Source organism: Mobula hypostoma, chromosome 9 (genome assembly GCF_963921235.1).
Source record: "Mobula hypostoma chromosome 9, sMobHyp1.1, whole genome shotgun sequence".
Classification (NCBI taxonomy): Eukaryota; Metazoa; Chordata; class Chondrichthyes; order Myliobatiformes; family Myliobatidae; genus Mobula; species Mobula hypostoma.
In genome coordinates, this window is record NC_086105.1 from 48,488,608 (window position 1) to 48,776,965 (window position 288,358).

Consider the following 288,358-nt stretch of genomic DNA (forward strand, 5'->3'; position numbering starts at 1 on the left):
CATAGGTGGGATCATTCAAAAGTATTGTAAAAGTGAGTAAGAAGCTGTTCTTGAGCATGGTGGTATGTGTCTTCACGTCGTTGTATCTTCTTCCCAATGGGAGGGAGGGGAAAAGAGGATGTCCAAGGTGTATGGATTTTGCTTTTGATTATGCTTTACTAAAGCAACTTTTGATGCTCTTTTGCAGGGGCAGTAGAAAGTGTAGACAGAGTCCAAGGAGGGCACAACTCTCTGCTGTTACTTGCGGAGCTAGGCAGAGCAGCTGCCAAACCAAGCTGTAATTCTTTGGGATAGGAGCTGCATGAATTGAATAGTTTCCCCTTAGTTCTGAAGATCAGTTTTACTAGCACAGGAAGTTTGTTGGAGCTGAAATATAACATCATAGTGAGAAAGATTAAAAAAGCATCAGCCAATAATGTAGCCTTTTGAAATACCAGTTTTTATGGGAGTGTTCTATTATAGATTAGTATTATGGTTTTCATGTCAGCGTGGAGAAAGGGTAAGGTGGAGATGAATATTTCTGGGCAACCGAATGAAGAATTAGCATGTGTGCTAACATAGCTATGAGGATTTCAATGAAGCTATGCATACGGGTGAGGAGAACTATTTGAACATTAAGTGTGCCTTCTGCATGTTATTGAAAACTCTGATAAACTTCTACAGTAGTGTAGTGGAAAGTATTCTGATTGTTTGGTATGGAAATGCACAGGAACGTAGGAGGCTACAGAGAGTGGCAAATTGAGCCAGTTATATCATGGGTGCAGCTCTCCCCATCATCAAGGATATCTACAAGCGGTGATGTCCCAGGAAGGTGACATCCATCATTCAGGACCTCCACCATGCAGGCCATGCCCTTCATCAGGCAGGAGGTACAGGAGCCTGAAGACCCACACTTTGAGGTTTAATAACCCCTTCTTCCCCACTGCCATCAGGTTCTTAAACCAATCTGAAGAACCCTAACACTACCTCAAGCTATTCTTTTTCTCTCTCTCTCAACCACAGTGCCATTATGTCATTATGTTTATTTAGTTATGAAAGTAATATATAATTTGTTAATTTGTTTATGTTAACTTATGTTTATAATGTACAATGCTGCTGTTGCAAAAAGCTAAATTTCATGACATTTGCATTTATACATTTATATCCATGTATGTCAATCAATTTGAGCCCATTTTCTTCAGCTAACTAGTATATCCCATGCAGTTTCTAATGAGCATCAGTAGATGGAGCTAAATCACTGTTTATCAAAACTGAATGGATTATTTTTCAGAGAAAGAGATTATATTTCAGTGGTCAGAGAAAGCAGGATCTCCCAGTGGCCAGAGAAAGGAGGATCTCCCAGTGGCCACACATTTTAATTTCACATCCCATTCCCATTCTAATATGTCTATCCACGGCCTCCTCTACTGTCAAGATGAAGCCACCCTCAGGTTGGAGGAACAACACCTTATATTCCGTCTGGGTAGCCTCCAACCTCATGGCATGAACATTGACTTCTCAAACTTCTGTTAATGCCCCACCTCCCCTTCGTACCCCATCCGTTATTTATCTTTTATTATTATATATATTTTTTTCTTTCTCTCCTTTTTCTCCCTTTGTCCCTCTCACTATACTCTTGGCCATCCTCTGGGCTTCCCCCCTCCCCCTTTCTTTCTCCCTAGGCCTCCCGTCCGTCCCATGATCCTCTCACATCCCTTTTGCCAATCAACTTTCCAGCTCTTAGCTCCATCCCTCCCCTCCTGTCTTCTCCTGTCATTTCGAATCTCCCCCTCCCCCTCCCCCTCCCACTTTCAAATCTCTTACTAGCTCTTCTTTCAGTGAGCCCTGACGAAGGGTCACGGCTTGAAACATCGACTGTACCTCTTCCTATAGATGCTGCCTGGCCTGCTGTGTTCACCAGCATTTTGTGTGTGTGTGTGTTGCTTGGATTATATTTCAGTTTCTCTTTACTGTATCTTCTTTTCTCTTTTTCATGGGTTCGAACTTGTTTTCCCCTTTGTGCTTTGGGTCTTTAAGCCTTTCTTGTAGTGGGTGAAAGTCACTCCAGGATCAATGGTTGAGATCAGCAACTGCCAACGTTTGACTGTATGCAGAGGGATGAAATGGAAGGATGTGGACCTAGTGCTGGGTGAATTTGTTTTGGAGACATCAAAGTGTTTAATGGGTAAACAACAGAATGAGCGCTTTGGGCTGAATGGCTTCATGTTAAAAGCTTTTAGAAAATAATGTTAACTACTTCTTTTAACCAATATAAGGCACTGGTTATGAACGACATGCTGGAGGAACTCAGTGGATCAGGCAGCATCTGTGGAGTGAAACAGAGAGTCAACATTTCAGGTCAAGAGCTTTCATATAAACTGAGACCAGTATGAAAAGGTGAAGGGAAGGTTTGGAGCAAAAAGTAGCAGTGATAGAGGGCATCACAGAACTCCTCTCAAAACAGGAAGGAAAGCTCCTTCAAAATGGACATACGCTGAGGAGACTTCCCGGTAGAATGAACCGGAAACTGTCACTTTACCCTCTTCCTGCTTCTTCATTTGGCTCCTGGGATTGCACGTGTGTCTATTTTTACCCATGGTACCGTGCACATGACCTTGTCCTGGCTGTTTGCCCATTTGTTACTTTCCTCAAGCAGTAAGACTCATCAACCCAGTAACCAACCCCAGCACCACTACTTCATCACTTCCTGTCGGAGTCTCCTCCTACGCCTAGCAGCACTTTATGCACATAAAGCAATGTGTGTGTGTATATATAAAATGTTTTTCTTATTATTGTGTTACCTTACTACTTCTTTATTTTACACTTTTGCACTACTTATTTATTTTAGCTATTTGATATATATATATTTACTGTAATTCTTCAATTTTGTCCTTATATTATCATTTAGTTGCATTTTACGGCTGCTGCAAAGTTAACAAATTTCACAACATATGCTGGTGATATTAAACCTGATTCTGATTCTTTATTGTATTGTGTTTTTTATGCTGCATCGGAACCGAAGTAACAATTATTTCCTTCTCCTTTATACTGTTGTACTGGAAATGACATTAAACAATCTTGAATATTGAATCTTCCCTCTGGAAGGACGAGCCTTGATACTCACTACACTGCGTTCTATATTCCACCTTTCTCCTGACCACTACCAGTGCTTTCTAAGGCTAATGTTACCAACTTCAGCTTAAGTCCCAGGATACAAAACTCCCTCCTGACCCATTCCACATTCCAAATTCTCCACACTCCCCTCTGCTTACCACTACTCATTGAGGGAAGCACACACATTGTCCGCACGCGTGTATGTGTATGTATGCGCACACACGGGTGGGTGGGATGGGAGTAAGTGGCTTGTTTTGCTGTTGTTGTTTTGTCATTGATTGTACGTTCTGCGAACATGATGCGCATACTATGCTGGCGCGGAATATGTAGTCACACTTGCTGGCTGCCCCCAGCACATCAGGTATGTTAATTCTTAAGACAAATGCACATTTCGCTGTATGTTTTAACATACGTTCATGTGATAAATAAATGAAAGTGAATCTGAAATCTGAAAGCCATTGCTCGGTTCCAGTGGGACAGAAGTTAGGACAGTTTGTCCCACTATGGGGAGCAGCAGTCCTTTGTCTGATATATCTCCAAATGGTAGACGGGCTCCCAAGCTAGACGCTACTGTCTCTGTGTCTGGACTTTGCAGTAAGAAAGCATTGGACGAGGCCAGGGTGCAAGATGGAAAGTATTGCATTGTTTGGTGAGTTTCGAGGCTCACACTTTGAGTTTACCCACCAGAAACCGAACACCTGTTGGTGGGCATAGAGGCAGCGGGTGTCTCTGCAGCTTGACCAGCTCCCCAGCAGATGTGACTGGCAGCATAATGATGGGTGGAACAACAGGGACCTAGTGGCATCTGCACTGCCCTAGAATGTTCCATTTTGTATTGTACCAGTCAAGACATAAGCATGGGGGTGCAACCCATATTACCAAGCGATTAGAAACAGTACTGCAATGTTTACTTGTCAACGCCGCGGTCACAGTGGTAGCGTGTGTTCTCAGAACACTCTGCTTTTAAGGATTATCCTATTCTACTGAAGTCCCACATTTTTGGATTTTGGAAACAAGAATCTGTCTGGTTTTCTCAAACAAAAATCACTTCTATGTGCATGAATATAAAATAAAAATCACCACCTTGCAGGTACAACCTCACTCTCAGCAATTTGAAAGATTCCTGCTTCTTTTTTGAAAAAATGCTCTTTTGCAAACAGTTTGAGCACCACAGAGAATAGGTGTAACTAGCACTGACAGGGAGCTCTGCTTGTGTATCAGGATATCCTGTACTGAATGTCAGATTTCCTGCTCCCCACTCTGCCTATTTTTGATCACTCCCAATGAGCAGTACTTGTGTGACACCACAGGAGTATTACATCTTCCAACCCTTCCCAAAGTTATCCACTCAATGTTACCATGTATGCTGGCAGTGCTACTGGTGGTCCAGTAACCCAGGTTCTGGGCTAACAAGGAGTTCAAATCCCACTAAGCCACTGCTGGAATATAGAAGCAGGTAATAATCAGAAATTAACAAATAAAGCTTGTCCTAATAGAATTGTCCAACAGGTTGTTTATATAAAAACAATCTGTTTCACTGATAGCTTCTGGAAAAGAAAACTATTTTATGGTTCAACACACGCTAAATGCTGAAGGAACTCAGCAGGTCAGGCAGCACCTATGGAGGAAAATGAACAGTTGACTTTTTGGCCCAAGACCCTCAATCAGGACTAGAGAAAAACCAGAATAAAAGAGTGGGGGAAGGGGGAGGAGCAGGAGCTGGCCGGAAGTTGGTGAATCCAGGTGAAAGGTGGAAGGCAGGAGAGTGGGTCTTTTGAGTGCTTATTTATTATGTTTTTTAAAAAATATATAAGATGTATATAGGAAGAGGTGCAGTCGACGTTTCAGGCCGAGACCCTTCGTCAGGACTAACTGAAGGAAGAGTGAGTAAGGGATTTGAAAGTTGGAGGGGGAGGGGGAGATCCAAAATGATAGGAGAAGACAGGAGGGGGAGGGATGGAGCCAAGAGCTGGACAGGTGATTGGCAAAAGGGATATGAGAGGATCATGGGACAGGAGGTTCGGGAAAAAAGACAAGGGGGGGGACCCAGAGGATGGGCAAGGGGTATATTCAGAGGGACAGAGGGAGAAAAAGGAGAGTGAGAGAGAGAATGTACTTTATACACACATTCTTTCTCTCACTCTGAATATACCCCTTGCCCATCCTCTGGGTCCCCCCCGCCCTTGTCTTTCTTCCCAGACCTCCTGTTCCATGATCCTCTCTTATCCCTTTTGCCTATCATCTGTCCAGCTCTTGGCTCCATCCCTCCCCCTCCTGTCTTCTCCTATCATTTTGGATCTCCCCCTCCCCCTCCAACTTTCAAATCCCTTACTCACTCTTCCTTCAGTTAGTCCTGACGAAGGGTCTCGGCCTGAAACGTCGACTGTACCTCTTCCTAGAGATGCTGCCTGGCCTACTGCGTTCACCAGCAACTTTTATGTGTGTTGCTTGAATTTCCAGCATCTGCAGAATTCCTGTTGTTAAGGTGTATATACTTTAGTATTATGGTTTCATATGTGACTTTTCTCCATTAATTTAGATTCAGTTTTGTTGACTTTTTACTGCCCTTTGAAATGGCCTAGCAAGCCCCCCCCAGCCCCAAGATAGTGAGCAAAGGTTCTTGCTGGTGAAGCCCAGATTCCCAGCTTTTGAATATATCCAACCACCTTCCGAAGGGAGTGAGAGAGATGGGATTCGAAGTTCACCTTATCGTTAAGACACTAGGATACCGCTTGGTCTCTCTTAACAATAAGTTCAGCTGATGTTGACAGAGTCATCACAGTAGGATTAAAATGGCCCCCAGAGTGAAAAAGTGAATGGTAGACATATGATGTCCTTCTAAGGAATAATTTGGAAAGTAATTGGAGTATTGTCTACAGTTTTGCTTACTCTGTACAAGATGCTGCCAGACACAAAAGTCTGAAAGCAAATACAATAAGGCTCAGGGACAGCTTCTACCCTGTTGTTAAACACTATTGAACGGTCCCTAGTACTGTATATGATAAGATTGATTCTTGACCTCACAATCTACCTCGCTATGACCTTGCATCTTGTTATCTATTTCTTCTGTAACTGTAACACTTTGTTCTGCATTCTGTTGTACTGCCTCAACGCACGTGTAATGAAATTACCTGTACTGGATGGCATACAAAACAAAGCTGTTCATTGTACCTCGGTACAAGAGACAATAATAGAACAATTTTACCAGTTTAAAAAGAACTGATGAAACTGTGCTGAAGCATTTTTGAATGTGCATTCAGTGGCACTTGAAATGGTCTGGTTATCTGCTGAGAAAATTCTTACAGGCAAGCCCTATGGCTAACAGAGTCTGTAACTGTGAGGGTCAATTTGACTGAAACATGTAAGATCCCAAGAGGTCCTGTTGGTGTAGATGTAGAGAAGAATTATTCTTATAGCAGAAATTTGCTGACGTCATTACTTAAAAACCTTAAGACTTAGGAGCAGAATTAGGCCATTTGGCCCATTGAGTCTGCTCTGTCAATTCATCACTATAGATCACAGTTTCTCTTTGATGTGACAGACAATTTCCCTTTCTTCAGTGTTGGTGAAAGAGTACCCTCACTCTTTCAGATTCTTTTTTTTTTATTTTTAGAGATAAAGTGCAGAACCGGCCCTTTAGGCTCAGAAAGCCACATCATCCAGCAACCCACCTATTGAATCCTAATCACAGGACGATTCACAATGACCAGTTAACCTACTAATTGGTACGTGGGGTGAAACTGGAGCATCCAGAGGAAACCCACTTGTTTACGGGGAGAACAGACAAACTTCTTACAGATGGTGCCAGAATTGAACTCTGAACTCTGACACCCCAGGCTGTAATTGTGGTAATATGCTACCATGGTGCCCATCTTCATGAGGTCCAGCCCGCCAAATCTGGACACAGTATAGCATGGGGCAGTGCACAACCATCGTAAATGGGAATTGTATGGGTAACACCTTCACCAAAGTCTATAACAATACCAGAGGCACACAGGGGCATAAAGGTTGCACAGCCTAGATGGCCACATACATGGCTGGTGTGTTGCAAGTCTCAAACATGATCTGTGTCATCTCTTCTCCATTGGTTTTAAGGTTCAGTGAAGCTTCTGTGAGCAGTACTGGGTGTTTATCTATAGCTACACTGAGCTTATTATAGAACCTGTGATGTCAAATCGTCTCCATGTCATCCCAGCTGGTGACAATGCCAAGCTCAAAGGGCATTTCAAAGTAAGAAAATCCCCTTTGCTGTGAGCCTCATTGCCTACATAACTGTCCTTTTGGCCCAAACCAACCGTAACACACTGATGTCTCGGGCGTCCAAAAGTGGAGGGGAAAACAGCACGGGGAGCATCATCTCCAGCAAAACCAGGCTTACGCATTGTCGACGACACGTACAACAATCTCATCATCTGCCATTTTACTTTTTAATTGTTTTCAGATCAATCTCTCCCTAAACCTGTCCTTTCCCAAGAGCTGCCGGAGCGATCCCTGAAAAAATAAGGGGTCACCATTTGAGGAAGAGCTGATGCTCTCAGAAAATCATGAGATTCTACTGCAGATGATGGAGGCAGAGTCTTGAAAAACTTTTAAGACAGAGGCAGACAAATTCTTGGTAAGTTAGAGAAGATGATAAGATGAAGGGTCTCAACCTGAAATGCCCATTGTCCATTTCCCTCCATAGACCTATTGAGTCTCCACCATCTATTGCACCTCCAGCATTTTGTGTGTTGCTCCAGTTTCCAGCATCTGCAGTCTTTTGTGCCTCTCAGCAATGATCTGATAACATCATGAAGCAGCAGAAATGGTCTACTGCGACCAATCTGTATACATCTGGGTACACATTGCAGGCATTTTATAGCTCTATGAAGCACAATCACTTTCTTCACCACTCTAACCCAAATTGCTAACTATAACTCAACAACTGCTAAAATTCCCAAAGTCTGATATTATGTAAATCTCAATACCCCACCTCTAACACTCCAAACCCCTGAATGCTAAGTGCAAAATAATCCAAGGCAACTCATCTCGCACCCCCTACACAAGGTACCCAAGCCCCATTGCACTCCTCATCATGAAGGAACTGCCGCCCCACCCTAAGGTCCCCCATCTCAACACACCCCCACAACCTCAACAATACCTGCACCCTCATTAACCGTTCACCCAATTTGCTATGCTCAAGATCAGGAGTGCATCACTGTGAGTCTGGAGCTCAAAAGATAATACACATGCCCTACAAACAAACTCATCACCCAGTGAAGCTTTAAGGTAAATAAAAATACTAATAAACCATTAAAGAAGGCATAACTTACCATGTTCTTCCAAGCCAGTCCCACTAAGGCATGAATGTCAGTGAAGGAACCATCAATAACTTCTTAAGAGGCAGGATAATTAGCTTGAAATCTCCAGTACAACCCAAGTCTAGAGTGGATAAAGGCAAGTGGAATTAGACTAAGAGAATGAAGCCAGATCAAAGTGCTCATTACCAGTGAGGCTAATCATCTCAGGTGACGAGAATAACGAACACAAGAGGCAATTGCACTGCTGACCCTAACTTTTTCTCAGTCAGTGAGTACTCATGCATGTCCTGATGTAAGTTTTGACCCAAAACTGTGACAGTTCCTTTCCCTCCATAGACACTCTTCAGCCGCCGAGTTCATCTCGCAGACTGTTTATGGCTCAAGGCTCCGTGCAATGCTTACTATCAAATGCCCTCAGCACCCCTGTTGGTGGGGAGAGCTTAGCCAAGAGAAGAGGGGAGAGAGGGTCCACTAGAATTGGATATATCTGGAGTGGACTCATCAGGGATGAGGAGATCCCAGAGAATAACGTCAGCAGATAGAATGCATTTATAACTGATTGAACTGATAACTGCATATGCCTCTGAAAATAATTAGTGAATTGAGTCAGTTTATGTAGGAAAATAGTTATATGGGTTTATTGCCTATTTTTAATAATCGGTGTGGTGTATATGAGGGTAGCTTACCTTTCAGGACAGAGTATGCTATTGTAACACCTGTGTAGCACCGGTCTTATCGTGTATGACTGGTCGCCACACTCTTTTTGAGAAAATCAAATTACACAAGCTGCTAGTAGGCCATCAGAAGATTCTGGGATTGGAAGGAGGCAGTGAAAAGAAACCACACACCTCTGGAAATAAGGTTTTGTTTGTAAGAAAAAACAATATGTACAAAATATTTATAATGCTAACATTCTGTTTAGGTTCCAAATCTTATATTTCAAACCACAACAAATTCCTTTTTAATCAGAATCAGTGAGATTCTTTTATTACTCTAATCTCTCTAGCTAATTAAACCTAGTGTTATTCCCTATTTAAAAGTTTACAGACTAAACTTTCCTTTTTACTTATCCCTCAGTTAGTTAGAAAACCAAATATAATTCTGATTCTTAAGTATTATAGTTAACTTCAGAATATCTACAAGTTTAAATTCAAATTCAAAATTCTATATACATAGTTTAACTCCTTTCACGACAATTCTCCAACGTCGCAACTCTTAAACGAAGTAAATCTCATTCAGTATCTTTTCAAAGTCTTTGTAAAAATAATCAGTTCTTACAGAAAATCAAATTCGGATTCTTCAAATGAGAATAACTTATACATCCAACTGTATTAAATTCTCTGCATCATTACACATTTCGTTCCCACGCTGACTCTTCGCTGTGGGTGGCTCGCCATCTTTTCTCTTGGTTCATTGCATGAAATAGTTGATCATCCATGGAAAGTCAGTTCACAGACTTGTACAAAACTTGACCAAATGCCTTGGAATAATTTTGCAGAACTAATTCCTGACTACATGGTAGGAATTTTGGACACTGGTCTCTGCTGATACTGTCTCGTTAAAGCTGCTGCATGTTATAGCTTTAGCTTCAATAAGTCTTTTATTGCTGTTGTCTCTCCTGCAGGGGTTTCTTTCAAGTTAGTAGGGTAAAGATACTCACTACTAATTCCAATCTTAACAGTTCATGTCTTCAGCTTCTAATCATTGCTGCATTTCTGCTCTTCGTCCAGTCACACCCTGTCCTTGCATACCATTTAAAAATAATTCTCTTTTTTTAAAAAAAACCTATCAATTTCCGCTTTAAATATACCTAACTACTTGGCCTCCACAGTCATTTGGCAATGCCTTTTCTATCTCCCATTGTAATTTGTAGCCCATGTCCTGGTTACTGTTTGGAGGCCCGTAAAAAACTCCCATCAGGGTCTTTTTGTCCTTGCAGTTTCTTGATTCTACCCACAGGAATGCTACATTTTAGATTAGATTATGAAGACACGCAGTCCTCTTTTATTGTCATTTCGTAATGCATGCATTAAGAAATGATACAATATTTCCTCTGGTGTGATATCACAAAACACAGGACAGACCAATACTGAAAAAACTGACAAAACCACATAATTATAACATATAGTTACAAAGTGCAACAATACCATAACTTGATGAAGAAGTCCATGACCACAGTAAAAGTTCAAAGTCTCTCAAATGAGAAAAGGGGGAGGGGAACCACTTCCTGTTCTTCTGGTTTCTTCCCCCTTCCTTTCCTGTCCTGATGAAGGGTCCCAGCCCAAAATGTTGTCTGTTTATTCCCCTCCATAACTGTTGCCTGACATGCTGAGCTCCTCACACATTTTGTGTGTGTTACTTTGGATTTGAAGCATTTGCCCAATCTGTTGTGTTTAAAATTTAAAGGAAGTGTGGAATACGGAAATAGGTGTATTTAAAGAAAGCATGGAATCCAGTGAGCCAGATATTGATCCATCAGGATTTCTGATTAATTTGATATGTTACACATCAGCAGCAATAGATATGAAATTGAGTCAGGTTTTTATAAATAAACAATGAAATTTATTAACCTCTACTCAAAACATCGAAAAGTAAACAAACGGCTTATTACATACACCTGTTAGGGTGCATTCTCCAGTTGCCTTATAAGGTAACCGTAGCTTTCAGCCAGGAGCAGATGTCATCAGGTGATTCCCTACCTTCACATAGTGTTTTGATCCTTAACCACGACACTCTCTAGTTGGTGGGCCGGCAGTGGTGGCCAAATCACTGCCCATCTGCTCCTGGCCTCCAGCTCCTCTCCCCTCACCTACTCCAAATCTAACAAGAGGCTCATTCTGCCTCTTCCCCCATCCTACGAGCTGCTTGTTTTTTGCTCCTTTCATCCAGGCCCAGATCTGACAACAACCACCATGCTGATTTGGCTGGGAAACCTCTGCAACCGATCTCCACAGGGAACAACCATGCCTGCCATCCCTTGTCCTTACACTCCTGCACTAAGGGCTGGTCCTTCAAGGCCTTTCTCTCGTGGGCCTCTTCCCATCCCTCCTCCCACAACACAGTCAACTCAACCAGAATTATCTTTCTGTCTTCAGTTGACCACAGTACAATGTCCAGGCATAGGGTTGTGTGCACCACATTGGGAACTGCAACCTCCTTCCGACATTGACCTTCATCTCCCAGGAGCTGGCCGTTAGCAGCAGATTGGACTTTGGTTGTTTGGTTACAAAAGGCCTGGCTCCCTCTTTGATGAAGGTGATGGCCTTCCTTAAATCTGTGTCAGCCGTCCTCTTCTTGCATCTCTCCCACTCTAGTGTGTCAGCAAGAGCCAGAAGCACCTTATCATGGCGCCACCTATACCATCCTTAAGTTAGAGCTGTTTTACACCCGCACAGTATATGAGCCAGTGTCCCCTTTTGACCACAGAGCTTACAGTTTGGGTCCTCTCTCATCCCCCATGTGTACAGATGTAATGGTGAAGGAAGGGTGTCATACACAAATCGCAAGAGGAGGGAAATACAGAAGGGCTACAGTCTCCATAACTCTGCCCATGAGATCCTGGCTTGGGCAGATCCCATTTTGTCCAGGTACCCTGGGACCCTTGTTCCACTGCCTTTGACATCCGCTTCTCTTCCTCACGGATCCGTACTTCTGCCTGTACCATGTCTCGCCTGTTCCTTATGCTTGCGTTTCCCCACTGCTGGAAGTGAACTGAGCTGAGGCCTTGCTGCCTGACGCAGGGGTTGCCAATGATATCTTGCAGCTTCAGAGAACACACTGCCTCCTCCACAGCTGCGTTGGCTGCCCACTTGCGCCCAGATCTGGTTGTAACGCCTGCTTGCTTTACCAAGACGTCATTAGAATCTCTCAAGATTAATAATGCTCAGCATTTTGCCACCTTGAATTTCTCCACAACAGATGACAGGGCAAGCTGCAGTTGCCCAGATCGAATGTAGAGGCCCACTGAAGAGAAGCTTGGGGGAACTCCCAACCATCTCCGCAGGTGCTTGTTGGTTTTCCTCTTGATGCCCTCTACGGCAGTCATGGGGAACTCATAAAGTGTGAAGAGCCAGAGAAGCCTGGGCAGAATGCCGGATTGGTACAGCCAGGTCTTGAATTTACCCAGAAGTCCGGATTTGTTGATCTTCTTCAGCCATTCATCTGTCTGCTTCACAGCATTGGTGACATTGGCCCCATCTGTCAGTGACACATTAAACCACTTCCCCAAGCATTTTATCGGGTTTTCTTCGATGGAAGAGATGACCTCACCCTGAACTTGGAGGCTAAACTTGCTAGTAACTTTGCCCTTTCTGATCGCCTTGAAGGACGTCCTCGCCCAAGTGGCTACATTATCCAGGGTTTCCAATACCCATCTTGCTTGGACATGTGACACAGTTGTAATAGTGATGTCATCCATGTACCCTTGTAGAGCCGGCTGAACAATGCCCGACTCCAGCGTCGGGCCGCAGGTTACATCTTCTGCTGCTGATAGTAGGATTAGATTAGATTATGAGGACACGCAGTCCTCTTTTATTGTCATTTAGTAATGCATGTATTAGGAAATGATACAATTTGTTCCTCCAGAATGATATCACAGAAACACAAGACAAACCGAGACTAAAAAAACTGACAAAAACCACATAATTATAACATATAGTTACAACAGTGCGAGAAATACTGTAATTTGATAGAAGAACAGACCATGGGCAGAGTAAAAAAAAGTCTCAAAGTCTCTCGAAAGTCCCATCATCTCACGCAGACAGTTGAAGGAAGAAAACTCTTCCTGCCATGAGCTTCCAGCGCCGCAAACTTGCCGATGCAGCATCCTGGAAGCACCTGACCACAGTCCGACTCCGAGTCCATCTGAAACTTTGAGCCTCTGACCAGCCCTCTGACTCCCAGCACCGAGCACCATCTCTGCTGAGCGCTTCAACCCCGGCCCCAGCAACAGGCAATGGGAAATAGGCAAAGCCGAGGATTTGGGGCCTTCCCCTCCAGAGATTCTCGATTGCACAGTAGCAGTGGCAGCGAAGCAGGCATTTCAGAAGTTTCTCCAGATGTTCCACCGTGCTTCTCACAGCTGTCTCCATCAAATCAGGTTTGTGCACGGCATCCTACTTCACAAATACAATATCAATTCGGAGCGGCTGCACGCGCTGCGTCGTGCCACCATCTTCTCCTCCCTCTTCAGGTTCATTCCCTTAATAAATAGGGTGGGGGAGATGGTGCACCCTGTTGGAATCCCCTTCTGGAGGTCCTGCCACCTAGTTGTGAAATGGGCTGATGTAAATCTGAGTTTGAATCCTCCGAGGTAACTGGTGATCATATCTCGAATAGCCATTGGGAAGTAGCAGTGGTCAAGTCCTTCTAGGATGAGATCATGTGGAATAGACCCGTAGGCATTCGTGAGGTCTAACCAGACAACTGTTAGGACGCCTTTTTTCTGCTTGGCTTCACGGATCAAATGGCTAATCATTGAGGTGTGTTCCAGACACCTTGAAAAGCCTGGAATACTGCCTTTCTGAATGGATATGTTAATATAGCGGTTCTGCGTCATGTAAGAAGTCAGCCTTCTTGCGAGCACAGAAAAGAAAATCTTACATTCCACATCCGGGAGAGAAATTGTCCTAAACTGGGCAATTGTGGAAGAATCCTCTTCCTTTGGAATAAAGCATCCCTCTGCCAATTTCCAACTTGATGGAATAGTACCTTTGGCCCAGAGCTTTCTCATGACCTTCCACAGCCTCCGAAGAAGTTTCGGGCATTTCTTATACACCTTATAAGGTATGCCGCTTGGGCCCGGGGCAGCTGATGCTTTAGCTTTCCGGATGATGTCCTGGATTTCCTGCCATGTAGGCTCCTTCACATTCAGCTCAATTGATGGTTTTCCCGGTCTACGCACAGCCCGATTGGTTCCTAGTCCCTGACCCCTCCGTGGGTCGCTGTGTGCCTCCCGCAGGAACTCCTCTACCTCTGGCCTCGAGCTGGATAGTATACCAGATAACTTAAATGGAAGTTAACAGTGTTATGTGTCTATAGTTATGAAATAAATGAGAGGAGAGACTTCCCAGTGATCGATTCCTGAAACATAGACAAAATTGCTGACGCAGATTCCTGCTGAGAAATACCTTTTTCCGAAGATACTACAAGGAGTGAGTTTTCTCAGAGTAACTGACCTTTCACAGGAAGTGGTCACTGCACAACACCCAAACCATGTAAGGATTAACAAAATCGCGTGCCACGTATGGATTGTACCAAGTGTCAGTCACCCCCGAAATGTGCTGATTGCCGCTGGTTAACCCCAAGCCTTAGGGTTCGTTCAAAAGCTAGAAATTCCTCAGTCTCTCTCTCTCCCGTGATTTCGTAACCACCGGCTGTGACTCTAAAAGAAAGCACTTACGCAACAAACTGTGGTTTCCCTTTTATACTGGATGGAACCTGCCATCATGTGACATCACATTACCCACTATCATGAGACAATTGCATCATGCCCATCACGAGATAATGACCTAATGCTCACAAGGTAATTACGTCATGCTCACAAGATAGTTACATCATGCTCACGGGATATGTAACAGCAGATTATTGAAGCTTTACTGATGTTAGAACAAGCATACCATAATTTTGAAAGGTCCAGCTATTGGGAATGGCTTGAATCTGGAGCAGGCTTTGGAAGAGATAAACCATAAAGAGTTTGACACATTGATAGTACTAAACATTGAAGGGAGTAGAGTTTTATGGACACAGTTGACATTAGGGAAAGGTAATCATCTTCATCATTATGTGACATGTCATGTGACACAGGTGATCATAGTCTCTCATCTGTCTCTAACCTGAGAAGTTCTAATAAGCTCTTCGAAACTTTTGCCTGTCCTTCTGTTGGTGTAACTTATGAATGTCATGGGCTGTCGGCCATGACTTTTTCTTCCATCAATTTTTCCTGTCATTCCAAGATGGTTGAGTTTCTCTTTCATCAGTACATATCCTGATTGATGATATCTGCTCTCTTCTTATTCCGGTTTTTTGCAACACTTCCTCATTTGTTGCTCTGTCCTTCCACAATATTTTCATCATTCTTCTCAAAAACCACATTTCTGCAGCTTCGAGCTTTCCCTCGTTTTGCTTTGATATTGCTCAGCATTTACTTCCATATGTTAGTGTGGAATGAACATAGCACGGTGACACTCTTGAGTTTGATACCCATATAGGTTATGTTATTCTTTAGGATCTTGCTCAAACATTCGAATGTGCATGTAGCAATCCAATCCTTCTTCTAGTTTCAACATCATCCCTACTGTCAGATATTATCGTGCTCCTTAAGTAATTGAACTTCCATGTCTGTTTATTGTTTCATAGTCCACTTTCAGTTTACATTCAATTCCTGGATGCCAGAGCCTGGGATATCTTGGATCAAGTCCTCAGCATTCTTAGGACAGCCAGAAGTCGTGGTCCATGTAGGTACCAATGACATGGGTAGGATGAATGATGAGGTTCTACATCGGGAGTTCGGAGAGCTAGGTACTAAGTTAAAGGGCAGAACCTCCGGGGCTGTGATCTCAGGATTGTACCCATGCCGTGTACTAGTGAGGCCAGAACTAGGAAAATTATACAGATTAATATGTGGCTAAGGAGTTGGTGTAGGAGGGAGGGCACAAGATTTTTGGATCACTGGGCTCTCTTCCAGGGAAGGTGGGACCTGTACAGAAGGGACGGTTTGCACCTGAACTGAAGGGGGACTAATATCCTACTGGGAAGGTCTGCACTGTGGGGTTTGAACTAGAGTTGCAGGGGGATATGAGCCAGTGCCAGAACAGTTAGTGGAGAGATTGTGGAGGTAGATGTTGGTAAGACCTCAGACAAAGTTAGCAATCAAAAGATTGAGCATGGTGTGACAAAATCAAAAAAGGTGAATACAGGATTGAAGGTGTTGTGTCTGAATGCGCGCAGTATACAGAATAAATTAGATGAACTTGCAGGACAGTTGCAGATTGTCAGGTACGATAAATGCCAAGAAAACCAAGCTCATGGCAAATGCCAATGGTGCCATCACAACAGACATCTCAGTCCTTGGTCAGAAACTTGAGAGAGGGCAGCAGTTCAAATACCTGGGGGCAATCATCAGTGATGAAGGATTAAGACCAGTCCTGGCAAGAACTGCACAGACAATGACTGCACTATCCAAACTCAAGACAATATGGAGGGACAGCAACATCACCACGAAGTTCAAGATCAGACTCCTTCATGCATTGGTATTCTCCATCTTCCTGTACACATACGAGACATGGACCCTCGCAGCAGAGCTACAGAGGAAGATACAGGCATTGGAAATGAGATGCTATCGCAACATCTTGGGCGTCTCATACTTGGACCACATCACAAATGAGCAGGTCTGCAAGACCATCCAGCACCACATTGGTGCCGATGAAGACCTTCTCACAACGGTGAAGAAAAGAAAGCTGAGATGGTACGACCACGTAACAAGATCCAGTGGCCTTGCAAAGACCGTTCTACAAGGAACTGTGGAAGGGAAAAGAAGGAGAGACAGACAGAGGAAAAGATGGAGGGACAACGCTAAAGAATGGACAGGGAAAACATTTGCAGTGACCCAGGCTCTGGCACACAACCGCGACAAATGGAACAGACTGGTGCAAAGCTTGTCATGATGGTGCCCCGACAACTCCACCAGGAGCTTAGGGCGCAAGTCAAGGCAAGGTATGATATTGTAGGCATCACCGAATCATGGCTGAAAGACTATAGCTGGGAGCTTAATGTCCAAGGATACAGGATAGGCAGGAAGGCAGAGGGGGTGGTGTTGCTCTGTTGGTAAAAAATGAAATCAAATCATAAGAAAGAGATGACATAGGGTCGGAAGATGTTGAATCATTGTGGTAGAACTAAGTAACTACGAGGGTAAAAAGACCACGATGTGAGTTGTATACAGACCCCCAAACAGCAGTAAGGATGTGGCCTACAAATTATAATGACAGATAGAAAATGCATGCCAAAAGGGCAATGTTACAATAATCATGGGGGACTTCAATAAGCAGGTGGATTGGGAAAATCAGGTTGGTGCTGGATTACAGGAGGGGGAGTTTCTGGAGTGCCTACGAGATGACTTTTTGGAGCAGCTTGTGGTTGAGCCCACTTGGAGATCAGCTATTCTGGATTGGGTGTTGTGCATTGAACCAAAATTGATTAGAGAGTTTAAGCTAAAAGAACCCTTAGGAGAAAGTGATCATAATATGATCCAATTCACCCCGAAATTAGAGAAGGAAAAGCTAAAGTCAGATGTATCAATATTACAGCAGAGTAAAGGGAATTACGGAGGCATGAGAGAGGAGTTGGCCAGAATTGATTGGAAAAGAACACTGGCAGGGATGACAGCAGAGAAGCAATGGCTGGAATTTCTGGAAGTAATTTGGAAGACACAGGGTATATACATCCCCAAGAGGAAGAAGTATTCTAAAGGAAAGATGACACAACTGAGGCTAACAAGAGAAGTCATAGCAAGCATAAAAGCCAAAGAGAGGGCATATAATAGAGCAAAAATTAGTGGGAAGATTGAGAAGCTTTCAAATGCCAGCAGAAGTCAACTACAAAAAGTAATTAAGAAGGAAAGATGAAATACGAAAGCAAGTTGACCAGTAATATTGTGATGCTCTGGGGGGTGGTGGGGGGAGGCATGATTGACAGCCCACCCCTGCATTTCTAATTACCAGCGTTGTCTATTGTTCTTGTGTTAAAATGCTTTCATGGAATTATGGTGGGGAGATCCAGTTCATTTATTGTTACATTTTAGCTTGGGTTATACGGTTATCCGCTTGTGTATTTGTGGGTCACCCTAACTGTAACCAGGGTGTGTGATGGTCTACATGAGACTGAGCTGTTCTCTCTCCGGGTTATGGCACCCGGTCTGTTTTCAATAAAACTTTTGTTGGGTTTAACAAGTTTCCTCATCTGTCATTATGGACCAAATGCTCGCCATGTTGGTGTCAGGAGTGGGATCCGAAATTGACAACGAGATTGAAGAGCTACGACGTCGGATAGAATGCCTTAAGACCTGGAGAATAAAAGTGGAAGGACTGAGCCGTATGCCTCCCCCTCACCCCTGGGCTGGGTTCATGAAGACGGGACCTGGAGGGAGGAACTAATAACCGAGCATCATACCTCCCCAGGGAGCCACTACAGAGCGAGTGTACCCAGGCTCACCAACCTGAGGGATACGGTGGAGTGCATCACACACATCCATTCAGACCTGCACCGGAGAACCCAAGACACCGTAGCGTTGGAGGATGGGTACCAAGGCAGATGCCGCCGGAGAAAGAGGTAGACCAATAGACCTTGATGATTGGCGCCACAAGAACCACCCTGAAGCTTCCCAGATACGATGGTACCAGCTGCCTGGAACCTTACCTGGTGCAAGTAAAACTTTCTGCATGGCACAACCGGCAGAGTCCCACCAAGACAGCGGTGCACCTTGCCCTGGCAATGGGGGGGAATGCCCTGTGGGCCATCCTCGACCTAACACTGGTCAAGCAGCATGACTATGGGGCCCTCGTAGCAGCATTTTGAGTAGAGGCCGTTGGCAGAAGCAGTGAGGGAAAAACTGTGCAGCAGGCAGTACCGTATGGGAGAAAGCTTGGGGTCACTCGCAGCAGATCTCTGCACTGTGCTCAGCATGGCCACCCCACCTCCAGTTCCCTCCCATGGCCCAGGAAGAGCTCACTGACAGTGGAGCACCTTCAGCAGCAGGTTCACCTGACATCACCACCATTGCTGACAGAGGCGGAGAGGGCAGAAGCAATTATAGCCACCCTCACCCCACCCAGGTGTTTCAGCGTCACACCGCATGCTGTGAGCCTGGGCTTGGTCACCGAAGCAGATGAGGAAACTGTCGAGGAGGAGCCCCTGAGACAGGTGCGACCAGCATCGCGCGGACCCCGCCGCGGTCCACCAAACGATCTCTGCTACGGATGCGATGAGGCATGGGACTGCACTGCACCAGCACCATGCCACAGCCCAGCGCCGCCATCGGGAAACGCTGATCAGGCAGCACCACTCAAAACCACCAGTGCAATCCCTCCATTGCTGCCCCTTCAGGTGGGTCGTTTGGGCGAAGGGCAAGGCTCATACATGGACTGCGCGGGGGAGGGCATCAGATGCCGTGCGCTGGTGGACACGGGGTCAACCATCACCATCATCCTCCTGGGTGTTCTCCCAACACGGACCAGCCATCCTTGCCTGGGTGGCCAACGACACAGGTCCAGCTGGCTACGGTCACCCGCAACTCTACGGCGATGAGAGGGAAGGGGCGGCTGCGCATCGAAGTGGGGATAAACACAGCGGAGCACAGGTGCAGCCAGCTGACGTCCAGGAGTCCTGCATTTGGCTGGGCTTGCTGTCCCACTGGGGGACCAATGTGGTTGTGCTGGGGCCAACACCCTACCTTGGCACTGAAGCCGTGGCTCTTCGGCAAGGCAGCCCCAGGAAGCGGACTGGACAGGCGCAGCAATACCATCTCCAGTCTCACAGTGGCCTGTGGCAGTGCAGCGGCCCAATGCAACACAGCAGAGCCGAGGGTACGCGATGGTGAAGGCCCTTCAGGTGACAGCTGGTGATGTGGTGGACCTGGGAAGTCATGAAGATCTCACTGAAGAAAAATACATCAAAGGTGAGCAGCTGCAAAGGATCTGTGGCAACAGAGGCAACAGGTATGATCTCTGAAATTATATTTCTCAACAACCTGGGGAGCAGTTTAAGTCAATTCCCATTCTGATAACCCTCGCTCCCTTTTTCTTCTCCTCACCTGCCCATCATTCTCTCTGGTGCCTATCTTCTTCCCCTCTTTCAAGGTCCACTGTCCTCTCTTATCAGATTCCTGCTTCTTCAGCCCCTTACCTTTTCCACCTATCACTCCCCCCCAGCTTCTCACTTCTTCCACCTTCACCCACTGCCTGCCAGCCTTTCTCCTTGCCCTTCCCCCACCTTGTTATTCTGTCTCCTTTCCTTTCCAGCCTTGATGAAGGGTGCTGACACGAAATGTTGACTGAAATCATTCCCCTGCATTTTGTGTGTTGCTCCTTTAAATTTACCCAGCTCACTGGCAATCTATTATTCCATTATGTAGCATATATAGAAAGGAAATTAAAAGTGTTTTGGACCACTAATACGCATACCATCATGTAATACATCACCACCAAAGTGCTGTGTGCTAGAGTAACAGAATTCTTTCTTTTAAAGCCTCAGATCCCAACAGAACGTTGTATTCCCGCTATTCCCCTTTCCCTCACGCAAAGCAGCAGCAACATTGATGCAGAATTCTGCATGCACCTTTTTGGGAAATAGTTACTTAATTTATATGTATCTGTGAAAATCAATGATAAATGCCTAATCAAATCTACAGCAGATAATCAAAAACTAAGGCTTAATTTTCAAGAAGGATTTTGTAGACTCAAGAGTGTGCATAATGAAGAGTAAATACTTGAGCTTCAACATAATGAAGTGCGCTGAATTTAGACTATGTCATTAAAGTGCATTAATGCTCTGACCCAATAATGTGTCTTAATGGCAAGCAGCAAACTACCCCCAGCTGACCTTTACAATGATAATCCTTTGTAATAATTCTGGGTGAGTATTCAAGGCTAGTGCCAATTACTTCTGAACTGTGAGTACATTTTGTGCTACTAACTAATAATGTCCACTGACTTGAAATTGCCCAATATTTCCGCCGGGGCCCCCCGGCACCTCAATTGCCAGGAGGAGATTACTATTGTGAGCTGGATTCTGATCTCAAGGTCATGGAGATGAAAGGGCAGTGAACTAATCATTGCCTCACTCAGCAGAGGTTTTGTACTTCTTACTGTCGCTGGTGATTATTTATTAAACTGCCAACATAGGGAATGATCCAGAGCCCATGATTGCCACAGCAACGTATTTGTTACATCAGGCAGCTCCCAACAAAATCTACAGCTGCATCAAAATGCAAACCAATGCAAGCCCCACACACCACTGATTTATCTGCTGTTTACTAGAATCGCTTTCTTTTGTCAAAACCTCCTGTCAGATTTTCCTGTGTGGCAATCCCTCTTTGTTTGACTCCCAGCATCTGTTAGCCCAGGCAAAACCTCTTTTGTATTATCCAGTGCAAGAGGATTGACTTGACGTGGATCTAATGTTAATTGGCACAGTATCTCTACGTTTTTGCCTGGAGAACTCCCCCCTCTGTCCATTGATCCCAATCTATCTGCGTACCATTCCTCTGCAACGTTTTCCAAGAAAAATGCAGTGTCTCAGATTTTGAATTAGGAATAATGGAGAGGCTATCAGTGGTCTGTTATTATGGGGGAAGTCAGACAGAAACATCTGGTATCCATGCAAATGCTCTTCAAAGGGAAAATATAAAATGGCACTTGCGAGTATCCTGCACTGGCATGATCTCTGGTACCTTGCTGATTGACTGGGGATCTATATAAATGGGCATTAGTTTGCCAGTCTTGCAGAGCAAGGAGCCATTAACAATTCAATTTCTTTTGTAACCTTGGCCTGGCTGCTGTACTTCTGACTCCTACATCTTAGGTAGTACAAAGGCTGCCCAGATCCATCTGTACAGATTCACACCCTTTGCTAATCTCACTTTCTGGATCGAAGACCATAAGACATCGGAGAAGAACTGGGCCATTTGACCTATCCAGTCCGCTATTGACCAGGGTTGATTTATTTTCCCTCTCAACCCTGTTCTCCTGCATTCTCCCTTTGAGGTCTTTTCTAATTATGAATCTATCAATCTGCACTTTAAATATATCTAATGACTTGGCCTCCACACAATCTGTGGCAATGAATTCCACAGATTCACCACACTCTAGCTAAGGAAATTCCTTCTAATTTTTGTCCTAAAGGGACTTCCTTCTACTCTAAGGTTGTCCACTCTGGTCCTAGACTTTTCCACTATTGGAAGCACCCTCTCCATATCCATCCCTGCATCGACTATGAAGGACTCAACAAAATCACCATAAAGAACCATTACCCTCTCCCCTTCATGGATAGTGCACTCAAACACTGTATGGGACCCAGATTTTCACCAAACTGGATCTATGGAGCGTGTACAGCATCTGTCAGGGAACATGAAAGGCAGCATTCATAACACCCGCTGGCCACTATGAGTACTTGGTGATGCTTTTTGGACTTCCCAACAAACCAGCCATTTTCCAAGCCTTCATTCACGAGATCCTCCGAGACACGTTATACAGATATGTGTTCATCTACCTCAGCGACATCCTCATCTTCCCCAAGGACCCCCAAGACCATGTCTGTCATATCAGATCAGACCTTCAGCCTCTCCTCAAAAACCAACTGTACTTCAAGTTAGAGAAATGCCAGTTCTACACCCCAGCCATTTCCTTTCTGGGTTATGTGCTTTCATCATCTAGGGATAACCATGGACCCAGAGAAAGTGTGCACCATTGTTGAACGGCCCTGACTGTGCTCCCTCAAACAGCTAAAGCACTTCTTGGATTTCTCCAACTCCTACAACTGTTTCATCAGGAAATACAGCCAAATCACTGCTGCTCCCACCTCCCTCACCAAGTCACCTACCTCATGGATAAAATGGTCAGCTGCTGGAGCTCAAGAAACACTTTACCACCGCTCCCATTTTCTGCTATCTAAACCCCTTCGGACATCTTGTGGTAGAGGTGGATGCTGGGGCAATCCTGTCTCAGTGAGGACTGGACAGGAAGACACACCCTCATGCCTTCTAGCGCAAGTTCAACTCTACACTGCACCATTATGGAATAGGAGAATGGGAGCTACTCACCATTAGATGAGCCTCAGAGGATTGGAGACATTGGCTGATGGGGAACACCAAGCCCTTCCTGATCTGGTTTGACTACTATATCCTTATATCCATTCAGCAGACCTGCCAACCCAATCTGCATCAGGCTCGCTGGGTTCTCTTTGAGTAATTCAACTTCACCACCTCCTACCGACCTGCCTCAGAGAACACTAGGGTGAACGCCCTGTCATGGACAGTTTAACCCAGCTGAAATGGAGATCGACCCTCAGCCTTTCATTCCATCCTTGCCCTGATTGTCTGGGATCTTGACAATCAGACCCATCAGGCCCTACATCACAAGCCTGCTCTGGCCGACAGACCTGACAACCATGTGTATGTGCCAGCAGCCGTGCACTCTGATGCACTCCAGTGTGCCCCCTCCTCACCCCTCTCCAGCCATTCAGGTGCATGACAGATCCTGGACTCTCTGTGACGCCAGTCCTGGTGGTCAACCGTGTTTATAGATGTACTGTACTATAGACAATAGACAATAGGTGCAGGAGTAGGCCATTCGGCCCTTCGAGCCAGCACCGCCATTCACTGTGATCATGGCTGATCATCCACAATCAGTATCCAGTTCCTGCCTTATCCCCATAACCTTTGATTCCACTATCTTTAAGAGCTCTATCCATCTCTTTTTTGAAAGCACCCAGAGACTTGGCCTCCACAGCCTTCTGGGGCACAGCATTCCACATATCCACCACTCTCTGGGTGAAAAAGTTTTTCCTCAACTCCATTCTAAATGGCCTACCCCTTATTCTTAAACTGTGGCCTCTGGTTCTGGACTCACCCATCAGCGGAAACATGCTTCCTGCCTCCAGCGTGTCCAATCCCTTAATAATCTTATATGTTTCAATAAGACCCCCTCTCAGCCTTCTAAATTCCAGAGTATACAAGCCCAGTCGCTCCAATCTTTCAACATATGACAGTCCCGCCATCCCGGGAATTAACCTTGTGAACCTATGCTGCACTCCCTCAATAGCAAGAATGTCCTTCCTCAAACTTGGAGACCAAAACTGCACATAGTACTCCAGGTGTGGTCTCACCAGGGCCCTGTACAGCTGCAGAAGGACCTCTTTCCCCTTGTTATGAAGGCCAGCATGCCATTAGATTTCTTCACTGCCTGCTGTACTTGCTTGCTTGCTTTCAGTGACTGATGTACAAGAACACCTAGATCTCATTGTGCTTCCCTTTTTCCTAACTTGACTCCATTTAGATAATAATCTGCCTTCCCGTTCTTACCACCAAAGTGGATAACCTCATTTATCCACATTAAACTGCATCTGCTATGCATCTGCCCACTCACCCAGCCTGTCCAAGTCACCCTGCATTCTCATAACATCCTCACATTTCACACTGCCACCCATCTTTGTGTCATCTGCAAATTTGCTAATGTTACTTTTAATTCCCTCATCTAAATCATTAATATATATTGTAAACAGCTGCAGTCCCAGCACTGAACCCTGCGGTACCCCACTGGTCACCACCCGCCATTCCGAAGGGGACCCGTTAATCGCTACTCTTTGTTTTCTGTCAGCCAGCCAATTTTCAATCCATGTCAGTACTCTGCCCCCAATAACATGTGCCCTAATTTTGCCCACTAATCTCCTATGTGGGACTTTATCAAAGGCTCTGAAAGTCCAGGTACACTACATCCACTGGCTCTCCCTTGTCCATTTTCATAGTTACATCCTCAAAATTTCCAGAAGATTAGTCAAGCACGAATTCCCCTTCGTAAATTCATCTGTACGTCTGGTCATTGCTGCCAGCCCTCAATGTGCCCAGTCCTATTTCTCCAGCCAGTGGCCCTCTCATCTCCTGCGGCCCCTACCAGTCAGTTGACTCTTATGGTCCCCCTTGTCCATGGATAACTCGATCCACCTGAGACTGCATCTCCAGATTTCATTAAGGAGCTTAAGGGAAAGGAACCCTTAGGAGCCACTGATCATAATATGGTAGAATTCACTCTGACATTGAAAGTGAGAAGCTATGATCAGAATTACAGTGAAGTAAGGGCAACCACAGAGGCATGAGAGAGGAGCTGACCAAAGTCAACTGGAAAGGGACAATAGCAGGAATGATGGTAGAGCACCAATAGTTAGAGTTTCAGGGAGTAATTTGGAAGACACAAGATCAGTTTATCCCAAAGAAGAAAAAGCATTCTAAAATTAAAACAAGGCAACTATGACTGACAAAGGAAGTCAAAGACAGCATAAAATCAAAAAGAATGGGCACACAATATATCAAAAAATAGTGGGACACTAAAGGATGGTGAAAGATGGTCCAGTGTAGATGGTTTGTTGGTTGATAGATTCATGTCATTGTGGATGGGGTGTGCAGTACCTGGTTGACTGGGAAAAGTACAACCTGGATTAGAGGTCTTGGGGATCATCCAGCTTCATCTTGGATTCATTGCTCATTGAGGAGTTCCACTAGACCCATCAGGATTGTCCTGGGCCATCTGTGCTGCCGTAGGACGGAGGGTGTCCAGTTAGGGTTGCACAAGCAGGCACCTCCCACCCCGCTAACAGGAGTCACCTGCTGCTCATTTCCAACTCATCGCCTGCAGCCTATTTAAACTCAGCTCCCATGCTCAGTGCATGTTCACCCATCGAACAAGCCAGTCTCAAGTAGTTGCTCCTAGCCTTCGGTTAGGTTGTTACCTTGTGGCATTAAGTATACATTCTCTCTTGTTTTGTAGCTCCTTGTGGCTTGTTATTTTGCAGTTTATTATTAAAGTTATCGCTCATCACTAAATCATCTCCACTGCTTTGCATTTCCCTTAAGCCTCTTTTATATTTTCTGACAGTTGGTGTTTAAAAGATTTCCAATCCTTTAGTGTCCCACTATTTTTTGATATATTGTGTGCCCATTCTTTTTGACCTTATGCTGAATTTGACTTCCTTTGTCAGTCATAGTTGCCTCATTCTAATTTTAGAATGCTTTTTCTTCTTTGGGATAAACTGATCTTGTGTCTTCCAGTTTACTCCCAGAAACTCCAACTATTGGTGCTCTATCATCATTCCTGCTATTGTCCCTTTCCAATCGACTTTGGTCAGCTCCTCTCTCATGCCTCTGTGGTTGCCCTTACTTCACTGTAATTCTGATTATAGCTTCTCACTTTCAACGTCAGGGTGAATTCTACCATATTATGATCAGTGGCTCCTAAGGGTTCCTTTCCCTTAAGCTCCTTAATAAAATCTGGTTCATTACTCAACACCAACTCCAAAATTGCCTTTTCATAATGGGCTCGACCACCAGCTGCTCTAAAAAAACCTTTTGTAGGCATTTTATGAATTCCTTCTGTTGGAATCCAGCAACAACCTGATTTTCTACCTGCATATTGAAATCCCCCATGACCATCATAACATTGCCCTTTTGACATGCATTTTCTATCTCCCATTTCAATTTGTACCCTACATCCTGGGTACGGTCTTTTTACCCTTACAGTTTCTTAACTTTACCCACAACAATTCTACATCTTTGAGTCCTATGTCACTTCTTTGTTTTCAGTTTTTGTCAATGTAACTATCCATTTGCCCACCCGGTGTCATTTCAATACGATATCTATCCTTGGATTTAAGCACCCAGCTGAGATCTACTTTCAACAATGACTCTCTTAGGTGCATAACATCATATTTGCTAATTTCTAACTGCACTACAATATCATTTACCTTACTTTGTGAACTACATGCATTCAAATATATCATCTTCACGTATTCATCATCCTGCTGTTGACTTTTGTCTCCATCTTGCCTGAAGTAAATTTCTCATTAACTTCTAAAATTTCATCTTTTTTTTATCATGACTTCAGTAACCCCTCTTGCACTCTTTCACTTTTACTTTGGTCATATTTTTCCAACCTGTTGAACCCACACCAGTGGTATTTAGTTTAACACCCTATCCACAAATCTAGTTATGCAACTTGTCACGACTCTGATCCCAGGCTGAGCCTGTCTCATTGGAAAAGCTTACTCCTTCCTCACGCCTGGTGCCAATGTCCCACTAATTCAAACCCATTTCTCCCACGCCCATCACTGAGCCATACATTTAGGCCTCTGATCTTATTAACCCTTTGGCAATTTGCACATGGCTGAGGTAATACCCTTTTGTATGTGTGTGTCAATTTAGTCCTTATCTGCTCAAAATTCCTCAGCAGAACCTCTTTCCTCGTTCTTCTTGTGTTGTTGGTACCCACAAGTGCCATTCCCTTCCATTAGGCCATTTGGCCCAGCAAGTCTGCTCTGCCAGTCCATTATGGCTGATTTTATTACTGCTCTCAAACTCATTTTCCTGCTTTCTCCCCATAACCTGACATCCCGATTAATCAAGAACCTATCAACTTCCACCTTAAATATACCCAGTGACTTGGCCTGCACAGCTGTCTGTGGCAAAGAATTTCACAGATTCACCTCCCTCTGACAAAAGAAATGTTTCCTCATCTCTGATCTAAGTATACGTCCCTCAATTATGATGTGTCCTCTGGTTGTAGACTCCTCCTCTATAGTAGACATCCTTTCCACATCCCCTCTATCCAGAGCTTCCAACATTTGATAGATTTCAATGAGATCCCCCGACCCCCCCTTCCATTCTTCTAAACTGTAGAGAGTTCAGGCGCAGAGTCATCAAACACTTGTCATATGTAAATCCTTTCATTTCTGGGATAATTCTCATAAACCTCCTCTGGACCCTCCCCAAAGCTAGCACGTCCTTTCTTAGATTTGGGACCCAAAACTGCTCACAATACTCCAAATGCTGTCTGACCAATGCCCTATAAAGCCTCCTCATTAAATCCTTTCTTTTATAATCTGGTACTCTTCTAATGAATGCCAACATTGCATTTGTCTTTCTTACTGCTCTCTCACCTTCTTCTAAGAATTTGATTGCATTTTTTACCAACAGAGCCTCCCCAACCCCTCTGCCTACCTGCCAGCCCTTTCGATACAATGTGTATCCTTGGATGTTAAGCTCCCAACTATGGTATTCTTTCAGCCACGCTCGGGGATGCCCACAATGTCACACCTGCCAATCTTTAACTGCCCTACAAGATCATCTAGCTTATTCTGTATACTGTTTGCATTCAAATATAACACCTTCAGTCCTGCATTTCATCACCCACAAACAAGAGAAAATCTGCAGATGCTGGAACTCCAAGTAATACATACAAAATGCTGGAGGAACTCAGCACGCCAGGTAGCACCTGTGGAAAAGAGTATAATCGACATTTTGGGTTGAGACCCTTCAGCTGGACTGGAGAGAAAAAGATGAATAGTCAGAGTAAGGGGTGGGTGGAGGGGAGGGAGAAACACAAGGTTACAGGTGAAACTGGGGTGGGAAAGAGTTGGGAACTTGATTGATGAAAGAGATACAGGGTTGGAGAAGGGAGAATCTAATAGGAGAGGACAAAAGACCATGGAAGAAAGAAAAAGGGGAAGCAGCACCAGAGGGAGGCAATGAGCAGGTGAGGTGAGAGAGAGAAAAGGGGATGTGGAATAGGGAAGCGGGGGTGCGGCATTACTGGAAGCTCGAGGAATCGATGTTCATACCTTCAGGTTGAGAAATTGATGTTTATGCCATCGGGTATTTTGGTTTTTGCCATCGGGTATTTTGGTTTTTGCCCCCTGTTACACGATAACTCATCCCACTGAAGGCAATTTTGCCCTATCATCTGCCTGTCTCACAGTCTCACCATACTGCATCTAGTTGTATACCAACTGCCCCATCCTCAGCCTCACCACTCCGGTTTCCATCCCCCTGACAAATTAGTTTAAACCTTCCCCAACACCTCTTGTAAACTTGCCTGCAAGAATATTGGTCCCTCTCGGGTTCAGCCATAACCCATCTTTTTTGTATAGGTCATACCTTCCCCAGGAGAGATCTCATTGATCCAGAAATCTGAAACCTGCCCCCTACACCAATTCTTCAGTCACATATTCATCTGACAAACCATCCTATTCTTACCCTCACTGGCACGTGGTACAGGCAGCAATACAAAGATTATTACCCTGGAAACCCGGCTTTTCAGCTTTCTGCCCAACTCTCTGTAATCTCTTTTCAGAACCTCCTCCCTTTTCCTACTAGGTCGTTGGTACCAATATGAACCATGACTTCCGGCTGTTCATCCTCTTCCTTTAGAATGCCATGGACCCCATCTGAGACATCCCTGACCCCAGCACCTGGGAGGCAATGCACTATCTGGTGTCTCTTTCACACACAGGATCTGCTTTCTGTTCCTCTCATTATGGAGTCCCCTGTCACTACTGAACTCCTCTTCTCCTCACTTCCCTTCTGAGCCACAGAGTCAGATTCAGTGACAGAGACCTGATTACTGCAGCTTCCCTGGTAGATCACTCCCCCCCCACCGCCCCCCTCAATACCCAAAGCAGTATTGAGGGGAATGGCCACAGGGATACTCTGCACTGATTGCTTATTCCCTTTCCCTGTCCTGACAGACACCCAGGGACTTTCCTTCTGCAACCTAAGGGTGATTACTGCCTTGTAGTTCCTATGTTCGCCTCATTCTCCCATATGAGCTGAAGGTCATTGAGCTGCAGCTCCAGTTGCTTAAACATGGTCTCTAAGGAGTTGCCGTTTGATGTACTTAGTGCAGATGTAGATATCAGCGAGACTGGAGGTCTCCCAAATTTCCAACATCTCACACAAGGAACATACACTACATGGATCCATTCTCAACAAACTAGCTATGTACTAACAGAAAAAAGCATACTAGAAACTTTATTACTTACATACTCAGAACCTCCACCTATTCCCTCCAAAGCCTATTGGACTAAATCTGGACCACTCTGAAAATGCCCGACTCCAGTAAAAGCTGCTCCAACAATGGCTGCTCTGCTTACACCTTTTTTCACAAAACTATAGAAGTTTATTTACAGCACATATGCACAAGGTACTGACGCTCAATATTTACAAGACAGTAAGTACACTCAGATTAAAATATGGTTACTACCATCTATAAAACAGTCAATACCCCAGGGGGCCTCTTACACCTCCTTCTTTTTCATTGCCCATGCTGATTGCAGCCTGTTGAGAAAAATGCCAAAAAAGTACCCGAGCTTTATTTATTTCCTCTGCAAGTCACATGAGGTGTCCTAAACCTGAGCACTGAGCAGACAACACAGCCTTCTTGACTTCTGATCTTTGCGACAGAGAATTGTGCCTATTCTCCTGACTATATCATTCCCAATTACAACTGTATTTCTCTCCACTCCCCAACCCACCTTGAATAGCTCTCTGAACCGTGGTGAAACATTTTGGCTGCTCATCCTTCCTACAGTCCCCACTCTCATCCTCATAGTGAACAACAATCTTAGATCACTGGGCAAGCTCAAGAGTTGAGGCTCCTCCAATATCACCTTTTGGATGCCTTGTTTGTCATATAATGTAAAGTGCTCTTCTCCGGGTTCTCATTCAGCACCATTCATAGACTAGTTCATTCTTAGCTCCTATCCATTCCCCTTCACCCATCAGCTCTATGCTCATTGATCAACTGCAGCTCCTGATCAAAATTAGAAATTTTACTTTCATGTTCAACTTGGCCTTGTTATCACCCATTCAGGGGCTTCCTCCAGTCATACAAACCATCTGGCCTCTCATCCATCCTTTACTATTTTGATCCAGCCATTGATGATCTTATCTTTAGTTGTCGAAGCAACAAGATTTCTCCCAGATTTGTTTCAATAATCAGAGCTAGATTTTAATCTTTTTTTTTTGGTTAAGAGCACTGTCTGAATGCAAGTTCTATTTATCATCCATATTCCCACTTCACTTCCATTTTGAATAAGGCCTCCAAAGTTGGGTATTCTATTTTACAAGAAATCCAAGACTTTGGATGAGGTAAAATAACACCTGCATAGCTAAACACACAAAGACCTTTCTCGTATTAACTCTTATCCTTGCATAGAGTGGAGTTTGTGAAGGAAATGATGGGGGAAATAATTGTGGGGGTGCTCTGGGGGCAGGTGTGCCATGACAGGGGAGATGATTCTGCTGTGATGATTGGAATGGGGCAGTTATACCAGAAATGATCAGAAAGATGGGTATTGAAAATGTCTTGAGCTTGTGGGGGATTTACTTGGGGAAGATTGGAGGAAGGAGATTTCAGAGAGATGATTGGAGGGATTGTGTGGAAGACATGACTGAAGTGATAGTAAAAACAGGAGATGCCAAAAAAAAACCCTGCTTGTTGGACAGCATCTTTGGAAAGAGAAATTCCTTTTGTTCCATCCATTACTCTCCCCCGCTGATTCCACAACTTAGACTAACTTGTTTCTCTCTTTCTTGGTTCGGGTAAAGGATTCCTGGACCTGGAACATTAATAAGTTGGGGTTCGGGGAAATAAGGAAAGAGGAAATGGATCTAAGGGATGGTTTTGCTGGGATCTGGCTTGGACCCAATGGGCTGAGTGGCCTCCTTCTGCATTGTAATAAATAAATGATATGGAAGGATGTGGAAACTCAGGGAGAAGATCCAGGGATAGGTATTTATGGATTCCAATAGTTGTGAAAACTTCTGAGAGGTAAATAAATGATCTGCTGGAGGTACATAGTGTGTTGAGCAGAATCAGTGGGAGGAAAGAAATGGTTAATGTTTTGGGTCAAAACCCTGCTTCAGGCTTGAGAGTGGAAGGGTGAGATGGCCGATATAGAGAGGGAAAGGGGAGTGGCAAGAGTAGATGAATGATGAAGGTTGTGCGAGTAAAGGCATGGTATTGGCTGTTGAACAACAGTTAGAACCCGAAGGGGGATGGGATGTGGATCCTGTGTGTAAAGTTGGTGGATGGAGGAGGGAGTAGGGGACAAAGATGGGGTTAAATGTGTGGGGGCTGATGGGAGAAGGAGGGAGAGAGGGAGAAATAATAGACTTAACTAAAATTGGAAAATTCAATATTGAAAATCCCTCCCAGGCAATGACTTTTAAGTGATACGCCAACATGTCTTAATCTTTGTGCCATGACCTGCTTCAGAGTGGGAGGCTAACACGTTCCTGTGGTGGACTCCTGTGCCACTGAATTCAAATTGAGGACTATGTGCTGTTTGATATCACTGCACATGAATTTTACACCGATTTGGCATGTCATCTAAGACTCTGGCAAATTTCTAAAGATGCACAGTGGAGAGCATCCTGACTGGTTGCATCATGGACACATTTAGAATTGATTGCTCAGGATGAAATTATGGAGTACCTGGAGGCACATGACAAGATCGGCCAAAGCCAGCATGGTTTTCTGAAAGGAAAATCCTGCCTGACAAACCTACTGCAATTCTTTGAGGAAATTTCAAGCAAGGTAGACAAAGGAGATGTAGTAGATGTGGTGTACTTGGATTTTCAGAAGGCCTTTGACAAGGTGCCACACATGAGGCTGCTTGGCAAATAAGAGCCCATGGAATTACAGGGAAGTTACTAGCATGAGTGGAGCATTGGCTGGTCAGCAGAAAACAGACAGTGAGAATAAAGGGGTCCTATTCTGACTGGCTGCCGGTTGCCAGTGGAGTTCCACAGGGGTCTGTGTTGGGACTGCTGCATTTTACGATGTATGTCAATGCTTTAGACCACGGTATTAGTGGATTTGTGGCTATATTTGCCGATAATCCAAAGATAGGTGGAGGAGTGGGTAGTGTTGAGGAAACAGAGAGCCTGCAGAGAGACTTAGATAGTTTAGGGGAATGGGCAAAGAAATACAATGTTGGAAAGCGTATGGTTGTGCACTTTGGTGGAAGAAATAAATGGGCAGACTATTATTTAGATGGGGAGAGAATTCAAAATGTAAAGGGACTTGGTAGTCCTTGTGCAAGATACCCCAGACATTAACTTCCAGGTTGAGTCGGTTGTGTCATAGTCCGGATCGGGGTCCCTTTAAATTTACCTTGTTTATGTTACGATCCGGACCGTTGACTCCCTGTTTTCCCGTGTCCCTCGACTTTGGTGATTAGAGACAATTAATGCTTGGCTGAACCGGTAGTTTATGGTCTCTGGCTTTCAGCCGTTCGGCGCGGGAGCATCTGCAAAGTCATCTAAGGTACAGTGTGCCAATGTCATCTGGCCGGAGCAAGCCTCGTCTCTGCTGAAGCGAGTGCCGGTAATTCACCTTTTCCTCACCGGAGCAACCCTGTCCAGTTACCTCGCCAAAGCCAGCCTGCAAAGTTTCCTCACCGAGGTGGTTCTGTCAGTTAACCCGCCGGAGGGAATCAAGAACCGCTGTCTACTGTTCCCGGGCCGAGTCGAGAGCTCGTCACTACCCGGAGGCTCCAAGTCAAGTCCTGGCCCTGGCGGTATTCTAGCACCAAGTCAAGTCCTGGCCCTGGCGGCGTTCTAGCAGCAAGTCAAGTCCTGGTCCTGGCGGCATTCAAGCACCAAGTCAAGTCCTGGCCCTGGTGGCTTCCCAGTTCTGAGTCAAGTTCTGGCCCTGGTGGTCTGTGATTCCTGTCCTACCCCCTTGTCTGAATTCCTTCTCTGCCCCTCTCACCTCTAGCCCTCGTCTGCAGCCCCCGCCTGCACTTCGGTCTAGTTCCATTGCCGGAGCTAGATAGGTACTGTCTGGTGTTCATTCGTGTTGGTCTTGTCTTGTCTTGTCCTTGCCTCCGTGGGGTAAGTCAGGCCGTCTTGCCGTTGCTCCACGGGGGATGGGTCATGTTTTGTCTTGTCTGGTCCTCGCCTCCATGGGGGTAAGTCTGGCTGTCTTGCCGTTGCCCCGCGGGGAGTCATGTCTTGTCCTGTCCTCGCCTCCGTGGGGTAAGTCAGGCCGTCTTGCCGTTGCCCCGCGGGGAGTCATGTCTTGTCTTGTCCTGTCCTCGCCTCCATGGGGTAGGTCAGGCTGTCTTGCCGTTGCCCCGTGGGGGGTCATGTTCTGTCTTGTCTTGTCCTCACCTCCGTGGGGTAAGTCAGGCCGTCTTGCCGTTGCCCCGTCGAGGGTCATGAGTCCTGGCCCTATGTCCTGTATCCAAGGAGGGGTCCCGGCCCTATGTCCTGTACCCAAGGAGGGCTCCCGGCTCTCTGTTCTGTGTGTGAGTCCCGGCCCTATGTCCCATACCCAAGGAGGGGTCCTGACTCTGTGTTCTGTGTATGAGTCTATGGTTCCATGTACCTGCTCTCCCAAGACCGAGGCTCTGTTTTCCATGTTCCTCCTCTCCCTAGCCCATGTCATGTACATGCCTGGTTCTGGGGTCCGAGCCCGAGGCAAGATCCAGGTACTGGGTACTTGCCCAGTCTCGGGCTCGGAGACCATACCCTACCCTCTTCATGTCTCCTCTAGCTCTGGGAGCCGATTCCGAGTCCTAGCCCAGACCCTTGGTCCCAGCCTAGTCGTAGTCCTCAGTCCTGGTCCAGTTCGCTGCTCCTGCTCCTACCTAGCTCTCCTGATATCGAACAATAAACTAAATTTAATTAACCTCACAAGATGTGTCTTGCATTTGGAACCACCCTTGCACCCAATGCCCTCGTCATTGTGACAGGTTGTGAGGAAGGCAAATGCAATGTTGGTATTTGTTTCTAGAGGTATAGAAACAAATTTGTTTCTAGGGGTGTGATGTTGAGGCTCTATAAGGCACTTGTGAGACCACACTTGGAGTATTGTGTGCAGTTTTGGGCTCCTTATTTTAGAAAGGATATACTGACATTGGAGAAGGTTCACAAGAATGATTCCAGGAATTAAAGGGTTACCGTATAAGGAATGTCTGGCAGCTCTTGGGTTGTATTCCCTGGAGTTCAGGAGAATGAGGGAGGATCTCATAGAAACATTCCAAATGTTAAAAGGCCTGAAAAGATTAGATATGGCAAAGTTATTTTTCCATGGTAGGGGATTCTAGGACAAGAGAGTATGACTTCAGGATTGAAGGATGTCCATTTAGAACAGAGATGCGGAGAAATTACTTTAGTCAGAGGGTGGTAAGTCTGTGGAATTTGTTGCCATGAGCGGCTGTGGGGGCCAAGTCATTTGGTGTATTTAAGGCAGAGATAGATAGGTTCTTGATTAGCCAGGACATCAAAGGGTATGGGGTGAAGGCAAGGGAGTGGGGATGACTGCAAGAATTGGATCAGCCCATGATTGAATGACGGAGCAGTCTCAATGGGCCAAATGGCCTACTTCTGCTCCTATATCTTATGGTCTTATGGACTAGTATGAAAACACCAATTCCCACGAACTGAAAAAGTGGTGGATACAGCCAAGTCCATCACAGGAAAAGCCCTCCCCACCATTGCGCACATCTACAAGGAGCACTGTGAGAAGAAAGCAGCATCCATCATCTAGCAGCCCCCATCAGTCAGGCTATCCAGTCTTTTCTCTGCTGCCACTGGTATGAAGCCTTAGGTCACATACAACCAGGTTCAGGAACAGTTATTACCTTTCAACCTTCAGGCTTCTAAACCACTTGGATAACTTCACCCACCTCAATCCTGAACTGATTCCACCAACTATGGACTCACTTTCAAGGACTCTACAACTCACATTCTCAGTGTTATTTATTTACTTTTTTACTTGCACATTTCGTCATCTTTTGCATATTGGACGTTTGGACAGAGTCCTGATGAAGGGTCTCTGCCCAAAAGTCTTTTCCATAGATGCTGCCTGGCCTGCTGAGCTCCTCCAGCATTTTGTGTGTGTTGCTTGGATTTCCAGAATCAGCAGATTTTCTCTTGTTTGTGATTGGATATTTGTCAGTCTTTGTTTTTGTGAAGTTTTTCAATGATTGTCTTGTAATTTCTGTTCTATTATGAATGTCTGCAAGAAAATTAATCTCAAGGTAAAGGTAGTATACGGTGACATATACATACATTGATACTAAACTTATTTTGGAAATTTGAACATACCCTGTGACATTTGTATATGTTGGAATGTTACGGAACTCAGGATGAGGGGCTGATTCCAGGAGGGGAAAATTGTCAGCCAGTTATATTTACCTTTAAAAATAAAATCCATTTAATAACACACACATATGTGGTCAAAGATGTGACTTGCAACAGAAAAAAAACAACATTCAACTAATATTGAAAAAAGGATTATATACAAATAAAGTTAGAAGTATGAATATGGAATAAAATGTGCATAAATACATAAATACCAGCTTGTATTTACAGTGTAAACAGTATTATAAAAAGTGGTTTAAAATGTTTACAGTGTAGTGTAGAGACTGAGGTGTGGTCGAAGCTCTCGACCATTGACACTTGGCCGAGTGTCAATGCCACTTGGCACAGTTCCAAAGACAAAAGATAACAAACTGCTGAAGAAACTCAGTGAGTTAGGCTACTTATGTTGGGGATAGGGACGGTCACTACTTCAGGTTGAGACCCTGGATCAGGACTCAAAATATTGACAATTCCTTTGGCCTCAAAGATGCAGCTGAGTTCATCTAGCACTTTTGTCCATATTGTTCTAGATTTCAAGAGCTGCAAAGACATTTACAAAGGCTCTTGTTGTTAATAGGGTCTGATGCAGTTCTTTACTTATTAGTCCAGGGCAATGATTGATGCCAGAATAACCAAGGAATTTACATGGAATCTTTATAGTTTCCTGCAAATAAAATTTCTGGCAGCATTTCAAGGCCCACAGAGGAGATTTCACAGAATGAAAGCAGTGACAAGGGATCTCTGTCAATGCACTAGAGAGGCCATGCCTGTTTCATTTAGTACAGAGAATGTTAAGCAGAAATTTAAAGGGTGTTCAGAACCCTGACAATTAAAGAAAAAAATGTCCAGGATAACCTGCCAAAGAATTAAGAGTGGAGGTGGAGAAATTATTACAAATATCAAGGACTGATGAAGGGTAATTAATCTGAAATGTTAATCCTGTTTCTCACCCCACAGCTGTTGTCCGACCTGTTGAGGGTTTGTAGCATTTTCTATTTTCACCTCAGCATCCAGAGTTTTTTTGTATTTTGGGAGATATTTTTGAAAGTAGTTAAGAATACTGTGTGTTGGAAGAAGATTTAACAGTGACTTTTGAGAAGGAAATTATATAAACGGGGAGTAAAAATCTGGGTAATATGCTGGGGGAGGGGCTGGGGCAGAGGTGGTGGGATGAACTGAAAAGCCAAAAGAATCCCTCAGTAATAAAGCGTAAGAACCAAGTGTAGACTGTTCAGCCCCTTGAGGTACTTCAACACAATTTTCCTGCCCAATTCCCCATTGTATTTTGGTTTCTCTACCATCCAGAAACACTTGTTCTGTTTTAAATGTAATCAAAGACTGAAAAACTCTTACTTTCCAGGGCAGAAGCCTCTGTCCTTTGAGTAAGAAATTTCTCCTCAGGTTATGGCAGAGGAGGACCTGTTGATGAGCAGAATCCCTGAAGCACAAATCTCATGTGAGCTTCATCTAACCTGAACAGTTTGCAAGTCAGAGATGCAGCCGTGAACCCAGTTCACACCTGACAGAAGATGCCTGGAGTCTCACGGCAGACGGCATATCCATCTAGCCAGTCTCCAAGACACTTACTCTATTGTACGAGCTGTGCATAAATCATGTGTTTGTAAGATGGGGAGGGCCTTTGAGAAGGTATGCCTTATCTCAGCTTCTTTGCCAGGGGTTAAAAATTACATTGTATCCATTTTAATGAGGTTTTACGATCTATTTTTAAAAAAGATTGTCAGATTAATTCCTGGGATTAAAGGGTTGCCTTACCAAATGGCTAAAGAAACTACATTTATATTCTTTGGACTTGGGAAGAACGAGGAGAGATCTTATTAAAACAAGAGCATGCAGCAGGGAGAGAGAATCTCAAGCAAGGAGTCACTGACAAGATTAGGGAATGATCTCAGGTGTTGGGAATTTCTTCAATCGAAAGAAGGGGAAAATCTCTGGAATTAGAGGGCTGTGGGTGTTTAAAAAGGAGGTAGATACAGTTTTATAAGATCTGATGATTGAAGATTGTGAGGAACTGGCACAATGAAGGAGACTGAACTGGGGCAGATCATTCGTGATCAATTGGAAGGTTGGGGAGGATTGAGGGGCCAAATGGCTTTTTCCTTCTCATATTTTGTACATATTTGTGTACTTTAGGGAACAATGATCTAGCTTACTCCAAAGTTTCTTTGTATGACTGATCTACCACCCTAGGAGTCAGTCTACTGAATCCTCACTGCATTTCCTCTATTGCAAGCTAATCATTTTCAGGTAAGGAGATCAATGATTTATAATACCCTAGTATAGATGGAGTGTATGACACCGCCCCCCCAATGCATTGGGAGATTTGACCACAGATGCAACTGACAGATTAAGTTTTGATCTCAATGCCCATCTTTTATAATGTCCTCTTTATAAGTTTGTTGGGAAGAACTATTTCAAATGAAGATTTAGTGGAATGAAGCCAGTGAGGATATTCCTCCGTCATGTCAATAGCCCTACGAGATGAATTTGCTTTTTTTAAAGCCAGAGGAAGCCAAGAGGACATTTAACAATTGCTTTAGACGAAGCACACAAGCCAATCTCACGTACATACATCTCCTCCAATATATAGAAGCCAATCGTCATCATTTTATTCCCGTGCACGGTGTAGCCTCTGCCCCACAGGAGATTACACCAGCCGAAATCCGAACCTATCTTGCGGAGGTATGTCTTGTAGATGTCGATGCCTAGTTGTGGAGTAGCCTGAGCTGCACTCGTTCCGTTGAGTGAAAAGGAGAGGCCGTGTTGCCTGTTGATGCGGGTTATTAATATTAATACCGAGCCAGTGACGTGCAGGGATGAACGTGGTTTGCCCGCTCCTCAATGGCGCTCTGTGCCCGGGAGATGGAGCAGTTCTTACATTTGACAGCAGCCTAGATCTGAACGCCCGAGGAGCGCTTCTTACGGCAGTAACGGCCAAATATGTGGATGGATTAAATAACAAGCTCCCCGCCCCCCCCCCCCCCAATCGCAGGAACACATACACACACAGAGACGGATGGGAATTGCAAGGGCAACGCCAGCCTGAAGCTGCAGCCGTGAGATGGCAGAGAGCCCGCAGGAGCCCGGGCTGAACACAGGAAACGAAGCGGAGAGCAGGGAACAAGGCGACAAGGCGGAGGGAGCCCAGCTCAACCTGCTGGAGACGTGCGCCGTCTGCAAGCAGAATTTCCAAAGTCGAGATCCCAAACTGCTGCCATGTTTGCACTCCTTCTGCAAGAAGTGTCTGCCCGAGCCTCAGAGGCACTTGGTGCTGCAGGGCGCCGGCAGCCTGGCCGACTCCTCTCTCCAGCCGCAGCAGCAACAGAGTGAGTAGGCACCCGGGGCTGGGAGGGAGAAGCTCCTGCGAACCCTTGCACCTTCGCCCCTTGCGCAGTGCACGGATTACCGAGCTCCAGTGCACACAGCCACCACCACCACCATTCCCAGGCTTGCAGCGGGCCTAGTGTCCACAAGCCTTTGTCAAGCCGCTCCTTCCCCTCACCCGGGACCATTAAACAGAGACGCGAGTCCAAGTCGCTTGCAGAACGCCCCCTGGAACCACCCCACCCCCACCTTCACGGCTCCCTTCTGAAAGGACTTTTTGTTGTTAGTTGCACCCACTTTGGAACTGACACACTCGCCTTTGACATTTTAAGCCCCACTTCTAGCCCAATTCTGCTCCACTACACGGTGTAATCTGTCCGTAGGTGTTTATTACTCCTGTAACTTTAGCAGCCTCGCCAGCTATGTAGAGAGGGAGAATAATGCACGGCTTGAAGGTAATGGACAATAGGAGCCACCCTACCCTATCTGTCACACGGGGCTGGGTTCTGTTGACAATGTACCACATTTTCTCGAAATCCTGCTTTTCACGCGAATTAGCGTTGGTGTAATTTCCTCCCAGTACTGGGTGTTTTTGATTAAGTTCTGCTCAAATAGAAGCTGAGGGGTATTTGAGAGGATGGGCAATTTGGCGCTTTGACATCGCGGTCAAAGCGCTCAAAAGCCATGGGTAACGCAGGGAGGCTTTGTAGGGCTGGCCGGCTAGTGTCTCCAGCCAGAGTGAAGTCAACGGGAGGTCTGCTCTTATTAATATTCATTATAACGTCTCTGATAAACCAAAAAAAACTTGCTTTTAAAGTGTCATGTTATAAGAGGCTGTCACAATTAATCAGAAAACAACCGAAGATCAATGTTTTGCTCTGGCTGGGACCTCTTGGGAGGTACAGTCATTTTACAGCCTGTTTGTTTTGTGTAGTTATCTCACGTTAACCACAATGCAGTAACACAAATCACTGGGTTTCTGACGAATTTCACGCATCATCTGACACTGTATGCCAACAGCTGAAATGTATATAAAACAAAAGTATTATTAAAAAGATGAGCTTTGGCGCATAACTTTATTTAAAAGCGTTTATTGTAAAATTAGGGCCTGATGGTTCATTTGGAGTAAAAAGAGGCATTTAAGAAGCCGATACACTAGGCTTAGGATAAACGTGTTCCCACAAAGAAAAAGGGCGGGAGGGCCGAATCTAGTCCCCAGCAGAGTAGGTAGTGAAGGTTGATATTAAAAGGGAAATCAACAAATCAAAGACAACAGGATAAAGTACAGGCAGGTTGAGTCAAAGAAAATCCGAAGACGTTTTTTAGTACGTTAAAGAGTGTGAAGATAACTTGGACAAGAAAGGGGCAAATTGAGACAGTACAGGGAACCTGTCTGTGGAGATTGAAGATGAACACCTTACAGAAGATATTGATGTGGCAATTAGAGGCCAGTGTGAAATGTTAAATAAAATAAACATAGTAAATGAGAAAATGGCCTAGATGAAATCTATCCCAGAGTTACTGTTTTCAGCTTGTTGACCTTTAACCTGAAATAGAAAAAAAGATAGAGTATTTTGAGTTGCAGAGAAGGGGGAGGGGTGGACTCAACACACTGAAATGTCTGTGATAAAGTGGAGAGACTGAATAACACTAGGCTGGTGTTGCTTGCTTCTTTAAGCTCTTCCTTTTCACAAGACCTGCAGATCCCCACTATTTTCGAGAGTTTTTTTAAAAAAAAATTCCTGAAGGCTAACATAAATACAGTATTTACTTTGTCACTTCATTATTTCTTAATATAATTTCTTCTGGTTCAGTGGATATGTGATCCACATTAAGGTTAGCTAGTCTTTTCCTTTTATATATTAGTGAAAGCTTTCTGTTCCTTGTTAGGTCATCATTGTTCTCTCTTTTCCCTTTTCTTATCAGTGCCGTAGTCCTCTACTGCATATTTCGGAAATTTTCCCAATCCTCGGCCTTGCAGCTTTTTGGCAAATTAAAAGGACATTTTCATGATCTAATACTGCCCTTAATTTAAATAGCTAGCCCTCTGCATCTGTCTTAATGTGGCCACTGAGTGCACATCTCTTTATTAGGTACCCCCTGTACCTAATAAAGTGGATACTAAGTGTATGTTCATGGCTGCCTGCTGCTGTAGCCCATCCACTTCAAGGTTTGATGTGTTGTGCATTCAGAGATGCTCTTCTGCACACCACTGTTGTAACATATGGTTATTACAGTTACTTTCACCTTCCTGACAGCTGAAACCAGTCTGGCCATTCTCCTCTGAGCTCTCATTAGCAAGGTGTTTTTTCCTCACAGAACTGCTATTGACTGGATGTCTTTTTTTTGCACCATTGTCTGTAAACTCTAGAGAGTATTGTACTTGAAAATCTCAGGAGATCAGCAGTTTCTAAAATGCTCAAACCACCCTTCTGACACCAACAATCATTCCACAGTCAAAATCACATAGATTGCATTTCTTCCCCATTCTGATGTTTGGTTAGAACAACAACTGAACCTTTTATAGAGTCATAGAACTGCACAGCACAGAAACAGGCCCTTTGGCCCATCTAGTCCATGCCAAACAATTTAAACTGTCTACTCCCATTGACCCGCACCAGAACCTTAGCCCTTCGTACCCCTGCCACCCATGTACGCATCCAAACTTCTCCTAAATGTTGAAATCGAGCTCATATGCACCACTTGCGCTGACAGCTCGTTTCACGCTCTCACAACCCCCTGAGTGAAGAAGTTTCCCCTTATGTTCCCCTTAAACTTCTCACCTTTCACCCTTCACCCATGACCGCCATTTATAGTCCCTCCCAATCTCAGTGGAGAAAGCCTGCTTGCATTTGCCCTATCTATACCCCTTCTAATTTTGTATATCTCTATCAATTCTCCCCTTAATCTTCTATGTTCCAAGGAATAAAGTCGTAACGGATTCAATCTTTCCTTGTAACTCAGCTCCTCCAGTTCTGGGAACATTCTTGTAATTTTTTTTCTGTATTCTTTCAACCTTGTTTGCATCATCCCTGTAGGCAGGTGACCAAAACTGCACATAATACTCCAAATTAAGCTTCACCAACATAACATCCCATCTCCTGTACTCAATTTATGAAGGCCAATGTACCAAAAGCTTTCTTTACGACCCTATACCACTGAAGCCACTTTCACTGAATTATGGACCAGTATACCTAGATCCCTTTGTTCTACCACACTCCTCATTGCACTACAGTTCACTGTGTAAGACCTACCCTGGATAATCCTACTGCAGTGCACCACCTTGCACTTGTCTGCATTAAATACCAACTGCGATTTTTCGGCCTATTTTTTCCAGTTGGTCCAGATCCCACTGCAAGCTGATAGTCTTCCTCGCTGTCCACTACACACACCTAATCTTGGTGCCACCTGCTATCTTGCAGATCCAGTTAACCACATCATCATCCAGATCTAGATGACAAACAACAACGGACCCAGCACTGATCCCTACAGCACTCCACTAGTCACAGGCCTCCAGTCAGAGAGCAACCATCCACAACCATTCTCTGACTTTTCCCACAAAGACAATGTCTGATCCAATTTACTACCTCATCTTGAATGCCGAGCAACTGAACCTTCTTGACCAACCTCCCAGGCAGGATCTTGCCAAATGCCTTGCTAAAGTCCATGTAGACAAAATCCACTGCCTTATCTTCATCAACTTCCCTGGTAACTTCCTCAAAAAACCCTATAAGATTGGTTAGAAATGCACAAAGCCACGCTGACTATCCCTAATCAGTATGAGTATTTGGATATATGAATATTCAAATACTTATAACTTTCCTGCTATTGGTGTCAGGCTCACCAGCCTGTAATTTCCTAGTTTAGTTTTTAGAGCCTTTCTTAAACAGCAGAACAGTATTAGCTATTGTCCAATCCTCCGGTACCTCGCCTGTCGCTAAGGATGATTTAAATGTCTTTACTAGTGCTCGTGCAGTCTCTGGACTTGCCTCCCACAGGGTCCAAGGGAACACCTTGTCAGGCCCTGGATATTTATCCCAAGAGAGCAAACAACCCCTCTTCTGAAATCTGTATAGGGTCCATGAAGTTGATGCTGCTTTGCATTGCTTCTGTAGACTCTGTCTGTCTCCTGAGTAAATGCAGATGCAAAAAATCCATTTAAGATCTTTTCCATCTCTTCTGGTGCCATGCATGGATTACCATTCTGATCTTCCAGAGGGCCAATTTTGTCTCTTGCAATCCTTTTGTTCTTAATGTATCTGTAGAACCTCTTAGAATTTCCTTTCATGTTGTCTGCTAAGGCAATCTCTTGCCTTTTTTAAGGCCTCCTGATTTCTTTCTCAAGTGTTCTCTTGCATTTCTTATATTTCATAAGAGCTTCATTTGTTCCTCCTGCCTATACCTGCTTATGCATCTCTTTTTTTTTCTTAACCAGGGCCTCAAAACCAAGGTTCTGTAAGTTTGTTATCATTGCCTTTTATCCTGACAGGCACATGAAGCTTTGTACTCTGAAAATTTCACCTTTAAAGGCCATGTTGCATCTTGACCATGTCTGCATGCTTTTATGTATTGAGTCGTTGCCCCATGATTGGCCGATTTGTGTTAATGTTTGAACTGTTTGCCATTGCTTGTTTATGATCATGGCTTTTAATGTAGTTTCCCAATCAACTAAAGGCATGTCATATTTTATCCTGTCACAGTTTGTATTATTTCTATTTAAGCCATAGATTTCAGGATGAACTAAATCACTTTTCTTATCATAAAACTTATCATTCTATAATTATGTTACCCAAACATCTTTTAACTACCAGGTAAATAATTGACATTTTCATATTTATCAGTACAACATCTAAAATAACCTATCCCTTGTTTGCTTGACAAAATAATCAAGATAAACCATTTCTGAAGCAATGTGAATGTTTCATCTTACCGCTGACCTGTTTTGTTCAGTCTTTACATAGATTAAATACCCCATGGTTATTGTATTACCTTTTACATATACCTTTAATTTTCTGATTCATACTGTTCCTTCAATTACCAATATTCTCTTGGGGCCTCTGTACGTAGTTACTTTAGTGTTTTATGCCCCTTATATTTTCTTAGCTTCATCCAAACTGATCTTCATGTTGATTTTCTTTTGGGTTGAGACTGTTCCTTTCACGGCTTTTATCCCATTCTGTACTGTCAAGATACAGTCCTCCATTTCCAGTGCAATGAAGTTGAAACATTATTTCTCTAACTAAAAATTTAGCCTGACCTGAGTATTTCCATCCAGCTGTTTGTTATAAATTTTCAATATCCAGCATCCACATCTTCACTTCTGATTTTGTCTCCATTTCTGTTTTGCTTGTCTTTTTTCAGCAAGGAGTATCCTGGAATATTTAATTCCAAGCCTTCGTTGCTTTACAAGCACACTCTGGAAAAACTGGATACAAGATATTGCAGAAGTTGGAAGTTGGAGTAACGAACAATCTGCTGGAGGAACTCAGTGGGTCAAGCAGCTTCTGTGGGAGGGAAGTCCTATTGCAGGATTTTGACTTGAAACGCCACCAATTCTTTCCCCCCACAGATGCTGTTGGACCTGCGGAGTTTTTCCAACAAATTGTTAGTGCTTTGGAAAATATGCTAGGTAGTATCCATTTATTTCTATAACACACACAAAATGCTGGAGGAACTCAGCAGGTCAGGCATCATCTATGGAAAGGAATAAATAGTTGATGTTTCGGGCTGAGATCCTTCATCAGGAGTTGGCAGGGTCTCGGCCTAAAACATCGACTGTTTACTCTTTTCCATAGATGTTGCCGGGCCTGCTGAGTTCTTCCAGCATTTTGTGTGTGTTCCTTATTTTGAATGTTACATGGAGTCTGATAGTAAGCCTTTAGTTATGTCTTTCTACCCTTTTTCCTTACATTAGGTAAAGTGATTGGTTGTACATGGCGTTCCTCACTGACAGGCTTTTGGTTATGGTTATATTAAAAACAGAACCTGCTGGAAACAATCAACAGGTCAGGCAGCATTCATGAAAAGAGAAAGTTAACATTTCGGGTCTGAGTCCTTTATGTGCTTTAATACTTCATTTGAATCCTTAGCCGTATCTAGTTTTTTTTTGATTCTGCAGAAACTGGTCCTATTTTGATTCAAATGAAGACACTCTTACCTTCTGGTTTCCTTGTGCTTGTTTTAGCCATGGTTGTACAACACACCATCAGGTTCTTTGGCCCACTATGTCCCTGGCAATCTTTTTGTCCACCTAAACTAATACCATTTGCCTGACTATTAGGACTGTTTGCTACTGTTCTTGCCCTTATGTGTCTATCTAAATGTCTATCAAATATAATAATTGCATTTGATTGCAGCACTTCTTCTGGCATTGTGCTCCAGAAATGGAAAACTCTCTCTCAAAAAAAAAACAACATTCCTTTGAAAACCCTTTCTAAACTGCTCCTGCTCACCTTAAACCTAACCCCTCCCATGGGAAAAGTGATCCTGAGTATCTGATGCAGTGGATTCCGGTTAATTGGGACACATTGGGATCAGTACGTCTTGGCTCAATGAAGCGGCTGTCCCAATTAGCTGAAGTTTCACAGAAATAGTTAAAGGGCATAAAAAGACAATCTATCATTTAACTGAGTAACAGTTCATGTATTTAAATGAAATACAGAACAAAATGAGAACACTAGGATTACCTCTCCAGTAGTATAACACTGTGTATTAGTTCCTAATGGTTATCGAAGAACTAATTAATCTGACGTGTTCTTTTGATTGACTGCAAATGAACAAAATCTGTGCAGACACCTAGTGCAGATAATGGACTGCCTCATATAATTCTTTAGATAATTGTGTCCCTCCAAATCTTCATTTTTATGATGATTGTCAATACCTTTGTAATTCCTAAATTGTTGAAATAGTGAAATAGTTTCATTTTCACTCCCGGTCATTTCCGGGATCTCAAAGAGACGATTGCGTCGCCTCTGATCTGGGCCGACAATTACGTGCTGGGCGGCACCTAATTAGCATGTTTATTTTGGCTTTTTTCTTGAAGATGTGCTGGGTGTGTCCCGGCTATCGCTGCATTCTCCGCAAATCGGTATCTGTCCGCGGCCTGGGGGTTGGGGTGGAGGGACACTGGGGTGTCATCTCGTCGTGTTTCCATTAGAGCAGGCAGGTCATCTTCTATCTCTGCCCGCCTTGATGTCAAGGGTTGAGGTTCGTCGTCTGCTGTGGCTGATGTGGAAGGCTTGCTTGGCTGCTGAGCCTCGCGCATTTTTCTATCACACAGTTCTTTGTAAGCACTCAAACCATCCTGCAAATATCCCCTAAACCTATGTGCCCTTTCAAAATTAAAGTTGTACTTTATCATTGCAGTGAAAATCTCACGCATTTGCTTCATGTTCAGTTCGCTACTGCATTCGGTTTCGATTGTTATCCTTTCCTCTTCCAATTGCATCAACTCTTCATTTATCAGTTCTTGGTCATGGGATGCCAAAACCTCTTCAACATCATCTTTGTCAACTTCCACAAGCCAAACTCACTTTGTCCTTACTTCGTTCACCACGATCAAAACGCTTAATTATGTCTAGTTTTACGCTAAGTGTAACACCCTTACGAGCTCTTTCAGGCTTTTCCAATACCTTAGAACTCATCTTGCAAACCGCTGCTCACAGGCACGTGTTTAAGCAATGCCAGCGAGAATGCCATTCCGAAACCGGGGGAGAGCAGGTGCTTGGGGTGCGCACTGCCTTTTATCGCGTGCTGCTTTGTTTCGTAACAGTGAAAACACCTGTTAGCGAAAACGTGGAACTAATGTAGGTCTTTCATAACAGTGAGGTTTTGTAAAGTGAACGTTCGAAAAGCAGGGGACACCTGTATGTATATTGAATAAATTAAAAGACATGCAAAAAACAGAAATACTGTATATTAATAAAAGTGAGGTAGTGTCCAAGGGTTCAGTGTTCATTTAGGAATTGGATGGCAGAGGGGAAGAAGTTGTTCCTGAATCACTGAATGTGTGCCTTCAGGCTTCGGTACCTCCTACCTGATGGTAACAGTGAGAAAAGGGCATGCCCTAGGTGCTGGAGGTCCTTAATAATGGATGCTGCCTTTCTGAGACACCGATCCCTAAAGATGTCCTAGGTACTTTGTAGGCTAGTGCCCAAGATGGAGCTGACTAGATTTACAATCTTCTGCAGCTTCTTTCGGTCCTGTGCAGTAGCCCCTCCATACTCCATATAGACAGTGATGCAGCCTATCAGAATGCTCTCCATGGTACATCTATAGAAGTTTTTGAGTGTATTTGTTCACATGCCAAATCTCTTCAAACTCCTGATAAAGTATAGCCACTGTCTTGCCTTCTTTATAACTATATCGATATGTTGGGACCAGGTTCGACCTCAGAGATCTTGACACCCAGGAATTTGAAATTGCTCACTCTCTCCACTTCTGATCCCTCTATGAGGATTGGTTTGTTCCTTCGACTTACCCTTCCTGAAGTCCATAATCAGCTCTTTCGTCTTACTGACGTTGAATGCCAGGTTGTTGCTGCGGCACCACTCCACTAGTTGGCATATCTCACTCCTGTACGCCCTCTCGTCACCACCTGAGATTCTACCAACAATGGTTGTATCATCAGGAAATTTATAGGTGGTATTTGAGCTATGCCTAGCTACACGGTCATGTGTATATAGAGAGTAGAGCAGTGGGCTAAGCACACACCCCTGAGGTGCGCCAGTGTTGATCGTCAACGAGTTATCACCAATCCGCACAGACTGTGGTCTTCCGGTTAGTAAGTCGAGGATCCAATTGCAGATGGAGGTACAGAGGCCCAGGTTCTGCAGCTTCTGAATCAGGATTGTGGGAACGATAGTATTAAATGCTGAGCTATAGTCGAGGAATAGCATCGTGACCTGGAGCGTCCTCCATGCCCCAAGTAAATGAAGGAAACCCCAGCTATTTTCTCAACTTAGTTTTTGTCGTTTAAGAATTGTCCCAAATAAACAGCTGCTCTGATTAGCCAACGGCCTAATTAACAGAATCCACTACATATCTATGCATCTTGTATACCTCTATCAGGTCACGCCTTGGCCTCTGCTCCATGGAAAACAAGCTCTGCTTATCTATTCTCTCTCCATTACTGAAATCCTCCAATCCATGAAACATCCTGGTGAATCTTTTCCAGTGCAGCTGTATCCTTATAGTATAGCAACCAAAACTGCACACTGTATGCTGCAGCTTTACAAAAACACTGGTTGCAGTAACGTCCCAATTTATATATTTTATGCTCTGCTTTGTCAAGGCGAGCAATTTGTACATTTTGCCCTCCCATTTACTTTTGTTGTCACTTTCTAGGAACTATGCACTCAAGCTACAAGCTTCCCCTTGTTTGTTAACACTCCTTTGCACCCTATTATTTACTAGATATGTATTCCTCCAAAATGCATCACCTTGCACTTGTTTGAATTAAATTCCATCTACCATTGCTCAGCCCAGCTTTCCTTGTAGTCAATATCCTGTTCTAACTTAAACAAACTTGCTGACCACAGCACAATTAACCATTGTGTCACCCACAAACATCCGATATTCACAGTCATTAATATATAACACATTAACCAAAGTCCCAGCACCAATTACCACACCTCTCTCAGAACAATCTGTGAGCCACGCATTCAAATTTTTGATCTTGTTGACTCCGAGACGACCTGCACATGGTTGAGGCAGTAATCCAGCGATGATTATTTTTAGTGGTTTTGCTTTTTAATTTAGGTTCAGCAGGACCACTTCTTTGTTCGATCAGCCATTGATTTCCATTCGGAGCATTTCTGCCGGCTGTTTCTCCTCTTACTCCAAGTTACTCTCTTGAACTCTACCACCATCAAGACAATCTAGTCTTTAAGGCTGTCAGTTGTAGCTGCAGAGAATACTATCTATTACCCCCGACAATGCTCCCCTTCTGTTACGACCATGTTTCTCTTCACTTCCTTATGGAATGGACCCTGTGCCACAGATCTCATAGTGTTGGTCAAGTGCAAGGGCTGATGGTCCTGCAATACCTTCCTCAGTCACGGTCTCATCCTCCTACCCCTTTCGACTGATAAGTGCTGTAGTAATTTCAGAGGTGAATTGCCTCCTGGAACAGGGTACCTCAGTAACTTTCAACGTCCATGGTGCGCTGTTGTGTTTGAATCTCAACTCCAGTTCATTAATTCTGAGCCAGTGTTGGGACAGGAGTCAAGAGGTTCATATGAGAAATAAAACTAGGCCATAGCTCTCCATACTGCTTCCATCTACTTAATTATCCAAACTTCTCTTAAATATTGCAATCAAATCCTCATTCATCTCTTCTGCCGGCAGCTCGCTCCACACTCCTTTCACCCTCTTGAGTTACGAAGCTCCCCCTCAGCTTTCCCTTAAATACTTCATCTTTTCATCTGAAACCTATCACCTCTAGTTCTAGTCTTACATAACTTTAGTGGAAAAAGCCTGCTTGCATTTACCCAATTTGTACCCCTTATAATTTTGTATACCTCCATCAAATCTCCCCTCATTCTCCTATGCTGTAGGGAAAAAGTTTTAAGCTGGATCAGCCTTTTCCTATAACTCAGTGCTGTCTTGTTACAGCCTCAAGTGCTGTAAGTTTTCTCTGTACTCTTTCAATCTTATTGTTATCTTTCCTGTGGGTGAGTGACCAGATACTCCAAATTTGGCCTTGCCAAATTTTATACAACTTCAACATAACATCCCAACTCCTATGCTCAATACTTTGACTTATGGAGGTCAATGTACGAAAAGCTCTCTTTATGATCCTATCTACCTGTGATGCCACTATACTGTAACTAATTAACATATCTATATTCCCAGATCACTTTGCTCTTCTGCACTCCTCAGTGCCCTACTGTTCACTGTGTAAAGCCTGGTTTATACTTTTGCGTTAACTGGACGCCGTAACCTACGCAAGTGGCTTACGCGCGTTGTGAGCATTTATACTTGTGCGTTGGTGTGTCTGCGTCGCTCGGCAATTCGCACACGTCACGCATGTGCACTCACCTGCCCGCGCAAGGTTTCCTGGTCATGGTAGTCTCGGGGTAAACAAGACACGAGCGTCTTTTTTCGTGTGAAATGTGTCCTCATAATTTCGGAGGTCTGTAAAGCTTTATGGAAAGCATTGCAGCCCGAGTTCCTTCCCTGCCCTTCAGTCACCCAATGGGAAGCTATTGCAGCGTAGGATGACATGCGATGCTACCAAGCGGACCAATCACAATTGTTGCGTTCTGCATTGCTGCGACACGCGGTTACATTTTGGGAGAGGTGCGCGTCGCAGCAACGCAAGCTCTTGCGTAGGGTTTGCGGCGACGCAGACCTTATGGCGACGCGTTGACGCAGAAGTATAAACCAGGCTTAAGTCTGACCCTGGTTTGTCTTCCCAAAGTGCAATACCCCAAACTTGTCTGCGTTAAATTCCATCTTCCATTTTTAGCCCATTTTCACAACTGGTCCAGATCCTGCTGCAAGATTTGATAGCCTTCCTTGCTGTTCACTACACCTTCAATCTTGGTGTCATCCGCAAATTTGCTGATCCAGTTTACCACATTATCATCCAGATCATTAATATAGATGACAAACCTAACAGAAATGTACTTGAGAATTGGAATTGAAGAGTCTATTCCCAATATTGCCATTTTTTTTTAAACAAAGACAAAGGTTAATGACTTCCCTCATACAAATAGACATTGTGTAATATGAACAGGGTCTCCAGCAGTATGAGGACGTGTCTAAAAGCATAGCTGATTTCAGTTAGGGTATTGAAATAATTGTATCAGTAATGGAAAGGAAGCAGTTTGAGGGCTCTGGGGAAGGAAGGGAGAATACAAACAATTGGGTCACACTTTCAAGGAGCCAGCTGATGGGTGGAGCACTTTCCTATTGTGAAGTGGCAGCACAGGTCAGGAAGCTCTGGTTGGATGAGGGTTGTCTGTCCTGTGACAGTACGTGAATCTTGGCACCACGATGAAACCTGGGGTCAGCAAAGGCCGTGAACTCAGCTTCTTGATGGAAGCAAGCTGCACTGGTGATGCAAGGAAAATATGGGGGATGGGGGTGTGAGATGTTCAGATTTTTACACGGAGTATTTTTACATAGAGAGCGGAGTGTGTGTGGAACGCCCTGCCATGGGAAGTATTAGAAGCAGATACACTGGGAGCACTTATAAGAAGCTCTTAGATGGGTACATAGATGATAAAAACAAATGGAGGCCTTTGTAGGAGGGAAGTGTTAGATTGATCTTGGAGCTGGCACAGAATCATCTTGCTCAGAAACTAATGTTTCTGAACAGCAAATGCTGTTAGGTCCCTTGACAGGGTAGTGAGCTTTCCTGAGTAAAAACTCATGGCACAGTTGTATTTGAATATGGCACCTCCCGTGTAACTGCTTCTACCCAGGTGACCTGCCATATGCCAGGCCTCACTAGGTGATACGATATAGAAACAGGCCCTCCTGACTTTGCAATCTAACTTGTCATGGGCTTGCATCTTATTGCCTGCTCACACTGCAGTTTTTTTAAATTTGTAAGATTAATGTATTTTGTTACTGATTTTTCCTTCGTACTACCTCAATGCATTGATATGATTAAATAGTTTGGATGGATGGCATACAGATGGAGGTTTTCCCTCTGTAGCTCAGTACTTGTGACAATAATAAACTAATTTACCTTCAGCCCACTGTGTCTGCACCAACCATCATATCAATCTGATTGCTACCTGCAAGGTGGGTATTTATTGCCCATTCTGAATTGCCCTTCAGAAGGTGCTGGTGAACTGTTGTCTGGAACCGCTGCTGGCCCCGGTGAAGGTGCTCCCACATTTCTGTTGGTTTAGATCTTGTGAAGGAAAAGAAATTGGTGTTATACAGTGGATTCTGGTTAATTGGGAGACATTGGCTCAATTAAGCGGCTGCCTCAATTAGCCAGATTTTCATTGCAATAATTAAAAACGTATTAAAAAAGATAGACTATCATTTAACTGAGTAAGAAATTTTAACCACGCGAACCTTAAGTCAGTGCTCACCAGATTCCATCAGAACGTGGACTTTGCAACGAGAGGGGTGAACGCTCTGGACCTTGTTTACACAAACATTCCCAACACGTACCGGGTGGAGCCCTGCCCCCACCTCGGCTACTCAGACCACATCTCTGTTATGCTAATCCCAGCATACAGACCGCTCGTCAGACGCTCCAGACCAGTTCAGAAGCAGGTGAAAACATGGCCAGCAGGAGCCATCTCTGCTCTTCAAGACTGCTTTGAGCTCACTGACTGGCACATGTTCAGGGAGGCTGCAACCGATGGCAACTCCACCAACTTAGAGGAGTACACGGCATCAGTGACTAGCTACTTCAGCAAGTGCATCGATGACATCACTGTGGCCAAGACCATCACTACACGCGCTAACCAGAAGCTGTGGATGACCGCGGAGGTGCGTGCACTGCTGAGGACCCGTGACTCTGCCTTCAGAACAGGCAACAAGGCAGCCCTAACAACAGCGAGGGCCAAACTGTCCCGGGCCATCAGAGAGGCAAAGCATGCACACGCCCAGCGAATCCACGGCCACTTCCAGGAAAGCAGCGACACGCAGCACATGTGGAAGGACATTCAGGACGTCATCAACTACAAGACAACATCACCAGCCTCTGCTGGTGATGCCTCCCTCCCCGATGCGTTGAACAACTTCTACGCTCGTTTTGAGGTGGAAAATGACGTGGCGGCGAGGAAGACCACCCCTCCTCCAAATGACCAGGTGCTGTGTCTTACCGTGGCTGGTGTGAGGAGAACCCTGTGCAGGGTCAACCCACGGAAGGCTGCTGGACCAGACAATATTCCTGGCAGAGTGCTTAGAGGATGTGCAGAACAGCTAGCAGAGATTCTCACTGACATCTTCAACAACTCCCTGAGCAGCGCTGTCGTTCCTACGTGCTTCAAGGCCGCCACCATCGTCCCCGTGCAGAAGACTTCTTCAGTGTCCTGCCTCAACGACTACCGTCCCGTTGCTCTCACATCTATCATCATGAAGTGTTTCGAGAGGCTCATCATGAGGCACCTCAAGACCCTGCTGCCCCCCTCACTGGACCCCCTGCAGTTTGCATACCGTCCCAACCGTTCAACAGACAACGCCATTGCCATTACCCTCCTCCTGGCCCGAACCCACCTGGACAAAAAAGACACCTACGTTTGAATGCTGTTCATAGACTTCAGTTCAGTATTCAACACAATCATTCCTCAGAAACTGATTGGAAAGCTGAGCCTACTGCGCCTGAACACCTCCCTCTGGATCCTAGACTTCCTGACTGGGAGACCTCAGTCAGTCCGGATCGGAAGCAGCATCTCCAACACCATCATACTGAGCACGGGGGCCCCCCAGGGCTGTGTGCTCAGTCCACTGCTGTTCACTCTGCTGATCCACGAATGTGCTACAACACACAGCTTGAACCACATCATTAAGTTTGCCAATGACATGACCGTGGTGGGTCTCATCAGCAAGAACGATGAGTCAGCAGAGAGGAGGTGCAGAGCCAACAACCTGTCTCTGAATGTGAGCAAAACAAAAGAGATGGTTGTTGACTTCAGGAGGACATGGAGCGACCACTCTCTGCTGAACATCGACGACTCCTCCATAGAGGTCGTTAAGAGCACAGAATTTCTTGGTGTTCACCTGGCGGAGAATCTCACCTGGTCCCTCAACATCAGCTCCATAGCAAAAAAAAAGGCCAGCAGCATCTCTACTTTCTGCGAAGGCTGAGAAAAGTCCATCTCCCACCTCCCCCCCATCCTCACCACAACCACATTCTACAGGGGTTGTATTGAGAGCATCCTGAGCAGCTACATCATTGCCTGATTCGGAAATTGCACCATCTTGGATCGCAAGACCCTGCAGCGGATAGTGAGGTCAGCTGAGAAGATCATCGGGGTCTCTCTTCCCGCCATTACAGACATTTACACCACACGCTGCATCCGCAAAACAAACAGCATTATGAAGGACCCCACACACCCCTCATATAAACTCTTCTCCCTCCTGCCATCTGGCAAAAGGCACCAAAGCATTCAGGGTTTCACGACCAGACTATATAACAGTTTCTTCCCCCAAGCCATCAGACTCCTCAATACCCAGAGCCTGGACTGACACCAACCTACTGCCCTCTACTGTGCATATTGTCTTGTTAATTATTTATTGTAATGCCTGCACTGTTTTGTGCACTCTATGCAGTCCTGGGTAGGTCTGTAGTCTAGTGTAGTTGTTGTGTTGTTTTACGTAGTTCAGTGTAGTTTTTGTATTGTTTCATGTAGCACCATGGTCCTGAAAAATATCTTGTTTTTGCTGTGCACTGTACCAGCAGTTATGGTCGAAATGACAATAAAGAGTGACTTGACTTGAAATTATGTATTTAAATAAAATACTGAACAAATTAGAACACTAACAATACTACAATGGTACTATAAAACTGTAGTTTTTAATTGGAATTATTCAGTGTATGCTGCATGTTATTTTCATTGACTGTAAATGAACAAAATCAGCGCAGACACCTGATGCAGATTATGGACTGCCTCATACAATGCTTTTGAGGATTACATCCTCCAAATCTTCATTTTCATTGTAACATTCAAAATGATTGTTGATATCTTCAAATTCTTCGTAGTTCCTAAATTGCTGAAGTAATGAAATCGTTTAATTTTCACTCCCGGCCGTTTCTGACATTTCCAAGCCTGAATGCTTGAAACCACAGTGCTGAATTGTATTACCACTTATTTCTCACCAACTCTTAGTGACAAAAATCGTTGGGTTTGAACAAAAGCACACGTAATTGACACTATTTAAAAATTGTTTGTTCTCAGCACGGTGTAGTGTTTAACAGCTACACAAGTGCATGCGACTGATGCAGTTGGAAACTTTGGCAACAGTCTCCTGTCCCAATTAAGTGGCATAGTGTCCAAATAAACGGAGGGAATCCCTGCTAGTTTCTTGATTAGTTTTTGTTCCTTAAAAGTTGTGCCAAATGGTGGCTGCCCCAATTAACTGGAATCCACTGTATTTCCAAGTCAGGATGGTGTGCAGTTTGGATGGGAATCTTCAGGCATCCATGTTCCCATGTGGTAAATGTCCCTCCTCCTCAGTGCCGAGGTTGTGGATTTTAGAGGTCTGAGCAGAGTGTGTTTAGTAGCTGGTATACACAGCAGCCCCTGTGTGCCAGTATTGGAGCTGTGGTGAATGGAGTGTTGATCAAGCGGCCTGTTTGCACTGCTGTGAAGTTTCTTGGAAGTTGTTGCAGCTGAACCTATCCAGGCAGTAGAGGATATTCAGTCGCATTCCTGACTTCTGCCTTGCAAAATGTGGAAATGACATGGTGTGAAGAAGTGCGACAATTGCTGCAGGATACCCTGCTCGTGTAGACAGAGTATTTGTGTGTCTGGACCCTGTGCACACAATTGAGAAAGGAATGGAGCATGCAACACCACAACAAAGACAACCTCCAGCTAGAATGGTTATTGTGCCTTACAGTGGCAGCTTAACTGAAAAGCTAAGACAAATTTGCCAAAAATATGGTGTCCAGTTAATAGCAAAAGTAAGGACACCAAGTAAGGGAGGTAAAGTGTGAGATGATACACTTTGGAAGGTCAGACTTGAAGGCAGAATACAAGGTTAGTGGCGGGATTCTTTTCAATGTGGAGGAACAGAGGAATCTTGAGATTCATGTCCACAGATCTGTCAAAGATGCGGCACAAATTGATAGGGTGATTAAGAAGGTGTGTTGTGTGCCAGCCTTCATTAGTTGGGGATTGAATTCAAGAGCCATGATGTAATGTATAAAACTTTAGTCAGATTGCACTTAGGATATTGTGTTCTGTTCTGGTCACTACCTTACTGGAAGGATGTGGAGGTTTTAGAGACGGTGCAGAGGAGGATTCTGCCTGGATTGGAGACTGTAACTTATGAGGAGAGGATGAGCAAGCTAGGGCTTTTCTCTTTGGAACGAAGGAGGATGAGAGATGACGATAGAGGTGTACAGGATGATAAGAGGCATAGTCTGAATGGGTAGCTGGAGACTCTGAATAGCCAGAGATAAATGGTTAATACCAGGGGAGCCTAGTTTTAAGGAGAATTGGAGGAAATGTATGGGGGAGATGTCAGAAAATAGTAGGTATGTACATAGAAACATAGAAAACTTGCAGCACAATATAGGCCCTTCGGCCCACAAAGCTGTGCCAAACATGTCCTTACCTTAGAAATTACCTAGGGTTACCTATAGCCCTCTATTTTTCTAAGCTCCATGTACCTATCCAGGACTCTTTTAAAAAACCCTATCGTTTCCGCCTCTAGCACCGTCGCCGGCAGCCCATTCCATGCTTTCACCACTCTCTGCATAAAAAAAAAACTTACCCTGACATCTCCTCTGCACCTGCTTCCAAGCACCTTAAAACTGTGCCCTCTCGTGCTAGCCATTTCAGCCCTGGGGAAAAGCCTCTGACTATCCACAGGATCAATGCCTCTCATCATCTTATACACCTCTGTCAGGTCACCTCTCATCCTCTGTCGTTTCAAGGAAAAAAGGCCGTGTTCACTCAACCTATTCTCATAAGGCATACTCCCCAATCCAGGCAACATCCTTGTAAATCTCCTCTGCACCCTTTCTATGGTTTCCACATCCTTCCCGTAGTGAGGCGACCAGAACTGAGCACAGTACTCCAAGTGGGGTCTGACCAGGGTCCTATACAGCTGTAACATTACCTCTTGGCTCTTAAACTCAATCCCATGGTTGATGAAGGCCAATGCACCGTATGCCTTCTTAACCACACAGTCAACCTGCACAGCAGCTTTGAGTGCCCTATGGACACGGACCCCAAGATCCCTCTGATCCTCCACACTGCCAAGAGTCTTACCATTAATACTATATTCTGCCATCATATTTGACCTACCAAAATGAACCACCTCACACTTATCTGGGTTGAACTCCATCTGCCCTTCTCAGCCCAGTTTTGCATCCTATCAATGTCCCCCTGTAACCTTTGACAGCCCTCCACACTATCCACAACACCCCCAACCTTTGTGTCATCAGCAAATTTACTAATCCATCCCTCCACTTCCTCATCTAGGTCATTTATAAAAATCACGAAGAGTAAGGGGTCCCAGAACAGATCCTTGAGGCACACCACTGGTCACCAAACTCCATGCAGAATATGACCCGTCTACAACCATTTTTTGCCTTCTGTGGGCAAGCCAGTTCTGGACCCACAAAGCAATGTCCCCTTGGATCCCATGCCTCTTTACTTTCTCAATAAGCCTTGCAAGGGGTACCTTATCAAATGCCTTGCTGAAATCCATTTACACTACATCTACTGCTCTACCTTCATCAATGTGTTTAGCCACATCCTCAAAAAATTCAATCAGTCTCATAAGGCACGATCTGCCTTTTACAAAGAAAGCCATGCTGACGATTCCTAATCACATAATGCCTCTCCAAATGTCATAAATCCTGCCTCTTAGGATCTTCTCCATCAACTTACCAACCACTGAAGTAAGACTCACTGGTCTATAATTTCCTGGGTTATTTTTATGCCCTTTCTTGGATAAGGGAACAATATCCGCAACCCTCCAATCCCCTGGAATATCTCCTGTCTCCATTGATGATGCAAAGATCATCGCTAGAGGCTCAGCAATCTCCTCCCTCGCCTCCCACAGTAGCCTGGAATACATCTTGTCTGGTCCCGGTGACTTATCCAACTTGATGCTTTCCAAAAGCTCCAGCACATCCTCTTCCTTAATATCTACATGTTCAAGCTTTTCTTTCCGCTGTAAGTCATCCCTACAATCGCCAAGGTCCTTTTCCGTAGTGAATACTGAAGCAAAGTACTCATTAAGTACCTCTGCTATCTCCTCCAGTTCCATACACACTTTTCCACTGTCACATTTGATTGGTTCTATTCTCTCATGTCTTATTCTCTTGCTCTTCACATACTTGTAGAATGCCTTGGAGTCTTCCTTAATCCTGTCTGCCAAGGCTTTCGCATGGCCATGCTGTCATGGGTGGTGGTAGATGCTGATATACTAGGGACATGTAAGAAATTCTTAGATAGGCACATGGAGAAATGGAGGGCTCTGTGATAACAAAGAGTTATTGATCTTAGAGGGTTAAAAGATCAGCACAACAGTCTGAACCGAAGGGCTTGTATTGTTCCATGTTCTACGTTATATTTATCCTCTGCAGCTCTTCCAATTAACTTTTTTACTTGTCCTCATAATTGATCTTGACATGTTTCTCCCTCCTGTCTTTTTGTCAGAGTAAGTATCAACAGGTATATTGGCATTCACATAAGTCTCCCTTTCATTTTATCATGAGGTGATATATTCAGATTATTATTTTCTTCTGTTTATTGTACCTTTTTGTATGTCTTTCAGTTATTTTATTTGTACACTTGACAACTCAGGCGTTCAAAGGTTATTTTATTATCAAAGTGTACAACTCTGAACAACTTCAGTTCTCTGGGTTGCCATGAAACCAAAAAAGAAAAGAGCATGATCATCAACTCCCAAATCTCCCCCCCCCACCCCCACACACACAAAAGCGAACTAAAATGGAACAGGCACATCTACTCCCAAATCCTCTTCTCCCCCACAGCCCCACACAAAAAAAGATGAGAAAGATCGGGCGAAAAGCACAGAATACAAAGAAAGCTAATAAGACCGGAAAAAGTCTGTAGTCCAAGTCCACATCCAAAATGCAGAAAACCTGGGTGACATTCTCCAGGCACACCATCCAATTTATGAAGATTACAGATGATCACTTGGCTTATCAATCTCTCTTCAGTACCCAAGTGGCCTAAAACTCGCTTGAATCAGAGTGAAGTGTCTCTCCTGATCAGGTTCTAGGACACTTAGTCGCTCCCCATCTGGAGCATAACTCTTAAAATGTAATCTTGGCTGCAGTTAGTACAGTAGTTGTTTTGCATTTCAATCCATTTAGTGAAGTTATCTACTGGAATTAGAAAATATTTATCCTCCCTGCTGGAATTTGGATGAAGTCCAATAAAATCATTCTGCATGCACTGTCAGGGTCTTTCCAATCACTGGCTGTGCTCGTAAAGGTATTCATCTGTATTTTTGGAGCTGATCATTAATATGACAGGGATCTGTCATATCCTTTTTCTAATAAGGCTTTGCATTTGTTTTTTCTTCCATTTCCTCCTCACAAAGATGCCCTGCTACTAAACATCCTGGACCCATTCGGAGGAAATCCTTTTTCTGAACTGGCTACCACCCATTTATCATCTTTAAATAGCAACCCTTCTTTAGATCCTCCATAAGGCCCCTTCCGATGGTTTCTTATTTTTCAGTTAGTTTTGTCATTCCCAAGTCACTGGATCTAACTTCCGTGAGAGCACTTACCCTCACTGACCCAAGTGTTGTCACCGTTATTTCTCCCATTTCATCTGTAGGATTCTCAAAGCATCCTTCAACAGCAGCTTTTCTGAAATGTCCATCCTCCCACTTTGGCCTTGTTTTGGACTGAGCACATCTTTTGGCTTAAGGTGGCGCTGGTGAAGCCCAACGATTACTTACTGATGGCAAACCAAAAGAAAAAGTACAACTGAATACCTTATTAATACCACTTTTACTTGTAAAATTTATGGTAATCGATCTCGGCAAACAATGGAGGGGAGGCTGAGTCGAGGGTCGAAGTGTGCAGGTGCGAGGCGAGGTCAAGGCACAGTCGGGATGAGCAGAGTGGAGGAGAGGCAGATTCGAGGCTTGTCCACCTAAACTGAGAGCGAGGTTTGATCGATCTAAGCACCAGGCCGTTTTGGAAAGGTCAGATACGGGTCAAAACATGGCGGCGGAGCCCAGGCCCAGAGCGTATTGATGCAAGCGGGCCCGGGTCCCGGTGTGAGGAACGACCCAATGTTTGGACAATTTAAATACTTGGCCAGATGGATTGAAAAGGGAAGGTGTTGGGACAACAGGCAAGAGTCGGGCTGGTTCCACTCACTGCTCCATGATGTTTTCTTGGCTCTGCGCTGAACTGAGGCTGGGGCTGTGGCCTGCTCCAAGTTTCCTGTCTACGGATTCACTTTTGTTCTGAATGCTATTTGCTTACTTTTAATGTTTGCACAATTTGTTTTTTTTACTCTCTGCACATTGGGTGTTTGACGGTCTTTTTTTATTAATGGGTTCATTTGTTTCATGGCTGCCTTTAAGGGGACAAATCTCAAAGCTATACAGTCGGCCCTCCGTATCCGCAAGGGATTGGTTCCGAGGCCTCCCGCGGATACCAAGAAACGCGGATGCTCAAGTCCCTTATTTAACCTGTCTCAGTGCGGGTGGCCTTTAGGACCCAGGGCAGCACAGGACCCACCGCCCTCAGTGTTTCTGTTCCGTTGACTTATACCTAATACAATGTAAATGCTATGTAGATAGTTGTTATACTGTATTGTTTAGGGAATAATGACAAGAAAAGAAGTCTGTACATGTTCAGTACAGACGCAACCACCGTAGCTGTTCTGGGAATGCTGATGCTGATTCTCCCGTGATCTTTAAGTTCTTGAGGCTGTAGCGCTTTACATAGCCAGCCAGCCATCCCTAGCACTAACACTTCCACGAATTTCAGCTTCTTTCTGCTTTATTATACGAATGTTCGATTTGTTCTTACCGACCTTCCGGCTCACTGGAATGCGACATGCCACTTTTCAAAAGATCTAATATTTCTAATTTCTCGACGAGAGAGAGCACTTTACGCTCCCTCTTAGCCTTTGAGGAATTGCTTTGACCACATAATTGCTTTTTAGGAACCATTTTTTCACAGAAACGAAGTAGTGAATGAATGAGACGCGAGGCAAACAATGCTCGCACAACGAGTGCTGGAGAGAGAACTTCCGGGTTTTCCTGATTCGCGGTTGGTTGAATCCGTGCATGCGGAACTCGCGGATAAGGAGGACCGACTGTATAATACATTGATAATAAATGTACTTTGAACACCTTCAAGGAGGGCTGCCACAAGAAATCAGCATCCATCATCAAGCACCCCCACCATCCAGGTTGCTTCTCACTGCTGCCATCAGGAAAGAGGTACACAAACCTTGGGTCCCATACCATCAGGTTCAGGAACAGTTATCACCCTTCAACCATCAGACTCCTGAATCAGTGTGGATACACTCACTCTCCTCAACACTAAACTGATTCCACAAGCTGTAGACTCACTTCCAAGGACTGGTGTTCCCTGTGTTATTTACTTATTGTTGTTATTTGTTCTTCTATATACTACTAAAACTCTCATGCTCTGTCTGTTTGTGATCTCCAGTTAGCACAAACGGTGCATTACAGTGGCACTTTTTTGGCTAAATCAAATTAAAATGCACTAACTTACAGATGCAGGCAAAATTCAGGGTTATATATTCGTATAAAATTGCTCATTCGCCAAAAATCAACAGGCTGGCTTTTAACTCGAGAGCCAATCCGCCATCATGGAAATCGGGACGCGACAGCCCGACACATGCGCACGGCCAGCCTCAGCAGCGACACCCACCGGAGCAAAAGGGCAGGGCAGCACATTCTGCTAATCACCATCAGCATGTGCAGGATTGGGACAGATCTAACTGCCTCCCATCAATAAAAGATAATTAAATCTTATTGTAATGACATACTTCAAGACGGCCATAAAACCCTTTGCTGCTGTCAAAGGAGAGCGGTGACTATATCACATCTATTTAGGAGAGCGCCAGCCACATCATCAAGAATAATCAGCATCCTTTGGTGTTACTGCTTCATATCTTCTATCCAGCATTAGGGTAAAAAAAAATGGTCAGCCTAATTATGCTGCGTGGAAAGGGAAGGGGGACATTATGGTCAAGAGATGACACCAAACGTCGTCGGGAAGCAGCAAGGAGAGGGAGAGAACAAGAATCGGATGAGGCCAGGGCTGCACGACTCCAGGATCAAAGAGTCAGGACAAAAAAAGATGAGACAAGAAGAGCTAGAGGAGGAGAGGCATGCATGTCTCCAGGATCAGAGACAAACAACAAACGGCAGAAGAGATGAAGAGATGGGGGATGAAAGGACTGCACGTCTCCAGAATGATAACAAGAGGCACAAGGGTGGCAGATAAACCAGAAATGATGCCATCAAAAGTGGCCTTCGTTAAAGGAGGAGCAGCTATATTTGCTTTGCTACGTGTCATTCTTCTTTAATAAACTGAGGTTTTCTACTTCAATTTCCAAAGCAAAGCGATACCAATAGCATTCAGGAACATTTAATGTTCATTCTGCTCACATCAGACTGCACTACCCTTCTCTCAAAGGGTGCCCCAACAGGTCACCCCGTTGTCTAGTATTTTATATTTGCATAGTTTGTCTTATTTTGCACGTTTTTTTGTCCCAGTCTTTGTGTTTAGCTTTTCATTGATTCTTCTGTATGTCTTTGTTCTGAGAATGCCTGCAAGAAGATGGATCTCAGGGTAGCACGTGGTTCCGTATACTTACCCTCATACTAAATTAACTTTGGACATTGAACTTTGAAATAACGTGTAGTTTGCAGAAGTGTGCTTATCATCGGGACGTGCAAATATACATTTCCACCTGTTGATTTTACCCCTTGCTTTTCCCAAGTACTCTGTCAGTAAATTGGAAGCAAACAAAATCTAAACAGATAATGAAAACTCAAGGAGATTAGTCATAGCAGCCATCTCTGCTCACTGAGCACTCGAATGATATGGTTCTTTCAGTAACACTCCCAGCTATCTTTTGCCAGCTTCTGCTTAGCTAGATGCATCCATAAAAATATTACCTCCCTACAGTTCAATGCCTTTTTTAAATCTTCCTGTTTTCCCCACACTCGTACATTGATGGGTAACATGTGGAATCCTCACACTTGCTCTCAGGGGAAGGATGATGAAATGACTCTTACCTTCAGATCATGCGACCTTGATAACACAGCCCATCTACTGTAAATAGGACTGACACATCCCTTCTTGCAGCCTCCCATGTAGCTAACCTCATCAAGGTGCACTCAATTAGGTAGTATTGACTTCTACAAGCACAGTTGAATGCTCAACCAGTGAGCAGTTAACAGATGGTTTTCAGGTGATGATATGCCAACTGCAGTGGAGTTGGGGTCCAAGAGCATATGACACTGGTTCAAGTACCCTTTGTGTTGATTGTGATGGTACTGGACGGACTAATTTCGGTGGGTGCACATTCTAGCCAAGAATTCTCCGAGTTGATTGTTCCCAGCATTGAGTAGTCTTCAGCTTTTCCTTAAATATATGGAAAGATTCTTTGCTCTGTACATCCATTCCGGTGTTAACTGATATATGTCAATGTTTGCAAGTGCCTATCTATTACCTGTATTTTTAACAATATCCTGCAAGTCCCAGAAATAATTTTTTGTTTGAAGCATCTTTGGTAGATTCTGTACCAGTTTCTGTTTTGTCTTTTTCTGTGATGATCTCTCCTGGTTTCAATGCGGTCCCAAAAACTGAATCCCGATTTTTGCCAAATTATGTTTCTCTGTATTCTCTCTGGTAGATTGGCTCCCAGCGCCTGAATTTCCCTCTGGCAAGTCCCTGCCTTTTGTCATTTGTGTCACCTCTGTCTCTTCTGGCCTTGCTTAGTATTTAAGTTCCCTTTGCTTTTATCTCCTGTACCTTTTCTCTCTTTCTCCTTTCTGCCTAAATGACAGGAGTCATTTTCTACAATTCAAATTTACTTATCTATCATATGTGCACTGAAACATGCAGTGAAGTGCGTCATTTGGGTTAACAGCCAACATATGTGCCGGAGGCAGCCCGCAAATGTCACCATGGATTCCAGCACCAACATCGCCTGCCCACCATGGTTGGCAGAAAAACACAGAGCACAACAAAACAGTACACAAGAAAAGCCCCGTTCCTTCCTCCCACTCAATCATACACTTAGACAGTCCTCCAGCCCCAGGACAGACTGTCTTTTTCAGCCTCCAGTGGACCAGTGGGATTCACAGGTATTGAGCCTTCAACTTCCCCAGCAGACTTGCAGTGATATTAGTGTATTAGTCATGCTTAGTCATTTGGATCTAAATCCCGGGACGGGGTAGTAATGGGCTTTTTGTAAGTTAGAAGGGCTTTTAGCCTGTGACAAAAATGACCTCCAGTCAGTAGATGGCACCAAATGGCAGGGCCACTACCTTAAATTCCTATAGCCCTTCTGATGAAAATGCTCACATGGTGCTTTTAGGTAGGGCATCCCAGGTCTTAGACCCAGCAGGAATGAAGGGCCAGTGGTCTACTTCAAAGTCAGGATCATGTGTGACTTGGAGGGGAATCTGCAGGTGGTGGTGTTCCCCAGCACCTGGTGCCACCTTGGTGGTAAAGGTTTGTGGATTTGGGGGGGGGAATGCTTTTGGAGCAGTGGGGGATTGCATTTTGTAGTTGCTGTATGTTGTACTCATTGTGTGCTGGTGGCGGAGGGAATGAATGCTCACTGTGGTAGATTATGATACCAATCGAGTGGGCTGTTTTGTTTTGGATGGGATCAAATTTCTTGCGAGCTGTTGGCACTGTATTCATCCAGGTAGGTGGAATGCGTTCCAAACACTTCTGACGTGCCTTGCAGATGGTAGAGAAAGCTTTGAGTAATCAGGAAATGAGTCACCTGTCACAGGATACTTGATCTGGTCTTGTAGCCACAGTATTTATGTGGCTTGTCCAGGTGAATTTCTGTTTAATAATGGGTGCACAGGATGACCTACCCCCTCACCTGGTCTCAGCTATCACCTGCCAGCTTGTACTCCTTCTCTTCCCCCACTTTATTCTGGGCTCTGCCTCCTTCCTCTCCAGTCCTGATGAAAGGTGTTTTTTTCAAAACTTCAACAGTTTATTCCCCTCTATAGATGCTGCCTGACTTACTGAGTTCCTTCAGCATTTGGTGTGTGTGTTGCCCAAGATTTCCAGCATCTGCAGAATCTCTTGTACTAATCATGGGAGACTTGGTGATGCTAATGCCATTGAATGTCAAGAGTGAACTCTCTCTTGTTAAGGATGGTCACTACATGGCACTTTTGTGCATTAAAAATGTTACTTGCTGCATTTGAGCCCATGTTTGACTGATGTCTGGTTCTTGCTGAATGTAGGCATGGACGGCTTTATTTGCTGAGGATTCAAGAATGGAATTAAACTATGAGCAATCCTAAACAAATATTCCACTTCTAACTGCGTAATTGAAAGAAGGTTATTGATGAAGCAGTTGAGGATGCTTGGGCCTGAGGAATGCCTGGAATGATGCCCTGGTCCACAGTCATCCTCGTTTGTGTGAGGAATGACGTAGGCCATTGGTTTACTTCTTGATGCTGACTGATCTCAGTTTTACCAGGGTTCCTTGATGCCTCACTTCGTCAAACACTGCCATGATGTTACGGGCAAATTCTGTCACCTCACCTCTGTTCTTCAACTGTGTGGTTTGTGTACCAAAGTGGAAGGAGGTCTGGAGCTGAGTGATCTCTGGTGAAATCCCCACCCTGCAAAGATGAGTCAGTGCCACATTTATTATGGAGGGAAGTCTGGGTGTTACGCAGCCAGATTGGATTCTTATGAGCAGGGCATACCCAGCAGTTTTCCACATTGTTAGTTAGCCAGTTCGACCTCTGGTACAGTTAGTTCTGGACCTCACATCCATGGTACTATAGCTAGGGCGCTGTCATATTCCATGTCCTGAAGAAGCCCAGCCGGAACTACCCCATCCCGAGTTAAACAGAAGATGAAACATTTTCTCTGCGTTGCAGCCATTGTTTCCAAACACAACCTCAGACTTTCACACACCTCCTCCCCATCTGAGGGCTCCTTAAGGTTTCCATCGTTGTGAGGGAGTAAGCTCCATCATTGGTCAGGGATACCAGGTCTCCCCACTGGGGTTGCTTTCTTGTGCCCTACTTTATTGCTGTCTTACACATTACTTCACCCAGAGTCCTCTCCTTTTCCCTTCAATTCAATTCAAGTTTAATTGTCATTTAACCATATATGAATACAGCCAAACGAGACAGCATTACTACGGGGTCAAGGTGCAAAGTAAGCACCCACAAGATTGCTTAACAAGAACCTTGAGGCCCACCTGCCCCCTCCTCCTCCCCCCCTCCCCCCCCCGGCGACTCTGCGGCTTGATGCATATAAGTCAGCAAACCCACATAGAATATCAGTAAAATTACAACAATGCAAAATATGCATGTATATATAGTCCAGACCCACCCCCGTCCACCGTTATCACCTGTCAACTGCCCCCAACACCCGCTTGGAGACACCATGGCTTTGAGGCCCCGTCCTCGCCCTTGAGGCCTACTCCTCGCCCTGATGCCGGACTCCATATTCTTACCTATTACATGTCATGTTTGTCTCTGTCTCTCCCTTGGCAGCCGGTCATCCTCTTTCTCCCTTGCTGAATGGCCAACATGTGTACTAAATTCCTTCTGTTGCTCTTGCAGTACCCAGAAGGCTGCTATTAAATCATTGGACTCTGGAAATGTGACGCCTACCCCCCCCCACCTCTCTTTCATTATCTACATTTACTCTCACTGATGTTGTCACTCAGCTTCCTGTGCTTCTAAATAGCTGCTCCTTATCTCCATCAATTTTGCTTCCTTCTTTGAGTCATACAGCACAGAAACAGTCTCTTCTGCCCATCCCAACCAGTCTTATTTTAGGAGGGTGACATGGTAGCATAGTGGTTAGTACAATGCTTCACAGTGCCAGTGATTAGGGTTCGATTCCCGCCGCAGTCTGTGAGGAGTTTTTATATCTCCCTGTGACCGTGTGGGCTTTCTCCAGGTGCTCCACTTTCCTCCCACATTCCAGAGACATACGGGGTAGGGTTGGGATGGGGTTGATGGTTGTGAGTCAGCTGTACCTGCACCAGAAGCATGGCTCTACTTACAGTCTGCCTGCCCCCAGCACATCCTCAGTCTGTGTTGGTCATTGACGCAAACAATGCATTTTGCTGTGTGTTTTGATGTATGTGTGACAAATCCCTTGACCAATCAGCTTTATCCCTTGCTGTTTTCCAGCACGTGGTCTGTTGTGTTTTATGGCACGGCGATTCAAGTGCTCGTTCAGATATATCATAAATGCTGAGGGAGGAGCCATAACCTCCAGTTTTGGTCTCCTCTGTCTCCCTAATCTGCACCCCTCATAAATTTGTGCACTTCGGCCTCTTTTGCTTCAAGGAAAAGGACCTCTTGTTCAACCTCAGCCATCTGTCAGTCTTGCAAGCTTTCATCCTTTCGTGCCTACTCATCATTTTCCTGAAGCTTTTCACTTCTCCCCCCTCCCCCACCAGTCAGCCTTTGCCAGACTACTTTTTCTGGTGTTTTTTGTTGTCCATGTGCTAACAATCACACAGGTGTTATTCATTTTTGGTTATTTCTACTTGCAGGAGTTTCCTCCCGTTAGGCTCTTCAGTCAGATTGTTTGCAGTTACAATGACTGGTACCCAATCCTTTTGCTACAATTTCACCAGCAAGTACACATTCACCTAACTGGCATTTTCCTCTTCAGCCTTCGCATTAAGTACCAGCTCTCTGGGAAATTGTCTCTGTTACCTAATCTCTCGAGTTTGCCTTGAATCTAGACAAAATTTCAAAGTAAATGTATTATTGGAGTATGTATATGTCACCTTGAGATTCATCTTCTTGTAGGCATTCACAGTAGAACAAAGAAGTGCAATGAAAACCAAGCCACACAGAGCAGCACAATCCAGAACAACTTTGAAGACTCATTAAGACCGAGTAAATCATACAAACAAACATAATATGAATGCAATATCAGATGTTACAAGAAAATGCTGATTATATAGAAAATACTCTGCACTGATAGCTTCTGTATTCTCACAGCTTTGCACAGTTTTAAATCTTACTTGTGACTTCAGTTCTCATGAATTGTCTCTTCATTTCTGACTCTGAGTGCAACTCACTCTGGCATTCCCTCCAGTTACCCTTGTGCTCTATTTTTGTTTTGCCAGGCAGCCCTTTAAAGTTTAAGTTTATACAGCATGGTAACAGGCCGTTGCAGCCCAACAAGCCCACACTGTCTGATTGCAACGTGTGACCAGTTGACCTGTCTTTGGAATGTGGGAGGAAACTGGAGCACCCAGAGGAAACTCACATAGTCACAGAGAGAATGTACAACCTCCTTATAGATAGCAGTAGAATTGAAGCTGGATAGCTGATGGTATAATACTAGGATTTTGAATGTAACTCATCCTGATAATTACTTGGAGTTTGTTTCTATGCTAATGAGTGATTGATTGTATCAATAGTTTCCTTGCTTATTGATAAAGTTTGCCTTGAACTCTCATTTCTTAATACACTTCTTTGACAACGTTCTCTCTCACATTCACGGTTCAAATTTTTTTAACACCGGTACATCATAATGCAGTGAAATGTGTCATTTGCGTTAACAATCAACACACGTAAGGATGTGCTGTGGGTAGGCTGCAAGTGGTGCCACGCAGTCTGGTGCCAACCTTGCATGGCCACCATGCTGGGCAGAGCAACACAGGACAAGCAGGACCACAACAAGCAGCAAAACAAGCCCCTTTCCTCCCACCTGTCTTTTATATTCTCTATCAGCGGTAAAGGAGACCATTCAGCCCATTGTGACTCTCAGAATATTCCCATTAATAGCATTCCATCCTCTAGTTTACCTTCAGCCTGTGCTCTCTCAGGCTACGTCCACACTAGACCGGATAATTTTGAAAACACCGGTTTCGTGTGAAAATGATAGGCGTCCACACCAGGCGTTTTTGAAAATACCTCCGTCCACATTAGAACGGATATTTGGGCGAATCTCCTCCTACTGGGCATGCGCAGGACGCACAGAAAACAAGCGAAGAGGAAACTGTATACTTGGTGCGCGTTTGTCCAGTTACAGACTAGAAAAACTTACAAAGAAATTGCCAAATGAAACACTTGGTGTGCGTTTGTCCAGAAACATTTCCTACAGCCATAGTCTCTTCACCGATGAAAGGCTCGACAGCTACAATTAAATGCAATAAGGCTTGTTGCTGGGTAAAAGTGAAATTTGCTGTTACCTCATTTGTTTGCCTTTACTTTTGCCGTGTCCTTGTATTATTTTGCTGTATTTAACAAGTGCAATAAAACGAGTTACTGGGCAAAAGTGACAATTGCATCTGTTGAATGTTTGCACAAACAATACATTAATAAAGCACCTTGTTAAATGTGTAAAACATGTCTGCATCAGTGTTACCTTGTATTTCCGTACAATGTTACATTAGGCTGTTACACATCTATTGTCAGATATTGTTGTGGTGTTGGAGGTTGTGTTCAAGAAAACAATGAAATGTGCTGCTGCCACCACCGTTTGTTCTGGCACGTCACGACAGTGTTTTTAACATTAGCCAGTTACCCCGTACACACTACGACGGCCAACCGGCGTTTTCAGATTTAAACACTCTGGAGAGTGTTTTAGAAAAGCTCCGTTTTCGGGGGTGGAAAACGCTGTTTCAGTGTGGACGGAGGGTCAAAACGAAGAGAAAAAGCTTCAGTGACGGATTTATCTGGCCTAGTGTGGGCGTGGCCTCAGATGCTCATAAACTCTGCCTTCATTTTCCTGCCATCAACTTGATTGTATCGTCTTTATCTTAATCTTGTCCATTTGTCTGTGAAATTGTTCTTCCTCTCTAAGTTAATCCTCTCCAAGGGAGGTCACCCTGTTTAAAGCTTTTGACTATTATCACACCATGACTTTTTGACAGGGAATGTTCTCAGATGATTAACGATTTGGAAAGCTGATAAATTGTTTTAATTCAGTACTGATTGGAGCATTAGTGTTTCCAAATGTTTGAGAATACATGTGGATGTGGTGGATGTGGTGGAACCATGGTTAGCTTCTCTAGATTCATAGAACGTAGAAAACCTACAGCACAATACAGGCCTTTCTGCCCACAGTACTGTGCCGAACGTGTACTTACTTTAGAAATTACCTCGGGTTACCCATAGCTCTCTATTTTTCTAAATGAGAAAATCTTCAGATGCTGCCTGGCCTGCTGAGTTCCACCCAACATTTTGTATAGATTCATAAACCATTGATTTGTTTAATATCTTGGGATGGTTATGAGGAATCTGTTCATAGATGGCTAGAAACTGTTTTAATCGGGATAGTTCACAGACGGGCGGGGTGGGGGGGGTATCATCAAGAGGTTGATGTCTACAAATGATCACCATCCCCCAGTTCAGCTGCCAACCATCCAACCAAGGTGGAGCAATATGTGGTGTGTGAAACCTGATAAGTAACAAAAAAAATAATGAGCTGCCTTCCAGAGTTCAGCAAAACCTGTGAAACAAGGTAGTTTTAATCAGATGAGTGTGACAGATATGGGGTGCTAATATTTGTTAATTTTTAATGTCACCTGGAGTATTGAGGTGTTTAAACTACTTTTATTTAATTCTGCTTATGTAATACATTAAAGTCAAAGAGTCGTACAGCGCAGAAACAAGCCCTTGGACCTAACTGGTCCATGCCAACCCAGATGCCCCATCTAAGATAGTTCCATTTGCCAACATTTGGCCCCTAACCTTCTAAACCTTTACTATCCTTGTACCTGTCCAACTGTCTTTTTAAAAGTTTGTTAATATATATCTGTATCAATTGCTTCCTCTGGCAGTACGTTCCACATACACCCTTTGTATTAAAAATGGTTGCTCCTTGAGTTTCTTTTCAATCTTTACCCTCTCATCTTACATCTCTGACCTCTAGTTTTGATTCCCCAACCCTGGGAAAAAGACTCTGCATTCATCCTATCTATCCCCCTCATGATTTTATGTACCTCTTAGTCTCCTACACCTCGAGAAATAAAGTCCTAACATGTCTAACCTCTGCTGGCAACTCAGTCCCAGTTTTAGCAACATTCTTTTCTTAGTTCCTTTGCCTTCACCACAGCTATTCCCAGGATAGGCTTTCCTTTCCAGGACTTCAGAGAAAGTTCCCTTCCCCTGGCATTGATGCTGCCCTCACACATATCTCCTCCATTTTCTGGACATCCATGCTCACCCCATCTCTCCGCCGCCTTAACAGTGATAGGGTCCTTTTGTCTTTGTCTACCACCTCATGAGCCTCTGCATCCAATACATCATTCCCCATGATTTTTGCCATCTCCAAAGGAATCCTAACACAAAATACATCTTTACCTCCCTCCCCCGCTCTCCACTTTCCGCAGGGATCGTTCCTCTGTGATTCCCTTTTCAATTCATCCCTCTCTACTAATCTCCCTCCCATCCCTGTAAGTGGCCAAAGTTTTACATTTGCCCATTCGCCTCCTCCCTCATCTCCATTCAAGGCCCCAAGCAGTCCTTCCAAGTGAGGCAACACTTCACCAGCGGATCTGCTGGGGTTGTCTATTCTATCTGGTGCTCCCAATGCAGCCTCCTCTACATTGGTGAGACCCATTGTAATTTGGGGACCACTTCATTGAGCACCTCTGCTCTATCTGCCAGAAGCAGAACTTCCAGGTGGTCAAACATTTTAATTCTGATTCCCATTCCCGTTCTGACATGTTGGCCCATGTTTTAAGAAGGGGCCACCCTCAGAGTGTAGGAACAACACCTTATATTCCTTCTGGGTAGCCTCCTACCTGATGGTGTGAATATTGATTTCCCCTTTTCCTCTTCTATTCCCCACTCTAGTCTCTTAGCTCTTCTCATGTGCCTATTACCTCCCGCTGGTGGCCCCTCCTTCCCTTTCTGGTCCACTCTCATGTCCTATCAGATTCCTTTCTCTCCGGCCCTTTACCTTTCCCACCCACCTGGCTTCACCAGTCACCTTCTCAGACATCCCACCTCTCCCGGAAGTTCCGGGAGTCTCCCGCATATTGATACTGGCTCCCTGATGCCCGAAAATTATATACAATATCCCGGAAATTAATTTTTTTGAGAGGGAGAGCGAGCATCCTGATAGGTCTACTTAACATGAAGAGAGACCAATCAGTTTTCTCTGTGGGCGGGATTTACAGTCAACCTCAAAAATAATGACAGTGTTGCTCGCTGCACTGTTTGCAACAGTGACTTTTCTATTGCCCATAGTGGGTTAAAATGTAAAAGACATGTTGAGGTGAGTTTAACAGGTGTCATTCATTCATTAGCATAGCTAACATTATTTAAACTAGCTGGCTAGCTGCTGAGGAGCTACTCTATTGATGTCCTACGTGATGAGGCCAAACTCCCTGTAGACTTACTTAAAGTTGTAATAGAATAAAGATGATAATATAATATAAGTACATATTTTAATGTCACATTTTCTGCATATACCCAACCACTAAACGAAGTATTACATACACCCTTGGAGGGCTACTGGTGGGGGGTGGGGAGGGCTATGGGGTTGCGGGGGGGGGTGCGGGGGTGCTACCTCCCTGAAATGAGTTTTTGCAGGATGGGATGTCTGACTTCTAGCTATCCTTCTCCTTCTCCCTCCACCTTTTCTGGTGTCCTCCATGTTACTTTCCAGTCCTGAAGGAGGGTCTTGACACAAGATGTCCGATTGTTTGTTCATTTTCAGGGATGCTGCCTGATCTGCTGAGTCTTTCTACATTTGTGTGTTTTGCTTCTGCAGAATTTCTTGTGTTCATCTTTTCACATTCTTTCTAGTTTAATATTATCTTTCCTACAGCAGGGTGCTGAAAACAGAACACCGTACTCCAAGTGTACCCTCACTAGTATCCTGGCAGTGAATTCCTGATCATTAGTCTTCTCCTGGGTTTAAAAAATCAGTTTGCCTCGCATCTTCCTTGCAAAGTTTTAAATCTCTAATCTTTGGTCATTGAACAATTCGCGACTGGGATCACGTCTCCTGCTATTTAACTATAAGCCAGCACACTTACTTTGTGTTATTCAGAGGTGATGTCCTTCGGTTTGTTTTCATCTTTCGAGGGAAAAGTTGTGTTGTGGTGCACCTGCATGTCTTTCCTGATACGTTACCTTGCTTAGAAAGAGCTGCATTGCTAAAGTCCGACATACAGCAGGGAATTGGGAGATGTGTACTTGTTACTTGTTGTGTGTAATTGTTATAGTTCTCCCTCACCTAGACTCACCTAACACCTGCTAGGTTGTACTCCTTCCCCTCACCCCACCTTATTCTAGTTTCTGCACCCTCTTGCCAGTCCTGAGGAAGGGTTTTGGCTTGAAACCTTGACTCCTTATTCCCCTCCATCAATACTGCCTGACATCCCGAGTTCCTCCAGCATTTTGTGTTTGTTACTCGCTGTGTAAGAAATGCTTCCTGATGTTAGTCTGAAATCTCCCCTTAACCAGTCTGCACCTATAACCCCTTGATGATGGATTAATTTTGAAGTAGCAGCTGGCATCCTCTTTACTTATATCCTTAATGATTTTGAACACATCTATCATGTCTCCTCTCTTTCTATGTCTACTTAGGCGAAAAAGATTCAATTCTTTCAATCTTTCTTCATTCCTTGAAGATATGGAATGAGTCTACTTACCCTTCTCTGGACTCTCTCCAGTGCCTTCATATCCCTCACACATGGAGACCAAAATTGGACACAGTATTAAGGCATGGTCTCACAAGTGCATTATACGGCCTAAGGAGAACGTCCCTTGATGAACTGCACTGAGTGCATTCTATAGCCCAACATTCTGATAGACTTCTCAATCACTTCTGTGTATTGTCTAGATGTTGTTAAATGTTCCTCCAGCATTTTGTTTGTGTTGCTCAGTGTGAACTTGTCGAATATCTTTATGCTTAGAGTGTGACGTCTGTGTATTCATGCCTTGTATTTTTTTGAATGCTCATTAATAGAATATGTGTTACTCAAAGGAGGGGTGGGGGCACTTGTTGTCCACTTTTTATTGTTTCTTGCTGAGCTGGTGTTAAGCCGCCACTTTGCTGAAAGGGCTGGTTTTGCACTATCTCAATCGATCAGTCAATAAATGAGCACAGACAAAAAAAAGAAAAAAAGCATCCTTTGTCCTGTTTGGCAAAGGACGGAAGGTGGGGTGTTACGTACCCCGTAACTGGGTTGCCAAACCAGCAGAAATGGAATGCTCGTTGGAGTCTGGATTACTAGGAACTAATAAAGTTTCATTAAAGACATAAGTAATACAGTACACTAATTGTAAGGATATCAATGTAACAGGTTAGCAATGATAATACATGCATATACACAGATATAGGGTAATAGGAATCAACTAAGCTCTATCGCAGTCTAGGGGTAAAATGATCAGTCTTAAGTGAAGCAGAGTTCAGTTCAGTTTAGTGCAGTTTTCAGTAATCACTGTTGTTGTGCCGTTGGAGGGAGGGAGGGAGAGAGAGAGAGAGATGCAATTTGGTTCAGGCAGACCTTTGATGTCTTCTAATCCCTGCTGTGGTCACCGACTGTGACCCCTCAGTTCCGGATACGATCGTTCTTCCGTGGTGAACCCGGCACCTGGGCAAGGGCGGGCACACACCCCAGGTTCCCACTGATCGTACCTTTAAACCCTCTGAGCCTCTGGTTGGTTCCCGCGGACTGGACCTCCAAACTCCCACCACTTGTGGGAGTACACTGCTCTTTCCAGGGTCTCGTGGTGTGTCGCGTGCCTTAGCAAACCTGCACTGTTTATCCCCCTGCTGGGGTATCACCTGTCCATCAAACTTCAAACAGTTCAGGTTCAAAGCAACCGGTCTGTCAATATTCTGAATTGTGTTTCTTTTCCGTTAATCCCTTTCTTCTCTATTACTAGCATTTTGAACGTTTCTCCATTGTCTTTCTTAGCTCTCTCATTAGCATCAATCGTCTGATAGCTTTGCTTGGCGTCACAGGGGTTATAGTGTGGAATAAGGCAAGGCAGACGTGGTTTAATCTACACAGCAAAAGAAAACGCTTTAAACCAGGGGTGGCCAACCTGGGATCCATGGACCCCTTGCTTAACACTATTGATCCATGGCATAAAGGTTTAGGAAGTCCTGACTTAAATGGCCTATAGATCAGGCTGTATCTCTGCAAGGAGGAACAGAGTCAACATTTCAGGTTGGAGACCTGCCCTAAGAACTGAAAGGGGCAAACAAACCGTGAGAAAACAACACGAGAAATGCAGAGCTGGAGGACGTGTCCAGAATTCAGTCCTCACTCCAGAAGCTTGCCACATAGTGTTCTTCCTCCAGCTTGCATTGGACCTCACTGTGACAAATATAGGAGGCCACAGACTGATCGGTCAGAGTGAGAGTGGGGTGAGCAATTAAAATGGCAGGGAACAGGAAGCTTTAAGTTTACCTCGGAGACCCTGTATGTAGAAGGGGTAAATACAAGGCAATCCTGAGTGCAGCAGTATCACAATTTAGTTACACAGTCGTTGTACAATATAGCATGGAAACAGGCTCTTTGGCTTATTGAATCTGTTCCAACTCTCAACCACCTGTTTATATTAATCTTGCATTAAATCCAGCTTTAATCTCCACAATTTCCAAATCACCTAGGGGCAATTTACCCTAAACCAATTAATCTACCGACCCACGCTTTTGAGATCAAGAAGGAATCTGGAACACCCTGAAGGAACCCGTGCGATTCCTGGGAGAACACGCAAACTGCACACAAAAGCCACTGCAGAGGTCAGGATTGAACCCATGTCTCTGGTTCTGTGAGGCAATAGCTCTACAAGCTGCACCGCTTGCCACCCCTTTTAGGGGGTAGTTGACAGAAAAAGGCAGCTGGAACATGAGCTGTCAAGTGAAGAAGTAGAATGTGTGGTGGATTCATGCCATATTAAAAGGAAAGAAATGTTCTTTCTGGCCAGCAAGTATTCTTTGGGTGGAAGATTCATATTGAGAGTGTATAGGTTATGAAAGGTATAACAAACAATCTTACTGACAGAGATTGGCTCTGCAAGATATAACATGCTTACTGATGTGGTGACTTCAAAGGAGACGGAAGATTTTCCTTTCCTTGAGACAGTGCAGGGATTGTGACAATACTTGAATCTGAGCCACATGAAACAGCAGAGAGCAGTAAATTCAGCAAGTATAGTCAGTAAATGAGAGTAAGTAATTGATAATTACATTTTGATCATGTGTTTTTGGGCCGACTGAGTGATCTGGCGCTTTTGCAGTCTCCGAAGGAATTTGGTGTCGTTGAGAGCGAGGTTGAGAACAGAGTATATGGCTTAATGGTGGAGCGCGAGCCTACGATTGGCTCCATTAATCACCGATATTGCTCTGGTAGTGTTGAAATTGCGGGGGCCCTGGCAGAAATGTTTAAAATGTCGCTGTCTACGGGTGAAGTGCCGGAGGATTGGAGAGTGGCTCATGTTGTTCCATTGTTTAAAAAAGGATCGAAAAGTAATCCGGGAAATTATAGGCCGATAAGTTTAACGTCAGTAGTAGGTAAGTTATTGGAGGGAGTACTAAGAGACAGAATATACAAGCATTTGGATAGACAGGGGCTTATTAGGGAGAGTCAACATGGCTTTGTGCGTGGTAGGTCATGTTTGACCAATCTGTTGGAGTTTTTCGTGGAGGTTACCAGGAAAGTGGATGAAGGGAAGGCAGTGGATATTGTCTACATGGACTTCAGTAAGGCCTTTGACAAGGTCCCGCATGGGAGGTTAGTTAGGAAAATTCAGTCGCTAGGTATACATGGAGAGGTGGTAAATTGGATTAGACATTGGCTCGATGGAAGAAGCCAGAGAGTGGTGGTAGAGAATTGCTTCTCTGAGTGGAGGCCTGTGACTAGTGGTGTGCCACAGGGATCAGTGCTGGGTCCATTGTTATTTGTCATCTATATCAATGATCTGGATGATGATGTGGTAAATTGGATCAGCAAGTTTGCTGATGATACAAAGATTGGAGGTGTAGTAGACAGTGAGGAAGGTTTTCAGAGCCTGCAGAGGGACTTGGACCATCTGGAAAAATGGACTGAAAAATGGCAGATGGAGTTTAATACAGACAAGTGTGAGGTATTGCACGTTGGAAGGACAAACCAAGGTAGAACATACAGGGTTAATGGTAAGGCACTGAGGAGTGCAGTGGAACAGAGGGATCTGGGAGTACAGATACAAAATTCCCTAAAAGTGGCGTCACAGGTAGATAGGGTCGTAAAGAGAGCTTTTGGTACATTGGCCTTTATTAATCGAAGTATTGAGTATAAGAGCTGGAATGTTATGATGAGGTTGTATAAGGCATTGGTGAGGCCGAATCTGGAGTATCGTGTTCAGTTTTGGTCACCAAATTACAGGAAGGATATAAATAAGGTTGAAAGAGTGCAGAGAAGGTTTACAAGGATGTTGCCGGGACTTGAGAAACTCAGTTACAGAGAAAGATTGAATAGGTTCGGACTTTATTCCCTGGAGCGTAGAAGAATGAGGGGAGATTTGATAGAGGTATATAAAATTATGATGGGTATAGATAGAGTGAATGCAAGCAGGATTTTTCCAGTGAGGCAAGGGGAGAAAAAAACCAGAGGACATGGTTTAAGGGTGAGGGGGGAAAAGTTTAAAGGGAACATTAGGGGGGGCTTCTTCACACAGAGAGTGGTGGGAGTATGGAATGAGCTGCCAGATGAGGTGGTAAATGCGGGTTCTTTTTTAACATTTAAGAATAAATTGGACAGATACATGGATGGGAGGTGTATGGAGGGATATGGTCCGTGTGCAGGTCAGTGAGACTAGGCAGAAAATGGTTTGGCACAGCCAAGAAGGGCCAAAGGGCCTGTTTCTGTGCTGTAGTTTCTATGGTTCTATGGTTCTAATGCCGATTAAAGTGTCAACCAAGATTGTTCAGCGTCATCTGCCTGTGTTTGACCGGTGTGTGTGTGTCTCTCGCTCTCTTGTCGGAGGAAGGTGCAGGAGCCTTGGGTCTTGGGCAAGGTTTGATCAGCACAGGTTGCACATTTGACTCATTTTTAGTGGACTCTGCAGTTCATGTTTTATTTTAATTTTTTGATTGCTGTTTTGCATGATTTTGATTAGGGTACTTCTGTGCAGACTGATCCTGTGGCCTGAAGTCAACAAGCAACGCAGTGCTAAATTGAATTGAACTGAACTCCACTGAACATCCCTAGACTGTTTCAAGGGCTTTGCAGTTTGACATTTCATAATCTATGTGTTATTTGCTCTTTTTTTTTGCTGTTTGCACGATTTGTTCTTATTTTTGCTGTTTGTGCATTGGGTGTTTGATGATTTATTTGAATGGGTTCCATGTTGTTTCTTTGTTTTGTGGCTGCCTGCTAGGGGACAAATCTCAGGGGTGTATACTGTGTACATACTTTGATAATAAATGTACTTTGAATCTTTGAATAATATGCTTCTCAAACCTGTTGTAAAGTTTTTGGTTTTTGCGCTAAGATATAGGAGATGTATGTCTGAAATGATGAATAGACATAACTTGTTCAAATGGCATCATATTTGGTCTGATTTACAAGATTGCAACCTCAATGGAAAAAGAATACCTGCAAGATTCATTTTCTTGCGGGCATTCTTATTAGAACAATAACTCAATGAAGAACTAACAGTGACAAGCAACTAATGTGCAAAAGAAGGCAAACTGTGCGACTACAAAACTAGTAAATAATACTAAGAACAAGAGTTGTAGAGTCTTTCAAAGGGAGTCCGTAAGTTGTAGAATCAGTTCAAAGTACATTTATTATCTAAGTATTTATACATTATACAACCTTGAGAGTTATCTCCTAACAGGCAAACACAAAACAAAGAAAGCCAAAAGAACCCATTAAGGAAAAAGGCTATCAAATGCACACGGTTGTGCCAAACCAGCTAAAAACCAAATCAAAAACACACAAACACGAATCCCTCCTACCTGTACCGTGTCCATATCCCTCCATCTTCCTTACATCCATGTGTCTATCCAAAGGTCTCTTAAAAGCCTCTAATGTATTTGCCTCTACCACCATACCAGACATCCACAACTGTCTCTGATTGAAATGTAGTAACTGTTCCTGAACCTGTTGGGGTGCAGGACCTGAAGCTCCTGTGCCACCTCCTTGATAGCAGCAGCGAGAATGGCCTGGATAGTGGGGCGTGGGGTCCTTGATGGATGCTGCTTTCTTTCGTTAGTACTCCTTGTAGATGGCCAATGGGTTATGCATAGTGAAGGTCATATGTCACCCATATCCATTGGAAAGATCGTAGTGCCTTGGTTAATGATCACAGCTTCACTAAGCCATTCTTAGCAAAGAATTGGTGATTTCATTGATGTCAACTTCCAGGATGCCCTGATGGATAATTTTGATATCCTAGCGTGACTTTGTGGTAATGGTCTTTCAAACAAAATCGAGTTGCTTGCTTTATCTGTTGGAATTTGCATTTATTTAAATCTTATATCCATCCCAGAACGTGAGGGAGTAAAAATCTTTGTGTTATGACTCTGTTGCAATGTACAGACATGTGAATTTATAAGTCTAATGGCTTAAAGAAAGAAGCTGTCCCATAGCCTGTTGGTCCTGGCTTTAATGCTGCGATACTGTTTGCTAGACGGAGGCAGCTGAAACAGTTTGTGGTTGGGATGACTGGTATCCCCAATGATCTTCCAGGCCTTCTTTATGTACTGCTGCTGTAAATGTCCTCAATAGAGGGAAGTTCACACCCACAGATTTGCTGGGCTGTCCGCACCACTCTCTGCAGTGCCCAGCGATCAAGGTTAGTGCAATTCCCATACCAGGTGGTGATACAGCCAGTCAGGATGCTCTCAATGGTGCCCCTGTAGAAGAATTTGAGGATCTCGCTGACCATCTCGATTCTGAGGGGGTTAGTGAAAGCAAGATATTTTTCCACATCATCATCGGAAAGATGATGATTGTCCAATCAGAGCTGCTGAAATTTATTTAGGGATGTAGCAAGGAACACTATTTAAACCGGGCCACAAACACGGGCTGTGTTTGGATCATTTCTGAAAAGTGTTCAAAAGCAGATGTGCAGGCATTTTGCAATGGAAGATTTGAATTGTCTGCTGACCTATGGGTCCATCTCCATTGCTCTGGGAGGATGGATTTTGGATGTGTTGCAAACTGAAAGTCTGTTACCAGTAGCTTCACGGACTGGGTCAGGTGTTGATAAAAATTTAGAAGAACGAGTGTGCTCATGGAATATTATATTCAGTTCTGGTTACCTCATTATAGAAAAGATATGGAATCTTTAGAGAGGGTGCAGAGGAGATTTACCAGGATGCTGCCTAATGAGTTAAGGTTGCGTGAGCTGGAGATTATTCTTTTTCTGGAGCGAAGGAAAATGAGAATTGACTTAATAGAAGTACATAAGATAATAAGAGGCATAAATTAAATGGACAGCCAGAACCTTTTTTTCTGAGGGTGGAAATGACTAATACAAGGGGTTTATAATTTTAAAATGACTAGAGGAAAGTATACAGGGGATGTTACAGCTAAGTTGTTTACACAGAGTGGTAGGTGTGGGGAATGTGCTGCCAGATGTGGTTGGTGGTAGAGACAGATATGTTAGGGGCATTTAAAGACTCTTAGATAAGCACATGGATGATAGAATAATGGAGGAGTATGTAGGAGTTACACTGATCTTAGAGGATGTTAGAATATTGGTACAAGATTATGGGTTGAAGGGCATGTATTGTAATCTTCTCTGCCCTGTACCTGAATGGTTTGCCAGGAGTGCAGAAGATTAAGTGCGCATGCGCCGGTCGTGCATGCAGCCTGTTACAGCCATTCGGATCGGATTCTTACTTTTTAACTTATGTTATTTTTTGTATTTTTTTTTCACGGTAACACGTCGAAGCTGCACCCTCTCTAACATGCTGGTAGAGAGAGTTTTATTTGGGTTTTTAGTGCTGGAAATAGTTACATCCCGACATGTGGGACAGAAGCATGGTCGCATTGTTTATTCCAGGGACCAGCTGCTTGCGCTAATGCCGGCCGGTTTAGCGAGCAGAGCGGCGGACACCCCTGCTGAAATCTGGAGGAAAACACACAGAGGATGCAGAGGGGGATCACAAAGTCGAAGAAAGAGGACCGGGTCGAGACAACAGAGACTTATGGAGAAGAGTTTGGTGGGTAATAAAATGGACGAGTTCATGGCGCTAGCCAGGCGTCAGAGAACATTTCGGGAGTGCAGTGTTATGTGTTTCACTGGAACGGGGCTGCACGAGGACATACCCGATCAAAACTTCTCCATGGACGGCTTCTAGACCGTTCCGGCTGACTGGAAGTGCACTGAGAGCGGTAAGCATAAAGGAGTTGGGTGCTTACTGTTCTGGTTAACAACAGATGGTGCAACCCGGGTCATATTACGATTGAGGAACGTGTTTGTAGACCGGATATTGAACTTTTTACTGTTGGACTTTGGCCACATTCCACTGAGATTCAACACTGGGCGGCATGGGAGGTCGTTCCTGCTTGTGGCCATCGAACTTGCAGCTCCTCCCGTGAAGGGTCAGACACCCTGAGCCAATAGACTGGTCCTGGACTTTTTTTCCATCTGGCATAGTGTGCATTTTGTTGTTTGATTGTTTGTGGTTTTTGTATTGCTATATTTATGCTCTATTCTTGGTTGGTGTGGCTGTAATGAAACCCAATTTCCCTCGGGATCAGTAAAGTCTGTCCGTCTGTCTGTCTGTCTGTCCGTCTATCCGTCTATCCAACCACACCAAAGACACCATAGTGACTGACGTAGCTATTTTCAGAGTTCATGTCAGCTCTTGTCATTAATCTGCATGTCACTAATGCTCTCTCAAAACAGTTAGAAATCAAGTCTGTGAGATCCGGTGCAATCCTAGAATTTGTATCAGAAGAATCTTGTGACAAGCGGTATACCTGTGCGGTTAATGTCCAGTAGTGGAACACACTTCATGTTTGTTTCAGTATTCCATGAAATACAGTAGTACCAGCCTATAATTGGTACCTTTATAATCAGCTTGCTGCTAACTGTGCAGCTGGAAGGTTTTACATCTTTTACAGGAAGCTTCGAAGAAGCAAAGTTTGAAGGGTTGTACCATTTTGGCAGAAAATCAGCAGTTGGTTACTTTCCTTAAGTGTCATGCAGTGACAAGTTATACCCAGCAGAGCTGTTGATGCATTGTAGACTTCCAGTGCAGATGGGGTGGAAAAGTGTGTTAAGAGCAAAGCACATCATTATAGGTCAGGGGTTCCCAACCTTTTGTATGCCATGGACCCCTGCCATTAACCAAAGATCCCGGGGATCCCAGGTTGGGAATCCCTCTTCTAGATGGAGCAGTGGTGAGATATACGACTTCTGTAGTTTGAAATAGTTATACAGGCTGGAGAAGGAAAGGTCAGAAATGGCCAAGATGATCAAATATTTGCAGCAAGGGACTGAATAGGAGGGGGAACTGTGTGATGATGAACTTGTTGCAAAAGTGGATGTAGATTCCTATCTGCATACCAAAAGAGTTAGTAAGTAGGTTCAGGACTGGGAATAGACTTCTAGATGCTAAGGGACTTTATGATATTCTTACACCAAAAATATCAGCCAAGATTGTGCTAAGTAGAAGAGCAAACGTGAAAGACCAAATGGTCCACTTCTGCTTCTATTTTACCTAGGAAAAATAGTCAGGATAGCTGTTCCATTGCTTGAGAGGAGGTAATGAAGTGTGCACTCTTGTCCTGACGTTCTTAGCTTCTTCTAAGTTATATTTCAAAGTTGCCACTAAGTTCATACAGTGTCAAAATACACAACAATTGCAGCTTATCAGTTTGGCTTCTGAAATGTTCATATTGTTTGCACAAATAAATGAGAGGAATGTACAAGCTATTAGCCCATTAACTGCTCTTAAGCAAAATGCCATTGTACCATTGTATTTTTTGTATTTTTAATGTTATATAGCCAAAGTATGTTTGGATGTATCATCCAGCTGTGACTGGTTAATGAAGATAGGTGCACTCTCTCGTTTTTCCATGGTGCTCTCCACTTTGTGTTCCTTGCCAAGGACAGACTCTTTTGGTGCCTTGCCAAGATGGCTTAAATTATCAGTTCTGCAGCTGTACCCCACATTCCCTTGAAGCTCACCTGGTTCTGTTTTCCCGTAAGTACACTATTTTAAATTACTGAGTTCAGAAGTTATGCACCAATGTATACCAATATCAGAAATTAATAGTAATAGTGCGATCACTCGAGTTGAGTGGGATGTTCTCCAAACGGGATGTCTGTTGGTGGGTCCTCAAGTGGCTGTATAGGCTGATCTGTGGTCCAAATAACTGGGATGTTAAGGTGGATATGCTTAATGACTTTATTTAATGTGGGAAGGTTGATGCACAGACAGCTGCCACACCCCTTGAAAGATGCAGGTCGGGGCCCAGTGGAGTTTAGGAGAACTGGGGAAGCTTCACTGCTGCTGCCTTGCTCGCCTGCCTTCTGCCAGCTCTACTGTTGAGGTTTTGGTCAACCTCCCCTTGACCGTACCACCATGGGTGACCCTACCAGGAGCTAAGCACCAAATAGCTACAGGGGTATTGCTCTCCAGATCTTAGGAACTCTCAAACCTTTTTTCCACCACGACAAGGTGACAATCCTCAGAAGAGATCAAGAATTAAACATCCTTGTGAATAGTCAGTAGTGGACAAGTTTGCAAACATCGGCAGCTCTCTCTCAAGCTCAGTCAACATTGATGGCAAAGTCAATAACAGGATAAGGAAAACCAGCTCAGATTTTGGAAACCTGAGAAGTGTGGGAACAAAGGGGAATCAACCTGAAGGCCAGCAGAAGATAATCACATTGTTGTCACACCCACTTCACCCCATGCTTGTCAGTGTACTGGAGCCATGCCAGACAGCTTAAGCATTTCTTCATGACCTGTCTTCACCTCAAGTGGCAAGACAAGATTTCAGACAACCAGCTTCTATACCAAACACTTCTCAGCATTTACACATTGTTGAAAAAATCTGGGCTTGTTCTTGCTGCAGTTTAGAAGAATGTGGTGGGGGTTGAGAAGTACCAGGCCCACTTTCTATGTGCAAACTTTTCAAAGGAAAGTACTGTGCCACTATCTTGCTTATTTCTTTGCTGTTGGTTCTGGCGACCATCCACACGCTATTTGTAACCAGTGAATTTTCCAGCTTGCTTGCTGCTGCTTTAATGGAACATTGGAGCAGAGTTAGGCTATTTGGCCCATTGAGTCTGCTCTGCCATTCCATCATGGCTGATTTATTATTGCCCTCACCTCCATTCTCCTGCTTTCTCCTTGTAAACTTTGATGCCCTTACTAATCAAGGACCTTTCAACTTCCGCTTTAACTATACTCAATCACACGGCCTCCACAGAGCATCTGTGGCAATGAATTCCACACATTCCCCACCCTCTAGCTAAAGAAATTTTTCCTCATCTCTGCTGTAAAAGGACATCCTTCTATTCTGAAGCTGTGCCCTTTGGTCCTAGACTCCCCTACTCTAGAAAACATTCTCCCCATATCTACTCTACGTGTCCACTTGATCTTCCCCATGACTCTAATTATAACCTTTGTTTCTGTGTCTGTTTTATACGCAATTGTTGTGTTCCTCCCACTAGGCCTGACCTATAGCAGCTTTCTCAGATCTAAATATTGTGGAGTGCAAAATTAGGGTGCTGTCAATCCTTTGCAGATGAGAGTAGTTGGAAAGCAGTTCAGTTGGTTTGGATTGTGCTCTTTGGTCATTGCATAATAGGCCTGCTGTCCTCTTTGTTGTATAGATTTTAGTCATCTATCTGCACTGAAATACCTGCCTTGAGCTGTGGCTGGTTCAGAGGCACATTTCTCACCCCCATGGACACATCACTATTGCTTCATAAAGTTTGCTCAGACACGTGGTGGTCTAAGAGCGGGGATTCAGTCCACCTGATGTCCTTTCCATTTACTGTTTCGGACTGTGCCCTTAAGTGAAAGTGGAATCCTGTCACCAAAAGGGCAATGTAGCAATCACTTCTTTCATGAACATATCCCCTGTGCCATCTGGATGTGCAAAGTAAATTTATGTCACCATTTACTTACATGAGATTCATTTTCTTGCAGGCATTCACATTAGAACAAAGAAATACAATAGAATCAATGAAAAATACAAAGACTGAAAGATATGATCAGAAGGCTTTTCTCTTGTTGGTTGACTTGTCATTTGTTATAGAGGTGGCCCTTTAAGACTTGCCTAATCCAGTCATTGGTTGTGCTGCGAAGTCATATATTGATGGCCAGTGAATCTTCAACCCAGAATATGATGCACTCTTGCTGTGCTCTCCTAAATAGCATTCATTCATTAAAACACTGCATGGACTACACTAGATGACCCATTATAGGAAGGATGTCAAGTCTTTAGAGAGGGTGCATAAGAGGTTTAACAGGATGCTGCCTTGATTAGAGGCATTTGCTATAGGGAGAGGTTGGACAAACTTGCATAGTTTTCTCAGGAGTGGTGAAGACTGAGTGGAGTCCTGATAAAAGTTCATAAAATTATGAAAAGTATAAATGTTCAAAGTACATTTACTATCAAATATTAATTACACAACCTTGAGATTTGTCTGCTTACAGGCAGCCACAAAGCAAGAGACCTGAAAGAACCCAATTCAAAAAAACAACACCCAATGCACAGAGAGGGGGTAAAAATACACCAGTCGTGCAAATAATAAAAGCAAGCAACAGCATTCAGAACAAAATTGAGTCCATAGACACGAAGCTTGGAGCTGCCGGTGCAGGCCCATGGACTATTTTTTACTGAGGGTTGAAATATCTAGTGACAGAGGCATGTGCTTAAAGTGAGAAGGGTAAAGTTCAAAGGAGATAGGAAGGGCAGTTCTTTTTTACAGGGAGTAGTGGATGCCTGGAATGCACTGTCAGGGTGGTGGTGAAGGCAGATATAATAGTGGCATTTAAGAGGCTCTTAAGCACTTAGAGTATGCATCAAATCGAGGGATATGGATCATATTCTGGCAGAAGGGATTGGTATGATAAGGTGTCATTAGTTTAATAGTTCATTGTCGTGTTGTGTGGTCTGTTTGTCTTACTTGTGGTGCATTTTGGTCATACTGAGTGATTTTCTGGTGTCAAGTCTCAAGTGTTATGCCTGAGCTTCCCCAGAAAGAATCGCACTGCAATGATTGCATCACCCTGAGGCTTGGTGCACAATGTTTGATTTATTGCCACTGTGTTCTTTGTTCACTCAGTGAACTTTATGCCAACAAGGAACTCCATTGCACCTGGCTATATATGACAATAAACTAATCTGATCTGAATCTGGCTCCCAAGGATACAATGCCATGGCCACCATTGTCATTATAGTGTATTTCAGATGTATTAATTTAATCGAATTTGAAGTCTGTGGTGTGGTTTGATGTAAAAGCACCTGGCTATTGGTCCAGGATCTGGGATTACTAGTCCTTTATCCTTGAGTTAGTCTTATTGCAGAATCTGCCTTTTTTTTTCTTGCTATATGATTACTAGGGATGTCTTACTGGGATAGCCAGCATAGTATGTTGGGTCTGGGTATTTACATGGTCAGTGCTGGGGAACAAAGGTGTGGTGTAAACCTGTCATTATTGGGATTGAGAATGACCTACTCAAACCCGATGATGACCGGTTTACACTGATCTTTGTTTTTGGTTTTGTGGGTTCTGAGGTGATGGATAGCCCAACGTAACTGTTATAGGTGGGGCAAAAGTATCTGATGAAATGGGTCTAGTTTGTGTGTGGTTTTCTGTTCTTGGCTTTTATATGTTACCAGTATGCAGATTTGAGGTTTCTCACTACCCTCTGAATGTTCCTTCTCCACTTTGGTCTTGGGCCAGGGTTCTCCAGATCATTTTATCTCTCCAAGAAGCCCTCCTTTGAATTATTTCCTCAGTGCATCAGGTAATCTCTTCCTGTGACAGAGCTTAGAATAGAGCATCCACTGTCAGCGATGCAAACAGTGAGGTTTGTCCAGCAGAGCCAATGGAGTGTGATTACGGCCTCCGTACTGGGCGTTTGGATGTTAATGTTGGATGCTTAACCTTCCTTTGGATTTGGAGGAATGTTGTCTGTAGCATCTCTCCCATCCTTTAAAGAGGCTGCTGAATGTAGTTCATATCTCAGAAGTCAGGGATCACTGATTTTTATGCTGGGCTTCGGTACCCAGAAAATAAAAGCTGATTTTTGCCCTTATTTGCCCAAGTGGAATATCTATTAAGTATACAGAACAGAATAAATACTTGGGAGCATAGAGAACTGCTTCTGGTGGTGAAGAGGCTGAATATCAATAAAATCCTTTTGATGCTACAGAACAATTAAACCTGGAAAACCAAGAAAGTGCCAGGAGTTTTATGTAGAGGTAGTCATACTACAGGTTTTGACTGTAGTAGACTGTAATACATAGGTTTTGATGAAAAAGAGAAAGCAGCTTCCCAGTTTAGCAACTTGAGAATTTCTGCTCGTCGTTTGTTACACTGAGATAAGCTGAGCCTTTCTTCGACTGTGTTTGCCAACGTTTTCTTGTCTTGAGGCTGGGAAAAGTAAATAATTCCACATATTTGCTATCCAGACAGTGTACCTTATATGATGGTGGATGGAGGTCCTGGAAGTTGACACTTCATGTTCATTCTGAACTCTCCTGTCAAGGAAAACCGCATTGCAAAGTATTATAGTGTATCTCAGCAGTGAGTGAGTGGGAGAGACTTTCAAAGTACACATCATTGCAGGCAGGCTGTGGGACAGGGTGCAAGCTGATAAAAGCGATGAGGGCGATTGAAACATTGAGACGAATGCAAAAGTTTGGAGATCATTTGGGTGCATCGGCTCTCTGCAGTCTTCGAGAGGATTCCTAGAGACAGGCAGGCAGTGCGCACAAACCTCATGGCTGGCAGTGTGCAGGATGGGATGCAAGCTGATGTTTGACTCCATTTTGCCAATTAAAGCTTCTGTTGTGCGCCAGTAAGAGAGACGTGGGAAATTGAAACTTCGAGGCGAATGTGGAAGATGAGTGCCAGCTGCCTGTCTTGTGATCACTTTGCTACCGGAGAGGGGAGAGCCTGCTGCTGTGCCTGGAGAATGTTACCCAGGTTTTCTGTGTTTTGGATATGGACTTGGACTATAGACTCTTTTCAGTCTTATAGCTTTTTTATATTCTGTGTTTTTCGCCTGATCTTTCTCGTTTATTTTTGTATAGGGAGGGGGGTTTGGGAGTCGATGTGTGTGTTTGTTTTTGTGCGGGGAGGGGAGATTTGAGGGTTGGTGATCGTGCTGCCTTTCTTTTCTTTCTTGGTTTCATGGCTATCCAGAGAAGAAGAATTCAGAGTTGTATACCTTGATAATAAATGATAAGCCTTTGATATAAAACCTTGTGATCTAATTTCTGGCAGGTATTTTCAGGAAAATTAAAAAAAAAATAGAAATTATGAAAATGTATAAATAACAAGGACTGGCAACAACCAAATGGTTCTACTTATTATCAGAGAATGTAAACAGCATACAACCTGAAACACTTGTCTTTGCAGACATCCACAAAAAACAAGAATCCCAAAAGAATGAATGACAGAAACACGTTAGAACCCAAAGCTCCCTCCTTCCCCTGCGGAAGCAGCAGCAAACAAAATGCATCAACCTCATCCCTACCCCCCCCCACCTATTTCAGCAAGAAATGTCAACACCCACCATCCTTCAAACAATAGCAAAGCACCCAAAGCAAAACCACGATCTGCTGTCACCAGAAACTATTGTTTACCAGACAGTTCGATTATGGCACAGGCTGTCTCTCCCACTAATGTGCAAAACAAGAGAAATCATGCAAATTATGATGTAAGTGTTTAATACTGAGAACATGAATTGTAGAGTCCTTGAAAATGAGTTCATAGATTGTGGAATCCGTTCAGAGTTGAGGTGAGTAAAGTTATTCATACTGGTTCAGGAGCCTGATGTTCGTAGGGTAATAACTGTTCCTCAACCTGGTGGTGTCGGTGATTGCTGAGAATGAAACTGGCTTGCATCCTGATTAGGGAATCGAAGAGGCTGAGTGATACTTCACAGAAACTGGATCTTCGACCCACTGTATCCATGCTGACTGTTAAATACACACTTATACTAATCCCATTTATCAGCACTTGGTATGTGGCCTTCTGTGCTTTGAGTCAAAGGTTCAAAGTACATTTATTATCAAAGTATGTATGCAGTATGCATTCTTGAGATTCGTCTTCTCCACAGACAGCCATGAATCAAAGAAACCCATTCCAAGAGAAACATCAACTTCCCCATGCGCAGAGAAAAACAAATTGCGCAAACAGCAACAAAAAACACAGTGAAAATCAATGAATATAAAACATAAAATTGAAAGAGTCCAGGCATATTCAGTTCATCTCAGTTCACTGTCTGCAGGCCACAGTCAAGATAGTACCTAAATATCATGAGAGTCTCTGCCTTCAGCACCCTCTCAGACTTCATTCCAGTTTCAAGCCACTCTCTGGGTTGAGAAGGAAAAACTTTTCAAATGGCTTGATCTTACCTACCCTTTTCTCTTCCTCAAAACACCACTCAGTTCTCCAGGTAATTGGAACCAGTTGTTTACATGCTGATACAAATACAGATGAACACGTTCAGGTTACTATGAATATTAGATTAGATTATGAGGACATGCAGTCCTCTTTTATTGTCATTTAGTAATGGATGCATTAAGAAATGATACAATTTGTTCCTCCAGAATGATATTGGGGTAAAGTTTCAAAAAACTGCTCTTGTTTTCCCTGGAAAAGAGACTTCAAAGTTGCCTTCCCTCCTCTGTCCCTCCTTTGTCCACCATGTGAAGGAAAACATTTGAGTCTCAGCACCCCATGGCTGAGTGTGTCAACTTAGCCTTGAGTCGGAGAGTTTTAAGTTGAAGTGTCACTTTACGCTCTTCAGCACATAATCAAAAGTGAACAGTGAGTGATTAATCCACTGCTTTGGAAAAAAAACGATAAAAATAAAGCTTATCAGCCTTTTCAATCTGTAAAATAATCTAAGGATTTACTTTGAACAAGAGCAGAGGTTTCAAAGTTCAAAATAAGTTTATTATCAAAGTGTATATATGTCACTGAGATTCAATTGCAGACAGTCACAGTAGAACCAAGAAAAACAGTAGAATCAATTGAAAACCACACATGTAGACTGACAACCAAAGTGCAGGGAAAGACGATCCACAAATACAATAAATAAATAATCCTGAGAACATGAGTTGTAGAGTCCTTGAAAGTCAGTCCATAGGTTGCGGAATCATTTCAGAGTTAAGGTGAGTGAGGTCACCATACTGTCAGGACGCTGGTAGTTGATGAGTAGTAACTGTTTCTCAGCCTGGTGGTATGGGACCCTAAGCTGCCTGTAGCTCCTTCCCTTTGGCAGCGGCAAGAAGAGAGCATGGCCTGATGGGAATCCTTGATGATGGATGCTGCTTTCTCGTGGCAGCTCCCCTGGTGGAGATGCTCAATGGTGGTGAGGGCTTTTCCTGTGATGGACTGAGCTGTATCCATTTTTTGTAAGCATTTCCATACCAGGTAGTGATGCTAACAGTCAGGATACCCTCCACTGTGCATCTATAGAAGTTTCTCAAATTTTCAGATGATATGCTGAACCTGTGCAAACTCCTAAGAAAGTTGTGTTGTGTTGCTCAATATTAATCAGGAACTGCTTTCTTCCCCTTTGCCATCTGAGTTCTGAAGTCTGTGAACTTTTTAATTCCTTTTTTTTGCATTACTTACTTATTTTGTGATTTATTGTGATTTTGTTTTTTTCACTGTACCACAACTGCAAAGCAACACATTTTTAGTCATATAAGACCATGATAGTAAATCTGATTCTGGTTCTTATGATTGCCTTATCCAGTATTCTCGACAAGAACAAGAGATAGAATCATTCATCTTGTTGTGCTTATATCTTCCGATGTGCAAGTTGGCTATGGTGTTCCCTCATTACAGTGGTTCCTTCACATGTATTCTTTTATTGGCTATAACGAGTTATGTAATTCTTGTAGTTTTGAAAATCAGTATTATAAAGAACTAGAAATGAAGTTTATTTTGTTGGCTCTGGGGGAAGGGTTTTGTGGCCTACTGCAGCTGACACAGTTGCTGACTTGCCTGAAGCTGGGTGAATCAGCCTATGTCAGGGAAACGAGGCTTTAGCCATTGTGTTTTACAGTGGCTCCAGATGGTGGGCTTATTCCCTAGGTCATAGAATCATACAGCATGACAGCACAGACACAGGCCCTTTGGCACATCTAATCTGTGTCAAGCTGTCTTTCTGCTAAGAATCATTGACCTGCATGTGGACCGTAGCCCTCCATACTCCTCCAGTATACTTATTGCAATTTCTCATAAATGCTGCAATCAAATCTTCATGCACCACTTTCACTGGCAGCTTGTTCGACACTCTCCCCACCTCTTGAGTGAAGAAGGTTTTCCCCAGGTCCCGTTTAAAAATTTCACCTTTCACCCTAAGCCTATGACCTCTATTCTAGTCTTACCCAACCTCAGTGGAAAAAGCCTGCTTACATTTACCCTATCAATACCCTTCATAATTTTATATACCTCTATCAAACCTCCCCTCATTCTCCTACATTCTAGAGGGTAAAGTCTTAATCTATTTAACCTTCCTGTATAAACTGGGGTCTGTAAGTCCTGGCAGCATCCTTGTAATACTTCTCTGTATTCTTTCAATATTGATATCTTTCCTCCAGGTAGGATACCGGAGCTGCACCAGTGTCTTGTACAGCTTCAACATAGCTTCCCAACTTATTTACTCAATACTCAGATTTATGAAAGCCAAGATGCCAAAAGCTCTCCTTGCGACTCTATAGACTCTGTGACGCCACTTCGGGGAATAATAGATCTATATTCCCATATCCCTTTGTTCTACCGCACTCCTAAATGCCCTACATTCACTGTGTAAGACCTACCCTACTTTGTCCTCCCACACTGCACTACCTCGCACTTGTCTGCATTAAATTGCCATTTTTTTTCCAGTTGGTCTAAATTTGCTGCAGGCTTTGACAGGCTTCCACACTGTCCTCTATACGCCCAATCTTGGTGCTACCCTCAAGTTTTCTGATCCAGTTTACATATTATCATTCAAATCATTAATATAGATAACAAACAGCATGGATCCAACACCAGTCATTGTGACACACTACTTGTCCCGACCTCCAGTCAGAGGCAACCTTCTGCTTCCACTTTCTAGCTTCTCCCACTAAGCCAATGATGAATCCAATTTACTGTTTTATCCTGAATACCAAGCGACTGAACCTACTGCATCAGCCTCCCATGCGGGAATTTGTCAGAGGCCTTGCTAAGGTCCACGTAGACAGTGTCCACTGTTTGTTCTTCTTCAGCTTTTCTGGTAGTCTCCTCAAAAGGAGACGGGAGGAGAAGATGGCAGCGCGACTCAGCTGTCTGGTAAAATGATATTGTATCTTATTGTGATATTATGATATTGTATGTTAAGTAGGGGCCGTGGACAATTCTGATTTGATGAAGACAGATGTGAGAAGCAGAGGAACATCTGGAGAAATTTCTGAAATGCCTAGTTCGCTGCCATTGCTACTGTGCGATCAAGAATCTCCAGAGGGAAAGCCCCAAAATACCCAGCTTTGCCTGCTGCTGGCGACCGAGGCTGAGGTCGAAGCGTTCGGATAGAGATGGTGCTCGGTACTCGGTGTCGGAGGGCTGATCAGAGCTTGAAGTTTTTGGACGACTCAGAGTCGGACTGTGGTCGGGTATGGCAGGGAGAGTTTTCTTCCTTCTCTCGTCTGCGTGAGATATGGGACTTTCGAGAGACTTTGAACTTTTTTTTACTGTGCCATGGCCTGTTCTTCATCAAGTTATGGTATTGTTGCACTGTTGTAACTATTAGAATTAGAACTATTAGAACTGTTGCACTGTTAGAATTATGTGGTTTTTGTTAGTTTTTCAGCCTTGGTCTGTCCTGTGTTTCTGTGATATCACACCGGAGGAATATTGTATCATTTCTTCATGCATTACTAAAGAGGACTGCGTGTCCTCATAATCTAAAAAAAACTTGTATAAGAATAGTTGTCATGACCTACCATGTACGAAGTGATGTTGACTATCCCCACCCAAGGCCTATTTATCCAAATACTACATCCTGTCCCTCAGAATACCATCCATTAACTTACCTAAGGCTCACTGGCCTTATTTTCCCAACTTACTCCACTAGGCAACAAATTCTTTCAAAAGTGTTGCTTCCTCAGAAATTTTTATTTATGATAAGCTGCTTGAAGCCGAACCCAAATATAATTTCAGACTACTTGTATCAGGAGTGAATTTGGAGCCAGCATTGAATGATTCCAGTTGCCCTGATACCGTTTCTCCGTGACCGCCTTGCCCTGGTGAAGCCTTTCACCATGCTCGTCACTGACAGCGCCACAATTTACAGGGAAGAAATCTAAATGGGAATGAAGAAAATGAATCTTTAGTGACATGTTGCACTTCATGGTTCTGTCCGCTTGAAGCATGTTTGTCAATCAGCTGCACGTAGATTGGTGCTCTGTAGTTGCCAAGAAAATTTTCAACAACATCCTTGAATTCCTTCCATGTGATTTTTTGCTGGTCCCACTAGAAGTTCTTCAAATTGCCTGTTATTGATGACCTGTTTGATTTGTGGACCAACAAAAATGCTTTCCTTAATCTTTGCACAAGTTATTCTGGGAATCATCGGTCTCAAATATTGAAATTATTCATGGAAATTTATAGCCTTTCTATAGCCGGTCCTGCCATGCGGCATCTGCCCTGCCTATGCACGCCCAGGCAAGCCTGGATAAGATAGAAAACATTTCAGCTTATATTGTGGGCAACATTTTAATTGGCTTGAATTTTGAATTGAAATAACAAATATAGGTGATTTCAAGAAAAAATTGTGCACGAAAGGAAAACTTCATGCTGATTTTTGTGATCAGCAGTCCAAACCCCATAAGATACATGCAAAAATATTCACCCAAAAGAAAAATCTTTGTTGTCTAGTGTTCTTAGAGCCTTTACTGAACAACCAGAACATTAGCTATCCTCCAGTCCTCTGGCACCTCACCCATATTTTTGACACCTCTACTAGAGCCCCTACAATTTTTGCACCAGTCTCCCACGAGATCTGAGGGGCCTCTCTCAGGCCCTGGGGATTAATCTACCCTAATTTTCCTCAAGACAGCAAGCACCTCCTCTTCTGTAATTGGAATACGGTACATGACCTCACTACTCTTGTGCCTCAGTTCTGTAGACTCTACATCCATCTCCCGAGTAACTAAGATGCAAAAAATTCCCTTTAAGATTCCCCTCGACTCTTTTTGGCTCCATTCATAGATGATCATACTGATCTTCAAGTGGACCAGTTTTGACCTTGGCTATCCTTTTGCTCTTGATATGTCTGTTGTAGCTCTTGGGATTCCCTTTCATCTTGGTTGCCAGAGCAAACTCATGCTTTCTTTTAGCCCTCCTGATTTCCCTCTTTAGCTTTATCTTGGATTTCTTGTACTCTGCAAGTGCTCATTTGTTCTTTGCTGCCTACACTTGCCAGGCACCATCTCCTTAACTAAGGCCTCAATACCCCTCAAAAACTAAGGTTCCTAGACCTATTAGTTTTTCCCTTTATTCTAACAGGAACTTGCATACTCTGTACTGTCTATATTTCACTTACCAAGCATCCCTTTGCCAGAACACAACCTATCGCAATCCACATCTGCCAGGTCCTTTCTGATGCTATTAAAATTGGTCTTTCTCCAGTTTAGAATCTCAACCTGAGGATCAGTCCTATCTTTTTCAATAATTATCTTAAAACTAATGAAATTATCACTAGATCCAAAGTGTTCCCGCACACACACTTCTGTCACCTGCCCTGTCTTGAGCCCTAATAACAGATCTAGTATTGCACTGTCTCTAGTTGATTAAGGAAACATTCTATGAGGAGTCAATATGTGGCAAGTTAAAAATCACCAACAATCACAACTTTATTTTTCTGCAGTTGTCTTAATCTCTCTACAAATTTGCTCCTCTAAATCTCATTGATAATTGGGAATCCTATAATATAATCCCATTAGCGTGGTCATCTGTATGGTTTTCTTCAATTCCACCCATATATCCTCTGTTGATGAGCCCTCCAGTCGGTCCTGTCTGAACACTGCTGTGACGTTTTCTCTGACAAGCAACGTCACCTCTTCTCTCTTAAGTACCTCTCCCTCTATCATGTGTATAACAACAGAACTGTGGAACATTGAGCTGCCAGTCCTGCCCCTCCTAAAACCAAGTCACACTAATGGTTACAATATCAGAATGCCACATACTGATCCATGCACTAAACTCATCTGCCTTTCCTACTTGCATTGAAGTAGACAGGACTTGGAGCATTAGTCCCACCATGCTGAAGCTTTCCTGTCTTTGTATGTCGGCTTAACATCTACTTTTCCAACAACCACTTCACGAACTGTCTTGTCACTTTGGTTCCCATCCTCTTGCAACTCTAGTTTAAGCATTTCCCTCTGAACACTGCCCTAGAGCAGCACAAGTAGACCTTCCTACAATTGCTTTGGCCCCCCTCCAATATAGATGCAAACTGTCCCTGGAAGAGATCCAAAAATCTGAAGCTGTCCCTCCTGCATTATCTCCTTAGATATACATTGATTTGTATTGTGTTCCTATTCCTCACCTCAGTAGCACCAGACACAGGTAGCAATCCTGAGATTAGCACCTTGGAGGTCCTTTCCTTTAACTTAGTGCTAACTGCCTGAACTCACATTGGAGGACCTTGTCACTCTTCTTGTCTTTATCATTGGTACTGCCATGGACCACTACCTCTGGCTGCTCACTCTTCCTCTCAACAATGCTATGGACTCAGTCCGAGATATCTGTGACCTTGGCATCTGGGAAGAAGCAGGCTATCCAGGAATCTCGTTCTTGTCCACAGAACCTGCTGTCTGTTTCCCTAACCAAGTAATCTCCTGTCATTACTGCTCACCTCCTTCTGCACCCCCTCCCCATGAGTCATAATGCCAGAGACCTGATTGCTATGGCTTTCCTCTGCTAAGTAGTTCCCCCACCGGCAATAATATACAAAACAATACCTTATTATTGAGGGGACCACCACAGGGGTACCCTGCATTGGCTGCCTGCCCCCTTTTCCCTCTCCTGATGGTCACCCAGTAACTTGTATCCTTCACCTTTGGTGCAACAACCTCCCTTTATCTCCTATCACTCAATCAATCCATCTCTTGAATGAGCCAAAGGCCATCCAGCTCCAGCTCCAGTTTCCTATAAGAAGCTGCAGCTTTCTGCAGGTGGAGTTATCAGGGTCACTGGAGGTCTCCTTACTTTCCCACATCTCACACGAGGAGCCCTCCGCTGCCTGGCATTGCCATTGCTCGAGTCATTTGAGAACAATTTCTCCTTGGTTGTTTAAACTGAATGATAAATGTAAGTTGCTTAATGTTTCGCTATGTCCTGAACTTAGTGCGGTGCAGCTGTTTCAAGGTTGGCAACTGTCTCAGCTCTATGTGTTGCAGTGTTCCTGTCATGGTGATCTGGCTTGTACCCACACTGTGGAATTGATTGTCACTGGGCTCTTTCATGGTGGCTGTGCACAGAAGGCATCTTTCTGAGCAGCAGTAAATGGACCAGGCAGTCTGGGTAAATAAGGAGACTGTCGATAAAGGATGTGCCAGTGCTCTGTGTTCTGCCTGGCCATGTCTTGCACTTAAACTGGATATAGGTAATCAAAGGATACAACCAGATCACCTTCCTGCTTGGATAGATGCCATTTGAGTCATTCCAACCCAACACTGCATGTCTGTGCCAGTTGCCTTGGATACACTCCCTCCCTGGCTTTCTATGTTGACTGGTGCAATCGCTTGACACAATGTCCTGCAAATCATCCATGTGTCTCATGTGTATGAGGTGCTTCCTCATTGCTCTCTGGCGAATTCATGGACTGCTGCAATCTGTAGTGTGAAGCCAGTGCAACATTAAGTGGAGAATTGGGCTGGTTAGCCCATCTGTTGAATGAGAGACTCAGCATTGGCCACCTTTCATCTTCCTGGTTCATTCTTCCTCCATATTTATATAGACCCTCTTTAATGCACTCATGTTATGCTTAACTGGACTGCACATTTTGATTCCTCTAGTAATGTGGCTTCCTGAATTCTGAACTTAACTGCTGCTTCAGAATGTCCAAGCTGACCTTTATACCATCCTGGAGACTGTGGACTATAACATCCAGGAAACTATCTGTCCAGTACAGAGTACTCGAGTTTTATCCAGCTGCTCCTTGCTGGTGTCCTCTTCAGGTCTGTCTCCACCTTCTACTCTGCTGCCACTGCTTTGAATTATTAAGATGGCCCGTGCAGTGTAATTCTGATAATCCAGCATGCTTGAGACTTTGGTGCTGGATTGACAGATTCTCTACACTGTTGGATGTAATTTCTATGACTATTTCAAAGACCTTTTTCTTAAGATGTTACGCGATATGATAAATTTTCCAGTGAACAAATTAGGATGGAAGGAAATACCCCAGAGAGTGGAAGGAGAAAGTCATAGAAACATACAGTGGACACGTGCCCAACTGATCCATGCTAATCGAGATTCTCATCCAAGCTCATCCTATTTGCCAGTGTTTGACCCATAACTTTCCAAACCTTTCTTATTCATGTACTTGTTCAAATGTCTTTTTAAAAGTTGTTATTGTACCTGCCTCTACTATATCCTCTGGCAGCTTATTCCATGTGCCCACCAATGGAAACACCAATGCCTTTGGACTGAAAATCCTACAAAAGGTAGTGGATTTGGCCCATTACATCACAGGTAAAGGCCTCCCAGCCATTGAGCACATCTACAAGAAGCACTGTCATAGGAAAGCAACATCGGTCATCAGAGATCCCCACCACCCACGCCATGCTCTCTTCTTGCTGTTGCCATCAGGTAGAAGGTACAAGAGCCTTGGGACTTACACCATCAGGTCCAAGAACAGTTACTACCCTTCATCTGTCAGCCTCTTGAATAAAAGGGGATAACTATACTCACTTGAGATGTTCCCATAACCGATGATCTCACTTTCAAGGACTCTTTATCTTATGTTATCATTATTTGTTTTCTATTTATTTATATTTGCATTTGCACAGTTTGTTCTCTTCTGTACTCTGGGTGATCTTTCATTGGTCCTGTTATAGTTACAGTTCATTAGATTTTATGAGCGTGCCCATAGGAAAATGAATCTCACGGTTGTACTTGGTGTCATATACGTTCTTTGATGGTAACATTTATCTTTAACTTTGACCCTCTGTCTGATCAAGTTGTCCCCCAGATCCCTTCTATATCTTTCCGCTATTCCCTTCAACCTATGCCCCCGAGTTCTTCGTTCCCCTTCCCCTACCCTGCGGAAAAGTCATGGGATGCCTGTATTCCCTCGCAGTTAGTGCAAACATGCAATGGGTCTGGAAGGGTGAATGGATGTCGCCTTCAGTTGCATTTAACATTACCATGTGCCAGGCCATGGAAATTTGTATTTTCACTAATGATCTGCACTTTGGTGGTGATTGTGTGTCCACCAGATCATCTGATTGAAAACACGTAATTGATGTTTGGCTTGCAGTGTAAGGTAGGTACAAGTTCTCCGCCAGCATGTTAGTCATATCGTTTTGATTGATTTGCAAGGTCAAAATCAATGGTAGCTCTTCAGTGCATTGCCTGCCATTGGCATTCACTTACAGCTGAACCTGTAAGCTAAAGGCCTTTGATATCAAGTTATCGAGTTTTATTGTCTTGAGTTTTGCAGCACGGAAGCAGGCTTTTCAGCACAACTTGTCCATGCTGACCGTGTTGCTCAGCAAACTCACCCGTCTGCCCACACTTACCCCATAACCCTCAACCTCTGCTTTCCATGTATTTATCTAGAAGTCTTTTAAATGTGCCCAAATCTACTAATATTTCTAGGAAAAAAAATTGCAAAAACAATTGTTGGGTGTGTGACACCTAATGGCATATTCTATTGGTACCATTGATGATGCGTGGTTACGTTAAACAAGCACAATAGCCAACATGCATAGGAAGTGACCTTGAAGGTTAGGATTCAATTCATGAACGTTCACAGCAATGCCATCAGCTCTGTGGGACTGTTCTGCAAGCGATGGAAATTGTGGCACTTTCTGTGCAGAGAATATTGTGCTTTTTTCAAATTACAAAACTGCACTTAACAAAACACTAGTGTGGGGGTTGTTTGGACTGCAATTTTTTTTTGTGGTATTTTCAATGGTTGTTTTGTAGGGTGTGAGAGTCAATGTCTCACAATTAGCCATGTGGTGAAACAGTGCTTAATTTGTTGTTCTACATTGTTAAATGAGAGGAAACATGGGTTGAAATGTGGTTTGTAAAAAATCTCACCCTCTGAGGCTACCTTACTTATTATGATACAGAGGTGGCCATTGGGTCTGTGCTGGCTCAAGCAGAGTAACGTCACGCTGTATCTTCGGACCCAAGCGCAGGATCACACAGACTATCAGAAGGGTTGAACAAAACTAGACATTTTATTAACAAAAGAGACAAAGCTAAACAGTAGAATTTACAAGGTCTTGGATAATTTGGAACTTCATTAGGCAAAAATCAAGATGACCACGTCAACAAGAGGTTAGCACTGTCCCTTTAAATACACTCCAGGGCACGAAAGAGTCTCTGCCCAGTTGATAAAACCCCATACTAATTACAAACTAATGAGTAACTATTCTAATAAGAGAAAAAAGTCCGCAGATTCCTAATTGGACACCTGCAAAGTCTCAGAGAATTAATTGGAAGTGATCACGGACAATTGCAACTTAAGCGTAAACTAGAGAAGACCTAACAATAACACATGAAAAACCAAAGCTCAACAATTCAGATTATTATATTTAATACAAATACAAAAAAACCCAGCAAAAATCTCAGAGCCCTCAGTATAGTCTACCGATGACTTGAGGTTGTGTCGGAGTAATCCCAATAATCCCATCTCCCCCTCCTTTCTTCCCTTTATAATCTATTCTATAAAAAGATGTGTTTATTGATATCACATGAAGATTGGAGTGAAAAGCTGTTCTTACTGGCTACCGATGTGGCTTTTGAAACCAAGTGGAGCACACAGCTCTGCTGGAAATTGAGGGTATTTACTCCCGTGCTGAGATGCAATTGGGCAAAAGATGTGCCGATGTATACAATACCACCACTCCTGGTGGTAACCAAATAGAACTTGTTCTATTTGTGGTAAAGTGACTCATTCTCATTGTAACAGTGGCATGGTCCATGCCAAATTCAAAATTAAAAACCTGTCTGGAAAGGCTGTTGGTCACAGGATCCATGTGATGCTGTACCCATGAAGAATTTAAAGTAAGGCTGTACATGAATTGAAAATAAACAGTAAAATGATTTTCAAAAAGGAAGCTTTTCCTTTGCGTGCCATCCAGACCAATCTTGCCATACATAATTCCGTGAAGGTCGTAAGAAGAAAACAATGCAGAATATAGCGTTGTAGTTACAGAGAAAGTGGAGTGCAAGTAGACAAATAAGGTGCCAGGGACATGGTGGGGCAGGTTGCAAAGACCGCATCAACCTCCCCTTTGATTTTACTATCCCCTCACTGCACTGAGGTACAGGTGGTTCTGCTATATTGTGTGGTTCCATAACATAAATTGGCTTTCACATTGATGGGGATTAGTGAGCTCCATTTGCTTTAGGTGGGCTGTTATTGGTTATAGTGTGGTTGTGATGAGGAAATAATGTATTTTGAAGGCAGCTACAGCCTGTTCTACAAAAACGTGTTTAGTTCTGGTCATCTCATTATAGGAAGAATATGGGAGCTTTAGAGATGCTGCTGAAGAGACTTACCAGGATGCCATCTGGATTAAAGAGCATCTCTTATGATGCGAGATTGAGAAAGCTAAGACTTTTCTCTTTAGAGCGACGGAGGATGAGAGGTGACCTTGCTGGAGGTGTATAAGATGATATAAGGCATAGTTAGAGTTGTCAGCCAGCTCATTTTCCCCAGGGTAGAAATGACTAATATGACGGCATAATTTTAGGCTGATTGGAGGAAAGTATAGGGTGGGTGTCAGAGATTAGAGTGTTAAGTGCATGAAACACACTACCAGGGGTGGTGGTAGAGGCAGATAGGGACATATAGGATGCTAGCACGCCATTGGGATGAGGAAGGAAGTGAGCACTGTATGGAAGCCTGTGTGATCATTAGGAGTATGTACAAGGAGTCTGTAGGATTGAATGCAGGTCCTTGGAACTATGAGGCAACAGATCCACTGAGCCAAGAAATTGTTAACCTTTACCAGAACAATTTGTGTTATTATCTGGCAAAGTATGAAGGGTACCCAGTCAGTAAATGCATCTGTCAAAAGATCACCCAGAAGATGGGAAATTGTGGTAGAACGAGGCCTTTATTTAGAGCAGGGGATCCCAACTGAGATCCACGGACCACTTGCTTAATGGTATTGGTCCATGGCATGAAGTAAAGCTTGGGAATCCCTGGTTTAGGGAGATTGTTTTACTTGCTACTGCGCCGATTGTTAAATTCACTTTTTATTTTTGATCCTTTGTTTTATAAAGCCATACTCGCCTTTCCCTTCCCCGTTAACAGTGACTCATTCCACCCTGTCTTTCCTACCCGCCACTTTTCATTCTACCTCCTCCCGCCGTGCTGAAATGACGCTGTCCACTTTTCAAGTCTGCCCCTTTCTGCCTGATGTGCCTGCTGCTGCTTGTGAATTCCTTGGAGTTCTCATGGATTGGAAGTCCTCGCCACAGCCTCCAGTGCCCCTCAGCTCCCAAAAACAAAACTAGAAGTATTCAAACCCTGATTCATTTAATACCTTGCTGGTCAGACCACACTGGGAGTACTGTCTGCAGTCTTGGGCTCCTTATCTAAGAAAGAATGTGTTGGCATTAGAGAGAATCCAGAGAAGGTTCACGAGCACGATCCTGGAAATGAAAGGCTTAACATATGAGGAGTGTTTGATGGCCCTGAGCCTGGTCTCTGTGGAGTTTAGAAGAATAGGAGGTATCCCATTAAAGCCTATCAAATATTGAGGTGTTTCTTTAGCTGGAGGATTTTGAGTCTGTGGAATTTATCACCTCAGTTGGCTGTGGTGGCCAAGTCCATTGGGTATGTTTAAAGTGGAGGGTGAAAGGTTCTTGATTAGTAAGGGTGTCAAAGGTTATGGGGAGAAGGCAGGAGAACGGGGTTGAGAAGGATAATAAATCAATCATGATGGAATGGTGGAGCAGACTCGATGGGTCGAATGGGCTAATTCTGGTCTGATGTCTTATGGATTACCACCGTTAGAGTCCATGAGAAGTGAACCAACGCAGTTTGCAATGATTATATTTTTTTTGGCACCTGATTTTAAAGAACACAGCAGCAGCAGCAGCAGGTTTCACAAGTGGTTTCACTAACGAAGCACCACTCTTGTGCTCAAATATAGTTTTGTGCTTCAAGTTACAGTGATTTCATAAAATGAATCTTATTAAGAGGAACATAACCGCAGAACTCCATGTGCCTGGCTCCAAGTATGAAACAACTTGTTCTGATTTGTACTTGTATTTATTGTTTGCCTTGTGGTTTGCAATTGTGGAAACTTGTTCACTGGCCAAATTATATCTAAGGTCTTGATTGAGGTGCTCCTGATCAAGGGTGTTGGTCAGATGGAGGAAATATCTGCTGGATAATGAGCATCTCCAGTACATGAAATACTTTTAAGTGACAGTTGGAGAGGTTTTCTGGAATACGTCCTCGTCAACCGCAACTCTCACCAGACACATCTCATCTCTTCCCCCATTCCACCCAACTCCTTCCCATTTTACAAAGACATTGTTTTTTCTTACACCCTCCCAGTTATTATTGACCCACTTTGTGCCTCGCACACTTCCCTGGGTAGGTCCATTTCCCTTCCTATTGTCCATTGCTATCCCTGGAACAATTCGTGCCATCCAAGTGATATCCCTGACGAAGTTAGTCTTGACGAAGGGTCTCGGCCTGAAACGTCGCCTGCACCTCTTCCTAGAGATGCTGCCTGGCCTGCTGCGTTCACCAGTAACTTTGATGTGTGTTAAGTGATATCCCTGTTGCTTTTGGATGCTAGAATCCCACAACAAACTCTTATCTAGTGCTCACTGATTTGCTTTATTCTAACGCCTTTCTACAACCCTACAAACCATGATTTCCAGAACTCAAAGAACCGTGGCCTTCAATATTCTTTGCTGGAAGTTACCTTCGTTTCCTTTTAACTCCCGACCCTGGCAGAAATCCAACTACATGTTGGCATTCAGATCCAAAACATGAGGAATTTCCTTTCTCCACAAAGGCGCTCAACCTGCCGAGTCCCTCCAGCAGATTGTTTATGTTCTGCTTTCAGATATTGCAAAACAACTTCTAAAGTGTCAATTGTTAATCTGTGGTCTTTAAAACTTCACATATCGGGCATTTATCCAGCATTTTAATGACCCCCGCCCCCCCCCGATTGTGTTTGGCTTTGCATTAACACCACTTAATCTGTTAACTCTCCTGTTTTGAATATTTATTAAAATCTCTTGCTTTCTTATTTTTCAGGTTAGCTTTATTTCATATTGTTAAGTTATTATTGATATTTTAGTTATTCCTTGCTGTTTGCTAAAGTTTGTCGATTCTTCTGACCATCCCCAGTTTTAATGCTTTTTCTTTTAAGTTTGATTCTTTCTAACTTTTAAAGAATTAGTCATGGATTATAGACTCTTCATTTTTTTCATCTTATTCTAACATATATATTCTGTGTGTTTTAAAGGATATATTTAAATCCCACCCACTTTATCTTGTTTGACTGATTCCTTAATCTGATTTTCCTGTTCACATTCCTTCATAATTGCCTTTATATGACATTAAAACTCTGGTCCTGGATTCATTCTTCTCTCCCTCACACTGAGTGAGAAGTTATCATGATCATTGCTACCTTGTGACCCTTCCATTGTAAGGTCCTTAATTAATCTTATCTTTTGCACAATAGTATAATCTAGTATAATTTGCTCTTTGGTTGGCTCCAGAATGTGTTAATCTAAGAAACTATTCTGAAAGCCTTCAATGAACTACTCATTTAAACTCCCTTTGCCCATCTGATCCATCCGGGCCATACTTACATTATAATTGCTGAACGGATCCTGACCCGGATCTGGGCCATACCCTCCAAATATCCGGACCTGCCTCTCAGTTTTTTTGCACTATCTTACTTTCCATTTTTCTATTTTCTATTTATGATCTATAATTTAAATTTTTAATATTTACTATCGATTTGTAATCCAGGGAGCGGGAAGCGGAGAATCAAATATCGCTGTGACGATTGTACGTTCTAGTACCAATTGTTTGGTGACAATAAAGTATAAAGTATAATCCCCCATGATTATTGCTATACTTTTTTGAAGCTCTCATGATCTCCTTCCGTTTTACTGTGGCCTACCATGTAGTTGCTGTGTTGTGGTCCATAGGTACAGAAAGTATGACCTACTGAGCTTGAGAACTTGGGGTGCATACAGGTGAAGACACAAGCACTATTGGAGGCGGCAAAGGAAATTTGGAATGCACAAGGGATGACTGGAGCTGTTTGTAGAAATGAGGAGAAGCAAGTCAGCATTAGATATTGATCGCAAGGCCGGCAATTTAAAAATGGACATTGTGCCACTATGTCACTGAGTAGTAGTGATAGTGGGTGGTTGGGATCTGGGTACATTCGGTAGTCTTGGGAGATACTTTAGAGGGTAGAGCTCTTTCAAAGATCTGGTTGGGTGTGATAATGCAAAGTTTAGTTCAGTCTGGATTTTAGCAACCACTTACACTTAAGTTGCATCTTTTTCATGCCCTAAAGAAATCCCAGCATTTCAGAAAGATAATGAGGAAAAATTGAGATGCTGAGTGAGGCACTCAAAACTGTGATGAAAGAAGTGGAGGCAATGACCATCTGGTAGGAATTTGACAGCATGGCCAAGAATGGTGATGGGATATCCTCAGCGTTGGCTTTTGAAGTATTTGACCTCGGGGATGGGTAATGTACAGAAAGAAATGGGCTGAGGAGGGATTTAAACCCTTCTGTATTGCGTTGCGTGCAGGTTCTGAGGAACCAGGAGCTTGGAGGCCTCCATGAGGGATAACAAGCTGTTGGCCAGCCATCTGTTGGATTGCTAAAAGAAATAAACTAAATAATTGAAAGCTTGTTCCAGCATATCTGGAAAAAGTCAGATGGTATTGTGCATCGTGGCTCTCTCCACTGTATTATCTAAATTAATCTGAAACTTTCCAACTTTGTAATTTCCACAAGCTCCACTTTAGTGCGATTTCTACATGTGGGAGCTTTTAAGTTTGCTTTTCTTTTTTTGCTTTTATGAAAATAATTTAAATATTTGGATGTGAATAGGAGTGAGTTGCTGTCAAAGGATCTGCCTGCAGATCATGTTGTAAAACCCAATGGTCCCCAACCACCGGGCCGCGGACTGGTACCGGGCCGCAAAGCATGTGCTACCAGGCCGCGAGGAAATGATATGATTTGGCGATATGAGTCAGCTACACCGTTCCTCATTCCCTGTCACGCCCACTGTTGAGCTTGAACGTACGCGCAGTCATTACCCGCGTGTCATCCATGTCAGCGCGGGAAGGAGATCAACTCCTCGAGCTTGCAAATGACAGCGAGCTGAAAAGTATGTTTGACATAACATCTCTGCTGGCATTCTGGATCAAAGTCAAGGCTAAATATCCGAAAACACTGAAAACGTTGCTTCCATTTCCGGCATATCTCTGCAATGAATGCAACGAAAACTAAATTGCGGAATAGACTGGACATAAGGAACCCACTTCGAGTATCGCTGTCTCCCATCACCCCTCGATAGGACCGTGTTGTTGCAGGAAAACAAGCCCAGGGCTCCCACTGATTTACCGATATTGGTGTGTTGCAATGATGTTCATACGGGGAAAGTATGTGCTGTGTGTTTAATATCCAAACTTTACTTAAAATGTGATGATGCTATTGACTTATAAGTGACTTATATAACCATATAACAATTACAGCACGGAAACAGGTCATCCCTGCCCTTCTAGTCCATGCCGAACGCTATTCTCACCTAGTCCCACCGACCTGCACTCAGCCCATAACCCTCCGTTCCTTTGCTGTCCATGTAGCTATCCAATTTTTCTTTAAATGATAATATCGAACCTGCCTCTACCACTTTTACTATTCAACGCTTAGTTCATGCTCGCCTGTCCTCCCCGATAATTGACTTATCACTATATTCATGTGAGGAAAATATGCGCTGTGTGTTTAATATTAAAATCGTTAGATAAACCCTTTTAGAAACGAAATTGAGTGTATTAGCCACTTATCACCTATATTCCAGTCGTGATTAACACCCCCCCCAAACAGAATCACAGAAAATGATTTGTAGAAAAAAATCAGGTACACGCATTCACAAGTCATGCATGCGCACTGGTGCCCGCACAAGGCTTCATGGTCATGGTAGTCTTTCTTGGGGTAAACACAACGTATTCGACTGCTATTCTTGTCTGTTGGCAACCCTACCTCCCCCCGGGCTCGGCCGGTCCGCAAGAATATTGTCAATAATAAACCGGTCTGAGGTGCAAAAAAGGTTGGGGACCCCTGGTATAACCTACCTCTATGGTCAATTGTTGCTTGCTTGCAGGACATTGTTCTGAAAGGTTATTGAACTTCGAGGTTTGTAGTGGTGCTGAGAGGCTCCAAGTTTACCTTAGCCTAATGTGTCCACTGTGGAATGGTGCCTGGTTTTGTGATCCTGGGCAGTAAAGTTCTCAATTTAAATTGAAACTTTCTCATAGATCTAAGAACTTAAGTAACGATGGAGCAGTTGTGTATGACTAACTGTCTCCTTTCTGGACAGCTAAGCAATCCACTTTTGTGTGCCCCTTAAATCATTGAGGACATGCAGTGATGTTTGCTGTTGGCAGCTTGCAACGGTGATTTGGGTTCACATTGAAATGTACTGTGTGACTAGATCCTGAAGAGGCACTGTTTCCAACTATTTAAACTCAGATTGTAAACAAATACAATGGATGATGCTTCTTATAGAACATTTCAGCATTATTGTTTGCTCACAATCTAATTCAATATGTTCTTTTATGTGTCATGCCTCATTAAAAAAAAGTGCAGCTCATTAAAAAACATACGGACGTTCTCTTGCTTTCATGCTCAAAAAAAAAGCTCAGCTCAGTTCATCAGGCATTCCTTCAGATTTGCGAGTCCACACTGGCTCTCTCTGCTTAGACTAGGTTTGGCTTAATGTATTGCTTAAGATGAGCCAATGGGTCAGCTTATCTTCTACAAAAAACCCAAGATACAAAGTACCCCTTACCACGTGATTGGAAGGAACCGTTCCATCTAACCCCAAAATTGATGGAAGCTTTTAAGTGCCAAAAGATGAAAGAAACTGAGTGAAGTATGGTGTCTGCAAGAAAAAGAACACGTCCAGAGATGTGTGTGTATGTGAGATAATGCTAGTTTAAACTTTGGAAACAGCAGATAAGCCAGTGGCTACTTGTGTCAAAGAGTTTGTTTGGAGCACTTGATAAAAGGTCCGAATATCATCCCATATCCAACATTGTTTTTGCCCCCCTTATGTTTGAACAGTCTGAGAGCTAGCTTGTAAACACGAGAACAAGCGAAGCAGGTGCAGCATTGAAACCTGTGTGAGTCAAGGGGAATCAACAGCATGGGCATAAAGTTGGCTAAAGGTAGTGGTGAACTACTCTGCAAACTATCAAAAGTTGGGAGAAAAATGAATTGCTCGCTCCTGATTGGCTTTGTCCTTGCGTTTTAAATGGGTGCCTGGTGGGATAGTTGATGTGTTGGTTATTTATTCTCTTGATTTTCAAAAATAACAAATGTAGCAGAGATGAGTTTTTTGGTCTTGGAGGGTCGTGAACATTTGGAACATCTTTCCTTGAAGGCCATTGAAAACAGGGCCTTTGTTTTTCTTTGAGTCTGATGTTGATAGATTCTAAGCATGGAGGTGAAAGGTTACCACAGGAAGACAGGAACACAAGAGTTGAAGTTATGATCAGTTCAAGGTTGTTTAAAATCATTTAATGTCATTTCCAGTACACAAGTGTAAAGAAGAGTGAAATAATTGTTACTCCAGATCTGATGCAGTACAAAAAAACACAAAAAGGTAAAGAACATAAAAATTAAAAAAAAAAGCATAATAAATACAAATACATAAGATAGCTTGATGCATTGATTATATGTCCATAAAGTGACGTTAGGAACCCGAGTGTACATAAGGTGACTCTGACAGGAAATGATAAGGCAGTGGTGGTGGGGGTGTGGTACGGTGGGTTAGTGGGTGGAGTTGTTGATCAGCCTTACTGCCTGGGGAAAGTAACTGTTTTTGAGTCCTGTGATCCTGGCATGAATACGACGTGGCCTCCTCCCTGATGGGAGTGGGACAAACAGCCCATGAGCAGGGTGGCTGGAATCCTTATGATGTTGCTGGCCTTTTCCCAGCACCTTTCTGTATATGTGTCTTTGATGATGGGTAGGCTGTGATCACTGAAAGTTGGAGTATTCAGGGGCTTAGTGGCTGACACAACTGTCATTAACTATGCATAGAGTAAAGTCATATTAATCCAGCAAGGTTCAACAGGCATATCTTTCAGGCTATTGGAAGCAATTCTAATTAATATGTTTAATGAATTTAAATAGAGTTTGGGAGCTGTGCTTTGGTGTTTTGAAGGGAGTGTGGAATCAGCATCTGGTGAGTCAGTTGTTGAACCAAACAGTTGATCTGTGGATTTTTAGATTTTTTTTTCCAGTTAGAATACACAGTGGCTTTTTAGAGAGGCTGATGGTTAGTCTGTTGCTCTTTTTGAATAAATATAAATCACCTGGACTAGCCTGTACCTGGTATAGTTTCAAAGTTTATAAATAAACCAAAAGGATCATAAAGAGAGCTTTTGGCACATTGGCCTTCATAAGTCAAGTATTGAGTACGGAGCTAAGATGTTATGTTGAAGTTGTGTAAGATGTTGATGAGGCCTAATTGGACTATTGTGCACAGTTCTGGTCACCTACCTACAAGAAAGATGTAAGAAAGATTGAAAGAGTACAGAGAAAATTTAAAAGAATGTTGCCAGGACTAGACGATCTGAGTTATATGGAAAGATTGAATAGGTTAGAACTTTATTCTCTAGAACGTAGAAGATAGAGGGGCAATTTGATAGAGGCATACAAAATTATGAGCGGTATAGATCGGGTAAATGCAAGCAGGCTTTTTCACTGAGGTAAGATTTCTACTGCTCTGCTGTGAGGTATTTTGAAGGTAGACCAGTAGATGAATTGTATATGGATTTCAGAAAGGCATTTGATAAGGTAGCCCATGCCAGGCTTATTGAGAAAATAAGGAGGCATGGGATCCAAGGGGACCTTGCTTTGTGGATCCAGAATTAGTTTGCTCACAGAAGGCAAAGAGTGGTTGTAGATGGGGCGTATTCTGCTTGGAGGTTGGTGACAGCGGCGTGCTTGAGGGATCTGTTCTGGGACCCTTACTCTTCATGATCTTTATAAATGACCTGGATGAGCAAGTGGAGGGATGGGTTAGTAAATCTGCTGATGACACAAAGGTTGAGGGTGTTGTGGATAGTGTGGAGGGCTGTCAGAGGTTACAGCGGGACACTGATAGGATGCAAAACTGGGCTGAGAAGTTGCAGATGGAGTTCAACCCAGATAATTGTGAGGTGGTTCATTTTGGTAGGTCAAATATGAGGCAGAATATAGTATTAATGGTGAGACTCTTGGCAGTGTGGAAGATCAGAGGGATCTTGGAGTCCATGTCCATAGGACACTCAAAGCTGCTGCGCAGGTTGACTCAATGGTTAAGAAGGCATTCGGTGCATTGGCCTTCATCAACCATGAGATTGAGTTCAAGAGCTGAGAGGTAATGTTGCAGCTGTAAAGGACCCTGGTCGGACCCCACTCGGAGTACTTAATGATTTGGGTGATAATTAGGAGGTGTTAGGGGTAAGCTTTTTATGCAATGAGTGGTGAGTGCATGGAATGGGCTGCTGGCAATTGTGGTGGAGGCGATACAATAAGGTCTTTTAAGAGACTCCTGGATAGATACATGAAGCTAGGAAAAATAGAGGGCTATGGGTAACCCTAGGGAATTTCTAAAGTAAGTACATGCTCGGCACAGAATTGTGGGCCGAAGGGCCTGTATTGTGTTGTAGGTTCTCTATGTTTCTATGTATTTTTGTTTTAGCAGTTTCTGTAAAAGCAGTGTGTTCTGCTAATAAGTGTTTTGGCTTTGGCTAAAGATAAGGAGCCATGTTGTCAAATTTATGGTCTGTGGCCTTTGTGCAGGTTGATGGGAGTAGGCATGGACTGGATAGGCTAAACCATAGAAACCATAGAAAAACTACAGCACAGAAACAGGCCTTTTGGCCCTTCTTGGCTGTGCCGAACCATTCTCTGCCTAGTCCCACTGACCTGCACACGGACCATATCCCTCCATACACCTCCCATCCATGTATCTGTCCAATTTATTCTTAAATGTTAAAAAAAGAACCCGCATTTACCACCTCGTCTGGCAGCTCATTCCATACTCCCACCACTCTCTGTGTGAAGAAGCCCTCCCTAATGTTCCCTTTAAACTTTTCCCCCCTCACCCTTAACCCACGTCCTCTGGTTTTTTTCTCCCCTTGCCTCACTGGAAAAAGCCTGCTTGCATTCACTCTATCTATACCCATCATAATTTTATATACCTCTATCAAATCTCCCCTCATTCTTCTACGCTCCAGGGAATAAAGTCCGAACCTATTCAGCCTTTCTCTGTAACTGAGTTTCTCAAGTCCCGGCAACATCTTTGTAAACCTTCTCTGCACTCTTTCAACCTTATTTATATCCTTCCTGTAATTTGGTGACCAAAACTGAACACAACACTCCAGATTCGGCCTCACCAATGCCTTATACAACCTCATCATAACATTCCAGCTCTTATACTCAATACTTTGATTAATAAAGGCCCATGTACCAAAAGCTCTCTTTACGACCCTATCTACCTGTGACGCCACTTTTAGGGAATTTTGTATCTGTATTCCCAGATCCCTCTGTTCCACTGCACTCCTCAGTGCCTTACCATTAACCCTGTATGTTCTACGTTGGTTTGTCCTTCCAACGTGCAATACCTCACACTTGTCTGTATTAAACTCCATCTGCCATTTTTCAGCCCATCTTCCCAGCTGGTCCAAGTCCCTCTGCAGGCTCTGAAAACCTTCCTCACCGTCTACTACACCTCCAATCTTTGTATCATCAGCAAATTTGCTGATCCAATTTACCAGATTATCATCCAGATCATTGATATAGATGACAAATAACAATGGACCCAGCACTGATCCCTGTGGCACACCACTAGTCACAGGCCTCCACTCGGAGAAGCAATTCTCTACCACCACTCTTTGGCTTCTTCCATTGAGCCAATGTCTAATCCAATTTACCACCTCTCCATGTATACCTAGCGACTGAATTTTCCTAACTAACCACCCATGCGGGACCTTGTCAAAGGCCTTACTGAAGTCCATGTAGACAATATCCACTGCCTTCCGTTCATCCACTTTCCTGGTAACCTCCTCGAAAAACTCCAATAGATTGGTCAAACATGACCTACCACGCACAAAGCCATGTTGATTCTCCCTAATAAGTCCCTGTTTATCCAAATGCTTGTAGATTCTGTCTCTTAGTACTCCCTCCAATAACTTACCTACTACCGACGTTAAACTTACCTGCCTATAATTTCCCGGATTACTTTTCGATCCTTTTTTAAACAACGGAACAACATGAGCCACTCTCCAATCCTCCAGCACCTCACCTGTAGACAGCGACATTTTAAATATTTCTGCCAGGGCCCCTGTAATTTCAACACTAGCCTCCCTCAAGGTCCAAGGGAACACTCTGTCAGGTCCTGGGGATTTATCCACTTTAATTTTCCTCAAGACAGCAAGGACCTCCTCCTTTTCGTCTGTACAGTTTCCATGATCTCACTACTTGTTTCCCTTAATTCCATAGACTTCATGCCAGTTTCCTTAGTAAATACAGACGCAAAAAACCTATTTAAGATCTCCCCCATTTCCTTTGGTTCTGCACATAGCTGACCACTCTGATCTTCAAGAGGACCAATTTTATCCCTTATAATCCTTTTGCTCTTAATATAGCTGTAAAAGCTCTTTGGGATTATCCTTCACTTTGACTGCCAAGGCAACCTCATGTCTTCTTTTAGCCCTCCTGATTTCTTTCTTAAGTATTTTCTTGCACTTCTTATACTCCTCAAGCACCTTATTTACTCTCTGCTTCCTAAAGGACCTGTTCTATGCTGTAGTGCTATACAACAAGAACAGGGAATGTTGTCAAGAATAGGAAGGAGGGTAACTGAGTTCCGGAGGATGGTGGTAAAATTTAACATAGTGAATGAGGACACGTGTGAAGTGATGCACCTGAATTTTCCATAATGATGGAATGTACTATTTGTGAATTGCATCAATTGATGAAGTGGGTGGTTTCATAGTGAAGTTTTAAATATCTGTAGAGTTATTCCAAACAAAGCCAAGCCTACCTGAAATTAGTGCTTGGCAGTCAGAAATAGAACCCTGTAGAAATTTGTCTTTCCTCTGCCTCTGTCCCTGATGTTCAGTAATTAATTTGTGAGGATGAAGGCATTACCAATTTTTGGCTTTGAATCAGGGTGAAGTATTTCATCTTAATCATTGGTTACACACATAAAATGCTGGAATAACTCGGCAGGCCAGGCACACCTATGGAAAAGAGTACAGCCAGCATTTTAGGCCAAGACCCTTCACCGGGAACAAAATGTTGACTGTACTCTTTTCCATTGATGCTGCCTGGCCTACTGAGTTCCTCCAGAATTTTATTCGTGTTGCTTGAATTTCCAGCCTCTGCATATTTTCTCTTATTTTTAACCATTGGTTATGTATCTTTTCTCCACAGTTGGTGTGATCCGTTGCCCGGTCTGTCATCAAGAATGCCGACAGCCAGATATTATAGACAACTACTTTGTAAAGGACACAACAGAAGTGCCAAGTAGCACAGATGAAAAATTCAACCAGGTGAGAGATTTGTGCGTGTGTGTGTGCGAGACCAGTTTGGTAACGATCGGGTGACTTACAGGATTGTCTCCTGTGATTTATGAGAAGGTGCAATAAGCAGCAACTGCTTGAGCTTTTGCAAAATACTGGATGTTTCCGACTGTACCGAGCAACCACACCCAGTAATCATTGGCACTGTATTGACCACCTACACCCCATGCAATTATTGCCATTGTACCAACCAACCTCCACCTCCAGTAACCTTGGCTCGGCCTCAGGCTTACTTCTGTCTGAGCATTTACTGTATCAGATGCTAATTGAACTGCGGCATCCTTGGGATTCATTGGTTCAAGTACTTCCAGAATAGTGTTCCGTGGAGTTTCTTTTACTGGATGTGGGAATCAGGTGTGCTGCAGGAATAGGAGTAAACTGCCCATCCTTTGCTAGATGTTGCACCCTGCTATTTGTTTGTGTCTTGGAGGAGACTGGCAGGAGAACTGCAAGGCAGAAAACAGCAGACACCAAGCAAATGTAGCGCAAACTCAAAACAGTGCAGAAAGGAGCCGACAATGGCATCAAAAGTTGTCGCCAAAATTGGTTTGGCTGTGTATAACGTTTACCCAAGGTTAACTTTTGATGCATATTTAGGTAATTTATTACTAATACATTTTGCCAGTTTTATTTAAAATATGACATGTAACTTAATTTCTTTACCTGTTAAATGGGTGAAATGACCTCCAAGAATTTTCAGTTTTTTTTTTCTCTTATTCTTTGGGAAAAGATTGACATCTTCTTGGGATCACAGATAACTCATTTCAATATAAACCTTCGTCTGAGGAACGTTGAGAATAATTTTTTCCCCAATCTGCCTAGTAAATCTTTTTCCATAAAAAGTGGGGAAGTCTGGGAAAAAGAGGGCACGGGCTCATAATAGAAGGGTGTCTCTTCGTCTCTTTAGCCAGAAGATGGTGAATCTGTGAAATTCATTGGCACAGACGGCTGTAGAGGCCAAGTCATTAGACATACATAAAGCAGAGGTTGATATGTTCTTGATTAGTAAGGGTGTCAAAGTTTACAGGGCGAAGGCCGGAAAATGGGGCTGAAAAGGATAATAAATCAGCCATGATGGACTAGTGGAGCAGACTCAATGGGCTGAATGGCCTGATTCTGCTCTTATGTCTCATGGTCCTATGACAATGTTCAGAATGGAGAGTCTGTTTCTGGAGTCTGGTGTCAGGCTTGCTCGACTGCACTTCAGCTGAGTGACCTATGCTGCCTGACTCAAATGGCCATTCCTGATTTGTGATTGAGCATTGCTAACATGTAAGGAGACACAGTAGAATGGATCTGACATCACCATCTCTGATACAGCACAGGTATTGGAGGAACTCAGCAGGTCAGGCAGCATCTTTGGATTAGATTATGAGGACACACAGTCCTCTTTTATTGTCATTTAGTAATCATGCATTAAGAAATGATACAATATTCCTCCGGTGTGATATCATAAAACACAGGACAGACCAAGACTGAAAAACTAACAAAAACCACATAATTATAACATATAGTTACAACAGTGCAACAGTACCATAACTTGATGAAGAACAGGCCATTGCATAGTTAAAAACAGTTCAAAGTCTCTCGAAAGTCCCACATCTCACGCAGACGGGAGAAGGAAGAAAACTCTCCCTGCCATGCCCGACCACAGTCCGACTCTGAGTCGTCCGAAAACTTCGAGCTCTGATCAGCCCTCCGACGCCGAGTACTGAGCACCATCTTTATCCGAACGCTTCGACCTCAGCCTCGGTCGCCAGCAGCAGGCAAAGCCGGGGATTTTGGGGCCTTCCCTCTGGAGATTCTCGATCGCACAGTAGCAGCAGCAGCGAACTGGGCATTTCAGAGATTTCTCCAGATGTTCCTCTGCTTCTCACGTCTGTCTTCATCAAATCAGAATTGTGCATGGCATCCTACTTACAGATACGATATCATTTCACCGGAGAGCTGCGCGTGCTGTGTCGCTCTACCATCTTCTCCTCCCGCCTCATGGAGGGACATAAACAGTCCACATTTCAGGCTGAACCACTCATCAGGACCGATGAAGGGTCTTGCCCAGAAACGCCGGCTGTTTGTTTCCCTCAATAGATGCTGCCAGACCTGCTGAGTTCCTCCAGCATTTTATGCGTGTTTCCTGCATCTGCAAAATCTCTTTGTGTTTACCATCCCTGGCAATCAGGCAGTGCTCTGTGGATTAGGAGGGAGCAGGCACCTACACTGTATCCAGGCTTCTGTTAATAATGAAATGCTTACTTTATACACAGCCATCCATGACACCAGGCCACTTTAAGTACTTGTTGTATAGTAATCTTGTCCAGGTAGCAGTCAATTTGTGCTCCATAAAATCCTACAAAGAACAATGTGGTAAATAGCCATTTAAATTGTTCATTTGCTTGGGGGAGAGGAAAACATTATTTGAAAAAACATTCTTTGAAAAGGTGCCACGGAATACTTTACGTTAACTCGAGAAGATAGATTCTCTTTTAACTTGTTCTGAACGACACCTAGTGCTGCATTTCACTTGAGCTAATGTACTGTATAATATAAATCTGCAGGCTAGTAGTTCAGGGTAACAGGAGCCAATCAGGTCACCACTAGTACTAGACAGATCTTGAGCCATAGAGTTATAGAAAAGTACAGCACAGAAACAGGCCCTTTGGCCCATCTAGTCCATACCGAACCATTTAAACTGCCTACTCCCATCGACTTGCACCAGGACCATAACTCTCCATAGTCCTACCATGCACATACCTATCCAGACTTCTCTTAAACATTGAAGTCAAGCTTGCATGTACCACTTGCGCTGGCAGCTTGTTGCACACTCTTACAACCCAGAAAACAAAAAATAAACTGTGGGGAAGGGGTGAATCTACCTTCAGTTTTTTCCCTTCTCTCATTCAAGCTTTTCCTCACTGAAGCCTCGAAGAGCTAAAGCCTCAAAATCCCTGCTCTAACACTGTCCACTCCGCATACCTCTGCCTTATTTTAATTTGTTCTTGCCAATCAATTTTGGTTGCTGATTTGCCGCTGTTCAAAACACCAAACTGCTGCAAATCGATGCCTGATGTACTCACTAGGCGAATCTGAGTGAGCTTCGTCTTCTCACGCTTCGGATTGCTGATTGCCGCTGCTCAAAACAACAAACATTGCTTTTTGAAAGATGGCTTTTTTCCCAAGATGCTGGAATTATTTGTATTTGTATTTTGGCAACAGAGAAAACAACACAAGATTTTCCTTTTATTGAAGCCATTTGGGTTTTGACTGTAACCATGAAGCTGTTGGTTCTCTTTCAGAATGCTGTTTAATTTAAGGATTACAAACCTGCGGCTCTTGCCTGGTCAGTCCTCATTGTAACTTCAATCCCATGTGGATGTGGTTGACTGGGATGGGATGCCTTCTGAAGTGGTCTAGCAAACCATATCGTGTTAAACCAGGCAAAGAATAACAATGCACACAAAATGCTGGAGGAATTCAGCAGGCCAGCCAGCATCTATGAAAAAGAATAGGCGTTTCGGGCCGAGACCCTTCATAAACCCCCTGATGAAGGGTCTTGGCTTGAAACGTTGACTGTCTACTCTTCCATAGATGCTGCCTGGCCTGCTGAGTTCCTCCAGCATTTTGCGTGCATTACTTTGATTTCCAGCATATGCAGATTTTCTCTTGTTGGGGAAAGGATACCAATAATATAAAAAATCACTGAGTCTCTCTGCAGAGTCATCGTGCCAACCTTGGTTAACAGTTCAGTGCATTGATAACTGAGGGACCTATTGTTTGCACTGGGTCAAAGATTTGATATTTTTGGATAGTATCTTTACAAACTTATGCCATCATATCCAAGTGGGAGGTCAGATTTGGCCCGTTATGTAACCTTAAACCATTCTCACCATTGTTTGTGTTTGGTGATCCCTACGCATGCCAGTTCAGAAATGTGTTTCAAAAAGTTTAAAGTAAATTTATTATCCAAGAACATGTGTATCACCATATACAACCTTGAAATTCATTTTCTTGCAGGCATTCACATTAAATACAGAGGAACACAATTGAATCCGCATGCATCAAGACTGACAAACAACCAATGTGCAAAAGTCAACAAATTGTGCAAATACAAAAAAAAATCAAGAATATAATAATGAAAAAATAGGTAATAAATATTGGGAACATCAATTGTAGAGTCCTTGAAAGTGAGTCCATTGGTTGTGGAAACAGTTCCATGTTGCGGCGAATGAAGTTGTCCACTCTGGTTCAACAGCCTGATGGTTGAGAGGTAATAATTGTTCCTGAATGTGGTGGCTTGGGATGAGGCACCTCCTGCCTGATAGCAGCTGCAAGAAGGGACCGTGGCCTGGCTGGTGGGGGTCCTTGTTAATGAGTGCTGTTTCCTGCAACTGTGCTTTTTGTAGATGTGTTCATTGTGGGGGGGGGGCGGAGGAGGAGTGCTTTACCTGTGATGGACTGGGTAGTATCCACTACTTACTGTAATCAAAAGGAGTTTTGATGACAACAGTCCAGGGCGTTGTGTGAGGGCTCATAAGCCAGGATGCAAATTGTGATCGTGAGACACAAGGGACTGCAGATGCTGGAATTTGGTGCAGGAAATAAGACATTACTGAAAGAGCTCAGCAGGACAAGCAGCGTCTGTGGAGACAAAGGGATGCTGGATGTTTTGAGTTGACCTGAAGCGTTGTCTGTCTCTTGGCTTTCACAAATGGGCACTTGACTCCCTGAGGTCTTCAGATGTTTTGCTGCTATCAAATGTGATCTAGCAGTTGTTAATGAAGTCAGCTGGAAAACCATGACTCAATGGCCAGTTGTTTAAAAGCCGGCATAAATGTCCTTTGAATGAATGATCCATTAAAACAGCATGATCTTCAAATAACATCAAAGTTGCCTTTGCGTTCACCAGCATATGTTGCTTGAATTTCCAGCATCTGCAGTATTCCTGTTGTTTATGATCTTCAAATATTTGTTTTGCAAATTGGGTTTCTTGTAGACAGATCATGTCAAGAGCCATTTTTTTACATTGCAAACCCACTGCTTTGCATAAAGCCAGCTATGGGATGTGGCCATAATTGGCTAAATCAGCATTATTGTCTGTCCTTGGTAGGCTTTGAGAAGCTCGTGAGCAATTCTGAGCCCCTGCGCTCAGTGCTGTTAGGCAGGGAATTCGATTGTATTGATACCACAGTGTATCTGCAAATTAGGATGATGGTATAGTTTACAGGGAACTTGGAGTTCCAACAACACATATTGGTTCTATCTGTCTAATCAATCACTGGTGATGTAAACGTTGCCTAGTAGAGATGCTGAAGTGTATTTTGTAGATTACTTGTATTGCAGCTGCTATGTACTGGTGGTGGGCGGAATGAATGTTCAATGTGGTGAATGGGGTACCAATCAAGTGGGGCTGCTTTATCTTAAATGGTGTTGAGCTTTTCACGTGTTGTTGGAGCTGCATTCGTCTGGACAGGTGAGGCTGTGTAGACGGAGGAAAATTGGGACAAGAGTCATCCCAGCCTCTGAGCACAGTTGGAGCCACAGTGAGTGAGGCTGATTCAGTAAAATTTCCGGTCAATGTCGTTGGATTGGGCTGTAAAGTTATTATTTTTCTTGTAGTTTAATTTTCTTGTGCTTGTTTGTGTTTTTATATCATCACCTATATACAGTACATGTGATGGTTCAGTGAGTTTTTAGTGGTACATTTGCCTCTGTGTTTTTCTAGAAACTTCTAGGTTTCAGTGGCAGGCTTCATATTACTTAAATCTGGCTATCTGATTGGTTAATGTTATCAATGGAATGTTTCTGTTTTCAGTGATTTGATATCTCTTTCACCCCTCCCCCTCCCAGTTTCAACTATCTCCCTTCCCTTGCCCCTACCTTTTAACTCTGACTGCTCATCTTTTTTTCTCCAATCCTGCTGAAGAGTCTCGGCCCAAAACGTTGGCTGTACTCTTTTCCATAGGTGTTGCCTGACCTGCTGAGTTCCTCCAGCATTTTGTGTGTGTTGCTCGGATTTCCAGCATCTGCAGATTTTCTCTTGTCTGTGATTGGATTACTACTCTCTGAAGTCTCTTCCAGGGATGCCTGACCTGAAGAAGTTTAAATCTTCCCTTTGGGAGTTCAGTGAAACACCCTCTCACTGCTCCCCCTCTGTGCCTCATCTTTTTTTCCCTCCAGTTCTGCTGAAGGGTCTTGGCCCGAAACGTTGACTGTACTCTTTTCCATTAATGCTGCCTGGCCTGTTGATTTCCTGCGGCATTTTGTGTGCATTGTGTGTGTTACATACATTGAGTTTTTCCTCTTCTGCTCTTTGTCTCCCAGATCCGAGGGTCATTGCATGTACTCATGACTGTCTCAGGAATAATCCACTGAAGCATAATTTCCCATGAACCACCACACTGTTTTACCCTGACTGCATGCCTTTTGTTGCAGAAAAACTGCACCGTCACAAGCAACAGAAACTGCACCCCCGCTCTGATTAAACACAAAGATTCAAACTCCCCACCCCACCCATCTCCTTGAGCAAACAGTATTTCAACTTTCACCCCCTTCCTTTTTTCTCTGAGTTTACCCAATTACTGCTTGTAATCCAATTCCCCCTACTGGCTGTTTATTATAAACAATCATATAAGTCTTAAAGTAGAAGTCTACGCTACAGTAAGGAAGTCTTTTGGCCTCTCAAGTTAATCAAAATCCTGGATCTTCCCATCAGGTTGCATGATATTGGAGTGCTCCACTTCTGGTGAGAGCACCTTCAGATGCTACGAAGACACCCAGAATTGCAGCAATATTGCTGCTGCTGAGGCTCCATGTATGGCCTCAGCATTGCTTTGTACTTCCAGAATGACTTCCCTAGTCTTGTATCCTAGGCCTCAGCCAATATAGGCCACTATCCATGTTCCTCTATAGTCATGTTATTTACCTTCAGGGCTCTGTGAATGTACAATCCACAACCCACCTGTGTCCTATTCTTTGCCATATGTTTCCTTTCTGTGTTTACTCTTCCCAAAGGTATTACCTCTCACTTCTCAGGATTGAATTATATTTTCCACTTTTGTACCTACCGGACCACTCCATCAGCTTGACAAGGATTACAGTCAGTGGGCAAGAACTAGAGCCTGTCAAACGGTACAAGTATCTTGGTGTCATCATCAACCAAGAAGGATCAAAGCTTGGAGTCCTTGCAAGGACAGCCCAAACAACAGCAATGCTGGCTAAGCTACAACCAATCTGGAGAGACAGTAACATCACTCTCAGATCCAAGTTGGAACTCCTGCATGCACTTGTACTCTCCATCTTCTTGTATGCATATGAATCATGGACTTTGGGTGACAGCAGGACTGCAAAAGATTAGATTAGATTATGAGAACACGCAGTCCTCGTTTATTGTCATTTAGTAATGCATGCATTAAGTTCCTCCAGTATGATATCACAGAAACACAAGCCAGACCAAGACTAAAAAACTGACAAAAACCATATAATTATAACATATAGTTACAACAGTGCAAAGCAATACTGTAATTTGATAAAGAACAGACGATGGGCACGGTAAAAAAAAGTCTCAAAGTCTCGAAAGTCCCATCATCTCACGCAGACGGTAGAAGAAAGAAAACTCTCCCTGCCACGAACCTCCAGCGCTGCAAACTTGCTGATACAGCACCTTGGAAGCACCCGACCACAACCGACTCTTGAGTTTGTCTGAAAACTTCGAGCCTCCGACCAGCCCTCCGACACCAAGCACTGAGCACCATCTCTGCCAAGCACTTCGACCCCAGCCAAGCACCAAGCAAAGCCGAGGATTCGGGGCCTTCCCCTCCGGAGATTCTCGATTGCACAGTAGCAGCGGCAGTGAAGCGGACATTTCAGAAGTTTCTCCTGATGTTCCTCCGTGCTTCTCACATCTGTCTCCATCAAATCAGGATTGTGCACGGCATCGTACTTGACAAATACAGATATCATTCACCGGAGAGGCTGAGCGCACTGCGTCGCGCTGCCATCTTCTCCTCCCCCTTAATGATCCAGGCAGTAGAAATGAGATGCTTCAGAAGGCTCCTCGGCATCTCCTATACAGACCATGTCCCAAATGATGAAGTACGAGGAACCATTACACTGCACATGAGACACTACAAAGATCTAGCGTCCACAGTAAAGAAAAGGAAACTGTGATGGTATGGCCATATATCAAGTTCAAGTGGACTCTCAAAGATCATTCTTCAGGGAGCGGTGCAAGGGAAAAGAAAAAGGGGCAGATAGAGGAAGAAATGAACAGACAACATTGCAGAGTGGACCGGAGAGAGTTTTACGCAACCCAGGCACTCACACACAACTGTGAGGAATGGAGGCAACTGGTGCAGCCCTCATCTGTACAGTGCCCCTATGACCCAGGTGGGTTGTGGAATCCGTAACTGTAACCACACTCTTAATATCTGTAATCTAAACATTTTTCTTCCCTATCATGTTTAGGGCCATATTTAAAATTGCCAAATTTCTTAATCACAGTCTCAATCACTTATACCTACCACAAAAGGCAAGAGGTTAATGCCCCGTAGGACCCTCCCACCTCGGCACCACAGCTATAGTCATTAAAATGCTCTTCCATCATAGTCCTCTTTTAGAATTGAGTTTTTTTTTAACTTTAATGTGTTTCCTGAATCCCATTAGCTTTCATTTTTCTGAATAGTCTTTCATATGGCACTTTGTCCAAGTCCTTGTAAAACTAAACAAATTTTATTAAATTTACTACCCTTGTCAATCCACCTTGTTAATCTCCACAAAAAATAAACTTAATGAAATGAGGCGCTGACAGCCCTGGATTAACCTGTAGCTTTCTAGTTATCTATAAGATGCTTTTTCATTAGTAATTTTTCAGCTGCCAATATTAATCTAAACGGTTTGCGATTTTCAGTTTATCCATTTCTTCCTTTATAAGAAATATCAAGGACCAACTTTATGCACCATATACATTTATATGCATTAGGAATTTGCTGTGGAGTGTTGGTTAGGGTGCAACATGCTACTAAAAACAACAGCAGTTATAAATACAGTGGCATGCAAAAGTTTGGACACCCCTGGTCAAAATTTCTGTTGCTGTGAATAGCTAAACCAGTAAAAGATGAACTGATTTCCAGAAGGCATAAAGTTAAGGATGACACATTTCTTTAATATTTTAAGCAAGGAAACTTTTTTATTTCCATCTTTTACAGTTTCAAAATAACAAAAAAGGAAAAGGGCCCGAAGCAAAAGTTTGGGCACCCTACATGGTCAGTACTTAGCAACACCCCCTTTGGCAAGTACCACAGCGTGTAAACGCTTTTTGTAGCCAGCTAAGAGTCTTTCAATTCTTGTTTGGGGGATTTTCACACATTCTTCCTTGCAAAAGGCTTCTAGTTCTGTGAGATTCTTGGGCCGTCTTGCATGCACTGCTCTTTTGAGGTCTATCCAGATTTTCAATGATGTTTAGGTCGGGGGACTGAGGGCCATGGCAAAACCTTCAGCTTGCGCCTCTTGAGGTAGTCCATTGTGGATTCTGAGGTGTGTTTAGGATCATTATCCTGTTGTAGAAGCCATCCTCTTTTCATCTTCAGCTTTTTTACAGACGGTATGATATTTGCTTCCGGAATTTGCTGGTGTTTAATTGAATTCATTCTTCCTTCTGCCAGTAAATGTTCACCGTGCCACTGGCTGCAACACAAGCCCAAAGCATGACCGATCCACCCCCGTGCTTAACAGTTGGAGAGGGGTTCTTTTCTTGAAGTTCTGTACCCTTTTTTCTCCAAACATACCTTTGCTCATTGCAGCCAAAAAGTTCTATTCAAAAGGTTCAAAGGAACATCTAATCAAGCCTGATGCATTTTGGGAACAAGTCCTGTGGACTGATGAAGTTAAAATAAAACAGGCCCAAAGTCATCAAATGCTCTTCATATGACAAGTCTTGGAATCATTTTGGTGAACCTCTTTTGAACCCTCTCCAGTGTCAGCACATCCTTTTTATTTTATTTCAGAGATACAGCATGGTAACAGGCCCTTCTCACCCAACAAGCCCATGCTACCCAATCATACCCAAGTGACCAATTAACTTAATAACCCATACATCTTTGAAATGTCTAAGATAAGGGGCACAAAACTGCTCACAATACTGCAAGTGAGCAGGCCTCACCAGTGCTTTATAAAGCCTCAATATTACATGCTTGCTTTTATATTCTAATCCTCTTGAAATGAATGCTAACATTACATTTGCCATCCTCGCCACAGATTCAACCTGCAAATTAACTTTCAGGGAATCCTGCGCAAGGACTCCGAAGTCCCTTTGCATCTCGGATTTTTGAATTTCCTTTCAATTTAGAAAATAGTCAACCCTGTAACTTCTTTTCACGAAGTGGATAACCGTACACTTCCTGATGCTGCTTCTTTTCCCATTCTCCTAATCTGTCCGTGTCTTTCTGTAGCCTCTCTACTTCCTGAAAGACTACCTACCCCGCCACCTATCTTCGTATTATCTGCAAATTTTGCAACAAAGTCATCAATTCCGTCATCCAAGTCATGGATGTATAATGTAAAAAGATAGAGTCCAACACAGACCCCGGAAGAATACCACTAGTCAACAGCAGTCAACCAGAAAAGGCTCCCTTCATTCCATTCTTTGCTTCCTGCCAATCAGCCTCTGCTTTATCCATACTGTATCTTTCCTGTAATGCCATGGGCTCGTAGCTTGTTAAGCAGCCTTATGTATGACACCTTGTCAAAGGCCTTCTGAGAAGCCAAGTAGACAACATGAAGCGATTGTCCTTTGTCTATCCTGCTTGTTATTTCTACAAAGAATTCTTGTCAAGCAAGATTTTCCCTTGTGAAAACCATGCTGACTATGGCTTGTTTTATCTCATGCCTCCAAATACCCTGAAGCCACATTCTTAACAATCGACGCCAACATTTTCCTAACCACTGTGGTCAGACTAACTGGCCTATAGTTTCCTTTCTTCTGCTTCTCTCCCTTCTTGAAGAGTGGAGTGACATTTGCAATTTTCCAGTCTTCTAGAACCATTCCAGAATTTAATGACTCTTGAAACATCTTTACTGATGTCTCCACAATCCCTTCAGCCACCTCTTTCAGAACCCTAGGGTGTACACCATCCGGTCCTGGTGACTTATCTACCTTCAGACTTTTTAGTTTCCCAAGAGCATTCCTACTAGTAATGGTGCCGTCACATACTTCTGACCCCTGACACTTTAGCACTTTCACCATACTGTTAGTGTTTTCCACAGTGAAGACTGATGTAAAATACTTATTCAGTTTGTTCGCCCTATTGCTACCTCTTCAGCATAGTTTACCAGTGATTCTATATTTATTCTTGCCTCCCTTTTACATTCTTATGTATCTAAAGAAATGTTTGAAATCCTGTATGATATTATTGTCTGGCTTATTTTCAGGCTCCATCTTTTCCTTCCTAGTGACTTTTTTGGTGGCCTTCTGTTGGTTTTTAAAAGCTTCCCAATCCTCTAACTTCCCACTGATTTTTGCTGTATTATATGCCCTCTCTTTGGATTTTATGTTGACTTTAACTTCTGTTGTTGACCATGGCTGTGTCATCTTGCCTTTAGACTACTTGTTCCTCTTTGGGATGTATATATCCAGTGCCTTCCAGTTTTTTTCCCCCCAGAAATTCCAGCCATTGCTGCTTTGCCGTCATCCTTGCCAGTGGTCTTTTCTAATCAATTTTGGCCTAGTCCTAACTAATACCCCTATAATTCCTTTTACTCCACTGTAATACTGATACATCTGACTGAAGCTTCTCCCTTTCAAATTTCAGGATGAATTTGATCATATTATGATCACTGCCTCTTAATGGTTCTTTTACCTTAAGCTCTCTAATCAATTCCAGTTCATTACACAACACCCAATCCAGAAAAGGTGATCTCTTAGTGGGCTAAACCACATGCTGCTCTAAAAAGCCACCTCATAGGCATTCTAGAAGTATATCCAAGATATTTCTTTTCTTCCATCTCTCAATGTAGTTTATATTTTTCCTGCTTAACATCAGTGTTTATGTATCACCATTCCTCCTTCTCATATTCTGTGAAATTCAACTGGAAGAATATTTTTGAAGTCTGCACATCTGCTTTCATATTTGCATTACAGTTTTGGTGACTAACTCACCTTAGTTATTCCTTCATAATCCTCGATTTGTTTATACAATGTCTTGAGGCTTTCCTGAACTTATCTGTGGATTTTCATTTGTTCTGATTTAATTTCACCCCATGAACTATATGACTAATGTATTTTATGAATTATTAGGTTCTCTATATCTACCCTAAGCTTTTCATGTCTAATTCCCTTTTACCTGCTGCTGGATATATCCAATGGAGTCAGGAATTTGGAGTTTTGCCTTTTCTGTTTATTGACCCTGCCACTCCATATGCCTTCCATGGCTCTGATGCTGATTTATTTGTAGTAGCTAAACCACGAACTGCTGGAGGAACTGAGCAGAGCAAGCGGCATCTGTAGTAGAAAAGGGAATTGTCAATGTTTCTGGTCAAAACCTTGCGTCAGGACTGAGAGTGGAGATGGCCACTGTAAAGAAGGGAAGGGGACTTGGTGAGACAGGAGTCCAAGGTGATTGTTGGACTGAGGAGGGCTGTAAGATGACGGTAGATGGTGCCAAGTAAGGGATGGGAGCAAGGGTGGAGTTGGGATGAGGTGGCAGGATGGACTCTGAGAGAGGGAGAGAGAGAGGATAAGTAAATAAAATATTGAGAGGCAAATGGACAATGTGGGGTAAAGACTGGAGACAGCTGCTGGAGGAGCTCACTATGGAGGCAGAGGGATGGTAGATGCTTGAGTGAAGACCTTGCATCAGGGCATCGATACTTTTGCTGTTATTTTTAGTAACTCTTTCCAGTGCACAAAATTAAATTGCAGCACAGTGGAGTGAACTTTGACTCCTGCTTCCTGATGGTCTGTTTTTGTTCTCATCCATGTTCATTTAAATCGAATCGAGTTGTGATTACTGGGTCTATGACGGTGTCCCACTTCATCTTCTCCCATGTGAATTAAATAAGGTGTTGTGTTTGTCCTATATGGATTAAAACAAACAGCCTTGAATGTATTTTAGGAATCTGCACTTTCTATACTTTTCTTTTACTATTATTGTCCAAGTTTGTGTTTGTGTTAGGCCATTTGAATCCCCTAGTATTGCTGTTTTATTATTTCTGTACTGTTCAAAAACTTTGGCCTTCTCTCTTGCTAATGGTTTGGCAAGTAGCCATGTTTATTCATTCTCATTTATTGATCTTCCTCTTTACAGCTCCATTCATTCTTATCTGATTTTACAGAACAACCTTCTTTATAACCCCTCAGTTTTTTTTTTTGGGCCTGCAACCAGAATCTGAATTGGGTTTATTTTTACAGACAAGGATCTCAGCAGGTCAGGCAGCATCTATGGAAATGAATAAACAGTTGATATTTCAGGCTGAGACCCTTCATCACCTGCTGAGTTCCTCCAACAGTTTGTGTGTGTGTGTGTTGCTCCAGGTTTCCAGCATCTGCAGAATCTCTTGTGTTTATTAACTTTGCTGACATATAGTATGCTGTGAAGTGTCCTGTCTTTTGGTGGCAATACATTAAAAAATGCTGTAAATTACAATAAGAAATACTTAAAACAAAAGTGGTGTGAAAAGAGAACAAAATTGTGAGGTGGCGTTCATGGACTGATGGTGGAGGGGAAGAACCTATATCTAAAATGTTGAGTGTTTGCCGTCAGGCTCCTGTATCTCCTCCCTGATGGTAGGACACAGGAACATTATACTATCATTCATTAACAGCTGCACCATGGTACCTTTGTATGTTTTCTGACCCATCGTTCACTGTCCTTATTTCAGTGTTAACGTACTTAAGTTTTCGTTCTGGCCTTTTCTTTCCTTTGTTTACTAATGCAGACGGTTTACCTCCCGTCACCCTATACCAGGCGGTTTTAGTCTCTCCCTTACCTCTGGCAAATCTCCCCGCAAGATTTCCACATGTCCCTTTGACTGATTGCCATCGAAATGGCCTCATGAATGTCTGAAGCAGATAGGCTCATCCTGGCCTTGCTCTATTAGATATATCCCCCTTCTCCTATCCATCCCAGCCACACCCTCTTCACAATTTAAGATTAGTTGCCTGGCCTGCTGAGTTCCTCCAGCATTTTGTGTGATGCTGCCTGGCCTGCTGATTTCCTCCAGCATTTTGTGCGTGTTGCTCAGATTTCCAGCGTCTGCAGATTTTCTCTTGTTCAAGATCAGTTAGTTTTTTTAAAAAAATCACTATCCCAGTTCTGATGAAGGGTCTTCCACCTGAAACATAAAATTTAATTTCTGTTTATACAACTGCTGCCAGAATTGCTCTGAGTTTCTAGCATTTTCTTTTAAAAATTTCAGCTTTCCGGAATCTGCAGCCTTAATTTTATTTTCATTTCCCTGCACTGATGTTGGTCTTTGCCCTTTCAAGGTACTAATTGATTGCCTGTATAGGTCTTGCCCATCCTACAGCTGATCTGAGTGCAGGAGTTCTCTCTCCCTCATCACATCCTCTGTCACTCTTCCAGCCACGTCCACTATTAGGCACCTCCCTGCAGTAATCTCTTTTTCTCTCCCACAGATCCTCTCTTCCTCCACCCCCCTCCCAGCTATCTTGATTACCTAGTCAAGAGGTAATTAACAGTTGCCAGTTGACCTATCACCCTCGAGACACAAGAGACTGCAAATGCTGGAATCTGGAGCAACGCACAAAGCCCTGCTGAGACTCGGCTGGTCAGGCAGAGTCCATGGAAGGCCAATGCTTCAGGTTGGCACCCTTCATCTGGGCTTGCTCCTTCAACCTGAAATGTTCACAGTCCATTTCTCTGCTTTGATGCCACCTGACCTGCTGAGTTCCTCCAGCCTTTTGTGTTATAACCTATAAGCCTGCATGCCTGGAATACGACAAGAAATTGCAGCCCCTGTAGAAACTCTCATGGTCGCAGGGGACAGCATCGGACGTCCTTATTGTACGTGGTCTGTAGAGCTCTGAGACAGCAGTAGTCACTGTTATTTCTAACGTAGCAAAATATTTTTGGTCCTTTTCTCAGTTTTCATAATCGAACCACCTCTAACTAAACAGGGTCTCAACAAATCTCTACATTGTAACAAGGCTTTTTTTTAGTCGCAAACAACAGGAATTCTGCAGTTGCTGGAAATTCAAGCAACACACATAAACGTTGCTGGTGAACGCAGCAGGCCAGGCAGCATCTCTAGGAAGAGGTGCAGTCGACGTTTCAGGCCAAGACCCTTCGTCAGGACTGAAACGTCGACTGCACCTCTTCCTAGAGATGCTGCCTAGCCTGCTGCGTTCACCAGCAACTTTTATGTGTGAGGCTTTTTTTAGTCCTGTATTCTGCCTGTTCTTGTATCAATTCAGAAGTCACATCTTTGTATTGGTGTACAGTGCTATTCTTAAATAATTTATACTTTGAGGCAGATGTCTCATTGGCCATGGAAAATAAGTGGTGTGACAGAAAGTAAAATGCTGCAGATGCTGGATATGTGAGATGAACATGGAAATGCTGGAAATACTCAGCAGGTTGGGCCGCATCTGTGAAGAGCAAAACAAAGTTAATGTTTCAAGTTAATGTGATTATTCATCAGAACTAGGAAAACTTGGAAACAAACTTGTTCTAAGTTGCAGAGAAAGGGAAGAGACGGAGAGAACAAAGGAAATTCCTGTGATAGAGTGTAGCCCAAGAGAGACTGAATGACACAGTTGGTGCTGGTGCAGGCTGAGAGAGAGCTGTGAAGGTTTGTTGGCTACTGTTGCTCAGTCTGGAAGAGAGCAGATGAGATGAAAGAAAATGTGATTACCAGAAATTCAGAATCAAAGATAATGCTGGAGATACTCAGAAGGTTAGGCAGTATCTGTGCAGGAAGATAAATTGAGCTAATGTTACAGCTAGATTATGTTCACACCCAGAAGATGAGCACGGTCCTTAAGATTACATTGGGTTTTGGTTGTTTCATGTACTGTTCTGAAGATGTTGGTAAGACTGGGATGCAGATTCCTAAAGCTGTTCCATTGTTCAAGAAAGATTCTAAGAATAAGCCAGAAAGTTATAGTCCAGTGAGCCTGACGTCTACTACTACGTTGACTCAGGCCTAGGGGGCCGGTGTCGGGCACGATGACAGACTCTCCACTTCTCCCTCTCCCTCATCAGTGTGTTCAGTTCATCTGCATTAGCCGCGCCGCTGTCTTCTAGGAGCATGTTGACCATAGTCTTGGGAGGGCGCCCAGGGTTCTTCCTCCCGTGATTGGGCTCCCATATGATGACTAGGCTGGCAAGTAGCTCGGGGTGACGGAGACAGTACCCCGCTAGTTGCAGTCTTCTCGCCTCAATTTTAGTGGTGAACATTGGTAGGTTGTTATAGAGCTCAATGTTCGTCATGTGCTGTTGCCAACTCATGTCAAGAGCCATCCGGAGCATTCGTGTATAGCAACCATCTAGAGACTTTCACATCGTCTTGGTGAGTGTCCGCATCTCGCATCTGTACATGAGAATCGACTCTATGACTGCTATGAAAATCCTCTTTTTAAGCCCTCTGGTCAGGTTCGACTTCCAGATTTCCTTCATGTCGTTCATGTCGTACATGCCTGACGTCAGTAGTGCGTAAATTATTGGAAGGTATTCTAAGAGACTGGATATATAATTATTTGGATAAACTTGGTCTGATTAGGGATAGTCAACATAGCTTTGTGTATGGTAGGTTGTGTCTAACCAATCTTTTAGTGGTTTTTGAGAATGTTACCTGGAAAAGCAGTGGACATTGTCAAAGGCCTTGCTAAAGTCCATGTAGACAAAGACCCATGTGTGAGGATGGCCCAGAATGTTTGGTTGCTTGGTATTCAGGACAAAGTATTAAATTGGATTTGTGGGAGAGTGGTAGTATGTGGTTGCCCCTCTGAGTGAAGCCCTGTTACTAGTGGTGTACCGCAGTGATTGGTTGGAACTGTGTCTTGTTGTTTGTCTGGTATTTTAATAATATCAACGATAGTATAGTAAAATGGATCAGCAAAGTAACTGATGACTAGACAACAGGGTGACCCTTTGAGAGAAGGGTAGTGCAGTCTGATATGACCAGAATGAACATTAAATTTTCTTGAATGCTATTGGTATCGCTTTGCTTTGGAAACTGAAGTGGAAAACCTCAAGCAACACACACAAAGATTGCTTGAAATTCCAGCATCTGCAGATTTCCTCATGTTTGCATAGAAGACCTCAGTTTATTAAAGAAGAATGATGTGTAGCAAAGCAAACATAGCTCCTCATCGTTTAACGAAGGACACTTTTGATGGTATCATTTCTTGGTTTATCTGCCACCTTTGTGCCTCTCATTGTCATTCTGGAGACGTGCAGTCCTTTCATCCCCTGTCTTTTCATCTCTTCTGCTGTTTGTTGTGTGTCTGTGATCCTGGAGATGTGCATGCCTCTCCTCCTCTGTCTCTTCTTCTCTCATCTTTTTTTGTCCTGACTCTTTGATCGTGGAATCGTGCGGCCCTGGCTTCATCCGATTCTTGTTCTGTCCCTCTCCTTGCCGCTTCCCGATGACGTTTGGCGTCATCTCTTGACCATGATGTCCCCCTTCCCTTTCCACGCGGCATAATTAGGCTGACCTTTTTTTTACCCTAATGCTAGATAGAAGATACGAAGTAGTAACACCAAAGGATGCTGATTATTCTTGATGTTGTGGTTAGCATTCTCCTAAACGGACGTGATATAGCCAAAGAAGAATGGTTAAACCAGGAATGTGAGCAAATAGCAAGAATCCCTATTACTGATCCAAGAAGGTTACAACAACAAATCAAGAATATCACTAGTAAAAAGCTCCTCTGTTCTTCAGGTGGATGTTTGAAAGCAAAGGATGGTACCATTATCATGGAAAAAGATGAGATTATGAACAGATGGACTGAGTATATTCAGGAATTGTTTGAAGATGATCAAGGCAAAAAACCAGAAATTAAGAAAAACATTGAAGGTCCAAGTATTTTAAGATCTGAAGTTCGTAATGCAATAAATAAGATGAAGAAAGAAAAGGCAACGGGTCCTGATGAATTAGTAATAGAACAAATTATCGCCCTTGAAGATTATGGAATTGAAAAATTTACTGATTTAATCAATGACATTTATGAGACTGGAATAATACCAGAAGAGATGAAAAAATCAGTATTTATCACTCTTCCTATGAAAGCTGGAGCAATAGAATGTGAATTACATAGGACCATAAGTTTAATGAGTCATATCACCAATATACTTCTAAGAATTTTAACGACAAGCGCTAAAAGTAAGATACAAGCTGAAATGGGCAAAGAACAATGTGGTTTTGTGAAAGACAAAGGTACAAGAAAAGCAATATTGATGTTAAGGATACTATCAGAATGAGCTATTCAAGTGCAAAAAGATTTGTTTGTTTTATCAACTACACAAATTTGATAAAGTGAAGCACAGTAAGTTATTTGAAATATTACAGAAAACTCTAGATCTAGATTCAGAAGACCTCCATCTAATCAGAAATCTGTACTGGGAACAAACTGCTGCTGTAAGAATAGATGGAGAAGTGAGTCAGTTTACAAAAATCAAGAGAGGCGTTAGACAAGGGTGTGTTTTCTCCCCTGATTTATTTAATGTGTACAGTGAAACAATATTACAAAAAATAAGAGATATCTTGGGAATCAAAGTTGGCGGTGAAAACATAATTTCAGATATGCAGATAACACTGTGTTAATTGCAAGTACGGAGAAAGAACTACAAAACTTAGTTGATATAATTGTTGAAGAAAGTGCAAAAATGGGTCTATCTATCAATTGCAAAAAGACAGAATGCATGGTGATATCCAGAAAGAAGGAGAATCCTATCTGCAGGCTGAGAATAAACGGAGAAGACATAAAACAAGTACAGAACTTTTGCTATTTAGGAAGCTGGGTGACGTCAGATAGCAGGTGCGACTTGGACATCAAAAGAAGAATAGGAATGGCAAAAGCCACCTTTATGAGAATGAAGGGTATACTGACCAATACTAAACTAGGCATGACAACCCACCTCAGAGTACTGAAATGTTACGTTTATCCAGTTATGTTGTATGGCTCAGAATGTTGGGCAATATCTAGTAACATGAGGAAATGAATTGTAGCAGCAGAGATGTGGTTTTTGAGGAGGATGCAAAGAATATCATGGACAAAATGAATATCTAACGAGGATGTCATGAACAGAGCAAACACAGAAAGAGAAATAACGTATGAGATCATGAAAAGGCAACGTAACTTCATTGGACATGTGCTTAGGAAAGAGGAGTTAGAATGCACGGTAATTATGGGAAAGATTGAAGGGAAGAAAGCAAGAGGAAGACAAAGACAAATGATGTTGGAGACAGCAACCAGAGGACTGGAAATAAATACCAATGAATTGATCCACTTGATCTGAAACAGGAGTGTGTGGGCCATAGCAGTCAAAGCTCAAACTGGGCATGGCACCTGATGATGATGATAGTCACCGCTGTCCTTTGACTGCAGCAAAGAGTTTTATGGTGTCTCGAAGTACGTCATTACAATAAGATTTAATTATCTCTTATTGATGGGTGGCAGTTAGATCTGTCCCAATCCTGCACATGCTCATGGTGATTAGCAGAATGTGACCACTCGAAATAGAGCTGCCCTGCCCTTTTGCTCCAGTAGGTGTCGCTGCTGAGGCTGACCGTGCGCATGTGTCGGGCTGTCGCGTCCTGATTTCCATGATGGCGGATTGGCTCTTGGGTGAAAACGAGCCTGTTGATTTTGGCGAATGAGCAATTTTATACGAATATATAACCCTGAACTTTGCCTGCATTCTGTAAGTTAGTGCATTTTAATTCGACTTAGCCAAAAAAAAGTACCGCTGTAATGCACCGTTTGCGCTAATTGGAGGTCACAAGCAGACAGACGGAGCATGAGAGTTTTAGTCATATATAGATATCAGTGAAAGCTTGCAGCAGAATCTGGGCCAGTTTGAAAAATAGGGTGACATTAGCAGATAGAATTTAGTGCAGACAAGTGTGAGGTGTTGCACATTGGGAGGACAAATCAGGGTAGAGCTTGCACAATAAACACTAGGGCACTGAGGAGTGTGGTGGAACTGAGGGATCCAGAACTATAGATCCATAAATCCTTGCAAGTGGCATTACAGATAGATAGGGTCAAAAGAGAACTTTTGGCACATTGGCCTTCATAAATCAAAGTACCAGAGGACAGGAGTTCAAATGTTACACTGAAGTTGTATAAGAGGTCAAATGTGTAGACAGTTCTGGCAGTGGAAGTAGTGGATGCAGGATTGATTGCAATTTTTAAGAGAAGTTAAGTTAAGTATATGGATGTGCTATGGTCCAGGTGTGTGTTGATGGGGCTAAGCAGAATAACACTTTGGCATGGATTAGATGGGTCAAAGGGCTTGTTTTCTCTGCTGTAGTACTCTATGACTCTGTGATCCGTTGGTTGAAGGCATTAGGAAATTACTAGAGTAAAATAATTTCTAAGTTGTTTATTGTGCCTCAATTTGTGTGCAGTAAACACAAATCTCACATTCAGACCTATATGCATAGAAAAGAACAAGGGAGCTACTCAGCCACCCAAACCTATTAAAATGGTGGTTGATCTGGTCGTAACCTGCAGTCAACATTACAACCTATTCTGTCTGACCTTTCTCCCCTTTGCTTATTAAGTGTCTACCTCCATCTCCCATAAAAACAACCATGTTTTGTGTTTCACTACCCTCTGATCTGCAGGGCTGGGAAAACTTTATCCTCCTGGAACTGCATTGGAATCTTTGTGAGAGACAGGTATCATGCATTCTTCAAAGTAAGATCTTCCCATGTGCCAGTTGTGGTGCCTGTTCATCAGCAAGTTCTCTTGTTAGAACATAGAGCATAGAGCACTACAGTATAGTAGGCTCTTTGGCCCACAATGTTGTGCTGACCTTTTTACCTACTCTAAGATCAATTTAGTCCTTCCCTCCCTCATAACCCTCCATTTTTCTAGCATGCATTTACCAATCTAAGAGTTTTTTTTTGAAAGTACCCCTAATGTATCTGCCTCTATCACCACCCCTGGCAGGGTGTTCCATACACCTACCACTCTGTGCTTGAAAGAAAACAAAAAAAAAAGCTTGCCTTTGACATCCCCCTTATACTTTCTTCCAGTCACCTTAAAATTATGCCCCCTCATGTTCAGTTCTGTCATGGTGAGAAGTCTCTGGCTATTCACTTGATCTATCGCTCTAATCAGCTCATGCGAGTCTATCAAGTCACTCTCATACTTCTTCACTCCAAAGACTAATGCACCAGCTCGCTCAACCTATCCTCATAGCACATACTCTCTAATCCACGCAGCATCTTGGTAAACCTCCCCTGCGCCCTCTCTAAAGCTTCCATCTCCTTCCTATAATGAGGTGACCAGAGCTGAACACAGTATTTTCCAAGTAAAAATGTAGCATTCCAAGTTGTTCTCTGGATAACTTCAAGAATGGCATAATGATGGAGGTTAGAGGCGCTGCCTCACAGTTCCAGTTCAATCCTGACTTTGGGTGCTCTGTGGAGTTTGTGTGTTCTTCCTGTGGCTTGGAAGGATTCTTTCCACACAAATCTCCTCCCAAAAAATGTGGATGTTGCTAGGGTAGCACTCCATTATAAACTGCCCTTAATGTATAGGTGAGTCATAGAATTGTTAGAATCTGGAGGCACTTGATGGGAATGAGGAGAAAATAAATGATATTGGCATAAGTTGATGCCTAATTGACAGTGAAAACTCATTGGGGTGAAGGGCTGGTTTCTTTGCGATATCTAGCAAGGACTTCTGTTTGACTTTAATGAACATAAAACTTAAATAGATACAGGAGTTGGCCATTCTGCCTCTTATTCCTATTTCATTATTCATTAACTCTGTGGAGAAGGATTAGCTAATAATTAATTTGCATGTGGGGGAGGTTGATGTTTTTCTTTGAACAGGTTCCAGGGTTTTCTTTGTTTTGTGGCTATCTGTGGAGAAGACAAATCTCAGTTTTCATACTTACATACTTTGATAGTAAATGTACTTTGAACTTTAATTAAACATAAAATCAGGGGCCAACTCATTGAAAGATCCCTGTAATAAGGAGTCGTATTAAGATTCTGACTTCTTACTCCTTCCTTTCCAGTCCTGATGAAGGGTCTTCGCCCGAAACGGTGACTGTTTAATCTTTTCCTTAGATGTTGCCTGGCCTGCTGAATTCTGCCAGCATTTTGTGTGTGTTGCTTTGGATTTCCAGTATCTGCAGATTTTCTCGTGTTTGTCCTGTTAAGATTATGCGTCTACTATTTTATAGCCACTTTCAGGAGAATGGGTGCCATATTTGACAGGGACTATAATGTGGTTAGAGTGCACTCTTCCGACTGCTGTCCCGGAGGTTGTTCAGCAATTTTACAACTACTCGTGAGGCTAAGACCAAAGTGTAGCTATTCCCCACAAAGCAAGGTGTCCCCTATACTTGGCATCAGAGAGAGTTTCTTGGAAAACTGTGGAGTCTCAAGTTGACCGAGATAGTGAAGAAAGTAGCACACGCACAAAATGTTGGAGAAACGTGGCAAATCAGGCAGCATTGATGGAAATGAATAAATAGTCCATGTTTCAGGCCGAGACCCTTCTTCAAGACTGGAGGGGAAGTGGGAAGAATAAAAAGATGGGGGGAAGGGAAGGAGGATAGCTAGATGGTGATAGGTGAAGCCAGGTGGATAGGAAAGGTACAGGTCTGGAGAGGAAGTAAGTCTGGTTAGGTCCTGCATCCTACATGATTCTTGAGCAGTTTACTGGGTGAAAGATTATCAGGCATCGAAAATTGCAGCCTGCTGGGTGGCAAGTGGGAGAAGCGAGGAATAACTTGGGTGTGTTTCCCTCGGTCTTGTATTAAGGCAGTGAATTTACTACATGTTCATGTACTGTGCAGTATTAGGCCCTGTCTTCATTCGATGAAATCATACTTTAAATCTTCTACCATTATTGATAAATTAATGATTCCTCACAACTAAGGTGTTCAAACATTTGTCTTTTCTACCTCATGACCTTAATGTTCAGTGACCTGTTTGAATTAGTGCATGTACTTTGGCTGTTGACGCATTGTTGAGTTCCATGTTTCAGAACCACATTGTACAAGATTAACCACTCTGTCAATCCTTAGTTCAAAGTTCAAAGTATGTATACCACCTTGAGATTCATCTACTTACAGACAGCCACAAAACAAAGAAATCTAATAGAGGCCATTTAAAAAAAAAGACCGTCAAATCCCCAGTGTGCTGGGGAAAAAAAGTCAAATCGTGCAAACAATAAAAGTAAACAAATGACATTCAAAACGGAAGTTCACAGAAGTGAGTCCACAGCCACTAAACCAGTCATCATTGCAGCCCATTCAGGAGCCCATTAGTTGCATGCCACTGTCTCAGTTCAGTGCAGAGACGAGTAAACTTCAACGAACAGTGAGCTGAACTGGCCCGTCCCTTGCCTCTTGAACTCTGGAATGCATTGCCTGAAGGGGTTGTGAAGGGGGATGTTCTGACACCATTTAAGAGATATTTAGATAAGCATTTGCAAGCCATGGCATAGAAGACTGGCATGTAATGGGATTAGTATAGATGAGTACTAGTTGGTCAGCATAGGCTTGTTTGGCTGGGATTCTCTCTATTCTGTTATTGTAATGTGGTTGTAGTACTGTTGGTCAATGAACTGTTGTGAATGCATACTAAATAAGTGTGTGTTATAGGTTTGGATTCCTTAAAACAGATCTCTGTTTTGAAGCAGTTTTGAGGTAATTTATCTATAATAGGGTGCCCTACATAGTAACAGAGAATGACCCAATTTTTTGACTGATAATTCAGTGATTAACTTGAGCTGGAAGTAATTGTGGCTTTTAGCTAGTCTCTGTGTCTGGTGTTTTAACTTGTGGTTTTCATTCACTAAATCCCTTCTTGCCAGCAATTGAAGGTTGTGCCTTGGGAAAACAACAGCCACATTTATGAAAAGGTGAGATTGATGAATTAAACCTTTGAGAAGCCTTCGCTCTGACTTGCATGTCAAAAGACCACAGGTTAATGTTCCTCTCAGAGTCCTGGAGTGGAAAATCTGGACTGAAACCTCAGCAAGAGGAAAAACGCAACTGATGGGAGATGCCACCTATAGGATGTAATGCTAAACCAAGATCTCGTATGTCTTTCCAGATGGATACACAGGCCCTCACCGTTTGTGGCTGTGAAACTCTATTCTGTCCAATATTTATCTTAGTAATTGACTCTAAAGCAGATTACTTGAGTCATTCATTACTTTCTTTGTAGGACTTTGCTGAGTGCAATTTTACTACTGTGAATGTTACATTAGGCAATGACTACACTTTTAAAAATCTGCAGTGGATGGAAAGAGCTTTGAGAAACACTTTACATTGAAATGTTGTACATAATGGAAGATTTGTTTACTTATTTTCAAATTTTTGCTTATTTTAGTTTCGAACAAGGGAAATTAGTTAAAAGTCCATAGGCTCAGCTAGTGGAGCTGCTGCCTCAGTGTGCCAACAACCCAGGTCAGTCCTGACTTCTGACGCTTTGTGTGTGTGTGTGTGTCTGGAATTTGCACATTTTTCTCTGTGACTGCGTGGGTTCTCTCTGTGCCTTTTACTTTCCTCCAAGAAGTGCTGGTTCGTAATCGGCCACTGTATATCGCTCCTAGAATCCAGGGAGAGTTGATGGGAATGTGGGGAGAATAGATTATAGGGAGAATTAGTGGGGCAGTGGAATGCTCTGAGGGCCCACGCAGACTCAAGGGGCAAAATGGCAGTCACCTTAAACCTCGAGGAGTGTGTAAAAGTAGTGTCAGATGCATTTTCAAGCTTTTTTTCCTTAGGAACTTTCAAGGCCAGAGTAAACCGGACCCGATAATGATCATGTTTGCCAATCTTCACAGGCTCTAGGTCACTATCTGTGACCGAGTGCGTTCAGGGGTTTAATGATTGTACCACATCAACAAAGAAAAGCGGAATGACAAGTGGAACATGATTCACACGAACAATGACTCACACTTATCGATAAAACACGCAGGAGGCTTTCGGAGGGCAAACCCCTACATATATCAATGGAAGGATGGAAAGGGTATAGTCAAAAGGAAAATAAATTTCAGCTAACCAGTGAGAAATAATACTGGAGACATGAGGCGGCAGATGTTGGACTCTAGAGCACGAACTGAGCTGCTGGTTAAACTCAGTGGGTCACGCATTATGGAGGAAAATACAGTCCATGTTTCAGGTTCATATGAAATACTGCAGATACCAGAAACCAGCAAGTGAAGATTTAAAGTTTAAAAGGTTTTAGTTTAAGGTTTATCCAGTAATGATTTGCCTGCTATAAGGTTGTGGATTATCCAGTGTGTGACAGTTCGCCTTTCTTAAGGTAGGCCTTTGCCTGTCAAACTGGGGAGCTTGGATATGACCGAGTCAGTCAGGACTTGCTCAGAACACACTTTCACAGTGAATAATTTATAACCTGTCACTGAAAATCATTCGATTTCCTGTTTACCGTCTGCTTCCATTGAACCTGGTGGTTTCAATTACATTGCAGCCTTACCACCATTGATTCCACACCCACGATTAATGCAGCCTTTGAAGCAAGTGCAGACCCATGCCACTATTTTCTGAATGAATTCCTTGTCAGAGGATAAATCGGGATCAGTGCTCATCAATTGTCGATTAAAAGCATGAGAGGAGTGGAAAGTGACTGTACAATCTTTGCTTTTTTTTGTTACTTTGCTATAGAGTTCTTTCTAAGGTTTGAACAGCAAGTTAAATTGACTGGTATTCTGGGTGGTCAAGCTCAGGGAGCCACCTCTTCATTCTGTTTCTTGCACCACAGAAGCTGGCTAATCTGCTGAGCATTGTCCTACCTTCTCTGAAACTACTGGATCTGGGAAAGATTCATGAACCATTTCTTGGATCTTGGTCCTCACCAATTTTACCCCTTTCTTTTTATTTTGACTCTTTTTACTTTAATTCTTTCTAACCATTAGGGGCTGCACAATAGCATAGCAATTAGGTAACTCCATTACAACATCAGTGATTGGCAGTTCAATTTCAACAATATCAATTTGTGCATCGATGCATCTTGTTGACACTTGCAGTTGCTAAAGGAATAAGGAAACTAGTTGAAAGTAAATTTATTATCAAAGAACATATATGTCACCATATACAATGTGTGTGTGTCTCTCTCTCTCTCTCTCTCTCTCCCTCACTCACTCACTCACTCACTCACTCACACTCACACCTATAAAATATAGTGATGGCAGGGATAACAGCAGAGCATCAATGGCGTGAGCTTCTGGGAAAAATGAGGAAGTTGAAGGATAGATGTATTCCAAACACGAAGAAATACTCAAATGGCAAAATAGTACAACCGTGGCTGACATGGGAAGTCAAAGCTAATGTAAAAGCAAAAAGTGGGAAGATGGAGGATTGGGAAGCTTTTAGAAACCTACAGAGAGCAATTCAAAAGAATCATTAGGAGGGAAAAGATGAAATATGAGAGCAAACTAGCAAACAATTTCAAAGTGGATAGTGAAAGCTTTTTCAAGTTCACCCTATCCTTGTTATACGCGTCTTCAGACTATGCAGATTCACAGTTATGCGAGGAACCTATTTCTACCAACGTCTCATTATATGCGTCCAAGATTCACTGTTGGGACGAGAAGCACCGCTTTCCCGTCAATACAAGTCAGGTGCGCGCGCCTCACAATCTCTCTCCCATCACTCTCGCATTGGTTTTGGCATGGTGTGGATGCGCGATCTTAAACTTCTGTTGGTTTTACCTACGGTGCAGTGATTTTGTGCTTGAAATACTTAACTATGCCTCCTAAGCATCCGATGTCATGTCCTGGGCCATCAGGCGAGCAGCAGAGAACTGCTTTAATACTTGGAAAAAAAAAGTTGGAAATTATAAACAGCGCAGCATCAGCTGAAGGTAACTCAGCTCTGGGATGCTACTGCCGGGAACAGAATCTTGCCTTTAAAGTTCTTTTGTTGCTTGACAATGCGCCAGCCCATCCTAAACATTTAGACAGCATTCATCCTAACATAACAGTGCGTTTCCTGCTGCCTAACACAACATCGCTGATTCAACCACTTGACCAAGGTGTAATCCACATTCAAGGTGTGCGTATTTTTTTTTACCGCGAGCTGTCTCAGATGCTTCAAGCAACAGACGATTTTGAAAATCCTGGGAGTTTACCAACAGTGAGGGAATGGTGGAAGTCGGAACACTTGGCACAAATGGCGATGGACATCGACCCAAGTTTAGAATGGAGTCAGCATTTCAATTGTTCCCTACTGTCAACCCTTCTTCCCTACAAGCAAATTTAAAACAAAATGTTGCTAAGCAAACAACCCTCACCACTTTATGCAAATCGCTGTAATCTTCTGCTGCTGGCAGTTCTAAGAGTTCTGTGAGTCTTCCTTCACCCCTTGCTGTGCTTGATATGATCCTGACGACCACAACCATCCACCTTATCCGTGTAAAGCTGCCCGACATCACAACAACCACTCATCTCCCAGAGCAAACACACCTGCCACTGTTGGTGAGTACTGTACACCAGAGGATGTTAACTTTCTATGATATATTTCATTTAATATTACCTTAAATTGATTAAGTATAATACAAATGTTGTCTTGTAGTACTGCTTCTGTGTTGTATTGGTAAAAAAAGGGAATAAATTACAGATAAAACATATTTAGGAAGCCCTCTGGAACGCATCCCTATTTTCTCTATTTAAATAATTATTCACATTATTCGATTTCACATTATGCGTCAACTTGGAGGAACTTATCCCTCACATATAATGAGGATAGTGTGTATGTAAAAAAAAAAGAGAGAGTGGACATAGGACCAGTAGAAAATGAGGCCGGAGAAATAATAACAGGGGACAAGGAGAGGGCAGAAGAACTAACTGAGTATTTTGCATCAGTCTCCACTGAGGAAGACACTAGCAATGTGCCAGATGTTGAAGGCTCTGAGGGAAGAGAAGTGAATGCAGTTACTATTACAAGGGAGAAGGTGCTCAAAAAGCTGAAAGACCTAAGGGTACGTAAGTCACCCAGACCAGATGAACTGCGCCCTAGGGTTCTGAAGGAGGTAGTGGTAGAGATTGTGGAGGCATTACTAATGGTCTTTCAAAAATTATTAGACTCTTGCATGGTGCCAGAGGGCTGAAAAATTGCAAATGTCATTCCACTCTTTAAGAAAGGAGGAAGGCAGCCGAAAGGCAATTATAGACCAGTTAGCCTGATGCCAGTGGTTGAGAAAATGTTAGAGTCAATTGTTAAGGTTGAGGTTATGGAGTACTTGGTGACACAAGACACGATAGGAGAAAATCAGCATGGTTTCCTTAAGGGTAAATCTTGCCTGACAAACCTGCTGGAATTCTTTGAGGAGATTACAAGTAGGATAGATAAGGGATATGCAGTGGATGTTGTATATTTTGATAAGGTGCCATACATGAGGCTGCTTACCAAGTTAAGAGCCCATGGTATTACAGGAAAGTTACTGGCATGGTTAAAGTATTGTGTAATTGGTAGGAGGCAGTGAATGGGAATAAAAGGATCCTTTCCGATCAGCTGCCAGTGGTGTTTCACAGGGGACAGTGTTGGGACCGCTTCTTTTTATGCTGTTTATCAGTGATTTAGATGACAGAATAGATGGCTTTGTTGCTAAGTTTGCAGATGATACAAAGATTGGTGGAGGGGCAGGTAGTGTTGAGGAAATGGGTAGGCTACAGAAGGATTTGGACAGATTAGGAGAATGGGCAAGAAACTGGCAAATGAAAGACAATGTTGGAAAATGCATTGTCATGCACTTTGGTAGTAGAAATAAATGTGCAGACGATTTTCTAAACTGGGAGAAAATCCAAAAAATATGAGATGCAAATGGATTTTGGAACCTATGCAGAACACCGTAAAGGTTAAATTGCAGGTTGAGTCAGTGGTGAGGAAAGCAAATGCAATGTTAGCATTTATTTCAAGAGGTCTAGAATGCAAGAGCAGGGATATAATGCTGAGGCTCTCCAAGGCACTGTTGAGGCCTCATCTTCTGTATTGTGAACAGTTTTGGGCTCCTCACTTAAGAAAAGATGTGCTGGTATTGGGGAGGGTTCGGAGGACATTCACAAAGATTATACGGGAGTGAAAGGCTTACCATACAAGGAATGTTTAATGGCCCGGGTCTGTACTTGCTGGAATTTAGAAGGATGGAGGGAGATCTCATTGAAATCTTTCGAATGTTTAAAGACCTAGATGAGTAGATGTGCAAAGGATGTTTCACATGGTGGGGAATCTAGGACAAGAGTGCACAGCCTCAGGATAGAGTGGCATCCATTTAAAACAGATGCGGCAAAATTTCTTTAGCCAGAAGGTGGTGAATTTGTGGAATGCATTTCTACAGGCAGCTGTGGATGCCGGGTTGTTTGGTGTATTTAAGGCAGAGATTGTAGGTTCTTGATTGGACACAGCATCAAAGGTTAGGGGGGAAAGGCTGAGGAGTGGGGCTGAGAGGGAGTGGGACGATCTCTACAAGCGATCTAAATTACAAATATAAAATACAAAATAATTGGTTGCATAAGTATACACCCCCTTTAATATGACACACCAAGTCATAACCTGTGCAGTCAATTGGTTTTAGAAGTCACATAATTCGTTACATGGAGATCACCATGTGCAGTCAAGGTGTTTTAATTGATTGTAGTAAAAATACACCTTTATCTGGAAGGTCCAATTGCTGGTGAGTCAGTATCCTGCCAAAAACTACATCATGAAGACAAAAGAACACTCCAAACAACTTCAGAAAAATGTTAAGGAAGAGCACAAGTCAGGAGATGGATGCAAGAAAATTTCCAAGTCACTGAGTATCCTTTGGAGTATAGTTACATCAATCATCAAGAAATGGAAAGAATATGGCGCAGCTGTAAATCTGTCTAGAACAGGCCGTCCTCAAAAACTGAGTGGCCATGCAAGAAGGGGACTCTTGAGGGAAGCCACCAAGAGACCTCTGACAACTCTGGAGGAGTTAGAAGCTTCAGTGTCTGAGATGAGAGAGACTGCACATAAAATAACTGTTTCCCGGGTGCTTCACCAGTCACAGCTTTATGGGACAATGGCAAAGAGAAAACCACTGTTGGAAAAAAATTCACGTGAAATCTTGGCTAGAATTTGCCTGAAGGCATGTGGGAAACTCTGAAGTCAGCTGCAAGAAGGTTCTATGGTCTTATGAACCAAAATTAAGCTTTTTGGCCATCAGACTAAATGCTGTGTATGGTGTAAGCCAAACACAGCACATCATCAAAAACACACCATCCCTACCATGAAGCATGATGGTGGTTGTATCTTGCTGTGGAGATACTTCACTGTAGCAGGCCCTGGAAGGCTTGTGAAGGTAGAGTGTAAAATGAATGTAGCAAAATACAGGGAAATTCTGGAGGAAAATTTGATGCCATCTGCCAGAGAACTGAGACTTGGGAGAAGATTTGTTTTCCAGCAAGACAATGACCCCAAGCATATAGCTAAAGCTACACAGGAATGGCTTAAAAACAACAAAATTATTGTCCTGCAGTGGCCAAGTCAGAGTGAAAATCCAATTGCGAATTTGTGGCTGGACTTGAAAAGGGCTGTTCATTCACAATCCTCATGCAATCTGACAGAGCTTGAGCAGTTTTGCAAAGAAGACTGGGGAAAATTGCAGTGTCCAGACGTGCAAAGCTGGTAGACTCCTGGCAGTAATAGTTGCCAAATGTGCATCTACTAAATGCTGATGTGAAGAGGGTGAATGCTTCTGCAATTAATTATTTTATGTTTTATATTTGTAATTAATTTAGATAACTGTGTAGAGATTTGTTTTCACTTTGTCGTGAAAGAGTCTTTTTCTGTTGATCAGTATCAAAAAGCCAAATTAAATCCACTGATTCAGTGTTTAAAACATAAAATATAAAAACTTCCAAGGAGGGTGAATACTTTTTATATGTATGTATGTATGTACCGTCAGGATTTTTACTCCTCATATATGTGAAGGATGTAAGAAATAGTCAATTCGATATGTATGAATGCATATATGTATATGTGTGTGTATATTATTTTATATTATATTATTGTGACAATTGTTAACACTTAAATAGGGCAATCTTTGCAAAATCTGATGTGACATTTTGACCTGAAATGTCAGCAGTTCCTGTCCCTTCACAGATGCTGCCTGACCCATTCAGTTCCTCCAGCAAGCTGATCATTGCTCCAGATCCCAGCATCTGCCATCTCTTGTGTCTCCAATGGGAAGCTCTGTTTTACAAGGCTTGGATGGTAGTTTGCCTCCCAGGTGCCAGGTGTTTCAGATCGTGTCCAAGATATCCTGCAGTGGGAGGGAGAGCAGCCAGAGGTCGTGGTACATATTGGTACCAATGACATAGGTAGGAAAAGGAAAGAGGTCCTGAAAATAGACTACAGGAAGTTAAGAAGGAAGTTGAGAAGCAGGACCACAAAGGTAGTAATCTTGGGATTACTGCCTGTGCCACGTGACAGTGAGTATAGGAATAGAATGAGGTGGAGGATAAATGTGTGGCTGAGGGATTGGAGCAGGGTGCAGGGATTCAGATCTCTGGATCATTGGGATCTCTCTTGGGGCAGGTGCGACCTGTACAAAAAGGATGGGTCACACTTGAATCCCAGAGGGACCAATATCCTGGCCGGGAGGTTTGCTAAGGCTACCGGGGAGAGTTTAAACTAGAATTGTTGGGGGGTGAACCGAACTGAAGAGACTGGGGAAGAGGCGGTTGGCTCATAAATAGAGAAAGCTTGGAGACTGTGTGAGGGAGGATAGGCAGATGAGAGAGAAGGGGCGCACTCAGACCAACGGTTTGAGATGTCTATTTTAACGCAAGGAGTATTGTGAACAAAGTGGATGAGCTTAGAGCGTGGATCGGTACTTGGAGCTATGATGTTGTGGCCATTACAGAGACTTGGATGGCTCAGGGACAGGAATGGTTACTTCAAGTGCCGGGTTTTAGATGTTTCAGAAAGGACAGGGAGGGAGGCAGAAGAGGTGGGGGCATGGCACTGTTGATCAGAGATAGTGTCACGGCTGCAGAGAAGGTGGACGTCATGGAGGGATTGTCTATGGAGTCTCTGTGGGTGGAGGTTAGGAACGGGAAGGGGTCAGTAACTCTCCTGGGTGTTTTTTATAGACCACCCAATAGTAACAGGGATATTGAGGAGCAGATAGGGAACCAGATCCTGGAAAGGTGTAATAATAACAGAGTTGTTGTGGTGGGAGATATTAATTTCCCAAATATTGATTGGCATCTCCCTAGAGCAAGGGTTTTAGATGGGGTGGAGTTTGTTAGGTGTGTTCAGGGAGGTTTCTTGACACAATATGTAGATAAGCCTACAAGAGGAGAGGCTGTACTTGACTTGGTATTGGGAAATGAACCTGGTCAGATGTCAGATCTCTCAGTGGGAGAGCATTTTGGAGATAGTGATCATAATTCTATCTCCTTTACAATAGCATTGCAGGGAGGTAAGAACAGACAAGTTAGAAAAGCGTTTAATTGGAGTAACGGGCATTATGACGCTATCAGGCAGGAACTTGGAAGCATAAATTGGGAACAGATGTTCTCAGGGAAAGGTACAGAAGAAATGAGGCAAATGTTCAGGGGATATTTGTGTGGAGTTCTGCATAGGTAATGAGACAGGGATGTTATGGTAAGGTATAGGAACCGTGGCGTACAAAGGCTTTTGTAAATCTAGTCAAGAAGAAAGGAAGAGCTTACGAAAGGTTCAGAGAGCTAGGTAATGTTAGAGATCTAGCAGATTATAAGACTAACAGGAAGGAGCTTAAGAAGGAATTTAGGAGAGCCAGAATGGGCCATGAGAAGGCCTTGGCGGGCAGAATTAAGGAAAACCCCAAGGCATTCTACAAGTATGTGAAGAACAAGAGGATAAGAAGTGAAATAATAGGTCCTATCAAGTGTGACAGTGGGAAAGTGTGTATACAACCAGAGGAAGTAGCAGAGGTGCTTAATGAGTACTTCAGTATTCACTGTGGATAAGGATCTTGTGATTGTAGTGATGACTTGCAGCGGACTGAAAAGCTTGAGCATGTAGATATTAAGAAAGAGAATGTGCTGGAGCTTTTGGAAAGCATCAAGTTGGATAAGTCGCTGGGACCAGATGAGATGTACCCCAGGCTACTGTGGGAGGTGAGGGAGGAGATTGCTGAGCCTCTGGCGATGATCTTTGCATCATCAATTGGGACAGGATAAGTTCCGGAGGATTGGAGGGTTGTGGATGTTGTTCCCTTATTCAAGACAGGGAGTAGAGATGGCCCAGGAAATTATAGACCAGTGATTCTTATTTCAGTGATTGGTAAGTTGATGGAGAAGGTCCTGAGAGGCAGGATTTAAGAACATTTGGAGAGGTATAATATGATTAGGAATAGTCAGCATGGCTTTGTCAAGGGCAGGTCGTGCCTTATGAGCCTGATTGACTTTTTTGAGGATGTGACTAAGCACATTGATGAAGGAAGAGCAGTAGATGTAGTGTATATGGATTTCAGCAAAGCATTTGATAAGGTACCCCATGCCAGGCTTATTGAGAAAATAAGGAGGCATGGGATCCAAGGGGACATTGCTTTGTGGATCCAGAACTGGCTTGCCCACAGAAGGCAAACAGTGGTCATAGACAAGTCATATTCTGCATGGAGGTTGGTGACCAGTGCTGTGTCTCAGGGATCTGTTCTGGGACCCTTACTCTTCGTGGTTTTTATAAATGACCTTGGTGAGAAAGTGGAGGGATGGGTTAGTAAGTTTGCTAATGACACAAAGGCTGGGGTGTTGTGGATAGTGTGGAGGCTGTCGGAAATTATAGCAGGACATTGATAGGATGGAATACTGGGCTGAGAAGTGGCAGATGGAATTCAACCCAGATAAGTGTGAAGTGGTTCATTTTGGTAGGTCAAATATGATGGCAGATTATAGTATTAATGGTAAGACTCTTGGCTGTGTGGAGGATCAGAGGGATCTTGGGCTTCGAATCCATAGGACACTCAAAGCAGCTGCGCAGGTTGACTCTGTGGTTAAGAAGGCATACAGTGTATTGGCCTTCATCAATCGTGGAATTGAATTTAGAAGCCGAGAGGTAATGTTGTAGCTATATAGGATCCTGTTCAGACCCCACTTGGAGTAATGTGCTCAGTTCTGGTCGCCTCACTACAGGAAGGATGTGGAAGCCATAGAAAGGGTGCAGAGGAGATTTACAAGGATGTTGCCTGGATTGTGAAGCATGCCTTATGAAAACAGGTTAAGTGAACTTGGCCTTTTCTCCTTGGAGTGACGGAGGATGAGAGGTGACCTGATGGAGGTGTATACGATGATGAGAGGCATTGATTGTGTAGATAGTCAGAGGCTTTTTCACAGGGCTGAAATGGCTGCCACAAGAGGGCACAGGTTTAAAGTGCTTGGGAGTAGGTACAGAAGAGATGTCAGGGGTAAGTTTTTTACGCAGAGAGTGGTGAGTGCATGGAATGGGCTGCTGGCAATGGTGATGGAGGCGGATACGATAGGGTGTTTTAAGAGACTTTTGGATAGGTACATGGAGCTTAGAAAAATAGAGGGCTATGTGTAACCCTAGTAATTTCTAAGGTAGGGGACATGTTCGGCACAACTTTGTGGGCCGAAGGGCCTGTATTGTGCTGTACGTTTTCTATGTTTCTATGAAATCTACAGCACATTACAGGCCCTTCGGCCTACAATGTAACCTCTTCTAGAAACTGCCTAAAATTTCTCTACTGCATAGCCCTCTCTACTTTTCTGAGCTCCATGTACCTATTTAAGAGTCTCTTAAAAGACCCTATTGTATCCGCCTCTACCACCATGGCTGGCAGTGCATTCCACGCACCCACCACTCTCTGTGTGGAAAATCTTACCTCTGATGTCCCCCCGTACCTACTTCCAAGCACCTTTAAAAACTATGCCCCCTCATGTTCATTTTTGGACTATCATTCCCAGTTTGGTTCTCAGCTCAACAAGATGGGCAGCATAGATGTGGTAGACTAAAGTGTCTGTTTCTGTGCTGTTCAACCTCTCAAATCACTCAGAATTGGCATCATTCCTGAGTAGTTGTGCTGAAGTGAACTATTTTGTTGGAAGTGTAGGCACTGTTGCGATGTTGCTGGCAGGCTAGCCTATTTCCAGGTAGTAAGCTCCCACAAACAGCAATGTAGTGATGGTCAGGAGTTGTGAGTACTGTTGGTTGAGAGATAATAATGGCCAAGAAACTGGGGTTGAATTCCCAGCTCTTTAACAAAAATGGTCCAAAATGATCATTTAGTATCTTGTCCAGAAAATTGCGTTGAAGTGTCAGCCTAGATCTTTTTTTGTCCTCAAGTGCTGCAGAGGGAGGTGAACCCAAAATGCTCAGAGGGAAGAATGAATCATGGACAGAGTAGCTGTGACGATTGGTCAATATCTTACTGTATGGTGGTTTAGGCTTGAGGAGGTGAAATGCCTGACACCTATCGTCCCTCCAAATCAGCTGAATGACAGTTGATATCTATGCTCAGTCCCGTACCTTAGATTATCTGCTGCTTCCCACTTAAAACTTTGTCTAATGTGCGAGAGGACAGGATATACTAAGGAAGCATATCTGTGACCATGTGGAGAGTTTGAAGGTAAATCCTGCATTCTTTTAGTTCAGTGCTGAGAAGCTGCTCCTGCTGTAGCAGTTTAATTTTGACTCAACTCACCCTGCCATCCTGTGATTCCTCTCAGTGAAGTCCCCAAGCAGCTTTCAGAATAGGGCAATTGTTGTGGTGTAGTTTCGTGCCCAATATTAACTGGCCAAAACCTCCATTCCAGCCAACATAGCTGACTTGCATTCTGCCAGATCAGGCTGGGTTTCAGCTAGATGTAGCAGAATCTGTTGCCATTTCTTCCCAGCATTGCAGCAATCTAGGGTGAGCTTTTAACCCCATTTGACTGGAGATGAATAGACTGCAGGGTGGCTCAGTTGATTAGAAAGGGTTGACTCTTTTGTAAATGTACTCAGCTCCAAATGATCTTGCATCATTTCTCAGCAGTATGGCATGCAGTGATTTATTTTACATCAGTCCAAAAAGCTGCACTTCATTTTTAAGTACATTGTCGCTCTGTGACCCATGTGATAACTTGTAGCTCTCGGGGCTGAGGTGAATTGAAGACTGTAGTACGGTATTGAGTGCAGTCGGCGATGCTGGCGTAAGTTGACGCACTTAAAGCACAGTCCTGATGTTGGCCAGTGCAGAAATCTCGTGTGTGTTTTGTGGACATAGTTTGCAAGGTATTCGGAAGACAAAAGGCTTTTGTTCCACTGAGAGTGAGCTGTAGGAATATCTGTTTTATCACTGAGCTTTTCACATTATCATAACCTCAGTGACCAAAGAAGTCCCGTTCCAGAGGTGAACCAGTGGTGAGTATTAGGCAGATATTCTACTACAATACTGAAGGAGTAATGAGTCACTAGAGCTAGTTTTATGGGATTTGGTGCATTGCCAGGGGTGTGCTAGTGGGTACAGTACATCGCTGGGGGCGGTTTTGTGGGCTCTCTGCTTTGCCAATTGATTGTAGGTGTGGTGAATGGTTGGGTGGAGCAGGGTGTAACCTTTTGGGTGAAATGTTAAACCAAGCCACTGCCCTCTTTTTAGACATAAAAAAAGCACATTATGTTAACGAAGTGGATATCCTGGTCAGTATTTAATCCCCAACCAACAACGCAAGAATAATTGTTTGGTTGTTACTGTTTGTGAGAACTTGTACTGTGTAAAATGGCTACTACATTTTGTTATATTCCAATAACCACTACACTTCAGCATCAGCTTTCTAGATGTAAACGGCTTTTTCGAAATCCCGAGTTTATAAAAGTGCAGTACAGTGATGCAAGTTTCTTTTTCCACATGCTGACTGCATTCTTTCTGCTGCCTTTTTTCCATTCAAGTCCTTTAGTGGGGGAAGCTGAGGCAGTGTTTTGGAGCTGAAAGAGTTACCAGGAAATGGATGGGTGATGAAGCAGTTGATCAGGATGTCAAGCAGGATGTGTGACTGTCATTAGGTCTGTTTTGCTTGCTGGTTGGAACATTGTGATCTGTAAGCATTTTTTTTAAATCTTAAATTTGCAAAGAGAGTCATTGGGAATGAACAGTGGCCAGGTGGGTTTGGCAGTGAAGAAGCTCAAGGTTAATGTGATACGCATTTAAAATACCCAAATTCCATGCTGTCCTCCTAGTGATGACCTAACTGACCATTTCCCTGATGTGATGTTCCACTCATTGACTTTTTGAAACTTCTTTTGAAGATTTCTGAACCTTGCACTTTTTAATATGGTCTTCCCCAGGTCACTGCAGGGTTCTGTTCCTATGAATTTAGCGTAATGCAAACAGTTCACAAGTCAGAAATGTGACTATGTACCGAGTTCCCATGGGGTAGAAGAAGCCTGCAGTTTTGCCTCAGTGGGCAGAACTATCCTGCCAGTCACTTAAATGCTTGTTAGTATGTACTGGCTGATTACGAGTTGAATTTTTGCAACCTGGGAGGACTTGTATATATTTATTGTTTCTTTTCTGCCAACTGCCGGTTATCTGGTAGGAGAAAATAAGGATTAAGTCGTTGCAAGGTGCTGGAATTCTGAAATAAAATCTGAGTGTTGGAAACAGCAGGCCAGGCAGCACCACAGTGAACATTTTAGGTGCTGTATTATCGATGAACCTCACTGGCAAAGGGTCCCAGATCAGAAATTTTCTCTTTCTCTTTCTCTTTCTCTCTTTCTCTTTCTCTTTCTCTTTTTCTCTTTCTCTTTCTCTTTCTCTTTCTCTTTCTCTCTCTCTCTCTCTCTCACTCTCTCACTCACTCTCTCTCTCTCACTCTCTCACTCACTCTCTCTCTCTCTCTCACTCACTCACTCACTCTCTCACTCTCTCACTCTCTCTCACTCTCTCACTCTCTCACTCTCTCACTCTCTCTCACTCTCTCACTCTCTCACTCTCTCTCACACTCTCACACTCTCACTCACTCACTCACTCACTCACTATTGGTTGTACTCCCTTGTCTAGCACTTAGTACAATCTGAGGTGCACTCTGTTGCATAAGATTTTCATCCAAGGGCCTAATTGCTCTCTCAGGAAGATAGAAATATCCCACGACACTATTTGAAGAAGAAGAGCAGGAAAACTTTGTTAGTCAGTATCTTTTTTAATAACATTACAACTGCCTCAGCAATCTTTCATTGTCCTAATCTTTCTTGCGGTGGTGAAGAAGTATGTGGCAGTGGATGCCCTTTTTCTTAGGCAAGATGTAAATAAGGATATAATAACATTGAATGGTTGAGCAGGTATAAGAGATCTTGAGCCCATGCCTTAATGTTCATAGAGTTCATAGGGTTATACAGAATGGAAATAGGCCGTTCAGCCCATTGTTTCATGCTGACCAAGATGCCTCCTCAAAGCTAGTCCCATTTGCCAGTGTTTGGCAAATCCAGACCTTTCTGATCCATGTATTTGTCCTGCTGGCTTGAGGGGCTGAATGGGTGACTCCTGCTTTGTATACAGAGGAGATGCAAGAGTTGGCATTGTGGAACTATTCTCAAGAGAATATATTCGGTTCCTGGAACCACACAGGCAATGAGTTCAGGGGCACTTTTCTCCAAGGATAATAACCACTGGCTGCTTTCCTTTTGCTCAGGTCTGCACAAGCTGTGAGGACAATGCTGAGGCCAATGGTTTCTGTGTCGAGTGTCTCGAGTGGCTTTGTAAAACCTGCATCGAGGCTCACCAGAGAGTCAAGTTTACAAAAGACCACACCGTGAGACAGAAGGAGGATGTGTCTCCAGGTAAATGTACAATTTAGCATTTCCAGATATGTTAGACCAACATCTGCTCCAGTTCATTTCTGATCTCCACTCATAAGCAGTAAATGAAAATCACAGGTTAGGAGGCATTTATGGAAAGGAATAAGGAGTCGACTTTTCAAGCTGGGACCCTTCATCAAGACCTGATGAAAGGACACAGCCTGAAACATCAACTGTCCTGAGAAAAGGACCCGGCTTGACACGTCGACTGTGTACTCTTTTCCATAGATGCTGCCTGGCCTGCTGATTGCCTCCGGCATTTTATGTGTCTTGCTTGGATTTCCAGCATCTGCAGATTTTCTTGTGTTGGTGACAATAAACTTAAATTTGAATGCGAACATTGAAAACACCTCTTTTTGATAGGCTGAATGTCTTTTACATTTGGTTTGATGCACGTAACATGTGCCGGCGAGGAAGGCTCCCCCATCCCCACCTCACACAAAGCAGCCACTCTGTCTGGCCGCAGCCGATATGAGGAAGACCATAGCCAAGGTCAACCCATGTGAAGCTGTGGGGCCTGATAACATACCTGGTCGTGTGCTGACAGGACTGTGCAGCCCAGTTAACTGAGGTTCTAACGCTCATCTTCAACATCTCTCTTGAACAGTCCACTGTCCCCTCGGGTTTCATGGCAGTCACCATCATCCGGGTGCCCAGCAGGGCGGTAGTTACTACTGTCCAGTGGTACTGAGCTCAGCAATAATGAAGTGCTGTGAGCGGCTGGTTATGGATCGCATTAAATCCCATCTTCCTGCTACATTAGACCTTTTCCAGTTCACTTATCACTCTAGTTGGTTACTGATGATGCCATAGCCACTGCTCTCCACTCTGTCCTGTCCCATCAGGAAAATGGTGCCAGAATGCTGTTCATTGACTTGAGCCTGACGTTTAATGCGATCGTCCCTCAGACGCTGGTGAGTAAACTGTCCTTGTTGGGTCTCAACATTTCTCTCTGTAACCGGATCCTGGACTTCTCGACAGAAAGGACATAGTCAGTGCGTGTTGGCAGAAACACCTCTGGATCCATCATGCTTGGCACGGACACTCCTCAGGCCTGAGTGCTCAGCTTGTTGCTGCTGACGCGTGACTGCCCTGCTAGATCCAGTTCAAACCAAATCATCAAGTTCACTGATGACACCACAGTGGCCTCGTCAACACTGAAGATGAGACGGCGTACAGAGAGGAGGTTGAATGGCGTGAGCACAATAACTTCAGTCTCAACGTGGATGAGACCAAAGAGATGACTGCGGATTTTAGGAAGGTACAGGCTGACCACTCCTCACTGCACATAAACAGTTCCTCCGTGAAGAGAGTTAGGAGTGGACAATCTCAGTTGGTCCCTCAACACCATCTTTTTGGTCAAGAAAGTGCAGCAGTGTCTCCACTTCCTGAGGAGAGTGAGGTGAGTGAGGCTCCACACCCCCCCCCCGCACCCACCATTTTAACCAATTTTTACAGCAGTGCCATTGAGTGTGTTCTGACCAACTGCGTCAGGAATTTCAAGGCATCTGACCACAAGTCCCTGCGAAGGATTGTGAGGACTCCTGAGAGGGTCATCAGAGTCTCTTCATTAGAGATGTTAATCGGGAATGCTGCATGCACAGGGTGCTTAAATTGTCGATGATCTCTCCCATCCATCGAACAATCTCTTTGACCCCCTACCATCAGGTACTGTAACATTAGGACAAGAACTGTTAGGATGGGAAACAGCTTCTTCCCCCAGACTGTAAGACTTCTAAGCTCCCTACTGCCGCGTATGAATCTCATCACACTGTCTCGTGTGAAGCGTCAGTAGTGTTATTCTGTTTAGTTTTTAACTTGTATATGCACCTTATTACTTGTTAGTGTTATGTGTATGAGTTGTATGTACTGTGTTCTGCACCCTGGTTTAAGAGGAATGTTGTTTCACTTGGCGGTATACATGTGTACAGCTGAATGACAATAAACTGAACTGGAGCTTGAACTTTCCTGCCCTCGTAGTGGCTTCACAGGGCTGTTGGGAGGGGCCGATGCAAAGGTGACAATTTTCAGCTGGCACAGCTGCGGTAAGGTGGATTGTTGAGGGAGGTTGACGAGCTGGTGCATTCTGTACATGGTATACATAGTTACCATGTTGGTGGAATAGGTGATCAACAAGGTCTATGATGTGTCAGTCAAGTAGCCTGCTCTGCCTGGGACTGTGAGGAACTGCTGTAAATACACTCGTTCAAGCAGTGAGGACCATCACTGATGATGGAGAAGCTTTGTTTAATTCAGGGGTGATTGAGCAATAGTCAACTTCTGAACGGCTTTTGTAACTAGAGCATTTAGATGGCTAGATTAGATTAAGTTTGTAGTCATGGTAGTTACCGGAATGACGATTGTGGAGTGCATGGTGAGGGTAGTGCCATTAAATGCCAAGTGAAGCTGTGAGCCCACTGGGGAATTTGAAGGCCCAATGTTCGTGAATCACCGAGTGTGGGAGGCCGAAGACTGCTTTCCTAGGGTTAGAGGATTGCGTTGAGAGGGAGGAACAGGTCTTGCTTTGCTATTGTTGTGTTCTGTGTTGTTCTGCCAAACATTGTTGGCATGCTATGTTGGTGCCAGAATGTGTGGCAACACTTGTAGGCTTGCCCCAGCACATCCTTGGGTGTGTTGGTTGTTAACACAAACAATGTGTTTTACTGTATGTTTCGATATGTATCTGATAAATGAATCTGAATCCTAGACTCTTATATGAGGTAAACAACAGGAATTCTGCGGATGCTGGAAATTCAAGCAACATACATCAAAGTTGCTGGTGAACGCAGCAGGCCAAGCAGCATCTATAGGAAGAGGCGCAGTCGACGTATATGAGGTGGTCGTTTACTGGCACTCCAGTGATGGTTATTCATCCCAAACCTGAATATTGTGAGGCCATCTTGGCTATAATCGTTTTAAGCCAAGGATCTTTGAATGGAACAAAATGCTGTGCATTCCTCATGAAACTTCATAGCTTATAATTTGTTAATGGGGGCAGGGGGGAAACAGCAATGATAGTTAGACTTGGGGCTGAGATGATTGTGTGCCAAAAACTGTAACCATTTCAGCTGTGTTTGGTATAATTTCACCCCACAGAGTTTTTCCCATTGATTCTGGTTGTCTAATTTTAGAGATAACACATTCAGTTAACTGTTGGCTTAATGTCACTCTCATCTTTGCTTTGGAGTTCATATTTGAAGCAAGGTTGCAGTGAACTTTGGAACAAGATGTTCCTGGTGAAAGTAAATCTGAACATCATAAATAAGCAACATTATTGAGTTTTTGTGACTTGATAGCACTGTGCATAGTCGTTGAGGACAGACAAAGTTGTTTTGCATTGTTACATACACTCAGTGGTCAGTTTATTAGGTACCCCTGTATGTTAACCAGCCAATCATGTGACAACTGAATGCATAAAAGCATTCGGACATGGGTCAAGAAGTTCAATTGTTGTTCAAACCAGAGGTCAGACTGGGGAGGAAATGTGATCTAAGTGACTTTGACCGTGGAATTATTGTTGGTGCCAGACAGGGTGGTTTGAGTATCTCAGAAACTGATGGTCTCTTGAGATTTTCATGCACAACAGGGAATTGTGCATAAACAAAAATCATCCAGTGAATGGCAGTTCTGTGGGAGAAAATGCCTTGTTAATGGGAGAGGTCAGAGGAGAACAGGCAGAGTGGTTCCAGTTGACAAGAAGGTGACAGTAACTCAAATTATTATGCATTACAACAGTGATGTGCAGAAAGCATCTCTGAACACACATGTCAAACTTTGAAGTGGATGGGCTACAGCACCGGAAGACTGAATCAATGGTCACTTTATTAGGTACAGGAGGTACTTAGTAAAGTGGCCTCTGAGTGTATGTGATGGTGCCTTAACCTTATTAGACTTATTTATGATTTGTTACACCTCTTTGAGATCAGATGAGGGGACGTAGATAGAGTGGATACACTCAGTGTTTTTGTTGGGGTTGGGAAATCAAGGACTGGAAGGTGTACAATAGATTTAAGGTGAGTGGGCAAATAGGGGCAACTCGAGGGGCAAATTTTTTTTTACACAGGTGTGGATTGTCTGTGGAATATGCTATGAGCAGAAGTCATTGAGGTAGATACAGTGACAACCTTTGAAGGACAATTGAACAGGTAAGGTGTCTTGATGAAGGGTCTCGGCCCGAAACGCCGACTATTTATTCCTCTGCATAGATGCTACCTGACGTGCTGAGTTCCTCCAGCATTTTTGTGTGTTGCTCTGGATTTCCAGCATCTGCAGAATCTCTAGTGTTTATGGATAGAGGACCCCAGGTTGCAAACCCCTGCTTTAGAAAGATATGGGCCAAGTGCTGAAAAATGAGACTTGGATGGGACATTTTTGTTGCCATGGACTAGTTGAGATATAGGGCCTATATCTGTGCTGCGAACTTACCTGGAGCATGTGTCCTCTTAACTATTCTGAAATGTTATCTGTAAATAGGGGTTATTTGTACATAAACACTGAATCCTTTCCCTGGTCAACTGGAATTGGTCACAGATGGGAAGCGTTAATTGTGACATTGTTTTCTCCTCCATTTCTGTTTCCTCAGAGGCGGTCAGTGTGTCCAACCAGCGGATGCTCTTCTGCCCCGTTCACAGACAGGAGCAGCTTAAGCTTTTCTGTGAGACCTGCGATCGGCTGACGTGCCGGGACTGCCAGCTGTTGGAACACAAGGAGCACAGGTAACTGGGCGGGGAGGCTCGGCAATAGCTTCCTGCTCTCAGTGTGGGCACTAGCTGGCATCTATTTGTCCTATTGTGTAACACTGATGTAGGCAGATGGTACACGGTGTAGCATTGAGTTATAGGGCTAGTAGGTTCACTGATAAGTGCTATGTGAATTCAATGCTGGTACGTACAGTTCTGTATAATTGGGTACAGTATGAAAGGCTGTCACCGTCTGTGTATTGTGGATACAGGATTACAGGGTATAGGTCATTGCTTTAGTACTGGTGAGGACAGGTCATCTGCTGCATAACGTGTCTACTGTATGGACGGGTTTACACTGGTACAGCACTGGTGAGTGCGGGTCCGCCACTGTATAATGTTGAAAGGCCTAGATAGAGTGGCATTTGAAAGTCTGTTTCCGATAGTGGGGGAGTCCAAGAACAGACTGCACATCCTCAGAATATAAGGACGTCCATTTAGACCAGAGATGAGGAAGTGCTTCTTTAGCCAGACGATGGTGAATCTGTGGAATTAATTGCCACAGTTAGCTGTGGAGGCTAGGTCATTGGGTATATTTAAAATGGATGTTATTGGGTTCTAGATAAAGGCTGATATATACTTCTGTGTCAAATTGACGCTGTAGGTACGGCGTAGTCGCGAACCCTACGCAGGGCCTACGCGGATCCCTACGCCGTAGCCTGACACGCACTTCTCCCAAAATATAATTACGCGTCGCGGCAATGCAGACCGCAACAACTGTGATTGGTCCACTTGGTAACATCGCATTTCCTCCTACGCTGCAATAGCTTCCCATTGGGTGACTGAAGGGCAGGGAAGGAACTCTGGCTGCAATGCTTTCTATAAAGCTTTACAGACCTCCGAAATTATGGAGGACACATTTCGCTCTTACGAAAAAAGACGTTTGCTTTAGACTTGTTTACCCCGAAAAAGACTACCATGACCATGAAGCCTTGCATGGGCAGGTGTGTGCACATGCGCAATGTGCCGGAATTGCAGGGCGACGCAGACACACCAACGCACAAGTATAAATGCTCACAACGCACGTAGGCCACTTGCGTAGGTTACGGCACCCATTTGACGCACAAGTATAAATCAGCCTTTAGTAAGGGAGAAAGTTACGGGGAGGAAGCAGGAGAATAGGGTTGAGAGGGTTAATAGATCAGAGAATATGGAATGTCAGAGCAGACTGATGAGTGGAATGTCGCAATTCTGCTCCCATCTCTAGTGGTCTTGTTGTCCTATAGTGTTAATGGATACAGGTCAGTCGCAGTCTAATGTTATGGAAATTATTTGGATCTTCACTGTGTACTATGGTATCAATAGTTTTAAGTGAGTCTGCACTTCATCGGTACATATCAGTTGCTCTTATACTGGGCCACAATACTGATCTACTTTAGTGTATTACCTGTGTTTCATTAGATTCTGTATTTATAAGACCATTAGGACAATGGGAATTTCACAGGTTTTTTTGTATAATGCTGAGGTGCAGTGCTGGTTTATATAACCTGTTACTGTATCTGAAGAGGACTGTTTGGGTAAGTGTGGTCACTGATACTTGGATACAGCATTGGCTGGTACTGGTCTGCTCCTGCATATCATAGAAATACAGCTTTAATAGTTTCTGTACGTCTCTGTATTGCACTGGGGTTTAGCTTTGGTACCTAGTACATATCTGTAACATTGGAGTCAGTCACTCACCTGAGAGTATATTGAGTGAGGGACTGAAACCATCACACAAGAGCTGTAACCTGAAACTTACAGTACCAGTTAAACTGGTGAGAGCGTTTCACTCTGAATCTTAAAATACTGAATAAAGTGGTGAGAATATTTCATTCTGAATCTTACAGTACCAGATAAAGTGGTGAGAGTATTTCACTCTGAAACTTGCAGTACTAGTTAAACTGGTGAGAGTATTTCATTCTGAATCTTGCAGTACCAGTTAAACTGTTGAGAGCGTTACTCTGAATCTTACAGTACTAGTTAAACTGGTTGAGTGCGTTTCACTGCAGCAGCATTGCTGAGCATGGAATCAAAACCTCTTGTACTTTTTAAAGGGTCCTTAAACCTGTTCAGAAATTCCTAGCTGTGGTCTCCTGCTTTTGTCTTTGGTCTTTTTGAAAGCATGACGTTTTAAATGTGGGTGATGATTTCACAGGCTCTGTGCTATTGCATGCCCCTCCCTCCCTCCCTGCCCACTTTCTGTTTTCTTTGATCAGGCAAGGGAACAGAATAATTTAGCCGTTTGATTGTTTCCTTACTGTTGCCAGCACAGTGCTATAGTATGTCTTTGGAGATGACAGTTTTTCACTTTAAACCCCTTGCTTTAGGAGGATGTATGATCTTTGCCCTCCAACCATTCCGCCCACTACACACCCCCAATGCTGGCAACTGCCTCCTTCCTGCAACACAATCGTGTTAGGATCTACTTAATGTACTAATGTGTGTTGAAGCTGCTCTGTAGTCTAAATGATGGCATGGACTTGTTGGCTGAATAATCACAGTGCTGTGCTTGCTAGGAAACAACTGGGACGCAAGTGGGTTTTCAGTGTTGCTGAGTGAATTTGTTTCTACAGGTACCAGTTTCTAGAAGAGGCCTTCAACAATCAGAAGGTTATCATTGACACACTGACTGCCAAACTGCAAGAGAAGAGAAACTATATCCAGTACACGGCCAGTCAGATCCAGAACAGGTATGACATGGGGTAGACTCCTCCCTTGTGCTTCATGTTGCTTTCTTCTCTTTCTCAGGAAGGAAGTACAAGAGCTTTGGGTGCCACACCACCAGGTTCAGAAACAATTATTGCCCTTCACCCATCAGGCACCTGAACCTAATGGGTAACTTCACTCACCTCAATACTGAACTGATTCCACAACCAAAGGACTCACTTTCAAGCACTCTACCCTAAAATAACAATAAATAAGCACATCATATGTATTTAGTATTGATATTAATTAATTAATATTATTATTGTTTTGTATTTGTACAATTTGTTTTTTGCACTTTGAATGTTGGCCACCCTTTGTGTGCGTTCTTTCATTGACTTACTGTATTTCCTTGTTCTACTGAGAATGTCTGCAAGAAAATGAATCTTAGGGTGGTATTTGGTGACATAAATATATCTTGATAATAAATTTACTTTTCAACTTTTTTTGATCACTTTCCTGAACAAAAGTGGCAAAGACACTGACTGGATCTATTTAGAATAGTAAGTTGTATTGTCACTCCAAATATCTCCCCGTCCTATCAGTGGTTCTCTTTCCCTGTCTGCCATTCCCTCATGCACTTTGATTTCTTTCTCACCAGTACTCTCATGCCCTTGCACTATCCCTCTTCACTGAGAGCTCAATGCACATCACTCACTCACTCCACAATGACCTCCACTCCACTCTATGTGGGGTCCTCATAACCCATAGGCTGAGGATTATTTGGCCAGCCAGCAGGGAAGAAAGTTTCTTAGAGCAGAGAGAAGTGTTCTAAGAGTGATCTTAATGAACTATGTAGGGAGGAGATAAAAATTAGTTAGGTGTTTCAAAAGAGAGGGCTGAGCATTGGCAGGAATGTGTGAGGGATTTGAGGGGTGTGGAGAGATGTGTTGGACTTTTTTTTTATCATGTTCTTTTGTGGACCTCCCCAACCCTATTCCAAGATGCTGTCCTGATGGTATTTGTTTAACAACTTCACCTGATCCAACAGCCCTTCATTCATCTCATCAAAACATTGTGAAACACAAACAGAGTGACTAGGTTGTCAGCTGTACAATGCTGACTAATCCTTTGCCTATATAGATGCTGAAAGACTGTTTTGGGTGAGTGATGAGTGTGACTGTTGTTTAAATTCTCTCTCTCCATCAATTGAGCTGGTTGTAGCTTCTAGTTGGCAATCAACCTGAATGTTTTATAAGCCCTATCAGAGTGAATACAGGCAAGTAGGTGTGGTTGTCTGTATAATGAGTCTTGCGCGAGTATATGGATACAGTGTTTTTAGATTTGGCCTAATCTGAGTAAGGCAGTTGGTAATAACTTTACATACGACGAAGCTCAGTGATCCTGCTTGTGTTACAGGATTAATGAAGTAAATGAAAACTGTAAGAAAGTTGAGCAGGACATCAAAGTGGCCGTCTTCACACTAATGATCGAGATTAACAAGAAAGGGAAAGCTTTGTTGCAGCAGCTGGAGGTAAAATATTCTTTGGTTTCCTTTGAGGCTCCTTCACTTTTAGCCTTTTGCACACCCCCCTTTACTCTTCACTTCTGTCTGCCTTGGTGAACATTACTTCAGCCATCTAGGCATTAAGGTCTGGAATTTCCTCCTTCACCCTCCGCACTTCATAGTTCATCCTATTCCAGCAAAATCTGGTGCAGTGGTGAATCTGGTGTATTGGGAGAGGGTCTGTATTTCTGAGGAACCTTTCAAATGAGGTACCTCTAAGGTTGGAGCAAAAATCCACTCATCCAACAGAACATGCACCCGTTGTCCTATTATCAAAATGCTGTTTGCTGGGTTCAGGACGTTTCCTGTTCATGGTCATGTGTTTGAACAGTGTCCATACTTTGAAAGACCACATTGACTATAAAGTGATATATACTGCGCTATGAAATGAGCTGTAATAAATTACATCTTTCCCACTGTAAAGAATTTTAATCTCACCACAACAGGAGTCCCAGAGACCTGGGTTCAATTCTGATCTCCCAAAGCTGTCTGTGTGGAGTTTGGGTGTTCTCCCTATGGTCATATGGGTTTCCTCTGGGTACTCTGGTTTCCTCCCACATTCTAAACACATCGGTAGGTTAAATGGCCACTGTAAATTGCCCTTAGCTGTAGGTGAGTGCTGGAATCTGAAAAGAGTTGATGGGAATGTGGGAAGAATAACACTGGATTCTGTCTGATAAGCGAAGTAGGTGCTTGGAGGTTGGAGAGGACAGTGGGTTTGTTTATCTGCTGCATGATTATTGGAGGTATCCAAAGACTTTAGATCTATTTGATTTACAATGCATTATCTCAAATCAGCAGTGCTGATGGCTGATTTTTCTTTCTTTTGGGGCTTTTTTTTTTTGCAGAGTGTAACCAAAGACCGTCAAGCAAAACTTCTCCAACAGCAACTTGAGATCTCTGGGCTCTCGAAGCAAGTGGAGCATGTCATGAACTTCGCAAAGTGGGCTATCTCCAACAGAAGCAGCATAGCTCTGCTGTATAGCAAACGACTGGTACGTGATTAATGCATCATGGACAGTGACCACAGACCTCTCCTTCGTCCTCAACTTGCAGTGAAATTTACAGCACGGGCCTGGGTGGAATTTTTTGTAACCCAGACCACTGAGGCCACTTTCTCTTGTTCCATCTCTGATGCTCTGGCAGAGAAGCAATAGCAAAGCACAGTCATTACTTGGTGATTTGGATGGTTCACCAACCTAACAGACAAACCAGGCAGGCTGAGAAAGGGGCTGGGGTGGGCATTGGGAGCAGCTGACATCTCTTACCTCCAGACTGGCACAGAAATGCAGCTTGGACGTTTGCTGGCTTCAAGTTCTGGCTGTGCATTTGAAAAGACACAATGCAGTCTCTGTTTTCATGCTGAAGCTGTGGACTTCACTGGTGGGGTTGCATTTACTGTTCCCCTTGAGAAAATCCCAGAGAGTTGTTGAAACAGATTAATGAAACTTGAATGCCTTGCTAAGCCACTTCACAGTGGAACTTGTGTCCACCAGATTCATGGGAGACCAAAGCCTAAAGCAGTCTAGACTGAGTGGGAGCAGAGTACAGTTGCACTGTTATGTTGGTCTAACAGGTTTGAGGCTTCTTTTACTGAAAACAGCTTTCAATTCCAAGATAAAAGGAATATTAATTTCAAAATCTCAAATTTTAATGGTTGGCTTTGAACTAGTGTTCCCTGAATTGTACAGGTGACCATCACGTTAGTCATTCAAGTAATGGTAATTCGCCCTTAAAGAATCCACAAATCACCGCCCAAAGATTTGAGATGCAAATAAAATGTGCTCTTACTGGACAAATGTGGGGAGAATAAACAAATTAACACAAAATGTATTTTTTTCAGCTTGCGTTTCTTGAGCATTCGCTGGTGATGTAGCATCGCATTGTGTTTTCTAGGAATGCAAACCTTGAATAATGTGGACATCACCTGTAATCCCTTTAAGATAATGATGAACACTGCATCAGTGTAGAGTGTACAGGCCTTTAAAGGGCAACCCTTATAAGCAACATAATTAAGAGAGACCACTGATGTCTGGGCTGGATGCCAGGAGGATTGTACTGCTGGCTGTAGAACTCTTGTCTATACTTGGAACTAAGTTATGTTGTTTCAGCAGAAGAAAAGGAGTGCCTTGTCTGAAGTTGGGGGAATTTGCACAGGGATATCTGGAATGAGAGGAGTTTTATTCGACATAGACATTCTACATCAACATAGGAAAACTTAGCATGGTCTGGGTGAGATGGGCTGGTGTTTCTGAGCTAGTTAATACTTCTTCAGCACCAACACTAGCTGTTCTATTGGGAAGTAGAGACTGTAGGCTTGAGGTCACACATGTATGTTGCATTATAGCATTGAAAGTTTTCGGTATGTCAATGGCGAACCTCTGCTTTGATTGCAGATCACATTTCAGCTGAGGTACATTCTTCGGGCTAGATGTGACGCCTCCCCGGTAGCCACCAGCTCTGTCCGGTTTCACTGTGACCCAACCTTCTGGGCAAAAAATGTTCTCAACTTGGGTAAGTTGGAATGAATAACGGATATTGCAGACTTCAGTCAAGTTTTGAGATAGCCAACCACCTTTTAGTTTGGGAGTCTTTATTAGTTTGATGCCATTTGAGGTCTTAAGGTCAATGCTGCCACCTACTTTGTTCATGGTCTAGAGGTGCTGCATCAGCTGGACTCTTAGATGCTCCTGATGTAGGTCATATTTTCAACATCCACTGCCGCCCAGGAGCACATTAAGATAATTTCTTAACAAAATCAGTCAGCGTATTCGACCCCACTGACCCGTTGTGCCATTCGATAAGGTTGTGCCTGATCTTTTTAAGCACAGTGGCACTTTCCAGTGCCAGTCCTCTCCACTTTGATGCTTTTAGTACTAAAAAAAAATAGTGCCTTGAATTTACTCAGCAAACGAGTCTCTACTGCAGGGGTTCCCAAACTGGGGTCCTCAGACCCCTTGGTTAATGGTAGAGGTCAGGACATAAAAAAAGATTGGGAACCCCTGCCCTATCATTGTTTTGGGTAGAGAATTGCAAACTTCCCCTTGATCAAGAAGTTTCTTCTTACTCTGTTCAAAATGGCAGACCCCGTATCATGAGACATTGACTCCTGATTCTAGGCAGCCTAGCCACATGAGATGTCAAGTCTACATTTGTCCAGTTAAACCTTGTAAGATTTTTTTGTTTCAATGCAATCACCTTTCTTTCTTCTGAACCCTAGGCTCAGTCTGTTTAATCATCCCTCTTAGGATAAACCAGGAATAAATCTGTTAAGAATGTTCCCTGTTGCCTACTGGCCTGTCCTTCACCCAGGTGGAACTTTAGATCAAATCCCTACCTATTTCCTCAAAGGAGTGCAGAAGATCCCATGACACAAGTTGGAGGAGAGCCATCAAATCCCCAGTGGGAAAACTGGTCTTGGTTTCAGGGAAATCAGACTGAGACACTTCTGTAAAGAGATCATGAGTGGCTAGATACTTGGTGGCCAGTATGGACTCAAAAGCCTATTCGCATGCTGTATGACTTGCATAGCTCTTTATGGGATCTTGCTCTGTGCAATTGGCTGTTGTGATTGTTTGCCACTTGTAAGGATGCTCCATGGTTTTTGAGCAGGCAGGCAATAATCTCTTGTATTAATAAAATGCTAGAGTTCAAACTGAAAGTTGTTTATAGTCATATGGTCAAGTACACGTATGCACAAATGTGCTTGCTGCAGCATTACGGGCAAATAACATTATTTAAGCAGTATTCACAAGGAAAACAAACTAAGCATAGAGTATACACAATTTTTCCAAGAAAACACAGTAAGAACAAAAGGAAAGCTTATTTTAATGCAAAGTGATCAAAGTGGCCATAGTTTTACTGAACTATAGTGATTAGGATTGTGCTGGTTGGTTCAAGAATCAAACAATTGAAGGGAAGTAGTTGTCCTTGAACCTGGTGATGTGGGATTTCAGACTCCTGTGTCTTCTGTCCCATGGTAGCAGTGAGTAGCTGGCAAGGTCTGGATGGTGGTGACTTGTTCTGAAAGGGACAGGGGAAAAAAGGTGGGGGGGGGGGTGGGAATGAATTGCCTATTTGTCTGTTCTGTATTGTTGATCCAAACTCAGAACTGGAAAAGGTTGTAGTGATGGAGGTTACTCCATAGTTTGGTCTAAAATAGAAGGTCTGTGATGGCTTTTTCTCTCCCGACTGCCGACAGGTTCCTTGGTCTTGGATAAGAGTTCAGTTCCATCCAGCATTGGTCCTAATGTGCCGACGGGACCAAGCCTGCAGCCCCAGGACAATAACACGAGCAAGGTTCAAGGGCAGATTAACCTGGCCCAGCTCCGCCTGCAGCACATGCAGCAGCAAGCCATGGCTCAGAGAATTCAGCAACGCATGCACCAGATGAGACCCATCTTACCAGGTGCCCAGCAGCCCAGGTCTCAAGGCCCAACCCTGGCTCAGCAACAGCCGCCTCTGTCTCCTAGCAACCAGGTAAGCTACTATAAATAAACATTTTGAATGTTGGAGTCAACTATGATCACCGTTGGCTCATAATTCTGACAAGGATCTTCAGCTTGTATGCTAACTGCTTTTCAGAATTAGAGTCATACAGTATCGAAACAGACGTTTCAGCCCAGCAAGCCTGTGCTGACCATCAATCACTCATTTTTACAATAATTCTACACTTTTCCCAACATTCCTCTTTACACTCTCCAGATTCTATTATTAAACTAAATACAGTGCCTATAAAAAGTATTCACCCCCTTGGAAGTTCTCATGTTTTATTGTTTTAAAACATTGAATCACAGTGGATTTAATTTGGCTTTTTTTTGACACTTATCAATAGAAAATGACTTTTTCACATCAAAGTGAAAACGGATCACTACAAAGTCATCTAAATTAATTACAGATATAAAACACAAAATAATTGATTGCATAAGTATTCATCTCCCTTTAATATGACACACCAAATCATCGCTGGTGCAGCCAATTATTTTTAGAAGTCGCATAATTAGTTAAATGGAGATCTGTTTTTGGAGATCTGTGTGCAGTCAATGTGTTTCAACTGATTGTGGTAAAAATACTCCTGTATCTGGAAGTTCCTACTGCTGGTGAGTCAGTATCTTGGCAAAAAATACACTATGAAGACACAAGAACATTCCAAGCAACTCTCAAAAAAGGTATTGAAAAGCACAAATCAGGAGATGGATACAGGAAAATTTCCAAGTCACTGAATATCCCATGGATTACAGTGAAGTCAATCATCATGAAAAGGAAAGAAAATTGCACAGCTGTAAATCTACCTAGGGCAGGCCGTCCTCAAAAATGGAGTCACCGTGCAAGAAGGGGAATAGTAAGGGACACCAAAAGACCTATGACAACTCTGGAGCAGTTGCAAGCTTCAGTGTCTGAGATGGGAGAGACTGCGCATACAACAACTTTTGTCCAGGTGCTTTACCAGTTGCAGCTTTATAGGAGAGTGGCATAGAGAAAGCCACTGTTGGGAAAAAAAAACTCATGAAATCTCATATAGAGTTTGCCAGAAGGCATGTGGGAAACTCTGAAGTCAGCTGGAAGAAGGTTCTATGGTCTGATGAAACCAAAATTGAGCTTTTTGGCCATCAGTCTAAACGTTATGTTTGGCAAAAACCGAACACCGGGTATAATCAAAAACACAACATCCCTACCATGAAACATGGTGGTGGCTACATCATGCTGTGGGGATGCTTCACTGCAGCAGGCCCTGGAAGGCTTGTGAAGGTAGAAGGTAAAATGAATGCAGCACAATACAGGGAAATCCTGGAGGAAAACCTGATACAGTCTGCAAGAGAACTGTTACTTGGGAGAAGATTTGTTTTTCAGCAAGACAATGACCCCAAGCATGTAGCTAAAGCTACACAGGAATGGCTAAAACACAAAGTTAATGTCCTGGAGTGGCCAAGTCAGAGTCTGTACTCAATCCAATTGAGAATTTGTGGCTGGATTTGAAAAGGGCTGTTCACTCATGATCCCCATGCAATCTGACAGAGCTTGAGCAGTTTTGTAAAGAAGAATGGGGAGAAATTGCAGTGTCCAGATGTGCAAAGCTGATAGAGACCTATCCACACAGACTCAAGGCTGTAATTGCTGCCAAAGGTGCATCTACTAAATACTAACTTGAAGGGGGTTGAGTAATTATGCAATCAAATTTTTTGTTTAATAATTGTAATAAGTTTACACCAATTTGTAGATATTTGTTTTCACTTTGATACAAAAGAGTCTTTTCTGTGGATGAGTGTTTAAAAAGCCAAATTCAATTCAATGGAATTCAATGTTGTAAAATAACAAAACATGAAAACTTCCAAGGGGTGGGGTGAATACTTTTTATAGGCACTGTACTAGAGGAAATTTACAGTGGCCAATTAACTTGCATTTACATAAAGGAGAGTATAGTTAGTAACCCATACAGTCATTAGGAGAGCATGCAAATTCCGTGCAGCCTACACTGGAGTTCAGGATTGAACCTGGGTCGCTGGATCTATGAGGCAGGAGCACTACCATATGCACTACTGCATTGCTTCAGGTACTGCCCAACTAATTTCCAGCTAGCATGTGCCATCTTCATTTGCTGTAACAAAAATGGAGATGAGACAGTTTATCTTCCTGTAATAGTGGTGGTCCTCCAGCAGGTATTGCTTGTGAAACCTCTACTCAACTGCCAGATGCATACATATTGGCAATGCTTAACTTTTAAGGAACAAGTCCGAAAAAGTTCTGAATCCTGAAATTTTGGCTTGGATGATGGATATTGTTGGATGCACATAAGTGTTTTTTTCCCAATCAGAACTTGCAATGATTTGTCTGCAAATACAATTGGTAGTTTTAACTGAAGTGGAAGAAGGCTTTCAAGAATAAGAGACGTTTCCCAGTTAGAACATAGAAATCTACAGCACATTACAGATCCCTTGGCCTACAATATTGTGCCGACCATGTAACCTACTCTTGAAACTACCTGGGATTACCCTACCGCATAGCCCTCTATTTTTCTAAGCTCCATGTACCTATCTGAGAGTCTCTTAAAATACTCTATTGTATCCACCTCCACCACTGTTGCCGACAGTGCATTCTGCAAACCCACCACTCCCTGTGTGAAAAACTTAGCCCTGACATCCCTTCTGTACCTACTTTTGAGCACCTTAAAACTATGCCCCCTTGTGTTACCCATTTTTGCCCTGGGAGAAAGCCTCTGGCTATCCATACAATCAATGCCTCCCATCATCTTATACACCTCTATCAGGTCACCTCTCATCTTCTGTTGCTCCGAGGAGAAAGGGCCAAGTTCACTCAACCTATTCTCATAAGGCATGCTCCCCAATCCAGGCAACATCCTGGTAAATCTCCTCTGCACCCTTTCTATTGTTTAGTTGGACAGAGACTGATGTTCTATGTGGTATGTTGGCTTCCTGCCCTCTAGAATAAGATTCGGATCCACACCAGATTAAGAGGATAAAGTCTGTCATGTGTGTTACAGGAACTGAGTCTTCCTGTGGGTCAGATGGTGATGTGGGCACAGATCTTTGATATTCTGAAGCCCCTTGTTTATACCAGTTGTCAAGCTTGCTCAGACATCACTGTCTGGTTCGGTGCAGCGTCCTCTTGCAATATATGAAAACTACAGTGAGCTGTCAGGTCAGCAGAAAAAGTCATTGGCTGGAGTCTACCATCACTGTGGGATTTGTACGCCTCCAGGACAACAAAGTGGGCAGGAAAAATCAAAGAAGATACAAGCCACCTATCAAACCCCCCTTTTTCAAAAGCTCCCCATTGGAAAGTGACATAAGGCTATTAAAACAGAAACCTCATTCCATTTTAGAAGTTTTTTCCTCTAGGGAATTACCATTCTGTTTAGCTACCCCATCCCCTCTATCTATTACCTCAGTCCTGGCACTGCACTGTAAACACTTTAAACCACTTTTTATAATGCTGTTTATGTTGTAAATACATGCTGGTATTTATGCACATTTTGCATCATATCTGTATTTTAATATCTAATATATTTTTGTGTGATCCTTTGTAATTGTTGAATGTTGTTGCACCATAACAAATTCCTAATACATGTAAAATGTATATGGTGGATAAAATTGAGCCTTGATCCTTTGGAAGCCCAATGCTTAGTGATGTGCTGTGTTGCAAAAAAAAAAATCCCTAATCCTATCCATGGCAGGGGTGCCCCTAGAGTGAAGGGACTCAGGATAGGATGTATGGTTAAAAAAAAAAGCAAAGATAGTGTGCAGTCAGACTTGTCAGGAAGGGCAGCCAGATGATAGGACAAAATTGCACCAGCAGGTAAATACCAGTGCTTTAGGACAACAGAATCAAAATGGGTAGCAAATACAGTGCTCAAAATGTGACATCTCTGTGCACGGATTATAAAATACAAGGTGGATGATCTCGTTGCACTATTACAGATTGTCAGGTATGATCTTGTGGCCATCACTGGATCATGGCTGAAAGATGGTTGGAGATTGAAGCTGAATGTCTAAGGTTACATGTTGTATCAGAGGGATAGGAAGGGAGGCAGAAGAGGTGGTGTGGCTCTGCTGGTAAAGAATGGCATCAAATGAGTAGAAAGATGTGACAGAGGATTGGAAGATGATGAATCCTTGTGGGTTGTAGTTTCTTAACTCAAGGGTAAAAGGACCCTGATGGCAGGTAAACAGAACTCCCAACAGCAGCTGGGATGTGGACCACAGATTACAAAAGAAACTAGAAAAGACGTGACAATGATTTGTTAGTGATGGGAGATTTCAACATGCAGGCCGATTGGGAAGTCTAATGGATCTCAAGAGAGTGTGTTTGTTGAATGCCTACAAGATGGCTTTTTAGAGCAGTTTGTCACTGAGCCTACTAGGGAATCAGCTATACTGGATTGGGTTTTATGTAATGAACTGGAGGTGATTAGGGAGTAAGAGGCAGTGATCACAGTAAGATTGATTTCAACTTGAAATTTGATAGGGAGAAAGTAAAGTCTGACGTAACAGTATTTCAGTGGAGTAAAGCCAATTACAATGGTATGAGAGAGGAGTTGGCCCAAGTAAATTGAAAGGAGATGCTGGCGGAGATGACAGCAGAGCAGCAATGGCATGAGTTTCTGGGAAAAATGAGGAAGTTGCAGGATTGGTATATTCCCAAAATGAAGAAATACTCAAATGGCAAAATAGTACAACCGTGGCTGACAAGGGAGGTCAAAGCTAATGTAAAAGCAAGGCATACAACAAAGCAAAAATTAGTGGGAAGATAGAGGATTGGGAAGCTTTTAAAAGCCCACGGACAGCAACTAAATGTATCATTAGAAGGAAAAAGATGAAATATGAAAGCAAGCTAGCAAACAATATAAGTGGATAGTAAAAGCTTTTTCAAGTATGTAAAAAAAAGAGAAATGAGAGTAGATATAGGACCGCTAGAAAATGAGGCTGGAGAAATAATAACAGGAGACAAGAAGATGGCAGATGAACTAAATAAGTATTTTGTATCAGTCTTCACTGTGGAAGACACTAGCAGTGTGAGGGAAGAGAAGTGAGTGCAGTTACCATTACAAGGGAGAAAATGCTCAAAGAGCTGGAAGACCTAAGGGTATACAAGTCACCCGAACCAAATGAACTGCACCCAGGGTTCTGAAAGAGATAGGGATAGAGATTATGGAGGCATTAGTAATGATCTTTCAAAAATCATTAGACTCTGGCATGGTACGAGAGGATTGGAAAATTGCAAATATCACTCCACTCTTTAAGAAAGGAGGAAGGCAGCAGAAAGGAAATTATAGACCAGTTAGCCTGATCTCAGTGGTTAGGAAGATGTTGGAGTCAGTTGTTAAGGATGAGGTTATGGAGTACTTGGTGACACAGGACAAGATAGGATAAAGATTGGAATTCTTTGAGGAGTGTACAAGTAGGATCGATAAAGGGGATGCAGTGGATGTTGTATATTTGGACTTTCAGAAGGCCTTTGACAAGGTGCCACACATGAGACTGCTTACTAAGTTAAGAGCCCATTGTATTACAGCAAAGTTACTGGCATAGTTAGAGCATTGGCTGATTGGTGGGAGACAGTGAGTGGGAATAAAAGGATCATTTTCTGGTTGGCTGCCAGTGACAAGTGGTATTCCACTGTGGTCGGTGTTGGGACCACTTCTTTTTATGCTGTATATCAATGATTTAGATGATGGAATAAATGCCTTTGTTGCCAAGTTTGCGGATGATACGAAGGTTAGTGGAGGGGCAGGTAGTGTTGAGGAAAAAGGTAGGCTGCAGAAGGACTTAGACAGATTAGGAGAATGTGCAGGAAAGTGGCAAATGAAATACAATGTTCAAAAATGCAGGTTGAGTTGGTGGTGAGGAAGTCAAATGCAATGTTAGCATTCATTTCAAGAGGTCTTGAATGCAAGAGCAGGGTTGTGATGCTGAGGCTCTATAAGGCACCGATAAGGCCTCATCTTGAGTATTTTGAACAGTTTTGGGCTCCTTGAGTAACAAATGATGGCTGGCATTGGAGAAGGTTCAGAGGAGGTTCACAAGGATAATTCTGGGAATGAAAGGGTTACTATATGAGGAATGTTTGATGGCTCTGTATCTGTACTCACTGGAATTTAGAAGCATGAGGGGGATCTCACTGAAACCTTTCAAATGTGGAAAGGATGTTACCTATGTTGGGGGAGGCTGGGACAAGAGGGCACCGACTCAGGATAGCAGGGCAGCCACTTAAAACAGAGATGCAGCAAAACTTCTGTAGCCAGAGGGTGGTGAATTTGTGGAATTTGTTGCCACAGGCAGCTGTGGAGGTCAGGTGATTGGGGTGTATTTAAGGTAGAGATTGATAGGTTCTTGATTGGAAATGGCATCAAAGGTTACGAGGAGAAGGCCAGGGAGTGGGACTGGGGCGGGGGGGGGGGGGAGATCAGCCACAATTGAGTGGTGGAGCAGACTCAATGGGCCAAATGGCCTAATTCTGCTCCTATGTCTTATGGTCTTAATGGAGAATGGAGAAAATTTTAATCAGTAGCAGACTAGGCGATTCAGTGGTGAGCTTTCTATGCTTGGTCCATAAATAAATTGGATCAAAACACTACTGCATATTGTTCACATCTGTCTACTTCTGTTTTGTCTAGCACAAATACAGCATTCCATTGACCTAATTCAGTCAGGCTCGATGGCTCCCTGATACTGATTAGGGGCAATCTGTGGAGCAGAAGTTGTATGTGCCCAGGTCTGCACACTACTAGGTGACGTAAAGAGATCACTGCCCATACCGAGGAGAACATATCCTGGCATTGCTCAACCAGCATGAATATATGATGAATATTTTGTGAATTATTGAGATGACAGACATTCATGCCTGAGAATGGGAAATATTTTCTCTTTGCCCAACAGTATGTGGCATTTTCTAAGGCACTGGTTGGCACATATGGTTCAGCTCCATATCACAGCTTGTCCAGACTTTACTGAGAATCAGCAGGAGATCCAGCAGCTAATTAGTTGCAAAGACTTTCCAATTGGAAGCTCCATCGAGCTGAAAGGAGAAAAGAAACAACCCAACAACTTCTTAAAGGTCAAGGTCCAACAATCATTGTCTTGTGACCAAAACTGCTGATGGTGTGTGGAAAGAGCACAGGAGATCTGTTTTTCACTAAAACCACAATATACAATTGTTCTTCAGCACTGCCAAAACCACTTATAACCAAAGCAACCCCAGATCTCATCCCAGTGGGAGCCAGCACAGAGGAGAGCTTATTAAGGCCAGAGAAGCCGTCAGCACTTACTCAAAAGAACACTTTGAGAAACTTTCCAGTGGAAACTCTGGGCTTGATCCATGATTGTATTCCACAGCACACCATGCCCTTCAGTTTAGCTGCCACCCAGATCAACTAGAGTTGAAATTGTCATTTATCAAGCGAAAAGTCAAGGCCTTGGAAGCACACGGTATCCCTGCTGAAACTTGATGGCTTGTTGGCAAAGCATAATTTCCTATGTGTACAAAGAATGGACATGCTGAAATTGTGACTGTGTTCAAGAAAGAGATACAGAGAGGTCTTCCAGCTCTCTGTCACCTGCCAGATCCTCCTCCGCAGCCACCTGCCACTGATTACAGAGCTGCTGTGTGGATTCTGTACGTCTGGAGAACATGATCTTCACAGTGTGGCAACTCCAAGCAAAAATACAGGAACCAGCGTCGATCCCCCTACACAATCCTTTTTGAAATTACAAGAACCTTTAAATATGTCACCCAGATGAGACTTTGGCTGCCCTGAGTAAATCGTCTCCATTCTATATTTGCTACCTGATGACAGGGAAGCTGGGATTCCCATAGTTCCTGCACAGATCCAATCAGAATCAGGTTTACTATAACTGACATATGTCATGACATTTGTTGTTTTATGTCAGCAAATCATAAAAGTTTTAAAAATAAAATTGGGCAGAAGACAGATAAGGAGGTAGTGTTCATGGACCATTCAGAAATGTAGTGGAGCGGAAGAAGGTGTTCTTAAAACATCGAGTGTGGGTCCTCTGACTCTCATACTTTTTCTCCGATGGTTATTAAGCAAAGATGGTGAGGGTTCTTAACGATGGATGCCGTTCCCTTGAGGTTCAGCCTCATGAAGATGTCCTCTATCGTGGGGAGGATTGTGCCTATGATGGAGCTTGCTGAGTGAACAACACTCTGGAACCTCTTTCAGTTCTGTGCGTTGGAGCCTCCATACCTGGCCGTGATGCACAGTCAGAATGCTCTCCATGGGCACATCTGTCGAAACTTGTAGCAGTCTTTGGTGACATACTAAATATCTTCACACTCTAAATGAAGTAAAGCAGCTGGCATGCCTTCTTTGCGTCTTCTCATTGTTAACATCAGGAGGTACAGAAGCCTGAAGGCTCACGTTCAGTGATTCAGGAACAGCTCCTTCTTTTCTGTCATCTGATTTCTAAATGGACATTGAAGCCATGAACTTTAAAAAAAAAAAAAAAAAATTTTTGTTTTTGCGCTACTGATTTAATTTAATTATTTAGTATACATACAGTTACTCTAATTCAGTCTTCCCCTGTATTATCATGTATTGCAATGTACATTAAAAAAAATTTCATGATATATGCCAGTGATATTAAACTTGATTCTGATTGCATCAATGTGTTGGACCCAAGATGGACCCAGGAATTTGGAGCTGCTTATGTTTTCTACCACCTACCCCTTAATGCGAACTGGTGCGTGTTCTCCCAACTTGTCAACCCTGAAGTTCATAATCAGTTTCTTGGTCTCCTTAACCATGAGTTTGAGGTGGTTGTTGCAACACCTTTCCCATTGCACCTCTCTCTCCTCAATCACTGCAGTGTGGGATCTCACATTCACAAGTACCTTCCTACAGTGGAATGAATCTCCTGGATAAATGGATATGGGAATGTATTTCAGGTCGGAACGCTCCACAATCAACATGATCTTTTCCCTTCGACAGCTACAAGAGAAATGCAGAGAGCAAAGACAACCACTCTACGTCACTTTCATTGACCTTATGAAGGCTTTCGACCTTGTGAGCAGAGACGGCCTGTTCAAAATCCTCGCCAGGATTGGCTGTCCCCCGAGGCTCCTCAGGATAGTTCAGTCATTCCACATAGACATGAAGGGCGTCATTCAGTTTGATGGCTCTTCTTCGGAGGCCTTCAACATCCGCAGCGGTATGAAACAGGGCTGTGTGATTGCCTCCACCCTGTTTAGCATCTTCTTCGCAGTCATGCTGAAGCACGCCTTTGGAACATCAACTGATGGTGTCTACCTCCACACCAGATCGGACGGGAGGCTGTTCAGTCTGTCCCGGCTGAGGGCAAAAACCAAGGCTCGTGAAGTACTCATCAGGGACATGTTGTTTGCAGACTATGCGGTACTGGCAACACACTCTGAAGAGCAACTGCAATGCCTCATGGACAGCTTCTGAAGAGCCTGCCAGGACTTCAGCTTGACCATCAGCCTGAAGAAAACCAACGCGTTGGGCCAAGACATTGAGCACCGCCCTGCCATTACCATTAACAACTACGAGCTGGAGGTAGTTCACGAGTTTACATATCTTGGTTCCACCATCACGGACAGCCTCTCCCTAGACCCCGAGATCAATAGACAGATCGGACGAGCAGCCTCAACATTCGCCAGGCTGACAAAGAGCGTCTGGGAGAACAGAAAGCTGACGACGCACACCAAAGTTGCAGTCCACAGGGCCTGCGTCCTTAGCACACTGCTTTACAGCAGCGAAACCTGGAGGCTGTACTACAGACAAGAGCGGTGTCTCAATGCCTTCCACCTTCACAGCCTGAGATGCATCCTGGACATCACGTGGACTGACCGAGTCACCAACAATGAGGTCCTGGCCCACGCCTAGATACCCAGCTTCTTCACCCTGCTCCAACAACACCATCTCTGCTGGCTGGGCCAGGTACACCGCATGACAGACGGGAGGATCCCGAAAGACCTGCTGTACAGGGAACTGGCTTCCGGCAAGAGAGCACAAGGGCGGCCCCATCTTCTTTTCAAAGATGTTTGCAAGAGAGACATGAAGTCACTGAAAATGAACATCGAGAGGTGGGAGGACATCGCAAGCGATCGCTCTCACTGGAAGCTGGAACTACGCAGAGGTCTAAAAAGAGGAGAAGAGAAGCTGAGACTTGCTGCTGAAGAAAAGCACACTCGTTGGAAAAACAGCAACAAGACAACACTAGAGGACAGTGCCTTCAAGTGCAGTCGCTGCAGCCGAGACTGTCACTCCCATGTGGGACTCTACAGCCACAACAGACGCTGCTCTAACACAGACTGAAGCAAGACTTTCCAGGCGCAGATCCATGGTCTTGCGAGACTAACGGATGCCACCACAATCACTCCAATTCTGTCATCGAGGTGCAGCATGAAGACAGCAGCATATGCAGAAGACAAACTCCGAGTCATCATTTTTATTTGTTCACCGAAGCACAGGAGAATGAGCTGGACATGAACCGTCTTCAAAACAAAAGCTTTCCACCAACTTGCCCTTGCTGCACAATGCCTCCTGTCCAAAAATAAAGTTATACCACAATACCGAGGAAGAAGTTCACATAGAAGTGGAGGGATGGGTTAGTAAATTTGCCGATGACACAAAGGTTGGAGGTGTTGTGGATAATGTGGAGGGCTTTCAAAGGTTACAGTGGGACATCAATAGGATGCAAAACTGGGCTGAGAAGTTGCAGATGGAGTTCAACCTAGATAAATGTGAGGTGGTTCATTTTGGTAGGTCAAATATGATGGCAGAATATAGTATTAATGGTAAGACTCTTGGCAGTGTGGAGGATCAGAGGGATTTTGGGGTCCGAGTCCATAGGACACTCAAAGCTACTGCACAAGTTGACTCTGTAGTTAAGGAGGCATACGGTGTATTGACATTTATCAATCATGGCATTGAGTTTAGGAACCAAGAGGTAATGTTGCAGCTATATAGGACCCTGGTCAGACCCCACTTGAAGTACTGTGCTCTGTTCCGGTTGCCTCACTACAGGAAGGACGTGGAAACCATAGAAAAGGTGCAGAGGAGATTTACAAGGATGTTGCCTGGATTTGGGAGTATGCCTTATGAGAATAGGTTGAGTGAACTTGGCCTTTTTTCCTTGGAGTGACGGAGGATGAGAGGTGACCTGATGGAGGTGTATAAGATGATGAGAGGCATTGATTGTGTGGATAGTCAGAGGCTTTTTCTCAGGGCTGAAATGACTAGCATGAGAGGGCACAGGTTTAAGGTGCTTGGAAGTAGGTACAGAGGAGATGTCAGGGGTAAGTTTTTTTTATGCAGAGAGTGGTGAGTGCGTGGAATGGGCTGCCAGCGATGGTGGAGAAGGCAGATATGATAGGGTCTTTTAAGAGGCTCCTGGACAGGTACATGGAGCTCCGAAAAATAAAGGGCTATAGGTAACCCTGGGTAACTTCTAAGGTAAGGATATGTTTGGTACAGCTTTGTGGGTCGAAGGGCCTATACTGTGTTGTAGGTTTTCTATGTTTCTGTGTTTTCTATATTGCGAACAATTCTCTGAATAAGGGTAGGTATCCATGATAGGTTTCACCAATGCCTCCCTGAACTTTCCAGAGAAATGCCACCTCATGGACTACTGTATGGAAACAGGCTAGTCATCCACCTCTATCCATGCAGAACAGTGGTTACTAATCCATATCAATCTTCTACCACCTGGTCCAGAGATTTCTGCCTCTGGCAAATTGTCTAGTCAATTGGTAAGACAAGTGAATCAAGTTCAGTGTCCTTTCCCAAGCAGGAAGCTCTGGTTCTACAGAGTTGACTCTAATACCCGAGGTCTTACTCTGGAAATGGACTCTGTTGAGAGTTTACTCACTATATACATTTCCATGCATTGGGAATTTACTGTGGTGTGTTAGTGCTACATGTGAAAAGAAATGACAACATCCACCAATTATAAAGAGTAAAGAATTATATAAAACTAATGTTAGAAGTATGAATATGGAGTAAAATGTGCAAAAATATATAAATACCGATATGAGGAAAAGATTCAATTTGTACGCAAAGGCTCTGAAGGGCATGTTACAACTTCAGCGATTTATGAGAATCCTTGGCTCAAGATTGTTTAAAGTGAATTTGGGAAGGTACTGTGAGCCTTGAGTTTCTTCTGGAAAGCTGAACATAAGCAATAGAGGAAATCCCATCACAAAGATACTAATCACCATTCTGGCCAACAGGTATTTCCATTCCACCCCGGTGGGGTTTGCAGGTTCCATGGTGGCCTTACCAGCCACCTCAGAAAGGGAAGCAAGTTGTCCTTATTCCTGAAGAACCTCATCAGGGAACAAGCACAGCCTTTTGCCACTTTGTTCGCTGGCCATTGTGAGACTTTTTGAAATGGTGCAGCCGTTCTAGGACTGATGTACGCAGACTCCAGGAAACATCTTCTGATGTTGTGGGTCCGTATTGAATAGTACAGGTGGTTCTGCTATAATATGTTTCTCTAATGTTAATTGATTGTAATGTGATTGATAGATCAGTGAACATTTTGCATTAAGTACATTGGTTATGGTGTGACCGCGATTGAGGAAACCTGTCTAAGTATGTGCTTTGAAGGCAACCACAGCCTATTCTATAACAGTTTTCTTGGGAATGTTAACTAATCATGTTATAGCAAAACTACTTGTACCTTTATTTAGGCCATCTGGAAGGAGATCATATTGATGGATTTGTGCCTCTGATCCGAGGAGGTGTGAAAGCCGCCTGGGTTGATGAATGGCCCGGTAGCATGGTAGTTATAGAACACTATTACAGGTAGAATTACCAGTTACATGGGTTCAATTCCCGCCACACTCTGTAAGGAGAGATGTGACGTAACTCTCTGTGAGGTTAGAAACTAAATCGGATGCATGTCAGCTCTGGCAGGGTTTGGAGGCCATTACTTACAAAACAAAACCTAACATCCAGAATAGCTGTGATGCGTCACTCCCAGAAGAGCTCAGTGCCTTCTATGTACGCTTTGAAAGGGAGAATTTACACCTGTGCAAATTCCTGCAGCATCTGGTGATTCTGGGGTCTCTGTCTTGGAGGCTGACTTCAGAATATCTTTCAAGAGGGTGAACCCTCGCAGGGCGCAGGGCACAAGGCCCTGATGGTGTACCTGCTAGTGCTCTGAATACCCGTGCTTTGAGAGGTTGGTTATGACTAGAACTAACTCTTGCCTAAGCAAGGACCTGGACCTACTGGAATTTGTCTATCGCCACAGTAGGTCAATAATGGAAGCAATCTCACTGGCTCTTCTCTCAGCCTTGGATCTCCTGGACAATGGTAATACTTGAGTCTGGCTGCTGTTTATTGGCTTTTCACCAGGATACCACAGAAATAACATCAGAAATAACATCTTGCCGACAATCAAGGATGCTGCTCACTGCTCTATTCTCTGCACCCACAATTGTGTGGATAGGCATAGCTCAATGGCATCTCTTAGTGTGCCGACAATACAACTATTTGTAGAATTTCAGATGGTGACAAGGAGGAGCGCAGGGTCAGCTGGTGTCGCAGCAATGACCTTACATTCAACGTCAGTACGACCAAGGAATTGATTGCGGAAGGGGAGGTCGAGGGAGCCCACACTAGTCCTCATTGAGGGATCAGAAGTGGAAAGGGTGACCAGTTTCAAGTTCCTGGGTGTCAGCGTCTTTGAAGATCTATCCTTGGCCCAACGTATTGATGCAATTACTAAGAAGGCACAACAGTGACTGTACTTCATTAGGAGTTTGAGGAGAATTGGTATGTCACCAAAGACATGCAAATTTCTAAGGATGTACCGTGAAGAGCGTTCTATCTGGTTGCATCACCATCTGGTATGGAGGGGTCACTGTACAAGATTGGAAGAGGCTGCAGAAAGTTGTAAACTCAGTCAACTCCATCATGGGCACCAGCCTCCCCAGCATCCAGGATATTTTCAAAAGGTGATGCCTCAAAAAGGACTCCTCCATCATTAAGGACCCCCACCACCCAGGACATGCCCTCTTCTCATTGCTACCATCAAGGAAGAGGCTTAGTAGCCTGAAGGCACACTCAATATTTCAGGCATAAACAAGAGAAAATCTGAAGATGCTGGAAATCCATGCAACACACACAAAATGCTGGAGGAACTCAGCAGGCCAGGCAGCATCTATAGAAAAGAGTACAGTTGACTTTTCGAACTGAAAGCCTTCAGGACTGGAGAAAAAAAGCTGAGGAATAGATCTGCCTGCCCATTGCCTCCCTCTGGTGCTCCTCCCCCCTTTTCTTTCTTCGATGATCTTCTGTCTCTTTCAATCACCAATCGACTTCCCAGCTCTTTACTTCATTCCTTCCCCTTCAGGTTTCACCTGTCACCTGGTGGTTAAAATCTACTCCTCATCTTTTTTTCTCCAGGCCTGCCAAAGGGTTTCAGCCCGAGACGTCGACTTTACTTTTTCCATAGATGCTGCCTGGCCTGCTGAGTTCCTCCAGCGTTTTGTGTGTGTTGCTCAGTGTTTCAGGAACAGCTTCTTTCTCTCACTGTCAGATTTCTGAATGGCCAATGAGCACATGAACACTGCCTCAGTATTTTTCCCTCTCTTTTTGCTCTACTTATTTAATTTTTTATTATATACTTACTGTTATGTGTTGCAATGTGCTGCCACGAAACAACAAATTTCACGACCAAGGCCAGTGCTATTAAACCTGATTCTGATAAGGAATCTGTACATTCTTTCTGTGACTGCGTGGGTTTCCTGCCATGTTCCAAAAGACACAGATGGGTTAGTAGGTTAATTGGTTACATGGGTGTAATTGAGATGCACAGGAAAGTTGGGCTGGAACAGCCTGTAACTGAGCTGATTCTCTACTTAAGTAATAAAAAAAAACATTGTAGCCAGTGTGCACTATTTACAAACAGAATCTTACAGTACAGAGGGAGGCCATTCAGCCTATCAAAAGGGCTGAATGATTTGCCCATGCTATTATTTCTCTAGAGTTCGGCAATATTCCTCCTTTTTAGGCAAATATGGTGCCGTTTTGCAGGCCACTATTGGTTCTCTATGTCCAGCAATCTGGCAGGTAGAGCGCCTCTAATCTTGGCAACAAGTGATGTTCTCATCTTCACACCAATTACTGGCCGTCCCTTCTTGAGGGCAATTAGGGATGAGGCCTTCCATTGGTCAGGGTTGACTGTGGATGCTGTGTCCTACCTGTTCTCGTTGTCACCCTCAGACAAATTGTAAGCCAGGACAGTACGATATAGAGGGAAGCTGTTGCCCGTGCAGCAGCCTCCTCCTCTCCACGGGGCTGATGAATCCAAAGGAACGGCAGAGGCTGTATCTGCTGTCATCAGCTGTGTCACAGGAGTTTCCAGTCATAGTTGAACTCAACATCGGACTGCCCTCAGGACTCCAGCTCTGGATTTTTCCCATGTGTTTAATCCTGAACCTTTGTCATGAGTGGGTACAACTGTATTGCCACGGAAGTTTGAAACCAGAAGTTTCCTTTCTAGATGAGATGCCAGCCACGGCTGGTGAGTCCCATCTGCTCGGAGTGTCTGGTTTTAAGGCACCAGTAATCCACCTCCCTTCTGTCATGCAGAAATGGTTCCACCAGGCTTAGTAGCTAACCCATATGTGAAGGCCGGGAGTCGGTTCTCAGTCTACTTGAGACGTATGCCATTGGGAGCATTTAATAGGTAGTGGGAATTTACCTGATGATAACCAGCAGTGCCCACATCCTGAAAAATCAGTGAGTGGTAAGTTTATAGGAGCTCCCTTGGTTATCATCCTGCTGGATTGGAATTGGCTCATTTTTCTGAAACTCTACATGATGCCACTGAAATAGATTCTATCACAGGCAGTGAACAAGGTTATCAAAAATTACAGATGTTTGTAGCTGAGCTTGAGAAATGACATTCAGCCCAGATGAGTGTGAAGTGATGCATTTTGGGAAGCAAAACCAGGGTGGGACTTTTGCAGTGAACATTCGGTCCTGGGATGTATTATAGAACAGGGGGACCTTAGAAATCCAAGTACGTAGTCCCCTGAAAGTACCATCATATGTAGTTGGGGTGGTGAAGAAGGTATCTGGCATGCTGGCCTTCGTCAGTCAAGGGAATGAGTATAAAATTTGGGATGTCGTGTTGCAGTTGTACAAGACATCGATGTGGCCTCACCTGGAGCATGGTGTAGAGCTTTGGTTACCCTGTTATGGGAAAGATGCTAGTAAGCTGGAAAGAGTGCAAAGAATACTTATGAAAATGCTGTCAAGTCTTGAGGGCCTGAGCTATAGGGAGAAGTTTGGCGCGCTTGGACTTTATTCCTTATTGGAAACTGAGTGATGTCATTACAGAGTTGTAGAAAATAATGAGAAGGTAAGTGTAGATGGCCTTTTTCCCAGGGAAAGGGAATCAAAAGGTGGGCATAGCTTTAAGGTGATAGGGGACCAATTTAAAAAGGACCTGAGGGGCAACTTCTGTGAAGAACGAGCTGCTTGAGGACATAGTCGAGGCAGGTACAGTAACAACATGTAATAGATGCTTGGGCAGCAATATGGACAGGAACAGTTTAGGGAGATGTGGGACTAGCTTAGGTGGACATCTTGATCGGCATGAACATGTTGGGTCTGTTTCTGTGCTGTACATCTCTGACTTAATGATTTTGAATGAAACTGTTAATTGTTACCTTGTAAGTCTGCTTTAAGTAGTGAAATCCCAACCAAGGTTGGAGTTATCGCAACCTTTCAGTTTAGTGATTCATTTCATTTTGTTTTGCTGCTGCCGCCCCTGCAATCTTATATTGTAAAACAATAAATTGCTTTCAAAGCTGGGCCAATTATTGCAGCTTGAAAATTGTAGGCCATAAGTTTGATGGGAATGCCGCGATCTTTGTCTTTCTTTTACCAATCCGTTTTGTGTAGGGTCTCCCAAAGAGCCAACAGTCATTCAGTGCAGAAACAGGCCTTTCGGCCCACTGATTCAAACTGCCCATCAACCATCATATTTTCCTCCCCCATATTCCCATCAATCCATCCACATTCTACCACTATGTAAGGCCAATTATCAGTGACCATTCAATTTCCCAACTTGCACCTTTGTGCTGTGGGGGGGGAGACTTTCACCCATGAAGAAGTCCATGTGGTTACGGGGGCGGGGGTGTGGGGTGGAGCATGCAAACTCCACACAGACAGAACTGGGGAACAGGATCAAAACTGGGTCACTAGAACTGTGAAGCAGCAACTCAAAACAGCTGAGCCACTGTGGTAAAATTTGAAGGATTTGTTTTTTTTGCGTGCGTGTGCGATGTTGGCGGGACAATGTCTTTTTCATGCCTTTATAAGGCGTGGAGCGAGAGAGAGAGAGAGACTGTGTGGCGCGCCACTCCTCACTCAGACATTTTGCAGCATTTTGTCCTTTTATTTTATGAGGTCGAGTTGCGATCTTGGCACTCAACCCGGCACGGATGGAAAGCGTACTCGGGAGCGGACCCGACTGGATTCGAACCCGGGAACCTCCGTTCCAGAGTCCAGCGCTGATGTCATTGTGCCACCAGACGGCCTGAAGGATTTGTTTACTCGGATATTTAAAATAATTTTAGCGAGCTCCTTTACTGCAGTCTGTTAGGTGTGTTCGACAGAGAAAGTAAAGTCAACTCTGTCCAAAATAAGCAGAGTCCTGTGAAACTGTGGTTGTTCTCAAAGATGCATTGCAAGTGTTGCTCGTTTCCAGTGGTGCAGCCATTTTTTTAAGAACTAGAAGCCGGAGGTGTGAGACCTCATGTGTTTGCCTTGTGCTCAGTCCCTGCAGCCACCTCGCCTCATCAGTCTGCAGAGTCTGCAGCGGGGTAATCCGGGCGCTCCAGTCCCTGCAGCACAGCAGAGCCGAATGCCACCTAGCAATGCCACCAAGATGACCAGCCCCCAGCAGCAGAGCGGGCCTCACCATGTGACTACAAGCCCCCTGATGAGACAGGTAAGCAACAATGGGGCTTGTGGGATCAGCTTAAGATAAAAGTCACCTGCAGTCTTCTTTCTCCAAACCCATCTGCCTTTCAATCTCCTACAAGTCTAATTTGTTTTTGACCAACCCATTCATAGATCACATCCTTTGCAGTGTGAGTTTACACTGAATTGTGACTCTCCTGTACTGAGGAATTACATCAGGCCTCGCAGCAGCTTCTACAGATTTTATTTAAAGTTAAGCATTCACTACTTGGTTCTATATTAGGAGAAAGCTTTTATTTTGTTCAGTGAGTAGACTGGCCAGGGCACTTTGAAGAGTTGTCTGCACAGATTTGCTTTCATCTCCCTCCTTGTTATCGCATCTGCAAATGTATTGTTCTCATAATGATAAGAAAAGTTTGCCTGTTATAAAATAAAAAGTGAAGCATTCATAATCAGACTGAGATAAAACATAAATAGAAGAGGCAAAGGCCAAATAACTTTGTACCTTTTGAATAGTGGGCTGTCCATTACTGGAAAGGCATGTGTATAATCTTAGAAACAGCCTCTGGGACCTAAAGGTTGTTAAAAAGATGTTTTTACTTCATTGGCGAAGTATTATTGTCTGAGGTTCTCTATAAAGCCACAGACCAAATTTGGAAAAACCTGATCTGACACATGGAGAGGTTGTCTCAAACTAGATTAGGTTTAGCTTTTGTGTAAATTCGCTTTTAAACAGAGGATGGCATGAATGAAAGTGACTGTTTGGGAGTAGGCGTGAGACTATAGCCACAGCTGTTGCCTGACTGGGGATTCCATAGTCCCGCTCAGCCAGTACAAAGAGGGGCATTGACTGACTGGAAACCAGCACTTTAACCATTACCACTCCTCACTCCCCCTCCAGAACAGGGGAGCTGGTGGAGGAAAAGAGAAATCATAAACACGAGGAATTCTGCAGACGCTGGAAATCTAGAGGAACACACACAAAATGCTGGAGGAACTTAGCAGGCCAGGCAGCATCTATGGAAATGAATAAACAGTTGACGTTTTGGGCCGAGACTCTTCTTCAGGACTTCAGGAGAAATCATGAAAGCTTTTAAGGTGGGACAACAAATCATAAACACAAGAGGGTCAGTACCTTGTCAGCACCTTGTCAGCAATGCTGTCATCCCAGAAAAAAAATGAAAAGAGAGAGGGAAGTGTTTAGATACCACAAAAGAGATTTCCTTGCTTTCGAACTGATTCTTCATAGACCCTCATGCCATTTTTACTCAGAATATAATAAATTATGAATGTCTCAATACTTCTTAATGGTGGACTACAGCATAAGCCCACAAATCCACCCCATGATGGCTCCTGTGATCCTCCACCTCACTTGGTTCAACCAATCACCAGTTCCTGTCTCCCTCCTCCCTCTCACCTCTTCGTACTGGCTATCTTCCCTAAACTCTTAGCCCATATCAACCCCAAAATGTCGACCTGTATAAATGCTGCCTGTACTGCTGAGTTCCTCCAGAAGCTTGTCTGTCTTGTTTTTTGTTCCTGATTGCAGCATATGCAGCTCCTTATACCTCTGGGTCGTTCTTTGGGTTTCTTGGACAATAGTAACCTCTCACCAATTATCAGCTGTGACATTACTATAAATTGCAGAATAAATAATGCTGAAACAAAGGAATAGTGAGGTAGCTTTCACTGGTTCTTTGACCATTCAGAAATCTGATGGTGAAGAGGAAGAAGTTGTGTACGAGTCGTTAAATGTGGGTCTTTTGGCTCCTGTACCTGCTCCCTGGCGGTAGTACTGAGAAGAGGCCACGGTCCCAGACGGTAACTATTACAGCCATAGTTCCTGTAAAGGACAGTAAGACATTCTGGAGTGTGAAGGAGCAGCACTATTACTGCTTCATGCTCACCATGTTCACGAGGCATTATTTTAGGAAGGCCAATGGTATTGTCAATCACGACTACCCAGCCACACCATTCCCTTTTCTCTCTTCTACCTTCTGGGATAAGGTACAGGAGTTTGAAAGCCCCAACAACCAGGCAGGATCAGCTCCTTCCCCACTTTTGTCGGACCTCTGAACCAATCACCTGTCCCACATCCCCTTCCTAGTGATGCTGCTATGTCCTTTAAAGAGTTGCTTCCCAATCCCCCAACATCTTCAACCAACAGCTCACCCTGCTAATCTCCAGCACCACCACATCCACATCAGCCACTCCTCTCCAAAGCCCCTCATCACCCTACGAACAGCCACTTTACAGTTACTTGTACTGTAGATCACGTTTTATAGCGTTGCTTTTATACTTATTGAGTATTTTCAGTCTTGTGTTTTTTATGCTGCATCGGACTCTATTTTTTTAGGTCTCCTTTACACTTGCCTACTGAAGAATGACAATAAACAATATTGAATCTTGAATCCTGAATCTTAATTCTACCTCCATTATGATTGTCACTTTAGTACTTCAGTTTACACTATTTCAGATTTTGCTATAATCCTCGCATCTTTCTGTTGTTTTGCAATCATCACTCTACTCATCGTTGCATTGATCGCTACCATGTTTCATATTTACCCTGTGTGTTTAGCATGAACAAGGAATTTCATTGCACCCTGGGGTGTGTATGACAATAAATTAATCTGAATCTATAGTAATATTGGTGGAGGGGAAGAGAGAATTCGAATCTAAAAGGATTGCCACAAGCCCTCATCCCACTCAGCCCAATTCTTGTATTCCTCCTCATCCTTGATCATAAGTTCTCCCTTGTTGGCCAAGTTTGTTTAGCTCATTGTTCCCAGAATCCATTGAGCCATACCCACCAGTGGGTGCAGAATGGGGTATCCACAAGGGAGCTCCAATGCATGAAAATTTCTGTGCTCCTGCAGCTGCCTTGCACGGACCTGTGTCGTGTATTTTGAATCTGGATGCCTGTGATGTTGCTGCAATCGAGTATCTCATCATACCTGCGCATATGACTATACACTCGACTTGACTCGGAGGATGTACTGTACATAGGTTGTTATACGTGAGTGTGCGCAGTTTCAAGCTGCAATTTGCATATGCAACTGTGCCTAGGGCTCGGAGTCCGTTTGTGTAGGTTTACAGTGCTGCATCCTACTTGTCAAAGGAGGACTCGGGGAGGAACATCCAAATTTACCATCTAAATCAGGGGTTCCCAACGTTCTTCATGCCACAGACCCCTCCCATTAACCAAGGCGTCCATGCACCCCAGGTTGGAACCACTGAAATGGAAGTAAAGCATGATTCCATTTCTAGTGTGTGTGGGTTCAGTTATAGAACTGTTCATGCTACTGAAATGTCCTGGGTAAACCAAACCATTGCATTCAACAGTTGCCCCTGTCACTTCCCATAAAGGTGCATACAATAAGGAGAAAGCACATGAAGTATTGCCTATCTTTCGCAGCTTCATTGCAAAATCCTTTACTGTCACTGAATTGCATTAGGAGTGCAGTTGTAATGAGGAAATGTGATGGTTTGCTCCCAAAAGCTGAGGTGCCAACCCAGCAGCATCTCTTGGCAATGAGTGAGGGTAGGTCACTACAGCTACTCCCTGCCCCTTCTGCCTCGGCAGGGCGAAAAGCTGAGCCTGGTTATGGATCAGCTGGTGACAGATCTACATCTTGCGAAGACGTAGTAAATAATTCTTAAGCTCCTTTCTCTCTTCACATTGCAGCTGGACGATGCAGGGACTATACTGCTGGAAAGCCTTCTGGTCAGAGAAAAGAACGGCAACTGTGTGCCAGCAAGACCATTGGCAACCAGCTCAAACCCTTCTCCAGCTCCTTCCATGCCCTCGCCTGGACATACAGGTGAGTTTGCACCTACAATTAAAGCCACTTGTCAACAGAAAGGAGTTTGGCATCAGACATTGAAACCTTTTGCAAATATGTGCGGTAATTGAGGTATTTACGCATGTTTTATTCCATATCCGTACTTTAACCTCTAAATTATTTCATATAATTCTTTATCTTTATAACCATTAAATGTTATTGTATGTTCCATGTCACGCCAACACCCCACAGCAAACTGCTAATACATATAAATGTATATGGTGAATAAAGTTCATCCCTGATCCATGGTTCTTGATCCTGTTGCTAAGGTTGGTGAACTGTGGAGATGGGGGCATTTCAGCCTCTATAATTACTTATTTTGCCCAACACCAGGTGCTGCGTGCTAGTTTATTCAATTTACTGGAAGCCTGTGAAGAAGGCAGTCATTTGGTGAACTTAATGAATACTGAAATAAATTTGGAAGAAAAATCCCATTTTCACCGTGGACTTCAGCAAATGAAGTGTCACTTCATAGACAATTAAATGCCTTTAAATTAATAAGAATAAAGTATCAAATTTTTAAAAATAAAAAATGAAAAAAAAAATTGGAGCAGCATGGTAATGCAGCGGTCAGTGTAATTCTGCTACCCAGGTTCAATTCCTGCTGCTTGTTTGTAAGGAGTTCGTACATGACTCTATGGGTTTTCTCCAGGTGCTCCAGTTTCCTCCCACATTCCAAAGATGTACAGGTCAGTAGGGCAATTGGTCACATGGGTGTAATTGAGCACTGCGGGCTTGTTGGGCCAGAAGGGTCTGTTACTGTTTTGTATCCTTTAAAAAGAAATCTAAATAGATTTTTTTTTATTTCTCTCTAAAATATTTCTGCTTTTGTATGGTTTGAGAGGGCTAATTTTAGATGATACTAAATCCTTGTACTTTACACCTCCTTGTTTGTTGATTCTCAAAGGCACACTTTGCTCCTCCAGGGGCTTGTACCAGGCTTCTGCCTGCGATCCATACAAGCTTACTAAGAGCATTTTAAGCAAAGCCCTTCCTCCTACAGTTAGTACTATGTAGGATACCTTTAGATCAGTGCATGTTCTGGCGGCCCTTTAGTGTTGAGAGTTCTGGTTTTATCGATATTTGTGTGGCCCATAGCACAACATTGGAGATGGGGATTAGAGTCATACACACACAACTTAGCAAGTCAGGTCACATTTATAGAGGGGTATAAACAGTTGGCATTATTCCCCCTTCTCTCTTTTTCCGTTCTCCATTCTGACCGCTTCTCTTTACCTCACCTGTCTTTCTCCTCCCTCTGGCGTCCCTCCTCCTTCGCTTTCTCCCATGCTCCACTCTCCTCCTATCAGATTCCTTCTTCAGCTATATACCCTTTCAACCTATCACCTCCCAGCTTCTCACTTCATTCCGTCTTCTCCCCACACTCGTTCACCTTCCCCCTCACTTGGCTTCACCTACGACCTGCCAGCTTGTACTTGTTCCCCTTCCCCCCCCCCATCACCTTATTCTGGCTTCTTACCCCTTCCCCTAGAACAGATGAGAAGCAACTCCTTTAGCCAGAGGATGGTGAATCTGTGGAATCCATTGCCACAGACGACTCTGTAGTCCATGTTATTGGGTATATTTAAGTGGAGGTTGACAGGTTCTTGTTTAGTGAGGACATCAAAGATTACAGGGAGAGGGGAGAAGAATTGGGTTGAGAGGAAAAATAGATCAGCCTTGATTGAATGGCAGAACAGACTTAATGGGCCATATGGCCCAATTCAGCTTCTATGTTGCTGACTTGCAGACCTCTGTCAGTTCAGATTGGCAGCAACATCTCCAGCAGCACAGGTGCACCACAGGGCTGTGTGCTTAGCCCTTTGCTCTACTCACTTCATACTTATGACTGTGAGACTTAAGCACAGCTCCAATGCCATATTGAAGTTTGCTGACAACACCGCTGTTGTTGCCTGAATCAAAGGTGGTGATAAATCAGCATATAGGATGGAGAATGAAAATCTGGCTGAGTGGCCCTACAACCACATCTCACTCAATGTCAGCAAAACCAAAGAGCTGATTATTGACTACTGGAGGAAACTGGAGATCCATAATCCAGACCTCATCAGGGAATCAGAGGTTGGGAGGGTCCGTGATTTTAAATTCCTCAGCGTTTTCATTTCAGAGGATCTGTCCTGGGTAAAGCATGTCAGTGCCATTACAAACAAACCACAGCAGCACCCTTACCTCCTTAGAAATTTGCGTAGATTTGGCAAGTCATTTGGAACTTTGACAAACTTCTAGAGATGCACGGAGGAGAGTATACCGACTGGTATGGGAGCCCCAATGCCCTTCATTAGAAAAGCCCGCAAAAATCAATGGATAAAGCCCAATCCATCACAGGAAAACTCCTCCCTACCATTGAGCACATCTACAAGGAGCGCTATCACAGGAAAGCAGCGTCCATCATCAAGGACCCCCACCTTCCAGGCCATGCTCTCACTGCTGCCATCAGGAAGCAGGTACAGGAGGCTCAGGACCCACACCACTAGGTTCGGGAACAGTTATTACCCCTCAACTATCAGATTCTTGAACTAGAGGGGATAACTTCACTCACTCACTCCAACACTGAACTAATTTCACAACTTATGGACTCACTTTCAAGGACTCTGCAACTCAAGTTATTTATATTAATTGCTTATTTATTTCTTACTATTAATTTTCTTCTCTCTTTGTGTATTTGCTCAGTTTGTTGCTTGTAACACATTGGTTGCTTGTCCATATTTCTGTGCAGCTTTCTCATTGATTCTATTGTGTTTCTTCGTATTTTGTCTGTGAATGCCCACAAGGAAATGGTGTATTATACGGTGACGGATATGTACTTTGCTAATAAATGGACTTTGAACATTGAACTGTGTCTTGTGGTTTTATGGAAAGGCCAACTGTTTATTCCTGATCTGCTAAGTACCTGAAATATTTTGTGTGTTCCTCTGGATTTCCAGCATCTACAGACTCTGTTGTGTTTAAGATTGGAATCAGGTTTGGCAGAAGTTTCCTCTCTATCAAACACCTGCCAGTGAATAGCTATACTTAAGTTGCAAGTTCTGCAGATGTGTAGTGGTTGGCAAGTGCCTGGTATCGTGTGATTGTTGACAATCCCTGATGCCTTGTTTCCGTTCTCAGGTTCAGTGACGGTCACCAGTGTGCACCCATCTGGGTACTCTTCAAGCAGCTCCAGCACTGGCAGCAGAGGGAGGTGAGGAACTCTTTTTTCCCCCATTCCCAGATTATGTTTTCCTTCTGTCTTCCTCAGCCCTAATATCTCTTACTGTCTTTGTCGTTTCTCTCCCCTCCATCCCTCTTTCTCACTTTCTCTCTGTCTCTCTCTCATGCTCTTGCAGTTGTACCTCATCGAGCAGACTATCAAAGCCTGAACTTCATCAGATGACACCAACCATTCGCCTCGAGTCGATTAAAGTCAAGCAGGAACCCGTGGCCGAAGATGACCTGTGCGATTTCCCCATCATTGTTGTGAAGCAAGAGCCTGGGGAAGAGGTTACTGAGCCTAACCTGGTTAGTTAAATTTATTATGAGTCTAGCGAGAACTGTTACGTTTTTAACATGGCTTTCAATACATTTCAAACTATTTTACATCAAATGTATAACTGGTGCAAGGAGTTTATTGGTTGTGTTGCCATGGACAGGATGGGTTGACGAACCTTTCTCCGTGCTGTGATTAGGTCGCTGACCTGTCATCAGAAGCTTTCCAGCGACTGCAGATCTTATTTCTGCCAAGAGAGGATAACTCTTTCTCAATTCATGTACCCTGACTGTAATGGTTCTAGTGAAAGGTCTTCAAGCTGAAGACTTTTTTTGTCTGCACAGAAGCTACCTGACCTTCTGCGTGTTTCTGGTATTATCTGTTTTTATTTCAGAATTGCAGCCACTGTAGCTTGCTTACTGTTTTTATGAGTGGTAAGTTTCCCGTTGGCTACAGCCCGGTGATCAGTGTGTGAAATGTATTGCTGGAGAACCTTGCCATGCTGAATTATATTCTGTACCATCTGACAGTGAGAGGGTCTCATGCTTCACACCAGTGAAATGGAAACTTCACCGGCACAGTTTAAACAAATGCAGTTCATCAGTCTTTGAGCAGTGGGCAGCGCGGTCTGTGTCTATGTGCCTGGAAAGGTGTGGTGGTCTTGTGGCATAAAAACAGGCCCTTTGGCCTATTGAACCCCTGCTGACCATCGACCTCTCACTTACACCAGTCTTACGTCGCCCTCAATTTTTATCATACCCACACTCCCCCCAAATTCCGCCACTCACCTACACACTAAGAGGTAACTTACAATGGCCAATTAGCTTATCAACCCACAACTCGTTGGGATGTGAGAAGAAGCCCACGTGGTTACCGGGGAGACGTGTAAACTCCACACAGACAGTATCTGAGGTCAGAAGTAAAGCCAGGTCACTGGAACTGTGAGAAAGCAGCTCTGCCAGCTGTGGCACTGTACCGCCGCCAGACTCTGCCACCCTTGTGTGGCTTGCCATTCTAACTAGGAGAGCAGTTAATCGCGTTACCTTTGGAATGATATTGTTATACTCCACTTTTTACAGATGCACCATGGGAAACATCCTAACAGCTGCTCTGTCTAAGACCACAATAAACTACAGCCAGTTATGAGTGGAGCCCAGCATCCCCTACACTGACTCTGTGCGCACTTCCTGCTGCTGTGGGAAAGCAGCCAACATAATGAAGGACCCCTCCCATCCAACCATTCTCTCTTCTTCCCCGCTGGCCCCCACAAATCAGGCAGAAGGTACAAAAGCTTGGAAACCTAGACCGCCAGACAGACGGCTTCTATCCAACTGTTTCAAAACTCTTGAACAAAGCTCTTGAAAAACAAAGATGCTCTTCATAGACATAGCACGTTACAGCACAGCTCTTTGGCCCGCAATGTTGTGCTGACCCTTCTCTCCAATATAGCCCTCCATTTTTTAAGTTCCATGTGCCTATATAAGAGTTTTTTAAAATCCATAATGTTTCAGCCTCTATTATCACCAGGTTCCACGCACCCGCCGCTTACCTCTGACAACCTGCCCCTCTATTTTCCTCCATTCACCTTAATATTATGTCCCTTGTTATTAATAATCTGTCAGCTTACCTTGTTATTTGTTTACCTGAATTACACTTTCTTTGTAACTGTAACTCTGTAACTTGTATTCTGTTTAGTTTTCCTTGATGTACTTTATGAATGAAATGACCTGTCTCGATGGCATGCAACCTCTCTTTCTTGGTACAATGGCAATAATAAACCATGGGATGTGAGCAAGCAATGCAGAATCAGTTCTCCAGCTGCCTTCTTGAAGATCCAAGAATTTGTACTCTCTTCCGTTGTGATCACACCTGCTTTCCGTTTCTCCCCTCCAGCTAGTGAACCAGCAGAACAACACCGTGACTCTCCCACACAGTAAACTGGCGATGGACAGGCGAATGGGAGCTCAGCAAGACGGCATGACCAAAGGGGACCCTCCGGACAGCACGGCCTCCCCCTCTTCCAACACCACCCCACCTCAGGACAGGCAGGCCCAGCCCTGTGGCGCCTCTCACAAACCTGCCCGGGCAGGAGCTGAGAACAGTAAGGAGGATGATCCGAATGAAGACTGGTGCGCTGTCTGCCAGAATGGAGGTGATCTGCTCTGTTGTGAAAAGTGCCCCAAAGTCTTCCACCTTGTCTGCCATGTGCCGACTCTCCTTGCCTTTCCAAGGTAAGGTGTGACTACTTTCCCCTCATGTTCTGATCAGCCTTTTTTCTATTGAAGTCTAAATCTACCTCATAGGTAGTTGCCTTATAAATGATGCTTAGTTTCTTAAAACTTCATCCTGAGGCTTCACTGGCAAGGCCAGATTTTGCCATCTAACCTAAGTGCCCTTCAGAAAGGTGACAAGATATCTTCCTGTTCCGCAGCAATTTCTCTGGAGAAGGCATTCCCTTAATACAACTGTGCAGGGAATTCTAGGATTGGACCCAGTCATGGTGACATAATGACAATACGTTTCCAAGTCAGGATGGAGTGAGGTGAAAGAAGCTCCAGCATGGTGGTATTCCCAGGTTTTTGTTCTCCTATGGACTGTAGGAGTTTTGGGATTCATTGGTGCTTCTGAAGAATCATAACTAAGTTTCTACACTGTGTCCATGGGGTAATAGATTGGCTGCTGGTCAAGTCATTTTTAATGCCAAATAGCATATCTTTCTTCTTACCATTCTATTTCTCATTTCCATTCCAACATATCGGTCCATGGCCGCCTCTACTTCCAGAATGAAGCCACACTCAGGTTGGAGGAACAACACCTTGTATTCCATTTGGGTAGCCTCCAACCTGATGGCATGAACATCGATTCTTCAAACTTCCAGTAATTGCCCTGCTCCCCTTCACCATTCCATATTCTTGTTTCCCTTTCACACCTTCTCTTCTTACCTGCTCATCATCTCCCTCTGGTGCACCTCTCCCTTCCCTTTCCATGGCCTTCTATCCTCTCCTATCAGATTCCCCCTTCTCCAGCCCTTTATTTCTTTCACCAATCAATTTTGCAGCTCTTTACTTCACTCCTTTCCCCCTCCCCATTTCACCTAACACCTGCCACCTTGTACTTCTTCCTCCCCTCTCTCCACGTTCTTATTCTGGCTTCTCCCCTTTCTTTCCCGTCCTGATGAAGGGTCTCGGCCCAAAACATCAATTGTTTACTCTTTTCCATGAATGCCGCCTGGCCTGCTGAATTACTCCAACATTTTGTTTGTGTTACTTGGATTTCCAGCATCTGCAGATTTTCTTGTGTTAACATTTCTTTCTTGTTTTGGCATTGACCACTTTGGGTAGAGATTGATTGAACACTTTATTAGATGCATCTGTACACATGCTCACTAATGCAAATATCTAATCAGCCAATCATGTGGCAGTAACTCATGTGCATCAAAGCATGCAGACTTGGTCAAGAGGTTCAGTTGTTGTTCAGACCAAACATAACAGGGAAGAAATGTGATCTAAGTGACATTGACTGTGGAATTATTGTTGGTGCCAAATGGGGTGGTTTGAATATCTCAGAAACTGCTAATTTCCTGGGATTTTCCCACAGTCTTTAAAATTTACAGAGAATGTGAAAAACAAAAAAAAAACATCCAGTGAGTAGCAGTTATGTGGGTGAAAACACCTTATTAATGAGAGCGGTCAGAGGAGAATGGCTAGACTGGTTCAAGCTAACAGGAAGGTGACAGTAACTCAGATAATTGGTGTGCAGAAGAGCATCTCTGAATGCACAAAGATTGAACCTCAAAATGGATTGGCTATAGCAGCAGAAGACCATGAACATACACTTAGTGGCCAGTTTGTTTAGGTACAGGTGCTACTGAGCATAATGTGAGAGGTTTGGTGGGCTTTGGAGAACTGGGAGTAAGCAACCTGTTTATGCAGTTGGTTTGATTAAGCTGGGTGCTTTAGACTGGGACAACCCAGATCTGATATTGGCACAAGAACCCTTAAAACTCATTTAGAAGCTTTCATAACTATGCCTTAGTCACAGTCTGTGGAAATGCCATTTCTGTCTCCGTGTATGAGGCTTTGTTCAATGAAACAAGATGCTGGAAGTGGATACGGTTGACTAATGAAATGCAAATTGCATAGATTTTATTCACAGATTTTTTTGAGACAGACGAAGTTAGGATGATGTATTAAACGGAGTAGATCAGCTGGCTTTTACTTGCATCGCTCTCTGCCTGTGTGAGCTTCCTCATACTGTGTCGCAGCCTAAACTTTTGCAATCGTAATCAGAAACCGAGGTTACCCTCGTGAGATGAGGCTAGAGAGATAATGGCATCTGATTGTACTTGTATCCAAAGAAGGTTCAGGGAGAAGGTGGGACTATAGCTGTGATATCATAGAGCAGGCTGCAGGAAGAATTAGAATAAGATATATTATCACTGATATATGTTGTGAGATTTGTTGTTTTGCAGTAACAATATAGTACAATACATAAAATACAATGTTTAATACATAAAAATACAATAACAATATAATACAATACATAAAATACAATGTATATTACAATGTTATATACACAGTACTATGCAAAAGTCTTAGGCACATATATATAAAGCTAGGGTACTTTAGTAATTTTATGTATTGCACTGTACTGCTGCCGCAAAAAAAATTCATGACATATGGGAGTGATGTGGGAGTGACGATAAACCCAATTCTGATATGGGTAACTACTGTGGACTGAGAATAGGAAGGAGGCTGGGAGAGGGAAATTATGGTTTGGGAAAAGGGGAAGGGAGATGGGAGGGAGTGGAAGGCAGCAGGGAAGACATTCTGTAATGATCAATAAACCAATTGTTTGAAATGAAATGACCTTGCCTGGTGTCTCTAGGTTGGGTGTATCTGCACCAGCACCATCGCCCACCCCTGGCACTCGTTCTCTGCCACCTCTCCTACACTCTCCCGCAATGCTGCACCCTCGTTATTCCCAACATCCTGTGCTCCCACCAGATTTACAAACTTGTTCTCTGCTCCGCGTTGACAAATACACTACTGTGCAAAAGTCTTCGGCACCCTCGCTAAATGTATGTGCCTAGGATGTTTGCACAGTACTGTACACTATTAAGTTAAATAAGTGAGGAAAATTACTGAGGTCGTGTCATGGGTTCTTTATTTTTTCAGAAATCTGATGGTGGAGTAGAAGAAACTGTTCTTAGAACATTGTATGTGTGTCTTCAGGCTCCTTCCTGTACCTCCTCCCTGATGGTAGCAATGAGAAGAGTTCAAAGTACATTTAATATCAAAGTGTATATACTATATACAACCTTAAGATTCATCTAATTGCTGGCGGCCACAAAGCAAAGAAACACAACAGAATTCGCGAATGATCGTCCAATGTACACCCAACGTACAATTTTAAAAGAGAAGAGGGCATGTATTGGGGGGTGGGGGTGTTTAATGATAGATGTTGCCTTTTTGAGGCACTGCTTTTGAAGATGTCCTCAGTAGTGGTGACTTGTCTTCTTTTTCTGTGTTTCCATTCTGTCTGTCATGTAGCTGCTGTTCTAGGATACCCACACAAGTGTCCTGCCTATTGAAACATAGAAACATAGAAAATCTACAGCACAATACAGGCCCTTTGGCCCATAAAGCTGTGCGGAACATGTCCTTACTTTAGAAATTACCTCAGGTTACCCATAGCCCTCTATTTTTATGAGCTCCACTATCTGTCCAGGAGTCTCTTAAAAGACTCTATTGTATCCACCTCCACCACCGTCACCGGCAGCCCTTTCACGCACTCACCACTCTCTGTGTAAAAAAAACTTAACCCCTGTCATCTCCTCTGTACCAACTTCCAAGCACCTTAAAACTGTGCCCTCTCTTGTTAGCCATTTCAGCCCTGGGAAAAAGCCTCTGACTATCCACACGATCAATGCCTGTCATCATCTTATACACCTCTTTCAGGTCAACTCTCATCCTCCGTCGCTCCAAGGAAAAAAGCCGAGTTCACTCAACCTATTCTCATAAGGCATGCTCCCCAATCCAGGCAACATCCTTGTAAATCTCCTCTGCACCCTTTCTATAGTTTTCACATCCTTCTTGTGGTGAGGTGACCAGAACTGAGCACAGTACTCCAAGTGGGGTCTGACCAGGCTCCTATATAGCTGCAACATTACTTCTTGGCTCCTAAATTCAATTCCATGATTGATGAAGGCCAATGCACTGTATGCTTTCTTAACCACAGAGTCAACCTGCGCAGCGGCTTTGAGTGTCCTATGGACTCGGACCCCAAGATCCCTCTGATCTTCCACACTGCCAAGAGTCTTACCATTAATACTCTATTCTGTCATCATATTTGACCTACTAAAATGAACCACTTCACACTTATCTGGGTTGAACTCCATCTGCCCTTCTCAGCCCAGTTTTGTATCCTATCAATGTCCCACTGCAACCTCTGACAGCCCTCCACACTATCCACAACACCCCCAACCTTTGTGTCATCAGCAAATTTACTAACCCATCCCTCCACTTCCTCATCCAGGTCATTTATAAAAATCACAAAGAGTAAGGGTCCCAGAACAGATCCCTGAGGCACACCACTGGTGACCGACCTCCATGCAGAATATGACCCGTCTACAACCACTGTTTGCCTTATGTGGGCAAGCCATTTCTGGATCCACAAAGCAATAAGCCTGGCATAGGGTACCTTATCAAATGCCTTGCTGAAATCCATATACACTACATCTACGGCTCTACCTTCATCAATGTGTTTGGTCACATCTTCAAAAAATTCAGTCAGGCTTGTAAGGCACGACCTGCCTTTCACAAAGCCATGCTGACTATTCCTAATCATATTAGGCCTCTCCAAATGTTCATAAATCCTGCCTCTCAGGATTTTCTCCATCAACTTACCAATTGATTGCTGAATCTGTTTGTTTGTTTCCTTCAGTGGCGAGTGGATCTGTACGTTCTGCCGTGACCCCATGAACCCCGAGGTGGTGTATGACTGTGACGAGCAGTGGCAGGCGGGTGAGAAGCGGAAAGGGGGTGGAACTTCAGAGATGCCCCCAGTTGATCAAAGGGTATGTATGTATTGCAGAGACTGCACTTCCAGCAGAAACAGTACCCTGTCAAAAACTAGGAGTAGGGCAGTAATGGATGTTAGCAGGAGCATTTACAACAGGTCCATCACGAGCCACTAATGCTGCTGAGGTGTAAACTGTTTGTAGGTGTTAAATGTGTCCAGGTTTCCAGGTTTTATTCTGGGAGATTGTGTGTTAAGGTCCCACCTAAAACCCCAAACACTATCGTGGTTGACATTCCAGTGCAGTGCTGAGGGGAAGCTGTACTGAGAGAGGTGCCAAATGCGGCAAACTGAAGCTTTGTTTTCCTTTATGTGCAAGCATTCATATATAAAAAAAAAGGTTCTCTCATAAGAGGAAACACCCTCCCATTTTATCCTCCATAAATTCTATCAACTCTTTATAGATTCTACCACTCACTTGTGAAACTAAGACCACGTCCGTTGGATGATTATTTGGCAAATCCCAATGCCTTTGGGATATGAAGGAAACGGGAGCATCTGCACAGTCTTCAGGGGAACCTGCGTGCGCACTTGCATCCAGACAGACAGACACAGACATGCACACACCACCTGAAGTCAGAATTGAACCCGCGACTGTGGTGTTATGTGACAACAGTGCAATTAGCTACAGTACTGTGCGAAAGTCTGAGGCACACATATATAGAGCTAAGGTTCCTTACTTCCTTTGCACAGAGCTGTATTTGCCAACGTAGAATGGAGAGCAAATTTGTAAATCTGGTGGGAGCAAAGGATGTTGGGAATGGCGAGGGTGGAGCAGTGTGGGAGGGTGTGTGAGAGACAGGTGGCAGAGAAGGTGTGCCAGGGGTAGGGTTAGCACAGGTAGAGACATAACCAGCCTAGAGCACCAGGAAAGGTTATTTGATTCCAAACAATTGGTTTGTTCATTACAGAATCTGTCTCTAGTGCTTCCCACTCCCTTCCCCTTTTCCCAAGCATGATTCCCCTCTCTGTCCCCTTCCCACTCTCAGTCCACAATAGCGACCTTCATCAGAATCAGGTTTATCATCACTCATATGTCATCAGTTTTTTTTTGTGGCAGCAGTACAGTGCAACACATAAAATTCGCGAAGCACCGTGCAAAAGTCTTGCTGCATAGACTTCTGCACAACACTGTATGTCACTGTACAGTCCTGGCTTTGACTCCTTATGATCTAACATTAAGGTATTTTACAGGACCAATGATTTTTGTTTTACCAGCGGTGTGGATGCAGGGATAACGCGAGCAGTGAACAAGGACACTGCAGAGAGAAAGGATGTCTGTAGGTGTTGGCTGAGGAAGAACCCTGCAGGCATACTGACTGGGTCTCTTGAACTGGCATCGATAATGAGTGGTGAAGAGGAGTGGGGGCATGTTGGTGAGATGCCAAGCATTGAACCAGTGTGTTAAAGGCTTATGGGTTGGTGATGGTGACTGATGACCTGCCTCATTCCCAGGAGGGCTACAGAAAGATATCACTAAGAACAGGGGCGAGCTTACTCAGCCTTTCCTTTGGCAAGTGACGTGCATGGTCTTTTTTACAGAAATGCGAGAACCTGTTGCTCTCCATGTACTGTGACGAAATGAGTGTCGCCTTTCAAGAACCAGTTCCCGCTTCAGTTGTAAGTATCTGTTTCCATTCTGTCCGCTCGCGACTGAGTTACCGCATGCACGTTCGTTGTCCAGTGTCACACTCGGCGAGTCGTTCGGTGACTGTGAGGCAGGAGATCAGACCACCGGGTTTCAGGGTCGTGCCTAGAGTGGTCTGTCATCACCAGGGATCTCTGGTGTCCAAGGGTTGGTCATCTTGTTGTAGTGAGGCAAAGAGGGAATCCTCTGAGTGAGTTCACCAAAGCTTTTTGAAAACTTTCCCTGTTGAAGATAATAGGCTCAGTGGGTGGGACTGAAGCTGTATCTGAGTGGCACCAGGTGCAATTGCTGCCTTACTTGTCCAGCGGCGAGGGTTCATTCTGGACCTCTGCTGCTGTCTGTGTCGACTTTGCACGTTCGTTCTGTGGCTGTGTGGATTTTATCTGGCTATTTCTGTTTCCTCCCACATCCCAGAGTTGTGCGGTTTGGTAGACACTTGGTCACTAATGATTTAGGTGGATAGTGGAATTTGAGGACGTGGGGTTAATAAAAGGAGTTGGTATAGGATTGGTGGGCTGAAGGGCTTGTTTCTGTGCTGTATGCCTCTAACAGTAGGGTGGTTAATCCTCCTTCCTCAAGGAACTTTCCTGTACACCGGTTTCCAGAGTTACTGAGACACAAGAGATTCTGCAGTGCTGAAAACCTGGAGGATAACCCCTCCCCCCAGCTGGAGTGGGGGGAAGCGATGGAGGGAAATGAACAGTCAATGTTTGGGCTGAGCCCTTTCATCAGGACTGGAAAGAAAGAGCGCTGTCCATTTTCCTCCATAGATACTGCTTCAGCTTCCTTCAGCATTGAGTGTGTGTTGCACCAAAGGTGTTGAATTCAGCTTTTGCACACCAGTCGTAATGCCTGAGCTTTTGCCCTGTCTAATTTGCTACTCACTCCCACACACCCAGTGTTGCCTTGGAGTTCTTTGATACTTAGAGCAGCTGCGCGTCGTTTACAGGTTCCTGACTACTACAAGATTATAAAGAAACCAATGGACATGTGCACTGTGAAGATTAAACTGCAGCGGCAACACGCACAGCACTATCAGAGAGCTGAGGACTTTGTGGCAGATATCAGGCTTATCTTCAGGAATTGTGAGGAATTCAATGAGGTAAGGGGCAGTTTCAAATGGAAGCACTGGCCGGGTTTCAGATTCACACTCGAGCTATTGAAAAGTAACCCACTGACAGCTAACAGTAGGGCATAGTTGTCACACTTTACTTTCCGGACTGTGGTGGGTCAGTGCCCTGTGCATCTGATAGTCTACCAGGCAGTCAGTGTGTGTGTGTATGATCCTGGCCATCTTTGTGTGTGTGTGTGTGTGTGTGTGTGTGTGTGTGTACTGAGCTGTGCTCCAGACATAGGCAGGTGGGATCTCCAACAGTGTAGCATTCCCTCAATCTCAGTTGAGGTGTGCTCCAATGCCCACAGCCTGCTAACTTGGGTTACAGCCTCTGAAGCCAGTACATCAGGTCTGGCTGGAAGTACATTTTGTGGGGCACCAGGTTTATTTGTAGCTCATTCCATTACGGCCTCCTCCTACCCTTGATTTATGCACATGACTGACTTTCCTAAACTTGGCTGTGCTTTTTTTCAATCCCTGCTTCCATCATGGACTTTAAATTTATCACTGGCAAAGGCCATCACTTGCTCCCCATCACTCATTGTTCTGTGATGAGTTCCTTCATTGAACCCCGCAGTCCATGTGGTGAAGGTACTCTGCATTTTGACCAGAATGGCAATATATTACCAGGTCAAAGTTGAAGGGATGGTATTCTCCTGTACCTCCAGCAGTTGTCTTCAGCTGATGGTGATTTCAGAGAAGTCCTGGCAACTTGCTGCATGCTGCAGCTATGACGCACCCTGGATGTGTGGCCCGCGCAGGTTCCGCTATCTTGGATGGTGCTTGAGCTTTGTAAATGTTATTGGAGTTGCACTCCTCCAGTCATGTGTAAAAAATTCAAATTTCCTGCTGAGCTCTGACTTGTAGATGTTGGAGGGTTGGCAGTGAGTTACTCTTCACGTCATGCTGTAAACTGAACTTGTACTGTAGCGTTTTTGGTTTGATTCTTTTGCATTATAGAGTTAAAAGCTAAAGCCCCATTGCCATGATATGATTTGGACTCGCCCAGATTATTCATTCATAACTTGAACATGATGTGCCTCGTCCCTCGCCACTCTGCCTTGTTTTACTTCCCCAAGATTCTTCACCCTGCTCTTTGTACTCAACTGCTGGCTGACCTAATGAGATCCACATCCCCTCTTCCCTCAACAAACTAGAACCTGCTGCAGCTGTAAGTCTTAAGATGTCTGTTGCCTCTAACAAATGTCAAGCAGAGTACGTGAGCCTTGCCCGATTAAAGTTGCACTTGCTTCCGTTCTGTTTGCAGCCTGATTCTGAAGTCGCCAACGCTGGAAGAGCCTTGGAGCAGTACTTTGAGGCAAGGCTCCTGACACTATTTCCCGATAGGTTATTCCCACCGCTGCCGCCCTCCAAATCCGACTCTGAGCGCACAAAGGCCAATCTTGATTCAGATGAGGATGATGAAGACGTTGTTCAGCCCCGGAGAAAACGTTGCAAAGGAAGAGAGAGCCCCATCTTCATCAAATGACTGCGAAAGAATTCTCTTATTAAATAGACTTGCTGAGGACTGTACTATTTGTATCAGGAAATTGATATTTAAGAGAAACAATGCTTGAAAAAATCTAGTTAGTGACGAACACTATTCTGTATTAGAGTTACAACCAGCAGGTGGTAAATTAAATACATTTCTGCTACCTCACAGATTATGTCTGCCTGCTCGTTTGTTTGTAAGCTGAAAGCAGTGGCTCGCAAAGTAAACAGGATTTCAACTATGGCTATTGATCGCATACGTTGAGAGGTTAAGTTTCCCTTGGACAGTCAGGGTTAGTATGGCATTGGAGACCTAACAGTAGGTCCCAGCTGTTAAATTGTCTCCCCTGAGGCCCACTATCAATCTGCCTTGCCTTCCTTGGTTATTGCACTCCCTCCCTTTCTCCTTTAGTTTCTCCCATTAATCTTTCCACTGTGAGAAAGAGAAAAGGCAGAGCTAAACTTTCCCGCTTGCGGTATTGGGCTGAAACAATTTTAGGAGTGTGCCACACCAAGCTTCCACAGCAACGCACATCAAAGTTGCTGGTGAACGCAGCAGGCCAGGCAGCATCTCTAGGAAGAGGTACAGTCGACGTTTCAGGCCGAGACCCTTCGTCAGGACTAACTGAAGGAAGAGTTAGTAAGAGATTTGAAAGTTGGAGGGGGAGATCCAAAAAAAAGCTTCCACAGTACAGTTTAGGGCATTTAAAACATGGAATTTCTTCAGACTCCTCCAAGCACCCATCTGTTAACCTTTACTATCATCCTAATGCCTGGCCTTATGTAGGTCAAAGCACACCCAGAAGCAAATCATGTTGGAATCGCGATCATCCCAAATCTATCATTGGAGTTTGGTGATTATCTAGTTCTCTGCCACACAGTTAAAAATACCCAAGTGTCTAATTTGAGAGTAATGCTGTGTAATACTATGTTTCAGTGTGATATACAGGGCATCTCTCTCCTGCTTTCCACTGCACCATTCATTGGGGAGACGCTAAGACACAGCCCACAGTAAAATAAAATGCAGGCAGGTGCACTAATGCACAGGGCTGAAACTTACAGGTAGGTGTCAGAGGCTCCATGACAAACTGCAAAAGTACAAGTGTGTTTGGGAATTCTACGCATTCCCACAAACATGTGGGATCCCAAACTCACTGGTAGTTTCTGGTAGCAAGCCTGATGGCATATTCTGCCACCATACGAGATCTGCCAGCCCTTGCGCTGGGAAACCTGCCTCCATGGTGTGTTCATCTCGGTTCAGCAGCTGCTGATATCGTTCACTCCAGAGGACTCCTCCCAAGTATCATCACCTTGTCGTAGTGGAGAGGCTTGTGAGTTCCTGAGTTCCTGAGTTCCCAAGAGCGATGCCATCTGGAGTTTAGCCATCTGGTGCTTAGCTCCTGTTAGGGTCACCCAAGGTCAAGGGGGGAGGTTCCAGAGAAAGAGCAATCCAACCAAGACCGTAATGGTGGAGGTGGTAGGAGATGAGGACGCATCACAACGGTGGTGAAGGCGGAGGGAGGCTGCAGCTGTGAAGGAACCCCAGTCATCTTGCATTCCATGCCACTGGACCCTGACGTCGATCCGTCAAGGACCATGTGGTGGCTATCTGTGATTCAATCTCTCCATGTTAAATAAAATCATGCACAAGTATTCTCCATTAAGGGAATCCACCCCAGCATCTCAGAAATATGTGGATCCTGGATTGCCCTCTTCAGCCATCTGAAGACCCCCCCAACACCCCCATAGACATCCCCTTAGGAGAATCCCTGAAGACCCCACCCCCCCATAGGCATCCCCTTAGGAGAATACCTGGACTCCCCCCCCCCCCCAATAAACATCCCCTTAGGAGAGTCCCTGAAGACCCCTGCCCCCCCATAGACATCCCCTTAGAGGAACTCGTTCTCGACTCGAGTGATCGCATTACCAGTACTTCAGAGGAAGAAAGGTAAGAATACAATAGGTTACATTTTCGCTTTTGTGCTTTTCAATTTAGTGTCTGAGGTCCTTTTCTTTCAGTAAAACACTTCACCATTTGCCTTAAATGTGTAACAGAAGTTCCAGGCAACGTTCAGAAAATTTGGCGACAAGATTTGGCGATGTAATGATGCAGCTCTATAAAACTCTGGTTAGGCCACACTTGGAGTACTGTGTCCATTTCTGGTCACCTCACTATAGGAAGGATGTGGAAGCACTGGAAAGAGTACAGAGGAGATTTACCAGGATGCTGCCTGGTTTAGAAAGTATGCATTATGATCAGAGATTAAGGGAGCTAGGGCTTTACTCTTTGGAGAGAAGGAGGATGAGAGGAGACATGATAGAGGTGTACAAGATAATAAGAGGAATAGATAGAGTGGATAGCCAGTGCCTCTTCCCCTGGGCACCACTGCTTAATACAAGAGGACATGGCTTTAAGGTAAGGGGTGGGAAATTCAAGGGGGATATTAGAGGAAGGTTTTTTACTCAGAGAGTGGTTGGTGCGTGGAATGCACTGCCTGAGTCAGTGGTGGAGGCAGATACACTAGTGAAGTTTAAGAGACTACTAGACAGGTATATGGAGGAATTTAAGGTGGGGGCTTATATGGGAGGCAGGGTTTGAGGGTCGGCACAACATTGTGGGCCGAAGGGCCTGTACTGTGCTATACTATTCTATGTTCTATGTAAGATTTCGTATCTGTCTGCCCTCTACATTTGTGGGAAGGGCTTATTCTGACACACCGTAAGAGGTTGGGGACTGGGACAAGGATGAGGGGAGGGAGAGGACAGGGCAGAAAGTGAAGAGTTAGGGGAAGGAGTCAAAGGTCAGAGTTCAAGTCAGCACTTCAAAGTTGGAGGTCAGTGGTCCCCAAGTACCAAGGTCTGTGGGGGCCTAAGAATGGGGGCTTCCTGAAGAACAGCAAGTCAAAGTACTACAGCACAGGACAAGGCCCTTCTGTGCTGATGGAAAAAAATGCTGAGTCACACTGACATGGGTGCATTTGGAATTATATACTTGTTCGTTATTTATTAATAATTTTAGTCTGAGATTTGTGGTTTTTAAAATCTTTTGTGCAATCTCCTACTGTCCCTGAATTCATGCGGGAACGTTCGAAGTATCTTAGTAGCAAGGTGGAAAACTGTAAGGTTGAAGCTAAGAGAGGAAAGCTGCATTCACTTTGCAAGCAGACACGTTTTAATGATGATTTGCATCACTTCTCAAACTGCTTCACACTGCAGACTTTGGAATTGAGAAGCTGCTGAGTGGTAAGTAAGGAAGTAATGGCTGGAGGAGAGTTTCTGTCAGTGCTAATTTTGAATGTTAATGTTTCCAGGGCTTTGAATTTCAAGGATCGAGAATGAATGTGGGGTAAAGGAAGACAGGCAGAACTCAATATCTAAAAGGACTGAATGGCTGGAATGAAACTTGTCAGGATGAACAGCGAACCTACTCTGTGGGATACAGCACAAATGAAATGTCACTGGCATGAAATTAGAAGGTTATCCCTTGACACGGCGGCATTATAGCTTGCTGTTCCAGGAGAATAACTTGCAGGGTTCCCTGAGGAGGATTAGTCACATTTCTGCTGTTCCAAGCTTACCAGTTTTCCAAGCTGCATTATCAACCAACCAGAGATAAGTAGGTCTCCCACACAAAAAAACCTGACTTGCTTCTTATCTGTTGGCAACGGGTGGCAATAATGAAGTTAATGTCAGCTCAGGGAAAAAAAAAGCCTTGCTCTCTCCAGTGTTGGAGACCTAACAGAGCACATGTACGGCTAACTGGCCAACAGTCAGTGGTGTCAGAACGTCAATTTCCGGTCAAGATGGCACCTGTGTGCAATGCTCTCACGGTTGACACCTTCTGGATAAACTATGAAACCATATATTTCATTTCTCTTATGTATTTTACATTTGTTTTATAAACGTTTGTACATCTTGAATGTGATTCTGGAACTGTTGGAGCCTGTGATTTGCAGTTTGGAGATCGTTTCAGCGCTCTGAGGTCTCTGAGAGGATTCCAGGAGACAGGCAGTGTGTGCGAACCCTGTGGTGGGAAGGCTCTGAGACTGGGAATGAGCCGATTAAAGCTTCCATTGTCTGCTGAGAAAGATTGAAACACCAGGGTGAATACGGAAGGTAAGCACTAGCTGCTTGCCTGGGGGAAATCACTCTGCTGGATGAGAAGGGAGACTGCCTTTTGATCGCTGGTGGGATCGCTCTGCTGCCGGAGAGGGGAGACTGCCTTTTGATCGCTGGTGGGATCACTCTGTTGCTGGAGAGGGAAACTGCCTTTTGATCGCTGGTGGGATCACTCTGTTGCTGGAGAGGGAAACTGCCTTTTGATCGCTGGTGGGATCACTCTGTTGCTGGAGAGGGAAACTGCCTTTTGATCACTGGTGGGATCGTTGTGTTGCTGGAGAGGGAGACTGCTGCTGTGCCCAGAGAATGTTACACAGGTTTTCCGCGTTTCAGATATGGACTTCGACTGTAGACTTTTTTTCAGACTTAGTTTTTTATATTCTGTGTTTCTCACCTGATCTTGCTCGTTATTTTGTGTGTATGTGGAGGAGGGGAATTTGGGGCGGGGGTTGATGTGCCTGTTCCGTTTTTGTTCATTTTTGTGCTGGGGAGGGGGCATTGGGTGTTGATGATCATGCTGTTATTCTTTTCTTTCTTGGTTTCGTGGCTACCTAGAGAAGAATTTGAGAACTGTGTACTTTGAAAATAAATGAACCTTTCAAGTCTCCAGAGAGACATAGCTGGTAGAAATGTAGTCTTTTATACAGCAAAATGAGACACAGCAGGCATCATATTGAGACCCTTTCAGACGAAGAAGCCTGCTCGACCCAACATTCCATGTAATTTTATATGATAAAGATCAAAGGCTAATTCTATATTTACAATATATCTACAATGTTTCCTTTGAATTACATATAGCTTTCACACCTCTCTCTTCGCACCCACACTATAGACACCCAAATGAATGTTAATCAGCATTGTCTGGTTTTCCAATTAACTGCGGTTCACAGCTCTACAGAACCCATTGTTCAGGACTGCATTGTAAATTTAATCTACATTCCATATTCAGATCTGAAGATTGGTGGCTGAAGTTATAAGTTAATATTTTACTATATGTTCTAACCCCAAAAACACCCTAACAAGTAGTTTCCCCAGTTAGTACCATAGAAGTTTCTCGATGATTTTATTGCACTCTTGTATGTATGAGCAGCAACCGCCCTCATCTCATCCTCCTGGGTAATGTAGATATTGTTCCATTTATCAGAATTTCTTACACAATGGGCTAACATGAACCAGTATGGTAAGGTATGCTGCACAATATTTTGATTACTTTTTTGCCACAAATCTTCCCTGCTAGAAGGCAGGAAACCATTCTCCCTGATCATTCTGTGACATATCGACCTGCACTAGCCTCTTGGTTTTCTGCAGTAAAGCGGGTCGATGAATGCTCCCTCATGATGGGGAGTACTGAGGAATGTGGCCAGATGGTAGCACCTGCGCCTAAATAAGCAGCTGGATCTGGCAAATGTTAAAACACAAAATGCTGGAAACGTTCAGTGGGCCAGGCAGTGAATGTGGAGAGAGGCAGACAGGCAGTCAGGATCTATCCAGGACCTGGTTTCAACCCTGACTACTGGTGCAGTGTTTGGAGTCTGCACATTCTCCTTTTGGCTGTGTGGCTCCTTTTCCCATTTCATCCCACATCCCAATATTTATCCGTAGTGTGCTAAAACATGAGAGGAATTGATGGGAGTAAAATGGAATGTGTGTAAGTGGGTGCTTGATGGTCAGTGCGAACGCGGTGGGCTGAAGCATGTTTCCATGCTCTGTGATTTTGACAGCATTTCAGATTGACCTTTCATCAGAGTATCTCTGATACTTCCTGCCTCTAATATTGACTTCAAGCATGTGCATTTTTCTTTTCATTAGAGCCTTCACAGAGGGAGGGCCACATCAGAGGATTCTCTGAAAGGAAGTTGCATTGATTTCCAGAAATGTTCAGAAACGAGTTTGCGATGTTTATTTGAATTGAAAGACGAAGTGAATGAACCTGGGTCTACTTTCTCCTGAGAGACATATTATTGATGCAAACATATAGTAACTTGGTAAAACAATATTTATTGAAGTTAAAATGCTGCACACCATTGTCAGATTTTGGTAATATATACAGTAAAATACAAACACTAGGTAAGCCACTACAGCGCAGTCGAAAGTATCTGCCCATTATGGTTGACATTTCTATTGCAATGACCATGGATATACTAGATCCTCATTTCCCATTTCTGTTGATGCGACGCATTTCCGTGGAGGAAATTGCTTTAAGCACTGCTGTTCAATAATGCTTTCAATTGCCCAGCATAAGTAGATGTTGGACAGGTTTCACCTTGAATGCAAACTTGGATTGATGCTCATTGGTTACCTGAAAAGCAAGAAGATGAACAAGGTGTCAGCAGGTAAATGAGGTGGGTAGGAGAGAGAATGATGTTGCTTGTAATTGTAGAGTTCATGAGGGGCTTGCCCCACAAACAATTATAAAATGGGAAAGCTGATAAATCCTTTTAATGTTCATGGTTGATTTTTAGAGGCATTGTTCAGAGCAGTTTGAAGGCATGTTCTATGACAGGAATATCCTCATTTTATTTAGAAAGGCAGCGCAGAACAGGCTCTTCCGGCCCAATGACACACGCTGCCCAGCAACTCACATATTTAACCCTCGCCTAACCACAGGACAATTTACAGTGACCAATTAACCTACTAACCAGTACGTCTTTGGGCAGTGGAAAGAAACTGGAGCACCTGGAGGAAACCCACGTGGTCATGGGGAGAACGTACAAACTCCTTACAGACAACGCTGGAATTGAACTCCGAACTCCAACACCTTGAGCTGTAATAAGATTGTGCCAGTTGCTACACTACCATGACTACCTGCCCGTTGTAGCTGATATCTTATTTTTCTCTCAAGATAGACATGTACTGTGTCTAAATGTTTAGGACGGATCTAAAGTCATTCAGGGACTAGCTGCTTTGAGGAAAGGCCCAAAAGATATTGACAATTCTCTAATCTCTTTACTCCATGCTTTGCCCCCTGAAAATGAATAACTGAATTCATTAAAGTCACACAGAAAAGGATAAAAGTTGAACTAATTGTATACTCACTGCCTGCCTGAGGTGGGTGAAGATGAATCTTTCTGTAGAAATAAAATATATTTATTTAAGTGTACATCCATCTCTTCTCCCACACAAGATATCAGAACTGGTGGATATAAAAGTTTGAGGTGTTGATCATCAGTTCCATGAAAAAGCCCAACCTTTGAAAGGGATATTCATTCATAATAATGCATTTTAGTGAATTCTGGTAATCTATTTGTTCTTTTGGTGAATATTTCCCCATAAATGTTGATATTTGTTGGAATAGTTTGCCTAAATACTGTTTGCAAGAGGGATCCAACAATTTATACAAGGGGAGAACCTCTTCTTTATAGACACACATTGCATCACAAAGTGCGTTCCCTTCTTTAACAAGCAAGGAGCTGGCCATTTTGTCACACATCTGGTCACAATCCCAGCACTGAGCCCCTAGTTACTCTGGGTTGGCTCTGTTAGGCAGCTCACTGAGGCTGATACCGGATTCCTGAGACAGTCGCAGCATTCTAGGCAACAAACAAGATGCTGAAGCAACTCCAGTTCAGGCAGCACCTATGAAATACAGGAAGCAAAGAGTGGGAATAAACGGGACCTTTTCAGAATGGTAGGCAGTGACTAGTGGAGTACCGCAAGGCTCAGTGCTGAGACCCCAGTTGTTTACAATATATATTAATGACTTAGACGAGGGAATAAAATGCAGCATCTCCAAGTTTGCGGATGACACGAAGCTGGGCAGCAGTGTTAGCTGTGAGGAGGATGCCAAGAGGATGCAGGGTGACTTGGATAGGTTGGGTGAGTGGGCAAATTCATGGCAGATGCAATTTAATGTGGATAAATGTGAGGTTATCCACTTTGGTGGCAAGAACAGGAAAACAGATTATTATCTGAATGGTGGCCAATTAGGAAAAGGGGAGGTGCATCAAGACCTGGGTGTCATTGTACACCAGTCATTGAAAGTGGGCATGCAGGTATAGAAGGTGGTGAAAAAGGCGAATGGTATGCTGGCATTTATAGCAAGAGGATTCGAGTACAGGAGCAGGAAGGTTCTACTGCAGTTGTACAAGGCCTTGGTGAGACCACACCTGGAGTATCGTGTGCAGTTTTGGTCCCCTAATCTGAGGAAAGACATTCTTGCCATAGAGGGAGTACAAAGAAGGTTCACCAGATTGATTCCTGGGATGGCAGGACTTTCATATGATGAAAGACTGGATCGACTAGGCTTATACTCGCTGGAATTTAGAAGATTGAGGGGGATCTTATTGAAGCATATAAAATTCTAAAGGGATTGGACAGGCTAGATGTAGGAAGATTGTTTCTGATGTTGGGGAAGTCCAGAACGAGGGGTCACGGTTTAAGGATAAAGGGGAAGCCTTTTAGGACTGAGATGAGGAAAAACTTCTTCACACAGAGAGTGGTGAATCTGTGGAATTCTCTGCCACAGGAAACAGTTGAGGCCAGTTCATTGGCTATATTTAAGAGGGAGTTAGATATGGCCTTTGTGGCTGAAGGGATCAGGGGGTATGGAGAGAAGGCAGGTACAGGGTTCTGGATTGGATGATCAGCCATGATCATACTGAATGGCGGCGCAGGCCTGAAGGGCCGAATGGCTTACTCCTGCACCTATTTTCTATGTTTCTACGAAATGAAATGGATAGTTAATGTTTCTGGACTAGATGAAGGATCTTGACGGACGGCATCTCTGGAGGGGACAGTCCATGTCCCTCAGAGGTGCTGCCCAACCCTCTGATTCCCTCTAGTGTCTTGTGTAGCTACAGATTCCAGTGTTTGCTGTACCTTGTGACTCTATTCTGAGGTCTGTGAAAGGAAGGGGGTTATGAGGCAGACCAAAGAAAAGGTTCAAAGTCTCCTTGAGAAAAGGCAAACTTCCTACTCTCTTCTGGGTGCCTCTGCCCATGACTGCTCAAAGTGCAGAAGGAGCATTGTGGAATCACAGTAAGAACCTCGAGTTTGTGAACCAGGAGCAGAAGGAAGCCCAATGACAATGCTGGAAGGAGTGGATACACTTCAACTTTGGCCAAGTCTATGGATCCCACTTTGGCTTCATCATCTGCCTTAGAGCTCCCAGACCCAGAGTGGAACCAAACTATCCTCCCTCCAGAGGGACACCTGAAAAAGAAGATAAGTGTGGAGCTAATTAGGAGACAATAGTCTCCCCAGAATCAGTGATCGTATTGTAACTATTTTTTTTAGTGATGGTATATCTGTGGTAAGAATATCAAGCAGGAGGGTGGGGATAACACACTTCTCTCTTCTACAAAATAAAACTCAAGGATCTTTATCATCCAGTGTTGAAATCCTAGAGAGATGGGGCCTCTGACAGTTCAGCACTCTAGTATTGCACTGGAGTGTCAGCTAAGATGTTGTATTTAAGATTTAGGATTTGGGCGTGCAACTGTTTTAGCTCAGTCTGACAATGTCATTCGACCATGTCACAGCTGAACCTGAAATAATACCAAAGGCAAAAAGCTGAATTCCATCAAAAGTTGTTCAAGGTTTATGATAAATGTAAAGCTGGTGAGTAGATAATCCATTTAAGATCCCATACCTGTTTGACTTGATGAACTGTGTTTCTGATCGGTTCCTAAAACATCAATAAAAACTGTGTAAGAAGTTGGCTGGGTAAGAAGGAGGCTCCATTAGCTCGTTTTCCCACACAAACTTTGACCATTAGAATTATTGTTCATAGCCTCCTGACCTCATTATTAATAATATTAATAACTTATTTATAGAGCACTTTTCATAAAGGTGATGCAGTTCAAAGTGTTTTGTCATGGGATAAAGTGTAAACATGGAAATAAAAGATAAAGTGATGTTAGTTAAAAGCAAGATTAAATAAATAGGTTTCAAGCTGTCACTTGAAAGTGTCAACTGAATCTGCATCCTGTATAGTTTTATGTATTAACTCCCACAGTTTAGGAGTGTAGTTCAACAAAGATGACCTGCCAATTATCTTTTGAGAAAGATTGTTTAAGTTTAAAAGATTAGCAGAAGATGATCTGAGAACTCGAGAAGAATTGTAAAATGAAAGCACTCCTGTGATGTACTCCAATCCTAGACTATTTAGGGATTTAAAAACAAGTAAGAGAACTTTAAAATCAATTCTAAAAGGTGTAGGAAGCCAATGCAGAGTAGATAGGACAGGAGTGATATGCTCCCTCATCTTGGTTTTAGTTAAAAGTTTAGTAGTGGTGTTCTGAATGAGTTGGAGTTTGTCAATAGTTTGCTTTGGAAGGCCAATAAAAAAGTGGGTGGCAGTAATGTATTCTTTTTGATATACAATGCCTATAAAAAGTATTCATCCCCACCTCCCTTTGCAAGTTTTCATGTTTTTTTGTTTTACAACATTGAATCACAGTGGACTTAATTAGGCTTTTTTGACACTGATCAACAGAAAGAGTCTTCCATGTCAAAGTGATAACAGGTCTCTACAAAGTGGTCTAAATTAATTATCAATAAAAAACTCAAAATAATTGCATAAGTATTCACCCCTTTCAAGTCAGTACTTAATAGATGCAGTTACAGCCTTTGGCAGCAATTACAGCCTTGATTCTGTGTGGGTATGTCTCTTATCAGCTTTGTACATCTAGACACTGTTCTTTACAAAACAGCTCAAGCTCTGCCAGAATGCACGAGGATTGTGAGTGCCCTTTTCAGTCCAGCCTCAAATTCTCAATTGGATTGAAGTCTGGACTCTAACTTGGCCACTCCAGGACATTAACTTTGCTTTTCAGCTATTCCTGTGCAGTTTTTGCTTTATGCTTGGGGTCATTGTATTGCTGGAAAACAAATCTTCTCCCAAGTTGCACTTCTCTTGCAGACTGCATCAGGTTTTCCTCCAGGATTTCCCTGTATTTTGCTGCTTTCATTTTGCACTCTAACTTCACAAGCCTTCCAGGGCCTGCTGCAGTGAAGCATCCCCACAGCATGATGCAGCCACCGCTACACTTCACACTAGGGATGGTGTGTTTTTGATGATGTGCGGCATTTGGCTTATGCCAAACATAGTGTTTAGTCTGATGGCCAACAAGGTCAATTTTGGTTTCATCAGACCATAGACTCCAGCTGGCTTCAGAGTCTCCCACATGCCTTCTGGCAAACTCTAACCAAGATTTTATGTGAGGTTTTTTTTTGAACAGTGCCTTTTTCTTTGCCAATCTCCCATTAAGTTGCGACTGGTGAAGCACCCGGGAAACATTTGTTGTATGCGCAGTCTCTCCCATCTCAGCCACTGAAGCTTGAAACTCCTCCAGAGTTGTCATAGGTTTCTTGGCGGCCTTCCCCCTTCTTGCACGGTCACTCAGTTTTTTAGCACAGTCTGCTGTAGGCAGATTTACAGCTGTGCCATATTCTTTCCATTTCTTGATGATTGACTTGACTATTCCAAAGGATATTCAGTGATTTAGAAATTTTCTTGTATTCATGTGCTTTTCAATAATATTTTTGGGAGTGCTTGGAGTGTTCTTTTATCTTCATGGTGTAGTCTTTGCCAGGATACTGACTCATCAGCAGTTGGACCTTCCAGATACAGGTGGATTTTTACCACAATGAATTGAAACACCTTGACTGCGCATGGCGATCTCCATTAAACTAATTATGCAACTTCTAAAATTAATTGGCTGCACCAGTGATGATTTGGCATGTCATATTAAAGGGGGATGTATACTTATGCAATCAATTATTTTGTTTTATATTTGTAATTAATTTAGATCACTTTGTAGTGATCTGTTTTCACTTTGACACAAAAGAGTCTTTCTCTGTTGATCAGTGTCAAAAAGCCAAATTAAATCCACTGTGATTCAATGTCGTACAATATTAAAATATGAAAACTTCCGGTGGGGGGAATACTTTTCGTACGCACTGTAAAGGTGTGAACCAGTTTTTAGCATCGCTGCATGACAGACATGGATGTACCACTGCAAAGTGTAAAAATTCTGTTCTGGATACTTTCTTTATGTGGGATTTAAAATTCAAATCTAAATCAATGAAAACACCCAGTCTTGTTCAGATTTTACAAGGGGAGTCAAGTTTATCAAGAAGTTTATTCTTTGGCTTTGGGACCATTCAAAAATATTTCAGTTTTATCATCATTTAGTTTTAAGGAGTTATTGCTCATCCATCTGTTTATTGCAGATTTACCAGATGTCAGAGAGAGAGAGGGTGTTACTACCATCAGCCTTAGCCGAGATGTGTCTGCATAACTGTGGTGATCTCCAATGATGTCTCCTAAGGGGAGCATGCTTATGGAGTCCCTGACCAAGGCAGCTCACCTGAGCAATACGAAAAGGTATATCATATCTCTTATAAAAAAAAAAATTGGCCTCCAACATGGACAAAAAATTTTCTCTCAAAGATTTATGAGAGGCCAACCCAGTTCTCAAGGCAATCTAGGAGAATGTTGTGGTCAATTATGTTCAATTGTTTTGAAGGCAGCTCTTAAATCATTGAAAGGATTGCTCAGTGTTGGCTAACCCTGATCCCCGAAACTCATTCTGTCTTTCCAGATCATGGTGTCCATAGTCCAGGACAAATATAGCCAAGGGGACACTGGGTTTGTGGACTAGCTCAATAACCCAACTTCAATCACCTTGCTAGGTTTTCCCCCAAAATGTCACTGACATTTCCTAGTTCCAATAAAAGGTCACCAGTTCTTTTTATCTCTCCACAAATACTTCATCCCCGATCAGCATTTTCTGCACTTTCTGCTTTTATTTCAGCTTTCCAGCATCTGCAGGATTTTGCATTAGTGTCGAAGTTTGGAATGTAGAGCCACCTGGTGGCCAGAGTCTGAATCTGCAGCCTGACAGCAATGGGAAATAGAGATCAGAGAAATGTGGCTCTGTGGCAATTTGAGGCTACAATCCCATTCAATGTCACATGGGTGTCTTAGAACATAGAATATAGAACAGTACAGCACAGGAACAAACCCTTCGGCCCACAATATTATACTGAACTAATTAAATTAGTAATCAAATGGCTAACTAAACTAATCACTACTATTTCAGTGTCCATATCCCTTCATTTTCCTCATATTCCTGTGTCTACCTAAACATGTTTTAAAAGTATCTAATGTATCTGCCCCTACCACTACCCCAGGCAGCACATTTCAGGCACTCACTGCTCTCTGTGTAAAATAAAAAAAAACAAACAAAACCATGTCCCTCACACTTCCTTTGAAATGACCCCCCCCCCTCACTTTATAGCATGCTCTCTGGTATTAGACATTTCAACCCTGGGATAAAAGATACTGTCTGTCTACTCTATTCTTGCCCCTCATAATCCTATAAACTTCTATCAGGTCTCCCCTCAGCCTCCGCTGCTCCAGAGAAAACAACCCAAGTTTGTCCAGCCTCCTTGTAGCAAATGCCCTGCAGGTAGCATTCTGGTAAACCTCTTCTGCACTTTCTCCAAAACTTCAACATCTTTCCTATGATGGAGTGACCAGAACTGTATGCAATACTCCAGATGCAGTCTTACTAGAGTTTTATAAAGCTGCGACATAACTTCCTGACTTTTGAACTCAATGCCTCAACTAATAAAGGCAAGCATACCATTTGTTCTTCCTAGCTACCCTGTCAATCAGTAGCCACTTTCAAGGAATTATGAACTTGGACTGCAAGATCCCTCTGCTCATCAACACTGTTAAGGGCCTTGCCTGTGCACAGTCTCTTTACGTTTGACTTATATTTGACTTAGTATTTAGCTGGGTTAAGCTCTACCTACTATTCTCTGCCCATATCTACAACTGATCTGTATTCCTTGCCTGTCACCTACGTTATCCACAACACCACTTACCATTGTAAAACATGCAAACTTACTAACCCACCCATCTGCATTGTCATGCAGGTCATTTATATATATATCACAAACGGAGGTCCCAGTACAGATCCCTGTGAAGAACCACTAATCATAGACCTCCAGCTCCATCACCCTCTATCTTCTATGGGCAAGCTAGTTTTGAATCCAAATGGCCAATTCACCCATGATTCCATGCAGTTTAATCTCCCATGACTATCCTTGTCAAACACCTTACTAAAATCCATGTAGACAATAATCTATAGCTCAACCTTCATTAATCACCCTCGTCACCTTGTCAAAAAACTCAGTCAAGTTAGTAGGATGTTTTAACATGAACAAAGTCACCGGAGAGACCCTGAAGCTAGTGGATACAGAAGTGCTTTATTCAACAAAAGCAGGTAGCAGTCATCATGTTGAAACACTCTTGGAGGAATAGGCCTCCTGATCCAATATTAAATGACATTTTTTATATGCTAAAGATCAAAGATAGTTACAATGCATCTACACAACTTCATTTGAATTACATATGGCCTTCACACACCTTCGCACCCACACTCCAGACACCCACAATGGAAGTTAATCAGCATTGTCTGGGTTACAATCAACTCCATTCCACAGTTCCAGGAAAACCATTGTTCAGGGCTGCATTTTAAATTCAATCTACAATCCATGTTCATGTCTGAAGATTGGTTGCTGGTGAAGTTAATATTTGCTATATACTCTAATTCCAGAATATGCCCTTACAAAGACACTATTTGTCCTGTATAAATCCATGCTCACTCTCCCTAATTAGATTTTCCAATGTCCACAAATATACCTCTATGAATTCTCTCCAGTAACTTCTCTACCATTGACGTGAGGCACACCAGTCTATAGTTTCCAGGATTATCTCTGGTTCCCTTCTTGAACAATAGAACAACATTAGCTACTTGATAGTCTAATGGAACCTCGCCTGTGGCTAGAGAGCATACAAAGATATTATTCAAGACCCCAGCAATCTGTCAATCCCTGAGAACTTTTAAACCTTAATGCTCTTTAAAGGACCCAATACTACCTCTTCCTTTACTTCAAAATGTCCTAGGAATTAATCCTCTCGGCACTGATCCCTCTTGGTAAGACTTCAACCCCATTGTTGTGCATTTAATACTTAAGTAATATTTGAGTAACACCCAGAAACAGGTTAAAGTTGCTAACCCTCTCCACCTCTGATCCACTGATGAGGACTGGCTTCGGTTTCCCTTTCCTGAAGTCTATAATAATTTCCTTGGTCTTGCTGACATTGAGTGAGAGGTTGATGTTATGACACCACTCAGCTAAATTTTCAATCTCCCTCCTGTATGCTAGTTTATCACCAACCTTTGATTTGGCTCAGCAAAATTGAATATGGCATTGGAGCTGTGCTTAGCCACACAGTTATAGGTGTAAAGTGAGTAGAGCAGGGGGCAAAGCACACAGCCCTCTGGTGCACCTGTGTTGAAGGAGATGGTGGGGGAGATTTTCTTGCCAAGCCGAACTGATTTGGGTGTACTCGTAAGGAAATCTAGGATCCAATTGCACAAGGAGGTATTGAGGCCAAGGTCTTGGAGCTTATTAATTAGTTTTAAGGGGATGATGGTATTAAATGCTGAGCCGTAATTGACAAAGAGCATCCTGATGTATGCATCTTTGCTGTTCAGATGTATTCAGGATTGTGTGAAGAGCCAGTGAGATGGCAACTGATGTGGACCTGTTGCTCCAGTCGGCAAATTGGAGCGTATACAAGCCACCTCTCGGGCAAGAGGTGATAAGTTTAATCACCAATCTTTCAAAACATCGTCACTGTGGGTGCAAGTGCAACTGGGCAATAGCCATTGAGGAATGGTCACCAAGCTCTTCTTGGGCACTGGTATAAATGCAGCCTGCTTGAAGCAGGTGGGTATCACACACTGCCAAAGTGAGAGGTTGAAGATCTCAGGGAACACTCCGGCCAGTTGGTCAGCACAGGCCTTTAGTATGTGGCCTGGTACCCTGTCCAGTCCAGAAGCTTTCCTTGGATTCACCTCCCTGAAGGCACCCCACACGACAGCTTTGTAAATTGAGATCATGGGATCCTCAGGGGGTTGGGGGAGGTGTTTGCAATAGCTTCTCCATTTTCTGATGGTCAAAGTGAGCTTAGAAGGGCAATTATGGGCTACCAGAAATGAGTATCTCAAATCTGGAGGAAATACTCCTGGTTAGTTTGAGCACACTCGGTGGGAGTGTTAATGTACTGCTCAGTGAATGCTGCAGGCAGTGTTCTCATTGACCACCGAATTTTCCCACTGTCAGCTCATTAAGCAGATCCCAATGTGATGTGATTTCAGTCTCTGAGGTCAACATGAGAGCATCTTTCAGGAGGGTGAACCCACAGAAAGCATTCGGCTCAGATGGGGTACCTAGCCAAGTACTGATCAACAGGCTGGAATGTTTATCAATATCTTTAACCTCACAGTCTGAGGTACCCACCTGCTTCAAGCAGACTTTAATTATACCATTGCCCAAGAAGAATATGGTCACCTGCTTCAATTACTATCATCCAGTTTCAAAGACCATCATCCAGTCACATTTACATCAACTGTAATGAAGTGCTTTGTGATGTTGGTGATGAACCATATCAACTCCTACCTGAGAAGCTACTTGGATCCACTCCAATTTGCCTACCATCACAACAGATCCACAGTAGATGCCATTTCATTGCCTCCTCACTCAAATCTGGAACTTATCATAATGAAGCTACGTACATCAGGATGCTCTTCATTGACTACACCTCTGCATTCAATTCTATCATTCCCTCAAAATTAATCAATATGCTTTAAGATCTTGTCCTCAATAACTCCTTATGGATTTAGATCCTTGATTTGCTCACTTGCAGACCCCAGTCAGTTTGGATCAGCAAAAATAGCTCCTCCACAATCTCCAGCAGCACAGTTACACCACAGAGCCCTGCTCTACTAACTTTGTACTAATGACGGTGAAGTCAATGCCATATTTAAGTTTGCTGATAACACCACTGTTGTTGGCCGGATTAAAGGTGGTGGCAGATCAGCATAGAAGAGAGATTGAAAATCTTGCAGAATGGTGCCACAACAGCCACCTCTCACTCAATGTCAGCAAGGTCAAGGCGATGGTTATTGACTTGAGGAAGAGGAAACCAAGGTCCATGAGCCAGTCCTCACAGGAGGATCAGAGATGGAGAAGGTCAGTAAACTTTTAAATTGCTTGGTGTTATCAGGTGTTATTCCTGTTTCCAGCACGCAAGTGTCATTATGCGAAAAGCCTGGCTGTACCTCTACTTCCTTAGAAGTTTGCGAAGATTCAGCACAACATCTACAACTTTGACAAACTTCTACAGGTATGTGATGGAGAGTATATTGACGAGTTGCATTACAGCCTGGGATGGAAACACCAATGCCCTTGAAAGGAAAACACTACAAAAAGTAGTGGACATGGCGGAGTCCAGCATGGGTAATCCCTCACTACCATTGAGCAGATTTACACGGAGCGCTGTCATAGGGAAGAAGGATCCATCATCAGGGCCCCCAACACCCACGCTATATTCTCTTCTCACTGCTGCCATTAGGAAGAAGGTACAGGAGCCTCACCACCAGGTTCCAGAGCAGTTATAACTCTTCATCCATCGCTCTTGGACTAGAGGGGATAACTCCACTAACCCCATCGCTGAACTGTTCCCATAACCTATGGCGTCACTTTCAAGGACTCTCCATCTCATGCTCATGATGTTTATTGCTTATTTATTCATATTTTTCTTTTGTGTTTGCACAGTTTGTTGTTGTCTGTGTATTGTTTTTTTGTCTGCCCTGGTCTTTCACTGATTTTATTGTGTTTCTTGGATTTGCTGTGTTTGCCCACAAGGAAATGAAGCTCAGGGTTGTATATGGTGACATGTATGTACTTTGATAATAAATCTGAACTTTGACTGCACTCAAAATAGGGAGAAAAACATTGCGCCCTGCAGCCTGTCCTCCTTGGTTTAGTGAAAGCAGATGCTGGAAACACTCAAATGTAAAACAGAGTTAATGTTTCAGATCAGAGACCCTTCAGTAGGACTGGAAAAGAGTGAGGATCTTCATTATGAATTGCAAATATGGATAGGACAAAGGGAATAACTGGATAGGGTGAGGCCAGTTTTTCAATAGGGATGTTCCGAAAAAGGTCATGGGTTGTAGTCAAAAACTCCAGTTTATGTGTCCAAAGAATAAAATGTGTGGTGCATGACTAGTGGGATCACAAGGTGTACAATTAATTCCACATAGACAACAAATGCACTGTAATGGATGTACATGCCAATGAATGAAACGCTTCACTTGGAAAAAATTGCTTAATTAACCCAGCCCAGATTAAATTGAATTTTGTGAGAACTGCACATCAAAATCAGATGTATATGGGTCCAGTTTCTAGGCCAAGGTTCTCTTTAATAATAAGTTGTTTAAAAACAGTCCAATTACCTTACTGATTCAACCAAATTTGATGTGTCACTGAATCTGAAAGTCAAGACACAGTAAAACACTTAAAAACAAAAGTCATTGTTAGAAAACGTGAGGCACAATGATACTATAGAGTCACTGATGATCTTATTAATGAAGACTGAGACTTTACTCCACATTGCGGATGGTTTAGTTCCACTCTAGTGCTGATGTACCCACAAACATTTCGCACACACTTAATCTTCTGCTGCTTCACCAATGAGTTTTCTTCAGATACAAGGTCAGAAGTTGGGATGTTTGCTGAAGATTGCACAATATTCAGTACCATTTGTAACTCCTCAGATGATGAAGCAGTCCGCATCCAAATACAGGACAACTATCATTCACGCCACAAGAGGACCGGACAATAGAGATATCCCACATTTGGAAATCCAGCTGTCAAACCCTAATATTTAATGATGTACTATAACTGTCACTGAATTCCATCAATATCCTGTGGGTTACCATTGACCATAATTTGAACTGGAGCACAATGTTGCTGCAAGAGCATTTTCGTGACTCAGATGAGGGATCCTGGGCAAGTAACTCACCTTCCACCTCTGAAGTGTCATTTACAGGGCTCAGGATAGGATTGGAATAGAATACTCCCTACTTATCTAGATGGAGGTTCAATACCATGCAGGGCATTGTTGCCTGCTTGCTAGGCACTATTGTCACAATCCTTCACTCACTCCACCATCAACATGCAGTGGCAGCAGTTTGTATCATCTACGGGATGAACTGTGGCAAACCACCACAAACCCTGAGACAATACCTTCCAAATGCCAGGAACCTCTACCAGCTGTAATGACAAAGGCAGAAAAAGCATAGGAACAAGACAACTTGAATGTTGCTCTCAAAGCTGCATACATCCTGACTTGGAAGCACATCAGAATTTCCACACTATCACTGGGTCAAAATGCTGGTACTCTTCTCCAAAACAACACTGTGGATGTAATCACACATTAACGACCACAGCGATTTAAAAAAGGCAGCTCCCCAACACCTTCGCAAATGCATCTGGGACAGGCAATTAAACCTTCGTATACAATTTTGTGTGTAAAATCATGAGATGGCTTAGGTAGGACATATGTTCTCAGTCTTCCCCTCCCCCCCCCCACCTCCCAAGTTTTTATCAAGAACTGAAGAGCATCATGTATTTATTAGGATCGAGATTTAATAGGAACCTGCCGGACAACTTCTCTTTTACACAATGATGTTACATGTATGAAATAAGCTGCAAGAGGAAGTGGTTGAGGCTGGTGCTATAAAAGATTTTAAAAGATAGTTGGACGTATCTTTGCATAAGAAGAGTTGAGATAATGGGCCAAATATGGACAAATAGAATGAGCTTGCATGGAGCACCTTGATCAACAAGAACCAGCCAGCCCAAAGGGGCTCTTCCATGCTGTATGACACTATAGGTTGGCTCAGACTGTGAAACCCGCATTCCACGAGTAAATATAAAAGAACACACAAAAACCTGTAAACACACAGATAGGAGATTCTGGCTATTTTCTCTCCTTCAGCTCACCTTGCTTCCACAACCTAACTCTGATTGCCTGTCCACTTTAATCTCTCCTCTTTCAGTCTCCCTACCCCAAAAGAGTGTATCAGTAAAGCACTGGAGCATGAGGTACAGAAACTACTTCCTGCAGAACTGTTTGGAAGGAGTTCCAGGAGCTGAACCAGGTGACAGTGAAGAACTGCTGTTAAATTTCCACATCAATATTGTGTGATATACAATATGTTCAACCTCCTTCTAAGCACTCCAGACAAAATTCTATGTGATTAATGAAAGCCAATATTTTTCAAAATCAGATAAGTTGGTATGCCTGTTGGTGGATAGCACTGAACTCATCCCGACTGATCCACCCTTTTCCATCTCAGTCTGAGCTGATCGACTTTGAACTATCCTTGCGTTGAGGAGGGACCTAATGAAGATGTACAAGATTACGTGGAGACGTTGGTAGCGTAGGTAGTAAGAAATTACAATCCATACAGCGGGTATGTAAAACAAGAAGCCAGGGTTTAAAGTGAGTGATGGGAGGTTTAGGAGTGATCTGCGGAAGAAAGTGGAACAAACTGCTTGAGTGGGTGGTAGAGAAAGATAAACCTCAATGTTGTATGTTCAAGCATTTGAATTGCCAAAGAATGACCTGAAGACACAGGAGGAGAACCAGCACATTCTGCATTTTCTCTAAATTTTCTAACTGGTGAGAAAATTCTGAAATCAGAGATGACAGTCCTCATGTTGGTTCCCTAAAGGTTAACTTGCAGGTTGAATGAATGGTAAGGAAGGCAAATGCAATGATATCAACAGAGATGAGGAGGAACTTCTTTAGCCAGAGGGTGGTGAATCTGTAGGACTCATTGCTACAGACAGCTGTGGAAGCTACTTCACTGGGTATATTTAAAGCAAAGGTTGATAAGTTCTTCATTTGTAAGGGAGTCAAAAAAACTTATGGGGAGAAGGCAGGAGAATGGGGCTGAGGGGGATAATAAGTCAGCCATGATGGAATGGTGGAGCAGACTCGATGCACTGAGTGGCCTAATTCTGCTCCTATGTCATACGGTCTCTGGCTAAAGAATTTTCTCCTCATCTCAGTTCTAAAAGGATGTCTTTGCATTTTGATGTTGTGCCCTCTAGTCCTAAATCCTCATCTATTAGAAGCATCCTCTCGGCGTGCATTCTGTCTGGGCCTTTCAATATATGATGGGTTTCAGTGCTATCCAGCCACACCCCAGACGGAAGCTCCACCATACAGGACATAGCTGCCTGCTTGATAGGCACCACGTCCACAACCATTCACTCACTCCACCGGCAACGTACAGTGGTAGCAGTTTGTATCAGCTAAAGGATGAACTGCGGCAACTCACCAAAATTCCTGCGGCAGTACCTTCCAAATCCAGAAACCTTTACCAGCTAGAAAGGACAAGGGGACACCACTACTTGGAAGTTAATCTCAAAGCTACACACATCCTGACTTGGAAACATATCACCATCACTGGATCAAAATCCTGCAACTCTTCTGCAGGATAACATTGTGGACATAACTACACATCACGGACTGCAGCAATTCAAGGTTGCTGCTCACCTTCACCTTCACAAGGGCAACTGGGGACAGGCAATTAAACTTTGTACATAATATTGTGTGTAAGATCAAATGAGGCATAGATAGTGTGGATGCACTCGGTCTTTATCCCAAGGTTGGGGGAATCAAGAACTAAGAAAGCATTGTGTATTTATTAGGATCAAGATTTAATGGGAAGCTGCCAGGCAACTTTTCTTTTACACAATGGTGTTACTTGTAAGAAATGAGCTGCCAGAGGAAGTGGTTGAGGCTGGTGCCATAACAAGTTTTGAAAGACAGCTGAACATGTCTTCGGATAAAAAGACTTTAGATAAGAATGGGCCAAACGTGGGCAAGTAGCATGAGCTTGCATGGAGCACCTCGGTTATCATGAACTGGCTGGGCCAAAGGGCCTCTTCGATGCTATATGATACTTTGACTCTATATGCTGGCTCAGCCTGTGAAGCCCACATTCCCTTAATGAATATAAAAGAACACACACAAACCTGTAAACACACAGATGCAAACATACATAATTCTGGCTACTTCCCCTCTTTTGGCCCACCTCGTTCTCACAACCCCTATTCTGATCGCCTGTCCATTTCAACCTCTCCTCGAGTCTCCCTACTCCAACAGAGTGTAACAGTAAAGCACTGGAGCATGAGACATTGAGGGGATAAGATTTTGCTCTTGTTATTTTTTTTTGGATTTGGGAATTTATTGCTCATTGATTGAGAAAATGGTGCTAAGTCACCTTTTCAAACCATAGTACAGTATCCCTTCTGGTGAAATTACTCCTGCAGATCTGTCAGGAAGGAGTTCCAGGGATTAAACCCAATTATCATGAAGGACTGGTGTTAAATTTTCATATCAGGAGGGTGTGAAACTTGTAGGGGAACCTGCAGGGATTGATCCTCCTGCACCCCTATAATCCCTTTTCTATTTCCTATTTATGATTTATAATTTAAATTTTTAATATTTACTATCAATTTGTGATCCAGGGAGCGTGAAGCGCAGAATCAAATATCGCTGTGATGATTGTACACTCTAGTATCAATTGTTTGGCGACAGTAAAGTAAAGTAAAATAAAGTAATCCTGGATGGTGGAAATAGCAGGGTTGGGAGGTACTGTCAGAGTGGTGTAGGAGAGTTACTCAACTGAGTATATAATATACAATATGTTCAACTTCCTAACTACTCCTGACAAAATTCTATGCGATTAAACAAAGCCAATATTTCAAAATCAGATAAGTTGGCAAACCTTTTGGTGGATAGCACTGAACCCATCCCAGCTGATCCGCCTTCTTCCATCTCAGTCTGAGCTGATCGACTTTGAACCATCCTCACTCTGAAGGGGAACCTGATTGAGATATACAAGGTTATGAGGGGACATTGGTAGGGTAGGATGTAAGAAATTGCATTCCATAGAACAGGTATATAAAACTAGCAGGCTGAGATTTAAGAGGAGGATTGGAGGTTTAGGAGGTATCTGAGGAAGGAGGTTTTCACCCACTGGTTGAAATCTGGAACAAACTGCTTGAGTGTGTGGTGGAGAAAGATAAATCACAATGTTATACTGTATATTCAAACACTTGAATTGCCAAGGAATGACCATAAGACATTGGAGCAGAATTAGGCCATTCAACCCTTTGAGTGTGCTCCCTCATCCTATCATGGCTGCTTAATTTTCCCCTTCAAACCTATTCTCCTGCCTTCTCCCTGTAATATTTGACATCCTTACCAATCAAGAAATTATCAATCCCTTCTTTAAATATACCTATTGACTTGACCTTCACAGCTGTCTGTGGTAATGAGTTCCACAGATTCACAGCCTTCTAGTAGAAGGAACAAAGGCATAGACTATTTTGTAAATGGGGAGAAATGTCAGCAGTCAGAGGTTTCTCATGCTCATGCAGGATTCCCTGAAGGTTACCTTGCAGTTTGAGTAAGTGGTAAGGAAGGCTAATGCAATGTTAGCAGCAGAGGTGAGGAGAAATTTCTTTAGCCGGAGGGTGGTGAACCTGTGAAATTCCTTGACACATACAGCTGTAGAAACCAAATCATCGGGTATATTTAAAGTGAAGATTGATAGGTTCATGATTAGTAAGGGAGTCAAAGGTTATGGGGATGAGAGGGATAATAAATCAGCCACAATGGAATGGCAGAGCAGGCAGATGTGCCAAATTGCCTATTTCTGCTCCCATATCTTATGGTCTCTGACTGAAGAAATTTCTCCTCATCTCTGTTCTAAAGGGATGTCCTTGTATTTTGATGCTGTGCCTTCTGGTTCTAAATTCCCCCTCTATTGGAAACACCCTGCTCACGCGCACTGTTACCCTGTTTAGCTGCTTCATATGTGGCACCTTGTCAAAGGCCTTCTGAAAGTCTAAGTAAACAATATCTATCAATTCTCCTAAGTCTATCCTGCTAGTTATTTCCTTGTAGAATTCCAAAAGCTTTGTCAGGCAGGATTTCCCCTTAAGGAATTCATACTGAGGTTGGCCTAGTTTATCATGTCTTCAACTACTCCAAAACCCCATCCTTAATAAGGACTCCAACAATTTTCCAACCACAGAATTCAGCCTAACTGGCTTATCATTTCCTGTCCTTTGCCTCCTTCCCTTCTTAAAGAATGGAGCGATATTTGCTGAATCTAGTTATTCTTCAGAGACCGCTTTTACTCTCTCCAGTAATTTGTGCGATACTAAATGCCTTCTCTTTTGCTCTTATCTTGTCTTTGACTTCCAGAATCTATTCTTTAAAGATCACTATTAATGCTCCCAGTTTCTTCAGCTACCTCTTTTAGAACCCTGGAGTGTAGTCCATCTGGCCCAGACCATTCAGGTTCCCAAGTTCCTTCTCCTTAGTAATAGCAATTACACATACGTCTGCTGCAGATACAGTCCAATTTCTGGCATTCTGCTGATGTCTTCACAGCAAGGACTGACACAAAATGTTAATTATTCATCCACCATTTTTTTATTCCCCATTACTACTTCTCCAGCATTGCTTTCCAGTGGTCCGATAGCCACTCTTGCCTCTCTTTCACTCTTTATATATCTTTAAAAAAAACTTTTTATCCTCTTTTACTTACCTACATAATTAATCTTTTCTCTCCTTATTGCTTTTCTAGTTGCCTCCTGTTTTTTTCTAAAAGTTCCCATTCCTCTAGCTTCCCACTAATTTGTGCGATATTATATGCCTGCTCTTTTGCTCTTAAGTTGTCTTTGACTTCCCTGTCACAATTGCCTCATCATTCTTTTAGAATACTTCCTCTTTTGGATTAATCTATCCTGCATCTTCTGAATTACTGTCAGAAACTCCAGCCATTGCTGCTCCGCCATCATCCCTGCTAGTATACCCTTCCAATCAACATTTTCCGGCTCCTTTCTCAGGCTTCTTTAATTCCCTTTATTCCATGTAATACTGATACATCTGATTTTGGCTTCTTCCTCTGAAGCTGTATGGTGAATACTATCAGATTATGATCACTGACTCATAAAGGTTCCTTTACCTTAAGCTCCCTTATCAAATCTGATTCATTACACACCACCCAATCCAGAATTGCCTTTTCCCTAGTGGGATAAACCGCAGGTTGATCTAAAAAGCCATATCAAATGCATTCTGTAAATTCCTTCTCTTAGGATCCAGCACCATCCTAAATTTCCCAGTCTATGTACATATTGAAATCCCCTGAGACTATTGTAACATTGCCCTTTTTCATCATTTTCTGTCTTCCATTGTACCTCATATCCTGGCTACTATTTGGAGGCTTGTATATTACTCCATTAGAGTCTTTTTACCTTGGAACTTCTTATTCTACCCACAAGGATTCAACATCTATCGACTCTATGTCCCTTCTTTCTAAGCATTTGATTTGTTTCTTAACCAATAGAGCCACCCCCCCCCCACCCGTGCACCTGCCTGTCCTTTTAATACAATTTGTACCCTTGGATGTTAAGCTCACAACTATGATCTTCTTTTAGCTATGACTCAGTGATGCCCACAATGTCATACCTGCCAATGTTTACTGTGGTACAAGATCATCTACTTGATTCAGTATATGTGTGCATTCAAATATAACACCTTCAATCCTGTATTCATCACTCTTTTTAATTTTTCCCCAATGTAAATGAAAGTTAAATTCTTATCCCCTTCTAAACATCTTGTCTTTTTCTTTACTCTGGAGACTCTCATAACCTCTTCTGCATTCTCCTTCCCTTTTACTTTATCCTCACTTTTCCAAACTGTTGAAATTCCCCTCCTACTATTTAGTTTAAAGTCCTATCTACAGCCCTAGTTATAGATTCACCAGGACCCTCATCCCTCCTTCCCCTATACTGCTGCCAATGTCCCATGCATTTAGATCCACTTCTCCCACACCAATCTTTGAGCCAAGCATTTAGCTCTCTGATCCTATTAACCCTTTGCAAATTTGCATGTGGCTCAGGTAACAATCCAGAGATTATTACCTTTCTGTTTCCGCATTTTAATTTAGCCCCCAGTTGCTGAAATTCCCTCAGCAGAACCCTTTTCCTTGTTCTTCCTATGTCACGAGTACTCACGTAAACCATGACAACTGGATCTTTCCCCACCCACTCCAAATTCCTCTGTGGTCAGATGAGATGTCCTGAACCTGGGTACCAGGTAGACAACACAGCCTTTGGGACTCTCAATCCTTGTGACAGAGAACTGTGTCTATTCCCCTAATTATACAATCCCCAGTCATAGCTACATTTTTCTTCTCTGCCACACCCCACTCTTAAATGGTGCTTCCCGAACCATGGTTCCGCATTTCGGATGCTCATCCTTCATACAGCCCCACTCTCATCCAGAAACAATCTCAAAACTGTTGGGCAAAGTCGAGGGCTGAGGCTCCTCCAGCACTACTCCTGGGATCCCCCTACCCGCCTCGCTCATAATCACATCCTCTTGCCTGACCACATACTGTATTTGAAGTATTTAATCTAATGGGTGCAATTGTCCACTGAAACACAGTATCCAGGTAACTTTCCCCCTCCCTGTTGCATTGCAGTGTGTGAAGCTCAGATTCCAGGTCATCAGCTTTGAGCTGGAGTTCCTTGAGCAGCTAACACTTGCTGAAGATGTGGTCACCAGGAACTACAATTGGGTTCACTATCTCCCACATCAGGCAACTACAACACATCACCTGATCCTGCATCCATGTTTTATTTAATTAGTTATGATTTGGTATCTTCTTAATTATATTAAAAACTAATTCTACATATAATTAAGAAAAGGAACTGTTCTTGCCTGTTACTTGTCTGTTCCTCTGCCTCTTGAGCTGAACCCTCAATTCTCCACTTCAACACTGCCCACTCCAACAATGGCTGCTCTGCTTAAAGATCACTTTTTATTGGCCCAACTAAAGCTCACTTCCAACAAGACCTCATTTGCTTTTAATGGCTCCCGCTTAGCAGAGATCTCACTTTCACTCTCACTACTTCAAAGTATGACTCACTCTCAATGAGACTTCATTGCTTTTCATTGGGAAATTATGAGCCAAGTGCTAGTATAAATGGGCACTTGATGGTCGGCATGAACATGAGCATGAAGGGCCTGTTTCTGTGGAGTATAACTCTATGACATATCATGTCATTAGTTTGTATCACTGTGGACAGCAGGCTACAGTGCAGTCTGCATTTGGTAATGTACAGTGATAGGCAAGGACAGACGGGGGAAACTGATAAAGGTTTATAAGATTATGAAAGGCATAAATTGGGAAGACAGGTGATATCTTTCTCCCAGGATCATAATGTCTAATTCTTGGGGGCATGCATTTAAGCTGAGAGGGGTTAAATTCAAAGGAGGAGAATGGGGCATGTTTTTTTTTACACAGAAAGGGTGGCGGGTGGCTAGAATGTGTTATCGGGGTGGAGGAGGCAAATATGATGGAAGTGCTTAAGTGGCCCCTAGACAGGCATGTGAATGTGCAGAGAATGGAAGGACATGGACATTGTTTAGGCAAAAGGGATTAGTATAGTTCAGCACTTAATTACTAGTTTAATTAGTTCAGCACAACATTGTAACCAGAGGACCTGTCTCTTTGCTGTACTGTTCTATGTCTGTCCATTCACCACAGCTCCTATCTTCTAGCACTGGGTTCTACCCAATACATTATCTTGCCCCAGCCCTTCTTTCGATGGGCTAGTGGTTGATTTTCATATTTTCCTGCTCAGCTGCAATGAATATTTAACCCCAATAATTTGGAGAAAGATCAGTGGTTGTACCATGGTTTGGTTCCTGTCTGTGTTTCATGGCTTTGGACAGGATGAGGGCAACAGCCAGGATTAACACCGCACAGGTACCAGGTACCAGGTACCAGGGTTCGGATGCCGGGAGAAATTCTGAACCCCAAGGCTGACACAATCCAAGTTGCCTGCCTGCAGGGTCGTGAAATGGACTCGATAATGATCTACAATGAGAAAGTGGACTTCAAGAGGAAAATATGTCAGGATAGTGGGAATGCTGGATCATGTCTAAAGAGTCATAATCTAGTAACATCCTCTTTCTGTCTTGTAAGATGTTATAATAGCAAGAGGGATGGTGAAAGATAACTATATGGAAAACTATAAACTAGCTGGACACTGTTAGAGAACACTTGATCTCCTGTTAATCTGTTGCAGGCTTATGATTTCATAGCTAGCAACAGTTTGGGTTTGAGCATTAGTCAATCTTCAATGGTGTGTGTATAGCAGGTACAAATCAGCAGGCTGTTTTGAATGTAGGTGGAATCACAAGCAAGTTTATTCCTGTTCTCACATTTCATTTCCTTGTTCCAGCAGATGCAGGTCTTCTATTATTTATGGCAGAATGGGTGGGGTTATCTGGAACATCTCTCAAAATCAAGCTGCTACTTCAGGACGCTGAACCTGATAACATTATGTGGCTCTGGACCCTTCACTGACCTCATTTTTCCCTACAATGAAAACTAAAGTGGCCTAAGCTTTAGTCGCTGCCTCACAATTCCAGCAATCCTGACCTCAGCTGCTGTCTGTGCCCATTTTCTCTGAGATCACAAGGGTTCCTCCAGTTGCTCTGGTTTCCTCACACATCCCAAAGACATGCAGGTTCATGGGTTAGTTGGCCACTGTAACGTACTGTAGGAGGTGGGAAGAACTTATGGGGATTAATGGGAATGTTGGGAGAATACAGTGGGATTAGTGCTTTATGTTTGTCATGGGCTCGATAGTCACAAGGCCAGTTTCTGTGTTGAGTGACTTTATAACTTTACAGTTACCAAATACCTGGTGGTCATGGGAGCCACTGTGTGTTCCCGTAATCCAGTCGGAGCTAATCCATGCTGTATTGACACAGTGTGGACTGATCCAGTCTCAGTCCATCCCATGTTGGCCATTTCAGTCTGGTTTGATTCAGTCTTAATGGATCCGTTCCATAACTGCAGAGTCTGAGTTGATCTGTCCAGTACAGATCTGGACTGAGTGGACCCAGTCTGAACTGATCCAGTCTGAATCAATCCATTCGATTCTGAGCCACTCCAAAAAGACCCTGTCTGAGTTGATCCGGTTGGAACTTTTCCACTCCAGATCCATCGATGCCCTGTCAATCCAGTCTGAACCAGCTGTTCCTGAGCAAAATCTCTGGAGCTGCAAAAAAAGGAAAGACAGTTAATTCTCAGCTGCTCAATGGCATCTCACAATGATACAGAAACCCCCAGTGTAAGTGCAATCAATGCTGAACTGGTCAAGTATTAACCATAGGCAGGAATTGGCATTCCTGTTGGAGACCAATGGGATCTGGTCCACTCCTGAGACTGGGGTACATGGGAATACCCAGTTGAGGACTATGTGAGCATGGATGTAAAATAATAACAATACAGAATTAGAGTTGATTTGGATCACAGTAAATAAAACAACAAAGGATGGAAAACTTTGGTTACCGTAGGTTATTTGTAAACTGCTAAATAGTAGCTGTACAGTGAAGTGTGGCGTACGTCAGGAAATTAAAGGTGCATGTAATAGGGATAAAACGGTAACCATGAGGTCTCTGAATATTGACCAGACATCAAATCAGCAGCAATAAGACGGGCAGAATTGCAGCAAGGTTTGTTAGTGCTGTTGGAGAGGGTTTAAACTAATTTGGCAGAGGGATGGGAACTAGAGTAATAGGGCTGAGGATGGGGCAGTTGGTTTACAGGTAGATGCAGTGTGTAGTGCGGCTGTCAGGAAGGACAGGCAGATGCTAGGGCAAGATTGCAGTCAGTGGGATGAGTTGAAGTGCAACATGGGGGCAAAATCAAAAAAGGGTGATGAATACAAGACTGAAGGGATTATGTTTGAATTCATGCAGTATTCAGAATAAAGTAGATAATCTCTTAGTGCAGTTAAAGATTTGCAGGTACTATGCTGCGAGCATCACTGAGTTGTGGCTGAAAGAAGATTATAGTTGGGAGCTTAATATCCAAGGATATAAATTGCATCGAAAGGATAGGCAGGTAGGTAGAGGGGGTGGGGTGCCTGCATTGGTAAAAAATGAAATCAAATCCTTTGAAAGAGGTGACATCGGATCGGAAGATGTAGAATCCTTTCGAATAGAGTTAAGAAAATGCAAGGGCAAAAAGACCCTGATGGGAGATATAGACACGCCTCTAAACGATACCCAGGATGTGGGCTACAGGTTACAATGGGAGATAGAATAGGAGTGTAAAAAGGGCAATGTTATGAAAGTCATGGGGGATTTCAATATGTAGGTAGATTGGGAAATCAGGTTGGTGCTAGATCCCGAGGGAAGGAATTTGTATAATGCCTATGAGACGGCTATTTAGAGTAGCTTGTGGTCAAGCCCAGTAGAGGAACAACAATTCTGGATTGGGTGTTGTGTAATTAATCAGATATGATTAGGGAACTTAAGGTTAATGAACCCTAAGAAGCAGTGATCATAATATGATAGAATTCACCCTTCGGTTTGAGAGGGAGAATCTAAAGTCAGACATATTAGTATTACAGTGGAATAAAGGGATTTACAGTGGCATGAGAGAGGAGCTGGCCAAAGTTGTCTGGAAGAGGACACTAGCAGAGATAGCGGTAAAACGGCAATAGTTGGAGTTTCTGGGAACAATTCAGAAGGTGCAGGAGAGATGTTTCACAAAGATGAAGAAGAATTCCAAAGGGAGAATGACGCAACTGTGGCTGAGAAGGGAAGTCAAAGAGAACAAAAAAGGAATATACCAACAATTAGTGGGAAGTTGGAGGAATGGGAAGCTTTTAGAAGCCAACAGGAGGCAACTAAAAAGCCATAAGGAGAGAAAAGATGAAAAATGAAGGCAGGTTAGCCAATAATATAAGAGGAAATCAAAAATATTTTCAGATATATACAGAGTGGATATAGAATTACTGGAAAATGATGCTGGAGAGGTAGTAATGGGACACAAAGAAATGACAGACAAGCTTAGAAAGTATTTTGTGTCAGTTTCCACTGTGGAAGCCGCTAGAGTATGCCAAAATTTGAGAGTATTGGGGGCAGAAATACGAGGATGTTTGGGAAGCTGAAAGGTCTGAAGGTAGATAAGTCATCTCAACCAGGAGAACTACACCACAGGGTTTTGAAAGAGGTAGCTGAAGAGATTATGGAGGCATTAGTAATAATCTTTCAAGAATTACTAATTCTGGAATGATCCGGAGGACTGTATAATTGCAAATGTCATTCCACTCTTTAAGAAAGGAAGAAAGGAGGAGACACAAGAAAGGAAATTATAGGCCTTTTAGCCTGACTTCAGTGACTGGAAAGATCTTGAAGTCCATTATTAAGGATGAGGTTTTAGGATTTTTGGAGGCACATGATAAAATAGACCAAAGTCTATATGGTTTCCCTAAGGGGAAATCTTGCCTGACAAAACTGTTGGAATTCTTTTAGGAAATAACAGGCAGGATAGACAAAGGAGAGTCAGTGGGTGTTGCTTACTTGGATTTTCAGAAAGCTTTTGACAAGGTGTCGACATGAGGCTACGAAACAAGGTAAGAGCCCATGGAAAGACACTAGCATGGATTGAAATTTGGCTGACTGGCAGGATGCAGAGAATCTTTTTTGGTTGGCTGCCAGTGATTAGTGGTGTTCTGCAGCAGTCGATGTTGGGACTGCCTCTTTTCACATTATGTGTCAAGCATCTGGACGACAGAATTGATAGCCAAGTTTGTGGATAATACAAAAATAGGCAAGGGGTAGGAGGTGTTGAGGACAGGGAAGTCTGCAGAAGGACATTGATGGATTTGAAGAATGGGAAAAGAAGTGGCAGATGAAATATAGTGTAAGGAACTGTATGGTCATGAACTTTCACAGAAGGAATAAAGGCATAGACGATTTTCTAAATGGGAAGAAAATTCAGAGATCAGAAGTCCAGAAGTATTTGGGAGTCCTCGTGCAGGATTCCCTAAAGTTCAACTTGCAGATTGAGTTGGTGGTGAGGAAGGTAAATGCAATGTTAGCATTCATTTCAAGAGGACTTGAATATGAGAGCAAGGATGTCATGCTGAGGCTTTATAAGGCATTGGTCAGACCACACTTGGAGAATTGTGAGCAATCTTGGGCATCTTATCTAAAAAAAGATGCACTCTCATTGGAGAGGGTGCAAAGGAGGTTCATGAGATTGATCCTTGGAATGAAAGGGCTGGCGTATGCGGAGTGTTTGATGGCTCTGGGTCTGTACTCAATGGAGTTTAGAAGAATGAGGAGGGATCTCGTTCAAACCTATCGAATATTGAAAGGGGTAGATAGTGTGGATGTGCAGAGGATCATTTAGAACCGAAATGAGGAGGAATTTCTTTAGGCATAGTGAATCCGTGAAAGTCAGAGCCACAGACAGCTTACATAAGTCATTGGGTATATTTAAAATGAAGTTTGATAGGTTCTTGATTAGTTAAGATAGCAAAGGTTACAGGGAGAAGGCAGAATAGTGGGGTTGGGAGGGATAAAAAAAAATCAGCCATGATGGAATGCTGGAGCAGACTTGATGGGCTGAATGGCCTAATTCTGCTCCTAGGTCTTACGGTTTTATGATAAGTTAATGGCGTGTACAGTTCTTCCCTGGGCTATGAGCACCTGACTAATGTAAAGTCCATATATACAGTACAAACGAATGTTTGTGAGAATCTGCAGATAGATCTGCTGTTTGATACCAGGCCACAGGCATCTTCTGCTGGTGAGAACTCAGTCTGCGGCTGCACTTTCTGAGCTGTTCAGTTTATGAATGGTTTATAGACCCTGTTATGTCAGCGGTGGTGTAGTGGCATCTGCACTGGATTTCCAGGCTGGTGCTCCCGGGTTCGAATCCAGCCAGCTCCTTGCATGCTTTCCATCCTCGCTGTATTCTGCATCAAGCTAGCAACGCAGCCTCGTAAAACAGACAGAGGTGCTAAAGAAATGGCAAGGTTGCCATCCGATGTGGCACAAGGTGTGGAGAGGAACAACAGCCAACAACAAAGGAAGCCTGCAGTACCCTGGGGAGGATATCAGTGTGAAGTGCCTTATTTTAATCACTAATGGTATTAGTATTGGTTTATTATTGTCACCTGTACCAAGATATGGTGCAAATCCAATCTTACGTACGGCTTATACGGATCAAATCACAGCACGGTGCATTGAGATAGAACAAGGTAAAACAATAATAGAATTCACAATAAAATGTACAGCTATAGACAAAGTGCAAGATTATATTGAGGTAGATTATGACGTCAAGAGCCTATCTTACTGCACTAGCCATTAGTAGTCTAATTAAAGTGGGATTATATTGAATAACTAGAGAAAAAGCTATTATAGACTGAGAAAATTAGAATTTAGATTAGAAGGAAGGAACAAAAGTGATTTTTTTGTGGGGAATTCTAAACTCTGTCCTTCTGGATTATGGAAGTCCGATCCTAGGGGAAGGGATCACACATAAAATGACCCTGATGCCTACCCCTCCCTCCTTCCAATTTCCCAAGCTGCTGTATAAATGCTTCTTGTAAAGGGATAAGACCATGAGACAATGGAATAGAATTAGTCCATTCATGTCTGCTCCGCCATTCCATCATGGCTAATTTATTATCCCTGTTGACCCCATTCTCCTGCCTTCTCTCCATAACCTTTGACGCCCTGATTAATCAAAAACCTATCAACCTTAAATATACCCAATAAACTGTCTGTGGCAATGGATTCCACAGACTCATCATCCTTTGTCACGGTGGCCACTGACAGGACTTGAACCAGCTGTGGAGGAACAGCAGACTCCATCACGGTGAGTGCTGGCAAAGGTTCAACCCAGGAGTGGAGGAATGGCAAACTCCCCATGAAGAGATGGAAACAAGAGATTATACATAGGAATGTCAACAGAGCATCGGAGGCACGACGAATGACCTTCCCAGTGGTGGCAAACCCTTCACGCTCAGAGTATTGAGAAGGAATAAATATTGCCTCTCCCTGACATCACATTAGATACTCTGTCACATACATATTTGGAATCCGCAGATGCATTTGATTCATAGTTGTAGTTATTTAGCTCTAGACACACACACACCCCCCCTCACCCCTTCCCCCGTCCCCGGGACAGGCTGCTACTGACACCCAAGTCCCTGGCCTGTACTCTCAGACCCGAAGACCTCAGGCCTCTACCTAGGGCTTGCTGAGCCCTGGACTTTGACCTTCAGCTTTGTCCTCTGGACTTTGTCAACCACGAGACTTTGATTTTCGGTTCCTGACCCACTGATCACAGGTTTTACCTTCAGGCCTCGATCTCTGGACTTGCATGGACCTCTGACCCCAGTGGCCTGGGGTGCCGCTGGCACTGATGCCTCCCACTCGCATGAACCTCTGACCCGGGATACGCCAAGCTGGAGATTGCCAGTCTGTATCCTCGTTGCCTCCGAAAATGCTGACCTTCAACTGTGGAGTGCTCTGACTTTCATTCTGAGCACGGTCTCCTGCCCCCGACACTTCATTTGCTACTCTGACATCTAACTCTCCCTACTCCCTGACCCTGAACCCTCGCCAGACCGCTAACTCAGTGGTGGCACACCAGAGAGATATGCAGTATGATATTATAATGGAACTAACCCTCTCCTCGAGCACCTGATTCTTGATGCTTTGGATCCTGCTAGCATCTTCAACGTATATTTTTAATACAATTATCACCACAGTGCTGCTTATTTCCCGTGAATGCTGCTTATATAATGCTACGTGCCCGTGTTGCTGCTGTAATGTTTATCATTTCACCTGTGCAAACATGTATTTGTGCGTATGACAAGAAACTTGACATTGACTTTGAGGACACTTGATTTCCACCTGGAAGTTCTGCAGATATAGTGACAGCAGGTGGAAGGCGCAATCATCCAATGAATTGTAGCAGCTGCGATTAGCTTGGAAAAAAAGTATTTTGGAGAAACGGCAGCCGGTCAAACATAGAGTAAAACCACATTACAACTCAAGAAGAGAGTCTGTACCTCTTCTGGAAGGCCAGGCCATCATAGGATGCAGAGTTACTGAGGGTGCTGTATGACAGATGATTAGAGCCCATACCTTGTCCCCTTGACTCCTTATCTCCGTAAACACTAGAAAGGAATGAAAGTTACAAAGTGGGAAAGTCTCTTTAATTGGGTGCTTTTTTACTTCAACCTTAGCAATTTATGTTCCTCTCAGGCAGGTAGTCTCTCTGACAATGATTTCTCTCTTCCAACCTAAAATTCTGCCCTTCTGAATCGGTTGTATTGATGGCAACCCCACTGAGCAGAGCTTTTAGCTGTCTCGGTGCTCAGTTATGAAACTCTTTCCCACTCCATCTCCCTCTTTTCAGTTAAAACCTTTTGAATGCACTTGTGCCCAAATATTTGGGTCATGGTTCTAATATCTCCTACTGTGGATCAGATTTTGTATTTTTGAACCACCTTGGGATGGTAACAGGTAGTATAATTAGCTGTGTTGCCACCCATGGGATGAGTGTATCTGCCCTCACCACCTCTTACAGCTCGTGGCATTGTTCTGTTCTTGCTGCCCTGCTGAGGTCACCACACGGGCTGTCCCAACACTCTGCTGGATTACCCTCTGTCCCCGCACAATTTTCTTTCTAACTTTAACAGGTGGGGGAATGGTATTTATTGGAACCACCCCGTGAGGAGACTGCAATGACTATTCCATTACACTCCCCCAGTTTATCTATCTCTCAGCCTCTCTATGTTCATTTCATTATCATTGCCTCTCACACTTCCTTCTTACTCTTTGCATTCCAAGCCTCACTCATTCCCTACATTGCCCTCCTTTTTCTATAAAGACACTTGTCCATTCAGAGGCTTGTTCACTGGAGATCTGCTGTGACAAGTGGCTGTATAGAATTCCATTGTCAGATACTGCCCTGTTAACTAAAATCTCTCTTGCATGACAACTGTCCACTCTATCCAAATGTTTATACACCACAGAAATGGGTCATTTGGCCCACCGTAAAGTCTCATCGACACAGTTCCCACTTATGAGCACTTGACCTATAGCTTTCTATGCCTTGGTGATTCAAGCGCATGTCCAAGTACCAGACTTTCTCACACCAAATTATTTTCCTTACAATATTTAGCGTTTGCTTTATATGCGGAAATACTTTCTTTCCGTCAAACACAGGATGAGTGAGCTCGGACTCTTGGGAGATGTCAATAGAGGTGTATAAGATGATAAGAGACATCGATCAAGTGGACAGCCAGAGACTTTTTCCCAGGATGGAAATGGCTAATATGAGAGGCACAATTTTAAGGTGATTGGAGGAAAGTATGGGGGCGGGGGGGGAGGGAGGTCAGAAATAAGTTTTTATTTTACACAATGAGTGGTGAGTGTGTGATACATCCTGTCGGGGTGGTGGTAAAGGCAGACACATTAGGGGCAATTAAGCTGTTAAGTAGGCACATGGATGATAGAAAAATGAAGGGCTATGCAAGAGGGAAGGGTTAGATCCTTCAGGTTGTCATAGCCAAGGGTGGAGAGTCGGGGAGATGGTGGGGATAAACTCCTACTGAATATTAAATGCTCCCACTGGTGTGAGACTCAATAGCCTCTGCCAACAAGCTCCTGGCCTTCTTGTGTGGCTTAGATACTAAACCTGGCAGAACTGTTTCTACCGAGAGGAAAAGGGGCAAAGGCAGGTTATTAGTGCCTTAAAACTATTCACTCCAGGCAGATGGAGCTTGTCGGCTGTGGTTGGCAGCTCAGCTATGAGAAGGAAGACTCTGATCTCAAACCTCTGCTGCCCTGTGGCTAGACCCACTCACGGGGAAGGCTTCAGGAGTAAACCCTGAGGAAAATTCCGGAGCTGGAGTCTCTAAGGCAGTCCTACGTTGAATTCAATGCTGACTAGAAACTTCTGTAATGCTGCTGCTGCCAGATTGTATTGGTCTCCGCTGTTTCTTTGGATTCATCAGCCCCATGAAGAGGGGAGCCTGCTGCATTGGCAACAGCTTTCTCTTCATATCGTACTGCCCTGGCTAGTGTATCAAACATAAACAGCTAGTATGCAATATCCAAGGTCAACCCCAACCTATGGAGGGCCTAATTCAGAGATGGTTAGAAGGTCGGCACAACATAATGGGCAGAAGGGCCTGTATTGTACTGTTCTAAGTTCTCTGCCTCTTGTGTTTGTGAATCTACAGCACTCATGGTAAAAGTTAATCCTGTTTCAGAAGTGACAAAATAGGATTGTCTGCAAAAGAAATACTGCTTGCAGCAGATCTTGTACCAGACATGTGCCATAGCAGAAACATGACAAATGGAATTGCTGACTTTTACAGTGTCACCTCACAGCAAGCACCTGTAATATTGTGGAAATTGCCAGGATTGAGAAATATTGCCCTCGTTGTATCGTTGATGCTGCGGTTGGAGAAAGAACAGTGTATTGTTCACTTTCTGATCTTCTTGCATTCCACCTGCCGCTGAGAGCAAATTGTCCGTGTGTATATTCCTCTTAAAATGTGTGTCATATCCCATCCAGGAATTCCTCATAACTCCAGTCCTGCTTTGGAATAAAATTAAAAACAGCAATGAGAGCTGGAAATCATAAGTCATTCAGATGCACACTCAGTGGAAATGTTGCTCAGGAGGTGGACGTTTGGTCCTTAGGCTGATGTTGCCTCTTCCATCTATATACCCTTTACTCCTATCTCCTTATGTTTGTGTTCTTCAGACCAGTGGGAGCAATCTTTTATTATTTAGTCCTAGAAATACACTTGAATTGTTCTTTTGCCTCCCCTTCATTTTCATTGTTTCCATGTAAAAACTTCCCTTCTGGTCTGATCTTCATAAATTAATCATCTTTCTCATAAAATTCTTTTCGACCTGCACTAGCTCTCCACCATAATGTATTTGCAACCCTTTGAAGCACTGTCACTGTTATTAAAGTCTTCCATTAGGTCACCACTCAGTCTTGCATTTCTAAAGAAGAACACCTCATCCCATTTCATGCTCGGATTGTCCAAAATGACTGGAGGTGTGGGGGGAGAAATGTATATAATTTAAGAAGGCGCCAGGTTATATTTTAAAGTGCGGCCCCTGGTTATATTTTAAAGTGCGGCCCCTTAGTGACATTTTCCAGGATAGGACTGAGGCCTACTTCCACCCTTATTGAAAAATTCTCCCCCTCATCCCTGTAAAGAACCCAGCTTTAAATGTCATCAGCCAATTGCAGAAGGGCTGGCTGTCACATCACAAGCCCTATCCTCTCTCTCTAGCCTGCCATACGCCTGTGATTGAGCGGTATGGAGTTTATCAGAGTGCCAGCCAGATTCAGTCCCCTCAGACCGCCCATGAGGCTGGACATAAAGGGGTACGTATTGTAACTGCACACTATTGGGATGGCACAGCCAGGCATCCAATTGTCTCCAGTTATGGTATCACCCATGCAAATTCCTACTTTCCCAAGGATCTACTGTTCATTGTCCCCAATCCCGAAAATCTAATTCCACTGTAGATTGTGTATTCTAAGATGTTACCATTAAGTGAGTGAAGTTTCTACTTTCCTACATTACTCCTGGTACACAGTGCAGCCAGTATTGGGGCACTACAGCACAGAAACAGGCCATTTGGCCCATCCACTCTGTGATGACCTGTTATTCTGCCTAGTCACATCTAACTGCACCTGAACCAAAGCTCTTGGTAGCCCTCTCATCCACATACCTATCCAAACTTCTCTTGAAAGTTACAATTGAATCCACATCTACCATTTCAATGGCTGCTCAGTCCACACTCACACAACCTCTGAGTGACAAAGTTCCCCCTCAGGTTTCCCTTAAACGTTTCACCTTTCACCCTAAACCAGTGACGTCTAGATCTATTCTCACCCAGCCTCAGAGGGAAAAGCCTACAGATGTGTACTGAATCATTACTGCTCGTGATTTTGTATACCCTTATAAGATCTCCCCCTATTCTTCTATGCTCCAGGGAATAAATTCCTAACCAATTCAAACTTTCCTATAACTTAGGTTCTCAAAGAATGTACATTTTCTTTACATTCTTTCAATTTTATTAACAACTTTCCTGTAGTTAGGTGATCAGGACTGCACACAACAGTCCAAATATGGCCTCACCAATGTTATATATAACTTCAACATAACATTCCAACTCCTGTATTTACTGCTGTGATTTATGAAGGCCAACATGCCAAAAGCTCTCTTTATGGCCCTCCCTACCGATAGTATCACATTCAAGGAATCTTGGATCTCTATTCCCAGATCCTTTTGTTCTACTGCATGCTTCAGTGTCCTATTATGTAAGTCCTACTCTGGTTTGCACCCCACCCCCCCCAGTGTGCAACACCTCACACTTGTCTGCATTAAATTCCATCTGCCACTTTTCCGCCCATTTTCCCAGCTGGTCCAGATCCCACTGCAAGCTTTGTAGCTTTCTTTGCTGTTCATTATGTGCCCATTCTTAGTTTCATTTGAAAATTTGCTGATCCAGTTGACTACATTAACACCTAAATTGTTAATAAAGGTGATAAACAACAATAATCCTTGTGGCACATCACTAGTCACAGGCCTCCAGTAAGAGAGACAACCACTACTACCACTCTCTGGCTTATGCAGCTAAGTCTACTTTGAGTTCAATTGAATACTTCACAGTTCTAAGTAAATTTATTACCAAAGTACATATACGTATGTCACCATATGCTACTTTCCTGTGACAACGTTTCATGTAGATGTGATCATTTGTGGGGAGCACTTTACCTGTGATGGACTGGGCTGTGTCTACTACTTTCTGTAGGATTTTCCATGAAAGGGTATCGGTGTTTCAATACCAGACCATGATAGAGCCAGTCAATTACTCTCCATTACACATCTATAGTAGTTTGTCAAAGTTTTAAATATCATGCTGAATCCGCAAACTCCTAAGGAAGTTTAGGTGTTGCCGTGCTTTCTTCATAATTCATCCTGAATGCCAAGTGACTTAAAATTCTAGTCAAACCTCCCAGAAGGAACTTTCTCAAAGGCCTTGCTAGAATCAAGGTACACAACACCCACCACCTTTCCTTCATCAACCTTCTTTGTAACCTCCTCAAAATAATCTACAAGGTTGGTTAGACATGACCTATCACACATAAAGCCATGTTGATTATCTAAATAATCATGTCCTGTCCCTTAGAATACCTTCAAATAATTTAACCACAACTGATGTAAGGCTCACTCGCTTATAATTTCCCATTTTATTCTTAAAGCCTGTTTTGAACAATGGAACAACATTTGCTAGCCTCCAGTCCTCCAGCACCTCACCTGTAGCTAAGGATGATTTAATATCTCTGCCAGGGTCCCTGCAATTTCTGCAGTAGCCCCACAAGGTCCGAGGGGACACCTTGTCAGGCCCTAGGGATTTATCCAACCTAACTTGTCTTAACCTCTCTTTTGTAATCCAGATATGGTTCATTACCCTTTTTTGTAATCCAGATACAGCCCATGACCCTTTTGCCTCAGTTCTATAGACCTTGATTCTCTCTCACAAATAAATACAGTTGCAAAAAATTAATTTAAGATCTCCTCCATCACTTTTGGCTCCAATCTTCAAGAGGACCAATTCTGTCCCAGGCTCTCCTTTAATCCATAATATACCTGTAGAAACCCTGGGAATTCTCTTTCACCTTGTTTGCCAGAGCAACCTGCTGTCTTCTTTTAGCCCTCCAGATTTTTCTCTTAAGTGTTCTCTTGCATTTCTCATATTCCTCGGGTACCTCATTTGATCTGTGCCACCTACACCTGATACATGCTTCTTTCTTTCTCTTAACCGTAAGGCATAGGAGCAGAATTAGGTCCTTTGGCCCATTGAGTCTCCTCCATCTTTCAATCATAATTTATTTTCTCTCTCAACCCCATCTCCTGCCCTCTTCGCTGTAACCTTTGATATCCTTACCAATCATGAGCCTATCAATCTCCGTTTTAAACATACACAATGACTTGGCCTCCACAGCCATCGGTGGTAATGGAATTCATTACCCTCTGGCTAAAGAAATCCCTTCTCATCTATATTCTAAATGGACATACTAATATTCTGAGGCTGTTCTTCTGGTCCTAGACACCCACATCCTCTATGTCCACTCTATCTAGGCCTCGATATACCTTAAAGAGCAAGGCCAGAGACGTAGGTTCGTCCTGGCCTTGAGTGCCGTCTTTGTGGAGATTCCACGTGCTTGCTGTGACTGTGTGGGCTTCTTCTGGGTGCTGCCACTTCCACCCACATCCCAACGATGTGCTGGTTGGTAGGTTAAATGATCACTGTACCTGTCTGTGGGTTAATGTGAAAATCTAGTAGGAATTAATGGGAGCGCAATGAGGATAGAAAATACATGAATGAAGGATTAGTGTAGATGAGTGGTTGACGAGCGGGTGGAAGGGTCTATTTTCATTTTGTACTACCCTATAGTACAGGGTCATAGTATTACCATCTCTAGTTCTTTGGGATAAGTGATATTTCTGACAGATTGTTTATTCTGCTTTTTTGGTGGGGGGGGGTGGGGTAGCACCTCACCTATCTTAACCACATATGAAATGTAGCAAGAGGTTCTCAACTTGTGCAGAATGGTGAGTTTGCCTTTCAATGAGACCTTGTGTAGAGCCAAGAGAAGTCAATGGACAGATGCTTGTTGCACTACCATAGGATCATCCAAACCTCCACATCCAAAATTCTCATTAGTGCTCCCATCATCACTCCCCTGTGCCTGAAACAGAGATGTGCTCCTGTGGGTGGTGAGGCAATTGGCTTGATTTAAGTTCCTCTCCACATACCTTTTCTTTCTGTAGCAGCACATAAGGAGAAGGCAAAGGAGTAGGAAGCAGAGGAGACACAATGATATGACTGTGATGACGATCATCCCTGCGGACCGCCGCCAGTCGTCCTCCAGTACTTGGTAAGGAGTAACTGCTGTGAGACAAAACATCATGGTCAGGCACAAGAGCCAGAACAACTCTAGCATCTATTGACAATGTAAAATTGCCCAGGAACCTCCAGCTCTCAAAAAATCTGAACAAATCCAATCTGGGTAATTACTCTCAAAAATCAGTCTGTGCTTGGGCATCAGCAAAGTAATGGAAACTATCGGCAGCAGTGCCACTCACAATAGACTGAGTTTTCACCAGGAACACTTGGCTCTAGACCTTGTCAGTGTCTGGGTCCAAGTGCGGATGAAAGATCTGAATTCTAAAGTTGAGATGAGAATGATTGCTTTGATATCAAGGCAGCATTTGATTGCATGTGATGTAAAGGAGCTGTTGAATAATTAAAGTTAATGGCTTTAAAAAGAAACCATCCCAGTGAGTGGAAGCATACCCAGCACAAAGGAAGATGGCTGTAGTTGTGGGAGGACACTAATACCAATTTCAAAATATTACTTCAGGCGTTCCTCAGTCCCAACCATCTTTATCCACTTGATTAATTATCTTCCTTCCATTATAGTGTTAGATGCTAACTGAATAATATTCAAGTCAGAGGGTGGTAATTGTTACCACGGGTGGCAGTGGAGGCCAGGTCACTGGGTGTATTTGAGGTGGAGGTTGATAGGCTCTTTATTAGTCAGGGCATGAAAGATTATGGGGAGAAAACAGGAGAATGGGGTTAAGAGGGAAATAGATCAGCCATGATGAATTAGTGGAGTAGACTTGATGGGACAAATGGCCTAATTCTGCTCCAATGTCTTATGTCATATGTTTTAATTCCATTCATGACTAAGCATGAATATCCTCCGACTAGCAGGACCACTGGTGGAAACTGCTGCTGGGTTACACTGCTCTCTGACTTTTCTGAGCCTCTCACCTGACCTTTATGCCATCTTCTCACAGATGGAGTCAAGTTGTGGCTGAAGCACATGGGGCATTATGAGAAAAATCTTATATTCTGTCACTTGGTATAACAAGGTGGAGTGTGAAACACACAATGCCTTCTGCACCACTGAAAATTTATAAAAACTAGATATTGGAAATATGAAATAAAATGAAAACAGAAAATTATGGAAACACTCATCCTTGCCAAGAGGGACAGAATTCAAGTTTAAGGTGAATGACCTTTCACTTAAATAAGGGAAGGTTATAAAATAAGTGTTGTAAGTTGTAGAGGAGGGGGAGGGCGAGTAGAACAGAGGGATCCAGAGCAAGGGAGCTTGATTAATATAGCTGGAGGCATTATTGGCTGAGAACTACAGTGAAGATTCATCATCAGTAGCAGATCTGTCTGGTGGAGATGTAAAGTGCCATTCACCACCTTCTGTTGATAACTCCTGATAGAAGGACGGTGATTAATAAGCCACACACGCCCCTCTGTCAGCTGCCAACACCACCATTTCCATCAGAAACTCTTTTGGTCTCCACCTTCTCACAGACTCTCTCTACATTTCCCCCAGAACTGTAACTCAAAACAAGTATTATTTCTAAATATTCCTCATTTCCGATGGAAGGTAATTGACTCCCATTATTAACTTTCTTCCTTTCTGCAAAGATGCTACTTGATCTGACAAGTATCTCCAGTATTTTCTTCTTTCTCTTTCTTCCTATTCCTTTTTTTGGAGATGATTTTTTTTAAATGCACAAGATCATAATTTGCTTTGAATGTCTTTTGTCAAATTTGCTTGTGATTATATCCTTCATTTTCCCCTAAAAACTTTGACCCATTTCCTGTCGACATCCTCTTTCTAATCTACAGGAAACCAGACAGAGCTCCTCCGATGAGCAAAGACCATAATCATTTCAATCAGCTGAGGTTTTTGCTGCTTCTTCCAAATGTAAGCAGTCGTGATGTGCTTGTCAAATGCAAATCCCTTTCAGAACCACTGTTGTCCAAATGTAACTTCGAGCACCATTGCATTGGAGGCAGGGATAAACAGTGTTCAGTTTCAACAGCCTTTGTGCCAATATATTCATTCACAAATGCAGTATCTCAGCTATATAGAAAACCCATTCACCCTCGACTATGATTCATATGCTCAGTAAGGTAACAATGCAAGGCTTTTTCTGCCACTCATTTCCAGAGCATAATAACAGGCCTTTTGACACACTTAATCCATGCCTTCATGGTGCACACCAGCCTAGTCCTACTTACCCGCAATTGACCCATATCCCTCTAAATCTATGTACTTATCCAAATGTCTTATTATTGTACCTGCCTCAAACACTTCACATCGCAGCTCATTCCATATATACACCACCCTCTGTGTGAAGAAGTTGTCCCTCAGGCCCCTTTTAAATCTTTCTCCTGACGGCTTTGCAGACTTGCTTTCTTTGTTTCCATTTGGCATTTACCTGTCTTGGTCCTGAACGTATCTGACCAATCACTGCTCATGATCTCTCCTTTATGCTGATCAGCCAGAATGTACTTGATTCTGTAGGGATCAAAGATTCAAGTTAGATCAATTTCTCAAAATCTCAGCCAAAACTGTAGCAGGATAAAGTTTTCATAGGGGAGTTTCTGTTAACCAGGCCTGTCTTTATTCTTTCCTATGACTTTGTCTCTTCATAAGCTGTTGGCTTGAGGATGGTTCCATGAGGAATTCACATACTCTTTAAGTTGGAACCAGAAAACTGAGTGCTGGAGGTGATGCTACACTTGAATACCTTTTCATGTCAGACTGGTGCACTTTCCGACGCTGCTGGTTGGCTTATGAGTGGGAAGTCATTTTCTGGACAGCCTTCCTTTTCCAAGACAATGAGATCAATATCACCATCTGAACTGGTGCACCACTGAAATCAGATACAGCCATCACAGAATTAGAATCAAACTAAGGTTCTTCTGCTCTACATGGCTGGAATAACCCTGATTGAATTTGTCAGAGGTTGAAGCCATAGAATAAAAATGGCAGCAGTTAATACATTGGCTAATTATCTCAGCCAGTGATAAGCACCACATGTCTTAACTAATGCACGGAGACCAATAATTGAATCTAAATTGCACTTCACTCTTTCTCCATCACATCTTCCCTAAACTGCTACCTTCTTGCAAAATAAATCGTATTGCCAGGAACTGTCTTATCGCAGGACTAAAGCTTGTGAGTTCCATTACTCTGAAACTTACTCAAGGTGGCAGAAGGACTGCTGCCTTGGTAGCAGTGCTGGTTTTTGGATGGGACCCTTTCTGAAGGATGTACGTAATTTACTATCAGAAATAAAACTGAGCAGGAAGTTCTTATGACCAATAGTCATCTCTTAACCAAGATTATTAGAAGATTGATTATTTGCTGCTGCTTGTAAGGATATATCGTTCTGGTCTTTTAATATTACAACAGTGACTATAGTTAAGAAGTAATTCATTTGCTGAAAGTGCGATTTATTTTGTAAAAAAAGTGTCATATCTAAATCCTTGCTTACTTATACATATATAGGAGTTCATGTCCCATCTATGGTGTACACTGAGTCAACTGATCTGATATAAAAACAGAAAATGCTGGTAAAACTCGGCAGGTCAGGCAGCAAGACAGTTAACATTTCAAGCTGAAGATCCTTCATCAGAACTGAGAATTTGCTGAAATGAATCTACATATTTAGGTTATTTTAATTGGCCTAGATTGAACAGGGATCAAAATAACCGTGCCCACCCCCCTCCTATTAGCTCCAGCTGAAACTAATACCGTACAAATTACCACACCATTTAAAGTAGATTTGCCTGCAGATATTTAATGTCAGGCTCAGAAGTTAAGTCTGACCAGGTGGGCTGAATAGATTCCCATGCTCTCCCACGGTCTCCGGTTAAAATGCTATTCTATTTTCTAATTTCTTTCATCTCCACTGCATCTGTCCCCAGGATGAGACTTTTCTTTCCAGGACATCAGAAATGTCCTCCTTCTTCAAAGAACAGTGTTTCCCCTCCTCCACCATTGATGCTGCCCTCACCTGCATCTCCTCCATTTCTTAGATATCCATACTCACCCCATCTTCCTGCCACCTTAACTGGGATAGAGTTCCTCTTGTCCTCAACTACCAGTCCATGAGCCTTTGCATCCAACACATCATTCTTTGAGACTTCCTTGGGACCCTATTACCAAACCCACCTTTACCTCTGCCCCACTCTCCACTTTCTGCAAGGATTGTTCCCTCCGTGATTCCCTTGTCCATTCGTTCTGTCCCACTAATCTCCCTCCCGGCACACATCCCTGCAAGCAGCAGAAATGTTACGCCTGATGATCCACCTTCTCCCTCACCTCCATTCAGGGCCCCAAACAGTCCTTCCAGGTGAGGCAACACTTCACCTGTGAATTTGTTGTGGTCATCTATGGTATCTAGTGCTCTTGATGCGGCCTCCTCTACATTGGTGAGACCTGACATAAATTGGGGGACCGCTTTATTGAGCACCTCCGCTCTATCGTCATAAGTGGAATTTCCTAGATGTTCAACAATTTTAATTTCTATTCCCAAGCCCATTCCAACATGTTGGTCTGTGGTCCCCACTTTTGCCATGATGAGGCCACTCAGGGTGGAGAAGAAAAATCTTATATTCCATCTGGAGAGCCTCCAACCTGATGGCATGAACATCAATTTCTTTTTCCAGTAATTTCTTTTTTCTTTTTTTCCCGTTTTTCCTCTTCCTTCCCCCTTTCTATTCCCCACTTGGTCAGAGTACAGCTCACCTGTAGCTTGTGTTAGACTGCAGTAGTCTGTCACAAATGATTTCAGTTGAGTTACAGGTAACACTGGAGCCAATCACGTAGTATGAGGTGGCCTTTTCACGTTGTTGATGCTCTTCCTCATTGCAGTCATAGACAGAAAAGTGTCGCTGTGCGATGTATGGGTGTTGTCCTTCCGTGCCAGTGTAATAGTAGTAGAGCCCGCCAAGTGCGTCCAGAGACAGAAGGGTAAAGTTCTCAGAGGCAACTAGAAAAGGGATTTACCAAAGACGTGGGTTACTAAACAGAGTCCAGGTTAACAACGAATGGCTTAGTAAAGCAAGTTCATCTCGCAATAAAACTTTGTAGAATTCTACTTAGTAACAGGAGAAATAAAGAGGGATAAACAGGGAAAACAAAAATTGGTGGGAGGAAGAAAGAGGGACAGTGGAAGTGGCACATAAATGGTACATATAGTCAAGAGGACTAGAACATACAAGCAAGGATGTAATGTTGAAGCTTTATAAAGCACTGTTGAGACCTCACTTGGAGTATTGTGAGCAGCTTTGGGCCCCTTATCTTAGAAAGGATGTGCTGAAACTGGAGAGGGTTAGAAAGAGTTTCACAAAAATAATTCCAGGATTGAACAGCTTCTCATACGAAGAGCATTTGATGGCTCTGGCCCTATATTCACTGGAATTCAGAAGAATGAGGTAGTGACCATATTGAAAACAATTGAATGGTGAAAGTCCTTGATAGAGTGGATGTGGAGAAGATGTTTCCTATGTTGGGAGAGTCTAAGACTAGAGGACACAACCTCAGAATAGAGGGGGTGTCCTTTTAGAATGGAGCTGTGGAGGAATTTCTTTAGCCAGAGGGTGGTGAATCTGTGGAATTCTTTGTCACAGGCAGCTGTGGAGGCCAAGTTTTTACATATATTTAAGGTAGATGTTGATAGATTCTTGATTGGTCAGGGCATGAAGGGATATGGGGGGAAGGCAGGAAACTGGTGCTGTGAGGAAAATTGGATCACCCATGATGAAATGGCAGAACAGACTCGATGGGCCACATGGCCTAATTCTGCTCCTATACCTTATGGTCTTATATAACATTTTAAGAACAGCTTCTTTCCCTTGGCACCGAACTTTTGAACCAACCACGAACCAATGAACATTAACTCATTACTCCTCTTTTCCACTATTATTTATATTTTGTAACTTAGATCAAGTTTTATGCTTTGAGTTGTGCTGCTGCTGCAAAGCAACAATTGTCATGGCATACATCAGTGAAAATGAGCTTGATTCTGATTGTAAACTTTATTATGCTGCTGCAAGTTTTTCATTGTACTGTGCCTCGTGGTATTTGTGCCCAAGAGAATAATTTTGACTTGACTTAGTAATACAGAGTTGAAGACAAGAATCCTACCCAGTGTATTACTGATAGACCAACCGGAAATGATGGGTGGTGTGGGGAAGGGAAAGATCAATTCTTGAAAAGCTCAAACTTTGCACTGTCTCAATCTAGTTGTTAGTAACAAAGATCAATTTATGGATAAAACAGTTGCCCAGAATGATGGAGGGAAAATCTTTGGGCTTCATCCATATTGCTCAATAGACTGCAGAGTCAAGGTGAGTCTAGGAATGTACAGACAATGAATGCTTGTCTGCTGTATGACGAAGAACACTGGATCACATTATCTTGGAGTTGTGGAGGGAGGGAATCTTGGCAACTGATTGTGGTTGAGGTAGTGGAGGACACAATATTATCTAACAATGGATGTTCTATTGATGATATACTGTACGATACTATTTTAATGGATGATAGAGCACATCATTTTAATTTAAGGTGGAGGGTGTCATTCTGGAGAATATTATCCTCTGATCTTGTTGGAAACCAAAATAAACTTCAAAATGAGGACTGGCTTCGCTGTTCCTCAACTATCTCCCTCCCCTGATATTTGTGACCAAACTTCTCAATGAGAAAGTTATTCTTAAACGGGCAATCATTCATTTCATTCACCTCTGATAAAGGAGGACTTTAGTCAGGAAATGTCCTGCACTACATTAGACTGGAGGAGTTACGAGAGTAGAACATACGAGAACTATATCTAATCTATGTTAATGTTGATTTATGTTAATTTAAGTTTACAGAATGTATGTAGTAATGGAATTTTAGATCATATGCCAAGCAGTGAGATCCCTGGGATTCTGGAATGAACAAGATAATATGTAAAGCATCAAAACTCCACTGCTAATTAAATCAATCACATTCCAATCAAATGGTTCTAGTGGCCTTTATCTATGTCCATTTTCAGGAACTCTTTCAAAGTCATAACTCCTTGGTGTGCACACAATAAACCTGAAGCAATTTTGTTCCTACCTTGTTCTCAGTCTGACTGTGCAAACACAGAGTCATACAGCATGAAAATAGGCTCTCTAGCCCAAATGGTCCATGCCAGTGAAGATCCCCATCTTAGCTAGTCTCATTTGCCTGTGTTTGGTACATGTCCCTCCAAATCTCTCCTGTCCATGTGCTCATCCAAGCATCTTAAATATTGTTAATGTATGTACCTGCCTCACCTGCCACTTCCTCTAGTAGCTCTTGCTAAATATGGACCACCCTCTGGGTGGAAAAGTTGTCCCTAATGACTCTCTCCCCTCTCACATTAAACCTATGCCCTCTGGTTCCTGATTCCATAACCCTGTGAAGAAGACTATACATTCTCCTGTCTATGCTTCCCCCCCTCCCACCCCCTGATATAATACGCAGTACAATTTCTGCTGTGTTGATCATTGGACAATCCTAAGACATAAAGGACTGAGAACAAGGAAAGGTATGACGCAGGCCTCTGAAGAAACCTGGCAGTCATTAATGACAATGTGTAGATGCGTAGAGCCACAAAGAGCTGTTATGGTACATTAGCATTTGGCTCCTTGTTGGCTGTGGGAATTGTTGGCGCTGAGTTGGAAGGAGTGCATGCAGAGTGATCACTGTCTGAGTGAGTTCATGGCCGTTAGTGTCAAAAACAGCTTCTTGTGAGAAGCCCAAACATGATTTAAAACCCTAATAGATGGAACCATTAAGAGCACACCTTTTTCAGTTGCAACAACAATATAGATGGAGAGGCGCCCGTATGTGGCATTCAGCTGTTTCGCAGCTGCATCGAATACTCCGCACTCCGGAAGTTTCAAGAAGATGCTCGATACCCTTATTGAGAAATCTTCACTGATCAGTAATCGTGGCTTTATTTTCGCTGCTAGAAATAGAAAAAAAATTACAAAAATGGCATTATATAAAGAACACGACAATGCTGTCTTTGTCAATCTGGAATGGAAGGCTTCATCTTATGTGCAGATGTGGCAGAAAATGGAGAAACTAGACAGGACACAGAGGAGACGGGCTGTGAAGAAGTGTAGTCTGAGTAACAGTGTGTTTATATCAGTACCAACAAATGTGGCTGGGTTATATCAGCAAGTGTCACTTCTCTTTACCAGTGAACAACACCGTATAGTTTGTTGCCTGAGATTAAGGATCAACTTTATACACCATATACATTCACATGCATTAGTAATTTTCTATGGTGTGTTGGTGTGAATTGCAACAAAAAACAACATACAACAATTACAGTATAAGAATAAAGGATTTTATAAAAAATAAACGTGGAGGTTAAAGTACAGATAAAGTGAATAAAGTGTGTACAAACTCCAGCATATGATAAACAGCATTATAAAAAGTGGCTTAAAGTGTCTACAGTGCAGTGAGTGACTGAGATAATAGGGTAATGGGGGGGGGGGTGGGCGGGGGTAGAATTGGCCAACTAGAATGAATGATCAAATTAACTGCTCAGGGGAAAAAATTAAGATAATGTGAAGTTTTTGTTATAATAGCCATATAGTGTTTTCTAATAGGGAGCGTTTGGAAAAGTTTTTTTGCTGGGTGGGTATTGTCTGTGATGACTTTTCCTGCCTGCTTCTTTGTTCTGAACACATACAAGCCCTGCAGTGATGGTAGACTGCAGACAGTGACGTTTTCGGCTGACTTGACAGTTTGTTGTAGTTTTTGTCTATTGTGAGAGGGTGCTGCACCAAACCAGACAGTAATGGTTGATGTCAGGATGCTCTCTATGATGGCAGTGTAGTGTTGTGTCAGTATGTTTGGGAGAAGATGAAATTTTACCAGCTGCTGCAACAACAACCTTGCACTTTGATGGAGATAGAGAGATCCTGAAAAGGTAGATAAATGTCAGAAATGGTGATTTCCTCCGGCAATTTGTTTTTTGCCCCAGATTACAGCATTTGTAGGCTCCTGTGTTTCCTTTGCTTCAGGATAAGTGGACGGTGTCTGTTCTTTTACCCACAATAATTCACCATTCTGTGGGACAGAGTGAATACAGAAGTAGGTTTTGTTCTATCTGCTACAGGTTCTATATCCATGTTAGTGGTTTTGATTAAGGGAGAACTCCACAGCTGAAGAGCCATTCATTCCTGGAAATGTTCCATGATATTTTTCATTTCACTGAGAGCAAGTAAATGAGATCTAACATTTTACACATTCAGCAATAGTGCACTCGCTCAGTTCTATGCAAGTACATTGACTTAATTGCCTGTGATGCTGTAGCAAGCAAGTTTTCCATTGTACCTGTACCTCACTGTTTTTGTGTGTGTGACCTGACTTGATACATCTCTGCAGAGGCAAACTGTAATTTACTGCACTCATACCCTGGTGATACCACAAAATTCTACTTCATTTATATTATGTCATGAGAGTGTTAACATTTATTTAGGTTCTTCACAGGAGAGTAAACATGTGAGAAAATACTTACAATGATATTACAGTGGCAGATATTACAGAGCGTCATAAGGTGAAGTGAGGATGAAGAGAAGTTCATGGAAAAGGCTCAGAATTTAAATTGCATGTATAACACCCTGGCTCACATTTTTACTGCTATGCTGTAGGTATTTCATTTTAACAGCTCTGCAAGATCAGTCTGTTCTGCTTTCAGCCTGTTAGGGTTATTGTTGAAGATAATGGATGCTGAGGAATGTCTGTCATCCAGTTAGGATGGTGGAACTGGGAGAAGGTTTGAGAGAACACTGGGGGGGTGGGTGACATTTTGTGAGGGACACTGAGATTGGTCTTGAGTTTTTTTTGTTTGGCAGGAGATGAAGAGAGAAGACACTGGAGAGAACCGGTCATAGGATTTGACCTGGTGGGGGACCATGATTCATTGGAGCAAAGTGCTGGGGTCTACTGAGCATCAGTGAATACATATGCCTTTTGGAAGAGTTGAGCTCCAACTTGTGCACATTTGACTGTCTAATTATAATGGGCCCTTTTTGTTTTTTTTTCTTTCTTTTCTTTACTGACCCTTTAGTTGTTAAGATTTATAAATATACACTTTGTTATTCCTTTAGTCGTATGCAGTGTGTTGTCTGTTATGTCTTGGCACTGAGTTGTAATGGGGTAGCAAATTACACAGCATCCACACAAACCAGGATTTAGGGTGAGAGAGCCGTCTCAATCTCGCGGGTTTGGCGGGACCGAGATACGCATTCCATAGACGTACGCAACCAAGGAAACCAGCGGGGTTTCACATGCATTAGGAAGAGATCAGAAAAAGACCTTTTTAATGAATGCTTAAAGAATAAGCATTTGAAAGAAATTTTGTGTGCCACAATCCTTGAGGAGTCATTTGATTGCATAGAGGGAGAGAGAGTTTAAAAGAAGTGAGCGGGGGCAGTTGGCACGTTTTGCGTACCACAGTTCCCGAGAAGACATTGAATTGCACATAATTAGGCATTGGCAAAATCCAATAAAAATAAGTTAGTTTAAGTGGAGCGGCCATTGTGTGATTGGGCCAGTGTTAGAGATGGGAGCTGAGGCTTTGGCAAGGAGAGGAATAGGACATGGGTAGATTTTTTTTTGTTGTTGATTCTTTCTTTCTTATTGTACATTTAGAGCAGTGGGGATGTCAGACGGGATAGTTGAATCTTGTGGGATGTGGGAAGGTATGCAGATCTCCAGTGTCCCTGACAACTTCACCAGCAAGAAGGGCATTTAGCTGCAGCTCCTAAAAGACCATGTTAAGGAGTTGGAGCCAAAACTGAATGAATTTGGTATCATTCAGGAGGTGGAGGCATTGATAGATAGGACATGCAGTGAGATACCAAAGTATAGGACACAGCTAACTGGGTGACCATCAGAAAGGGTAAAAGGGGTAGCAGCCAGTGCAGAGTATCCCTGTGGCCATTCCCCTCAATAACAGGTATACTACTTTGGATACTGTTGGGGCAGTGATGACCTAGCACAGAAACGTCACAGCAATCATGTTTTTGGCACTGAGTCTGGTTCTGTGGCTCAGAAGGGTATTGGGTGAACAGTTGAACTGTTGTGATAGGGGATTTGTTGAATAGGGGAACAGAAAGGAGGTTTTGTGGACAAGAATGAGATTCCTGGATAACATGTTGCCTCTCGGGTGCCAGAGTCAGGGACATCTCAGATCAAATCCACAGCATCCTTAAGTGGGAAGGTAAACAACCAGAGGTCATTGTCCATGTTGGTACCGATGGCACAGGTAGGAGGGGTGACGAGGAACCGCAAAGTGAGTTCAAGGAGATAGGTGCTAAGTTAAAGGACAGGACCTCCAGGTTTGTGATCTCAGGAGTGCTACCCGTGCCATGAGCTAGTGAGGCCAGAAATAGGAACATTATAAAGTTTAACACGTGGCTACGGAGATGATGCAGGAGGGAGGGCATTTGAATTTTTGGATTATTGAGCTCTTTTCCAGGAAAGGTTGGACCTGGACAGAACTGGTTGCACCTGAACTGGAGGGCAACAGTGGTGGGAAGGTTTACTAGTGCTCTGTGGGGTGTTTAAACTAGAGTTACAGGAGCATGGGAACTAGAGTGCCAGAGCAGATAATAGAGTGATTGTGGAGAAGGGTGTTGTTAAGCCTACATACATATTCAGGAAACAGAAAGTTGATCATGGTCTGAGGTATTTATATTTCAATACAAGGAGTATTGTAGGAAAGGCAGATGAGCTGAGGATATTGATCAGAAGCTGGAATTATGACGTAGCCTTGGTTGCAGGAGGGCAGGACTGGCAGCTCAATTTGACGAGATTCGGTTGTTTTAGATGTGATAGAGCAGGAGAGGGATTAAAGGGGAAGAGTGGCATTACTAGTCGGGGAAAATGTTATAGCAGTGCTCGGTCAGGACAGACTGGAGATCTCATCTAGAATTGAGGAATAAGAAAGGTATGACTACGTTATTGGGATTATATTATAGACCACCAAACAGTCTGCAGGATTTAGAAATCCAAATTTGTGGAGCGACTGCAGAATGCTGCAAGAAACATAAGGTTGTGATAGTTGGTGATTTTACTTTTCCACGTATTGATTGGGACTCCCACACTGTAAAAGGACTGGATGGGAAAGAGTTTATCAAATGTGTTCGGGAAGATTCCTTAATCAGTATTGTTGTTCCTTTCCACGCCTTGTGGCGCATCAGGTGGCAACCTTGCTGTTTCTTTTAGCATTTGTCTGTATTTTACAAGACTTAGTAGCTAGCTCGATGCTCTACCCAGCAAGAATGGAAAGCATGCAAGCGGCCGGCTGGATTCATACCTGGGACCACTTGCTTTGTAGATGCCACTTTGCCACCGGCGGGAATCCTGAGTCAGTATGTAGAAGTCCCAACTGGAGAGAGTGAAATACTACATCTCCTATTAGGCAATGAGACTGGGTAGGTGAGGAAAGTTTCTATGGTGGGGGGAGAGGGAGACATTTTGCATCTAGTGATCATAATGCCATTAGTTTTAAGGTAATTATTGAAAAGGATAGGTCTGGCCCTCAGGGTGAGATTCCAATTTGGAGAAGGGCCAATTTTGATGGTATCAGAAAGGATCTGGCAAGTATGGATCGGGACAGTTTTTTTTCTGGCAAAGGTCTAACTTGGTAAGTGGGAGGCATTCAAAAGTGAAATTCTGGGAGTACGGAGTTTGTATGTTCCTTACAGAATAAAAGGTAACGATAACAGACTTAGGGAATGTTGGTTTTCAAGAGATGTTGAGGCTTTGGTTAAGAAAAAGGAGGTATAGGCAGGCAGAAACAAATGAGGCACTTGAGGAGTATAAAAAACGTAATGGAACACTTAAGAAGAAAATCAGAAGGGCTAAAATAAGGCATGCGATTGCTCTGGCAGACAAAGTGAAGGAGACTCCTAAAGACTTCTACAGATATATTAAGAGCAAGGGATAAAACTGACCACTGGAAGATCAGAGTGATGATCTATGCATGGAGCCAAAGGAGATGTGGGGGGTAAATAGATTTTTGTTTGCAACTGTATTTAGTCAGGAGACAGACGCAGGCTCTATTGAACTGAGCTAAAGAAGCAGCAAAGTCATGGCCCCTATGCAGATTACAGAGGAGGAAGTGTTTGCTGTTGAGGCAAATTAGGGCGGATAAATCCCGAGAACCTGACAAGCTGTTCCCTCAGATTCTCTGGGATGGTAGTGCAGAAATTGCAGGGGCCTAGCATCCTTAGGAATGAGTGAGGTGCCAGAGGATTGGAGGATAGCTATTTTTTTCCCCTTTGTTTAAGAAAGGTTATAGAATAAGCAAGGAAATTATAGGTCAATGAGCCTAACATTAGTAGTGGGAAGGTTATTGGAAGGTATTCTAAGGGATCGAATATCTAAGCATTTGGATAGACAAGACCTGATTAGAGATAGTTAACATAGCTTTGTGTGGTAGGTAAAACAAATCTTAGAAGTTTTTGCAGAACTTACCAGGAAGGTTGATGAAGGCAAGGCAATAGATCCTGTCAACATGAACTTTAGTAAGGCCTTTGACAAGTTCCTGCATAGGTGGTTGGCCAAGAAGCTCTTATACTTATACTGTGAACGGTAGTGCACTGAGAGTTGTGATAGAACACAGGGATCTGGGAATACAGGTCCATAATTCCCTGAAATTTTGGCACATTGGCTTTCATAAGTCTATGTATTGAGTGCAGGAGTTGGAATGTTACTTTGAAATTTTATAAAACATTGGTGAGGCCTAATTTGGAGTAGTGTGTGTAATTTTGGTTACCTAGCTACAGGAAAGATGTAAATAAGATTTAAAGAGTGCAGAGAATATTTACAAGGATATTGCTAGGATTTGAGGACCTGAGTTATAGGGAAAGGTTCAAACTTTATTTCCTAGAATGTAGAAGATTGAGGGGAGATTTGATAGAAGTATACAAAATTATGAGGGGTATTGATAGGGTAAATGCAAGCAGTTTTTTTTTCCATTGGGGATGGGTGAGACTACCTACAACTGGAGGTCATGCTTAAGGGTGAAATATATTTAAGGTGAACATGAGGGGGAACTTCTTCACTCAGAGAGTGGTGATAGTGTGGAACGAGCGCAAGTGGTGGATACAGGTTCAATTTCAACAATTAAGAGAAATTTGGATGGATACATAGATGGGAGGTGTATGGAGGGCTGTGGTTGGGGTTCATTCAATGGGACGAAGCAGATTTATTGTTTGGCATGGACTAGATTTGTCAAAGTGCTGTTTCTGTGCTGTAGCTTTTGATAACACTATGACTCTAATCGTCACCTATTATTTTAGAATTTTTTTGGATTTATAACATGCTTCTAGCCTGAGTGACATGTTTTCTATCAATTTTTAAGTCTTACTTGTTTCAGGTTGCTGGATCATTCTGACAGATAGCTTCTCACTGGCTGATCCTACACCCTGGCTGTTCACTGCAGACACACTGATATCATAGATCTGATTCGGATTCAGATCTTGCAGGTAGATATAAGTTACAGTTGTTGTGTATTGCACCGATGAGGATTCATTGACCTGGACAATAACCTGCATAATGACAAGTTGACCACTTTCATCAGCAAACATCTGGAAATGGCCAATACTACGATCAAAAATAATATTCATATTCAGAATACAAAGAAAGGCACAAGACCTCTTTAAGATTATTTGAATCTTCCTCTGCTCCTGCATATCAATTACCTCAGACCTCTTAACTGAATTAAAGGCATCAATAATGACAAATTGTTATCACAGGAAGGAAGACTTCTCAAAGCCTTTGACAAGAAAAGTCTAGAGACCGCAAATATCATTGAATAATGCTGTTACATAATTTCAGTCTTGTTTGGTGTCAGATGGAAAATTTGATGTCAGTCATCCTTGTGATTTACCCGCTGGGAAATAACAAAGTAATTCCTTTTAGGAACATTGTAGAGAATATTTGTCTTGTCGTCCAGCAATCCAGCATCACTTCATGTTCCTGTATGAACACATTCAACAGACTTCAGTGCTGAATGATTCCATACAAGATTCATATTCTAAATCAGGGGTGGCCAACCTTTTACATTCCATGCATCAATTTTTTCATGCACGTGTTCAGATGCAATTTTTTCCACACATAATTTCTATATTAACATATTTTTACAAGAATTGAATAGGGGTACAAGAGTTGTATGGCACATCTGAACCCGTGAGTGAAAAAATTGACACATGGAATGTAAAAGATTGTCCTCCCCTGTTCTAAATCTTTCCCCTTTAATTAAAGCAGCCCCACATCCATTCATGGCCGCATTGCAGAGGTGGCCCCCTCCATTATGTGGAACTCTTAGATCCATTGATACCTCAATCTCACAATCCTCTTAGCTGTGCGCCCTGAGCATTGTTACCCCAGCAATCTACTGACCCATTCCTCTGAACGCTTCTTAACCTGACTCCAGTGAACCCCCAGTCTCTTACCCTTTGATTCTTGCCCATCAAAAATTGGCATGTTCTGAATGATGCTCTACCGCCAACACCTTACCACCCCTCTAGCTCCAACAGTGGTCCCTTGATTTCCTCTGTTCCTGACCCCAGTGATCGCCTTTCTATAGGCCTGCTCAATCAAACTTTAGGTACCAACCTCACGAGCATGTCCTCAGGAATGGACGGGATGTTACCATTTTGCCGCCAGACTCCATGACTATCAGATCACATTTGAACACTCTTCTAGTTTTCCATCAACCTGTACTTTCCCACAGGGATTACTGGAAATGGATTTCTTCCCTGTTTCTCCATTTTGCCCTACAAGTTCGTGGAACTAGCTGGAGTTACCTTGCTCTACTCCCTCCACACCACTGCCAGCCCTCTGACCCCCTTGCCTGTTAGCCAGAGAGCATAGTCTCGGAATAAAAGAACATCCCTTTAAGACTAAGATAAGGAGGAATTTCTTTAGCCAAAGGGCGGTGAATCTGTGGATGGGTGTATTTAAGGCAGGAATTGATGGTTGTTGATTGATAAAGTGTTAAGGGTTTCTGGGAGAAGATGGGAGAATAGGGTTAGAAAAAAATCAGCTACGACTGAATGGCTGAGCAGATTTGATGGGCTAAATGGCCTAATTCTGTTCATATATCTTATCGTTTTGTGGTCTTGTGATCTTAATAACCAACTTAGAATAATATAGATTGAGCCAAATTGTTTGACTCAGGACCTCATTGCATGGTCACTTTATCAGACGGAGGCACTCAGAGACCTATGAGGACATTCTGAGACCTATTTTCACTTGGATGGAGTTGATAGGTATAAACAAGATGGTAATAGCTTAGAATTGGGACACTCATTTACACTTCCACTAGCCTTGAGGATTGGTCCTGTACGATTTGAATCATTTTTCATTTAAGGAGAGCTGATTGGAGCCTAATGGCAAATTTAAGGGTCATATAGGTAGAGCTCATGTATCACTAAGAGTCATAGAGCACAGAAGCAAGACATTCAGCCCACCCTTTCAATGGTGACCACCAAGATCTCATTGGACTCATCCCAATTACTTGCATTTGATTGGTTGCCTTCTACTGGAATCAGAAAAAAACTGCAGAAACTTTATCTGACTTTTTTTTTGGTGCCATTTCCCAATCCCAAAATTGCCACACCTAGATTGGCCTCAAAACCACCTTCCCAATCGCATCAGGTTTCCACAGTTGGGAAGAAAATTAACTGCAGGCTAGGATCATTCTAGATCACCTACACTGCCAAAGTTTCGAGACCTGTAACTTGTCTGGACCTTGAATTCAGGGCAACACCTTGAGCCTAAAAGGTCACAGCTTGTTTGTTAACCATAAAAGCACGCTGCATGTCTTTGACTTGACCCCAGGTCTTTGGTTGTACTCACATTGTACTGTATTATTTTTTCCTTCGGTGCAGAAGGTGGTTTCCAGCTAACAAGCACACAGCATTGTTCAAACTCCCCCACCTTCAGTTCCTGAGGGGCAGATGGGATCTCGCCTGGCTGAACAACGACTTTGGCATCAAAAGATACAAAACTGCATGTTATTTTTTTTTAAACACTGAAAAACTAGAGTAAGTCAGAAAACATTAATTTAAAAAGCGTGTTTTTTAAGCAGCTGGGCTACCAACTCTGTAGAAAGACATTCAAGCATATCATTTGGCCTACAGCATCACCAATACTTGTCCAACTTGTACCGTTGTGCACGATTGTCATTGTTGCCACCACCAAATATACAAACTCTTCATTGTCCAACTCAACTATCCTTGAGTTAGTCAGGCATTCTTGGTCCTAGAACCCCAGAAGTACATGCATTTCAGGTTGTTCCATTACAGGAAGGACGCACAAGCTCTTGAAAGGGTACAAAAGAGGTTGCCAGGGCCTCTTAGAGGCTATCAGCTATAAGGAAAGTCTGGGCAAACTTGGAGCACTGGAAGGTGAGGGGAGGCCTGTTAAAAATTCATAAAATTATGAAAGGCACAGATCAGGTAAACAGCCAACATCCTTTCCCCGTGGTAGAAATGTCAAATACCAGAGGATATGCATTTAAAGTGAGAGATGGCAAGTTTGAAGGAGATAATACGTCAAGCGGAAAAAATACATAAACTCCCAGAATCTTTCTCAACAGCAATTGTAATAGTATTGCCAAAAAAAGATAGAGATCCTTTAAAACCAGCATCATATAGGCCTATTTCTTTGTTGAACATGGATTATAAAATGATAGCAAAAATTTTATCGAATAGATTATCTAAATATTTACCAAAATTAATATGTATGGATCAAACAGGATTTATTAAAAATAGACAATTGACAGGTAATGTAACTCGGCTACTCAGTATAATTCATTTGGCACAAAAAAGGGAGGAGATGAGTATAGTAGTAGCCTTGGATGCAGAAAAAGCATTTGATAGATTGGAATGGGATTTTTTATTTAAAGATTTGAAAAATATGGGTTAGGAACACCTTTTATAAACTGGATTAAAACTTTAAACACTAACCCTAATGTTAAAGTAGTGACAAATAGTTAAATTTCAACACCATTCTAGTTAAAAAGGTCAACTAGACAAGGTTGTCCATTATCACCTGCTCTATTTGTATTGGCGATAGAACCATTAGCAGAACTAATTAGAATTGATTCAGATATTAAGGGTTTTAGAGTTAGTCAGGAGGAATATAAAATTAATCTATTTGCTGATGATGTTTTGATTTACTTAACAAACCCACAGCATTCGTTACGTAAATTATCTTCTACAAACAGAAGTTTTCAATGAAAACAAAATACAAAACAAATTTTAGAAAAGGTCCCATTAAATTTTCCTGGTGTCCATGAAGCAGAGTTCAAAGGAGTTCCCTTTTATTCTTAGACAACCATGGAGAGCTGATGATCAATTGGTCGAGATACATGAGCTGGTATTTTGAGCTCCTTAGAACATGCTGATAAAGGAGATAGTGTCAGTCACCTTCATTTCAAATAATTCGGAAACTGTGTAGCTTGGGTGGTCGATGGTTGGGCTGAGTTGTTCTCCGATCTTGGCAATTTACTTGTAAACGTTTTGTCATCATGCGAGGAAACATCAGTGTGCTGTTAATTGTGGTGTCCTCCAAATGCTTGGTCTTGATATACTTATCAATCAGCTGATTGGTTGTCGTTACTGAAACTCAGTTGTGATGGAGAGAGGAAGTCTCATTGTGTGAACATGGTGTGTTGATGATCTGAAACGTTGCCCGTATTGGGTCATAAATTGGATCGAGCCAAGCATTCGGAGGACTCCACAATTAACACTGGGCTGGTGATGTCTTCTCTATGATGATGAAATATTTGCAAGTAAATTGCCAAGATTGGAAGAAAACTCAATCTTCATTTCAACACAGTGTGGGTTTAGGAGGAAGAAAGCAACTGATTATTGGGGTGGTGAAAAAGGAGATGCCAAAAGCAGCACTGGGGATAGATGGCTGAAAAAAAAAATCAGGATTATAACAGTAAAATGACTGAAATTAGCCTGTGATGTCAATAATCCCATCCACAATATGAAATGGAACTACTCTGAGCTCTATGCAGGAGGCAATACAGTTGTTTTCTTGCATTATTTGTGAGACATACCCTTAATATATACCACCCAACCTTCCCTAAGCTGTGTTGATTTTGTTTGCTTTGCCTGCAATAGTTTCTAACTCCTCTGTTAACATTTGAAGCAAGGGAATCTCTAATCTAAAAATGGCAGTTATCAACTGTTTTTATTTTGAAGGATTACTTTTATAAACACGCCTGGATTGTTGTTTTTAAATATAAGAGATTCTGCCAATGCTGGAAATCCGGAGCAACACACAAAAAATGCTACAGGAACTCAACAGGTCAGACAGCATCCATGGAGAGGAATAAACAATCTTCAGCAGTTTTTCACGAATTTTCTGTGTTGTTGGTTTTATGCTGTGCCTGATCTTAATTGGCCTTACAAAGAACTATATTATGATGGTGCATAGTGCAGGTAAGGAACACCTAAGAAGCTGGATAAAAGTGAGGAAATGGAGGTGAGCTTCCAGCCAGTCACTGCCCCATTAAATATCTGACCTTTGTCACTACTCTAACAGTGATTCTGTGGTCATAGACTAGGACAGCTGATGGTGCTGTCACCTTACAGATCCAGTGAACTAAGTTCAACCCTGACCTCTTGTGCTCTCTGTGTAGAGTTTGCACATCCTCCCTGTGACCATGTGTGTGCTCTGGTTTCCTCTAACATCCCAATGACTTGGGAGTTGGTAGGCACAGTTGCCCGTCATGTGTAGGTGAGTGGTAGAACTTGTGGGAAGTGGATGGAGAGGAGATAAGTGGAGAATGAGATCATTTTGTGAGGCCATATCGACTCAACGAGCTGAAGTAGCTTTCTTCTATGTCATTCAGAAGTATGAAATGTCCTCGTCCTGTTTCTGTAATTCATTTTGGATACATTAGTTGTTTGTTTGCTTGGTTGAGCAGTTTGCATTCCCATTTTCATCTCATACATAACATGAACTCACTTTGCTCCATTCATTTTCGCATATATCACACTGCTTTAGGTGGGAAGCGAGGAAATAATCAGCGAAGAGACATTCCATAGGCATACTTACAGCTTTGGGTCATAAACTTCAACAGCAAACCACTGTCCTTGTCTCCAAAGAAAGTTTTCGCAGAAGCTGACACAACATAGAGTGTCAATTCATTTAGATCTATTAGTGAGAATGAAAATGATTAGTGGTCTACTCAATCATTAATGACGACCAACTATCACATTGGAGACACGATAAGATACATCTTTATGAACTTGTAAGAGCCTGAAGTCTTTCTGGTGGAGGGGTTGGGAGAAATCAAACCATTGTAGGTAGAGAGAAATAGAACTCCAGCCAGCAACAAAGCATCTCTAGGTATTCTGCCCCCTTCCATGATGTCATTGTGGTCTTTTAGCATCACTGATCATTGATCCATTATTGGATGACTTCAGTCAGGGATTTATATGTGGAGATGACTTGGGATTCTGGAACCACAAACATATCTGCAGAACAGGGTTTCTTTCTCTTTCCCTCTTCTCCCCACTCCAGATTCCATTGCAGAATACTTCTCCATGACATCTCTATTGGAGATAATTTTCATAGTAGCTGTTCTTGTCACTCTGAATGGCTTCAATACTTATGACCAAAGTGGGCTGACTCAACTTAGGCTGCTTTTCCTGAAGAGGGGAAGAATCCTACTGGGCTCAACGAATTAGAGTAAATTCAGCAAGTCAACATATGGTCACACAAAATCTGTATGTTCGAGTGAATCCTCATTCTGTGATGGAACTCTGAGATGGGAGTTCCATGTGATATCTGGGTATAATCTATTGTAGCCAGCAACTTGGAACTCATCAAGTGACAAGAGAGCAGCATTTCCTTATTGCATTGTCACCAGTCATGTCAAACCACAAGACATCCTTGCTCTTAAAATGTTTGTCAAATGCCAGGATGGCTCCTTGGAATTAAATGAGAAAAATGACTGTAAATTAGTCTGTAATATCAATAATCCCAGCCACAAAAAGAAATGGAACTACTCTTGGCCCTGTACAGCAGGCAAAAATACAACTCCTCATTACTTAGGCACAACCTTCATAAGTACCCTCCAACTTTCCTTAAATTGTTTTTCATTCACTTTGTCCACCTTACCTCTTCTGTTAAAATTTCAAGCAAAGGAATATGTATTGGAACATTCCCATACCCCAAACTCCAATATCCAGTAGTCACTTTTCAATCAGTACAGGTAAAAATCTAAAGACTATCTACCTGAACTAGTTGATGCTAGGAATGGGTATACCTGCCAACCTGCCATAGCTTATTGTTAATGAACAACAGCAGCACAAGTCATAGACACACCAAAGCTTTTTTTTTCTTTTTTGGATTTTAAATCAATGACCTTACTTTGAGGAAGCATTGAAGACCCAACCATTGCCAATATAGAGGAAGTTGGTCCTGAGGTGATCAGTTTCACAGTATTTTATTCCTAAGCTTGGGAGATCTTGCAGCAAATCTTGCGGACGGTGTGATCATATTCTAACAAGGAAACGATACAGATCTATGCCTTTACCTGTGAGAACCACTCTTGTGATTGGAGGAACAGTAACCACTGTCTTCATGGGTCTGTTGCTCCCATAGGGGCCATAGTTAATGTGGTACGACACAACCAGAACAGTTTGTGACTTTGGTGGGTCCCAGCTAATCACAGCGATACTTGCTGTGACATGAGAAGCCCTTAGGTTGCTTAAAAATTGCCAATCTGCCAAAACAAACATAGTTTCAATTAAATTAAACATTCAGGCTTATCTGATTACAAACTACTGGGGAGTTTTAAACTCTCATCCCTATCTAATGACGTTTGAGAATACATACATGAAGGAGTGGTAATTTCAAGAGGCTGGGAAGTGATTGTTTGATTCAAGGGAAAATCACACTCCATGGACACAGTGTATGTGGTATTTGGTTCCAACCCTGAAAATAAATGCAGAGGGTTAAATATATAATACAACAATAACATTTCACTCAGATTACTTCGTGATGTGTATGTATTCTTAATCATTAAATTCAGTTTGATCATGTTGGTCAACTTGTGGGTTGTCCACCCAGATCAATGCCCATCCCACACAGAGTGTGTGTGGTTCCTTTCCACTTTCTGCCTTAAGGTGACTGGCCTACAGTGGCTTCCTGCTCACTAAAATCTCCATCTAACTTCTTAACTTTGGGTATCATGGCTACATATTGAAAGGTGGGCAAGGGAGGGGAGATCAGTTGTTTTTCAGACCAAGCATCAGAACGGGGAAGAAATGTGATATAAATTACTTTGACCATGGAATTAATATTGGTGACAGATGGTGTGGTTCGAGTATCTCAGAGACTGCTGATCTCTGCGATTTTCATGCCTGACAGCCTCTAGAGTTTACAGAGAATGGTGCAAAATAAAATCCAATGAGCAGTGGTTCTATGCACGTAAATGCCTTGTTTATGAGGGAGGTCAGAGGAGAATGGCCAGACTGGTTCAAGCTGACAGTAAGGAAGGTGACAGTAACTCAAATAACCAAGTATTACAACAGTGGTGTACAGAAGAGTATCTGAATACACAACACGTTGAATCTTGAAGAGGATAGGCTAAAGCAGCAGAAGTCCACACCAGGTTCTGGTCATGTACCTAATAAAGTGGCCTATTAAATATGTGCCAAGCCACCAGTCCGCTTCCCCCATTTGCAATAACCCAATCAACACACCAATTCTTCTATCACACTCCTACACTAGGGGAAATTAACCTATCAATATGCTTTGGGGTGTGGAAGTTAACTGGAGCACCCAGAGAAGACATAGAGTCACAGAGAAAACTCACAAACTGCACACGAACACACTGTAGGTCAGAATTGACCTTGGCTCACTAGAACTATGAGATTGTAACTCCGTCGGCCGTGCCAATGTGAGGTATAGCCCTATAGCAGTGGGTAGTGGTGCAGGGGAGGTGTTTTTGCTCTGTATTGGAGTCAGCCTTATGGGTTGCTAACGAGATAGATAGATAGATATTTATTGATCCCAAAGGAAATTACAGTGTCACAGTAGCATTACAGGTGAGCAGAATGCGATTCTTGCCTTGTCCCTCTCACCTGTCGCTTTGCGAATGGAAGTTTTCAGAGAAACCATGATGCCCTGTTGAATCATATACTAAAAATCATCATTGTTACTGTAAAGCAGCAGCATTTTGATTGAAATCTCTGAATATTTTTCTCCCTGCTGTGCACTTTCACTTTAAACTGATAATCACCGGCTTGGAGAGCAGGCTACATATGCATATCTCTGAGTATTCAATTAAAAGCTGCTTAACCTAAAAATGCAGTACCAGGCAATTTGCTGATTTAAAAACCCTCTTCAAGGGCTGGATCATGACGGAATGCACATGCCCATTCTGTGGCAGAAAGCAATGAATCCTTTTATAGCATCACACCCCTATTGCTTAAACTTCTGACAAAACAGCAGAATAATTTGAGGGATAAAGGACATTGGTTTCATTTCTTCATTCCTATTCATCCGCTGTCAAACTGAACTACTAACTATAAACTCTGCCATTTACACCAATCATACAATGCTTACAGCCCTGATAGAGGCTACTTGGCCATTGACTGTGTACTGACTCTATATAAGAGCAATCCACATAGTCTCGCTTCGCTACTCTCATCCCATGCCCTACAAATTCTTTCCTTTCAGATTCATATCCAGTTCCCTCTGAATGCTACAATTGAACCTGCCTCTGCTACTATCCCTGGCATTCAATGTGTGGAAAATATTTCCTCAGCACAGTTTTGGCTCATTTTCCATTTACCTTCATTTTATGCCCTTCAGTTCTTAACTCTTCTACCAAGGGGAATAGTTTCTCTCTGATTGCACTCTTCATGATTATAAATACCTCCATCAGATCCATTGCAACCTTCTCTATTTCAAAGAGAACAACCCAGCTTCTCTAGTCTCTCCACAGAACTGAAGTCCCTCTTGGCAAATCTCTTCAAAGCCTTCACACACACCGGGTCTAAAACTAGACACAATTCTCCAATTGTGGCCAAAACTGAATTCCATAAAAGAGCATCTATCTACAAAGCCCAAGATCTCACGTGCATTTTAAACACTCTTTGCACCTGCCATTTTCAACACACATTATACGCTTTACTCTTGGATTGCATTCTCTTTATTCTTCCTTCCAAAATGTAAAATTTTACATTTATCAGTTTCAAATTTCACCTGCCACCTATCTACCCATCGTAAATAAGATGAGGTAACACAAATGCCCAAGGTTAAATCCCAGCATTGATGCTGTGGAGTATAAATTAACTTTATTTATATTCACATTGTAACCTCCTCACCGTAAGCTTGTAATGAGTTAGCTAGTACTGTCAATGCAAACTAACAGCATCATAACTCTACAATGCACGAGGAATAACAATGAAAGGGCCATTTCCAATTAATAAACATGTCTAGGGTAAATATGATGTGTGTAAACACAAGCATAAAAATTTGAATGTCCCCTTAAGGGAAAATGAGGCTACCATTTGTACAAACAGTGACACACCCATGCAAAATTACCATTCACCAGGAAGCAATAATTTAATTCCCACCAGTATAAGCTTATATTAAATTTATATTGACAAAATATATTAAACTACAACAAACAAACTAAAGAAAAAGAGCCCCAATACAGATATATCAGTCCAGAGTGGGCACATAATCATTGGAGCTCATTGCTGCATAGTCGATCTGGTTTGCTTCACTTCATTTACTCATGGTACTGAACAACTCTACCTGAAAACACAGTCCAAGCAAGACTTAATAAATAACCCATGCAACATCCAAGGAAAAGGTGTCGAACATTCTCCAAGGTCGTGTGATAACTAGTTAATTAAAAGTTAGCTGTGCATTCTCTGTGAGACGGAAGTCTGCACAAGGGTTTTCTGACAGCAGTATCTGTCCTTCCAAATGAGTTCATGTTCTTCTGCTATATTTGTTGTTCCTTTCCATTTTCCTTCTTTCTCCTTCTTCCTCCAAACCTCATGCACTCTTTCAGAAAACAGCTACTCCTGATCCATCTTACTGGCCAAAACGTTAGCAAGACAAATCCTTTTGGCTAATACAACAAGCCTAATTTAATCAATTGAATTATTATTTTAAACAGTGAAAAAAATGAAATACTCAATTGTATAATGTAATTAAAGGAACACATTGGATTTTGAGAATTTCTGCAAAAACTAAAATACTCCAAAGCATAACTGTATTAATAAAATAAAACATGGTCTTAAACCAGGCTATTACAATGTGAAATACTTAATAATTATATTGGGTACAAACTACTGGATTGTTGTAAAAACCCATCTGGTTCATGACTGTCCTATCTAATTTGTCTTGTGCATGAACCCAGACCCATCTAATGGCATCATCTCTCATTCAGGGCACTTAGAGATAGGCAACAAATGTTTGTCTTGTCAGTAGCACCCAGCTCCTGAAATATGAATACAGTGGATTCCAGTTAGTTAGAGCATCGGTTAATTGGGGCAGCAGCTTACTTGCATTAACAAAAAAGTAACCAAGAAAATAGCTGGGATTCCCCTTGTTTATTTGGGACACTATGCTACATAATGGCATTTACATGGGCATCATTGAATTGTGGCTAAAAGAAGTTTATAGCTGGGAGCATAATGTCCAAGGATACACATTGTAGTATAAGGCCAGGCAGGAAGACAGAGGGAGTATTGTGTCTCTGTTGGTAAAAAAATGAAATTAAATCAATAAATAGCATTTTGCATTTGCTGATGTTGAGTGAAAGGTTGTTTTTGTGGCACCACTTAACCAAATTTTACATATCCTTCTTATATGCAAATTTATCACCACTTTTGACCAACAACAGTTGTGTCATCAGCAAACTTGAATATGGCATTGCAGCTGTATTTAGACGCAGTCACAAATATAAAGCAAGTAGATCAGAGGATGAAGCACATGGCCTTGTGGCACACCTGTGCTGATGGAGATTGTGCCGGAGATCTTGTTGTCAATCTAAATTGATTGGGTCTGCAAGTGAGAAAAGCGAGGATCCAGCTGAACAAGGAGGTATTGAGGCCTAAGTCCTGATTCATTTAAGGAAATGAAAGTGTTGAAAGCTGAGCGATAGTTAACGAGGAGAATTCTGATGTATGCATCTTCACTGTCCAGATGTTCCAGGGCTGAGTGACGAGCCAATGAAATAGCATCTGCTGTTGACCTATTGTGACGGTGAACAAATTGCAATGGTTTCAAGTCTCCCCTAAGACAGGAGTTGGTATGTTTCATAACCTACTTCTCAATGCACTTCTTCACAGTTGATGTAAGTGCTACTGGACGACAGTCATTGAGGCAGATTACCATGTACTTCTTGGGCATCAGTATGATTGCAGCCTGCTTGAAGCAGGTGGGTACCTCAGACTGTTGAAGTGAGAGGTTAAAGAACTCAGTGACCACTCCAGCCAGTTGATTAGCGCAGGTCTTCAGTATTTGGCCAGGTATACCATCTGGGCCAGATGCTTTCCGTAGGTTTACCCTCCTGAAGGATGCTCTCATGTTGGCCTCAGAGACTAAAATCACAAGGTTGTTGGGGACTATGGGAGCCTGTGAAGGTGCCTGCATGTTCTGTTGGTCAAAGTGAGCATGAAAGGCATTGAGCTCATCTGAGAATAAAACCTTGTTGGCACATATGTCACTTTCTTTGCTTTGTAGGAGGTGATAGCATTCAAGCCCTGTCACAGCTGCCGAGCATCCTTCTGTGATTTAAATTTAGTTCAGAATTGCCAGGACATGTGAGGTAGCTTAACGGAGGTCATACCTGAACCTCTTGTACGTTCCTTATTCACTAGACTTGAATGCAACTGATCTGGCCCTCAGCAGATAGTGGATATCTTGATGCATCCAAGTCTTCTGATAGGGGAAGTCTCTGAATGAGTTTGTCAGGACATACTAATCCATGAACGTCTTTATAAAATCTGTGATAACTGTGGTGTATTCGTTCAGATTCTCTGATTAGGATCCATGGCCCAATCTATCAATTCAAAGCAATCCCGTTACTGCCCCTCTGCCTCTCAGGACCACCTCTAGGGATGGGCGGTAGCATTCTTGATGGTAGTGTAGCAGGGGTTGAGTGTGTTGGGCCCCCTGGTGCAGCAGGTTATATGCTGATGATTAAGTTGGCAGAAATTTCTTTAAGCTAGCCTGGTGGAAATCCTTGGCAAGGATGTGAAAAGCATCAGAGTATGCTGTTTCTTGTTTGCTAATCACAGCACTCAAAACATCAAGTGCCTGCTTAACGTCTGCTTTTGGTGCTATGTAAACTGTAGTCAGGATCCTGACAGATAACTCCCTCAGTAAGTAGAATGGTTGGCACTTAATCTTTAGATGTTCCAGGTCAGGAGAACAAGAGTGTGACAAGACTGCTACGTCCAAGCGCTTGCTAACTACTACTAACTGATCAGGCCTGCATATGCAGGCTCTTCCCAGTCTTCACCCAGATAACAGGAGTCACCTTCGATTCATTTCCAACTCATCACCTGCAGCCTATTTGGACCCAGTTCTCATCTACAATTCTTGCTCACTCATTGAACCGCACAGCCTCAGTCAGTTGCTCTTAGCCTTCAGTTACCTTGTTGCCTGTTTAGTATCTGTTCTCTCTTGTTTTGTGGTACTCATGCCTTATTTTTTGCAGTCCATTATTAAAGTTATCGATCATCACTGAATCATCTCTGTTGTCCTGCTTTTGAGTCAAGCCTTCTCTACATTTCCTGACAGGATGAGTGAAACAGTGGTAGACCCAGCCAAGTTTGCTCACCTAAAGAAAGTTGTCCACAGACATGAACGCACAATCCAGAAGCAGCAGGAAACCATTGACCATCCGGTTGCTACTTTCAACCAACTCACTGTCTTGTTACAGCAACTCCGCGGCAGTCAACCTCCTCCCTTCCAGTCCCCAACCCAATGCTGTAACTTCCTGTCCCAGTGCATCCTGTATTTACAGGCCGAGCCAGGGTTGCCTTCGTCATTTGTCTCTTGACTGGGTGAGCTCAACTGCATTTCTCTCCTTTAGTTCATTAAGCTAATTTGTCTTTAATTAATCCATACTGTTTTTCTAATCAATCCACTTGACTTCTAATCCTTTCCCTAATTACTTTATTCTCAAACTTTCCCCGTCAACAGAGCTAAGTTGACTGGTCTGTGTTTTTATTCAGAAGTTTTCTAACCAAGAATTATTTTCCATTTCCACAATTTTCCGTTTCTCAGGCACAACCATTAATTCAACAGATGTTTGGAAGATTATGATCAGGGCTTTTACTATTTCCTCTCTTAATTACCTTAACAATCCAAGGATGCATCCCATCTGGACCAGTTTATTTACCTACTGTAAGGGGGTTTCGACTTTTATGTTATTGCGGAAAATGGCGTCTTTGTTATGTTAATCTGGGGAATGCGGCTTTGTCGTGTTAAACGCTGAGAAAGTTTGCGCTATCAGCTTGTTTTTCCTTTAGAGTGTGATAAGTAAGTGCTATTAACCAATTAGGATAGTTATGGTTTTGGTGTATTTGAAGAAACTGTATGCGCGGGGTTTTGGGGCAGAAGGCGGGAGAGCGAGACAGAGGATGGACCAGGTGCTGTGAGTCAGCTAACAGGGTTGGACCCCAAGTGGGACGTTCGGCACGGAGACGGAGACGGACTCGTGTGGAGCGTCTGGTTGACCACCGTTGTTGGTCCCAGGCGGCCGGTCGAGGTGGTCCGAGGGCGTCACTGGGTGAAGAAGAAGGTCCTTGAGCTCCAACAGTTTTTGTGCACGAAGAGATTGAACTTTGATAAGTGTGGCGCCTTTTATTTTCCTTTTATATTTTATTCTCTTTTAATTATATAGTTCCAGTAATATCTATAAACTGTAAATCATTTAATTGCATCTGGTGTATTGTCTGTTATTTGGGCGAGGTGGGGTACCTCACAGAGCATCCACACAAACGAATTACCCAGTTTGCTGAGGCCGAGGCTGTTTCCCTAGACGACAGTGAGCCGAGCAACCCTGAGGGTGGCCGGGGGGGGGGGGGCAACATTGTGGGGGCTCGTCCGGGATTGAGTCTGCTGGTATGCTGTGTGGGTACCCTGTTTAAATCTGTAATGTGTGTCTCTGTGGGTTACTTGCTGTTGATTGCTGTATGCGTTGTGGGTGCAGTCTTTGTTCGAGTTCAGGCTGGCATTGACGAGTTGGAGGTGGCACTCGGGGCTGTCCTTGCCGTTGGGGGAGAGAGGAAAGAATGGTCTGATTTAGAGGTAGGGTCTGCGAATAAATGTTCTAGCTCTGGCAGGCTCCGCCTGGCACTTGGGATAGTGTCCACCCCAAGAGGGGCGGAGGCGTGCGAGACGTGGACGGAGCGGATCTCTCAGTTGTTAGATGAGTGGCAGTGCTCAGTTGAGGGAGAGCGACAGGGATTGGTTGGAAGTTTAAGTAGGCGGGCTGGTGACGGGGATAGAGCTGTCAGGTTCATTTACACCATAGTGACAGCTGTCAGTTATTTGAAAGAGGGGGGAAAGTTTTCAGTGTGTCTTCTCTGGCTAGGAGGGCGGCTAAATTGCTTGCAGTGCCAGGGGGATCATTTCAGGGGATCAGTTGTTCAGTTGATCAGAGAGGTGTCGGGAAACTTAGTGGAGGCCCAGTGGGAGATCGGCTTGAGGTCTCTGAGGAAGCACGTTCCCAGCAATGTACCAATAAACTTCCGAAAGGAAAAGACCCTATTCCTGAAGGCCTAGAGGGGCCATGCCCCAGGGTGTCGCTATGGATAGAGGGAAGCGATGCTAAAGCTATCCTCGACCCCGGGGCGCAGATTATGTTGTTGTACAGTTCATTTTACAACCGGTGTCTGAAGCATTTATCCTTGACAACCGCAAGGGCACCGGAGACTTTGGGTACTAGTGGCAGTAATTATCCAGAAGACGATGATTGGTTAATGACCCTGGAGTTCATGGGGGCATTGTCTGGGCACCCAGCGTGTCGAGTTGCTTCTGAGGACGTGTGTAGCAGCCTTGAGCCGGTACCGAATTTAAACGAGACCCAGCGGTGGTACGGCCTGGGGAAAGTAGCTGAGGGTGAGACCCTCTTAGTAGATGCTTCGAGCTACCACGGGGGGGGGGGGGGGAGTTGACCGCTGAAGACACCTCAGTGAGAGAGAGGTCGTGGCAACTGGACCCTGGCGCCGTGGGAGATGAAGGCAGCATGTGTGTGAATTATGCGATGTGGTTTAATGTGCTGCATCTGAGGGGTGGATGTTGCCAGATCCTGAGGAGTGCGGCTGTTGAGCTGAAGATGGCCTTTACTAGTTCCCTAGGATTCTTCCGATCCGAAAAGATGCCCAAGGGCATATCCGGAGCCCATGCATCCTTCCCGCAGGGCATGAGGAAGACCATGGGGGAAGTGAAGGTGTGTGGAGTTTTGACGTATGTGGATGACTGCCTAGAGCTTGGATTCGCCTGGGGGGACTATGAGGCGAGGTGAGTGGCTGAGCCTGGGCGACCGAAGCGAAGTGTCAAATGTGGAGGAGTTTGGTGCAATGTGAGGAAAATGACCCGACATACCAGTTGAACTTCCTGGTGTTGGGACAGACGTTGGTGGACCGGGGGATGGAAACCCAGGTCGTCAATCTGAATGAGACACAGGGAAGAGAGGGGATTTGCACCGCACTGCGGTCATATACTGATGAATTAATCCAGCGAGAAGAAACAATGACCCATCTTCAAAGGGATCAACAGAAACTCAAGACGTCGATTCAGAGCAGATTGGAAGACTTGCAAGTTGGGGAAAATCAAGGAAGTGTTCTTACTAAGGTCAACAGAAAACCGAGAGCCCGGGGAGGGGAGTTTGACTACACTCCCGAGGAGGTAAAGACATGGAGGACAGATCTCGGAAAAGGGAGGCGGATGCTTGAAAGGAACCTGAAGGTGACTATCGCGGGTTTAAATGAAGTGGAATAACTGAAAGTTGACCTGGAAGACGTCCTCAGGAAGAAAGAACCGGAGGCTGAACATTTTTTAACTTGCTGCTTTTCAGGTCAGGGTGGAAGAAGCTGGTGGGGTAACTGCGTCCCAGATTGAGATGGCCAGGAACCCTGAGTCAGAACTGCGGAGGCTGTGGCGAGAGTTGAAGGAGTCCCCGAAGAAGCTGACGTCTCGACTGCAGGAGTCTGAAGGGGTAGCCCCGGCTAAATGTTTCAGTTTGGAGAAACTTAAACAGCAGCTACCGATCGAGGGAATGAGGAAGGATATAGATTCGAAGGATGATGTGCTGCACATGTGGAACATGCTGCCTTTCGCTAACTTCCCCGTGATTGAGAAAGAGACCTTTGGCCCTTCTCCCACTGAGTCAGGTGTAGTGGGGAGGGCTAGCTGAGGGCAGTCTGAGTTACGGCAGGATCAGGAAGGAGGAGAGGCGGGGCCCCGGACACGGGACAGGGGTCTCCGAGCTGTAGTGGTGGCCTGAGTGAGAGAGGGGTTGGCAAGCAGGCCCGAGGTATCCCTAGTAGTGTCTGAGCCTTTTGGGTTTAGGTGAGGGGGTACGGAGGTCTCGGAGGGTTAAGAAGCTCCCAGATAGGTTGGCCTATTTAGCGCCCGTGGGACGGGAGTAAGGTCCACTGTTTGGGGAGCACTGTCACTGTGTGTATGTGTGTGTTGTGTGTCGCGGACTGGTTGGCAAGTTATTTAGAAGTCATGAGGACATGACTTTATTTGGTGGGGGGAGAGTGTAAGGGGGCTCCGACTTTTATGTTACTGCGGAGGCTAATTAAAATGGCGTATTTGTTATGTTAATCTGGGGAATGCGGCTTTGTTGTGTTAAATGCTAAAGTTTGCGCTAGCAGCTTGTTTTTCCTTTAGAGTGTGATAAGTAAGTGCTATTAACCAATTGGGATAGTTGTTATGGTTTTGGTGTATTTGAAGATACTGTATGCGCGGGGTTTTGGGGCAGAAGGCGGGAGAGCAAGACAGAGGATGGACCAGGTGCTGTGAGTCAGCTAACGGGGTCGGACCCCGAGCGGGACGTTCGGCGAGGAGACGGAGACGGACTCGTGTGGAGCGTCTGGTCGACCACCGTTGTTGGTCCCAGGCAGCCGGTCGAGGTGCTCCGAGGGGGTCGCAGGGTGAAGAAGAAGGTCCTTGTGCTCCAACGGTTTTTGTGCACGAAGAGATTGAACTTTGATAACTGTGGCGCCTTTTATTTTCCTTTTATATTTTATTCTCTTTTAATTATATAGTTCCAGTAATATCTATAAACTGTAAATCATTTAATTGCATCTGGTGTATTGTCTGTTATTTGGGCGAGGTGGGGTACCTCACACAGCATCCACACAAACTAATTACCCAGTTTGCTGGGGCCGAGGCTGTTTCCCTAGACGACAGCGAGCTGAGTGACCCTGAGGGTGGCCGGGGGGCTACACTACTTTAAAAGTACCTTGGCTTTCAAATAAATAACTTTTATTAAAGTTTAGACCTGGGTTTCTCAACTGGGGTTCCGCAAGAGGTCTTGATTAAAAAAAACATTGTCTTTTGAACTTTGCACAATGCTAGCACTCACAGTGGTGGGCAGTAATCAAGCAACCCCATTAGCAATCTCTTTAGAGGTCTCTCAGCAGTGTGCAGTAGGACTGTGTTTATTTGGCTGAGTCAATTCTCAGTTTTTAACGTGAGTTAGGGGAGGCTTCTGGTAATTAGTGATTGGTGAGTGCTGTCTTGCACGGAGGGGAGGACGGTAGGCTGATGAGGAGCTTGAAGTGCATTTTCTGAGCATTGAATGGACTCACCCAACTTTGGGCATAGAGAGGGTATGTGACCTCATCAGGAAGACATATACATCATGAAGAAATGGGGAAGGAGTTAGCTGAAGCTGCTAAACTATCACAGGAAGTGGCAGTCATAAAGATTAAGGTGTATTGAATGGACTCGCCCGAAATTGAACAGTATTTTTCCTCCCTTTCAACACAAGTGTATGACTGAGTGAGGAACCCTTTCTCTGAATCTTTTGCTCAGCCTGAGAACTTGACTTTGAGAGAAGAGGAAGAACTTTGTGAGCTGCAGTCTGATCATGAACTCAAAATGAGATTTACTGACCTGCCCCTGGACAAGTTCTGGATTTCTGTGAAAGAAGTGTATCCTGCCATTCATAGGAAAGCAATAAACATTTTGCTGTAGTTTTCAACTTCTTACATGTGTGAACAAATTTTTTAATAAGCATCAAGAGCAAGGATAGAAATTGGCTCCTTTTAGTTGAAGGTGAAATCTGTGTGTGCTTATCTCCAAGTTCAACCCAGAATTGAGTATTTGTGCAGCAAAAAAACAAGTTTCACATGCTAGGCCTATATTTGAGCTTGACCATGTCATTTAGTAAGAAAACATTTTTTCAAAGTTTTGTATAAAATTGTGCCTTAGGCTATATTTTTATTCATATTTCTTTAGCTAATAGTTTTTACTAACTTTATTATTCAACATTGTTAATACATTTTCATGTTGTAAATAGCATGAATTAAATCAGTTTACAACCTTTCTTTAAATTAAATCTACTGAGCCTACTTTTAGAAAAATTAAATCCCATTTTGGTTTATGCCAGTTAATTAACAGAAATTTATTGTGTTTTCCTGATGAGTTTTTAAAATTTATGAAAGGGAAAGAAAGAGATTAATTTCAGGAAATGTAAGCTAAGCATAATACCTGTTTTATTTCAGGAAAGGTTGGCTAAAAATTCACTGTCTACTCAAAAGAGCATTGACAATTTTTGGATTATTATATCTACAGCTTACTGATCACATAACATACCATGAGCTGTAGATATTATAATTTTTATGCAAGGGTTCTCCGAGACCTGAAAATTATTTCAAAGGTTCCTCCACGGTAAAAAGGTTGAGAAAGGCTGGTTTAGACTATCCATTATTTGAACTACTTCTTTGCTGGGATTCTACTGGCAATCTTTTCCTTGGTGAAGAAGATGTCAGGATATCTTTTTTTAAAGCCTCTGTTCTGCTACACCTGTCATCTGATAACTCTACTAGTCCACATGTCCATCGAAAATAGATTTTTGGATTCCTTATTATCTTTGCTGCCCATCATTTCTCATATCCTCACTCTGACAGAGTCTACATTCAAGTCAAACGCATAACCGTCTCAGAATTTTGAAATAAAATACCTTGCTATGGCTTTTAAGAGGCTAAAATTAAATTGGGACAAGCAACTAGATGCAGCTGTTGAATAATTTGGGAACTCACCAGTGAAGGTAAGTTCAGGAGGGGCACTCCCACCCTGGGAACAAAGAGGAGGAAATTCTTTTTCAGCTGCAGCCATTGGAATCTATATTATCTTTCTTAGAAATGAATCAGCATAACAGTATTCTTGGCTCTTCTAAAGTTATTTCTACAACGTAACATGACTGGTTCCAAAAGATTGACACATAGCTTAGTGGTGAACAATAAACCATTCATGTTTGGACAAATTACATCTATTAAAACTAAAGGAGCCTTGCAACTTGAGCATTGTTATATAAAAAGCCTGTCAACATCGCTGGGAACTTAAGACGTGCTTTACACACCTATGTTTGGAGCTTAGACAAGATCTGAAGCTGATTTGGAGCTGGAATGTATTCCTCCTTTTGCAATGCCTTTTCATTCCTGGCAACTTAGCTCAAAATTTAGCATCAGCATCTGAACTGTCTCGCCTTCCCCATGATTTGACAGATGAATTAGGTGTTGAATAACTTGGGAACTCACCAGTGAAGGTAAGTTTAGGAGGGGCCACAGAAGAACTTTTGCCTCTGTGTCAGAAATTAGGTCTTGCTGCAGAGATCTGAGCACATGAGCTAGCCTGACCCTTCAGCACCAACATGGAGTGATAACATCTGAGATGCCGTTTCTTGGATATAGTTTTAAACTGAAACCTCACCCATTCTTTCAGATCCCACAATAATCTTTCAAAGGGCAGTTCAACTTGCTACACAGACAAAATTAAACCTGAAACCCAAATCAGTATGACAGTATAGATACTAACTTCTTATGTATATAATATATAGATTATATAAAATATATTCTATATATAGAATACTTTATACACACATACACACACACACATATATATATATATATATATATACACATAAAAGATATAATATCAACATCACTATGACTATAATTATTGAGTCACTATCATGTTGTACTTGGGCGCTTGCTCTACACAAGTTAGCTTCTTACTTTAACTAAAAACAAATGAATTCACTACAGGACTCTCTGTGACCAAATTCAGATGTGAAAGGTGTGTATATTATTTTACGTTTTCATAAATTTTGTAGAATCTTAGGTAGGTAAACCTTGGGGATTGTACCTGATTTAATTTCAGTTCTTACCTGTGATCAGTGTCTCTGTGCTGACTGAGCTGGTGTTGGTGGTATGAATCACATGGGGAGTCCCAGTACTGTAATAGTTGAGTCGGCAGGTGCTCAGACTACTTACACTCTTACGGGAACGCCATGAAATTACAGCATCAGTGGTCGAGATGGAGATTAAACGTAAAGGCTCCAGGATCATTTCTAAAATGGTAGAAGAGTTATGAACATAAAGTCATGAGTCCCAATGGTACCTTGATGTCACTGAATGAAAGACAGGACCATCAGAAAGGTCACTGAACCTCTATGGAGAACTTCAGCAATATATTTTTGAGTTTTAAAATGCACTGCTCAATACTCCTTGACAGTCGGGGTTCATAATGTGGGATATTCAGTGGAATGAACATAGTGAGGTGGCCATAAACCATGGGGAGGAATGGGATCAGTGGAAGAGGGAATGAGCGCTGGAAAACATCAGTGACAGGGCTTGGGATAGATGACATGGGTGAAAAATGGGAGGCCATCCATGATGGATTGTCCAGTGTGCATTTGGATTGGAACCGATCACTTTAAGTAGATGGGTGGGGGGGGAGCAGGGTATGTACTGGATTCTGACAGAGATTGGGAGTGGGATGGTGGTGTGTCATTAAATATTAGGGGGTCACACTAATATGTCTGCGACCTTGCTAGCTCGGGCACGGGCCTCTGGGAGGGTGGGTGTTTGAGGTTAGAGCATTGCAGAGTTGAGGACACACACTGGGGTTAAGGGTGAGAGATCAGTGAGCCATCAATTTACTTGCAGTAGCCCACTTGAGTGCCACACTAAGATTATTATATTGTCCAGGTTGTGCTCAATAATGGGCGTTCTTGTGAAGTGTAAATAATATCCCCCCAAAGTGTTCCAAGAGACACGTTACCCAAGGAAGTAATCAGCTAGTGCTTCCGTGAGAAAAATTCAAGAATGGTTGAACATTTTTCATTCTTTTCTTTTGTATTACCGAATAAGATCTGCTTGACTGATGGGATTATGAAAATTTATGTCTTAGCATCTGGATGTTAATTTCATGGAGTATGATTGCCCATCCATCATCCAATGGGATGGAGAGAATTAAAATTTGATTTAGAAGGCAATCCCTTCACCAGTCTGTCACACTGGTAGTGAGCTTTGGTATTTACCCAAGGCAGTGACAGGTAGGCAGGTCAGTCACAAAAAGATACATCATACTAAGAAGAGCGTATCTTCATCATTTTCCTTTTCTACCTCACAAAACAAATCAGAAAGGACTCTACATAAACAATCAGACCCAACACAATGACACACGTAGTAGTTCTGCTGCCTAACAGTTGCAGTGATTTGGCTTCAATCCTGAACTTAAGGTCTATCTATGTGGAGTATGCACATTCCCTTAGCGACTGTGTGGATTTTCCCCAAACACATGCATGTTGTAAGGTTAATTGGCCACTGTAAACTGTCTCTGGTGTGTAGGTGAGTGCTAGAATCAGAGAGGTAGATGGGAGGATGGGGGGAATAAGGACAGGATTTCTATTCTTCTTGTGGAGGATACTGGATCTCTAAACTTCTATATTCCAGAGAGTTGTGGAGGATAGACCATTAGAAACTGAAGTAGCAAACACGAAGAAATCTGCAGATGTTGGATATGTTTTTGAAGAACTGAGAGAATTGTAGATGGTGGGGAACTGGAACAAGGCTTAAGGCAGATCAACTATAATCATATTAAATTGCCAGCCTTGAGCTGCCAAGTGGCAAATTCCTGCTTCTATGTTCCTGTGTAACTTGTAAGTTATTGCATAATCAATGTAAATTAGTGATATCCACCATGGACTCAGTGACCTATTTCTGTGCTATATGTATGACTCATAGTTCAGCTTTTCTTAAGCTAATTCATTCCTCTGGCTGTCATAATGAGAGCTGGTCACTCTCTAAGTTGTATAATTCCCTCTTCCAAATGTAAGTGGATGCTCAAAGTAGATTTCAGTGATCACCCTGTCAAACTTCCAGCAAGATAACTTAGAGACATTTTTATCATTTACTATACTAACTTATTTTTTGTCATCTTCTACACCCATCTCTGTCTTCAACCAAGTTGTCTACAAATGGCAATTTGAATTTGAGAGAGCACAGCTATCCAGATACATACAGCTTGATGTGGCAAATGCTCTGCTGAAGACCACAAGAAATTGCAGACTTGAGGACATAGCCCAGTCCATAAAGCAAACCAGCCTCCCATGGACTATGTCTACACTTTCCACTGCCTTGGGAAAGCAACCAACATAATCAAAATCCCCTCCCAGACCAGTCATTCTCTCTTCTCCCCCCTCCCCTCAGACAGAATGTACATATGATTAAGTATACATTCCATCAGGCAGAAGGACAGTTATATCCCACTGTTATAATAATCTTGAACTGTGAAGTCTTGATCTCACATATTAACTTGTCATAACCCTTACATTTTATTTGTCAACTGTCACTGCACTTTCTCTGTACTGTAACACTATATTCTGTATTGTGTTTATTTTCCCTTTGTATTTATGTATGCAATGGTTTGATTGGATGGCATGCAAACGAAGGATTTTCAATGGATCTCAATAAATGTGATAATAAAAAAAATTACTAATTACACCTAGACATTGTGCTGAATGTCACAATGTGAGAGAGAACTACAAGGCTCACCGGAGCGGATGTCGAAGGTAAAAGGTCGAGAGGTCACCAGACCATCTGAGGAGGTGTTCACCTGGATGACAGTGGTACACACGTACAGGGAGCCCAGTCCTGAGATTCAATTCACAGAAGTTAACTAAGCAAGCTGTAAAATGCATCGCAAAACAATTTCCATGAAAACCTCTGAGCTTCTCTGAAAAAGCATTGTGGCAGTGCATCATAATGAATCACAAATTCAGCACCTCATCAGCAAAGCAACAAACTGCTGGAGGAACTCAGCATCTGAGGTGGCGTCTGTGATGGGAAATAGACAAGTGACATGGTGGGTTGAGAACCTCCAACTCTCAGTGTCTGTCACTGAAGAAAGTGTCCAGTACCTGGAACTGGGATTCCCTGCTTTACCCTGCTTCATTTGCAACAGGCTTTAGTCCCATCTTCGAGGCCAGGCTACAAACATCCTCCAAACCTGAGTCCCTCGCTGCCTGCATGACAAGCTGAGGTCCTCCAACATTTTGTCTTTCACTCCAGATCCTAGCGTCTGCAGCTTCTTATGCCTGACAAAGTTTCTCCAACCCGAAATGTTAACTCTGCCTCTCTCTCTGTAAATGCTGCCTGACCTATATTTTCTCTATTTATTTCAGACTTCTTCATTTATAGATTTTGTTGATATCCATTCCATCGGTGGTTTGTTGTGTTACCTCCCACATCGCACACTCTTTAAACTTGCCCTACTCCATCCTCCCACTACAACATAAAACATAGTAGCAGAATTAGACTATTTAACCCATTGAATCTGCTCTGTTATTCCAGCATGGCGGTTTTATTATCTCTCTTAACCAGGTTCCTCAGCCTTCTCCCCATGACCTTACTTATCATGAACCTATCAACTTCCGCTTCAACCTCCACACTATACACCAACCTAAGCCTTCATCTACCTCACTCTATCTCTATACCACCATACCACACTCATTTCCTTTGTTACTAAATACCTTAGCACACCACACCATCACAACAAAACCCCAAATTCCACTACAGCTTTTTACATTATGGCAGCTATCTAACTTGGCAGATTCATCAACTGAACACTCCATTTGTAAGTTTCCCGGCTTGGTTCCTGTAGCAGATTTATGGAAGGAAGGATGAGACTGGATCTGGAACACCTTACCTGTTAAAACTAAAGTGGTCGTGTCTGCAGACCGGGATCTCTGAATCTGCTGGACCCCACCAGTCTGGTTTGTACAATTGGCGTTGATTTGATAGTTGAGGATCACCATTCCTGGAAGTGGATTGACCACCCATGTTAATGTGATGTTGGATCCTGTGATATTGGCAGTTACAGTCTGCACCATGTTCCTAATGTCTGGGCAACAAGGCAGAAAGAGAGATAAACAGGTGAATAGATGGTTTCTCTGATATGAGACCTTACTGAGCTTCAGAAAGATTTTCTAGGACTCCAAGTGTCAGCTTTTCTCATTGAGCCAGATAGTTACAGGTTCTTGTCTGACTCCACACAGACCCAGCCTAATGAGAAGCAAGTTACAACACCCAACAATGTGGAAAATTGCTGTTCAACAAAAGTAGGACCAATCCAATCAGGCTAATTACTGCTCCAAATCCATCACACTCCAGACCTGTGGCTTCTAGCTGGTGGAAAGGCTGTGGATATCAGGTTGTCCTAACATCTGACCTACTCTTGCAATCATGCTATCTCTGTGACCAGTAGTGTTGAGTTTCTGGTCAATGGTGATCCCAATATGTTGATAGCGGGACATTTGGCAATGATAAATGTCACTGAATGTCCAAAGTAGATAGCTAGGTGTAACCCAGGTTAATTAAACCCAAAGATGGAATGTTAGAAAGCTCCACCTGTTGAGGGACGAAAACGAGGTTTACCAAATTAAAAAAGAAAACTTGGAAAAAAACTATGCGAGAACGAGGTGTGGCTGACACAGTGCGGGAAAGTGAGAGAAACTCAGCAAACTATTAGAAACTGAAGATATAAAACTGTTAAAAGTGGAATTAGTAGTGAGCATCTCTACCCTATTTACTTGAAAACGTCAGGGTGAAACTCTGGAGAAGAGACGACAGCGATAAAAGATCTATTGAAGCTACAACTGTAACAAGACAACTTCGTCAGAGATGAGTGTCCAAGATCTCTGCTGTGTAATCAGGAATTAGTTCTGTTAAATCACACCAAGGGATTTGGTGAGTTAAAACTTCTACTGTTCGAAGTGTATAAATTTGTGTGTGAAATATGTTCAGTAGTGTTGTAACTGAGAAATGTTTGGAAACGACAATGTGATATTGAATTATTTTGAAATAGAAAATAGACTGTACATAAAAACTTACGGATTGTAATCCTGTTGTATCAGGTTGTTTTGTATAAGTGTATGAATCAACTTTCTGTGGATGATCAACTATTTCATCCAATGAAACAAGAAACAGGACGGCGAGCCACCCAAGATCAAAAAAAGAGTTAAGCTGTATAGATATATGAATTTCAGTTTGCAGACATACTGACTTGAACTGAAACTGAAGTTAACCACAATACTTAAGAATGGGAATTCAACTACTTTTCTAACTAATAGGGATAAATAAAAAGGAAAGGTTAGTCTGTAAACCTTTAAATAGGGAATAACAATAAATCTAATTAGAGAAATTGATGTAATAAAGGTTATTCTAATGAATATCACTGATTCTAATTAAACAGGAAATTTATTTTTGTTGATATCTGCGATTTGGAACCTAAACAGAATGTTGGAATTTTGAATTGTCCTTACTCATGTAAATATTTTGTATATTTTGATTTTTTTAAAATTAATTAAACCTACCCCCAGAAGTGAGTGTTTTCCTTCTAGTACCTAGAGTTTCTGATGGCCTACTTAGCACCTAGCGTAGTACTATGTAATTTGATTTTGTTTTCTCATAAAGAGTGTGGCAACCAGTTATATGAGATAAGACAAACACTATACTAGTGTAACATAGGTCTTATCTTGGTGGTTAGTGGATCTGAAGATGTTAAACTCCAGAATGATGCTTCACCAAGTATTATAAACAGGTGATTATATTAAAAACATAAGCAAGCATTATGAAGTTAAACTACAATTTAGACTCTAATCTAATGTAATCCCCCTTCCCCAACATTTTGATTCCAATTCACATATTAAAAATCATTACATCTGAGGCAGAAGAACCTGCGGTACCAGCACTGCTTATAAAACTTAATGAACAATTAACATTGAGTTATGAAAACATCAAGACAATTGCATCATAATCAATGGGATTATTCTTACAGGTATGGACACTCGTTTTTTTAATGGTCATCCTTAAACAAGTAATTAAGATGTAAATTATAATAAAACACACCAGAACAAATATTATATCTTGCAATTTCAAGTAACCCCAGCTAATCTGCTTTGATTTGATCCTATTAAAGAAATCCCACCCATTGGTTTGATGCATCTTACGGGTTTCTTTATGAATATGATCAGTCAAAGCAGCTATACCTTCAGACTAATCAGGTACATAAGTACGACACTTTTATCCTATAATTTAGACTCTAATCCAATAGTGGAGATCACCATACCCTAGCCTGTTGTAGTGCAAATGTTTCTCGTGTATTATCATCCCGTACGGAAATGTTGTCCTGGTTTAGCTCCATGTAGGCAAAGTCTGGCTGTTTGCTGAGGAATTGTGAATAGAACTAAAGATTGTGTAGATATTCCCACTTCTGACCTTGTGACAGATGGAAGGTCATTGAGGAAGTAGCTGAAGGAGGTTGCTGTTGGTCCTCAGCAAGGGTTGCAAAGTGGGACCTCAAGCAGCTCTGGACAGTGCCTTTCACAACCACATTCAGCTGTTTCTGAAATGACCTTCCAACTCTAACACAGTCAGAAGTGGGGATCATGGCACAATACTCAACCCTATTCACAGCGCCTCAGCAAATAACCAGATTATGCCTCCATGCAGCAAAATGTATCATGGTATCACGAGGGGGCTGAATGGCCTAGTCCTATTTCTTTATTAGAATAAGTATTGATCATGATTAATGTATCACTACACCCTAATAATTAACCAGGGAACAGCAAGAGTAGGTAACTTGATTGGAATAAACAAGGAGGCAGGCTTTCATTGCGTGTGATAAATTGAACGTTTCTTTTGCTTCTAACAATGAAGATATAGAAAAGATTTACAGGAATGAGTTAGGTGGCTGGAGAAAGAACCCTGAAGCTCCCCTTTGACGGTAGGGACTGATCACCTTAAGACATACTGTAGGAACAGAATTAGGCCATTCAGCCCATCAAACCTACACTACCATTCTATCATGACTGAGTGATTTTCACAAACCCATTTTCCTCCCTTCTCCCTGTAACCCTTAATTCCTTTACCAGTCTAGAACCCATACCTTAAATATACCTAATTATTTGGCTTCCACAGCCCCCAGTGGCAACAAACATCACCCTTTGGCTGAAGAAAATTCTCCTCATCTCAAATGTAAAGGGGACGCCCATTTACTCTGAATCTTAGATACATGATTCCTATTAATCAAGACATCCATTCTACATCAGACTTACCATAACATCCGGTCTCTGATTCACTCCAGCCTGGCACGCAGATACACACCGGATATCCTGACCTATCTGAGCCACACGTCGCAGTTACGTCACAATCCAGTCTCCGGCAGGGAGACCACTCTGCAAAGGTCAAGAATGACACAGTGCTATCGGTAAAGGAGTGGATCGGATGTTCATTTTATTTTGGGTTAAAAAAAAAGGAGGCTTCCCTTCCCGTTACAGACATACTAATTAATGCATGTGCCTTTTAATATACTTGGCTTCAGGATAAATGTTTCAATCACCCATCATTCTTCATTCTTTCATTGGCCAATGAAATTGACGGTGCAGAGGAGTGTATAATAAGGACTGAAATAGAGATTGGACAATCATACAAAATGAGCAAAGTCAAAACAGCCTACAAGGATTCCATCACTGCAGTTCCACATTTTAGAACCACTGTTACAAATGGCTCGTGTCTCATGGAACAACTGCATGATTCTCTCCCCCTACATTAGACACGATTTCCCAGTATCATTGCTGAACTCTGCTGTGTGTCCTATTGGTTAAATAGAACATCTACACCAGACTGACTCTGATTTCACAAAGGAAGGAGTCTATAATCCAATGAGAGATTTGAGAATGCACATTTCATTAGATACACAATACATTAGCGTATTTGCATCCAGTTGGAGAGGCACTTATAGAAAGCCAACATTTCATCAGCCTGAAGGCACCTTGCTTCCGGGACCCAGGACATGGCTTGAGTGAGTGACTGCTGTCACTGTGCTTCTTTGACGTAAAAGCAGAAAAGCTTACACTGAGACTCCTGAAATGTTGGTCTGAGAGCACTGGTGCTGTGAAATCTGCCCCACTGATCCTATTCCAGAGCGACAAACCATCTAACTCAACAAACACACAAACTCTTTTGGAAGCAATGTTTATACTGAGCGTGCCAATTAACTAATAATTAATCATAATTGTAATTTTAAGGCAATGTTGTTTATTGTTCCCTTGCGATTTAAGGATATATAGAACACAAAAATAATTATCATCTCAGTTCTGGATAATTGACATTTAGGGGCAGCATGGTAGTGTAATGGTTAGCACAACACATTACAGTACAGGCGAGCCAGGTTCAATTCCTGTCGCTGCCTGAAAGGAGTGTGTACATTCTTCCCGTGACCGTGTGGGTGTCCTCCAGGTGCTCTGGTTTCCTCCCACAGTCCAAAGATGTACTGGTTGGTAAGTCAATTGGTCATTGATTACGTACCATTAGATTGGGGAACTGGTGGGTGCTATGGCTCTGAGG

At 43.1% G+C, this 288,358-nt stretch overlaps 1 protein-coding gene and 2 pseudogenes across 1 annotated transcript; 2 read left to right on the forward strand and 1 right to left on the reverse strand.

The window, feature by feature from the left end:
* Positions 1-6,967: 6,967 nt before the first annotated feature.
* On the reverse strand, positions 6,968-7,512 carry LOC134352235 (actin-like; annotated as a pseudogene).
* A 31,559-nt stretch (positions 7,513-39,071) lies between these two features.
* LOC134351709 (transcription intermediary factor 1-alpha-like) lies at positions 39,072-202,819 on the forward strand. Its single transcript, XM_063058260.1, has 18 exons — positions 39,072-39,428; positions 113,361-113,479; positions 152,325-152,472; positions 157,073-157,205; positions 159,785-159,901; positions 161,274-161,388; positions 162,270-162,416; positions 163,818-163,935; positions 165,623-165,900; positions 183,720-183,893; positions 187,551-187,686; positions 190,831-190,903; positions 191,049-191,220; positions 193,082-193,419; positions 198,134-198,266; positions 199,811-199,888; positions 200,866-201,018; positions 202,298-202,819. The coding sequence occupies exons 1-18, from the start codon at positions 39,164-39,166 to the stop codon at positions 202,517-202,519; spliced, it is 2,919 nt and encodes a 972-aa protein (XP_062914330.1). The 5' UTR covers positions 39,072-39,163; the 3' UTR covers positions 202,520-202,819.
* Positions 99,954-100,700, forward strand: LOC134352211 (large ribosomal subunit protein eL33-like; annotated as a pseudogene).
* Positions 202,820-288,358: the final 85,539 nt, after the last annotated feature.

What these genes read in the sequence shown, in the direction of transcription:
- LOC134351709 (XM_063058260.1), top strand. Translation starts at nt 39,164, where the DNA reads ATGGCAGAGAGCCCGCAGGAGCCCGGGCTGAACACAGGAAACGAAGCG. An exon ending in CCAGCCGCAGCAGCAACAGA is followed by an intron (nt 39,429 to 113,360) that starts GTGAGTAGGCAC and finishes TTTTCTCCACAG; the next exon opens with TTGGTGTGATCCGTTGCCCG. An exon ending in TGCTGTATAGCAAACGACTG is followed by an intron (nt 162,417 to 163,817) that starts GTACGTGATTAA and finishes CTTTGATTGCAG; the next exon opens with ATCACATTTCAGCTGAGGTA.